This window comes from Symphodus melops, assembly GCF_947650265.1.
Source record: "Symphodus melops genome assembly, chromosome: 11".
Taxonomy (NCBI): domain Eukaryota; kingdom Metazoa; phylum Chordata; class Actinopteri; order Labriformes; family Labridae; genus Symphodus; species Symphodus melops.
The window spans coordinates 19255999-19522814 of record NC_136701.1 but is presented as its reverse complement, the minus strand read 5'-3'; the positions used below and the strand labels follow the sequence as shown (position 1 = coordinate 19522814).

General features: G+C 39.8%; 1 protein-coding gene across 3 annotated transcripts; it reads right to left on the bottom strand.

The window, feature by feature from the left end:
* Window positions 1-33555: 33555 nt before the first annotated feature.
* On the bottom strand, window positions 33556-233221 carry cadm2a (cell adhesion molecule 2a). Of its 3 annotated transcripts, XM_079355276.1 has the most exons (11): window positions 232709-233221; window positions 92817-92843; window positions 80405-80554; window positions 69333-69485; window positions 64775-64912; window positions 54159-54320; window positions 53659-53749; window positions 53372-53550; window positions 48657-48770; window positions 35686-35808; window positions 33556-34573 (listed from the first exon to the last, which is right to left on the bottom strand). In XM_079355276.1, exons 1-11 carry the CDS (start codon window positions 232767-232769, stop codon window positions 34455-34457), a joined length of 1317 nt encoding a protein of 438 aa, XP_079211402.1. In that variant the 5' UTR covers window positions 232770-233221; the 3' UTR covers window positions 33556-34454. The 3 variants fall into 3 exon arrangements, with proteins under 3 accessions (XP_079211402.1, XP_079211404.1, XP_079211403.1); XM_079355278.1 differs by lacking the exon at window positions 48657-48770; XM_079355277.1 differs by lacking the exon at window positions 92817-92843.
* Between the last annotated feature and the right edge of the window lie 33595 nt (window positions 233222-266816).

Sequence of the window (266816 nt, the reverse complement as noted above, 5' to 3'; positions counted from 1 at the left end):
ATCTTGACTATTTTGGGGAGATTAAATTACCTGCAAAAATCCAACTTGCACTGCCACACTCTCTGCCTTGTGTTGTAGATCAGACAAATAACTTTTATAATTAATGAGTAACTTTAAAAATGGAATTAATGAAGGGTCTCACAGGGATTATTAATGTGCCATCTTTAATTACTCTAATGAATTTGATGAATAAATCCGCTCACAGTGCTGGAACCTATCTGACATGACAGACAGAGACCCTGGTTAAATTTTGCTAAACAACTTGGTTATAAATAGTTTTCTAGGAACGGGTGTCAGTTGACGTGAAAAAAAAATAAAAGAAAAGACTTTAATTGCCTGGAAATTGCGTTCCAAAAGAACCTGAAAAAGATAACAAATATCACACATGTGATATGATCTTTGGGAATTTAGCGACTGAAGCTGTCTTTGAACAGGCTCTATGCTTTTATGAGACTTTTAGCTTCGTTCACAAAAGAAATGTAAAACAGAAGACCGATTCATTTTGAGTAACTGGAGCTGATCATATGTTCAGTTTCTACAAGTTCACAAGATACAATCGATCAATAGGCTGTTTTTCATTGACCTGTATCCTGCTGTATTGCACATTTTAATTGGCAGCCAATCTGCCGACAACCAGTCGGATGACCATCCGTTCTTGTCTTCAAATCTGATTGGTCGACGCTTGGTTAACTCATAATTATCCCGGCCTGGATAGCTCTCATTTAGCTCTGCCTGACCCATTTGTGAGCCTATTAGCATTCTCATCCATTTGTAGGAGGCTGGTTCCATCAACATCTCCTCACCACTGAAAGCAACTGCTTGGTTCTGGAAATGGCTCCCCGTTATTCTGTGTGTATTTACATATACACATTTTCGGCGTGTGCATATCAATGCAACTTTGCTGATATGACCTCTTTTGAATTGTATTCCACACAGTTGTTTTATTTGCATCTGTGTAGCTTTAGTCTCCCCAGCCTCCCTATCTCCCCCTGTGTGCTTCTCTGCTGTGTTCCCCATCATAAAGCACACTGTATCAAATCAAATCACAGTCAGCATACAGTCAATTTCAGAGAGTGTTTGATGTAATCCAAGGGATTTATCGGGCGACATTAACACTTAACTAAAGCAGGGAACTTTACATTTCTATCTCAGGGATTTCCCTCAACTGCACTCTAAGGGAAACGATCAATTTATGAACATTTTCCATTTTCAAATAATGAATGTAATAAACAACGATTATTGACCCCAACCTATAGGCTCCAAGACATGCATTTGTACTAGTCATTATGTCTGGGAAAGGCTGCCTGCTCTACCACAGTTTAAATCTACGGTTATTACTCTGTCATCAGGCACAGGCTTTTTATGGTTTTCTATTACCTCTGCCACGTTATAGCAGCAATGGAAGACACCAAAGAGCAGGTGGCTGAGTGTGCTCTTTTTGAAAGACTGTGAGGCAGAACCCAAGCGACAAGATTTAGAGAACATTTTATATTTTGAGACCACAGAAATATAAAACCACAAGGTTATAAAGAACATGCATGCAATATCGATTTCTAGCTGAACAGATAAAGTAACAGATAAAGAATTGCAAGTTCTACTTTCAACTCGAAGGAGAAATAGTGTCACATTTCATGTGAGGTATTGAGATATAGTAAACATTCTATTATTTTTTATATTACGAAACATTTCATCAGTGTATCTGCATGGAGCCAAAATCAATCCACAACTTTGGCCTCTTTACCAAACACTTTAAAAAGTGCATTTTAAGCCCTATTGACCTAACTACTTCTCACTGATGAAACTTATCAGCCCAAGGGGCAATGCATAGCAGAGGACTACTTAAGTATTCTGCAGCTCTGCCTTAGTTCACAGTCAAGCACCAGAAGCACAAGTCTGCCTACAAATAACACTGGCTGTGTTCTTTTCGCCCTACAAGGAAAAACCTTCAGCTTCAGTCAGCCAGCCCCAAAGCCTAACTCAGTCTACATGGAAATAACAGGACACAGGAGGCGGAAAAAGGAATTTGAGCATGACCAAATCCTTTTTGAAATGCAACTAGGACAAACACATGAGTGGTGCTTCCTGAATATTTTAGGTCATATGTGTGTTAACTCCGGCACATGAGTTAAATAAGGGAAAGGAAATTGGTACAGTAAGTGTTCACTTCCTGGTATAGCTCCCTCTGAGTTCATCCTGCTGTGCAATTGTTGTATAAAGAAGCAGTGCTGGATACTCTGCTCCCATTATGACTCACAGTGCCGAGGTGGCAATAAGGTACCTCGGGAGTTCACATTAGACAGACCTCCATCACGTACCATTCCCTAAATTTAGAGAAACCCTCAGGCATGTCCATACATTGTACAAATACTCTTTAAATTTACGATTCAGGCTATGAAAATGGACTTCTGTACCCAGTGGCAAAATGTGATTTACTGTCCTATTTAAATGGCCACACTGTTTCTGAGAGGTTGGTGTTTCCATAGCTTACCCTGAGGCTGTTTAGATACATCATGCTGTAAAGTAAGCAGACATTTAACATACCCCATAGAAAGCTTACGATGGGGAGAGGAAAATAATGCACTTGGATCTCCAGAATTGTCGTTTGCATTGAAATGCATTATCTCGTTTCTGTTTTGATAGTTTTGTTTACATCAGAAAATTGTGTTTAGAAAGAAACGTTGCAGTCTTTATACAGCACACAAAAACCTCCAACAGCTATCATTCTAGCGATGTAGCTCTAGAAATAATTGCCATTTTGTCAGTCTACCATGTTGGTGTTCATTTTATGAAGCAGATTCACAGTTTGCATTCCTAGCCATGACTTTTAATAAAGATGAACTTTAATTATAATTAGCAATGTTCACAAGGTACCTCGGTAAAATAAGATAAGATTGACGTCAACAGTTATCTGTGATGTATTAGGTTTATGATAGTGTAGATGATTTCACTTGTCATCACTTGCAAACTTTTGCTCTTGTTCTAACCTGCTAATCTTAATTGTATGAATGCTATTTATAATGTATTCTTAAGAAAAAGTACTTTTTATCTATGTAATAAGTTTGAGAGTATGTCCAAATCTCTACATCATTGCCAAACACTTTTAAGATATTGAAATGTGATTGAGTTATTTCACATGCTTTGCCTGCTAGTTTTGTAGAATCAATGTTAGCATCATTATTGAGCTCAGTGGTCTTGTTTGCTAACAGTTACAGCTACATTATTTGTTTCTGTGTTTTCGTAAATGCTTGTTTCTATAGGTGTGTCTATGAGAGATCAATATGTATGTTGTATTATCAGAATAAGTGGCATCCTTGTGCCAAAAGTAAATGTTTATGTCTGGTTCATCAAACAGTGCACAAGAGAGTACACAACTGTACACTGGCTTTAGCATTAAGCTCAATGAGCTGCTAATTCACAGCACTGAGACTCAAAGCAACCTTTGCATTTTCTCACATTGATTTCAAATTATCCTTCATTCAGATAGATATCTTACCTTGAAATCGAACTCAGGTCATGTCTAGAATGTGGGTTTATGTAGCCTATGTGATATTATTATTATTATTATTATTATTATATTGATTTACAAGTGGTAAAGATATGAAATTCAAATGCAAGGCATGGACATTTATTATAGATGTAGTCTTAGTGATGGAAGCAGAGTGTTAAAGTCCAATGGTGGCAATTTACTGGGACTTGTTTGTCAAAATCTTTTCAGTTCTGCTCATCGGAATCAATCATAAGAATGCCTCGACTAAAAAACATGTATTAATTGTTATTTCACTCAAACTGACAAAAACTATGTGAGTAGGCATCCTATCCTTCAAGTTTTACACAATTGGGTTAATCTTAATTGGCAATTACTTTGATTTGTAATCCTAAAGTTATTTAATGAGCTCATTTAATGGTGCCATGGAGCATGATAGAATATGGTAATTGCTTTTCATAAGAAGTGTACAAATCAAGGTGTGCATGTGAGGTGGGTGGTGCCACATAGTCAACAAACCATTATGGAGCTTTACGAAAAAGTTTTCCACTTAAAATCAAATTCAGAAAAGGATGCTTAAAGCCAAGGTACAGTATATTCCTCCTGATGAAAATAGATAGACATGGAGTTGTGAAGTAAGAAGTTTTGGCTCTGGCAGCTCCTTACTTAATGATCATCCCGTGATGATGATGTGTTTATGTACATCCGTCTTCAAGGGTAAAAGAAGAGGTGCCCTTGCAGGTTTCACTGCTGTAAAAGTGGACGTCTCACTTTGGTTCTAACAAGGTCGGAGCTGACAGTATCTAATATACTCAGGCCAGAAGGAAGAGCAATCCCTCATACACACAGCAGTCGGGGGAAGGGAGGAGAGAGAGGAGGGGAGAAAGAGTTTTTTTTTTTTTTTCTTAAATGAATGAAGATGAGTGAGCAGAAGGGGAGACATGGAGATTAGGCCGAGCCAGACAGAAGAAACAGAGAGGAGAGGCGAGGAGATAATGGAGAACTGTAGCACAGATGTCGGGACAAAGAGCGGAGAGGAAGAAAGAAAGAAAAGATGGCTGCCCTTCCCTTTAGCAGTGTTTATATGAAAGTTGACGGAGGCCAAATCTGAGGCCAACTCATTGCACTGATAAATGCCTCAGGCTCTGCAAACTTTCACAGTGAGGGAGGCACGCACACTGTTTCTGTCTTTTTCTCGAACTTCTCACATCAGTTCTAAATACATTAGAACAGTGCTGTGATTATATTTTCATATAAAAGGACATTATTATCAGCTGATTTGAATCATAATTTATTCTGGTGCTGTCTGACTTTATCTCGTGTCATTAGTGCTTTGCTAGCACGACTCAGCAGCACTTATGTACGTTCACGTGCCCTGCTTATCATCTTTTTGTTGGATTGAATGTATTCAGCTAATGGCTAATAAATAAACCTAATTAAGCGTATGATAATGGAATGATAACTCGACATCACTCACTCACTGCACAAATAGGACACTTTGCTGTTCCATTGCATCAGAAGCCCAAAGAGGGGACAGGAAGAAAGATACCTGAAACAACTGCTGCCACTGGGCTAGTACTCACATTATGTCTACATTATCTCAATGTGCAATGAAGCCATATCAAGGCTAGCTAAATAACACGGTAATCAATTAAGTTAACCATGCAATTAAGTTAATTAATTGCTTGTATGCCAGGCCGTTTCCTGGGGCTCGTGCTGTGGACTGCATTACAACACTGTCCAGTGATTAGATTACAGAGTTAGTTATGCCATTTGAAGCTCAAGTGTGTGAGTCGCAAAGTGGAGTCCCACTGGTTGATATCTTCAAATGAAGAGTATAATGCAGCCCACTGCATCAGCAGCATACAAAAGGAAGCTCTGTGTTGGGATACACGTTCCAAAGGATTGGGATTTTTTTGAAGCCGATATATTATAGAGCTTAATCTATTTTGATAGTTTTTTTTTATTTAAACAAAGATGGCATCTCTATAGTGGTTTATGTCTTTGTTGAAGAAATGTCAGCGTTGATCTGACTTAAATTTGTGACTAAATCTGCATGGGCTGTTTGCCGAATTTAAAAAAATCATATTCACAGTCCCTTAACAATCAGAATTGTACTTCTTTAGTGACAATCACAGGAATACTGACTCCCAAGATGAAGAAAAAGCACAATGACAATAGAATGAGTCAAAAATGTACACCCAAACCACAAAGGTAGGAAAAAACAAAATGCTTTAGGGTGAAATCTTACACCAGATGTAGTCTCCATTTGTAAATTTGGTTTAAGAAAACGTGTAGCGAGAAATAACATCTTTCAAAATTAGACACTTTCAGATGTTCCCTCATCTTGTAATGTAGTAAATTTTCTGCCACTTTGATTTATTTGGAGGTGTGGAAATACATGACTTTAAAGAACACATGAAATTAAAATGACTTCACTCCCAAACTGCTTCAATAGAAAAGGAAACATTTACCTTTTGCCTTTTTTAAATATTGAGTTGATTTATCAAAACACTGGATATCTAAATAGTACAACCTGGATCGAAGTTGCAAAGTGAAAAAGGCTTTGTTGATGAGCAGCATTATCACTTTCTCATTGCTAAGTTGTTTCAATTCATTGCACATCTTTTGTCTGCATGCTTACCAGAGTTTGTTTTCCCTTTTAGCATTTAAATATTTAAATTAAGACGTACAAAACACACATACACACACACACACACACACACACACACACACACACACACAGACACGCACATAATGACGCGCAGTCATTCACATCACATTTGCTACAACACCGTACATCTGGGTAGGATTTTCACGGAACAGAACATATCCCTCTCTTTCCTTCGTTCTCTCTTGTATAATAATGAACACGCTGACAGACAAATTAGCACGGTGTCACTGTGGTAACATGCTTCAGTGACATGACTGCGCGTCTGTCCAACTGTGATAGCACTGCACACACTGTTTCAGGATCACAGTACAGCCAGAGAAACATGGGCCACGTTGTGTTGTGTAGATAACTGAATGTACCTGTATTTGGACGCTATTGTTCCTTTTATAACATTTCATTCCATTTTTAAGACGGTTTTTGAAAGCTTCTTGTCAATGTAAGAGTGTAGCATTTCAGCCATCTTTACATGATTTCATAGCCTAAAAACACTTCATTTAACTTGTGCAGGCCGTACAGGACTAGCCAAAGGGAGGACATTTAAGATGACCAAAAAAGACTGCATGCAATATGGCTTATTAGTGACACAGTTCATACACTGGAATTCAAGTTGTTTGCACAGAAGTCCCACACACACACACACACACTTTGTACTTAAGATAAGGGGAGTAAAAAAAAAAAAAAAGAAGAATTTAAATGGAGTCTCCCCGACTCAGCAGACCCATCACCCTAACACATGGCTCCTAATTTTAAACACACACTGGAGAGACCTTCTCTTTAATAGGCTCCCCTGAGATATATTGCTGTTGTTGATTTCTCTGCAAAAGACACAAGGATGTACATAATCAAATTCACACGTGAGCGTGTGTACTGACACACTCTACACACATGCATGAATGCATGAGCACTGACTGAAAAACAAAAAACATACTCCTCTCGCCTTCACTCAGGCATGCACGCATGCATACTTTATTACATACAATTATTTCTGTAAACAAGGATATATACAATCGACCTTCATGGTGTACATGTGAATTTTATAGTATAAGGGTCGGCTGTCTATACAGAGGAAGAGTCATCAACGTTTACTGTGTAAATCTCTTTGCTTATTCAGTCAATAAACTGCTTTAAGGTAAACCACATATTCTCATTTTTCTGCACTGTATCTTTTCCTATCAGCACAACCTTATGGAGGCAATAAAAGCAAAGTTTGTGTTTGTCTTCCTTCTCTCCATTAAGTTATTGGGAGAGATATTTACCAATCCAAGGAAAATTTTATCCAAAATCAACACAAAAGTGGTCACACATATTTTTTGGGTACGGCACACCTTCACAAAGCAAACATTTGTAACCATTAGTATCAGTAATGTGTTGAATAAACACATTTTAGGCCTATCAAGGACTAGTGACCAATTTTTTGCCAAAACACAAATTAATATAAATTTGCATATCCAAAATATCAGCGTGTAAGTAAACATATAACTTGTGCATAAGACCAGGAATACATGCCATGACTCACTTCACAGAAAGTAAGTGCATAAATGGCAGACGACAGTCGGATCAATGTGCACTTCAACTGGATCAAATGCTTAGTCGGATCATTCTGCTGTAATACATCCCATTGATCAATGACATAAAGTCCCTCTTAAAAGGAGGTGTGCTTTGTGTCACTGCTGTTATCAAAAATATTGGAAAGACAGTGAAGGATGATCACAGACATGAGAGCAGCAGGAGTTCTCTTGTTATTCTGACTCTTCTGAAACGTTTTCATTGTCATCGCTTACCCTCGGTTTAAAAGCACTTTCTACAACACTTCTATCAGTCTGTTCTTCTCCTCTAAAATCCGTCTGGGATATCTTCAAACGTCGCAACCCAAAAAAAGATTATGCTTTTAGTATTAACATAGTATTTAGTATTTTTTAGAAGTATCAAGAAACCCTTCTTTTGTACTCATTTTGTAAACAAGAAGCACTTTCCATCATTTAGTATTCAAAATACATTTAAGTGTTTTATCATCTTTCAGCTTCAACTGAAATCTCCATTATGTTCAAAAGCAGTAAATTGAGAAAGGCAGAAACACAAATAAAGCAATCAAAATGTATAAAACCATAGGAACAATGAAATGAATGGAGGGTCTGGGGTAATCAATGTCATATGAAGAATAAAAGAAGTAAGGTGGGTTAATCAAGTCTTTAAAAGTGTGTATTATGAAGACATTTAATAGAAGTCACAGATTCTGCTTACTTTGTCTCTTCAGGCAGATCGCTCCAAAGTCGAGGAGTCTTGATGGAAAAAAAAAACATGCTCCCCTTTGGACTTTGAAATGATGACTATAGATCGCTGATGTACAACACTTAAAGGGATACTTCACCCATTTACATGAAGCTGTGTATCATTAGAAACATGGTAGTAGTGTTGAATGGTCGTGAATCCAGCCCTCATTTTGCCCTGAGACGAGAAAAATGTGTTTTTCTTTGCCTGGAAGTTTTCTTCATGTGATGCAAAAAGCGTCATATTGCATCACATGAAGAGAACTTCCAGGGTTGGATTCACGACCATTCAACACTACTACCATGTTTCTAATGATACACAGCTTCATGTAAATGGGTGAAGTATCCCTTTAATGTCGAGATGAATGTCAAGAATCAGAGTCGACAAAAAGTGTTGATGTGTGACATTATTTGTTAACAAATATGTGCACAATCTGTCCCAGGTAAGCAAACCATTAGGCCTTTTTGGATGATGTTATTTCCTCTGTAATAAAGGGTTAACACACACTTTGAAGACTTTAAAGTACAGCCTAAAGCATGACTCATCCCTATTTTGGGTTTGATCCTGCACCTTTCACAGACTATTAGCTGTAGATTTTTTTACAGACATGCTGAGGCTAATTTCCTTTACTTCATTATTGTACAATATCTTTGACCCTCCCCAACCCGTGACCTTGTCACAACCTTTTTCTGATTTGCATGTCCCTCAGACAGATGGGATAATCACTTCTCTCCTCGGCTTCTTTTACAGGCATAGGGAGGGCTATAAAACACGTCTTAGACTTTAGTGCAGACCTGTCATTAGTATTCATCCAGCTGAAAGATTAAACCAAGTTTGGATCGGACAATAAACCTACCTCAAAGACATTTTGAAGAGATGGTGTCTGGAGAAAAGGAGACAACTAATTGCGTGACACATGATCCTGCACACATTTATGGCAAGTTCACACAAGTTTTTATCTCGTACATTTAATGACATGTCTAAAATATTGGGACAATTTGATGTCAAAGACTGATCAAAAAGCACGTTTCTTTTTTTTTTTCCAACATAGGGTGCTTATATGGTTGAACTTTATATTGTCACATTTTGAACACTTGCTTCATGTTCTCTGGAGCTGTTTTACCTAATGTAAAGAATAGGGTAAAAACCTTAAGACTACAATATTAATGGATGAACCCTGAGTAAAGTCAGCCATCTGTAACGGCGGAGAGCTCCGGATTGTCAACCATCAGTAACGTTTTCAAAATCAAAACGGAGCCAATTAAAAAAAAAATAAAAAAAATCAACCCCCAAACAGGGGGAATGAAAGTGATAAATACTAATCAGACATATTTAGTTTTTTGTGCCAGGCTGTAAACCTGTGTATTTACAGTATGCTATAAAAACATTAATGCGACTTCCAGTGTTACTGGAGCCGGCCTCAAGTGAGCACTTGAGGAATTGCAGGATTTTGCACTTCCACATTGGCTTCATTTTTCAAGACTGGAGGTTACGGCTTGGTAGAAACACATGTTTCTCTGTGGACAAAGGATTTGTGGAAAGAAAGACACAGAAGTTTCTATATACAGGATGTTGTTTTAATGTCAATACTGTAGTTACTACAATCACACATTATTATTTTTAGATTTATTCTGAGGATTGGTTATTTGATGATAAGTCGATAGAGGGACATATAGAGAAAGAGAGAGAGAGCGAGAGGGAGATGACGTGCTGATTCAGATCCGAGCTGCCCCGTGAGGCCTACAGGCTCCGTACATGAGGCATAACCAAACTAGGATATCCAGCCGCTTTGATTGGATTTCTCCCATTCATTGATCCAATGATTTCCATATATCTGTAAGCTATTTTATTATGTTATGCGGGTTGGCTTTTATTTTGTAAAGGTTCAAGGGACGGAAGTGTGTGGTTCGGGACCCAACTCATAAAAGACTCCGTACTTCTTTATTTTATAGTTTCACAAGTTCATGCATAGTCAACCCGCTCGGTTACATATCTTTGCCAATGTGTCAAAAATCCTAATTCAAACATATGGCATTTGAAAAACTTGTGCAACACTTTTCCACAGTTCAATACATTCAAGTTGCACAGCAGACAGGATATGGCAACACTACTTTGCATGCACATCTGCACCTCATCCTTGCTTACTTGAACTGAAACATATTTGATGCTTTGCCCTTTTGATCTCTATTGATTTTAAGTGGCGCTCTATGCTTTCTCATTTGCATTACGCTTTAAATGTGGATGCACTGACACATTAACATTTTGATACATTCCCTGCACTTTGAATAATTATGCCTATTGATAGGATTCTAGAAAATAATGTATATGCTACGTTGCCATGCTATTTGCACTTTTGAATTATCCTACAGAAAGAGTGGAAACTTACTGTGTCCATCAACCTGCTGTAGCTTTTATTACTTCACATCTCCTTCTTTCGGATTGCATGACATCATCACTTCCAAAAGTAAACAGTTTCTGAAGAAGTCTATTCACGGTAATCAGAGCAAATATAACCATAGGCAGATAAGATACAAACACACTTACACAAATGCACAGACAAAGGTGCACTGAAACACACACTTCACTTTGGCAGTTGATCCTAAGTGGGCCAGGCAAGGCCTCGGAGGAAGAAGGAAGGAAACAGAACAGAACGTACAGACACCAAATGGAGAGGTGGAGCGACCAGAGGGCTGATGTGACCTTAGTAAAGGTGAGAAAGAAAAGGGAGGGAGGAGTTATGAGAAAGAGAGAAAGGAAAGGACTTTGTTTTATAAACCCTTAAAAAAAACGATGAACAATAAAGGTTTCTTCCTCACCTCACTCTTTTCAATTTGACTCCTTTTAAAAAACCTTTTCCTGTAAGAGTCCTCTTTGACACTTTCATTTAAAAGTTAGGACTCTCTAAAAGTTATGATTTAAAAGGCCACAGCTATTAAGCCACATGGGCCTTATTCCTGTTACAAGCAGCTTCTGCCTTATCGTTCTATTTTTCCTGGTAACATTTGGAGATTTGACTATACTTACTTAAAATAAATCATGTTCATGTCTAAAGTTGAGAAGAAAACATAGTTCATTATACCAGTACGTAGAACTGATTAAAGCTGACATGGCAGCTCTGACTAAAGAAAGGCGCAATAGAGCTTTAAATTACTTGAAGTAGCAAGATTCAATGTCTCAATAACATGTCGTTACATTTACATACAAATATCCTCATATGGTTTCACATGAAACTACCTCGCTAAGTATCCATTGTTCCCAAACCAGCATTTGGATAAAGGCTTCAAATTGATGCTTCATGTTTACATTTTTGCTGATTGAATTTTTATTTTTCAAGGTGTCATTTTTGTTAGCAATTGATTGACGCACTTGCAGCCAATCAAAACAAAAGTACTCATTTTATATGTCAAAATGAGAAGGCTTATCCTGTTTACATTTCCAAAATCAGAATTAACTTTCTGAACACGTTTTCACCTGTTGTCCCTACTACTTCGTCTAACCTTTTAATCGCAGTGTTTTGTCTTCTCACATAAAGCTGACCAGCTGTACTAATGTCCATCTCTGCCTTATGATGCCAGAGCATGTCTGCTCTCTAACAGAGCCTCCATTTTGGATTCAAAACTAGCGGTGTATTACAGAAGTCAAACAAAAGGTGTTTGCTTAGGGTCTTGTGCTGGGTCCTTTTCGGACCATCTTAATGGCACATCTTGAATAAATATTTATAGGGGGCTCTGGGGGATATTAAAAAAACATGACATGCTAAGATGGCTTTATTCCCATGAAGATAGAGATCTGTGTAAAGGAAGGAGAGGAAGGAGAGGAAGAAAGGTGGGAGGATGAAGGTGAGGTGGTCATTTGTTTTGTGGTGCAGATGACTTTGGCAAGGACGGGTTTGATAGTCGTGTGTTACACAGGGTGTGCAGACAATGACTGTAACCACAGTCAGGGAAACACAACAGCTTTGTAAAGGACAATATTTATTTTATAAGCAATACATTTTTCTATTTAGTTTAGCTGTTAAACATTTAGCTATGTGAGATAAAAGTATCATTTCAAAAAGCTTATCAGAGTCACAGGCAATTCTCCAATTTATTGATCAACGTGCTAAAATACTGTCAGCAAAAAAATAATGAAATCTGACTGATGCGGAGAAAAATGAAATACTTTATTGATTAAAACCGTAAAGGTAGAAAAATACATTCAACACGTCTTCATAAGCATTAGGGATCAGTCCATCGCTACTGTAATATCTCTCGAAGGACTTAAACATGAAGATCTGACATGTTCATGCAGAGCAGAGATTCGAGGTCAATAACAATCCTGAGTGCATCAGAACAATTCTTCTCTTTATATGCAGCCTACGAAAAAATCTATCAGAGCCCTTTCCATACAGAGCTGTATGATCAATAGCTCCAGTTTTAATACAAAGTCAGAACAAGAAAATAGTAAATACATTATTGAATTTATTGATAACTTGGACAGCTAAATTTCATTTAATCCCTGAAAAAAGAGCATCAATTTTCAACACATCCTTTTTATGCCGTGGTCTGAGAATTGTAAGTAAAATTTGTATATTTAAAGGAAAAGATTTCAAGATTTCATGTTAACAGTAAGAACATCGTATTCATTTACATGAATACAATTTGTTGAGCTGAAGCTTTTATTCACAACATCTTTTTAGTTATTCAAAATCAGATTTAAAAAACGGAGGCAACAGGTCAAAATATCGTTAGTCTTCATTTGTGATGAATTAAAATTATTTTTGTTCTTTACAATCAATAATCACAGTTCAGCCTCTCAACGTCAGGTCACAGTTAATTTGGTACAGGAAGCAAAACAATCCTTGACATGATTATTCCCACCACGAATGTTGGTTTGAGTCAGTGTGTTATAACTCTCACTCCAATCTGCCTCCATGTGGATTTATCACTGAGGAGGATTTGTCAAATGCTTTTGTTTCTTACCGTACCGCCGACGCAGAAGAAACTTCTATCTGTTCTTTGAGATCACCACAAGACAGCCTTTCTTTGGCACTACTTTTGATAATGGATGTTTTGATTGAGTGATTTTACAAATTTTGTCACTCAAAAAGAAGTTGTTTTTCTACTTCTCTGGAAACTCGGTTTATACAAATGATCATGTTTCTGGGAATCATTCCCCCCCTCTTTTAAAGATGATTATCTACATCTCACTCTGCTTAGAAAAACACTTTCACTTAGTTCTTACATCCAGTTTCCCACAATAACAATGCTTTTTAGTAAGCCAGAATCAGCTGAGGACATGGGTACTTTCTCTTTTATGAAGAAATCTTGCGATACTTGACAGCATCTGCACTTCGAGGTAATCCACCATCATCTGAAATGGAATGTACAACTGAAGGATATCTGATATTTAATAAAAGTTACATTATTGTTCATCACTGGCAAACACATGAATAAAACTGAACAACAAACAAAATAATGATTGGTATGGTTTTAAATTTGTAATAAAATCTGAAGATGCAAAGAATTATGTTCCATTTAATTTTTAAAGTTAAGACCTTCATACAGCGATACAAATCAATGAATTAACGAGACGACAAGCTTGAGTGAGAGCAGCATCTGACAATAATAAAAAGACTAAAACAATGATGTTTTGGTGCACAACAGATGCATTTCTTTGAGCCAGGTTGTTCTTGAATTGTGCCAACAGAAAGAAAAAAGGTTGATTTTGAGTGACGTACGAGTGGATTGTTTCGTACGCTGCTCAATGAATGTGCATTGCTATCAGGTAACGGCCTACATTTACACAGAAGCATTCATTTATCCATGCACTTATAGGCTACAAACAACAACGTAGACATAAACATATATACAAAGATTACAAGCCTACCCTCATGCCATAAGCACCACCTTTCTGTATTTGCTGTGGTATTCTGAATGTATGTTTTTTGACTGAAGTTTTGTTTCTGTACTTGCAGCATGTTTGTTTGTTTTGCATTTTTGTTTTTGTATCAGTTATGGGAGTTTGCATTTGGTTTTGAATGAGCAACATTTCTATATATGCTGCGCTTTTTTCCCCTAAATGTTTGTCGTTTCAACAGTTGCCAAACTTTAGCATCAAGAATTGCTTTCTGGCTAATATTCACAGTAAAGTATTTTAGCTATGTCAACGCAAGGTCTTCGGAAATGATAGAAACTGCTTAGGCTGTATCCCCCCCCCCCCCCCCCCCCCCCCCCGGAGAGACAGCGAGAGGACAAAAACAGTGAACTGTACAGTCTTTAAAATGTTCAATTGTCAGGAATAGTTTGTGTTTTTAATTTGAAAGCAGCCGAGGGACACGGTGTTTGTGCTGACGGTGGTATGGACTTCAGCGTCAGACTTACACAAACAAACAAAATGTGTCGATGCAGCAGCTTTCCCAAGAACATGATCATAACTGCAATAACACGCCAAACCTGATGTCAGACCACGGCTTTAATGAGACACTTAACGTGCATAGCTGAGCAGAGTGTAACTTTAATGATGTTTTCGTCCTTTGCCATCCGCCCACCATAGACAACCTTGACTCAGGACCCACAGTTGTATTGTGCTCTTTATTTTCTGCTCCTTGCACAAATGTCATCTCTGCCTGAGCTCGAAATAGACTAACATTTGGCTGTTAATAATTTCTTTTATGAGAATAAAATACCTTGAACTTTTGCACATTCTGCAAAAAGCTGTTACAGCTTTATCTTAAAACAATCGCATTTTATGTATCATGTTTTCTCTGTCTTTGTCTTTTTTTTCATTTTCTGACTTGCAGTACTTGATTTCATACATTTCTACATTTTGCGAACATATTTTTAGTTCTGCACAAATTAACAAACCCGTTCATATTTTAAATGTATTCATAGATAGCATACATCCATACATATTCCTTTATAGAAAAATAATTGTAATTTTTTTTCCCATTCATTGAAATGTTTCTGCAGGAGGAGGTCCAATGTATCGTAGAGCATTCACAAAATGTTCTCATCAGCATGAGCTCAGGACCATTGTATTGACTGGATCCCTGGTAAGAACAGGTGCAGTTTGATTGCAGGATTTTGACCCACTGATTAGTTGAAATAAAGTGTCTGATCACCACACACACACACACACACACACCAACACCCATTTGTTTTATGCACCACATGTTGTCACACAATAATTGGAGCCAGCTACTGGAATGGTTTTCAAACTTTGTGGCGCTGTGTGGTATTTAATGGCACTTATAATGACCCTGCAGGATTCATTAAAATTAAGATGCAACTCTGATTATGTTTAACATCTGTTTCATATTAAAAAAAATGCCCTCCCAGGTCACAAAACCCAGGAGATATTCTCTCCCTTGGAGCTTAGAAGACATTTGACCATTAGCTATGGATTAATTTAGGTCTTTGCTCCACAACATCAGGCTTAAATAAAATCTAATTTTCATAATTAAGGATTTTAATATCCTGTCTGCTGTTTGGTGCTGACAGGTGAAGTCCCTTGGCTCCCCCCTCTAGAGTTGTATTTTATCTCCTCCACTTTTTTCCTTTTCTCTGGGGCCTATTTTAAGTAATATGTGTCTGCGGGTGAACAGCATGATATGATATTATCACTAAAAACCTATTGCATATTCTCCATAGGAGCTATACTGAGTGTAGTATGCAGTATGTGTGCAGTTGAACCGGCATGACTCTACTCAATATGTTTTGTCATGCAGCCCCCTCAGACCCCTGGTATATGAGGGTCCTGATTGACAGAAGCAGCCGTTTACTATTTTATCTCAGATCTTCTGAGGAGAATTTCCCTCCCCGATAGCTTCCCTCTTGTAGTGGCCGTCTCGACTTGGCCATTAATCAAGTCATATCAGTGAAATGTCTCAAAAGTTTGCTGAAGCTAAATGCAACCCATCCATCACAGTACTGAAAGGCTTCATATGTAAGCGATGTAGACATTTTTCTTCTCTATCCCTTGTCAGCGAGGGATATGATCTATATGCAAAGTCAGGTTCTCCGCACACTTGATTAGTTTGTGAGGTCCTCCAGGAAGATATCAGAGGGTAGAAAAAACATGGAAAGGTACAAGTGAAATAAAGAGCAGGGGTAGGTTAAGAAGCAGAGAAGAGGAAAGGGTGGATAGGAGGGGGCAGAGACCGAAGGGAAGACAGATGGAAGGGTAAGGGAGAGATTGGGTTACTTGCAGATAGCATCGCTGCGTGATAGATTCTTGTGGTGACTAAATTGGGCTCCTGGGCTGAGAGCAAATCAGTCTCAGTCCTGAGTGACAGGCAAGGAGAACGTTTATCAATGACTGGAGAGGGGAAATTGGACACCTCCTGAATGGCCTCATGATAAAGCTGCTCATTTGTGTGCGTTTCTTGAATGGTACACAGCCAAGTAATCGATATTTCTTTAACATCAATTCAAAACGCACCATTTCATTCTTTTGTCTAATCTGTAGTTAGGCTGACACAGATATTAGTCTGACCATTATAGCTGCACTTACAAAAATGAACAGCTCCACATAGACACATGGAGCCTTTAGGGTAATGCTTTGTCTTGAAGATGGGCTCAAGAAACATAGGCCAACATCTCATCACTTGGACTACCCACTTAAATCTGGCATGGGGGATGTTTAAACCCAAATGTAGCACAACACAACGTTCAGTGATAATAATTCTTACTGATAACTTCAGCGGGTTCAGGCAAGAGGCAGGTAACAACGCAGTTCAGTTTATGTATCTGCAAGAGCTGTTCGAGTCTTTGAACTGAGTCGGGAATAGAGGAAGGCAGGTTGGTGAAGCGGCAGGCACAACACAGTGCCAAACAGCCCAGGGGGAGAGGCAGGCAAGAAACAGGAGGGCAGAGACTTGTGGTCGAGGATGAAAGGCGGCTGAAGCTATTTCCAGGTTTACAACAAGGCCAGCTGGTCAGAGGCAAACAGGGTCTTTCATTGATTCATAAGGAACCCAAATCTTCAAAAAGGTGTACTGATGTTAATGACAAGGTGGCCAGAAAGTCACGGTTCTTCTGTTTTTTTTGTGTCTGTTCAGTTAAAAGCACTTGTCCCCATTTTCACCTTGCTCCTTCTCTCTTTCTCACTGTCCTACTAAACTGGCTTTAAAAGGCCCAATCAGATGGCTCAAGAAAATGGATGGCTTTGCCTGTGTATGTGTTTGAAGAAGTGTGTGTGAGCGCGTGGTGACACATTCAGGGTTAAGAGGGACATTAGTGGAAAGTGATTTTGACAACCCATCAGGGAAAGAAATTTCTTAGTCCTTCACCTCGTTCATTCATCTCGATCTCGATGTCTCTCCTTCACTTATTCAATCTTGCCTTTGCTCTCTCTATTTTGCATGAGCATCTTTTTAGTCCTTAAACAGGGTTATTTTAAAACGCTGTCTGCCACGTCTTAGTGCTGTGAAGTAAAATCAGCGCTCAGGAGAGGATAAAGGACATAAACACCTTCTTTGAAAGAGTGAAAGGAGGAGAAACGTGCCACATTCATTTAGAGTAAATGCGGTTGGTGTGGAGATATTTCAATCAGTTGAAACAGACAAATATTGGATTGAAAATGTTTTTCTTTTCATTTCACAGTTTTTTACACAAATGCTGTACACACATTTTTGTGCAATAAATAATGCTTCATATTCTGTCTGAAGTGAAGTCGACGACACTTTCCAGAAAAGACAGATAGTAAAGCCATTCATCTTCTCCCGTTAGGATGAGAAGAAGTGAAACAAATTGTGATCGTACAGATCCTCTTTATAGCTAAATATGCTCTCATCCTCCCTCCTTCAAAGGAACTTACTGAGAGTTTGGACAGGTGTGAGAACTGCTGTTATGACCCTGTCTCGGGGGGGAAGCAACATAAAGGAGTCAAGCACATATGATCAGCAAACAAATCCTCTTTATTCCTAACAAGATTACACATAAACTCAGAGGAAGGGAGAAAAGGCTGAAGCCGTGCTTCTCGTCCTGGCTGCAGATTGAGAGCGAGGGGGAGGAGCTTCACTCTGGGTTTTGTCGTCAGCCCACAGGTAAAGCAGTTCTGTGCCTCAAAAGAAACATGCACATAACATTACATATTTTAAATATCTATCTTTGCCCTCAGTTGTTATTAAATCTATCACACTTTATACTGTATCACATGTGAAACTGCATTGTACTAATCATTGGGGATGTATTCTTTAAAACGTGTCGGTATACCAGATCATGCATTCAGCAGCATTAATGTGGATGTCCATGCTTGTACAAAAAAGGACTCATGTGACTAGAAGTCTAATGGGCATTGATTTATTATGTTGTACACATGTAAACAGCATAGATAAATGATAAAGAGGATGCATAGTGCATATTTTCCCAGCGGGCATTCACTTCCCTTCTATGTCACAGACTTATTAATCACCTGCAGGAGGAAGAGTGACAGGATGATAGTCTCATGGATTAATAAAGCTCTTGCTATACAACAAAGCCTTCCGGTTAATCTAAATAAGGTCATAACTCAGATGCATTTGTTTGCAAGGAGTCACCAGCTCGACACACTATACACAAAAAGAGAGAGACATACACAGAGGGGCATCTACTAGGTCTCCATCGACGTGTTGCCAGTGAGGGGACGCACAGAGTTAATACTTATTATTCAGAAACAGTGGGGTGGTGTCTAGCTCAGCAGTCTGCCCATTTTTTAATGAACAGCACACTGCCGAGCTAAATCATATCATAGGGATTGAGTGTGTGTGTGTGTGTGTGTGTGTGTGTGTGTTTCAAAGCCGTGTGTTGGTATGAAAGAGACACACCAAACACAGTAAAATGACGCAAAGTGAGAACAATAAGAATGTGTGTTCTTATAATTAGAAGTAAAACAATTAAATTGCCATGATTGGATTCATCTCCTGTTTCGTAGCAGATTGAAAAACAAAACCGTTAACATGACATTAATTTGAAACTGTGAACACTGTGAACTTTCGAGTTCAGATGGGTTCTTTTTGGGTTACATGGGAAGAAAAAGCCAGAACCCAATAATGATGAAATTCTTCATTTGCAATAGTTCCCACAGACAGAAACATTGAGATGCACACTGCAAGATGAGGGAGTCAGTATGAAATTCTGAACCAGTTTGACCGCAGACTTAAAAGTGTACTTTGAAAGGACAAGGCCACATTTGGACAACTATCAAAACTTTCTCTGCTTTCAGTGAAATGTGTGAGTAAATCACGAATTTAAATAGATTTTGTGAACATTTTTATGGGTCATGATGGTGACTTTTTCTAACTGGACTGGTGGAACTTGGCCACTGATCTCTGCAGCAGTGGCTGGATGTGTTAAGTGCAGACATTGATTGATTGTTTTTTTTATTCTTGCCATCTCCACCAATCATACTTGCTAAAAAATGTTTTTTAAATTAAGAGAGTAGCAACATGTAAATCTTCTTTGTGTGTTTCTTTGTCCAAAGTCACAATTTTTCACATTAAAATGACAGAAAGCTACGAGCACCTGGTTAACACACAGCTCAAATAGTTGATGTGAACTTAAGTCTTGCCTCGAGCAAAAAGCTTTTCATGAGTCAGGGTTTTGGGGTCACAACTTGGGTGGCCAATCAGAATGTTTGAGTTGTCTCTGCCCTCCCTTGGCGTCCTCTTACTCTCCCTCTCCATTCAATGTTTTTCTACTGTGAAGATTGAATCAGGGCAACACTGCATTTAAATGCATTTATTCTACTCTTAATCTCAACTTCTATGATCTGTTTTAATATGGTATGCTTACACACACACACACAATTTAACATTGGTGAACTGTACTCTCTTATGTACAACATTAAATATTAAAAATAAACCTTATAAGCAAAGACTAATAAGAAACATTGCAGAAGTGAGTATAGCAAAAGATGCTGAGATACAAATAGATATAGTTTTTCACAGAATTTACATTAAAATATTTAAAATATAAAATATCATTGAAACTAAATAATATATGTATGTATATGTACATTCACAGTGTCGGTATGTTTTAGAGTTATTTTACAGTGACAGTTATAAATAGAATATAAATACACAAGCCAATTACTTTAAAGTCCTCCATCTCTGCAGTTTGTTATTTAATGAAAGACTTGTGTCCCAGCAGACAGAACTCCTATGATTTATTCAGTGTTTGGTATTAACAAGGAGATAAGGACACCTGCACATCTGCCCCGTAATTCTGTGGAGAAACTACTGATTTGCTTGTAAATATCTGGAGGAATTCAAGGCACATCCTCCTGTGGTGGGAGGCAAACACATTAGTGAAAGGCTTTCATAAGGTGAGACACGCAGGGTCTTAAGTTATGGATGAAAAGTCAAAATGTGGAGATGTTTGTCATTTTTAATGAGTACGTCTCTGTGTTTCCAAACATGACGTGCTGGAGGGTTTACTGATTCTACAGTGAAAGACACAATTATGTTCCCTTGGCGGTTAAAAAGGTCATCAGTGTGTAACTTTTTTTGAAGCCCATAATTACGGTTTCTTTACTTAATAACTTTCTTTCAGATAAATGCATCTTTTCAGACAGGAATTTAATGATAAGGTTACATGGTATCAACAGTCAGCATCCACATTGGAGCCTGTACAGTAACTGCTCATTTAAATTCAATATGACAACCAATACATGTAATGGGGAGAAATGTTCATGTTAATTGACTGCAGTACATCAGTGAAGAGGCAAACTGCTGTTCTGTTTTCAATGAAGTCACTTTACACCAATTTAAGTAAACGCCATTTAGTCCAATTTCACCAAGATTACAGTGATTCTATGTTATAACTTCCAGTGTTACGTCTCCATTGAAGGAGTAAAATGTACAAGTGAAAAAGCACTTAAGTCGCAGCTTAATGAGCAGAAATTTGCAAAAATATTATCTGCTGGAAAGTGCAAGCCCCTCTAAATAACAAATTAATGCATAACATGATGTGCCTGAGTTTGTTATTACCCTTACAGCAAACTTTGTTGGTGCTAATGTTTTTGGGTCAAAGTTCTTTTTCTCTTAGGATTAATAAAAGAGGGTTATTCTGCAGTAGCGAAACGACAGCAGAAGTTCCAGAAAGCTCTTTTCAGGCTCCCGTGTGGCTTCTCACAATATGAAACATTAGCAATGATTTCTTAGCAACACTACAGTAACAGCATAAAAGCTGGACCCCTGCTATCTTCCTCCCAGGCAGGGGGTCTCCTGACAGCGATGGCAGCATTTAGTCAGCTCAAAGAAGATGTGACACGCTAATCCCTGCTGTTTTGCAGCATCTGCTCAATACTGACCCGTGTCCCATACGCACGCCGGTGGCCTCTGCCATAACATCTGTTTAAAGGTGACCCTGACCCCTGTTCGGTACACCTCGGTGTAAATTCCTACACTTCTCTCGACATAGATCATTACCTCTGGCTGAGCCGCAGGGGGCAGTGTGTGTGAGTTGAGAAACGCGGAGTCAGAGCTCAGTGAAAAACATCTGGTTCATCGTGACCCTTTTTCCCCCGACCTCTGTTCGAGCTACAACTTTTTCATTCTTACAGATGGATGGTGTCTGCCCGCAGAAAAAAAACAAAAAAACAGATGGACTGTAGAATCTACTTTTCACCTAGTTTGAGGGCGAAATCAAGTTCTTCTGGGTTTAGTCATGTTGTTGTACAGAATGTCCCATAATGCATCACGATTTTAGGGATTTTTGTCAATTGTTTAATTCACAGAGGGACAGTTTTAAGAGCAGAATAGAGCTGAAATGTCTCATGTTGTGGAACATAATGTGAAGATGTTAGAAAGAAAGGTAAACTTGTTAGTACATTGTGAGGGGAAAACAAACAGAGAATGGGATGTTTGGACAGAGCAGGACATAAATGTTAGCTCCAAACTCGGTTTAAACAATAAAACTTTGAAGGAGATTTAAAAAAAAAAAAAAAAAATTACTTAGTTCAAACCACAAAAATAGAAAGTGACTGATAATAAGGTTATATGTGGCATTGTTCAGCAGCAGTATATCACATTTAAATACAGTGAGTAAGGATGTCTCATGGCTGTCCGTCTTGTAAAAAAGTACAAAAAGAGGGGATTGACAGTGTTTTGTCCTGTACAGCAATTACTCAGCACATGCTGTCAGCGCTAATCACAATGTGTGTGTCTTTCTGTGTGGACTGTACATTTGAACATGAAATGAAGACAAAAATACAAAGAGAGTTTATCTGTCTCTAATAAACCATCAAAACTCTTTAGCTTTTTAATGAGGCGGCACCATTCAAACCAAAAAGCCCACACACCCTCACTGGCACCAAACTCTCATTTAACACTGAGCTTCCTCATCATTTGGAGCAGAGCCCTAAAAGGCAGCGTCTGGAATGGACAAACCTCAGGCCTTTTATATCCTCCATTAGTTGTGCAGCAGATATAAATTAGCAGGATCGTGACCACGGCAGCATCCATGCCAAAGGCGGAATAATGCTTTGCCATCCTCCGTGAAGCTCACATTACAACATGATACACTCTTGCTAAGCTGGTGTCGCACATAAAATGAGCTTCAGACGCACGGGGACAGACATGCAGTGATCTTTTGGCTCTGTGCTGTTATTACTTCAGATGTGAAACAGCACAGCTGCTATTAGTGTCATGTCCACACTGTCAGCTTTAATGGATGTGTTCTCCCACATGAAATGGGTGGTACAAACTTCTGCCACATTTTATCAACTTTATACCCAGAGCCAACACCCAAAACGTGGTGCAGATTGTAATGATTAAATACTCATATGACAGGATAACATTACAAAGTGTTAAGCCTGGAAACCTTTCATCTCTTTGTTATTTTCTAATATCAATTTCTGAAGATGTAGAGATCTATAGAGGGAGAAATGTAACAAAATGAAAGTCGGTGTGATGTCCCATTCGGGTTTCCAGGTTGTAGCGTAAGAACAAACTCAAACTCTTTTTTCTGGATGAAAGAAACAAAATTGAAGAAAACTAAATTAATAACACTAGTTAGTAGATAGCTGTCTAGATTGGTGTACTTTGCTGAGCCCAAAGAGGAAAATTGTGGCACTTCAGTGGCTGGTTTATGATTCACGATAATCAACACCAGGTTATTTTGTTGAACGATTCATTTATTTTTTATTTTCCTTGTTTCATACTCAGACAGTTACTCACATCTTGATGAATTGTCTGTAAGTTCTCCATTCATTTGCAACTTTTTAATTGCTATCATCAAAAGACCAACAATGTCCTTGGATGCTACAATTCAGCAAAAACATTTTGCCAGAAAAATGTATTTTTGAAAATACACATAATAGTCATCAAATAACCCAAAGTACACCTGAAAGGTTTTTTTTTTTTTTTTGATGTTCAGGCTTCACTTTCATGCCATTAATTGCTGATGTGCTAAAGCTCTTTTATGGGATGTATCTAGTTTGAATGAATTACACTCCAAACCTTGAGACAGCTGTTTCTCTTGGTGCTTTATTATTTGGTCCAAATGTGTCTGCACGTTCGTCTGACATTGGGGTCACCATGTCTGTTAAACATCTGAACAGTAGGTCACCTGGAAGATCACCTCGAGTCTTTAGACTTTTGAAGAGTCAGAGAGGTGTCGCTTGAGGATCTGTGTGTGTTCACGGGCTCATGTAGGGACAATTCCTTCAAAGGAAAAGTTTGTAGACATCAAAGCCTCTTTTTCTGCTCAAATTCTCCCTGATGGCACCTTGAAGCGCAGCAAACAGGTTACACTCCGGTGTGTGTCTGTGGCTGAGAGGTCAGCACAATTACCAGACATCAAAAGCTACTAACATCTCTGCTGTCCTTCCTCGATCCCTCCAAAAGTGAGTCATCCGGCAAAGTAATCTGAAATCTCGATACACAGGATGCTGTAGAGGAGGAGGGATGAAGAAGAAAGAGGAAGATGAGTCGAGGGGGCCGTGTGGAGGGCAGGTGAAATGGAGGAGGAAAGCGATTAAGGGGAAGCTTGGGATTGATGGGAGGATGGAACGAAGTTGCTTCGACTGAAGGCCTGAAAGGAATCGACCAGAGATGTGGAGCATAAAGAAGAAGAAGAAGAAGAGGAGTATATTTGCATATGGAGCGGATGATACCTTCGAGACAGCTCCGGCTCTCACAGCTGGCAGAGTGACAGCACTGGGCAGGTGTGAGACTCGGCACCGTGGCACATTCAGATAGTGACACTTCACGAGTGTGTGTGTGTGTGTGTGTGTGTGTGTGTGTAGAGGGGGCTCCATGATTCATCTTAAACAGCCCTTTGTGCAGCAGCCTTCAAAAATAGAGACACACTGTATCAGCTCTCTCTCCCCCCCTCCCCCACCCTACACATCCATCTGTGTCCTTCTAATTGCTGTTCCCTTCTCTACATTTCTCTTCTTCCTTTTCAAAAGTGAACCCTGGAGGCAGGAGAGTACGTTATCTACTGAAAAGTAAACAGTCAGGCTTTACACTATAGACAAAGCTGAAGTTTGTGTCTTTAGTGTGGCTGATATAAAGACAGACGACATGACCGTCAGATCTCAGTTTTGAATCAAGTGCACCAAATGAACGTTGTAAGAAAAGCAAAATCCACAACCACCCATTAAAGCCTTGCACTTTAGGGTAAGTGTGCATAAGAGTCAGCATCTGGAAAGTATTTGCAACATGTATCACAAGCTGCAAATATTGCCATGACAGTTACTGTCAATTTGACTGATAATGTGCTTTAACTGTGAGTTACATGCTTAAGTGTTCATAAGAGAAATTATGCAATTTAAAAAAGTAACCAAACAGTTATTCGACATTTCATACAGAGCATTTGTGCTGTCTTTAGGCGATAAAGGCTGCAATTGTTGAAGAGTTTGGTTTTTCGCTGTTCATGATGATGATGTTTTTTTGTTTTTTTTTTGGCTGTAGGCGTTGAGCGAGGGTGGACAGAGTCAGGCTCCTTAATGATTCAGCACTATATTGATTCAATAGAGATTCATTTGGTATCTCGTTTAGAGATTTGAGGCATCATGCCTAACATTGCACGTGAATTCTCACTGCTAGCTATTGCAAGGAAAACGAATTGTTGTAATTCACCAATCACTGACCAATTGAAACACATTATTCTCATATGGCATGCTCCTTTAAGTCTTTAATATCTGTTCTTATTATAGTTGCTGTGTGTCTGTGTCTGTTCGTCTGTCTCGTTGTTCCTGTAAGTAACCTGTAAGTACTTGCTGATTGGTGGATGAACGTTGGGTAAATGAAACAGTATATACAGCATATCCTAAGATTAGCAATGGCCCACTCAGTCTTGAGTCTAAACAGCAACACATACTAGGTCTGAAATGTTTATTTTCACTATGATTCTTCTGAAACTTATTTTGACTGGAAACTTTGAGTTAATCTGTTTCTTTTTCCCCATTTCATGCCAAATTTCCAGACACGTTCACTTGCTCCATGGCCAAGAGGTGGACTATTCTTCATTCTGAAACACTCTTGCACTGACAAACCTAAATGAATGCATCAATCAATATTCTCCCTCTTTGCTTTCCACGCTGCTTTATTCCCTCGTCATTTCACTCTTGGCGACAAGCAGCAAATCTTAAACAGGCGGCACAAATTGGCGAGTTAAAGGTAGTATATTTTCCCTCAATTTAATACAAGACTTCTGTCCTTATTTGCCACAGGGCTTTGTGAACATCTGTGAAATCTGTCTTGTTATCAAATCAAACTGTAGGCAGACAAATGGGAGGTCATTCATGAGTATTGCAAACAAATCATTTTTATTCCTTTCCTAAAGAGAATACAGAAAAATATGCCTTTGGATGTAAGCTTTCAAAGAAACCATATTGTCAACTTTTCACTGAGAACTGTGTTTACACTATGTGTTTATTCTATGAATAAATAACCATGGGCAAGAAAAAAGACACATTTATCAACTTGTATTTTCATTAAGACGCTAGCTGTAAGGTTCTTAACAATATGTTTGAAAAATTTAATGGATGTTGTGTTCATGATAAGAAAATATAGTCTTTCACTTTTATGCTTTCACACTTGCAGAAAACACCATATTTGTGACTTCACCTGCAAAGTTTCTCCTTCCAGCTCTCTAGTATTTTTTTTTCCACAGCAAATCTGAGTGAGCTAAAGTAAGAACGTAGCAGGATATAATGTGGAGAGTAAGAGAGGCTGGCTATATTTATATCCAGTGACCAGCGCATGGTGAATAGACTATATGCACGCGGCGATACAGTCGATCTCCACACAAGTAATTAAACGGCTGCATTACACAAGACGCAGATCACTTCTCAAGGATGTGAAAGGATCTAGATATTTTCAGGAGTGCATCTGTGAAAACAGCCACTGTGTAATGTATCTGTGAAATTCACTTTAACATTACATTTGCGGTGTGATTGGCCATGAAGAAAAATGTTGACAGGGTTTTGAATTGAGGGGTTAAAAAACAACAACAACAGAACTGGTTTGTGTTTTGTGACAGATCAGTGGACTATGATGAATTATTTTCGCTCATAATATTGCTTCAAATCCATTGTTGCCTATCATCACACCTGTCTCTCCCATCTGTCCTGTATTTTCCTTCTATCACTTCTAACAAAAACTGGAGTATTTTAACTAAAAGGAAAAAAACAAACAAAGTTTTTTTCTCTCAAATTTGTGAGAGTTTGAGCATCAATTCCTTCAGGGAATAATTATGCTGGACACACTTATGGCTTCAAAGTCTGCTCGAGAAGAAACAACGATAAGAAAAAACATCAGCTTTCTTTTCAAGGTTTTTCTCGATCCGCACCGATTGATTGATTTGTAATTGAGTCTTTCACTGACCCTTACTTTGGATCAGATAAAGCGTCACACCTGAGCTGCAGAAACACAACTCTGCTCCTGCAGCTTTTACTCCTGACAGGTGGGCTTATTGCAGTTGCTTTCTGCACTTTAACATGACATTTTATTGCCATTACTTAATTTCCCCTCTCAGTCATCATCCTCTGACTCACGGAAACAGGCGGATGCCTCTCCCGACTGTCTGTCAGGCTCAGTCACAGACGCACTTTTCTGACTCTCTTCCCTGTTAAGGCTCTTATATCCCTCTTTATGCGCTCCATCTTTCTGTACTTTTATGCAAAGTTGTTACTCTCTTGATGCTGCTGAGGCAGAAATGATGGAAGTCACATGGTCAAGATTTAAAGGATTTTTACTTTACCACCTCTCCATCCTGAGCCAATACCTTAAATCTGAAGTACTTAAGGCTTCAACAAGAGGATACATATGGATCTTCCACACTTATTGGACTATAACACAATGTATGCTCAAGAGTGTCAGTTTAAAGGATATGTTTGGAAACAGTTAAGAAATATAAAGCTGTAAGAAAACGAGGAGAAACTACACTCATTAGAGCTCTATGTTTTGGCATATTAACCTTAATGTTACCATTGGTTTGAGTAGATCACTGTGAATATTGGTGGGCTTTTATTCATGAAGTGACCTTACAAATACACCATAGTTTTGTCTTTTTTAGAGTCTATTCATCCACAAAGACATGTACTGTAATCTTCAAAATAAATCACAGTTTTTTTCTCTTTCTTCTGCCTTTTCCCCCGATTTACAGGGACTCATTTTTACTTCTTTAGAGGAGTTTTTAAGCTTTTTACAGACATTTTACAGACTTTTTTCAGCTCACTCAAAAAAAAAGCTCCGACAGCTGACAGAAGAAACTCTTGAACATGTGTCTGCAAGTGTTTTTTCATCAGGTTTTTGTGTGTGGATAGATCCTTAAGCAAAAAAAGTCTGCTGTTTCCAAAGCAGCTGTATTAATAGTGTATCATTAGTGCTCATCTCTCAGCTCAGAAACCCTGACAGGCCTCCAGAAGGACAGCCATGATTGTAAGGAGAAAAAACTGACTCATGCTTATATAGATGTTTTGGCAACTATTTATTCAACAGTTTAAATTTCATACTGTACATGAGAACGGACCTCTTAAATCAAAAATAAGAAATCCCAAAGACAATGGGAGAACAACACCTCAGTGACGGTGCTAAATATGTGGAATCAAGCTCCCAGTACAGCTTGATTTGAAACTCCTTATTTTACAAAAGTACATCAGAAGCTGAACTAGCATGTGACAAGCTTTGAATCTTTACTTTACTGTGGATATTTTGTGTCTGGTGGGTGATCCCTCCATTTAAATTCTGATACATAAAGATGTTTGTTGACCATTAAAAAAAAATAAAAATAAAAAAATGGACGGCCCAACTGCTCCCCAAAAGTGAAGCCAAAATTTTTGGAGCTCCCCATGCTGAATGGCTGCAGTATAGGTCATAAGCCCCGCCTCCTCCATGTTAACAGATAGCTAGTTAGATAGATGGTTCAAACAAAAAAAATTAAAATACAAATCCTATTTATTTTTCTCCCACATGATCTCTGTCATCAGAGTTAGTTCTAGTCATGCGTGTCTATGTCCAAGTGTAGATGTTTAGTTTTAATAAGTAATTACATGCTAAAAAGAGCAGATGTATCATGTGGACAAATGCTCCTCAAGCAGCTTTTCCTAACTGGAATAGCAGAGTATAGGTGGAATTGTGAAGGGGAAAGGATATCAAGAGTCACACAAGAGCCACTGAAATATCCATTACGTTAGCTAAACATGTATTTTATTTTTATTTTACCGCCAAAGAGGTGGTAAGTGAATTTTGACCAATGAGATTCCTTCTGCACATATGTTGGCTCTGAAGGATGTCATAGGCTCAATATGCTAGGACTCTTCACATGGTGGTATTTTGGCTTCATTTTTGTACAAGGGAGGAGATGGCGATGTGTAGTCCATCTTGTTAATGGTTGCTACAATGGTAACATTATGGACAAGAAACACTGCACTGTTCACACACCAGAAGCTAAAATTATAACAGTGTGTAGAAACACAACTTCTATCACTCTTGATTAATTGCAGCATATTTCTAAATTGCAGTCTTTCAGTCAGTAGCAATTTTGATGTATCAAAGACAGCGAGATGAACGAATAACTGAAGAATCACTGAATAATTTTATTAACTTTGTGATTATCTGAAACTCAACAAAATACAGGGTGTCAGCATTCATGGACAAAGCAGAGTGAGAGGTGCTCACATGTCCCCGCTTCATGACAGAATAATAATAAAAAAAAAAAAAAAAAGAAAGAATCACACAAAAAAATCTCGAGATGAAACATTCCTGAGATGCAAAACAAAAGATACAAAGAAAGAAATCTCAGCGTTAAGCGTGATTGGGTCAAATGCAGCTGTCATTGTGGAGATTGGGCTGTTTGATTCTGGTGTCGATATTGCAAAGAGAAAGAGAAGTGCACTGAAGCCTCATTGTACAGCAGAGACATGTTGGGCGGGAGGTCAGAGAAGGCCTGATAGGACTGAACCGAGCCATGTCATGCTTTCATCACTGCAGTGGGGAATGAAAGGCGGTACATGTTTTAAAAAATATATATATGTCATCACTGTTAAACAAAGAATAGATATTTCTAGTTCATCAGGGCCTCTAATTTCCTGATAATGGAAATCAACGTGAGTTTGGTTGCCACATGCATGCGCTTCTGTATGTCAAACTTTTTCTTATATCGTACAGTGTGCTGTGGTGAATAGGGTTGTAGCAGTAGAAGGAAAAGCTTCTATAATCACCAATTTAATCCTCTTAACCCCTTTCAAAAAGAAGCAGACGAGGAGGAGGTAAGAAGCAAACAGGAGGTGCAGAGTCACAAGGCACGAATGAAATCTTTCAAAATATTTATTCCCGTATGTTCTGATATGCATTTCTTTAAAATTCAAATGTCCCCTTTCAGATAACTCGTGAGTCATTCGACATGCTGTCATTGTATAAGAATGGAAATGGGAACACTTGATGTGTGTGAGATACGTGCTGCTGGTGCTGCAGATTTGGTAAACTCAAATGATAAGTAGTTCATTAATAGTTGTATTTGATATGCAAAATAAAGTAATCCACCAGTGCTTGAACAAGGATGGAAGCTGAGAATGTCAAGTCAAAGAGTTTGTGAGCATGTGTGAGCGTTTGTGTTTCTGCTGTTCCAGTTCCTTGACTGGAGAAGTTAATCTGAAATCTATCTCTTATTCTTCGCAAAGAAAACAACATTATGAGGCTTTTTGAAAGTTCTGACTGAGGTATACACATTAAACAACGTATGTTTTGTCGTTGTTTTGTGATGATTACAGCTGGATTTGCTTTTGAACTACAGATAAAAATAGCGTTGATCTTCAGACCACTGCGCTGAAATGATCGCATCTCTCTTCCTTTTGGTAGAAAACCTAAAAATACATAGATATTCATTTGGATTTTGTAAAGATCTTCTTCTTGCCAAGATTAATTTGAATTAATTAACAAATCTTAGTGTAGTAACTTGCTAAAATCCATGCCATTCTTTGACTCATCCTGCCTGTGAACACCGGTCTTTGAATAACTTCAGCTGCACTTTCAAAGTGGGTTTGTTCAGTCTGAAAAAAGTGGACTCTTGATACTCCAACCACGCTACTGTTTTTTTTTTCAACCATTATGAAATTAGAGGCCCATGATGTTATGGAAATCAACCAAACAGATGCATGTTGGTGAGCAAAGAGGCAACAAGTTTAAAGCTTAGTTTTAACCACCGAAAAAACAAACGTACAAGAAAGACTGATAATAACTGACCCCAAGCTGTCACAGAGCGTCAAATAGTGCATGATGGGACGTTAGGCTCGGCTGTTACAACAACAAATACAAAAAAACAAGGTTCAGGTTTGGTCTAACAATCATACAAAGCCATTTGCAGCAAATTAGCTCATTACTGTGATGTCAGAACAGATATTTACATGTTTTTTTTTTTAGAAAGATAACAAAAACGACATTTCACCATTTATAAGGAATATCCATCAAATTAATCAGAGTGCATAATTCAGTAAATGGCACCTGTTTCATTTCTAACATGAACCCCGAATCAACAACGGGATTAGACCACTTGCTTTTTTCCCCCTAAGATGGATACATATAAACAAACATAATAGACGCCTTCGCTGATTTAAGACACGATGAAAAGAACTAGATAGAAAAGTAAGAAGACATTACAACCTTTTTCATTTATGCATCTATACACACGTGATACAGAAGGTTTCTACGGAGCAGAGCCAGACTAGACCCCTTTGGTCTGGATCTGCTGAAGGTTTGTGGTGAAAATTAAACTAGTTCATAGTGCCCTTATGATTTAAGTGCACTAAAATGGTTAAAATGGAAATTGTGGCAAAGCTTTTGCATTTTAAAGCAAGCAGCTTCCGTTCTGAACTGTGATAGACAATAACCTAAAGTCTACATCAGAGGTGACAGGTCCAAACTTATGCGATCGATTATGATTCCCAAACTCAGTCAGGCAGTCACTGAGTTATGACGCAGAAAGAGACCTTACTCACTGACCTTATTTGCATAATGTTGTAAATTGGCCGTCGAATTGGAGACAGCTGGGCCCACTATTTTATTGCCCTTGGTAATAATTTGCTCCCTCTTAGCAGATTAGTGCCATGCCTTTAAGTCTTTAGTTCCAGAGGCCATAGTGTTCATCGCGCGTTCACCGGAGAGGAAATCAAAAGCATTCCAGCAAAATGATAAAGGACGAACAGCGGGGGAGACATGAAAAGAAACAGAAATTCGGAACGTGGATGTGTTTTTTCTTTAGTGTATTCACATTTCTTTTTATTACTTGTTTAAATGTGTTTTATTTCCAATTTGTATTTTAAGAATTAGGTGACGAGAGATCCTTCATTTTATTTTACGTTTTGTCTCTTTTTTATATATATATATATCTGTAAATATTGTACAACCGAAATCCTTCTGATCTGTAGCACCAAACAGCACGCCAAAAACACAATATCCCAAAAAGTTCCAAATATACTTCCTTTGTGGTTCTCTCTTCGAGTTCTTCAATTCCAATAAATTAAACATGAAAAAGAACCAAACAAAACATGCTAATGTGTATTACCAAAGTTTAGTTTTCACTCATTATATACATGCCTTGTGCCAAAATGAAATACATTAGTTTAAAAGTTTCCTAATAATAATGATGCAATGAAAAACGATTTAAAAAAAAACAACAACTAAATAGAAAGTGGCTAATATACAAATTTGAAGAGATCCAGAATTTAACAGCAAATTGTCACAATCAACCACATTTTAGCAGACACAAAATACAGCAGGGAGCTTAGAACCATTAAAACCAAAAATATTAGAAACATTTTGTTTGATAAAAAACACAATTTAGCTCACATTTTCATGAAGATGGTCTCTATTTTTCTTTTATCTGGAAGTGAATAAAAGACTTGTCGTCGTCTCCTACACTACCTGTGTAAGTAAAATAAACAAAAGAACAAAGGAGCACACTTCCTTAATATGACATGTTTGTGCTTCTCTTCTTTTGTCATCCCAAGTTTTTTTGGGCAAAGGAAACTCCTGCAGATCAATGACCCCAGTTTTTTGTCTTGCTAAAAACCCAATGGAATGGAAATCAGAGTCCAGTTTATGGAAATTGGAAAAATGGAGAGAAACAATGAGCAACTACTGTACGTAGATTCCAAAATGGGACTTAATCACATGTTGAAAGTGTCAACAATTCAACATAAATACAAGAACCTGGTTGAATAAAAATTTGAAGGAGGCAAAACAGACAAAAGGTGATTTAAGGTCAAACTGATTTGTATCACTGTTTTCATAACGTAACAGTATAATTGGATTGAAATGTGCAGGCCAGGGAATTATGAAAAAGAGAAAAGTGTGCATATACATTATTGAAATAATGTAAAATTAATTCAAGAGCAAATTTTAGATACATACTGTGGCTGTGTACTCTTTTTTAATCCTGTTTTTACTCCTTACTATACATGTTGTCGGATCCTTAAACCTTAAAATGATCCCAGTGTGCTATAAACAAAATCAAAAGGATCCAAAGTGAAAAGCTAAACTCATTTCAATACATTTTATACAACTTTTAGAGCAAGGAGAGCGCCTCTTTCTTTACACCTGAACCCTTGATGTGAATCACAACCTACTATTCGCTGAAGGTGGTGGTGTTCTGCTAAACTGCAGCTTGAACAGTGCAGGAATATACAGACAAAAGTACATCGTGACAGCAGGATTAGCAAATGGTTTTCTACTTGATTGAGTTTATTTGATGGATCTAAGCAGCTGCATGTGTATATGTGTGTTCTCTGCTCTAAACAATACCACACAACCCTTAATTACCTCTACCCTAAAAGGAAGAAAAATCATATTATACACATATCTGACAGACCTTGCTACAGTGTTACACAAAACCTTCTCCTTATCTTACAAGGGTCAATAATTACAAGTCTTAGAGAGGAGCTGGGGGAGGGGGGGGGTGAAGCATCTGAAAGTACCGTATTCAGTGTGATAGACATGTATAAGGCGTAAACAGCAAAGATTCTCATTCAAAAAAAAAAAGACATAATCAAAAACCGTGAGCTAAGCGATGAGACGATGGTCTGGTCAACCATCGAAGAAGAAGCATTTACATTGCAACCATACATGAAGGCATTGACAGGAGTTCAATGGCGTCTGTGTTTTTTAGGCACCGTGTTGATGTGAGATATGATATGTGTTTGTGGTCGCGTGTGAACAAAGGGGGATCTAGTACGTGTCGGAAAGAGGGTCTCATGTAAGAAGCAGAGAGGGTAGATTTACAGACTTCCAGGCATTCATGTTAAAGATGAAGGAAAATATATAAAGGGAGGGGGGGAGGGGGGGGTTCAAGCTGCCTGTGAACACCGGCTGCCAAGAAAACACAAAAGAAATAAAGATGTAAATGATAGAAATGGGCTAAAAAAATTTAAATTAAAAAAAAGATAAAACGGGAAAACACTCGGGGACCCTCTCCATCTGGACTGCCAGCAGATTCCTCGTTGACCAGCGGGGGCAGTGTCGAGAGGTGCAGAGAAAAACAGGGGGAGACGGGGAGAGAAAACTAGATACAGAGATTGAAAGAAGGGGTGGAGAGAGCTGAGCAGCACATCTCCCCCTGCAGTCTAAATGAAGTATTCTTTCTTTTCCTCTGCGTGTGCGTGGTTGCCCTCGGCGTTGATGATGGCTGTGTCGGCGTCGGGTGCATCGTCCGCTCCTTTGGCCTCGTTTGTCAAGTATGTTCCTGAGGAAGCAAAAGAAGAAGAAGAAGAAGAAGAAAAAAAACATACGTCAAGGAAAACAAATACGGAGCAGCACTGCATGGTGTTCACTGCCTGAGGGGTAAAACACGTCTGAAGACAACATCAGTAATGCTGCATAATTCATATATAGAGTGATGAGGAGCGGGGATGGTGCGGGATATGTAAATACAGCAGAGAGTAAATGTGTATAGCTCTCAACAAACAGATTTATTGTTCTCAACAGTGTCAGACAAGGCTTTGAGATGCACTCCCAAAAAATGAAATGCAGCCCTGAATTTTAACTCATTCTTCTCGCATTCTTGTCGGAAAACGACTATTAACTTTGAAGCCCAGGAGATACTTTTCGTAGTTTCTCTTTTCTTTGGTCCCTCTCCTATTTCTCTCTCTCTCGTTGTATTACCGATACCAAGGCATGACATTCCTTAGAAGAAGGAAGCACAAACATGGCGTCCTGCTGCATGTAAGCCGTACTATTTATGTTGTAGTTTGACAGTTTTTCTGCAACGTGGAGTAGAGAATCATGTGGTGTAGTCAACAGAAGGTGGATTCTTTTACTCAGTTAGCTACAACTTTTCGAACCTAGACATGTTAGCCATCTGGCTAATAAGCACATTAAAGGATTTCTTACACAAGCTACTGGCATTTTCTCTTTGCAATGCATGCATGCAGGCAAATTATGGATGCATGAATACCTTTCCCAGGAGTACTTTGGAGGTTAAAAACAAATGTATGATATGTTGATTTTTTAAGGGAAAATCTGTAGCTACCATAAGCAGGTCCTTGGCAGAAAATACAACATTTCTGTTTCTAGAATTGCAACTTTATCTCTCTAAATGAATTATTGATTTAAAAAATAAAATAACGTTTCCTTTTTGCATTTTAAAAATAAAACAAACTAATAAGCTTTCAGTCTTGTACACACACTTTGTTTATATTCTGTGTGCAGGGCTTAAGCCTATATTTTTCTCCACTGCAGTTTGTTGTACTTTTGTAACTTGGGAATTATGGAGTAACTGATTGGTCTAACTATACAAGGAGGACACACTCCACTAGTTCCAAAAGCCTGGAAAGGTCTGGTCCTCTGGGGTTTTACCTTTATGCCTGGCCAGGTATCTTCCCAAGACGATGATTAAACACAAGGTGACAAAGACCACTACAGCCACCACTCCTCCGATCAAGGCATGGTCAGTGCCGTGCTGCCCCACAGCATTTGGATCTGTAGAAAGAGAAAGAGAGAGAGAGAGAGAGAGAGAGAGAGAGAGAGAGAGAGAGAGAGAGAGAGAGAGAGAGAGAGAGAGAGAGAGAGATGGGGACAAAGAAAGCAGATGAAAGTGCCGTTTGGTGAGGTGAGGGAGCGAGGGCAGAAGGACAGCAAGAGAACGGGAAAAAAAAACACAAAACAGAGAAAGGAGGAAAAAGCAGATTATTTCCAGCTCGTTCCTGCTCTAATGAGCTGCTGTCATTCGTCCCTTTTTTCACATTGTGCAGTTAGAGCAGAGCTGCCTCTCTCAGAATAATAAAATGCAGAAAGAGAGAGAGAGAGAGAGAGAGAGAGAGAGAGAGAGAGAGAGAGAAATAGAAAAGGACGTCACATTGACACAAAGAGTGGCTCAAGGCAGACACGCATAGAGCCCGCAAAATGAGGTATAAAGAGAATGAAGTGGGGGGGGGAAGTGAATAATTCAGGATCACCCCCGTGGTCATCCAGGAGTCCCTAACATGCAAACCAGGGGGAAAAAGGAAGAGCAGTGCAAAATAAATAAACCATCTTATGGAAAAAATCAGATCAATCGTTTTCAGTTTTCTTTTGGATAGGAATCTTTGTTGTCAGGAAAAAAACAAATTGGGTATCAGAAAGATGCCACAGGTTTCCTTACAGTTCGAAAAAGCAGTCAGAGTGATAGTGGAGTCATGAAAGAGTGAAGAATCTGCATAATGAGGCTGTTCACGCTTCATGCAAAGACCCATCAAAGGTTCCCTCTGACTTTAACAATGGCAGATATTCTTTATTCACCCATACTTCTCTTTTTCATAAAGTCTGGCTTGCAGGCTATTTAAGGTAAGAGTGGAGACCTGACACAAACCGAGTCGAATGGGATGGATAGAAAAAAGTGAAGCGGTAGATGGGTAACAGAATGGCGTCTATTATTCATATCCGCCCCTGACACTTGAGGAATTAGCGCTCATGTCATTATCCTTCTTCAATCCTCAACCCTGCATGTGTGTGTGTAAGTATATGTGTGTCTAACATTAAGCATACACATTTGACTCTTTACATTACAATGGTGCTCATCAACAGGATTTCTATCTGTGTTCATTGTGCCATATCTTTGAATTGCATACACCATCATTATTAAAAATAACTTAAATAGATAAACCTCTATATAACTTCTTAGTCTTTCCTTATTTTTCATTCCACTGCTTTGTTTGCATCCGTCTACCAGAAATACCCAGACAAATTCTTTGTATGAGTTAACAAATGACTGTATATACAGATGGATGAAAGTCAGAGCAGGGTTCGCATTGATAAAAGGCAGGTTTTGATATGCAGCACACATCGTATTTCGACTCTGTTTCTCTTCAGCTTTCTTCTTTTCTTTCTGCGTCAGCCCATGTGGCCAAATTGAACAGCTGGCCTGCTCTCGCTCCATAACTCTCCATGGTCTGAGTGACCAGGCCGTCACACTCCACTGCCCCCGGTGGACAGACACACACTCACACAGACACACACGCTCATACACGGAGACGTTTGAGCATGTTTTTACTGTGCTGCAGTTCTGCTTGGTCAGTGGAGCAGAGAGTAGAGGAATGTTCCCTCTGCATAGCCCAGCAGGGCGAGGACTCGGGCGTTTACTTACACACATGGCTGTGTCTCTTCACCTCTATCTGTCAAGACAGGGAGTGTTTTTAACCATCACACACACTCTTTGTCCAGCTACTACTGCGTTTCAGTCTGGCTGATACAGCCCAGTGCAGGCACAAACAAGCCATGACCAGAGAGTCGCATGTCTGTCCATAGAGTATGACACGCTTTGGCTGTGCAATATGCTGGTGTCATGTTCAAAACGTTGGACTACAACTCAAACCTCTTTCACACTTCCAGAAAATGTCTCCGTATTCTGCTGCTCACTTCCTCAGAAATAGATACTCCAAGACATCGAAAGAGAAATGAAAAGCTTGTTTGGGAAAGATGACAGTTCGCTTTTTGTGAAGGTTGGAAGACAATTCTGACCTCAATGCCCAAATATCATTCATAGAATAAATCTTAAACATAGGATAATGATCTTTTCATTTTACATTTTTATCCAGTATTTTCCATACATGCAGCTTCTCAATGGAATAGTTCAAAACATGTACTTACAATATGCATATGCCTTAGTCACAGCTCAAAGAAACTTTAGAAGAATTAAAGTAGCAATTGTTTGCAAACTACAAAGTACAGTAGCCTATATAAATCTCCACTACGTGATCTGAGGATTTTTGGGGGATTTATTATGTCCTTTTATTTTTTCATTTCTCTACATCACAAATTCGTCACTCGATCAAATATGGGCTAACAAGATAAACATATAATGTAAAAGATGTTACTATAGGAGGTAGTAGCATTTATTTTCCAATACTAAACATATACCCTCTGCTTAAATTGAGAATTTTCTAAGGACTTATGTTTTTTTTTGTATTTTACATGACTCTAAAAGACAATGTTTTAGCTCCTCATAGGCTAACAACACATATGTTAAAAGAGCTAGCTAAACATTTGACTGTAAACTTAGCTGATTTTACTTTTGAAGAGGATTCTATTTTAAAAAATTGAGAAAAAAAGGTCTATAGAGCTACAAAGTCTGATAAATTGCCGAGTTTGAAGCCCCTTGAGTCAGCATTGGTAAAACAATAAATACAAATAAAGGTACTATACTGGATGCTAGCAACTATAAGGCTATAGGTACTGCTAATAGTGTCTCTTACAGCCATGTTGTTGATTGAGCTGCAGATTAAGGCCAGATTTTGACAAGGAACATAAACGTGTGGATTAAAGTTATGGACCTGGGTCTAAGTTAAGTATAAAGTTAAGTAAAGACACACTGTCGCTTGTTAATCTCTTTTGATATTTTCACTTCGTCACATCAGCATGAGTCTGTTACGAGACACAATTGTAATGCTAAATCACATCAGTGGCACTCATGTAAGTCATAGTAATACTGTCAGTGAGGTTTTGATAACCAAGATTAGACATTCAGAAGAGGCTTCCACTAACTCATGAAGTCACTTATGGCATGTGAATACTTTTCATGGAGGCACTTTGAAAACATGGTTCATCTTCTGTGTTCTTTTGTATTCTGTCCTAGTTCACTGCTGCTCACAGAGGGAGAAAATACAGCAGGGGCGTCAGAAGGAACACTGAGAAAGGAAATGAAAACATAGAGATTGATGGACGGGAAAAAAAGCTGAAATTTCAGTTGGAGCGAGACAGAGGGGTAAAGACGACAAGGAGGAGAGGGATCTAGAGAAGAGGGTAATACAATTTTATAGGGCCAAAACAGATTATCATTTAATAAGGGCACATACATTCTTCTCTGTGTGATTTAATATTAGAGTGTGGCAGAGCAAACTCCTCTTTAATATTTATAACACTCTCCTTGTCGCCTGGCCTTGTGAGTTGTGCTTCTTTAATAAATTAAGGGGGTTCAGGGTTTCTGGGCGCCTCATCTTTGCTGGACTAAAGTAAAAGTGTTGCTCTTGAAGTGGCCCACTAACTCCTCATCTGATCTGTTTTACTGAATCTGGTCCCATATGGACTAACATGGAAAGGACATGTTAAAGGGATATTTTGTTGCGTCTCAGAATGATGGGTTCAGGCTGGAAATGGGGAAAAAAAGGTCTTATTATCTGTTCATATTAAATGACATGACTCATTAAGTCACATTTTTCAAAAAAAAAGTGAAACCAAATAACCTTCAAAATAAAAGCTCCTGTTTGCACGTAAAGCTTTCAGAACACTTCAGTCTTCAAGAGAAACATGTGACTAAACTTAACCGTCTGTAGTTGCTCATTGGTTCTAAAAGGGCAAAAAGCATATTTGAAGAGGGTTATATAGTAGTTCAAGTGAAACTCAAATATTCCATCAAGGGCTATGCTGGAGGCAAATGATGAGCCGACAAGAAAAGTCTGCCCCCTTCTTCAATCGGGTCATCACCTCCGCTTTAAAGAAGCCTGATCCAAATGTAACGTCGGCAAAATTGTACATTAACACTGAACTCTGGTTTCATCATCTCTGCATAAAAAAGTGAAAGAGAAATCCATTAAATATCTAAGAGGGGTAGCTAACTGGAGTGTCAGAGCAGTCTGAAGGCCAAGGCTGTTGAAATGGCTGGTTTGGTAAATTAAATTAATGGAACTACTACGAAAATAGGAAATATATTTATTATTTGGAAATTAATTCAACATAAAGAAAGTTGCTATTATAGTGTGATAATTTATAACTTGCAGCTCTAACATCTGCTCCACTAAGATCCTGTTGAAACTCATTACTAATGCAAATTTTCCAGATTGTTTTAAGCTGCAGTGAGCAAATATTGAAAAACGTCTTTACACTTCTTCCTCCGTGGGAAATAAATGTTTTTTTTGTCTTTTCAGAACTGCATGACTCTAAACTGATGGCACAAAACACATTATCCAATATATTTTTATTATTATTAGACATTTATTGCTAAAGGGTTGCAAGTTAGTGCAAAACCATTTCTTTAGAATCACTACACAGAGCTGGCAGGATATCTGTGCAGCTCTCAGCTGATTACACCTTCCTATGGAGAGTGTGCCAAATTGTTTGCTCAATCTCCAGATAAAAGGGAAAATATTTCTTTCTTTAAGATGCCTATGGTGCATCACTTTGTCATTGAGTGTTTATTAGATGGGTAATTGACCTCACTCTATCACATATTTTATTGTCACAACATCCCTCAGACCTGACCTTTAACATTTTCTGCACTGTTGTTGAAGTCATCTTCTCAATAAAGAATCTTAAAAATAGTAAGTTGTAGTTTCTTTGAGTTCATCATATCAGAATGCAACTCAAACAGCGTTTCCATAGATTTACTCATCTCTTTCTTCCCCTTGCTGTTAGCTTTGTAAATAGTACAAATTGTTCCCTGCATGCATCTTTTTAATTCTCTTGGATTAGACTTTCCCCTTCCTCTATCTTAGATATAGCTCTGTGACACAATGGTTTCCGTTGCTCGGATCAATAAGGCAGCTGGTGGCTTAAGCATTAGCTTACAGAGCTGCAGTGTCCTTGTGTCTGTGCTGTGGGTCATGGGCTCTTTGTGTGTACGAGTGTGAGCACATCAATGGCTGAAAAAGATGATATAAGTTTGTGTAGGAAAATTGGAAGCCCTACTATGGTTCTTATACTGTAAATATGTTTAGATACTGTCTGGTACTACCTCTTTACAGAAAATAGGAAACCAAATAAATGAGAAAGCATTCACCTTGCCTGTAGTTGTTTTCCTAGTTTTTGAAACACCCTGCACATATCATCCTTAAACATGAAACATAAAAGAACACATCACTCTGCATTTATTCTGCTGCAGTAAACGTTAAGAGACATAAAGCAGAGATCGGCTGCAAACAGAGAGAAAGTAAAGACGGTAAAGTGGTGAAAAGTGCCTGCAGACTTTACTCGTTCAATGACTCAATTATGTCCAACTTTTTTGGCTTTGACTGGAAATTCACCAATGTGCATCTAATGCTCAGACTACTGCCAAGATGAAAGAGTCCCTGGAGGCTGCAGTCGAAGACCTGCACACACAGTTGTGCGCACTTTCAAATGCATGCACTCATGCATGTGAAAGAGTTAGAAAGACAGAAAAGTGGAGAAGTGACTGAGAAACATGCACGTGTGGGTGTTTGTGTATGTCCTTGCACATTATTACTTGCTATGGGTCGGAGTAGATTAATGAGATTCTGAAAACAAATTACTTCTGCTAATTATTCAATAAAGCCCACACATGGACTTGGACACTATTTTGCATATTCAACAAGCCTTTTCTCTCTTCATGAGATGAAAAGAAATTGTGGTCAGCAGGGTAACAGCATGAAGTTATAAGCAAAGGAAATCAATCCATCATGAATTCATTAAGTGATTTGTATGAATCGTTCCATTAAAGCTGCTCAACACTCTGCCAAATCCAGAATGTCTTCAAGACAGCAATAGGCTTCATCTGTGCTAAAACTTTGGCTCCTGCAGCATCTATGTTGCTGCTGCTTTTCTTTCATGAAATGCACTTTCTATTGGACAAGTTGCATTATGGGAGGAGAATTAGAAGCCCACACAGAAGTGAATGAGCTCAATGGAAGCACGTTTCTCTAACAAGCCTCACAATCCCCCAAAGGAGACAAGCTAAGAAAAATGAATAAAGGACCGAATGAAACTCAATGTCAACAAATGAAAATTAGACTGCCTGTATATGCCTCCTCAAGATTGCTGAAAGTGTCCCCTGCCATTGACATTTAATGAATAGAAGGGCTATTACACGTAACTCATAACACTAGCCCCAGGATCTAATGATTTCTCCTTTTTTTCTGTTCAACATTTTATTCCAAATTGTCGTAATAATTCTCCGCCAAAGCGAGTTAATGTGACAGGTCATCAATAATAATTGCCTGGCAAGAAGTGGAAAGACCTTTGCATTATGTTTTAATTCCTCCCATGCTCCTCAGCTTTATGTTGAAGAGTGGAAAAGAAAATAAGGAGAAGATGGTCAGTTCTCTTCAATATTGAGCTTCTCCCCTCCCCTGCAGGGGTGCTGCTGCCCAAACTTAAACACAGCCACCAATCAGGTGGCCTGGACGCTTGCCCTCAAGAAAAGATGTCTTTTCTGCAGCCTAACCTGTGCCCCTCACTTAGAAACAAGATCGATAGCAATGGAATAAAGCAGTTACGAGTCCCTCCGAGGAATGAAAATCATCCCTTTCATTATTGAGTTTTCACAAAAGGTTTGTCCTCGCTCTAAAGCAGCTTGAAGAGGTGAACAGGGTTAAGGGCTTTGTTGCATGTCATCCCCACTATCTCCGCCCCATGCTATCTTCTTTTTCTTTTTATCCTGTTAATTAAAGCAAATTGTGAAAAAACATATTCATATTCAAAAAAGTAAGCGCTGCAGTTTTAGATTAGATTTAGACTTTAAATAGAGGTATAAATAAATACAAACTCTTATGCATGCTACATCTATCCAAGTGGTTTGTCATTGTGGTGTGTAACGAAGCATTTGAATCACAAATACCACTAAAAGTAAAGGTAATAATACATTGTTTTCATAATGCGATTCACATGTAAAACATAAAATTACTACAGGACATACCTAAGCACTATGGTATTATATTAAACAGTTTCTTTCTTTAAACCCATTAGAGTCAGAACCTAACCCTGGCAATTGCGTATCCAATGATAATCTTTAATTAAATGATGGATTATTCATGTTCAACCTCATCTAACTCAGAGGAAAACCCAAAATCGATATAAACCTTTTTTTTAAAAAAAGATTTCAGATCCCTCCGAAGGAAATCCTCTGGCAATGTGATTGCTGTTTTACTTATTTAAGATTGGTAGATTAACAGTAGATCAAATGACGAAATTCTTATAAGCCATACAGGACAATACAGATCTTATTTAAAGGTATCACATGTGCAGCTCGTTGGCCAAAACTCACTGGAATAGGAGGAAGGCTCAGACTAATCCCAACTCTTGAACCCTGACCAATCCCTTCCCTCTGCTCCTGAATTCTCCATGAGTGTGCCGTCACTGCTATCAACTTCAAGAGGAGGGTAAAGATTTGCTGTGTTTTGCTTTTGAGTCCTAACCATAAAAACCATGACGGCTGTGGATTACTAAAGCAACCTCTACTGATCCCCACTGAGGGTCGAAACCTCAGGAGGCACCTGCCTTATTTAAGGGCAATTTAGCGTTATCTTCCAACGTGTGATATGCACTGTGGATAAAAGTCTCAAGGTTTTTGGTGCATTTTATTTTTCACATATTATTCGGCTCGTCTCTGGGGAACAACTCATGGACAAATGTGAGGAGAACTTTTATTCTGCAAGAAGCGAGATGGGCATTATTTTAAGGTTTTTCCGTCTTCTCCACAAGCTGAGACTCGAGGCATAAATAATTGCCGTCCTCTCAGCAGTGGGCTCGTTTTCTGCGGCACTATCAGGCCAGAGGCTTGGGTTAGCCACACGAATGCTGATTATGAGAATAGTAAATATTTTAAACGCCAAGGAAACCTGTGTGCTGTATTCAACCTTTCAGCCTTGCAAGGTCAAAGCTAATTTGCGAGCCATGAAAAAGCATTTGGCAAATTTGAGAGAAATCAGTGGCTGTGGTTTAATGGGGGGCTTGTGTGTGTGTATTTGGGAAAGGGGGGTCTGATGACATTGCATAGACCTCTGATACTTAGTGAAAGAGTTATTATAGCTATTATGGCTGGCTGGGCTATTGAAGCAGTGTGGGTGTTCTGCATACCTGCCAGCACTTCATTAATAAAGTGAATCACAGACTTCAGGTATGCATTAGTCCAATCATTCCACACTATGAATAAAAAATAAAGGATTTGGATTTTATATTTTGCACACCTTTGCACCAGCTAAACTCCAAAGGTCAACAATAGTTAGAATTAAAGGCACGGGTTACTTTAAAATTTACATTTCCTCAAACATTCGCTGACTCTACAATATGAAAAATTCAGTCAGCAATAACTCTGCCATGAGTAAAAGCTCCCATTAAATGGAACATTATTGTATCGGCTTCTAATACTTTCTGTCACTGTGTCAGCAAAAGACAACATAAAGTAAGAGAGGAGAACAGCTTATTGCTATGGAAAAATGGGTGCTGCTCTTTTTCCCCCAACTTTGTGGCCAATGTACACCCGTCATACAAAGAGAATGCTGTTTCTCTTTCACTCTTGGACTGTGAGGGAAGATCTCTTGTGGGTGAATCAAAGTGTATTTCTGTCTCATCTGAAAACATCTAAAAGGTATATTAAAAAAAAAAAAAAAAGGATTTGGAACAAAAAGTTAACTAAACTAAAACATTACTGAAAAAAATAAACAAAGCAGGAAACACATGAACAATAAGGTACAATTGCTAACAAAGTGACCTGATGTTACGTTTTTTCTTTTTTATAGCTGCCTTAAGATCACCAATAGTGCAATAACAATTTCTGATGTCCAGTATGGGACTTACTATGGCTGGATTCATCATTAACCTTTTTCACAATGAGAAATAAAGATAACGCTACGTTGATACACATGGGCTTCTTTTAAAGCTCTGACCTAATCACTCCTCGCAGTTTTAATTTACATACAGAAATTTGAGAAGTGATGATATTTGAGAAGTGATGATATCTATGATATCTTGAGCTTATAGTTGTGAGGTGAATGATGAGAATGAGACATGCGAAGTGTGAAATCGGTGCAGCTCAAATTGACTGCCTGAACTAGCTCGCAAATATCGCCTCAAATTATACCACACGACTTAAGGTCAAAGTAGACCCATCATCACGCATCTTATCGTATAGTATTATAGAATAAACTAACAAATGATTGAAATCAAATGCCACTTAAACACAGACACTTGATCTCCAATTTGCTCAAATGATTTGGTGCACTGATGTTGAAGCATTTAATTTGTCATCTCCAAAATGTATTCAGGAGTTCTTTTAATTGCATGCTTCACCTGTATGTCTCAGATAGTAGGGAATAGCATGGACACACTCATTTCCACACAAAAGCATACGTAAAATCTTTGCTCTATTATAATTATTTGGCATTGTTAACCAGATCGATAAAACTATTCTGCACCCCTGTAGAGCTGAACCTATATGTATCTCCCATGAACTTGAAGATGACTTTATTAAAAAGACAAAACAGCATAGGGCTGGTTCAGCTCTACAGTTGTTTGCTTTTATCCACAGTCTTTGAAAAGACCTGGTAATAAATCAAGCAGACACATGAAAGCAGATAGTGTAGTATCCTGTGACTGGGGACGCAGTGAAGGAGTCTGATATTTAGATTCCATGAAGATACACAGAGAGGCCTCGCTCCTCTTGTGTCTCTACACTACATAAACCGACATCAGAGAAGAATTGAGACAGGCTGATGAGGAATATCCAACAACGTGTGGAAGCCTGTTATCTAACAGGGTCTTCAGAGGGATGTGAGGGGAGAAGAGAAAAAGCGGGTGACGGGAAATTGAAACAAAAGCTTTGACGGCAGCAGAGTAAAGGTAGAAGGCGAGTCAAGACTCCTGAAGGACTTAAAAGATGGTAATTTCGAGAAAGTAGCTGTGATGAGACGACATTATTCTGAATAAAATGGATTGTGAAGTAGCATAAAGCTGAGGGGAATGGAGAGAGGATATGAGAAGCAGAGACCAGACATAGGGTAAGCTGTGTATGCCAAATAAATGGAAAAAAAGGAAAAAAATCTGCTGAAAACTGGAGGGAATATTTAAAGATTTTAGGATAAAGAGAAGACACTTGAATCTTTCATATTAAATCCCTTTTTGTTTTGTTATTCTTGAGTGACTGGACAGTTTTAGATGTGTCTAACTTGTGTAAAAAATATACAAGAAACTCTTAAACGGGTGTCATTTATATGTGTATTACAACTTAAAAAAAAATATGATCATGCTATAGGAGTCAGGAAAACTATTTTGCATTTACAGCATATCACAGCACAAAAGATTTAAATTGGCATGCCACTCAAAAACTTTGATTGACATATTTTTTCACTGTACCAGACATGGAGCTATGTCGGCAATATAGTTTAAGTGTCAGCATGCCAAAAGGCGGTATGAATTGAGAAACTGAAACTCAACCAAAGAAGTAATCTTGACAAAATCGATTTAAATTTTTTGTGCTAACTAATCAACTCTTTTTGTGGAACATTTGCATCCCTCTTCAAGACTTAAAAAAATGTTGATTTTAGTAATATCCTTTGGATACCTATATGCTAGGTGGGCCATCTTTTTAAGTGAAATGCATAAAATCTATCTTTAAACTTTTGCTTATCTAGGTCACAGTGAAGCGAATAGCCCATTTCCCCAAGTTGTTTTCTTCTTAATGATCCTAATGCTCTCACTAGTCAGGTGGGATATGACATCCCTCTGGCATGTTAATGTGCCAAAGAGCCTCCATAGAGAGGCTACCAGTTATCTTGGTCAGAATCCTAAACCAACTCAGCAGTCTTCTTTAAATATGGAGCCAGCTCAGTAGGAGATCTTGGAACACTTGTCTGAAGAAGGATTTCTCTAAGAAGCTAAATGCATTCCTTTTGATGACTTATAAACTCCACAGATGATGATCAAATCTGCCAATTGAGGAGATAAAATGGTGACCACTGAGGAAATTGAACGGAATGTATTATTTACAACAACAGAACGAATTTGTTAAGAGCACAGGGATCAATCCTAAGTTCATCAAGCCGGACACTGCATTTATTCAAAAAGAACTGGTGAGAAGACAAAACATTTGCACAAACAAGTTGACATTCAATAGTGTGCTGAACTATTAAAGACTGGATTACCAAAAACAATGGCATGTTGGTACCACCCAACAAAACAAAGACCTTTCAAACACAGAAGTGTCCAAGCATGGCTTTGTACATTCTTCTATGAACCCTCTTGATTAACCTACGTTTTGTAAAGTCTTCTGTTTAGAGCACTGACACTTCTACTCGGTATCTTTATCAACACCCTCATCAAAAGTTGAAAAATAGCATTTTGGGGCAGCAGTGGCTCAGTCAGTAGGGACTTGGGTTGGAAACTTTGGGGTTGTCCGCTAAGTCCTAGAATGGACCGAGTCTGGATATTATGCTGTTAGCAAGAGAGGTGTCAGTTCACTTCCTGAGCACTGCATCCTTCTTAACCATCTTGTGCCACCAACAAAATGATCTACAACAGAAGTAAGGGCAAGGCTTCCCCTCCACTTAAGTATTCTACCTCTACTGTGTTGGCAGAATTCACAAATTCCTCAGATTGTTCCTTTTATCACCCAGCAATTCCCTCATTAAAGTCAGCAGTACCTCTACCCTTTTGAGAACATCTTTCTTGGGACAAACAGTAAGGTCTTCGGTTGCTGTCATGACAGGCACCAGTGACCTTCTGGTTACAACTACCTGAAGAAATGGCAATGACATGTCAAAACGTCAGTTTTTGTCAGGGAAAATTAACACTACTCTTCGGCAGGTAGTACCCAGACAAATAGTTTTGAGTGGCAGGCATTAGTCTAGGAGGCCCAAATGAGAATGATTTTAAAATAGAAATCTTTGGCTGTAGTTCTTCTCATGCTGTACGCCTCTGTGGAATGTGTGGAAATCTAAGCATTTATGCCTTCATAACTTTTCTTTTATCAAACTGTGGATGACACAGTATTATTCATATTTTATATAATGCTATAAAGGATTAAATCAATAGTTGTCATATTCCTCAGAAATAGGTCCTCTAAGAACACCAAAAAAGCTATGTTAACCCTCTTTTCAAGTCAGAATTCTCTAAGAATTCGTGCAGCATTAGGAGTCATGATGGTATGTCTCCAGTGGCCAGACATTTTCAGTTGGACATGACATTTGCTTCTTTGAGGTTTCAAGGCACAGAAGTACTGAAGTCTTTGAAATGCCAAGGATACAGTGGACAGAGTATTTGAACAGCAAGGCTTGTTTTGAATAAAACAACCCAGATTATCGAATAGGCATTGGAAATCTGAATTAGGTCAGTCAAAAAAATATGTTATCATAGTCCGTTGGAGAGAGAAAACAGTTTATGTTTAGAGTTCTCAAAGGGTAGAAAGGAATTAAAAGCTAGATCAAGGAAAGTCTGAGAAAAAATGAATAATTTTGTCAGAGGAACAACTTTGTATCGAGATGTTATTCAAGTGTCTCAGTGTGTGACTACACAAGACAAGAAACCTGAAGCTTGAGCCAGTGAAATAGCTGAGAGAGAAGTAATAGGACAGAGGGAATATACAGAAGCATGCTGAGGGGGCTGTGGAGATGTGTGGGTTGGTACTGTACCTCTGTTGCCAGTGACTGTGGGGTCTGAGTCGTGGGTGCCTAATAGAGCTGTAGGATCTGGAGGGATGGGATGTAAGAGGGGAGTGGTGGATGGAGGTGGGGTTGTGGGGGCGTCTGGTGAAAGGGACAGACAAACAGACACATATACACGAAAAATACAACAACAGAAGTAAATTCACATGGGGGAAGTTAGATACTTTAAAGAATCAACAAAAACTGAGCAAAACATAATACGGTGATGTTAAAAGACAAAAGGAAAATTATGATGGTTGAAAGCATTCACACAAAATGTCAGTGTTGTGCTACAATGAAATTATGAATTGCTTTTTAATGCTAAATAATGCATATTGAGTAATATGCATTAATTCAAGCACTGTAGTACCCTTTTCTGGGTCACTAGTGCAATAATTATAATTTAGAGGATAAGGGCCTGTGTCCACTTAGGTGCATTTTGTGCTGGCAGCACCCACAACCTCAGTTTCCGAGTGCTGCTCACTGGCACTTATTGTTGCTAGGGTACAAAAGTTGACTTTTGCTTCACTCAGTAGGGTCTGTTTTAAATATTTCCATGTTATTAATATTTACCTTTAAGGGTAATATCATCAAGAAAACATAAAGTGATGTAATGGAATCTTGTACTGACATTAGCATCTACGCTAAACCTGGAAATTGTACCCTGAAAAATAGCTTTGTCCTCCACTATTGTTGTTGACAAAGCTGCTATCAGAAGTCACACACCTTGAATGCTTTTGATCAGTTGGTGAATGAGATGTGACATTGACGGGTGCGGCAGTGTTTCAAAAGTCAAACTAGCTTAAACTGTGAGCACTGTTATAAAAACTGGCCTTTGGCTCCTTTCCTGCATTTGATTCCCCTCTCTCTCTCTCTCCTTGTTTTCCTACTCCATCTGCTGTCCTATTGAATAAAGGCAAAGAGCCCAAAAAACAAATCTTAAAAATGAAAACAAACAGCTGATAGTAAGGGCATTTTTGCACTCAGGATGCTGAGCCCTGAAAATTCAGGGCAATAATATTTTGTATGAGAAATGCGGCTAGACACCACAAAAAGACAGAGTCAATGGAAACTCCTCACAAATAAATAAACCGTTTTTTTAATTGTAAAGTGCATCTTTTTAATGAATCCATCTACTCTAATTGGTGTTCATTATTTTTATTTGTGTAGCTGCGTAGTTATCACTTCTTATATAATAATAGTACACGACACAGTGACGACACATGTGAAGAGACATTTTTTCCTTAGCTAAATTTGTAACACATCTTCTGTATTAAACCTTTAAGGATTGCTTCTTAAGAACATTAGGGCTCAATTTCAATGATATGTTCATTCAGGAAACTAAAGGATTCTAAAGGAGTCTCGATGTAGACTATTTTTCACATGGGTGGGAGTAGCCAGCCGCTTGAGTAAGGTTTTTCTTTTATGTGTTTAAATTGTAAGAGTGAAAAAGTTGACTTCCTCACATTAGAGTCTTATTGCTATGTATTTCCCTTAAAATGATGATTCATTGTAAGATATTCTTCTTCTGAATGTTAAAATCATTGCTCTACTAAAGATGATTAACCTCCAGCTTACACTGGCCTATGTCTGCAAAGACTTGCACTATAGGAGCCTTTAAACAACAACAAAAGTTGGATCAAACCAAAAAAAAGAAAGAAGTAGGACAAATGATCTGTGCAAATGATTCATGTTAGCAAGGTCTGTCTTAAACTTCTTAAAGGCAGCGTTTCTGATGGTCGCATGTTAGAGGCACGGCAAAATGGGAATGAAACATTGTGTAAGAAAGTTAATGAGGTTACACAAGCACCGCGACTGTAATGTTCATCCACGCTGGTTTTTACAGTGAGCTAGAGGCTTTTAATTGGCCGTGAGAGTCCTTCTCAGGGCCAAGTCGTCTTGGTGACATTTCAGCCTCAGCGTGAATTACTAAGCAGCTAAGTACATATCTTCAGGAGAGGAGAGGGAAAATGTCTCGTCGTCTGAGGAGAGCCATTTAAAAGGTATTTTATAGCCGCAATTGTATAAAGGTAAAAGGTGTGCTAATCACTAATGAAGGGTGGGAACAGACTGAGTGCCATTTCAAAAGAACATGTAATGAATCTGGATGGAGTTCTTTGACCCTCCAATACCCAATTGCCATTTTGTGGCAAAGAATTTGTCAGTTTAATAACGTCACCCTCATTTAGATCATTGGTTATTCTTGTTGTAACATTCAGCTGGCATTTGAGAGAATTTTTGGTGCACACACATCAGCACCAGGGGGAAGTTAAACGAGGTGATAATACCAATAAAAATAGCTCTATTTATCACACTTTTCAAAAAGAAGAAAAAAAGTGCTCTACAGTTCAGACAAGATAAAAGTAAAAGCAAGTAGTACATTGACAAATAAGACTCAGACGTTTAAACAGTATGCCATTTACCACGTATGTGAATGTTTGGTTTCTACTTAACATCTGAACTAACAGCACTGTGAATGTTGGGATGCTTTATGTTACGACCCGGCTCAGGAGGTCACAAGTATGGGAGACCACACAGTTTTTGACAGTTATTCAAATCTTTCCAGTATTTATTTAACTCTTTGCAAAGAATCAAAGCACGCACAGTCAGTAAATCAGTGGTGGTTGCAATGTTGAATGTGTGAAGTGTTGACCCCTGAGTGAGAGACAGAGCCAACTCTAATCCTCAGGCCCAGCCTGCTCAGGTGTATCAGATCACATTAATTGGCTCCACCCATTTCTGCTTGAAGACTACCTGAGTGAGGAGAGATACAAAACAGCAGGAAGAGCACTGACACAGTCAGGGGTCGTCACACTTTACAATATATTGTATCTTTCATTTTACTTTGTCACAGTAACCCTTGGTTTAACTCACTGTAATTTCACTCAAGCACCAGAGCTAGTAAACAGGTTGCCTTTCATTAAGAAGTTTAAATATATGTACTGTATGACATTCACAGTCTTATTTGTATTCATTAGTCTCTCAAAACACTTCACTGTTCTTGGTACTATTTGTGTAATGACAGGACCTTAGCAAAAATGTTGCTTTTTCTCAGATATATAAACTATATCAGCCTTATTTACCTGAAATTTAAAATGTGGTTGGCATACAAACAAAACACCTACTCAGCGTGGACAGCAGACCCACACATGATTTTTTTAAAGATTACATCATACTTCCTGAAAATGGACAAGGAATTTATGACTGCCAAAATTTTTTTTATTAAGTGTATTTACAGTCTTTCTTCAGACTCTATCTTTATAATATTGGATTTTTTGCCACAAGTTTGTTTTTCCAAAGGGTGCATACTTTAATTCTGTATTATCTTGATTCATAAAAACTGGGGAACATCGTAGTGAGTAATTTACCCATATCACATTAAACAATCAAATATGACTATACTTAAGTATGTTCCTCCACTAATACGAAAGTTATTTCCTCCTATAGCATTTGTGGCATTTTGATTTCCTCATGTCCTTCACTCAAAGGTTTTTCAAATGTTGGCCTCGACTTCGACAAGCAGAAAGCACTTCATGAACTATTGATAGTAACCTTGGTCGCATCCTTCATCAGCTCCACATCTGGTTATTACTGTAGATCCACCAAGGACAGTCAAGAACATACTAGAAAGCGCTCCAGCTCTGCCAAGTCAAAGGCATCGGCACCTGAGTGGTTTATTCTCTAATGTTTTTCATCCGCTTTTAAATAGGAGAGAAAACGGGACCCCTCAGGTGCATGTAGTAATAATAATGTCATATTCTATTGATCCACTTAGGGGAATTTTCTTTTGCCTTCAGTCATATGGTCTCTCTGGCCAAAAAAACTACCTTCCTTTTCATCCCTCATCACACACTAACTTAGTTCCTAAAATAGAGGGGAAGGGGATGTGTCACCGTTCATTTTTTTAAAGCTCTATTACTTAATGCCAAAAGACAAATGACATTGGAGAAACTATCTGTTTTCCCTCACACTGAGTCCCTTTATCCTCCACCTCCTCTGGCGTTACTAGGAATTACTTATCCTTCCTGGTGATACTCCTGACAACGCAGCACTAAATTCTGCCTCCCTCACACATTTCATCTCTGCAGTGTGTTTGTGTTCATGTGTGTAGGATCTGGGATGCAGGTGTATTTAAGGGAAGACAGTTGGTGGCATTTCTGCCACCTGAGGCTCTTATTCTCTCTGTGATAGACGCTACCACTAATCACTCTAAGCATTGATGCACGATGCAGAACAGGAGGTATTGTAATCCTTGTTTGGGCTATGGAATAAAGAATAATTTATTTATTTTTCGCAGCATTACTTGAGTCAAAGACATCAAATGTTGTCCAGGGTTTGGTGTGGGCTGGCATTGGCCACCCTGATATGATTGGCCAATTGAGGTGTCAACCAGAAACCTTAAAGATAGTACTGCTGCCATGGCAGAGGCGGGACCTAAATGAAGACCAATATATTGGTCCGTTTTTAAATATCCAGCCAGTAGCTTTTAGTTTCTTTTTTCATAGAAGCACATTTAACTTTAGTTACGGTGACTTTTGGGGATACACTCTCTTTTTGAGTAATTACAATAGTAATTAATAATCAAACATAGAATATTTAAAGTATATACTGCCAGTCAGTGTGCCTACCTTATTTTTAGCCACAATCACAAGACACATACAGTAACTACCTATACAGTACACCAGCCTGTCCTTTGAACTCACCATAGACGAAGAGTACATATTCAGCACTGCTGGTCCCTAGGTGGTTGCCGGCTTCACAGCGGTAGGTGCCATTATCTGTCTTATTGAGTGAAGTAAAGGTGAGGTCCCTCCCCTCTACAATCATCCTGTCCAGGTCAGGAAGTTCAGCCCCGTCCTTTGTCCACTTCACAGGATCCGGCCTGGGAGGACAAAGGATTTGAAAGAGAAACAAGTTGTAGGACATATTTCTGTCTGAAGCATTATAAAAAAAGGCTGACACGAACTGTCACAGAATTAGAGGGACTTACGAAGGGTTTCCTTTGGAGTCACACTCCAGCTTTAAGTACTGACCCTCCTGAGGGACACCGAGAGATTTGATGATCTCCACACGAGGGGCATCTAGGAAGGATAAAAGGACATGAAGTACTCCATACTGAAATGTTGTCTTTGACTCATAAAGATTTAGTTTGACCTGAATTCTCTATAGTAAATCTGATATCAAATTAAAACAAACAACGGTTTGTTGTCAAGACATGACCATGAAGCCCTTTAAAGAAACGGAGCAGTTTCAGCACCCTTGCTAGACTCCTTTAGCTTCACGCTGAAATACATCAGTTTGTGCTTTTATAGTTCAGAATCATACATCAGAGAGATCCTTGGTGTTTTTTTAACAAGTATAATTAAAGTGTCTGATAGCTGATACAGTAACTTTCTACATGTGCTGTTTACATCCTCCCCCTTGTCCACGTGTAAAATCCACGTGCATGTGTCTGAGAGTGTGCATTTCTTTGTGTGTATGGACACTCACAGTGGACCTCCAGTACTTCAGTGGCCTGCTGCGGCGACTGTGTGAGAGCCACATGGTCCACTTTGCAGGTGTAGGCCACTCCATCATCATCTCTGTCCACGTGCAGCTGCAGAGAGCTCCGTACCGTGAATGTCTTCCCACTTGCATTCACCTCTTTGGCACCTTTGGAGAGAGTTGCACACTGTCACAGATACGGCACATTCATCTTGCAAGGTGGGCTGGCTGTACACTAATGTGATGCCCATGTGTTTAACATTTTAGGTAAGTCCTGCTTCACAGCTACAGCCAGACTCCAGGGTATTGTACCCATACAGATTAAAGTTATAATGCAATACATAAAACCCTGGAATGGAAATTTCACGGTATCTTTACACTGGTTATATCTTCATTCTTCAGGTCTCTGACTTTTTGGAAAACAATCGTCCTTGTAAGACTGCTGGACTGAAAAAGGATTTATTAAAAGAGAAAGCAAACTAATGATTATATTGGCTCCCATCATGCATTTCCCTGGAAGCTCCTTTGGCATTTCTACAAAAAACACACCCATCTGCACGAAACAGTCTTTTAATGTAATGTGTATATTCACACCACAGATCATTTTTATTACTTTCGGCCACATCTCGCACCTCTGCTGATCTCACATTATTGCATTTCACTTTCAACTCTTCTAACTGATACAAATTTCCAGCCTCATTGGGACAAAAACCAACGTTTGGCAACAACTTCAATCAGCCTTGTTGCAAAGTATGATTATGCACAGCTCTCTCCATCTGTACAACCTGATCTCTCCCTGCAACACCTGCCTTGTATTACCAGGAAACAGCTGATCCACCTCTCTTTTCACATCTACATCCTGATCAGTGCCAACGTATCGGACAACTCTGCTTCTGCAAATGAGCGAAATGATGTCCTGAAATCTGGCCCGCTGCTTGATCACATCATTCTGCTTTTTGAATCACTTGCTTCCCTAGTGATACAGGCAAACTGTGTTTGATTTAAGTTTCATGGCCAGCCCTCTGGACACCAATCTTTAACCATAAAAAAAGTGCTCTTAAAATGCTGTAGTAGGGCTTTGAAGCAAGTGATTAAACCTGAATTTAATAACACATAGAGGATAAACATACCTTGCTAATAAGAGCTGTTCCGATATATCAATATCATTATTGACCTATTGACAGTACTGCCCATAAAATATCCAGTCCCCTGAAGTTAATTACTTTAAAGGCTGAAAAAGATCAAAACAATGTCCCCTAAGAGACACTCCCACCTGTCGGTTTTCCTAGTGATCAGTTGAACGCTTGCGATGACACTCCGTTATAATGCATCTAAAACAGCTTCCTGAGTGGGCGTGGCCACTGGGGCTAACTAAAAGGCCAGAAATTTCCTTTCCTCAACACTAATTTCCTCTTGGTCTGTGTAACTGTGCAACAAGAGCTGGACACACTGTTCGTGATCTTTTAACTGTCCGAATGAGCAGTTTCAACTAGATGCAGAATGGCTGAACAAGTGATAGCCAGGACAGCTTATTCATACAGTTCAGCTCACTCCTGCTCGTTTTAATCCGCCTGCACAGAAAACTTGTGATACCTTGTTGCCCTCCTGAGCATGCTTTAGAAAAATCATACTGAATTATGCAAGAACTGTGTTAAGGAGGCAGATGAGATTTGATAATATCCGCCAACATGTGAAAAAGAAACCTAGCCAACCCATTTGACATGAGCTTTCCTCCTTATTTAGAAGCTGCTAATTACGTATTATGAAATAGAAACTGCCCATCCTGTCCCAGACAACGTGCTTGAATTTGAGCCAGCAGTCACAATGCACCACTACTTTTAACTGTTTGCTGTTTCATAATGTAATTGCTTATATGTATCCATCATGAAGCATGCCCCTATATTGTTCTTTCACATCTGTTCAACACCTCTTTTGGGGTTAGCTTGTCTGCTTACATTATGCCAGCAACCACTGTTTTAACCAGTGCTGCCCTGTTCAGTACAATCGGGTCCCTTTTTATTTTCTCAGTTGAATATTCAGGGAAACATCAGTCCATGCACAGTCTCTCTCTCTCTCTCTCTCTCTCTCTCTCTCTCTCTCTCTCTCTCATGCAGACGGCCTTTGTTTGTTCCTCCTAAAGAGACTGTTTACGCTCCATATCCTCCTCTGCTCTGCGCTCATCTGCTCCACTTTCCAAGTATTCCACCCCACTGTCTCCTCTCCCTCTCCATCCTGCCAATCAACTATTCCGCTCAGTGACTTCCCCCAAACCGCTGCAATGAGCCCGCCTCCCCTAGAGATGAATGACTGACAGGTCTGCAGCGTTAGCAACATCCATCCTGACAACAGGAGAGAGGGAAAATGGCTGGGTTTTCTACACAAGAAAGAGATTGCAGGGGACAAAGGGAAAGGAAAAGGAGAGCTAGAGAGGATATTGAATATCTAATAATGCTTTAGGAGTTGCAAATGTTCTCCCCCAATTTTTATTAGTTATCTCACGTCCTCATAGACCGCTTCTTCCTGCATCTGTTGAACTTGTCTCTCTACTTCTGCAATACACCCCTCTCTCTCTCTCTCTCGCTCTGCCAGTTTCCTCTAATCTCAGTTTAATATTCTCTATGTTGAGCTTTTTTAGGGGGTTAATGAGGACACATTATGAGGACATTGCATAGATTCAGTCCAGCTGATTCTCTGAGATGAAACTTGTATTACTGTTTGTCTCCTGTCATTATTGTTTTCTCTAGTTATTCTCAACGTTTACTACACTGATCCAACATACTGAACTGTTGTTTTGTTCAGTAGTTTTCAACTGGTCGAGACTCAGGACCCACAAACACTCAAGTACATAAGTAAGTAAGTGTATGTATATGTATATGTATATGTATATGTATATGTATATGTATATATATATATAAAACATTTGAAAAGAGGAACATCATTTCCAGTTTTTCTGTTAACTGCTTTAACCAAAAAACTGAATGAATCATCCCCCAATTGTGCGTGTTTGATTGCTCTTGTATGTTGGGTGTTCAAGATTTTAAACAAAGCACTTCAATCAATGTCAAATGCACTCAGCAGTGGAAGCTAACTGAATGTTCTGCATGTACTTCATCTGTTATTGTAGGTTGGCTCACAAGATTTCTTCCCTTAGTACATTCATAATATTTCTAAGAGGTTCTTGATTGTTAAAATGCTCTGCAGTGAAACAAAGTAGATTGAGAAAGTCATTTTAAACATCCACATCCTGTCAGGCTGGATTGATTCTGATTGCCTCTGTGTGATGCCAGATGTCAGTCCGCTTTGAGGGCTTCTGCGCCAACACGCGTGCACAAGAGTGTGTGTGTGTGCAAGAGTGTTTGTGTGCAAGAGTGTGGGTGAGTGAAGGTATAATTGGTCTATAAATATCTTATCACATTTTAAGTGCAGCTTAAAGTAGCAGCTGACATCGATCTGCCATCAAACTCAGGCTTGTCAATTAAGATACTCATCTAGCTCAGCTCATAACACACAAACACTTCCTTATTTTAGGGATCGATCAAAAAGATGGGGAACGTTATGTCTTATATATCTGCAACTCAGAGATTCTAAGCTGCAACTGGCAACCTCTGGTTACTTTCAAGGTGCCTAATTGTTGAGCTGAGATTGATGTTTCTGGCAAAACCCGGATCCAGGATTAGCCTGGGCTGGGGAATCATGCCATTAGTTTTGTACATACAGCAGAAATAACATATCCAAGTTTGGATTCTCTTTCATTTATTTTCATTCGAACTGGCATGCAAACTTAAGATAAATCTTCTGGGGGACCATGAGCTTGTTATTATGAATACAGCAGCTCGCAGCAACACTGGGTGTTTTGTCCAAAACTGCCCTCACATTTTTTCTTGGCTCTCTTAGTCAGATCGTTCTTAGTCTAATAATAGAACGCCTGAAGACAGCAACAAATACCTTGCCATCCATCTTCTGAGCCTGATCTCAACTATTTGTGCTCCTGTGTTTGACTCTAAAAAGCTACAAAAAAAGGCTTGTCAGCTTAATCTTTTGTGGAGAGAAAAGAGTTAGGCCAGTATAATTTCTGTAAGTTTAGTTCTCACACGGATGCCTTTAGTCATATTCTGAATACTGCCTGGTGAGATCCTTGTTGGCAAGAATGTGTGTTACAGCAAACACTCGAGCACTAAAGTATATTCTTTCATTTATGCCAGAATTCTCTTTATATTCACCATTAAAAAAAGGAAATTTAGTTCTTTAATATAAACAACTTATTTGATTTTATAGGGTAAACAGTGTAGCCTTTTAGATGATTTTATTTAAGTTGCAATCAGCTAAAAATGAAAATAGCAGGACATTTAAATGATTGAAGATTTTTTTCTGCCTTGCATACAGTGTGTTGATCTTTACTCCTATTGGATGTTCAACAATTGCATTTTTCGGTTACTAGCTCACATCTGCTCAAAGAGCTTATCTAAATGAAATGCCCAAACATTCACAAACAATTTAATTCAATACATACAGTATGATGCGTCTCAAACATGATGTGCATTTTCAACATTGGATTTGTTTTAGCAATAGCTAAAATAGCTCCATCCAACCACCTGCAATACCTCTCTTTTATATATATATAAAAAAAGCCTGGTACTGTTTGGCTGTGACCAGCACATTAAACCGTGGGTGGATCCTTGGAGCACTGCATCACTGGTGTGAGCCAACAGTGAGCCTTAGAGGATTAGAAAAGAAAAATGACAGGCGTGATAATGTAAGAATATGACCCTTTTATGCCATTTCAATAGAAAAAGGGACAACAGAGAAAAAAAGACAGATGAAGGGAGCAAGGAGGAAGACTGCTGAGAACTGTATAGGTGGGGGAAGCGACAGAGCTGATTAATCCTGGCACTAAAAGGTCTGAGGGATGATTCAACATAACCTGAACTGTGTCTCATATGAGATTTAAAACAATTTTCTAAGGCAAGAACAATGGAAAATCCACCATGGGCGAGGGTGACAATAATCTAAATATGTTATCAGATAGGAAGGGCAGAGGACTGTCTACCACTGGGCCTTAATCAACAACCTCTTCGAGGCCCAGTGAGTCTGCAGCTTAAGGTTTCCCTGTTACTGCTGCCAGTATCAACCTTAATGGTTGATTCAAATTGGGTTTCCGTATATGATATTGCAAAGAGTATGCTCTAGGCATGACTCTATGTCAAATGTCATGAAAAAATGTTGTTTTGATTTGGCACTGTTGAAATAAAAAATGAACACTTGAGAGATTGCTTGTTTTGCTTCATTGAGCGCCTGTCCAGTCAGCTGCATGACAATCAGTTAGAACAAGAGCTCTCATACACAGCCAGTTCCAGCTTCTCTGAGGTGCAGTGATGATATATTGGCCTCTCAATTATCTTCTCACTTAGTCTGGCAACTCTTCAGAGTCCAGGGAGCTAGAGGGACCTGTTGGCAGCCTGTAAGCATCCTCTCACCTGTCTCACCAGTGTGCTACCAGGGAGCACTGTTAAATTCGGAGAGTTTCTATCAGTGCCTGGCAGCCGCTGTATAACGTCCTCTTCTCACATGAAACTCCCACAGCTTTCACAACTAAGAGGTGTCTACAGTGAGTCCATAAAGACCTCTTTTTCTTAACCTGACCTCAAAGGAAGAGCTCTGGCCTTGGCATTTAAAATGGGACAGCTGCTCCACCTCTACGATGCTGCTGTAAATGGATGTAGACAGTGGGTGTAGCAATCTGATCTCCTCTGCTTTCGCCACAAGTCCAAGTCTGTTAACCTGATCAAAAACTCACATGATGCCAGAGACAGAGGCTAAGTGAGGTTCACTTCGACTTAGGCATATTTAATCAAAGAGAAATAGGTTTAAAGACAAAAAGGCAATGTGTGAAGCGCCATGAATTTTCTGCTTTTAACCAAACCTAATCTTTTCAGGTTTGAATAGATGTGAATAGATACCATAAAAAGAAAGAAAAAAAAAAAAAAAAAGTTAATAGAGATAAAGGTAATAAAAATCTAACCGATTTTCACCCATCTCATGTTGAGCGTGAGCTGGGATAAAACGTGCGCTTGAGTAGAAGTGGGGTTTTTGGGCTACACCTATCCACACAATAGAGAGGGCTTATATGCAATTTGTGTGTGTGACTGAGGCATCTTTTATTCATGGCAATGTGACTTGCAGGAGCCATCTTGAAATTACATTTTTAATGGCCATTGATCCACTGCACTCCTGGGAGCTTGATCATATAAATGTAGTCCCAATACAGACTTCTGAAGTAGCATTCAGGGCCGTCTAACACGGCTGGAAATGTACTTTCTTGTAGCGAGAAAACTTCTTTGAATTCCTGGACTTAATTCTTCTTTTACTTTCACAATGTCATTTGCAGTTTCGTCCATTTCAGCTGTTCAAAATGAGCTCCAGGAGCTGTTCACTATTCACTTTCCTCAAAAGCACTTTCCAGAGAAAACCTCGGAATAATGACGGACGCCTTATTCTGTTCTCACACACGGTCGTCAAGGACAATTACCCACAAATGAAGGAATACGACACTATTTCGAGAGGTTGTTCAGTCCCTCTCTGAACAGGCAGACTTGAGTGATAGCGTGCGGAAAAGTCAGCAGACAGCGACCTACCTTAAACAGTGCCAGTAAGATCTGCAGCAATAGTTCCTTGTCCTTGACTAACAAGTTTGACAACAGAATAGGGCTGCGGCTGCCAGTGAATTTGAATCAAATCTCGTTTTTTCCCCCCCTTAAGCCCCCTTGGAATAGAGTTCTCGCGTAACATGATGAAGCAATAACCTCCGCAGTTTAGGTCAGAGAGTATGATAATACCAACATCCCCACCCTTATTCGACATAAATATTCATTTCATCTCTGCCTTTGCTCGGTCCACACACAGCTCCCTCTGGTTCAGTAGTGTGTAAACAAGTGCTACATGTGGTGATATTGGCAAAGGTCTCCCTGGGTTACGGTGTGCAACTGAGATAGAAATATATCATTACTGGGTGGGGACTGAGGGGATCTGAGGGACAAAGAGACAGAGAAATATGAATATTGGATTCCGCATCCACTCACACACACACATGTCGTACACACACAAAAGCGTATGTCCTTACATGCAGGCTGTCTGCTCCATCTGTCTGTTTTGCTCACACACAGAAATACACACTCGCGCACACTTAGCATAGGTTGTCCGTTAACTGCATGCGAACTGGTGATGGACTGCTCCAGTGGCTCTGCCGGTAATATAATCTTCTCTATTCCCCCAGATCCCAAACCAATATGTCACAATTGTCATTTACTCCCAGCATGGTCGCCCACAATCACATGGCTTTTTTTTATTTTTATTTTTTTACATGGGACACACCCTGATCCTGTCGGGATGATGAACACTTCAAGTGCACTACTGCACAGCTACGCTCACGTGCATGCATTATAAACATGTGTTGCCCTTTGTGTTCATGTTTATTTATGAAAGTCAGACGTGAAGGGTGTTTTTCTCCCCCGCTCATTTTCTTTTTACGGTTTAATTCAGACAAATAACCTCTCAAAAAGTGTCATATATGACAAGTCAGACTGACTGTGTCTACGCTATACTGCAAACTTTTTTTTGTTTTTACTGAACAGTTCCTGAATTAAATGAACTGCTAATTAAAATCAGACACCTACTTTTCAGGATATACAGGTGTTAAACAAGCAAGTGATGTTCGGATTCACCTTTGAAACCCACATGAGGTTCAGCATTTATAAATTTATAAACAGAGAGGGATCTAAAAAAGTTCCTCGATTTTGTTTGATTAGATGTAACCTTTTGTGGTGTTAAAGACAAGTCTGTCAGGATATGTGTTTTCACATCCCTATCACATAAAGGGTGTTCTTCTACAGGAAGTGTGAACAAACCTGATGACATATAGATCCAATATCATCTCCACACTGCAGTTAATTAAATGCAAACGTCCTGTGATATCTGCTTAAAAACGGTGAGGGGGGGGGGACCAGCATCGATTGGGGCTTATCTGGCTTGCTTATCTGGACCCTGGGAAACCCTGATGCCAGATAACAGTCTGAGCTGTCTGAGCTCGAGTAGAAAAAGAGTGGCACAGCAAACACAGAGGGAGTTTTTTCCCCCCCGCCTGTGAATTTAACAAGGGCCAAAACATCACTGTTGATCGGAATTATTGAGGAGTCCAAAAAGCACATCTGACAAGAATCTTTTAATCTGACATTTGTACAAAATCTCAAAGATCTGCTTTCTGTTCTGGGGACAATGTGACCAGGCTTTATAGAAGAGAAAAGAATGACCGCAAAGTACTGATGTTGTTTTTTCCTTTCTCTATGTCAATCATTCCATTTAAAATGGCCTCCTTTAGTTACAGCTAAGAAAAATGGGGAATTCATTTCTGTACGCAGGAGTACAACCTTTTCACAGTGAATAACAAGCTGAAGTGAAATTATATAAAGGCTCAAATTGTAGACAGTTGGATGCCAGATTGAAGAGAGAATTATAGGGTCTGACCTTAGTAAAAAAGCCTTTCCTCCTGAGGCCTAGATTACTCTACCTGTTAACTCTCTATGGTAAATTCAAAGAACATTTTGTCTTGGGAGAGCTTTTCTCTGTAGTGGGCCATGGGGAGAAGAAATAATCACCAGTAGAGACACTAAGCCTGAAAGGAGGAAAAAAACCTCTCTGTGCTAATTAGTGAATATTCTCGTTCTGTAAGGTTCATGTTCCTCTGAAGAGTTCAAGAGGAAGTGTAAAGAAAAGCGACTCATCGTATCATGCACGACAAAAGAACACGATGGTTGCCAAAATGTAAAAAACTGTAAGTGTGCATCTTAGGGATTGATAAGTAAATGGAGCATGTAATACATGAGCAAATGCGAGATTGTAGTTTGTGAGGAAATAAATCAACAGATAAAAAAAGTCTTAGGATTTGACTGTTGATGATCACGATGTTTCATGGTCGCTATGCTACCTTACATTTGTGGTAGTTTTTCCCATTATTTCTTGTAGCGAGATTATCACAGTTGTTATCATTATTGTCACTATCTTCTTATTTATCATTATTACTTTGGTATTTGAATTTATTATTTTATTAGCTTTAGTTAATATTTTCTTTCACTCTCATCAAACTGAACTCCACAACTCAAGGACATGTACCGGTATATCACTCCTTCCAACAAACACTCATTACTTAGTCCTCCCTCTAAAAGGTTTCATAACCTATCTTTTCTTTTTTTCTGCCCAAAATCTCTGTACCTAGATCAAATCGGAGAGATCAATCCTTCAGCATCTCCTCATTGTATCATCGTTACCTTTATTGCTCGTGTCTCTCCTGAGTCTTAGTGCCTCTCCTTAAAAAGCAAATTCATTTTGTGCGATATTGTGCAATCAAAAGAGTGAGATTGGAGCAAAGGGCATTCTGGTTTAGAGCGACATGTTAACTGCTTTATATCTGGCACTGAATCATGATGGTTCAGGGCTGGAGTCAGTGGAGTTTGTGTTATGTTTTACTGGTATTGGAAGAGCTATTGTAGGAGTTAAACATGAAAAAAGATCCTTCAACACATTTTACATTAATTGGAGAACAAGAATAAATGTGTCCATGAAGACAGACCTTGTTACTGCTGTGAGTGATAACAGAGAAGTCAAGAAAAAAAAAAAGCTGACAGACGAAAGAGAAAGCATTAATATGCAAAGTTAATAAGCAAAAATCATGCATGCTTTGGCAGAAAGTGTCTGTGTGCTTTGCATCCAAATTGTGCCTTTTACTTTAAATTCTACGATATTTAATTGCAGGTCTAAGATGTGCAACAACTGCCTGCTTAATATTCTGAGAACTGAGCTGTAAGAGTTTTACATTCTCTTTTCAAACCTGTCTTATTTTCTTCAGAATGTGAACCTGATTCTCAACCTTTTGTATCTATCTTGTCTCCATTTGCAGTCACTGAAATTTTGATTAGTGTTTTGTCCTCTGTCTGTAATCTGCTGTGAAATAACACAAAACTATTAACAAAGTTCTGCAACGGTGTTATTGATCTGTGACAGTCAGTGGCCCTGGTTCTACATATCATCTGATACAGAACCATTTAATTTTCTCTTCTTCTCAAAAACCTCATTTCCTTATTTCAAGTCCCTCGCTCAATTTTCCAGAGTATTCTCACAGCCTCTCTCTCTCTCTCTGCAGATCTCCTGTTCAAACAGTTACAAAACGGATGGTTCATCAAGTAGAACAGAGCAGGAACAGGTTGGAAATGAGGTGTGCAGTCCAGCCAGTGTGATTTAGAACAGCCCTCAGATAACAAGGGAGGTTAATGTACCGCTCTCATGCCAGAGGACACGCGCTGAATCTGCTCTATTAGAAACAACTTATTCTGTACAGAAAAAAAAAAAAGCTGTTAACACATCCAAGGAAGCGCTTTCACAGAGTCAAGAAGAAGACTTTCTGCCTGTTTGTGAAGATTAAAAAAAAAAAGGTTTGTTTCCACTGATATATGTTTTCAGTTTTGAACACATTATCCAGTAACCTATACTGCCTGTATGAAATAACGGCACTGCCCTTTTGTTTCTCAGTCTGTGCAGCCATTGCAGTACTACAGATGTAGATTGAGTAAACATACCTTTGATCTCTTTTTCATTCCTGTACCAGCGCAGGTCGGCAGCAGGCTTGCTGCCCTGAGTCATGCAGGTCAGAGTGATGTGGTCTCCCTCCATGGCGGGCTTCGTCAGGCCGTCAATCTCTGGCTTCTCTGGCACACCTGAAGGATGGAATGAAAAGAAACCACAGGAATGGATTCAATTCATGCACAGCGGTATGACATTATGCAACAATAATATTATCATCCCTTATTGGAAATTCTCCTCCAGCTCGCCCTCCTACAGGGAGATTAGAGGGAGAGAGAGAGAGAGAGGGACTAGAGAGCAGTGTCCTGCTCTAGGAAACGTCAGGAAGGAGTCTTGCTGTCTCTCTAACCACTGGGTCATTTGTTTCTTTAAAGTTCAGTTCACCAAAATTACAAAGAAACACATTTCTTCACGTTGATTTGCCTGAACTCTTTTAAACTGAACTGTTCCTTTCAGACATCGATCTGATACCCTGGCCTTAGTGATGGTCAGTCCTGAATACCCCTCTGATAGAAGTGCATTCCTAAATCTACACGATACTGGTAAATAAAATGAAAACTTTAACGCTCTCTCATAGCACTGTGCTGTTTTTGAATGTTAGTGTGACATAGCTGAAGGGTACATCTACTCACATACTTGTGAGTCGATAACAATACAGTGTTGTTACTGATACATGTATTGAACCTGTGCTGTTACAATACCTCTATCTGCTTTTGTACCTGTTTTGATACCAATACAGGTATCTGTATTTGCATTGGTTCCTGTATTGCTACAAATACAGCTATTGACAGCGAACAAACTGTTCGATGAATATTTTTTTTCTGAGGTTTCTCATGGTGAGAAGCTTTCTGTGGGGGTAAAGAATCTTAGAAACCTGTTGTTCTGACTCTCTCATGTACGTTGCCTTGGACAAAACTTCTGCTAAATAAATTGTAGAATTGTAGAACAAATTAATTAGAAAATAATAAAAACCACCTAGTGACACCTGTAAATACTACAAAATATGAGTGGAAAGCATGAAGAACCTTGTGTGTGTGTGTACATTTGGGTTAACAGACAAGGCCACAAGGCTCTTCAGAAAATGTTCATTACTGGCCTTTGCTATAATTAGAGTGTTAAATGTGTGGAGTCTGGTGTCGATGAGCAATATGTCTGCTTAAGGCTGAGTGACTGAAAGGTCTGTCAGTCAATGGCATTGACTGACTCTGGCCATGTCTGTCTCACCACCTCCCGTAAGGTTTACTACAAGGCTTTAAGGTCTTTCCCTTTTCTCATGTACCGTCCTTTAGAGGGAACTAACAGCAAACACAAACCCAACAATAGCTATCATAGCTTGATTGATTTATGTGCATTTTTTCCCTACAAAATATGTGGTTTTGAAGCTCGTAAAGAGCAAGTGTCACTATATTGAAGTACTGTGCATGTGTTGCTGTGTGAATGACTAAGTATGGCTTGACTCAGAGAAGTGTTAGATGATTTTTCTTCCAGACTGAACGAGAGCAGATCAAATACAATGTTCATCTTATTCAGTCACGTTCCGTTTGGGTGGCTGGAGGCTGCAGCGCTTTAATCTTTCCCTCAGTTTGTGTGTGTGTGCACGTGGATGAGCGCATAGGATTGTGTGTGTGTGTGTGTGTGTTTCACTGCTTAGCTGTGCGTCATGGATTTGTCTGTGCTGTGGTGTGTTGATGTGTGTATGCACGACTGGCGTAACCAAAAGCATTTTCAAGACATGAAAAAGAAATGAGAGCCCAATTTTTCTGATGCATGGTGGAAAAAGAAGAATAATGGATTTCACAGATAATTCCTTTTGTCAATGTGATCAAACTCCCTCCTGCTAATATACACATTTATTCAATATGAATTTATTCCCCTTTTTAAAACAACTTATTTTGAGCAAAAACCATAGTCATGGAACTTTTATATTTATTTCCCATTAAACACACTAAACTAAATGCTTTCAGTGCTCACGTGGCTCTCCGGATGGCACTATAGGGACTCATTACCATCTCACAGCTGTAGACCTTCACCAGTGACCCACATTGAAGTATGAATTTGAAGGATTACTCCATGGTTTTCACAGGTATTCCTGATCTTTAGTGGACAAAAAAAAATCCCCTGGCATTTTGTCTGGCACCATGTCTCAGTCTCAGCAACTTTTACCACAATTTCAAAGTTAAATATAAATTCATATATCATCAAAAATTACTTTGTCCACAACTTAAAAAACTAAATTCACTCCAAAGGTAAACTGAGTGTTACTTTAAGATAACTACAACTGAACTATTTAAACATAAAGGCAACCATCTAGATTAGGCTTACTTTTCTAAAGTCCAACAAAAGTCCAAAAGAGAAAAAAAGAGCCATGACAAAGACTGGGAGAGAAGAGACGTATCACAGGAGCAGTTAGACGAAATGAGCTGACAACAAGAGGGACAAGCTGAGACTGAATAGATACAGGGGTAACGACAGCAATCAAAATGAAGATAAACCAGTCAATCGAGTAAGTAACACAAGACAGGAAACACTGGGGGACAAGGAACTACAAAATAAAACAGGACCCTCTAAAGACACAGTGAACTCAATAATGTAAAAGTAACAATTCAAGAATAGAGTACATAAGAAATGACGAGATAAAAAAAAGGACACACTAAATGCTAAACTTGAAAATAAAGTAATGCAAAATAAACACAAGGAGAATAAGCAACACAAAGAAAGTGATGAATATAAAACAGGAAATGAAAGTGAAATACTGAAATGAACAAAAATGCATAACCAAACCATGACATAGAGTAGTGAACTAAGAAAACGCTGTTCTTGTATGTCGCTAATTAGCAAACATTAGTGGCTATCATTTATAAAATGGTAAACCTAGAATACATTTTAAAAACATCCTTAGCAAGTTAGCATTCTGGCATTAGCCCTAACATCAAACCAACACCGTGTGTACACATGTCCTAATGAAGTCCAACAGGATGTTACCCCAGTAGTTACCCTTGAAACTTTAAGCTTGTGTCTGTATTTATTCACATCAGTTGGAGATGTTTTGATTGTGAGGCTCATTTGTTTAACAGTGGACTATTATGTCTGACCATTTGTCATTCTTGTTTTCATTCCCAGCACAGTTTGTTCTGGATCCGTGGCAGATAAACAAGCCATTCCCAGGCCACGCTGCATGTTGATTAAATCTCCCTCTCCCTTCCCTGGCAAGCCCCATTAACTATTGTTCAATATTGCAAAATAATTTTCTACATATCCTTATTGAGCAATCGCTTTTAATGTCTCTAATTCACCCAATGCCTGTTAATGCAGAAATCTAGTTAATGGTCCTGGAGTGCACAAGCACATCCATTAACATTAGTAAAAGCTAATTGGCGGGATAATAAGCCTAGTGGCAGGAAATGAGACAATGTTTGTGTGTAGGGGTTGATCATAACACACATATTACCAGAAGGCACAACACAACGTTTTTATTGTCTACTGATATAGAAACAAAGGCAATTTGATTTTTCTTATTTGTCTTCAAATAACCTATCATTTGAATACATGTAGTTATAGAATAAGCACAGTTAACTGCACCTTTGTTATTAGTGATTCTACTTTACTAAAAAACAAACCAAAAAAACCCACAGAATCAGTTGACAAAAGAAGAAGCCATATCTCACACTGTTAAATTATGTTTTTGTGGACTTTACTAAAAAATAGGATAGGATTCGCTATGACAAGGTACAATGGAAAAGATATCTTTAAATTCCAGGTACTAACCACTCCTGTTTCTGGGAGCTCCTGAGCTCTCCTTGGTTCCTCTGGACTGTTGGTGAGGATGGCCTGCCAGAAAAACCAACCCCCCCCCCCATTCTATCCTATCCTTCTTTCTGCATCTTATCCCCTATCCCATTTTCAAGCCCAGCGCAGCTTTAGCAGATGGCTGCTCTGTCATGTGCCTGTGTCTGCCGAAGATTTCTGCCTGTTAAAGGGAATTTTCTTCTTGCCACGCGATGACGGATTATGCTGGGTCCTTGTGATGTGGCAATAAGTAAGGTCCTTTACCTGCTTTTTGTAAACATAACAATGAGCATGGTCATTTTACCTGCTCTTTTGTTAATGTTAACAGACAGAGAGTAAGGTCCTCTACCTGCTTTTTGTAACGTGTCTTGAGATAACACTTGTTATGAATTGACGCTATGTAAATAAAGATTGATTGATAGGAAAGGATATGATAGTAAACCATACGTTAGGATAGGATATACTGTAGGATAAGATAGGACACGACCGGACACAATACAATAGAAAGGATAGGATAGGCTACAATACGATATGATACACTATGAAAGACACAATACACTTCTTTGAACCCATGGGAAAGTTTATCTTGGTCTCCAATTGCTGCAAACATTCAGGTAGAAAGCAGGAGTAACAGAGTCTGGGTCACAAGCAAAGCAGCATCACATGAAGTACAAGATTGAACTTGAAATCTAGTAAACCCAGTTAAAGCAAGACTAAATAATCCTTCCAATTGAGATTAATTGAGACATTCTCAGAGCCTCTACTTACCCAGAACAGTCAGGTAGGCTTTGGCTGTTCTCACCGGCATGGTGAAGAGGGAACACGTGTACATGCCTTCGTCAGACAGCGTGACATCACTGATACTGATGGTCAACTCCGACCACGTCGCACGCATCAGCTCGATCCTGTTGTCTCTTAAAGCTGCGGAAAGAGACAGACAGAGAGGAAGATAAACAGAGTCAGTGCATCGAAACACGTCATAAGTTCATGCATACGGTAATTTGATTGAAAAGCAAACACAAACTTACGGCATATCTCTAAATGTTGTAACCACAGCTGTTTACAGAAGGAGGTACAATTTGAACAACTGATTTTGTGTTATGGTCATTGCCAGGGATGAAGTGGGTTACAGTTTATTTACATAGCTAGCTGTGCAGGTGAATGATGGATGTGAAATGGATTTAAATAAATAAAAGTCAATCTAAAATTGTCCCAAAGTTTGGCTGTAAAACAGAACTTAGTGTTGAGTGAATCCATTAGTTCACTTCTTCAGTAACCACACGCATGCAGACTTCTCTGGTGAACAACTTGTAGACATTTAACTTATATGAAAATGTAATCTTCCAAAAGACATAACAGGAATGGAAATCAATACGGCAATAAGAGGATTTGAGTGAACTGCCTAATGAGACTTTGGCAAGATGTGAGGTTTGAAATAGATCTGCTGAAAATGCAAGGCTCGTTGAAAGATACTTCATTGTCTTTAAAGTGGACTAAACTTCATATCTGTGATGCAGCGCAGACAGGCAATCACATCTCAGAATATGGACGTCGGGATTGGCTGGGTTCACGTCTGTCATGTCTGAGGGGGTTATATTGGTACATTTCAAGATGATAATGCACATTGTTGATGTGCAAATATATAATTATTTCTCTGTTTGCGTGGCCTTTGCTGCTTAGGAATTTTATACAACCTTTTCTTTAGTTAGAACAACTACTTTCTACAAACCTTATTAAATAAGAGTAGCCAAGGATACTTCGCTTTCACGCTCCATCAAAATGAGTCAGAGCACACCTTGTTCAAAGTGCATTCTGTGTGTGTGTGTGTGTGTGTGTGTGTGTGTGTGTGTGTGTGTGGAGTGGAAAAAAACCCATCATTATATGTGTGCAGGTGTTTATATTTTCTTTCATGTGAGGCCACATGAAAGAATACTCTTACCTTATTAGTAAGAAATCATACATATAAAGAAGAGCACCCTGCTTTTGTAACCTCTCTGCAGAGATCTGACGAGTGAAGGCCATTAGACAGTCTGTTTGTAGAGCACTTTAAAGAGTGGCTGGCTGAACGCTGAGAAACGCTACCTGAGGTATGCTTCCTACTGAAAATGTGTTTTAACATCCCAAACTCTTTTTTCCTTTTTTTAAATAATTAACTTTCCCCGCCTCCAACAATTAATTTCGTTTTTCTAAAACGTTAATAAAAAAAAAATGCACACTTTTTGTTTTAAAAAAAAAATATCAAAAGTTGAATGTGACAAATCTTAAATCTGCTTCTTTAGTTTGGACGCGAATGTCTAAGAGAGAGGAAAGAGGGGTTTGTCCTGTCTGCGCTCAGATTTCATGTCCATATGTTTACTGTATGTGTAAATTGTTAAATAATTAAAAAAAAAAAAAACTGGACTACAGTCGTAACTGAGGAAATATGAGTCTACCAATCTGACAATCTGCTAACAAACTCAATACTCAATTTCCTTTTTCTTATATGATGAATTCACACAGTTCCAACTGCGGCAGTATCAGCCGTGTTTTACCCACTTTCTCCTCTAATTTGTCTGCGTCTGCTAAATGTCTCGTCCTTCAGGTTACTGTGAAAGGAGGTGTCAAGCACATGTGCTGCATTATTTTCACACCTCCTGTGCACGCATTGCTGCATTAATATCACATAGCTGACAAATGTATAGAAATACCAGCAAGTGCTCTCACTATCTCATGTCGCTGCGAGTGCCAGAGGAAGGATAGCTTTGCAGCTTTCAGCCTAAACACCTACAGTCATGTGGAGCACGGTTGTAATCGGTATTGGCTAAACGACAGCTGCTCTCTCTTTTATGTATTATAGCATTTGTTCTGTACCTTCCCCGTCCCTAGAAACACCGGTTATCTCCACATGCTGTGTGTGGAGCGTGAGCGGACGTGACACGTTGATATGCCCACATGACATATCTTTAGACTGAGCTCCAGCGACAGAACATTCCTGTTTCTCGGTGAAAAAGCAAGACCACCGAATTAGATTCACGCACTGCCAGTTCAGTTAACGGCCGGACCTGTCCTGCAGAGATAGTTCTTGCAGTGCGTATACGCACAGATCTGTACACATTGTCTCATCAAAGAAGGAAGCGAGACAAAGAATAGATTATTTGCAATGATTGGAGGCAAAGAATCGGTTCTATTTGCCTCTGCAAATCGTCCTGTCTTTCTTCCTGTCAGTCAGTTTTTCACCATCCTCCTACCTCCACAGACCTCAATCTGTCGACTCAGGCAGCTCCAATAACCTGAAAATGTGTACAAGTTTTAAAAATCCTTCTTTTTTACTGGTGACTTATTTGTTTTGGGCAGGGGAGTAAGAGCTGACACATGTCAGAAAATAGATGTACTGTTGCTGTTTGTCTTGCCATGGACATGCAAGTTCTTTTAAAGGAAATAAACTCCTCAGACTTTTTAGACATCTAAATAGGATATTAAATGAAAACGACCAGTCAATAAATGACCTGCATGACACAGCAGACTTGTAGGATTTCACAAGATTTAAATAATTTCCGATCATTTCGATTATAATCTAGTAATCCAATCATGCTTAAAGTGTTATTCTGCATTCTTTTAGTGGTTACAGGCGGGGATCAGGAGAGTTTAGGTCCTGATGCCAGAAAGCAGGATCATCCTGATCCCCCTGGAGGGCTGGATTTAAAAACATGAAAGGTGCTGTATAAAACCCTGAAATCATGATATAACTGGCGTGGATACTTTATTTTTCATAGCTAATTTGTCTCACTTCATTTAAGTTGGACATGTGAATTTCAATAAACATGAATTATTTATAACAACAACAACAAAAAAAAGATCTTTCCAATTAATACATTTGAGATACTTTAGTAAGTATGGAAGTTTAAGCTGCGTGATGTTGGAGAGCTTAAGACGCTCAGCGCTCAATAATAAAGGTGTGAACACGAGCACATCATAGCCTGTAAGGAGTCCATCTGGCACATTTTTAAAGCATCAAGCTTTTCCATCTTCTTTTAACTTGTGTGTTCATCAAAGAGAGGTACGTTTTCATCCCACAATAACTACGTGATGCACAACTTTCATTTTTGCACATTCAGCTTAATCCGACATCTCGTCAGACGTATGGGAAGAGAGACAGAAAGCAAAGCTGTCCTTTGCATAGCATGTTTTTATTTCTCTTTATACTCATTTCTGTCTGCTTTGTAAATACACAGAGCTTACTGTACTGCCTGTGTGTTTACTGACTTAATCTCAACAGAACTAACATAGAGATGTCACCAGACGGACAATCTAAGGTTTAATATTTAGAAAGATTACTCGTCTCATTACATGTACTGATGGCTCAGAGGAGACGTTTCCCCGATTGCTCACATGACTGCTCAGATAACCGAGCATCATCGGACACAAAGAGTCTTTGTTCCAAAACTGTATACTCAGTAGTGGGGGGGGGGAAAAAAGCAGGTGTTGGGGATTTAAAAGATGAGAGGAAATGTGCGTCTTTGAAAATGAGAGACGGCGCTCAGAGAGAAGGTCAAATGTGTCTTATTTCCATTTTTATACTGACAAAAGAAATTCAGTCAGTTTGAATACATTCAATGTGATTTAGTGAATCAGTTATTCATATTCTTTGAACTTTTTCTTTCCTCTTAATAAATTCATCTCTTGCCATGATTTTTTTTTTTTTTTTCCACTTGCAGCAACATCCAGTGTTGAAAAACTAAGCGTATGTGGAAGTGCAAACATCTGCAGTTCCTTGAGTGTCCACTTGAGGCCGGCTCCGATAGCCTTGAAACCCAAATAAGGCGTTGTATCCACCCGGCGTTTTCTCCAAACATACTAGGTGGAGCCGGGGTCTAAAGCCTTTAAAAAAATGACAAATATTATCAGCAGAGGCACAAAAAAAACAAAAAATAAAACATGTTTCGTCACTATCTTATTTCTGTATTCATAATTACTGTAGGGGAGACTGACAGAAGGTTTCTTGTTGTCAGCTTTACCAATACGTCGTCCTTGATCGTTGGACTTCGTAACGCTTATTCAAAACAACCGCTACTCTCCGTTTTGCCAAAAGCAGTCGTGAAGAAAACATAGCTTGTGCGTCCGTGTGTGTGTATAAGAGGTAATCATATTTGTACAGTAAAAATGCATTTATTGTAAAGGCAAACAGAGTGCATGAATAAGCAAACAGCCATGACTCTAAATGCATTCTCTTTAAGGCCATATCATTTTTGCACCTGTCAATTCACTCCTTTATTTCCTTTTTCTATTTCCCCCTCCTGCCCTTTACTCTCCCATCCTCCAGCCTCTCTTCCTCCTCCCCGTCCCTTCATCTACCTGGAGACAGTGTGTATGAGTATAGAACCTTGGCAGGTGTTTGCTCATTCAGGTGACACAGTTTTATAATGAGAAAAGTGCAAATTTCAAAATATACATTCAGCTGCCCGCGTCTGGATGTGACTGTTCTCTTTTTCTTGTCAACAACCCATCAGGGGACTCCAGTTTGTCTGTGTGCTTGTGTGCATGTCTTTGTGTGTGTGTGCGTGCGCGTGTGTGTGAGTGTTAGAGACCGATAGAGAGAAGCAACAGAATGCAATGTTTACTGAATAGCTTAATGTATATTCTGTATCTCAGCCATCCCTCAACCTCCATTACCTTTTCTACCTATCCGAGGCAACAGTGGCCTTTTAAAATGTAAAATGTGCCACACTCCATACAGTAATTGGGTTGTGGAGATTTTTCCTGGTGACAGAAACGATTTCCTTTCATCAGTATCCAGCTGCCATGCCGAGTTCAGTGGGACACCTCCGTCGGCCCTACTTCATTAAGTCCTTGTGAGAAGCAGGTCAGCGAGGAGACAGCTCTCGCCTCTACACCCTATTGTATTTTGCATAGGGATACTTTTACCCCCCTCCAGCTCAGGAGGAGAGGAACAGGTGCCGGGGTCTATAAGGAGTTTCATGTTTTTCTAGGGTATCCTTCAAAATGACTTTGAAAGCTTTTGAAAAGAAAGCGTACAAAGTTTAAAGGGGCTGAATATCTGAATATTTCTTGTTTTATGATAATCTGAAGAAGAAGAAGAAGAGGAAGAAGAAAAAAAAAAACACAATTCTTCATCTTCACTGTTCTTCTAAAAAAAAATAAAAAAAATAAAAAATTCTCTCCTTCAAAATGTCCTCCCAGAAAAAGAAAGAATAAGGCTGCCACTAAGTGAGAGCTAATTATTCCCTTTTGCCTCGGGTACTTCTCTCTACACCTCACATATGATAAAGTGGCCCTGCTAATAATGGCAGTAATAACTAGATCTATTGCTTCATTAGAACATGAAGTTTCTTTCAAACACAGAAACTTAGTTGCAGCTGCACTGCTTACAGAAACAAAGCCAGATTCTGCCTTTTTTTGTCTGCCAGAGGCAACACATGCCATCAAAAACTGACATATGCCTTTAACTATTGTCCCTGACTGTAAGCACATGAAACACAAGTAAAGCCATTAAGGAAAATAGGATGAAGTGACACTAAAAGAAGGATGTGCAAATAGAAGTAAGACGGAAAGAAGAATTCTCAAGGTCAAAGGAAAGTTTGCCCGTCTCTTTCAGAGGTGATAACCACATCGAAAACGCTCATAAAATGCCTCCTTAATTCCTTTCCTTTATCCCACCAAGGCCTACTTTTCCAGTCTCCTTTTTCCGCTTTTTCTTCTCTTCATGTTTTATGGTCCTTGTCTCAGAGAGAGGGGACTTGTTAGGGATCTTTGGAGATTTACAGTCAAGTTTTTTTCTATCAGAGAGAACACCGTACCAATCTTCAGACCGATATGAAAGAATGTTTCATAGAGGCACTCTTCCAGGAAATACAAAAAAAAAAAAAAGAAAAAAGACAGCTGTCTCAAAAGTTCAACTTTCTTGCTAAGATTACGTTTGGAGAGAAAGTTCTGCTATCTGTTAAATAAAAAGTCTGTCAGGCATTTCTTATTTTGTTATTTACTTTGGAAAACTTTTAAAAGCCTATCCCCTAAATTGCTCAGGCACAGATATTCTGAATGCATCAAAGCATTCATAGTTGTATACTGGGTAGTTGGAATGCTTGACATTCCTCATGCACACACGTATATGTGCACTTACAAATGTGCACACGCACACACATACACCCACACACATGCAGGCGCACACACACACACACAGCCAGCAAATTGATTCCGACAGCTGAATATTTGACATCTGAAGACCCGAATAGATTCATATTCAGCAGCTCAGAGGCCTAAAAAATGAGCAGTTGGCCCTCAGCTGTTCACCCAGAACACTAATCTTAATGTTTAAACACATTCAATCAATCTGCAGATGGTACAGCATAGGCAGAGATGTTCACAGGTACAGTATGCACATTGGCAATTTAGCAAACAGCATCAACATATTAGTGCCTGAATTCTGCGAATGCTGTATTTATTGGTTTTCTAGGACCAATACCAACCTTCATCCAACCATTACCTTTATCGCTTGTCCCTTTCAGGGTTACAAACGGGACAGAAAGAGGGCTGGAGCTGATCCCAGATTTTTTGGGTGAGTGACAGGAACACCGTGGATTGGTAGTCAATCACAGAGCTAACGGACAGAAACAAACATTCATGCTCACACTCACGTCTAGAATCTAGGTAAACTAGATTGTAGGCTGACATCTAATTACCCTTAATTTGGACAGTGAGAGGGACCATGAGTGCACAGAGGGATCCCACGCATGCATGTGGAGACTGGCTGCTTAAAGACATCTGAACCAGGAACCGTCTTGATGTGAGGCAAAAGCGCTTACCTCTGCACCACCATGCAGCCCCGACACCATAAGACTTAAAACATAAAAATGGACTCAAAAGTTTATTTTCCATTCAAGATCCAAAATGTCTATCAAACATTTTACCAGAAGATGTGACCAAAAGGGCAAAATGTACATCTATATTCACTGCTGAGACCATTTCAATGCCAGATTTTTTAAATCCAAAGAATAGAAAGTAGTGTCATCAGCGTATCAGCTTGTTGTTGGTGAAAAAAAACAAAACTTTTTCAAACGATATGCACATCATTTAGAGTCTTGTAGGATATATCTTAAGTAAAAGATTAAATAACTGAGCACATACTAACAATATGAAATCACAAGAAACATAATATTAGTAAATGAAAGTAACAGGTACAGTTACAGGGTCAAAATAATGGTTTGATGTTGTAAATGTTGATTAAACAGATGCAATTATCAAAACTACTAAAAGAATGCCAAAATTAACCCTGCTTCTTTAAATGTGAATGAAGAAGCATTTTATCCTCCAAAGCAACCAGATCAGATTGGCTTTGTTATTTAAAAAAAAAAAGAAGCTGATGTCATACTGCTAGTTAAGTGATATTTGACAACTTGCAAATTCCAGAAACAACATCTTTAGTTTCCATTCATCTCCAAATGAATAATCAAGCTCTAATTTATTCAGGTCGACCAAATGTGTGCTGTAATATTCTTCATGATTCTTTGAAGGATAGGTAAATACAATCCTGGCAAACTCCAAGGCAAGGCAGACAGATAATTTCAGCCAAGCATGAGGGATCAAGTAAGGCCTATAGAGATGAAGATACAGGTGTGGGTGTTGGAAAAGAAATGGGATGAAAAGAGGTTGGTGAATTCCAGTAACCGTGTAGAATAAATGATCTAAATGTCACACTTTAGCCAGCTCCACACATGATGATTCCACTTAATATGGCTGAAAATCTCACCAGGAAAGTAATTACACATGGGTTCTTTCTAGTAGGAGAATAACGAAGAAACTGTCATTATGCCTCATTGCAAATTTTGTCCATTCAGGAAATAACATTACTATCAAGTCTTGAATTACACGAAACCAAAGGAGCAATTTGTAAGATGATATTAGCCTCTTTTGAGTCATATAAAAGGGAGAATCCCTCTTGCCCAGTGCTCATCACTCTCTCTCTCAGTTTTGAATCACAGCTTAACTCCCTCAGTGAAAGTGATGGAAAGGACGGAAATTTGCTACATTCGGGGGCACAAACTTGTTCGAAATTCAGACAACTCTTCAAAGCCATTGGAGCGCCTTTGAGAGGACGGAAGACAAGAGGAGTCTCTTTCATCCGACTAAACGTCTTCGAGGTGAGCCTCAGCGCCGACATTAAACAACAACAGCCGCAGAACCGGCACCATTCAGAGGGCTTTAATGGAGTCAGGAGCTGCATTTGTCTTTGAGAAACCAATATGTTTATGCTAATGCTCTGTGGCTGAATTTAAAAAGAGGATTCAAGTGAAACTCTCTTTGAGATACGATATGCAGGGACATGAGCACCGAGAACAATCTATTGGATTGACAGACAGATATAGCTGCCTTCATAGATGTATTATAAATCTGCTCTCTGAGTATACACACACACACATACACATATATGTTTCTTATTAGGGTGGAATCTGTAGGTTATATTTAACTAATTGTTTACCATATTAACATACTTTAAGAACTTTTTCTATTCTCCTGCCGATTTAATCTGCAAACTGGAAAAAAGATAAAAAAATAAAAAAATAAAAAATAAATAATAAATAAAAAACCTATTTCACTGATTGCAACAGTTAGTTAGTTTGGGGTTTGTTTGCCCTTACCCCCTTCTTCTTCTTCCCAACAGGCAGCAAGGAAAATTAATCTGGAACCTACTGTGCTCAAAGGCGTTTGCAGCTGAGACATCTCTCCTTTCTCACACTGCCAGTGGCACTTTGGAAACACTCACCATCTCAGTGCTCCCATCTGCATGTGCATCTGAATCTGCCACGTTCAGCAAGACAACTCCCAATGCACACACGCGCACACACACAATCCTACCGAAAACAGCACTGCAATACTGAGGCCTCAGTAGTATCCCTTTGCTTTTTCTGATAATAAAAGACTCCTTGGCTGCATTTTCATTTCCAATTTTGGTGCTCTGCAGCGAAAATGCCATGAAATAGACCCCCAAGTCCGACCCCTGGTGTGATATGGAATAACCTGCAGAGAACATCAACTTCTGAATTTGATGTTCAATGCAGCTTTTTACTGCCTGTCTTCCAGGCAAAAGGGTAGGTAAGTGAAAATGTGAATGGTTGCATATTGAGACGCTTAGCACATTCATGCCTTCAAAAAGGCAGGTATGCAAAAACAGATTTCAAACACACACAGACACACACACACACACACACACACACACACTGTGTTTGGAAGAAGCATGTAAATCCCATATGTGCTTAATCCAGACACTTACAAGAGGGCGTGATTCATCCTCTATTACACTCCACTAATACAGCTGAGAGATGCACAGGGTGCAATCATTTCAGCAGGCGAGAAGCAACAAAATAACACCCATGAATCCTCTTTATGGGGACTTCACTGAAGAGGGTGTTAAAGGTCAGGAATAAACGCTTTGTACTTATTAACCATTAAAACTTGGTGTCCTTATGCAGTATCCACAATTTGTGTGCTTGTAATTGTTGTGGCTTTCTTTACGAGTGTGCATTACTGTGTCTGTGAACGTGTGCAAAGATAACAAGAGGTTTGAATCCGGTTTACGGGGAAAATTTCACTGTGGGTTCTTACAGGTCTCTCAGGCTTATAAAACTGTTTATTATGCAGAGCTTACAGTCTTTCCTGCAGATCACATTAGTCTCAGGCTAGTTTCTTTCAGATAGTGGTGCTTGAGGGCAGTGATAGTTAAAGTCCTGTTTTTAAAATCTTCATTCTTAAAGGTGTATTGCTGAGGGAAATGTATCCCACTGGTTATCTCTGCAGGATTCAATTTGAAAATCTCCGTTAATAAGTTCAAAGAATTGCAAGTGAAGTCAGTATGGTCCCGTCAGGCTCTCGTTTTGTGTGTATTTATTTCACCACACTTTAATCAAAACTTGCCACTGAAACCATTTTCACTGCATCTGCTATTATAATGTGCCAGTGTGCTACGTTATTATGCATTTCCCTGACTTTGATTTGTAAACACGACATAACGCACTGAATATTTTCACCAATAAAAAAGGTAATTAGTTACCAAGCAAGGTGCAGTCTGTTGCTAATTACTGTGAAAGTGCTTCTCTGATCTTAGGTCCAAACTTTATGTTGGGTGCCATTATGCTGACCTACCCAAGGCTCATATGATCTGTTGTGTTTTCTAAGAGCTGAAATTAAATTCATACTGTACTGTATGTGCTGGAGGCAGATAGCTAAGTACCACAGCATTGCAGTGAAGGTTATTTGCACAGTCGGAGGTGGAGCGATGACTTCAGCACAAACTTCAAACAATGAAGTATAAGACATCTAATCAAACCCAACACTCCATGTTTAGGAGAGGCAGTGAAACGTCTTCAAGGTTTGAGCTGAAACACTTTGAGATTTCGAGAAATCAATTACAACACACACTAAATTACAAACTAACAGAGTAGCAAACTCCTACTGAAGTGTGTGTGTGTGTGTTTAAGGGTAAGGTACATAGTTTTTAATAATAAGAGCCGTATACCATTCATCCAAGCTTTAAAAGTGTATACCTGTGTACTGTGAATGCACTTGCTGTAAAAACACACAAACACACATACGCACACAAACACACATACGCACACACATAGAAAGTGGGACAGGTGCTCTGACATCACAAAGACAGCAGCTTATTCAAGTCACAGACACACAGGAGCATAGAGGGAGCTTTCCAAAGTAAAACACACAAAAATAAAAAGCCTCCCATCTTTGTGTGCTTTGTGCATTTCTTCAGCTCAATGCAAACCTAAAACAGGGAATACTTTGTAAGACTGCATCTGTTGTGCGGCGTCTGCCGTCTGTCAGTCTTTCAGTCTTACCTTTCTTGTCCCCGAAAAAGAGGGTCTGCTGTGCTGGGTTTGACCACTGGAGGGAGGTGTTGTCATTGTACTCTACACGGCAGGTCATGTTCACCGTCCCACCCTCTGTCACCGTCATATTCTGAACCAGGGGGTACTGACCGCTGATGCCTGCAACGTGACACACACAGAAAATACATGTTAGAGGAGACGAGGATGTATCGGGGCGGGATCGAAGGATTCCAGAGAAAGCGACGGAGACAGATGGCACTTTTTGGATTGCTAGATTTTGAAGGATTCTTTCATAATTAAGTTCCCTTTATTATTTAAAAAAAAAAAAAATCCAGCCATAAAAGGACGGTTCAAAACCAGAAGCATGCTACAGAAATGATGTTTTCTTCCGATGTGTCATACAGACTATACTTTAAAGGATCACATCAGAACTTCACCACAAACAGCACATCTACATCTCTGAACAAAATTAAACACAAATGTTGGGGGGATGTATAGTCATGTCTGCTTGGAAAATTATACCTCAGTGACACAGGATAGACCAATTAAAACACATTCATCCCCAAGTGACTCTATTGTGCATGTGTGGATGAAAGTACGTGACGTGCCTTCATCCGCTGAGAGAAACAGAAAAATACAAATATTCTTGTCCAGCAGAGCTAGTTTTCAGCACCACGGACAGTTCCTCAGTAGCTGCCTGCCTGTTCTCAGTACCCTGGACAGCTCAAACTGTCATGTTTTTATGGTGTTTGCTCTAATGTGTGTGAAAGAGGCTGGAAGCAAGTAAATAATAACAACCACGAATATATCGCTGTCCCCATGCCCAGAGGAAAAGTTTTAAAGACTGTGTAAATAAAGGCTTATAGGTAAGAAAGATTATTCATCCAAAGCTAACTCTCTCATCTTGAACCACCCCCGCCCTGAGGACAGGATCACGAACTGAAGCAGAAGGAAAAAGAAAGCAAATATAGAAGAGAAGGGATATTTAAAAATAAGGAGTCTATAAATTCGGTGTGATTCATTTGACTCCTTCATGTTAATGCGTTTGATCATATTCCGTAGGTAATTTGGTGTTTTTCTTCTTCCCGCAGTTAATGACTGCACAGGTAAGATAAACAAACGCTCCGACAGCAGCTTGTCTGCAGGGTGAGCAGGCTGAGGCAAACCACATCACTCACAGCGCCGTGGTCAAGGACGTGTTGAGAGGAGAGGGGATGAGGTGAAGGAGGGGAAGGAGAGGTGCAGAGAGGTAAGTCAAGGAGCACGGGTCATTTCCAGTGTTGATTAAGGCCTCCTGAGGTTAATCATGCGTGCGAGAGATAGAGAGGGAAAGAGGAGGGAAACGGAGGAAAAATGGATCCGAGCCACGGGAGGCTTGAAATATGTTTTATTCATGAAAGTTTTGCATGAGGCATGATCTGCCAACGATTTACCGTTCTCCTGTGCCCGCCCTCCCTCGCTTTATCACTTCCTCTCTTTAAATCACTTACATTTTTCTCATTTTTCTTGCTCGCGCAGTCGGGTGACTTGCAACCACGCTGTGATACATTTCACTTTTTGTGGCGGCCACAAAGAGACGTTAATGGTTAACTGCCAAGCTGAAACAGTGGTGATGATTTTTTTTGGAGGAAAGTTGTGAGTGTATAATTTCAGCTCCTTACTGCAGTGGATGTGTCACTCTCGAGGGGAATGCTCACTTGTTGTCAGTTCTAAACTCCTCCGTGGAATATAATCTGCTAGTTTGTTCTCAAATTGATGTGTTTCTGATGAATGAGAAAACATGACATTTGTGACGGGCAACGTGTCCCTTGGGGAATATGGGTGCCTCTAAAATGCATAAACCATCCTGATTTTTATTCAGGGTTATGAGACATGAACACAAGACACGAAATCAAGACAGATATGAAAAAGATAAAAAACTAAGTATATAAGTATTTTGAGAAATATTTCTTATATTTCTACACATATTAAGATAATTGAAACGGTGCTATGCAGCAAGAGACAATCCAGATCCAGATTCCAATACTATTACATCCAGTACTGTTTCTACCAATACTACTGTGAATCACAGTAAACACCGTCTGATCTCTGTTCTTCTGTGCCACTCCAACAGAGCAAGCAGCTGCTGTGCTAGCACTACATTTGCTGTTACTCATAGCCTACCCTGCATTCAGTTTCATCTTGTTTGTATTAGGTCGCATTCTGGTTTTAGAATAGCATCCCTCTCTTCTGTTTGTCGTTGCTGAGTTTTGAAACAGGGGACAATCATCTGAAGAGGCTCCCCTACTCTCAAAATCAAACTGACCCATTTTTTTTTACACTTGTATTAATTCACTGAATGAAGCAGCTTCTCATTGAGTGTACACAAGTGAGAGACGTGTCAAAATATTCTCCTCAAAGAATTTCTATTTACCTCTAGATCTTTTTTTTTTTTTGAAAGATTTGTTTTTGGCCTTTTTTGCCTTTATTGTAGAGGGAGGACAGTGGATAGAGTCGGAAAGGGGGAGAGAGAGTGGGGAGAGACATGCGGGAAATGGGCCACAGGCCGGACGCGAACCCGGGCCGCCCGCGCGCGAGGACTGAGCCTCAATACGTGGGGTCGCGCGCACTGCCGCTGCGCCACCGGCGACCCCTAACCTCTAGATCTTTTTATATATCTTTTTTTCTCACTTTTGAGTATTCCTATCTAGATTATAGTGATTTTTTGCTAAAGCCTGGTGCTGGTTTTTGATTGTTCTGTTGTTGGAAAATAATATGAATTAAAGAGCAGGAAAACTGGTGTCAGAGCAGCTTAAATCAACAATTTCACTGTGAAGAGTTTCTCATAAGCAAACCTGGGATGGACTTTGCGCCTACACAGAGTCATAATAGTCCGGGGATCCCTCTTCCTGATCCCTGCGTCAGTGGCTGCTGCTACAAGTCCAGAGGGACCGAAAGGGCTGAAGGGGCCACAATGATGGTTCTATTAGAACAGTGCAGAGCTCTGTGCGCTTAATTGGCCGGTGGAGTATGTTCTCCCGTTCTCCCCTCTGGCCACCCAGACCTGATTTTAATGTATCTCTTGAGGGAAGGAGGCAGCTGTTCTCTTCTGATTTCCATGTCTATATTTAGGTTCCTTCCCTCACTTCAACTCCTACTTTCTTGCTCCAGCTTTTCCAGTTCACATCCAATCCACTCAATCCCCCACCCCCTCTCTCCTTCCGTCACATTTCCTCCTCGGGTTGATCCCTGAAGGGTGGCATTTCTACTCTCTTTGTCTCTCATTTTCATATTCTCTCTGTGCTTCTCACTCGTTTGAATTTATCTTGGTCCTACCTCCTCTATTGCACTCAATTGTGCTCTATATCTCATGGAGAGCCAGGTCACTTTAATTGCCCTCTACTTTGACTGACAAGCCAAGGCTAAGCCAGGTCAACAACATCCTCATCTGCATGCCATTACGATATAATGACATAATGAAATTAGCTTTGCTTGATTTAGGCTGAATTGGATAATATATATGTCACCATAAATGGCTTATTCTATAGGGACTTGATTCATTTGGGATGGTGCAATGTGGTTTACAGCTGCGTCTAAACAAATAGCAAATCATTATTTCCTCTAGAGACACTAAACCAGAGCTCATTCTCATACTCTCCTCTCCGCACAGCTGTCTCCCTAGATGAGCTGAATCTTAAGTTTTAATGGGACCACTCAACAGCCTCCCTCCACCAGTGTATGCATCAGCTAATAATCAAGCTGGTTGCAAAGGGTCCCTGCAGTTATTTGGACTTGTGCCTGTGAACACACAGTGCATGTGTGCTGCATCCAATTAAAAGAAGATAAAAACTATTACATGAAATGTAGAGAAAAAGAAAAAGCGAGTGTGGACAGAAGAGATATTCAAAAAACACCTTCAAACACACAGTACCAGTTGCCAGAGCTAACTACCACACAAATGATGCAGATAAGACCATCCTGGATGCTCTGTGTCTGCTCTCCGACATGACCTTTCAAGAAAGACCAGCTGAGTCTACTAACCTTTCTTATTTAGGCATTCAAGGAGCGGAGAAAAAGAGGGAGATGCAGGCAGACAGACGGACAGCCTGGAGCTACTGACCTTTACACCAGGACTGGAGCTCTACTGAGCTGAAGAGCTGTGATGTATGGTCGGGAATACAAGATTACTACAGCAGATAGAAGCAGGCCACCATTCTGATTAGCCGATTCCCCTTTTAGGTCGGGTGGGCATTCTTTATGAATGCAGACTGGGGATTTCATTAACGTTCATTAAATTTATAAACTTGTTTTCACATTGCCATCATTTCCATGAGTTATAAAATCACCAAAGAGCGAGAGAGTGCTTAAGCAGTCAGAAATGTTGTAAACAAATCAACGGCTAACCTAAAAGACAGTGTAATGTTGGTAATAAAGGAAGTTTGTGCTTTAACTTTGGTAGACTACATTATTTAAACACAATACAAAAAGACTGGTTAAGAATGAACACAGACTGATGTGACAAATTGACATGATGCTGCTAGCTCTCCTTTGCTGAGCCGTAGCAGTGCAACAGTAAAAGTAAAAGTAGCAGCGCTAGCAGCAGTGCTACACCTTTATGTAGCAGTCTTTCTAGTTTTTCAACAGATTTCCCTGTAGCACAGCTGTCTGAATCAACTACACTTTTTGTACTTTAGCTCTGATAAAGACATTTGATGACCACAAAAGCTTAGAATTCTCTGAGCATTGGATTGGGAAAAAAACAAGGCTATGAGGGCAACGATGAGATTGTCAAAAAGGCCAGAACCAAATAATTGTTGTTAGTACAAATTGTTGCTTAAATTGAAAGAAAGTAAATATGGCTAAAACATTAGCAAGAAGCTTCTACAAAGTTAGCTTATTTTATTATGTTGCTATAGCTTAGCATGCTATATCTTATGGGGGCTAACCTCAGTATAAAGTAGTAAGGCTTCATTTAATGTAACATATGTACTCAACAAACTACACTCTAAAGTGATCCTACATTGCTAGCCTATTAAGGAACCATCTTGTAATAGACCAGAGCTGCCTTTTAATACTCCAGTTAGTATATTTGAAGTGATGGCAAAGTAATAATTCATTATTTATTCATTCGTATTATTTGGACAAGGTAAAAGGGCCATAGAAATACTTGCTGTTGAGTTTATCATCCTTAAGCACTAGCACCATTAGACAGCACCCTCAAAGACACTGACACAGAATACAGCACACTCAGGATCTCTCGAGGAGGTGTAGAAGATTACATAGGAAGTGACAGCTTTGCCATGACCAGTTAGTGTCTGCTAGGTTACCCAGGTGGACACACAGTTAGACACACAAGCTCCTCATACTGAGTGATTCTTAGTGAGTGTCAAGCAGCGGGGAGATGCCGCACAAGGTCAAGAGTTCTATCATCTCAATCACAACTCATCAAGCTGCTGTCGTTGAATTCTGACAGAGGGTCCTTGGTCAAAACAAATGTACCGATTTAAGAGCACATGATCAAGGTTAAAATTGCCAAGGAAAAAGTCAGAGCTACTATTACTTTTAGGCAGGGATGACTATATATTTCTCTGGGTAACAACCAATTTGAGCTGATCATATGGATAGCAAAATCTTGTTAGCAGATTTTTATGGAGCAGAAGCTGAGACTCTCCCTCCCACTGTTGCAATTTTTTTATTACATTATTACTGTTCAAGTTATTGTGGTCAGAATAAGGAGACTATTTAAGTGTCTTGCCTTTGTAAAATAAATGGATATTTTTAAAGTTGATCTACCAATGTCCTGAGGAAAGATGCAAATCCAAAACGCTTTGTAGGGGCACTTTTGAACTCAAAGTTGTTATTTGTGCCAAACTGTACCATGTTTTTGTTTTTAAACCTCAAAATGAACATTTCTACATTTCAAACATTTTTGTCTGTTCTTCTACGATAACATTTCTCTAATCCTAATTGCGTTTATAAACCGACAGATACATACAGATTCACACATCAGTAGACTTTGCATGTGTTATATAGTTCATCGTTCATCTATTGATACTCTGCTGGCAGAATGGGTAATAATGTTTGTTTTAATATTTATTCAGTGACCTTTTCAAAACTGAACTCTATGAGTTAGAATGAAATACATAAATCTTATTATTATTATACAAATAGCACAGTGATGGAGATTTCTATGTTTCTGCTTTATTCTGTTTCTTTCTCTGAGTGAACTCAGTGTGTGTGTGTGTGTGTGTGTGTGTGTGTGTGTGTGTGTGTGTAAGAGCGCACATTTCCAATCTAAACTTCCCCTTTTGACAGTGATAAGATTCCCGCTGTGAGCAAATTGAATACAACCCCTGCAGAGGGTGGGGCTACCTTTGTATTCAGCTCTGGTGTACAAGCACCTCAGGACAGACATTTCTGATCTGCAGATATGAAATTAATTACCCAGCACCAGAGAGGCTTGCTATGGCAGCGCTGTCGCCATTTACATACAGTAATTAGACTGGGCAGCTGTTGGTGCTGCCATCCCAAACTTGACGCCCAACTTGACCCAAGGAGTCGGATCAACACACCATCACCTCTGTCTACAAGGTGTTGTTTAAGCGTGGCGTGGAGTGACAGAGGGAGGACAAAGCATGAGATGCTCAGAGGGAAAAGCGGAAACCTCTTTGGCTTTTTTTTTTTTTTTTTTTTCTCTTGCCGCATCATGAGGTGTGAACCTTGTCAAAGGAGTGACAAAAACAACCAGTAAGAGTCTCTCCTCTGATAGCAGCGTCTTTTATGTACAAAGTGTTACAAGACACAAACATGCCAGAGCACACAGCAGTTTCTCCTTCTCTTTTTTGATGAAAAGCAGCACAGTAACAGATGAACTTTTGTGCAACTCTTATATAACATCATTTCTAAAGACCCACATACTGACTTTAAATTGGGGACCCAGACAGTGATATCATTTGCCCAGTATCCCTGCCCTTGATTCAGTCACATCAATCTAAAGGGCAAAGATAAAAACCTCTGCCCGGTCTCTGTGTGTAAGCTGCCCAAGATCAGACACGCTTGGTCCAGAATGTTCAGCCATCTCGTTTTCCTTTCTGAGCCAAGGGCAGACAGCTCATGGTTTTCATGTTAGAGGTAAAGCTGGCTTCATAAATACATCATACATCTCTTTCTTCCAGCTGGCAAAGAAGCAAGCAGAAGAAGCTGGGAGAGAGGCTGAGGTTTGTACAAACAAGAGTACATATTTTGACACATAAGTGAAAGAAAGAAATAAGGGTGAGAAAACACAACTTGAGCAAGCACAGAAAAAAAAAAAAACCTTAGCAGTGTGTACAGTCAAAGAAATATCCTTTTTTCATTGATTTTCTGAGCAGGCATCGGAGAAATGCTTAAATAATGCAGCCCTGATTTTTGCATCAAAATTAAGCTAAGTGCATTTCACTGTGTTCTTCTTTGTGTGTTTTTTTTTTCGTGCAGGTGTTGGTTGTGGATAGCCCATTGCCTGAGAATGAGCATTGCGATCTGCACTTTATGTCATTTTCAGTTGATCCTTTTCAGCATTAGTAAAATCTGAGAGTCTCACTGTTCCAGTTTCAGCTGTACAAGGACACAGAAGGCAAAGCTTTGGCTACGTATCCAGCAGCCCCAAAATATTCCACTCTATATTCCCTCTTTCAATATAAGGCCAAGAAATAGCAAAGCAATATTAGAAGTCAGTCACGCTGGCTGGCTTAGTAGGTTTTGTAAATTAAATGTCATAAAAAGTACAAGGTCAGGGAATCCAAAGTTGATGCTATTCAAATTCCAACATTTTCTCAAGCAGAAATGTGCTTAATTTCTCCTTTTTATCCTGCTGCTTGCATCTGCAGTTCCTTTCTAATGCTTTCACACAGGGTGTGAAGGCAGGATGATCCCAGGCAAGGGTGGCATCCATTGGAGAAATCAGACTAATCACAGCTGCCACCAAAAACTCCCTCACTCCCCAAACCAACATGCCACAGTGTGATTTTTCTAATGTGTGGTGATGTGTTGACATGTACTTCTCATTTAAGAGAGCTGGGGAAATGCCTCCCGCCCCGGGGAGCAGCTGAAAGATTCACTAAGCGCCAAAAAAAAAAAAAAAGAGAGCTGGTTTTAAAAACAGCTCTTAACATTTGGCTTCAGTGTCACACTTCCTTTTCTTCAATGATCTTCTTCTGCAACTCCGGGTCAGGATTCCACAGTGGCAGGACGAACACTGAAGATATCATGTCAAAGAAATACTAAGACCACTCCAACTCAGCGTGTGAACATTTTAGCACATCCTGTCAGGAATCTAGATATCTCTTTCTTCTATTTTTTAAGAAATCCCTCTGAAAGGTCACATTTAAAAGGATGTTTTATTTTAATTCCAGAACTTGCATATTCCCTTACAGTATGTATCCTTCATAGTCCTACAGTTATTTACCTTCCCTAAGAAAGAGTTACATGGTGCTAATTTTCCAAAATGTTAGATATTTTCATAATACAGCTCTAGTCTATGTTTTGTTTGGATTGTAGTACTCATTTTAAACACAACTTGACAAAGTTACATATTGCACCTTTATAAAAATGCTTCACAAGTCGCTTTTAATGCTAGCAAGAAAAGCTATAATGGTAAAGTGGGTTGGAGAGGACCCTCCTTCTATCTCTGTGTGGAAATCTCTGATCTCAGAGGTTGTGACTCTGGAAAAACTTGGACATTGCATCAAAGGAAGGACTCATCTTTTTCTACAGGAATGGAGGAAGCCACTGGAACGTCTGGGACTGAATTATAATCTGGATTTAAATTGTTAACTCTATTTTCTTTTACTTATTCTTTTTTTATCGCTGAACAGAGGACACGGGTTTGATTTGGATTTGATCATGAACTCACCATATAGTATGGGCAAATACGCATTATCTCACTGTGCAGTGAATGCCACATACTTTATTGTATGGACCAGTCTCGCAGCTCTATTGTTGTTGTTGCAGCATTAATGTTTGTTCACTGTGTAATGTTTGTGTTCTTGTTTCTGTGAAAACTAAAAATGTAATAAACAGAATATACAAAAAAAAAAAAAAATGCTACACAAGCCTCAGAAAAAATCAATTATAGATCAAAAAATTGGAAACAAAAATCTGTTCACATCTTTGGTGGAAAAACAGCATTCATTTCCAAAGGGCATAGGTTAAAGGTGACTTCATACCAGGTGTTCACCGACACAAACATGTTGTTCAGATGCCGTATCTTGTGTTTAATGAGGTCTTTTATTTATTCGTTCTCAATTGATTTGTCAGGAAAGATATATGTGGGCATTGCTACATCTAATTAAGTGCAATAGAAATATAAAGGACTACGAGCCAAGACTAATTTGCAGTCGTCGTCCCTGTCTCTTTTTTATGCTGATTTCAATTCCCCATATGATGATGGCATAATGTTGTGACATTATCTAAAAATAGCTCACAATAAATCATCCATCAGTGTAAAAAAAAAAAAAAAAAAAAACAGCTGACAGGAAATTCATCTTTGCTGTTGTTTCCCCCAAAAGAATTGTGCAAAAAAAAGAGAAAAAAACCTTAAACAGCCACTCAGTACATCAGTCACATACATGTTTTTCCCTCTATTATTCACACACACGCTGGTTAGCCAGTGCTTTGAGGTGAACCGAGCCTTTATCTGCCCACTGATCAGCATGAATCTTATCTGGCTTGGTATGGTTTCCGACCAATCGCCTCATTATAACGCTAAGAGGCAGAGGGGAGACATGTGCTCGACTCTGATCTACACATCCTCTGCTCCAGCCGTTAATGTTGGGATGGATTTTCTATACTGTCACAGGGAGATAGGAAACAAGGATAGTCAGGTTGTGGCTACCTTTGAAGAGAGGAGGGGGTCAAGAGTGGATGAGTGGAGATCTAACAATCAAACAAAAGCAGCTGGAGGGATGTTGGCCGTGCAGCGTGGCGTTTTAATTGAAAAATTACGTTCACACTCAGCAGGAAAAAACATCATGAGGTGCAGTATGGAGAAACATTTGACGTTGATGATAAGGCTTCTGCTGAGGAGGAGAAGAAGAAATAGAAGGAGGCAGAAAGGGACACAGTATGGTGTAGAGGCAGGAAGGTTTTGACATAAGCTTATATAGCTAATCCATCCAAAACAAGCTGTTTTTAAAATGATGAAATTAGCTTCAAGCACTACACTACACAAGGAATACACTGTGGTTGGTGTACTGTTTAATGTCGAAGCAGCAGTTTTCTTTGAGCAGACCACTGTATTTTCTGCCAGGCAGACAATGATGACAAATTCGCTGGGAAATAGTCTCATTTTAACATCCAGGGCCCTTAAAAAGGAAGCACCATATTCAAAAGTACATGCCAACAAAAGAAAAAAAAAAGAAAGAAAAATGGAAGAGAGTGAGGTCCATAATCCTTGACTTCAGGGGATTTGCTTGTTCAGAGAAACTATAGATTATCCAGAACAGGAAAGGAATAGAAAGGAGCATCTTCACCATTCTTATCAGTTGATTTGATTTGTTCTTTTTTGTCTGGAGAAGACAATAACAAAATATGTTACATGTGGCAACTTTGGTGTGCATGCTAAACATTGACAATCTAATCAAATCTCATACTTAAAAGAAGAATCTAAATGTTGGTAATTATCTAAGGCCACAGATTATCTTGCTTGTCACATAGCGTGTCAACATGGACTTATGTATTCAGCCATTTCGGGGTTTTGATCTTAAACAAGATGTGGTGTTTACATGTACACAGATATCACATCATACACAAAACACTGCAATTTTGAAATCGTAGAAAAATAAGACTGTGGCTAATTGTGGGCTTAGCACTACTTAATGCCAACATTGCGTTGCAGATGTGAAACATGTAATGTGTTGGGAAACCGGCGTCCTGTAGCCCGGCATTTTGATGCCTTCTTCCATCTTAACTTCCCATTAAATTTAATTCTTTCATTATCAAAGGACAGAACTCTGTTTGCTCATCCCAACAGAAGTAAGACTCTGTTTGCTGCTGCCATCTTTGTTTTGCTGATACATCGCTTGGCTAAGGCACCTGGGCAGGTGGTCAGCAGCTGTCACAAACCAGAGTAAGGCGCATACATTCCATCATAACTGGTTACCTTTCTCCAGGTAGCGAAATTGGGGTTTCTCAAAATTGGGATATCACGTTTACATGTGTAAACAGTAATACAGGATACTTAAAAACCCTGGTCAAAACTGGAACAACCAATTCCATGTGAACACATCAGTATTAATTATAGGCTGTTTCATTTCCAATAGAAGATTCTACTTGTACGTTTAAGGAAATATCTTTTTTAAAAATGAATCATTAGGTGGCGCCGATAGCGCAGCGGCAGCGCGCGCACCATGTTGCGAGGCTTTGCTCCTCGCGCGGGCAGCCTGGGTTCGCGTCCGGCCTGTGGCCACTTTCCCGCATGTCTCTCCCCACTCTCTCCCTGTTTCCGACTCTATCCACTGTCCTATCAATAAAGGCAAAAAGGCCAAAAATAAACCTTAAAAAAACAAAAAAAAAAATGAATCATTAGCCCCAAATGTTACATTTTAACAATAAGAATTCAATACGTTTAGATGCAAATGTTGTCTTCAATCTTATGTCCACAATCCTTTGACTTATCACATCTGTTCCAGATGCAACTACATATTGAAACTCTGTGCTATTGCAACAATAGATGGTAAACAGAACGAGATTACAGTCGTTGTTGACAAGATTCTTGATTTGGAGCAGCACGCACGTGGCTGAAAGAAATCATGTTATCTCCTCTCAGGAAAGCACTCTGCCTCTTCTTTCAAACTCTCTCTGATCTAAAATCTGTCCTCTCTTCCATCCTGCAGACAGAGAATGAAGGGGAAGATTTCTATCATTGTAATTTACTGCCACCTTTGCAGAGTCTGGCAGTGGTAAAGGGCAATATAACACAATCAAATCCTTCATTATTAATCTTACGACCTCGGACCGTCCTCTTCAGTGTTTATGAGCTGGAATAATTCACTAGCAAAAAAAAAAAAAAAAAAAAAAAAGGCACTAAGATGAGCGTTATGCTGCAGCATTCTCATTTGATAGCACAAAGACATTCTGATTGCAAGCAATGTCAGAAGCGATGTCAGAAGTGACAAACAAAGCACAATGTGTTTGCTAAAACACACTGAGAAATCTATCAAATCAAAAAAGATGATCTGAAATCTGGAATGACATTGGAAATTGCCGAATGGCAAAATCTTTAAAAAAAAACTACTGCACAACAAGGATGACTATTTGGAACTATGCCAAGCACAACAAAACAAAACTAAGAGAATAAAAGCAAACATACTGAAACATCAGTTTTTTTTTCTTCAAATAAAAAACATGTTGTTTCAGACATTAGCTTTTGTCAGGCTGAGCTAAAGGCACAGCAGCCATGACTCACCTCGTGCTTTGCCTTTTGACGCCATCACTGGAGTCCACAAGAAGACAAGAGGGGTGGGAAGGACAGCAAGAGAGGCAGAAGCCAGAAAAAAAGAGAGAGAAAAGAACAAAGACAAAAGACAGAGGAAGTGATTAGATAACTATAGGAAGACAACCGTATGCCTGGATCTGCGTCAATGCAGAAACGTGTCTTTATCTTGGACGTCAATCATGAGTGCTGAAACTTGGCAGCGTACGTTCAGGCCTGAAAGAAAATGTCCTGATTTAGCTCATCAGCAGATTGAGACCTAACAACGTGGCACCTTTTAATTAGCCGCGTCGCATCATCTGGATGATGTGAGGAGGCTTGCTGCTTTCTAATGAGCTCACAAGACCCATAAGAACATGGGCCTACTGTACAGATCGAGTTGTTGAGCAGTAAAGAGCTGCAGTTATTATTCCAGGTCTTATACATTATCATTGTTTGTCATTGCTAATATAAAACACATGTTTGTCTGTCTTTCTAAAATCACGTCTGTCTGTCTGCCTGCCTGCCTGCCTGCCTGCCTGTCTCTCTATCTGTCTGTCTGTCCGTCTGTCTTTTAGCCTCCATGTCTTTCACACTGTCAGTCTGTCTCCTTTACAATCTGTCTGTTTGTCTGTTATCCCCATCTCCCTGACATTGTCTGCCTCCCTTCCTCTCTGTTTCTGTCTGTCTCCATCTCCCTTTCCTTTGTCTGTCAGTCCACCTGTTCAATTGTACATTCTCTTTGTTTCTTGCTGAACTTGATTTAACTAAGCCCAAGGTCCTTAAAGTAACATATCGTAAGTACTTGTGTTGTGATCCAGCACAAAAAATGAATAAAAATAAATAAATATTACATGTTGGAATAGTGTGCTATTATTTGACTCTAGTGGATATTTCACATTTTCAGAACATTTAATGGTTAGTTAACTTTATTTTTAGGTGATATGCATTTAGCTTTGTTGCTGTTGTCGGAAGTGTCTTTAGGTTGTGTATGTTGAGGACAGACTGCAGTCATGAGTACACGCATGAATGCATGCAAGCTTCATATTAGCTTATGACTGACAGCACTGTAATCAGTGAGGAGGAGCACGGACAGGACTGTAGTCTGGCAGAGTGTATAACATGATACGTGAAGGTTCAGTGCACAGATTGGTGAAATCTATACAGGCCTTACTGTATGTACTGCATCCAGGCATAAAAAAACAAAACAAAGAGAGACACAATATAGGGAAGCAAACAACAACAGCATCACCTCTGAGACAACCTGCGGCTTAAAATCAGCACAGAGGCGAATAAACAACATACAGTACATGTAGATTCTCTATTATCAAGCATGTGTGTCGATGTGTTTGCGCGTGTATCCCCAGGGAATGAGTCTTATGCTTCACACATACTGCTTTGCCAAATTGATGGATCTATTGGAATGCCTCCAGTGAGCCTGAAAACCTGAACAGCTCTAGAGACAAAGCCTGAAAAATGAACGAGAGCGAAAGAACAAAGAGAATGTAACCGCAGGTGCCGCATCAGCAAGTTATAAAGATTATTGTGTTTTCTTTTTCGATTATAGATTAATAATTCACTCCCAGCCCTGTACACAAGGAATGTAGAATATGAAAATAGATTCATTGCAAGCGCTGCGAGAGAAGCTAGCCAGCTGCTGATGAGTCCAGCCAAACTTCCAACTCTCACAAACAGATTTGTTTATTTTATATTCGAGTGTCATCAAATCCTGATAGCCAATTTTCACTGGCTGATAGAGACGATTATGTTTTGTTACCACAATTCACAGCTTGTTCAAAGGTGCGAGATATATACAGTGTGGATGTGTGAAAGGGAAAAAAGAAAAACTGATTATGTTCTTGCATGTTTTAGTGAATTTCCGAATTAATTTCTGCCACACCATATGCGCTGAATGAGGAGCAAAACGCAGAAACAGTAAAAAGTAAGATTCTCATGAAAACAAAGCAGCACTATTCCCCTCTGTCACACATCCAGCAGGTAAAAACTTCACACCGTGCAGCTGTGAAACTGGTCAGGAGGGAGATGGGCCGACAGAGGAACAGGGCAGCGAGTGTCACGTCTCCACCGAAGCTTCTTTCTCCATGAGACTGATGGCTTTGTGAAAGATTCCCTCAGCAAAGTCTGACCTCACCCTACTCCTTCCTTTCATCCCACTTGTCAAGGTACGGGTTTCCTGTCACAACTGTGGCTCTGTGATCTTTCCAAGCCAGTGTGAAAAAATAAAATAAAAGGAGGAACCTGGAGACAAAAGATGGAAAAAACAGTGTATATTTCAACAGTGGAATTCATATGCAGCTACAGAGATAAAGAGAAAAAGAAAGAAAAGAGAAAAATGGTGGGAACTATATTCACTATACTCTCTCCCTCTGCACTTGCATTTCTGTAATACAGTTACCAGGCAACCGACACAACAGTTTTCTAAGTCCTGGCAAACATAAATTGAATAAAACGATTTTTATACCCCTTTCTCATTCCCCCATTTTACCATGCCATGAGCAGAGTATTCCCAATCCATGACACAATGGCCACCTCTCATATGCTCTCAGAACTCCTGATTGAACTGAATATAGTAAAGAACCCAAAAAAACAGGAGCCTGAATGGGATCCAATTGGCCTATTTTTCCCATACAAAGGGCTATCTTGACCTAATTCGCTGCAATTTGATTCTACCTTTACTTCAATTGTGTCAAATTTGGTAGATTTTGAAATTTAAAAAAGAATGTTTTTTAAATGATGTAATATTAGGTCATCAATTGTCTCAATCAATGTTTTTGTAATGTGCACTATATGGCATAAAGTGGAATACAGTTTACACATTTTTGATCTTTAAGATCACTAAAGTACATCTATCTATCTATTAAGATGAAAATAAGAAAATAAAAAGTAGTAACTATTGCTGACCACGTAAAAAATCAAAACAACACTGTTGCATTAGTGTTTTTAACAGGCCTAAAGAAATATTGGGGGGTCTGATGCTGTTGTTGGTTATGGGGTGGTTGTTGTTTTTCTCTTCCTGTGTAACTTCTTTAAGTTGTTGTTTTCTCTAACATAGTCAAAAATACTCTCCATAATTGTATCACTCTTGTCTGCTCCCTTGTGGTCAGAAGACACTTAATGTACCTTTAATTTCATTTTTGTTATATAACAGTGAAAGTGACATTGTCAAGAGAATCTTTCATAGTAAAGTGTATAGAGAAGATTTTCCCCAAAGACTATATATATATATATATATATATCAGAGATCAAGTATATCCTATTTAAATAGTTAGCGTCACAACTGTCTACAATGTGGGGTGCTAGTCCCGCGAGCTATGTTGTTGCCAGAGCCGTGTTTACATCAGGTTTATAAAGACAGGCCCCCCCTGGCTCCCCCCCTTGTGTATAAAGGCTGTTTTAGTCAAGGATTATAAAAAAGATTAATGACGTACTAACTGCCTATTTGAATGTTAGCATTTTTAGCATTCACGGTCATTAACGGTACATGCTAACACTGGCGGGCTAACACAACAGTACAGGCCGCAGGCAGTTGCAGCCAAGGAAGATTTTTGTCCCCTGCTTGTCGATTCTGAAGTCTGTTGGGGCCCGAGGCAAAAATTGACAAGGCCCCCCCACAAACAACGTTAGTCCCCATTATGAGATCAATAATCTGACACCAACACATTTTATTAGCAGTAATGTTATAAAACTGTCTCTACCCTATATTTACGGCTAGATGGGCATCATTCAGTCATATGAGTGCGAACTCTCACATTGTATTACAGGTCGGTTCCTACTGTCATTGCAAACGTTTTACAATATGAGCCACTGCTGGGGTTAAGCGTTTATCTGCCCTTGGGGGCCCCCTACTGGCCTGGGACCCCAAGCAGTTGCCTGCCTTGCCTCCTGACAAGCCGCGCCTCTGCTCGTAACTCCTTCTCAGCAACATGAAGAAGGGGGGTTGGAGGTGTGTCACTGGAGGAGAGCTCATGCTTTCATGAGGTATCGTCAAACAGCATGTCGAACCGATGTTTTTGGTTCATCGTGGTCCTCAAGGAAAACAGCTACTGGATCAACAAGTGGCACATTCTTCACAGAAGCTGAAAACCCACTGACATTGACAGAGGAGAACTCAGTTTCAGCTAAATAGCAATTTGTCTTTACAGATCAAAATGTATATTTCCAACAGATGATGACACATACCAGGTGATACCTTGCTTTTAAAATAATTTGCCAGTGTTTTATTTTGAATTTCAAGAACATAAATCATTATAATACACACATGAAGCATCTTCTTTCACAACCTTGAACCTAAAGCCTAAAGGGTTATTGGTTTCAGCACTGTGTGTTTGCAAACAGTTTATCTGAGAGAATGAAATGTGAGCGAGTGAATGGTGGTGGAAGTGACAAGCTCAGACGTGTAAGAAGCTTGTTCTGCCACTGTGACTTTCAGCGGGGAGCCATCATAAATAAACTGTGTGATAGTTTCTACAGACACCACCTACCGTGACACAAACACACACGCACACACACATAGCAGTGATCATGGTATTCCCTCAGGCGATAAGTCTCCTGGGACGACATGTGTACAATTGCAACACCCGTCCTGTTTTCCTCTTTTCTTCCCCTTCCCTCTTATCATCCCTTCAAGTTCTCCTATTTCAGGTATCTCATTCACATTTTTTAAAATTCATTTTGCATCCTTATTAACCCTTTCCTAACCCACATATCTCCTCTTCTTTTTCCCCTTCCCCCCTTGGGCTACCTTTTTCACAGTGCCAGATTTATTCAGAGTCTGACATCCACTGAAAAGCCTATGGAGATGGATGTGTGTAGCGCGGCTCTGACTGCTGTCACATAGCATGATGGAGAGTTTAGCTTATCTTTCGTACGGCAGCAGCTGTTTTGCCGTATGTTTGATGTACTCCAGGCCCTTGGAATCCAACCAACACGCCACCGGTGAGCAGATTGCTGTAAAACCTTTACACACTCTTTGTCACCTTACGACTTGGCCGTACATGGAGCCATCAATCCAAGAGAGCATGCACAAGAGCGTCAAAAAAAAAAAAAAAAAAAAAAATCAAGGAAAATAGACACAAACAAAGGGGGAGCTCTGCAGACATGTCTGTGAATTTTGAATTCAAGAGGATTATTGGCATATACAAAAACTCTGCATGAATGCAATAACATGTATTCAAGTCGTGTTTGATTTATCTGCAAATGTATTCAAATGCTATTTGATTTCACAAAGCCTTTTCTAAAGGCTCTTAATTCATCTTAAGGTAATAACGTGTGGTTAACAGTGTTAATGGATGAAATCAAGCTTCCATAACTCAGCTTATTGCGACTATACAGCCAGCTTTATTAGATCTGTCTACCTCGCCTTTGTTTTCTCTCATTACACAGACACACACATCTGTTTAGTTTGTCATTGAATCAGCCATATTTGATTTCCGCATCTTAACTAAATTACACAAACATGCCCTGCAAAGTCACACCGATAAAACACACACAAAAGACACACGTACAGATTTAAAGACGCACACGTGTCCATGACACACACTGTACACACTATTAATAACATTTGCCTCATTCTTACTAAAAATGGAACTACAAAGCTGTTTGTAGTTTTTCTACGAATGCATTCCAGTTTTTTTTTCCTGTTTCATTCTGAGAATAACTAAATCTGGTGAGTCACCATCAGCACAGCTTGAGTGAATGACACAAGGCAATCTGGACCCCGAGCCTGTTTTTGGCTTTATGTACAATACAGTTATCAACTCATGTAGTGAAAACAAGAGTCTATGAAAGTATCTGAAAGAAGTCAAATACTGTTTACACAATGCCAGCTTCCAAAGATAGATGCACTTAAAAGTGTTACATATTAAATACTTTGAGTGGTTGCTTGAATTTGAAAGAGGTCCAGAACTTCAGAATAATTCAGGAGAACATGGGATCAGCTCTGGTAATGTTTGAGAAAAGTAAAAGAGGTTTCAAACGAAGAAGGATGATCTCATCCTTCTTCTGTGTCGTGTTAATGACAATCTGGGCTTCTTCCGATGGCATTACACAAAGAAAATGACTTGCAGGATTCACAGGTTTATTGCTCAGTCAAAGGGCTGCAGCTTAGAATAGTAAACGCAGAGGACAGCAAATGTAAAGGAGTGTTAACACTTTGAGCCCTGTTGTTATGTTGGCAGTTATATGGCAAGATTACGTGACTGTATAACAGAAAAGGGATAAAGGGAAGTGTAACAAGTTCAAGTTGAACTAACATGCTGATCCCCATTTTTAAAAATCACCCATGGTGTTACAGTGCTGGAAGGCCACACTAAAAGTGGGCAACGTTTTAGACCATGAGGTGAACATATATGTTGGAGTAAGTCTGTAGAATGCAATAAACGGCTTGTCCTATTAAACACACAGAGAGTCTCCCGAAAAAAACGAAAACTTTCACCGGACCGTTTCAAGCCTCTTGCAGACTGCCGGAGCCTTCGACATTGGCTGTTCTGCCAGCAAACAAGGGCAGTCCTCCCGAAAAAAATGAGGCACATGTACTGTAGGAACGGGGGGCCTTAAAGTGACAGCAACTGAAAATAACTGTTTTGAGTATGAGATGAATAAGGAGGGTTTTTGAAGCTACTCTATATGTTTCACAGACGGACGGCATGAAAGGACATTTATGTGGCTATCCTTTCTTTAGTTGGTAATACTTATTAGGTAAATGGAAACAACATAGAACGAGTCAGACATAAATAGCCAAAGTCATGAAATATTTCTCCGCACATCTGCTTCATGCCCTACGGCAACCAAGGACTCCCCCTGACTAAAGCAGGGTATATCCAAGCCAATGCAACACCATATGCTACGTTATACAAGAGGAGGGATGGGAGGCTCTCTGTTTGACACATGCAGTAGCTCTTCACTTCTTTCCTAATGCTTCTCGTCTCTGGTTACACGTGTGCCCTTTTGTGTCACAAATCAAGATCTTCTGTTCGTATCCGTTGCTTGTTTGAATATAGATTGTTCCTCTGTTCGATTGTTTTTTATTCCATGTAAGTACAAAGGAGATATATTATGGAGACGGTACTTAATCTCTTCTCGAGGCATATTGGTCATGGTTATTTATTATGACAATATTTCGAGAGCAGATGTGAAGGAAAATGTACACTCATGAATACTTTACACTAGAGCATGGGTTTAACCATTTACATGAAGTCAGCTCATCTGTTATTCTGGTTATGTGCAATACCGCATATAAAAAAACAACTATCAACACGCACAGTTTTTTTTTTTTTTTTATAAACACCAGCGCTTATAAGAAAGCTTACGCTAGTGTTGGTTCCAAACTGAAAGTGAACTAGGAACGACTAGAAGCCTGCATGTTTGTTCGAGTACGAGGGCTCAGTGACAGCATCTTTTTTTTTCAGTCTGCAGCTGGACTGTCACACAACTTTACATCTATTCTATAGGAAAGGTCACAGCATGCATCAACACACACATAAACACACGTGTATGCATCTCAGACATGTACATGCACACACTGTAAACTCAGCAGCTTTCCTTTAGCCATGACATATAATTTATTTGCAGACCAATGTAGGAGAAGAATAAAACAGCTGATTGGGGGTTAAAAAGTCATGTTATTGGATTCTTGCACAAGCCTAATAATCACCAATTAACCAACATTGGTGTCTAGAAACACACAAACAACCAAACTCTTCCCACACAAAATAAATAAAAAGTAGAGTCAACATGAATAAGGACCCCTAGGACCATTCCGAATTCTGTTTGTTTTGGCAAAAGAGTCCAAACTCCTCACTTTATTAATTAAATTCTTTCCATTTGGCAGCCGATGAATTCTTGATTAGTCTGTTTTGGTCTAAAAATCTGACAAGACAGGAGCATCAAACACATCTCAGACACCCTCCTGACTGTAACTATGGCAGCGCCCCAGTCTAAGAAATCTTTGCTTCTTATCCTGTTACTGTGGGTGATACAGTATGCAGGATTATGATTCATCATAGTGCAGATGATGGTGAAAAGAGAGAGAGAGAGAGAGAGAGAGAGAGAGAGAGAGAGAGAGAGAGAGAGAGAGAGAGAGAGAGAGAGAGAGTGTGGGTGTGTGGGTGTGTGGGGGTTGGAGTCCGACCGGAGGCAAGAGGATTAAAGAGAAGTGAAGGTTTGATTGTGGTCATCTCATAAAGAAATGCCCTTTGACCGCTAAAAGCAAATACTAGCACACACACAGAGTACGCACACACACACATTCACATTCACAACCTACACAATTTTGCCATTTAAAGCCTTTAAGAGAATCCCCTAGGCTCGGGAAGCACATTTCAATTTTCAATTTCAACAAAACACCCGAGGGATATCGAAATCATGAATCTCCCCAACAAGAAAAGTCAAACAGGGATTGCTGTTGGATGATGGACACACCCAAATACATGGACTACATACACGCCCACACACACACACACACACACACGCACACACGGCAGAGTGTCAAACAGGTACTGCTGTGGGATGACAGACAGTCCAGGTACAGCCTATAACTCAATGGTTGCTTTTTGTTTCTACTGCTTCTCCAAATGAATAGTTTAGAAGGTGAAGCTATATTGTGATAGATGCCTTCAGGGTAACAAATGGCTTCCTGCAGACAAAGCTTTGAAGTGGATGTGTACGCCCGGGTACCGACCTGTAATCTTCAGCCATTCGTCACCCGGTGAAGGGAGATCACAATTGCGAGGAAAACTTCTAGATAATATAAGTGTCATTTTTTTCCCCCACCGCGTGCAGAGGTCACATAGCTACATGATACGCGTCAAAATGATTGTCACACCTCATCCAGCTGCAGGTGACTGCTTAAATTCAAACATATGAATTGTCTTATATTTCAGAGGGATTTTCTATTTTGCGGCGTTATCCTGGCAGTTAGTCAGAGATCGTGTGGAGGAGGGAAGCTTTTTATCCTCGCTGGAGAGGAAACACAGAGCGTCTGGAAAAAAAAAATGCCTCCTCCCCTTGATAGTGCGACTTTGATCAAAAATGTGTCATATCATTTTGCTCGCGCTGAATTATTCAAAGGTCAGCGAACAAAGGCATGTTTGTGCTGTGTTGCATTACAAAGGGCTTAGAATGATGGTAAATTGGCTGGGTGTTCGCTGAGTCTCTGTAGGGAGCTGACCGGTGAGCGTCCCACTCCAGGGACCATTTGGCATCAAACGGGGCGAGCTCCCTGTGATTGTTACCGCTTCAGTCATAGCCAGGCTGTTACCTGGTATTTTCAAACCATCACCTTTATATCCTATTCTATTTGGGGCATTGTGTTTGTGTGACTTTAGAGACGACTGAGAAGAGAATAGACTTCTGAGAGGAGGGACTGAAAGCTTGGGGCCTGTGGGGCAGCGCACACTTGATGAATCTTGCATGCTTGTGCACGTGTGTGAGGATTTTGAGACTTCTTTAATAGAAAAGTTTGTGCATGTTGTGTGCATGAAGTACTGCAGCGCAAGAGGCCTTTTGTAATGATGGTAAATGGGCAAACTCCGGGGCATCCAAACCACAGCAAGTCTCAGTGGGCTCACAGGAGGATAAAGGGAGGAAGAAAGGTCTCCAGATACATGTGGACTAATATGCCTTTTATATTCATGACTGTAGCACCTCTCTGTTGTCCTACCTACACCCACAGCTTCCTACTTTAACAGTTTCTTTAGCGGATTCTTCTTTAAGAAAAAAACAAAAAACAATCTACAATTCACCACATGCTGGTCTATCCCTTGGCAGGCCGGTGGGGAGGATGAGAGCAGGTGGAAAAGTTGAAGAAGGCAGTGGAGCAGAGGTAGAAAAACCTTGTGTTTGTGTGATTGTGTGTGTGTCAGAGCATTCATTCCACTTCAATAGTCTGCATTATTCATAGTGTTTCCCGAAAAAAGTGTGTGTCTGTGTGTGTGGGTAATGTTGATTCACAGTATAAATAAAATTTAATAAAATATTAAACCAAAATACACAAAGACAAAAACACACCCTGAGAGAAAGGGAAGCGCGGGAGAGTTTCTAATGAAGCGCCCTGCTGTAGTGAGGTGAGCAGTAAATGCAACACACAGGTTTCCCATGAGACTTACAGCAGCTAAGGCTAACCAGGTCAGCCAGACCTCCTGCAAGGATCCTTAGTTCTGAGGTTTCCTACAGCTCACTTTATCTTCTTCATATACAAATGTTCATGGTAGCTACAAACAATAGCTATGCTTGTAAGGTCAAAATGTCAGCGTCTGTCACTGTTCGGGTTGGAGAAGTGATGTAAAAAACGTTATTTCATTTCATATTTTGTTCTGTTATTGTTGATACGTTTTACATATTTCCTTCATCTTTTTACTTTATTCTGTTGCTTTCATTAAAAAACATGACTGATTCCAGTCAGAGCTTTGCTAAACCTTGCGTCAACTCCGCCTGTTTCTCTCTCTCTCTCTTTTTTTTTCTTCTTTTTTTGGCCTTAGTGTGTGGGTGTGTCAGCCTCCTGCAGGGATGGATTAAGAGAGTCCTGTCAGGTCGTCCTTGTTAAGAGAATGTGTTTTAAACTTGCTAATCAATTAAGACATTTAAGTGTATAAGACTTTGAATGAATAAAGAGTTTAAAGATGTTTGAAAACCATTCGTCGTGGTCTTTTCTTGATCTAGTACATTAAGACTACTGTCTACATTTAGACTAATGTCTACATTTAGACAGCAGTCTTAATGTAGTTTTTTTTAAAAGTTGTTCTGCTATCTGTTATCAGTCACATGTATCAGGCACGCTGAATCTTTGCTGAGAAAACATAAAAACAAGCTTTTTTTGGCACCGTTTGTCTGACACCTACTGCAGACATACAAAATGTCTTTATAGAGAGCCAGTTTTAATGCTAATTGTCTTGTTTGCTTTTGAGGCTCATAAAAAGGCCCAACAACTAATTGAAGTATGTTTTCATAAATTTAAAAAAAAACAGTTTTAAGTTAAGTTCTCCACTGCAACATTTTTTTTAATGCAGAAACATCATAGATTTAAATTTATAGCACATATAAAAACACTCTGGCGACAGAAACTAAAAAGTAGTTGTATATTTAGACTGAGTATACAAAGAACAGTATTTATACAGACACTGAGTCACCCATTACCCTTCACCCAAGGCAGGGATGCAGGGAGACGTGAATAAATTCCATTTCATGCCTCAGCTTATATTTACAGAAGAACAAAAGGAAAAACTGTGTTCAATTACCAAAGACAAATTTGAACTCATCTGGGTCATTTTGAGCAAATTGAACTGGAACTAATTCCTTCCGAGTGTTACAGTTGAACTAAATAAATAAATAAAATGGGGACTTGTTTGCTTTTTCCCCGCATCAAATTAAAGTTGACCTCGACATGCTCCTATTAGAGCTATCCACAGGAGCGAACCCATGGGAGCAGTGTAAGTACAGGGATGGAGGGGGTTGGGAGGAAGTGGACACAGCAGTGCCTCATAGTGATTAAGCTTTTGGAGAAAAATGCACAATCCAGTTTCCTAATATGAAAAAAACATGCTATACCCCCCCCCCCCCCCCCCACCACACACACACACACACACCAAACCCCCACTGTGTTTCCTGTCCGTCATAGCTTTCATTTAATCCCTCTCTCTCACTTTCCTCTCTCCCTGTCTTTTCTCGCCCATTACAAAGGTGTAAATTGGACACAGATAATTGAACATTACTATCTGGGGATGCAGCTAACACCATCTGTTAAATGTCCGCCCCCAACATCACAGTGCAACACACAATGCATCCAACTATCCCAGTGCACAGTGCAGCACATTTGTGTGGACATGATCGTGTTGGCTGTGTTTGACTTCCCGTTTTCCTTCAATTCCCCCCGTCCCTGAAAAAGACACTTCGAGAGCTGGTGCTGCGTTCAGGATCAGATGTTGTGAATTATCTTTTGGCTATGGAGGGATACAACGTGTTCATACGTGTATTAGTACACGTGGACGATTTTTATGAGCATTTATAGAAAAGATAACAATTAAATAACTAATTAAACTATTTAGTGAAGGCAGAAGATCCTACACACAAACACTTTCATACTTTTATAGCATACTATTATATTTTATTTTTTTACCATAGCACATAGAACAATTCAAATAATTCCAGGAAATGAAAGTAGAAATGAAAGATTATGAAATTAGTTTTTTCAGGCCTATTGAAAAGGAAACAACAGAAAATACATCGAGTACATCGAGTTCAAAACCCCCAAAATATTATACAGTCTTTTAATCAACTCTAATATAACTGGTAAAACTCTGTGATGAATATATGAGAATTGATGAGTGCATTTCTTTATGGATTTCTGACGATTCAATGTACCCTGATCCTGGAGCATCTACATTGAAGGTAAATAAAATGATGTTGATAAAATAAATAAAAAAATCTTGTATTATTTAGAGGGTTAGAAAAGACAAGCATCATGTTAAACTGTATATCATATCTAAATACTTCATACCAACTTTCTTTGTAGTTGCACCTTTGGGTGGCACTTGCTCTCATCCGTTAACCTCTGATTCGTCCTTGTTGTTTTGTACATAAAAGCGGAGTTTACTCTAAATTCCAGAAGATTCCCAACAATAAGCCAATAATTGGTTGGAGGTGGATTATGAAAGGTTATCCACGCAAATAATGAGGGAGATTGGGTATGAGGGTTTCTGAAGAGCCTCAATCGTATTCTGCCCCTCTCATTCTCTCTCTCTCTCTCTGTGCGTTACACACATGGCTGATTAGCAGTTGGCATTTCGTCTTGGCTATGTGCTAAATGAGAGCAGCAACATTACCATCTCAAAGATGCTTTCCCTGCTCAGTTAATGGTCAGGACACAATGGCTGCTCAAACACTTGATGGATCATTGAGGGATTACACCATTTGGCTTCATGCCTTTATGCTCCCTTCATGTGTGTGTTTGCATGTGTGTGTGTGTGTGTGTGTGTGTGTGTGTGACTTTGAAATGCAGAGACAGAGACATCCTGTATCCTGTAGGTTTGGACTCTTACGAACCTCTCAATGGGAGCAATAATGTCAAGGTGCTGCAATGTCATATCCATCAGAGCTGACTTGCTGTCAGGGCCAGACAAAGGTGTTGACACCTGAACACCACACAGTGAGTGAGGAGGCCATTCAAACGTCAGTTAGCTGACACATAGCCATGCTCTCATAGATGGGTGCTAACCAGTGATTGTCAGCTGGTAACTCAAGGAAAAGGCCACTGCATATATAAAGCTCAAGAGGAGCCATCCGGAGAGATTTAATGAATGAATGTGTTTTCATCCTATGAGGCAAGTATCCATTGTTGGTTCAATCACAACTGTCAGCTCTGGCAAATCAACACTTATGGGATCAAGGCAGCTATAGCCAAGGCGCTGTGGTCGTCGAGGGACACATTCATAGCTCCCAGTCGAGTGTGAGACTGTCAAAGCACTGACACTGTTTGCAAATGATCATTGAAGTTATACTTCAAGAAGATTAACCCATCAAGTTTTAAACACTATATGGAAAAAAAAAAGTTACACATCATCCACAAACTCCAATCCAATATCCACATTATGATGAATGAAGACTGGATCCCTTTAATGACCCCTGATTAGGTGTTGAAATATAGTATTTATCTTTGCATTATACTTTATAATACCACGTGTTTCAAAATCATACAGTATCTGTTATCAAGTGATTGATAGTATCAAACACAACTAGAGCTTTAAACACAACTAGACTTTCCTGAGACAGGTCTAAGAGGAATAAATCAATCATGAAGGAGGAAGCAAACCCCTGCACACTGTCTAAAATACACAAAAACATTTCAGTGCTGAAACATTGCCAACCCTATTTTGAACAATTACATTTTTGTTTGTTTTTCCACCATGGGAGTGTTATATGACTCTACAGCAGGTATGACTGATTGTACAAACAAATCAGAAAAAAAAAGAAAAAAAAAAAAGAAGAAAGAAACAACCTTTTTTTTTTTTTTTCTTTGTCCCCAGCAGTGAGGGTTTGGTATCTGGAAATCTCTGAAAGCCTTCAATTACGTAAAGACAAATAAACTGTTTTGTTGTGGCCAAGCTGGCAGGAACATCGGAGACGGCAGACGAGATGACCTCTGAAAATCACTTATCTTTAAAAAGAAAAGGAGAAAAGAAAAGGGCACTTTACAGTGTCGCTCCTGTCTTCTGGGAACTTCAAAGATTAGCTGGAAAGGTACACTTTACAGTAATCACCAGGGGATACTGAAAAAAAGTTCAGTCTGTGGACCAGGCTTGCTTTCCTCACAAACACATCTTTGTAATCCTTGCAATCATGTATGCATTGACCTTGATTAATAAGGTTAAAACCCTGAACTACTTTAAATAGTTCAATGACAAATATCTTGCGGGGCACCGATGGCTTAGCGGTTGTTGCATGCACCAGACGTACAGAGGCTGTAGCAGCTTTCTCGCATGTTATTCCCCTGCTCCCTCTCTCTTGCCGACATCTGACTCTATCCACCTTCCTGTTGATGCATAAAGGCAGAAGAAGCCAAAATATAGACCTTAAAAAACAAAGCTCCTGCAGTACACACTTCATTAAATAATACCCACAGCATACCATTTCAAATCCACAAAATGTGAAACCACAATAGATGAGAGTTTCACCCAAAAGAAACTTTTCAAGCTTGCTTATGCAACACACCTACATCTTCCATGTCTGACACTTAAATTGATGTTTAGACTTGCCAACAGACATTTGGCCTTCATCTTAAGTTAAACTTCAGGAGGACCGAGCTGCACTTTTTCCACAGGCACAAACAATCCAGGATGAGGATATAACAGTGACTCTAAACCAAACTTCCACAAATCCTATCGACTGCACCGTCACACTCACACAATGGGGACACTGACTGCCCGGCTGTTGTTATTTGTCATTCACCTAATATTGCAGCTACCTTCGTTCTCGGCTCTTGAAGTAATGTCTTCAGCTCCAACAATGCCTCCAAGGCAATCCCTGTCCTCCATCGTAAAAATAAAATGAATGTCTCAAAGAAATATGTTTTCCAGCCCCCAACTTGAATCAAGCTGTCCAATATTTTATTTCTCTCGGATTCCCTGGTTTACTTTAGCCTGAAAACTTGCTGCATGTTTTCATATCTTCCTTGTACGGCCTTTTTTCATCTTGAAGTTATGACTTATTAGTTATAGGGTTTGCCAGTGATTCAGTACTGTTTTTTTTGTGCATCCGTTGTTGAGTTTTATGTATTTTAAAGGCCCATCTAGGGATGAGCATTGCAAAATTAGCTAAGACTGTAAAAGCTGTATTGTATGGCATCAGTTTACTTGCTCCATAGCAGTCTTTTATTAAATAAACATGAAGTAAATACATTAGCATGCAACACATTTAACGTGATAGACGAAAGTCTCCTTGATTAAAAAAAAAAAAAAAAAAAAACTTGCTCTAGGCCTAATAAAGCATTATTTCTGTATTAATTTCAGATTTAGCACATCTTACTTTAAAAGATGTACGTCAGGATTTAGATTGGAAACCGGAGGGTCGGTGGTTCAAGTCCCAGTGGGGTTCAAATCTGGAAATTGGTCTGATGAGAACTAGTTCACTTCCTGAGCAAAAAAACGACCCGCATTATTTTATTAGACCTTCAAAAACAAAACCCATCAGCTGAGTGACTGAATGAATTAACAAAAACATGTAGATCAGGGATTGAACAATGACACGTCTGTTGTACCATGTTGACGTGTATATGTTCATGTTTTTTCGTGGCTATTTTTTTTCAGTTATCTAACGTATTGGCTGGTATGATCATGAGTTGGCATTTTGTGATCTTTTTGTGATTTCCCCTTTAACATAAGAAACACAATCTTACTCATGTTTCTTCATCGTCCATTTACTCTGTTCTTGTATTAGATTATTATTTAAAGTTCCCATTATTTCATGTTGATACCAGTTTCTCTTACTCAGGGGACTTTAATGCTTCCCAGTTTACCCTGACATTATCAAATAGTAATGCTCTTTTTTTTTTCTTAAGGCGAGTCATCAGCCTCAAAGAAGATTCTGCCAAATAATACAAACATTGAAGTACAGAATATTTGTTCTCGTTTGACATCTTCAGCTTGGAATCTCTCTTTTAACGGCTTTCCAGCTGCAGGTGCAGAAGTCTGAATCAGTGTTTGATTTCATTAGATGCATGCTGATATGATATGTGTTAGAACACAGAGCATGTAGACGATTAGCTCTGACAACTTATGATGCCCCTGATGCTATGTAATAAAGAGTGATTGTGTGCTAAGATGAGGAAAATCCAATCAACAGCTCGTCATAGTGGAAGTCTGTATCAATTATCAGTGATGTATCTTATGAAGACAGGTGTGCATGGATGTTTACACACTAACTAATGAGCGCATGTTATTTTCCCTTTTCTTTGCCACTTACACTGTAGATACAGGTGGTGAAGATTGTGTCATAATGTGTTTAATGATTTCTTTTTTTTTAAGTTTTTAGAGGAAATGAAGAAGCTGAGCTGAAAACATCATCTGACAAAGGTGTTGTTTCAAGGAAGAGACTTTGGTCCGTGGTCACTAAACTTTGGTGACGTATTAGCTCCCTGTTTTCGCGGGGGACTACTCTGATTGGTGAAAGTTACGGGGAAAACTATTTTGATTGTTCAAATTTGCACAAAAGTTGCGGTGACTGGACAAAATTGCAGAGTCGCCCAGAAATCGCTGGGATTGGTTGAATTTGCGTGAATCTGCGATAGCAACATTGCAACTTCTTGGAGGGACTGATACATGTGGACACGAGAATTCCTGAGGACTTGTGCTCTGGTTTTATCAGTAAAATGTCGGACAAATGAAAATTCAATATGTAATATAAGAAGACCTTCAATGCTATTAGCAATCTGTTATTGCATTCTGTTACATTCTGCCTGCAGTCTGCAATTTGATTAAAGCGGAATTTGATAAGGTAATATTTCCCCTCTAAGAATACAACTTCAACGAAATCAATTACACATAGGTCATGTCTTTTTTTACGGTCTCAGTCTTCACATTCAGAATCAGCTCTATTGACCATGTGTGCTTACACACACAAGGAATTTGTTCTTCAGTAACTGTGCGCTCAATGAACAGAGTCAAAAATAAACATACTATAAGCAAAAACACTAATATAGACAACAATAAATAAGACAATAGTGCAGTGGTGTGTAGTGCAAACATTACACACGAGTGTGCAACGATTAGTGAGAGGATGTGTATAAATGATTAAGTTACTGAAAATAAAAAGAGTTTTCAATATTCTTTTTAGGGTGCGTGCAAATTTCAACAGGTCTGTGACTGTTGAGCTGTTGAGTTTATCAGTGGCAGCCTGAGGAGAGATACAGTTCTCATGACCAGTTGTTTGGTGTACAGTGATCTGTAACTCCTACTGTCTGGCTGGGGTGAGAGGAGTCTGCAGTGATGCTGCCGATGGCGTCTTCTTAATTTAAAGCCTGCACTCTCAAGGACTGTCGATCAGAGTCTGTCAATAAGGAGGTAACTACCTCAGTTAGCAACTAACTGTTTTATATTGTTTCTTTAAAAATTAATCGAAAGATAACTTAACATTAAATGCTACTGATAAATGTGTTGATTTGATTGAAATAATAGAATGTTTACTGAATGTAAAATCATATGCTGAGATGCAGGTTAGACCTAAATTTAAGCCCACCTCTTCTCCCTGTTTTTAGTTAACGTGCTGTTATCCCGGAAGAAGGACAACTGGAGTCCGCAATCAAATCTATTTCCTGTTTTAATGGGATGTAGTAAGCTCCCACATCAGCACTCTTTCACTTAGAGCCGCCTGTTAGTCTCAGCTGGCTGCTCTTTCATCCCCCAGGAGATACTCTGCAAAAAGCAAAGCATTTATTTTTGAGTGTAAACAGAGAGTATAAAGACACACATGCATGCCAAATGTGCACGCATGTAGACAGGCGTAAGTACCTGGAGGGACATTTTCCGAAACCAACGACTGATTTAGTGAAAAGATCAGCCATATGTATGGTGTGCAGTGGCACCTATATGGTTGACATTTCCAAACCACCAGAAAAACTCCAGTGGCAGCTATGTGTGGCCATCATCAAATCAGCTTAATCTGGTGCTATAACATAATAATGCAATACAATCTACCTGCTCAGAGGCGGGGCTTTTGTTCAAACCAACTCATTGGCCTATAGCGTCTGAGTACAAGTCAAACTCTGGGTCTGAGTCCTTAAGGTTGCGTCTGAACTCTTCATGGATAAGCTTATCGGTCTTACTCCACATACTCAGGGTAACTATTAGCGCCATAATTTTGCTTCGAGCAGGCCTCATATTTCGAGGACAATGTCCGGACACGCCCCTTCCATCAGTGCATCTTTGAATTCATTACTGTGAAACCAGGGGAACAAACAGGTTTTATCGTATCTGTTGCACCACATATTTTATGCAGGCACATCTTGAGAATGCATTGTAAATGCAGAGGGAAATCCAACCTCTGAGTCATATTGATTCGAGTGCTCCGCTCCTCTGTGTGTATGGGAATGCACCACAGTGTGATAGTGTGAAAATGTGTTTGTATATATTGCCTGTGCGTGTGGGTGTGTGCGCCCCCTTCATCGATCCCCCACTTTGTTCAAATTATCAGTGCGGGGATGGGACCTAATACTGCTATTCACACAGGCATTAGAGCAACAGAGGCAACCACTGCTGAGAACGGAGGTTTTACGGAGAGCAGGAGGAAGAGAGAGAGGCAGAAGATGCAGAGAGAGGAGGAAGAAAGTGATCGGATGCAAGAAATGAATAAATATTCGCTTAAAGCTATTTTCATACACCTTTATTAAAACTGGAAGACTGATCCCAGGGCAGCTATACTTAAACTCTCTCCACCTTACCTTATTTAGTGTAAGCCAGTGAAGAGGAAAGACGAGCTTAACATGTATTAGTATCCAAAACAAATGTCTTCACTAAGATATGTTGACTTATGGTGGCATTTCTTTGAGGACATTTTCACTGGTTATGAAAAAGACTATAAATGACTTACAGAAACAAAGGTGACCATTAGGGAAAATATGTATTATTTGTATTACTAAATTGTAATACTTGCGGCTTGTAGACGTTGCCATGGGGTAGAGCAGGTGTCATTACAGCTGATACTGTGATTGCCTTTGCTTACATTTTCCACAGTGAGGGATGAGTGTGATTGTTTGAAGGACACTTGAGCATGTTGTGGAAGGTTCAGCAGAGACGTACTGTAAGTCTTACTGTCCTGTTGATGTGCGCCTGGTCTTTTGTGTGAACGTTGGGAAACAGCTCCAGGTTTAAGAGCTGGTTTCCTTTTTCTGTTTATGTTTTACTGACAGGAGAAAGGAAAGATCTCTTCTCCACACTGCTTGGCCACATAAACACCAATGGCTCAGGACTTTTACATGAATGTTTTGTAACAAACATTCTGTATAGAATAGTGTAATAGGGGAACTATACATTTAAGTATGATCACATTTAAAAATGTAAGTGAAAATGATACATACAGTTTATCAATCATAGATCAAAACATTGCTGTGGAGCCTCAGTGGTAGTGCTTGTCCTCTATCAAGGAAGGTCAGGGGTTCAATCCCCAGCTTCTGCAGCCACATTTCTAATGTGTCCTTTACACTTAAGCCCAAGTTACTTTTACTGCTTTATCGATGTATACGTTTATGTAAATGCTGCTCTTATTAAGGATTGGAATTGCCAACACTACTTGGCCCATAAGGGGACGCCAAGATCAAGCACAACATGACAGCTCCTTATACTACAATTCAATAAATCAATCTTTATTTGTACAGCGCCAATACATGACACGTTTTTTTCTGAAGGATCTTTACAAAATAGAGCAGCCATCCTCTTTGTTACATTATTTACAAAGACCGTACATTAATTCAACATGGACACAGCCACATTTAGAAAAGCAACATCCGCAGGGAGAAACTTCCCTGAAAGAGGCAGAAAGCTCGAGCAGAAGCAGACTCACATTGAACAGCCTCCGAACAAAACTGTGTTGGGAACGTGGTAAAAAAAACAACCTCTGGAAGTGTACCTGTGATATACTGAAATACAAAAACTTCTCTAGAGTGTGACTGATTATCTTCAGGTCATGGCTAAAGCAACATTATATGGGATAAATGACAGGTTGGGTTGGTTATTGCATAGTGTTAGTACATGTCACACAGCACCATCAGATTTGAGGTATTGACAGTTCTTCTCTCAAAGCACCGTATTTTTTAAATTTCAGAATGGGAGGGAGAAACATTAAGGGAAAAAAAAAATGTCTGCCTTCCCTTTTCAGGGTGTCAAAAATTATTTATAATGTGATGCAACTGATTTTCTTAGAGCCCCTCTTTATTCATGCCACCAGACATTCATTTTTAATGCTCATACGCTCAAACGCTGACTGGCCTTTCCTCTGGGTCGCCGATGGACACCCACAGTGCAGATTAAAAGATTTGTTGTCAGTGCTCATTGATTTTCCTATCCTCCTTCTACACACACTCCTGCCTAAAAGTATGTTTGTGTGTGAGTGTGTTTAGTGTTCACTGGCAAAGTGCAACTCCTCGGTAATCAATTGTAACCCATAAACCGTGGGTTAGAGGTCATGATCGCTGAGACATGGAGCACATATTGATCGACTTGTCTGTTATCTTAACAACACAGAACAACATGAAAAGATGAGGAGACTGTGAGAATCTTCATTTGACTCATTAATGCAGACTAGCACTATGTGGCTAATATTAAATACTGTGCGGCCTATCAAAGAAGAGCCAAGGAGGAAAATGAAAAACATGAAGAAACCCAATGCTAGGCAAGAGAAAATGAGATGCATTTGTGTCAATTTGTGTTTGTGTGTGTGTGTGTGTGTGTGTGTGTGTGTGTGTTTGCCGGTGTGGATGAAAATCCCTCTTGTGGTTTGAGCTGCATTGTTTGATTCCACTGATTCCACAGTAAGAGTCGCCGGGGGCTTGTTGCCAAGGTTCAGCCAATTGAATTAGGGATTTGCCGTTCCCTCCTCAGTCCAACCCTCCTGACCATTTCCTGTTTCTAGCGATCCCCAAGGACCTTCCCCTCCATTCAACTGTGGACTGTAATTGTATTTAGGATGCCTGTGCAGAACCCGATGGAGTACACCGAGAGAGGAAAGGGAGACAAAGAGAGACAGAGAGGATGGAAAGGATGACTAAACATGAAGGGGGGAAATAAAAAAAAAAAGCTAAAGAGAATGAAGGATGAAGAGAGGAGGAGAATCTTAAAGATGGATGTCCGCAGAGAGAGGGGTTGGTGGCGGAGGGTTGGGGGAGAGAAAGACAGACTATTCACCCGTCCAAATGGAACACAAGGTCATTGTTCTCATTAGGTTTCCAAGCCCGAGTAACCTCTGCTGGTTGGAGACAGTTTGGTGTAAGTACTGCAGTACCCATGCCATAAAGCAGGAATCTAATAGGCTATTATATCCAAAGACATTAGGGTGCAAGCAAAATGATTTTCCTTCACCCTCCACCCAATTTAGAATCAGCCATGGTGTTATATCTCAGGGTAACTATTATATTTCAAGTCTAGAGCATTAAAAATATCCCTGAGTATACCATTAGGAACCATGCATTTTTAGATATGTATTACTTTACAATCAAAACAGCCGTTTTAATATCAACAGTCCAATATAGAGAACAAAGTTTCATTTTTGTCTGGAAGAAAAGTTAGCATAATATGATTAGAGTTAATACATACAAGTGTTGATTACTTTAAAACATGACCGGAATGATCAATATATATTTCAATGGCAATGCATTAACATAACAGCGGGTGTATCACATTCAAGGCCCTTGACATGAATGCATCCTGTTTAGTGAAATTTCACCTCTGCAGTCCTCAAGACCTTTAGCTAGTTATACCCCCTGAAGACTTTTCACCCATGACCCCCCACTGCTGGCACTGCTGTGTAAAGAAGCTGGATACAATATCATGAAAACCCCTGTACAATTGAATGCATTGTATTATAAGAGAACCTACAGTAAAGTACCTTTGTCAATTGTATTCTATTGTGGGGGGTTCACACTATTTGTATCACATTATAATGCCATCCACATAATACTGTTTATTTCCTGCTTATGGAATAAGATTTATTCTTACTGCCACTGAAAGAGAAGCTGAACAAAAGGGTATCATGGTGTACTGTTTGCGCACAGTGAATTTACCTTTGTCAACTTTTTTTTTAACGCCATTTGTTGTAAAACCTTGAGATTCAGCTTGTGGGATAACATTCAGTTATAATCCTTAATTACAATGAAAACGGGCCAATTAAAGAGAGAAAAAAAGAAGAGTATATGCACGTAGAACTTTTGAAGGGTCTGAATGCTCTCATTATTGATATGTGACTTTCCATTCAGTCGATGTGAGCCTTCAGCAAAAGTCTCTCCGGCCAAAAACCAAAGTCGCTCAGAGCACCGCCTCAGATCCTCAGTGTTCAGACCAAACGAAAGTGACGGTATTTTTTTCCTTCAATTTATAAAGTTTGTTGGTTCTACTGCAGTTGTACTCTTGCAATAACATACAGCCGCTCTGAGCGTCCTGGGCCGCCTCTGTTTCGTGTCATACATCTTTAATATATGTTTTAGTGGTAATCCTGCAGTGCTTTTCAAAACTAAGTCTACTGCTACAACGTTCAGACATATGAAACTCAAGTTCACTCTGTTGTTGTACATCAGATAATTGTAAAGGCTTAGCGATGTTATGCTGCTGCCTGCCCTTGCTTGAGTGACACATCTGGCAGACAATGAAGACGAGTACATTGTGATTGGAGCACAGTGTTCGGCTCTGGCTCAGACTGTCACCTCCGAGCTACAGCTGCAGAGGAGAGCCATCCTGACAGGCTGAGAGACAGAAGCTCTCAGACGCAGAGATGATTTATTCAAAGCTTCGAAAGCTACCAAAACAATTCTGCATTGTAGTGCCATCACGCATTTTATCACAGCATGGAATTTGTGGCACTTTAAATCCATTAATTTCTGCTGGGTTTTTTTTTTTTTTTTGCTTAAGTGCCCATTTGCCTTTAGGTCCATATGGATTACCCCGATGGACTGCATAAAACGAGTGTCAGCAATGTCACCCTTTGGTTTCTGAAGAGGCCCTTTTGGTAGGGGTCACCATATTGGACATACTGACTCCAATCATCTTCTGAGATATCAAAAAGCAGGTGGACAGTTGGAGTGGAGGTTGAATCAATATCTTTGTTAGTTAAACATCTCGCTCACTATGCAGATAATATATTCCAAATGATGAAAACAGCTCAAACAAAGCCAACAGTTTACCGTCAGAAATGTGATTTAGTGAAAGTTAAGGTTAGCCTTATGGCAAACAGCTACAAAGCACCCACCTGTTGGTCAAATTAGCCACACCCCTTTTAATGACTAAACTCTTAACCGTTCTGAGTCATAAAAATAAATTGTTTTTGTACCTACACAAAGAAATGAACCAGACGGTAAACAGCTTTATTTCCGCTGTAAAAAAAGGCATTCCTTGTTTTTTTTTTGGGAGCCAGCCTCTAGTGGATACTTTATGAACTACAGCTTTTTTTTTTTAACACATCAGTGTTGGCTTTATCTTTTTAACATCTGAGGATGCTGATGGACTGCACCCCTGGCCCACATCCGATGGGACCATAAAGCTGTCTTTGGCGATGCCCAACAGTTTTGTCTGACATGTGTTGGTCAGGGTCTGTCCTTCTGTTGCATGGTTTTGGATCAAAGGGGGAGGCTGCTCCATCCATCTGTGTCACATTTAATTTATCGCAGGCACGACAGGCCCCTTTGCTTGCCTTGATGGCGAGGGCGTGACACGGATACACATGTCTGCCCACAGGCTAGCACACACACACACACACACACACACACACAGACACAGCAGAGTGCAAGAAGATGTAATATGGCAGGAGATGATAGACAGCTGATTTAGGTAGATTGAAGATTAATGAGGGAAATAATCAGGCATCAACGTCGGTGAAAGCGACATGCATGTGTTCTCTTTTTCTTCTTTCTCTATTTGCTTAATTCTTTCTCTCTCCACTCAAGATGAGAGCCATCCTTGGTCTTGCTTTGATGACCAGGTGCTGGGCAGGTGGTGTGGAGTGACAGGAGGTAGCTCTGCATGTGTGTCTGAGTCTGTGTGTGTGTGTGTGTGTGTGTGTGTGTTTATTTCATGGAGGAAAATCCATCCCCACAATAATGAGAGAGGTGCCAACTGCTCTTCCATCTGGCATTGAGAAAACTTTCTCTCTCTCTCTCTCTCCCCACATTCCTTCTTTCACCCCGTACACTTCTCATCATCTGTTCATTTGCCTCTACTTCAGTATCATCATCCGTTTTGACATTTTCGAATGATGTAAACACTCAGCTGCCCACACACGCGCTCTCCATCCTGGCCCGACACATTAGACCTGAGAAATTCAAGTGACACCTCCCACTGAATTTTAAATCAGTACACCGGCTACCTACAGACAGCCAATTGGCAGAAACATCTGGTTATGAAAGATCTGTGGAGTGAATGTGCTGGACTCTTGTTGTTGCTTTTGCGTTGCATGCCTCTGCAACGAAAATGCCGGAAAACCAACAGTTGCTTTGCTTTTTTGTATGTATGTATTTTTGTATCCAAACTTTCTCGCACACATAATTAAACTAAGTACAAACTGGTTTCGGTATGCAAACATATTCACACAATAACCTAATGCATTCGCGAAAATGTCAGAATTCTGATGGTAATGTGAAGGCCTCAATTACTGCACAAATATCAAGATTAACATACAGAACAATATAAATAATGCTAAAAAGACTAAAAGATAATGCTTAGATAGAGCTGAACCTAAAATGTTTGCAGGCATCTTTTTCTTTTCAGAGTACGACTGACTCATAACTGAAGCCTGGTTCATCAGCTGCGACTCATTCTACAAAATTACTGCACTAAAGCAAAGTGTCATTATGCATGCTGATACACTGGGATTACAGTGCATTTGGTAGAATCTTGAACAAACAAAACTAAGCCAAAATACATGGGCAAATGTTGTGCCAAATTACTCTTGTTGGGTAGAATTTAGGATTCTGCCAATTTAAATAATACAAAACCATAGGGAGAGCAGCAGCCTCGGACAGACACAGCTAACACAGTTCCAAGACAGAAGTAATACAAAGCATGGAGACCTTAAAAAACACAAACCCCGCTGGTTATGAAGCAGTCATTTAATGTGCAATTTAAAGCTATGCAACTAAGAGTGTTCATCTATCCTGAACAAGACTATCTGATTGGAATCTGGATAAACAGGCTACGATCCGATCCATTAAAACGGAACGATTGAGTTCGATTAGTTTCCATTTGATGCAAAATGATCACAAATAATTCTTTACCGATATGGGACTGAAAAATGGGGTAAACAATTCATCAAGCGTAATTTTAACACCAGATCACCCCTGAATGCAACAAAAGCCTCTGTCTTTTTAGCTTTATCTATTTTGTTCATCCTTGCTCAATCAGATTCCACGACAGGTACAGTGACCGGTGCAGACTGGCTTAGGCAAGAAACAGATGAAAATATAGAAAAAAAGAATCCACTTCACCCTTACTTACAACTCTGTGGCCCACTGTACAAGAAAAAGTAATACAGATTGTGCTTGAATACGTTGGTGTCCTTGTGTGAATAATGCAGCACTTGGCATTGGTCAAAGTCTACAGGGTTTATTCAGAAAATGGCCCAAGGATAGGGTCCTTCATCTATGATACTGAACACACACAATTCAACCAGACACTCTTACTCCTTTATACCTTTCCTCTTGCTGTCTTCTTTTCTCTCTCTGAGACACACACAAACACACAATGTGGCTAGCAGAAAGACATGCCTGCATACAACGCAATCATTTACTCTCCAGCTTCTTCTCAGGCATTTTGAGTGACAGAGGGCGCCAGGGGAGATGGGTAATGATGAGGCAGCTGGCAAATGGGCTGATGGGTAATGAGGGACCTGAAGCTGGCAGCTGATGGTTCAGAGGCTGAATTAAACAGTGTGAGCTAACTATGCTACGTACATCCAATATGCTATCCTCTAAAAGAGCAAGTGCCGATGTAGAGGTGGAACATCCAACAAACATCTGGTTCTTGTCATGTTGTTGTGTAAGATTGAATGGTCGATGGACGCTGTTACAATGTGTCTGGTTCATCATCATCATCATCATCATCATCATTGTATTCTATCAGTAATCTTTTTTAAGATATCTTTTGCTACACTGTACTCAAAACTGTACCAGTGAAAAAGCTCCATCACTACTACTCAAGTAAACTGGATGAGTAACTTTGCCCTTTCCCAATTGTTGAATTAAAACAAAAATCTTACCTCAGTACAATAAAGTAAAGTTTGTGCCATTTCTTTTTATTCCTTGTTGGCTTAAAAGTGTGGGCTCTACTTCTGCGCTTTGAGAGCAGAACTTGTTGTTATGCATGAACACATGCATGCACAGCTTTTCGTTTCAATAAATGTAACACGACTGTCTGTTTTTTCCATCTGGTTCTTTTTCTTTTATGTCTAATCACAGTTATCTTTCAACAAGTCTTAATTATTTTTTCCATTTTAATAAATGCAAGCTTCCAACAGCAAAATCCTCGTCCAAAAGTAACAATTATTTTATTTTATTATTATTTATTCTTTCTTTCAGCGTAATATTGCACACAATTTCCTTCATGGTTTTTCCATTTAAAGTTGACCAACTTCTGTTCAGTTAAATTATGTCTATATGCATGTACAGTATTTCTCTTGCACGCCTTTAGTAAGGACATAGGTGTTTGCCAGAGTGGCAGAATATCGCTCCATGAAGCCTCTAAAGCTCAAACGTCTCTCCTGTGTATGTTGGTATGTGGGATTATTTTTCAGCTGACTGCTGCTGTAGATGGTCTGCTCATTATCCTCCATAGGACACTGGGACACAGAGAAGTGGAGCACAAAGAACATTACCATTTGGCAGTGTGTGCACTGAGTGGGATTTTAGTGCTGCCTTGCTGCAGTACAAACCACATACAAGAAGACAGTGGATATAAACATAACCGACTGTGGACCTATTCTTTGCAGAAGGGCAAACGGTTTGCTGATACCGAGCCTGTGTGACAGTGCATTCTGAGAGTGTGCATGGAGATACAGTAGCTGTGAACTTCGGTCAACAAAATACCCCAGTCTCTCAGAGTGCTCATGTTCAGGCTGTTCTTGTCTTACGTCAACACACATTAGTAATATATCTGTATTACTCACATGATTTATGCTAAGTTTAATTATTTTTGCAAGATATATACTTGTATACTCTGATACATGAAAACAAGGTTAAGGTACCTAGAATAAAGGTTTGTATTGGTGGGATAGATGCAGGTGGATAAAGGCTCAAGAGCAGGACAAACATTTACAGCTCACCTCTTTAAACTCTGGTCCCATCCAACACTAAAGCAAGCCAGTTAAACTGGCAACACAGGACTAATATTGGACTTTTTCAGTGGCTGGATTTTATTGTGGTGCCTGGTAAGATCTTACGAGCTACCAAAAGGTGTATTTCTCCAGGCCTCGGGTAGTTAAAGAGATAAAGGGCTGGTGGCTGTTGTTGCCCTGGGTGCTTAGAGACAGAGGCAGACATTGTCCATTTGGGATGTAGTTAGAGTGATGAAGCACCTGGATTTCTGCTGACAATAGCAGGGACCTTATATGTTCTCTGTTTATTATCAGCCATTACAGATATTTACTGCAGCCACCATCAGTGGCCTGACCCCTGAAAGCTTTCTACTAACCTTTTACTCCTAACAAACCAAGGCGCCGTCTCCACCTGAGATTACACTGCTGTTAAACAGATGCTCGGGTTAGCCCTACTGGGGGCTTTTATTATTTCTAGAAAAGTTGAAGCACTTACAGAACAGCCATTTTTGTTGGGAAGTGTCCTGCTTCTCTGCATTAACAGGGCTTTGTATCTTTGCTCAGTTTCAATCCTGTGGAGGCAACCTATTGACACTCACAGCTTAACTAGACAATACAGGTAAGATATGAAGAGCAGACATCTTTGTGTTTATGTATATTCAGCCCTTTGGGAGTGTTTTCTCACTATGGCATTTCTTAGAGAGAATACAACACTGTAGGGATGCTTAATAAAAATGTCATGAAGGTTCTGTTTTGTTTCTTTCTTTTAGGATCTGTTCCTCAAAAACAACACGGTACATCTCAAGGGATTACATTTAAGAAATAATACATTGGACTGATGAAAGTTCATCTGATCAAAATTAACAAAGTTCTATCTCATCTTGTTTCTTAATTTCTCCTTCAGTGAGCTTTCCTGTTTGTTATTTAAATGAGGTTATGAAAGAGACACTCCCTGCCAACACAAACACACAATGCTCTGGGGAAAAGTCAAGTAGTCCTAATTTCATTTGCTATACAGCTTTGCCTGTTCAACAAGCGATGCAGACGTTTGGCAGCTCATTACTCTGCCACTGGAATAAGATTTTGTCTATGTTCAATGTCAGTATTATGACATTTAGTAATATGCAGCTTGTCTCTGAAGAATGGATTAGATGACATCATGTCCCAGGAATAATTCAATTGATAGGAGATGAGGAATTAATGACAACCATGAGTTTTCTTTTCTAGAGAATCTAGAGAATCAGTTTAAAAAATAGGAGCAATCTGTTCCATTTAAGGGGGAGCAGGCAGATACTTAGGACACGCAATCAACAAACGTTTAGTCATTCTTATTATCGAAGAAGGCATGCCTACAAAGATTGGCTGAACCTTAACTTCTTATCTCAGTAAAGTGAAAATGTTGTAAAAACAAAAAAGAAAGAAAGATGGATGGAGTCACTGAAGGGAATGAAGCAGAGAACAATAGAGCAGATATTTACATAAAAGTGTCACCAAATTTAGGTTTAAAAGTGAAATGTGACTTCACATTCACAAAACCAATTTCTTTGATATTGAGCAGAGGGGAAGAAAAAAAAAATCATTTTCGCCTCAATTTTCGCTTCTGAGGACTGAATGTAATATTAGCAGTATTACCTGTCAGGAGGGGAAAAAGCTTTGATCGAGTGAGGGGCAAATGAAGGGTGTTCAAGGGGAGTGGGACCGAGAACAGATAAGAGATATGTTTTCCTTTTTTTTTTTTTTTTAAGAGGCTGAGGAAATTGTGAGCTTACCTGTTGATGAGAAAACAGCGGTGAAGTAAGGGTCAAGTCAGCCGGGAGAGGATATGAAAGATAAAATGAGAAAATGAAAGAGAATTAGCTTGGAATATAATACACACAAATTGCCAAGAGTAATGAAATTGTATGACTTTCAGAATTAAAGACCACTACAACAGGAACGCACAGGGACACCAAATGGCAGTGAGACCCCAGGCCATGCTTGGCCTCTTTAACTGAGTGGAGTGTGTAATAAGCTGCCAACAGCTGCTCCGTTTAAGTCCATTAGTTTTTTTTTTTTTGGAGTTGGAGGGGGGGGGGGGGGGGGAATATTACATCTTAAATGAATGATGTTGTGTAAATGACTCGCTGATCTCCCCCGGATTCAAGAGGAGAGGGGAGATAATCCACTCCGCCTCTCCCTTTCTTCCCTCGCTCTCCTTTTGTTTACACTAAGCCGTGCCTCCAGAGGACGGATAAGAGGGTTTAGCGAGGGGTTGCTGTGTGTGATGTCACAAACACACGCGCGGGCACGCCGCATACACGGACATACACACACGTACACACAGATGCGCACGCACAATCGTTCAAGAAAATGAATGATTATGGTGGTACGATTACGAAAAAGAAAAGGGAACAAACCAGAACTTTTTCACAGCTTCACTGCAGGTGAAGTCAATTAACAAACAAATCTATATCTATAGTGATTGTTGACAACAATGACGAACAAGTCATTCCATCTGTTCTGATTACTCTAAAGAACAGCCATCAACAACCTTCCACTCTCTTTCCTCTGGCGAGAAATAGTCCCTTTTAACAGATATTGTCATTTCCTCGTGTCTCAAGGGGCGACTGAAAGGCAGAGTGGTCACAACTTATTTTTAGGATGGATCACAATGTTCCTCGCTTACTTTTAGACAAGCCGGGCTCACTCACACCGCTGAAGTTAAAGGTGGTGCCTTTGTGAAAGTGTGAAGCATGTGCAGGTGGCAGGAAGAGTCAGTCAATACACCAGTTGTCAGGTCCAGCTGACAGGAAAGAGGACCTATTGACTATCGACAAAGCCGGACAAATCAAAGACAGCCGGACATTACCTCTACAACAGCATAAGTCGAAAAAGGCCACTGCACACAAAACTTTTGATTGGAACACCTCCAGCTTGTGTGCACACGCAGCTCTGTCTCTCTGTAGGTCTAATAGACACATCGCCCAAAGGTGAAAAAAAAACCCAACACAGCTCTCATCATGGACCCTCTGCAGGGCACAGCTCAGGGGCAGGGACGTGACTGAAGCACCCTCTGCTGAAACAGGACTTTGAACCTGACGCAGGTTTAACAGCTGTCAAAACCCGAGAATCATCACTCAACATCAAGTACAAGCTCAAACAGCAGGTCGCATCCTACACCAGAGCATACACGCCTGTTAAAAGTACAACCCGAACATAAGAGGCCCGTCACACTCATCCTTTTGTTGTGACCATGTTTAGATAAGATAACATCGGTTTCTTCTATTTCACTGACGAACACGATACAATCAGAAAGCTAGCTTACAAGCAACTTTGGTTGCAAATATCTTTTTATTTTTTTTTATTGTTTCAGCGAGAGAGAGTGTGGGGGATGACAATGCTGGAAAGGAGTCACAGCTGGATGCAGGGTGCTGATTTCAAGGAAGACTGCCTCTGTACATTGGGTGCAGAAAACTAACCGCAAGGCCAAGCGGTTCCCTGACTTACTGCCTTTTGAATGAAAATATCCATTGCAATAATTAAGAGAGAATTGTCTTTTTGATTACTTTACTTCTTATTGCAGCAGTACCAGCTGCTGTAACTCATTTCACTTTATCATAAAGCAGATTGTGTGCATCATGTTCTACCTTTGCTTTTTAAAAACAAACAATTAAAACTTGACTTTAATTTTTTGTACAAAGTTAAAAAAAAAAAACCTGTTGCTTTGAAACTACAATATTGTTCTTGTATAGTGGCGCCTGCAGCTCATTAATGGTGGTGGAACTTGTTGTTTTTGTAATAGGGTACTAAAAGTAAAGGAAAATATGGCGTCATTAAATAATGAATCTCATATTGTTGTTGGGAAACATCTGCTGTGGTGTGCTGCTCGGGCCTAAAGTGGAGGTTTGATATTGAGTATAATCAATAGTTTCTAATTAGAAATCATCCCGGGGACAGCTGTTAGTCACTTAAAAGGCAAATACAATATAACCAGCAGATGCTTTATTGTGTGTGTTTGCAAAGATATGTGTGTATATTGGAGGCTCTCTGCTTTTGTTTGTTGTGAGGTTATTTTGATTTCGCACAAGCAATTGAACCGATGTCTAAACTACAAGTAGAACTTATCACTGGCAATAAAGAGGCTTCAAAAGGCAAACACTATCTAAGGCTCATCGCTCTCCGAGTTTTGTTGTTTAGCAGGTGAGAAAGTAAACATGTCTGAAGTAAGGTCAATATGAGAAGAAGTTGTATTTCTGCACACTTGTCCAGTGTGCTCAGTTTTGAAACGACCATGTAGGAATGAGAAGAGAATCCAACAACGCACGTACAGTAGTTTTTGTTGATCGCAGTCACTGAGTCACTTCAGGCAGTCACAGTCATACTCTCAAGTCACAAGTCTTCTAAGAGTTAAGAGGGGAGGTGCAGATACATTCATAGTTTTGAAGAGATTTGTTTTCAGAAGATTTGTTGGAGAGACACAATTGAGAGCCATAAACCGGTCTAGCTTTAAAAGTTCTAATACTGTCATCAACTTTGACCTCTATTGCTACAGCAGTCTTCAGATCAGATTATTTACATCAACCAGCCTCCGGTTCGTCTTAAGAGCATGCACAGTCATTGTTGTGCTCTGTTTTTATTTGGATAAACGGCTCTGGCAGTGTGTGGGCCGCTTTATGGGCAATCAAAATGTGCACCAACAAAGATTTCATGAGCACTTTTTTTCATTTTTGGACTTGGAGTGCGCCGTTACAGATGGCCTGCCTGCTGGAATTGTCACTCGTACTTGCAGCGACTTTCTGGATAGAAATCTGCCAAGAATTTGAGGCTGCGCTAAAGAGAATCAATTAAATTGAGGATTTGTTGTTCTACATTTAGAATGTGCTAAGTCAAACGGCATATTATTTATCCCAGTTTCCTCAAAAGGAAGTCTGTGTGGACTGACAAACTGACAAATACACGCAGCAGTTTTAAAGATCTTAAAGATGACAGAATCGGTTTCAACTTTGACAGTGATTTGCTTTTGTGCAGCCCCGTGGCTGGATCCCTTGATTCACCTCCATTAACTACTTCTAATGGGTAGTGGCTTAAAAGAGTCCATTAATCCTCTGATTCATGTCCTTCTGTCTGGCAACATCAAATCTAGCATCATTACCTCCAATTACAGCCACTGCTGACAGTAGTAGCTGCTATACAGCGGCCATCTAATCACATTAAGAGTTCATGTAATTACTGCCCTAAAAGAGTGCACACTGTAACTTTCAAAGTCATCCATGGAATACACAGTGAATGTTAAATATATACATGTAATGTCTGGTGTTCTGGGCACATTTTTATCTTTTATGTGCTGCTCATCTTCCCACCCAGCCGACACTAAATCAAAGCACAAGAAGAAAAGTACAACACAGCAGTTTTTTGCCACAGGCTGCAGGTTCAGTGAGCCCTGACTGCTTTATACTTTGTTATTTGGACTGTGTGAGAAAAACTGCGAAAAATCAATTTAACCGGCCATCAAGTCACATTGTTTTACTTTGAAAAAAAAAAAAATATTCTCATTATCGATTTTCCACTGTAAAAGTGTTTGAATGCAGCTCAAAACTTGTTCTCTTTTACTGCTGATTTCATCCCTCTTTCTGTCTTTTTTTGTTTCTTTGGAGCCTGTGGCTCCTTTCCTGCATGTCAATCCCCACTCTCTCTCGCTCCCTGATTTCCGAAAATATCCGCTGTCCTATCTCTCCAATAAAGGCACAAAAAGCCCCCAAAAAATCTTGAAAAAAAAACCAACAACAAAAAAACACTTCAGATAATCAATTTGTATTAATTTTCAATTTATCACTGTTGTCATTTATCTTATAGTGTCATTAACCAATGTGACAGCTTTAGATGGCTCCAATTTGTTGAAGAGGAAAAGTTTCAATGTTCTGCAATATGTAATGGCCTGCTTCTTTCACTTTGACCACTGAAGAGGGACTCTAGAAGAATCCATCCTACCTGAGAATACATGTAAGTACTCAAAACAGGTCCACCTGTAGGCTGAAAGCAGCTACTCTGCTGTGTCCATTTTTCCACTGTCTGACCAGTGTTTATCTCAGCAGGTACACAGTCTTTAAGGTGCTCTTTCTCCTGAGGAGAGAAGTGAACTGACATCCTCCCTTCCCAAAAGAAGCACACATGCGCACACACAAAAGGCCACTTTTGCTCGTTCTTTATTTCCCCCTCTCTGACCCATTGTTTCTGCACAGAAGCCTGACTGACAACTTAAAAGTGCCTCAAAAGCAGAGCAAATGTTTTAACATACCCATTTACGCCACACAAATGCCAATCAAAATAATGGAGGCGTTTGATTTAAGGTTTGTTATAGGTGCTAGTTTCCTTTGTGATTCATAGCTGAAAAGTAGTAATTAGTGTCTGCTGCGCTGTCGTGCTATACAGGAAGGGGTTGGCAAAATTACATATTTAGGCCCAGCAGGGGATCTTTTCTCTCTTTCATGAAGTAAAAAACATCTTTTGACTTTGTTTGTGTTGGTGAGCATGGAGCAGGTTTATTTTCATTTCAGGCTTGCAGCTGTTGATGTAGCTATACGGTGCGATTCTATGATGCAATAATTTTGCTGGTTTGAAAAACTTTTAAATAGCAGTGAAAGAATGAGCCTGTCGACACTTGACATAAAGATTGAATCTACACAGTAAATTATTCACAGATATGGAACATTAATTCACCAACGAGCGAGCACCTGGCAACGATGTCAAGAAAAGAAACACTGCACAAAGTATGGATGAAGTCTCACAGTCACCAATTTGCTGGGGGGGCTTTGGAAGCCGTCATTGATGGTCGCTTGCTGGAACTGCTGTCTCACCCTAACTTTCAGTCAACCTACCCACAGCTAAAGAGCTGCAGCAGAGGCGGGTTTTAAGAGTCTTGACAAACTGTTAAATCCCCCTGCCCATCACTTCTGCAGACACACGTCTAAAACATGCATAACATGGATGCTTTTTTTCTATGCTGTGCTTTTTATCGATTTTCTTGTAAAGCACTAAACTCTGTTGTTTTTGAATGTGCTCTAAAAATAAAGTCGGATTGGACCCTTCATGAAATGAAAGTAAGTGATGAAAACATCAACTCAGCCATTCCTCTTCAAACTCAGTCTTAATACAATCAACCAAGTCAGTAATAATTCAACCTGTGTGGAGTTTATGAATCAAGCTTTAGAGACAAACCCTTTTTTTTTATGATACTATAAATATTTATATTTCTGGAACTGCAGATGTTTGCTTCCACTTTCACATTGTCTTTATTTTTCAACACAGGAAGGTACTGCTGAGGAAAAACTTCCTTACTTAGCAATCCTGTGCAGTATCACATTAATGTGTGGCCAGCCACTCTGCATGGTTGAGAAATAAGGTTGAAATAAAGAGAACACAAGGCTCCCTATTTTCTTTTTTTTTTTTTACAATTTTCCTTCTTATTTTCCAGTAATTGTTTTGTCATTTGTAAACAAGCCTGGAAAAATGCAACACTGTCCAGAAGAAATCAAAGCAGGCCATGAAGATTTGTAAAAAAAAAATCAGGCAAAACATGTAGTGTACCTTGGATTAACAACCAAGCTTTTTTGTCCTCGTGTCAACAGCATGAAAACCAGCTTCGTATTCTTTGGTTGTGCATATGTGGAAGAGGGAACGAGAGAAATGCTGTGTTTTGTTGCTGCTGCAGTCTCCCGGCAGGCATGTGGTAGAGTTGATGTGACAATGGGTGTGAGGCTGTGTGCAGTTTCTGCAAAGTGACTCAGCAAGAGCTTAATGAAGGAACAAAGAAGAGACCAATAGGCTCATACATCTCCAGCTGTAAAGTCGTCGTGGCCAGCATTCACCTCTGTTTTTGTGTGTGCACAGTTTATAGGAACTGAGAGAGAAGGCTAGAATGGAAAAAGAAACAGGAAGATGGAGCAGCCCTGCCTGCAGTCCATTATCAGTTTCCATTTCCTCCCCATCATTCTTGTCTCTTAGCACCATTTCTTCCATCTGGATTCTCTGTGGCAATGTGCTTTCACCCGTATAGTCACTGTTTCACCCGAACCGTAGTGCCTTTTTTCTTCTCCATTTTCTGCATCCTCTGCCCCCTCTGGCCTCTCTAAACCCCCACCCCACCTCAGACAAGACAAGCATCTCAGCGTCTTGTCTGTTCAATATTTCACCACTGGTGGAGGATGTTTTATTTACCATGCCTGGGACACCTGCAGTGACTCACTCACAACAGAGAGGCAGCACACAATACAGTAGCTGGAGAGCGGCGGTCACAGGGTTACAGCACGGGAGATCCAAAGGAAGAAAAGACTACCGCTGGGATGCTGCGGGCTCTACAGTATGTGTGTGTGTGTGTGGGTGTGTGTGTGTTGGTGTGTAGTGTGTGTGTGTGTGTGTGTGTGTATGAATCACAGTGGTTATACAGGGAGGTCAAAGCAAACAAAATCGCAATCAGCTGAACAGGAAAGGCTTTTGAGTCACATGGGAGCATCGGATATGAAAGACAAGGCTACTGATGTGTGCGTAAGCTCAGACAACCCATTCCAAACGGGAAAAACACAAGCTTCCGATAGTGTGTAGCACTACTGCACTATCCTCACATGGCCTATCTATAAAATAAAATCCAGTGTGGCTGAATATCAGTTGATTGTGTGAGCACAAATGTAGAGCTGCACTTAGTGCGAGCTGGGAATCATATGCTGAGGCGTTTAGGGTCAGTCAGACGCAGAGATTTTCAGTAATTGGCAGCATTTACAGTAAATGACCCCTTTCTGACAATGGAGCTGACTTCAACCTGTTGTGTGAAATCACCACATTTGTTACTATAGTTACAGCAGCACATGAGCACCAGCCCGGAGGCTGTGAGAAAGTGGCTGATTAGCATCTGGCAGAGACGGATACAGACACAAAGTTTATCAAAACAATACAAGAGGCAGCAAATCAAATGTGATAGATCGCATTTATTTTCATTGTGAGAATAAAGGCTGAAAAAAGCAATCAGAGCTTTGTTGTTGGGCTTGAGAGAAAAACCATCCGTACCTCAACAGACTGCTCTGAAACGGTCCAGAAAGGATTGAAAGTGGCAAGGAGTATCCTTACATTGGTAAATTGGTGGACTATAGTCCACAATTTAAAGCACAAAGGCAACCCACCATTAATGCTACACAGTGGGGATTCGCTTCCCTGAGGAGAACGTTTTTTAAGGCGCTGATGAAAAGGTTGTGTGTTCAGTTGTGTTTGTGAACATGAAGTAAAAAAGAAGAAAAAAAGGTTTCATATATATTACGCTTATTACCATACTAGATAACCCAAAGACACTGTGACTTTAGTTTGTATTAGCAATAATGGCAGATTTTATTCATTATTTTTGCCGTCATGTAATTCAAACTAATCTCAGATTCAAACAGTCTCCTTCTAGTGAATAAATGAATAACTAAACAAGCTCAGCAGACTGTTTTTTTGTTGTTTTTTTTTAAAAAGAGAAACCTTGACCTAAACAGAGTTCACTCAGTTTGTGACTTTGCTGCCAGGAAGTCATAAATATTCGGCCACTTTTAGGCGTTTATTTAAAAGAGCAGCGAAGTGAAAACAACACAAATTGTGATCTTTATTGTATTTGTTTTAAAAAGCCAGCCTTAAGGAACCCATTTCTGACCAAGAGCATGTGCCTTATTTAAGGTTACATCAAGGCTTCAAGCAATACACAATTGTTATTTATGAACAGTAAATATATGAAAAAGGAAGTTTTTATTATTCTTTAGATTGAAATATTGCCATAAGTCACAATGCATGGTAACAATTAGTAATATTTTCCTTTTTTAAGCTTTAACAACTATACAAACTCTCTAAATGGTCACCTATCCCATCCTGAACTGACAGCTGGAAATGAACAGAAAATGTCAGACATATATATTATATCTGTTGGGGTCAGGAGACTTTCCTTTAGATCACATAAAACATCTCAGAATATTATTAGATGATCGGGTTAATGCCCCTCAGGTCAAGCTGTTGTAGGACTCCGGGCCCATCCCGGGGCGATGACATCATTAAGTGTAAAGAGCAAAACAAGAAAATACTTTTCATGGTCACGTCTGAGTAGCAAAGGCTCTGTGCTCTTCTCCTGCCCAGACACACTCAAGCTAATTACAAAGCCTATTGAGCTGAGCGAGAGGGTAGAACAAAACCTGTCTCGTCTGGCTAAAGACATTTATAAGCCACCGACGCGCCACACACTGACGATAATATGTCGGCAAAAATGACAAAGCAGGTTCGTAGCCCAGCGCTGATTAGAAAAGTTTGCAAAGTGCAGAGTGCTGGAGCAGCACGGTGGTTTACATACTTGTTGAAGAGGCATTTAAGTGATTTAATAATCAATGATTCATAGTCATTGTCTTTAAATGGGGCATGCTTGCCCTGTGTTCTGACATGAGGGTCATGGTGGGATTAGAGAATACATACAGTGAGTCAACTTTGAACAGTCAGGGTCCACCTGCTGATTCAACATCCTGTTTGTGAGCAGCGGCGTTTTAGAGTAGAGTCGGTATTAGAGCGGTGGAAAACTGATTCTGCAAAGTGTAACTTTGCAAGTTACACTTCGTGAAATATAATTACACCAACTTTCATCTCAGCTTTTTTTTTTACTTCAGCTAAAGAAAGTTGCAAAAAAAAAAAAAAAACATACTTCAGTTTACCTTTGTTTAGCTGCAGAAGCTCAAATAGAAAGCCTCCCATGTATGGAAAAAGGATTGTGGATACTAAATAAAGGATTTGTTTTAATTTGCAACAGCTGGAAAAATAGTGAGTTTGTATTACAATATTGCAACACTAAGTTAACATGGTAAAGGGAAGTAGAACAATAAACATAAACTGTACCATCAAAAGATGTTTAAAATCACAAAGCATGTATGTTTATCATTTCATGTGGTGACTCGAATTTGTCATTCGACTTCAATTGTTGTGCTCATATAACCTTTTTTTATGTCTTTCTCTTTTGGTATCAATATAAGACATTTAAAGGTAGATTGTGTGAAACAAAACTGTCTTGACCACTTAAGGGACTTTACATGCACATAACAAGGACAACGGGCAACAGAATCACAGGGAGTAAACAGTATCTTAGCATCCTCTCCTCCTTTCCGGACCTGATAAACAGGGCGTGCGGCTCCACCGTGCAACCACAAGTGAAGTGGAACAAAGGCTTTCTAATGAGATCATAGTGGAGAGCTGTTTCCTCCCAGCTTGGTGCATTCATGACAACCAACAGCCTATGTGTGATATCGTTTCAAAGAGCTACCCACATGTCACAAATTAGCTAGTGACATGCCTGAAATTAGCCTTTGTTCAGCACTGAACCACACTGAGTCGGAGTAATTGGGAGACTATGATGCAGGGCGAGGGAAGTGATGAGTGCGTGAGAGGCGCAGAGCAAGAGAGAGAGAGAGAGAGAGAAAGAGAGAAAGAGAGAGAGAGAGAGAGAGAGAGAGAGAGAGAGAGAGAGAGAGAGAGGGGGGGGGGAGTGTGGGTCCACATTCTTGGTCTTAATCACCATTAGAAATAAGAAAAGACGGTTTTGGAGAGACAAGCTCAGCCTAAAATAACACATTAAAAACTAATTAAGCTCATAATTAACACAAAGGAAGCATTTGTTTAAATCACTCTTAAAAATGCAATTAGTTCTTCCTTCACCTTAATACGAGATAAACGGGGGGAAAAGGGCAGAGATGGAGAAAAGGAGCGCAAAGCAGAAGGCAATTATTAAGCATCACGTCCTCAGATATGAAAGAAGATGGACATCTAAAAGTATTTTTCAAATGCTCCTTTTATAACAGGATGAAAAAAATAGAGTTCGGCATATATGGAAATTATAAGATTTGGATGTCAGTCAGATTTTTTCCATCAGCCCCACTACTATAGTAGCACTCTTTTTCAACACAAAGTTAGTTCACAGACTGGAGGTCACACATTAAAGCTACAGGTTACTAAGAATGCTGAATTATAATGAGGATATGAAGTACAACAAGCTGTGTGAATATGACTCCTGAAATACATCAATCAATCAGCTTGAAGAACAACATGTACTGTGTGAGTCTGTTGGGCTGTGTGCGACGGATGGTTGTACGCTAACGATGCAGAGTTAGCTCATAAAAAAAAATTGAGGCTGATGTAGAAACGTGCTGCACAAACAATGCAAACTCAACAAAATCCAGTTTTCATTGAAATAATATTAATAAGTATTAATTAAGTATTAGTTAGTATTTGATTATTGGTGGTATGTTTCTTTATTTTAAACAATAGGTTAGTGTAAGCAAGAAAAGGCTGCAAGGTTAACATTTTGTGGTTGACTTTTTACTGAAAATAATAAAGTGTCACAAATGTAATCTGACTTTAAGCATAACCTTTTTTTTTTTGGAGAGCCTAGTGTGAAAAACAGACACCCATCATTGATTCCTCACTCCATAGACTCAAATGCTCACACTGTAGTGTGTGCTTTATAAAGGAGAGCATAGTGCTGTAATCCTAGCAGGCCGAGGTGGACACAAAACATTGAAGTAAAGTTAAAAGTCAGATTTGAATCTGCATTAAGATCCTCCAAACGATGACAGATCCGCCCATGTATCCTCGGAGTGGTTCATGTAATCCCCCGCTGAAGCGGAGAGAAAACACATGCTTTAACATTAATGCAGCCTTCACCGAAACTCTTTTCAGTTTTATTCCACAAATCAAAGCAGCATCTCGATTCTTCTCTGCAGGATTTTGCGAGTGTGTTTTCCCCACCGGCATTCTCTTCAGTCAGGCTGCTTCTCTGTTGTGTTCCTACTATAAACACAACATCGGAAGGCAAAGCACAAACCTCTAAAAGGACTTTGAAGTTTCAAGGAGTAACACTGCACATACCAACCAAACATGAACTATTCTCAGATAAAGACAAGACAGCCGACCAAACTACCAGGGATATATTCACTGTTGTATGTCCTAAATAGTGCATAACGAGATCTAATGGCATCCTGTTCTCAAGTTAAATGTTGCACCACACAACTAACAGGCATGAATTCAACTTTTTCCAAGACTTTACCTCTGTAAGGTTGTCAGCTACTTCATATCTTTCCTCCAGTTTAAACCAAGCATCCGTCTTCATGCATGATGCTAAAAGGCCGTGTTTGTGGTTTCATGGGTTGTGCAAACTACCAGAGTCTCGACCCGAGCGTCACCATCCAAATGCATCATGCCTTTTTGGGCTTTATGCAGACATTGATGTAAAAGTCGGTTCTCTTCTTGCAACACTTAACTAGACAGGTTTACTCCACTCATTCTCTGATAGGAGGTTATTCCATCGAATCACATATGGTCCCAGCATGCCTTTATATCACATCAAAACGAGAGGAGAGGTGGAACAACAAGCTGACCTTTCTGAACTCTGCAGTTGCTCTCAAAGAACAAGACAAACTTGACACCAGGCTGTACAGGAAACCTACAAACACAAACGAGTGCAACCTTTCTCGCCCGCACTATCCACTGGAACAAACACTGAAAGTAATCTGGCACTCACACCGCCGGGCGGACAGTGTGTGTACAAAAAGGGTCTAACGACAGGGAACACAGTCACATCAAACAGGATTTGGATTCCTGCTGTTACCCTGACTGGGCTTTTATCAAAACAACAACAATACCCAAAAGAACAGCAGACCAACAGAGAAAATGGAGCACAACACGACACATGGCTATTTTTTCATCCTGCATAACAGGAAAGTTACAGTGACTGTCGCTACAAATGGTACTCCACTTTAAAAAGAAGACATTATCATGTAGATGGGTAGTAGTTTACTTTGCTTTTTACAATACTGTTAAGAAGAAGCATTTACAGCTGTGCCATGTATCATAAAACATCCTTTAGGAGGAATTAAAGCCTTTTGTCAAGGTTATTTTTGGTGATTAAAACTTACACTTTTCATATGCATGGACTCATAAACACCTGCATAACTTTTATTTCATTTCACTGGCTGAATAAATGGGGCCTCTCGCTATTACTGCACAATCAGCTTGAATATGACTTTGTCAATGCTGATAAAAGAAAACTGTGTGGCCTATTCAAAGCTACATTTAGGGAAATGGAAGCAAGAACTAGAGAGTAATTTTCAACTTTAAAAAATGATGCATGGTTTAAAGACGCAATCCAGCTGAGATTTCAGAGCAGTTTGCTTGACTTGACGATGAAGCGATGCAAAGTTTGGAGGAAGGAATAACACAATTATCCTCTTTAGGCTCCGTTGGGATTTTTTTTTTTCCTTTTTTTTTCTTAAGCAGGCTGTGAAATAGACTGAACCAAATAATGGATACCCTCTATGACCTAACAATGAAAACAAGGCCATTAATTACAAGATTGAAATGTTCTACATCTTGGTTCTTTATGCCTGTTAACACTGCCACTGGGTCTGTGTGAAACGAAGCGAAGCTGCTGAAACAAGCCTTTATTTAAATCTTCTATGCACATGGATTCTGTCTCAGGAACTTTTTCTAAGTGCTGCTGTTTTAAAATAAAATCAATGCAGAAGTGCAAAAAAAAATACTGCAATTCCTCAAGTGTCCACTTGAGGCTGGTCTCCAAAAACCATAAAGAGTTTCCTTTAGAGTTCATATTAGAAGGCCTGTTTTTACAGAAGAGATAAACATGTTTACAGGTTTTGATCCCTGTAGCCCATTGAATGAGATGAATTATTTATATCTCATCTGTTCTGATTATTTTACAACCGGTTGTGAAAAATCCGACATATTAAGGGACCAAGCATGATGTGACAGGCAGATGTCATGTAGCTCTTTACCAGGAGGCTCACTCTCGCTAAATCTCATCACTGACTTCAAACTGTCAGCTTTGTTCATGTTGTTTTCATCATTTGGAATATGCTAACTGTATGACCAGCGAGACGGGCATGTTACAGCCCACCTCAACTCCATCTCTTTGCTGGCCTCCTGAAGTTAGATAGTTAGCCTGAAGTTGGTTGGAGTCAGCGATTTCCTTCCGGCCAATGACATAGTTTGGCTTCACAATCCCGACACTGAGACTATGTCCATGTTATATACAGTCAAGAGACAAACTGGGCTAAGTGGAAGAAGGTGCTGTTTTGTCCAAAGGAGTAGCCAATATTCACTCAAAATAAAATTGTCTGACAGTAGCTTTAAAAATATAATATATCTGAATTCTGATTATATAGATTTAACCCATGTTTAATTCAATACAGTCAGGGTTTTTTGGTCTGAATTGCTCCAGTACATTTACTATTAACTAAAATAAGCACATTTTATCTGGTTAAGACTGACATTACTGTGATGTATAAATCTCTTTATTTCTCCTTCATTTACAGCACATTATGAGCAGAAATCCCGCTGAGTATGAATGCCATTTGTGACCGCAGTAGCTGCCATTTTGCACTCAGTCACTTTAAGCAAAATAACTGCACACACTTATTCAATCCCTCAACTCAGTATTTGGCTGATAACTGTGTTTATCAGTTGGAAATATCCATCCAAATGAACCTTGACATGTATTCATCTTAATTTGATGAGCTTCGGTGATTGCTATCTTTCAGTCCATTCCTGAAATCATACCAAATGACATCAAAAAAAAAAAACAAAAAAAAAAAAACATGATTTCCTGCCAGCTTCTCTGTTCACTGTCAGCAGCAGATTGGCTCACTTGTGCTGCATTTGCTAACTTGAGCCGAGCCATTGAGAGGAAATTTCCAACTAAATGCGCACTCATTCATTCGTGACTGCATTCCATGGCTGCGACAGAGGTGGAGTGAGCCGGGGTCGCTGGTTCTGAGAGGGATTTGAGCAGGGCTGCAGTGCAGGAGAGAGACGCTGTGAGAGGACTGATGGGGGCACGGAGCCCCTAATGCACTTCCTTTTAAATATGAAGCTGCACATTAAGCTTTCATAGGCTTCCCACTGCTCCTCTTATCTGGCAAACTAGAGAGCCAAGCTGCACGCACACACCCGTGAGTAAAGACAAATATGTTTCCACACACGTACACACCCAAACAGCGGATATAGGCTCAAGAGAGTACCAGTGAACAGTCTAGACAGAGCAGGGAACAAGATTTAATACGGTAAATGCACTTACAGTTAGAAGCTACAAATAGTGCATGTTTTTAAAAGGGTACTATATCTTATTTTGGGAACCTTTTCAGGTGTGCAGAATAGATGTTTTATCAATAATTAAGTGCAGTTTCAGCGCACACTAATATTTATTGAAAATAAAATACTTTAACTACCTTAAATTCATTCTATTTTGAACTTGTCCCATCAGTCATCCCTTCAGAAAAGCTTCCACTTCCCTTCCATATTGTAAACATTACTTATTTGGAAGGAATTACTGGACTGAGAATTTTCTAGAGAATCAAATATGTAAAAAGCACTGAAGGACTTTACACTTTGTTTTTTTACGTTTCCACGCTTCATTTGTTTACAGAGACTGAAACGACACAGTGACCGCCTAGATTCATTTCTATTCTGTGGGCGATTTTCAGGGTCAGAGGTTCAGTCAGCTGAGTCTTCAGAATTCATAACTGCTTCACTAGCAGGGCAAAGAAACCCAGGAGATTAGGAGGTATTGATTTGGAGACCAGAGAGCGAGAAGGGAAGCACACACATGCACGCGCACACACACACACACACGCACACGCACACGCACACGCACACGCACACGCACACGCACACGCACACACACACACACACAGGGTTTCAGTCTACTACTGTCAATATTTTGAAGATGGAATGGCAGGGCATTCAGTTTTCAGATATATACTGTATATATATATATATATATATATATATATACATATATACTGTATATTATACACAACAAGATAATATGTTGCTATTTACAGGACAATCTAGGATATTTCTCTTAGACATGTATTTTAAATAAATTATTATCAGATAAACTCAGAAGTTAAAACAGAAAGGATGAGGCTACTTGGTTTTTAAAGCTTATGCAATCATTGAAAAATAGAGTCACTAGCTATTGCTAAAAAAATTAATTCTGACTTATACAATAGTAACAATGCTCTGTCCTCACTTATCTCCTCCATACATGTTTGGTGGTGAATGTCTCTGCACAGACTCTGTCTTCTGCTTGGACTTTCATGTTCTGCTTTGTTTTTGTTGATTGTGTTTTTATCTTCCAGCCAATGGTAGCGCAGCGCACAGGTGAGCGTAGGAGTGAATGCAGTTCAGTGATTCAAACCAGCGAATATATAGGACAAAGACTTGGTGGCAAAGAAGAGAAATATATTTATATTTCTATTATTATAGTGAGGCAAAACGAGCAGATAAAGCTCATCTAAAAGACAGGGTGAACCTTGGGGTTGGCTTTCAAACGCGGACGTGGAGTTGGCTTGCTTTCATGTTGGGCATGCAGGCACTTAGCTTGTGCTTGCGTGGGGTAGCTTGCAGTGTAGGTACACACCATGTCCTGCAGTGGAGGTAATGAGCCCAGGAGGGGGGGGCTGGTTGGATTGTTGTGTTTACAAGCTGCTCGGAACAATGGTACTGACTCTAGCTTTAAATAGCTCCCTCACATTGCCTTTTTATATTATTTTAAAGCAATCACCCAAGCTAGTGCACATAACATATCATTTCTTATAAACTAGTTCTTGAGTTGTGCTCTGTGGGAGTGCTTTGGATAGTTTGTTGTGTAGCAGGTGTGTGTGCACATGGCTGCCAACACTTCTGTGTGTTTGCACAGACAGGTTAGCTGAAAGGGTGTGTACTCTCAGTGCAGGCGGCGTCCAAGCTACTGTAATCCTGTAAGTCCAGACACGGGGATTGTGGCACGAACACACTGCCGCTGCTGCAGAGAGATCTGCCAGCACACCCCCTGTCTCTCACTGCTGCTCGCTAAGTCTCTGCACTCCTGTTTTATTCATGCTCCTTCTGGGAAGGAGAAACACAAGATCAGGTGTCCGTGTGTGCACATGTGTGTATATTTGTGAGCCTCGGTGCACATTTGGTATGGCTATGCTTGCTTTCGCACTCTTGGGCCTTTTGGAGAGAGAGAAAAAAAAAAAACACCAGAGGAATGCATCCTGCTTTTGAAAATGTTCCTCATAATCAATGGTCAAAAGCTTGGAAGGAAAAAAAGAAAAGATTCTGCTGAAGGTATCTTGTGCAAACCTTCCTCCCATCTCCACTGCTGCGCACATAAAACCTCACACAGCTCAACTTGTCCGCAACAAATGACACTGTTTTAGGTAACACCTGTTTTAAGTAGAACCTCCAGCTGCACTGTTTCCCATGGTGCCAGATGATTTCTTTGCTGTTGCACCAAAGAGTTGCTAAATCAGTTTGAAGGTGGAGAACAGAACAGGCTGCAGAGCCACAATGGCATTAAGTCAGGTAGACGGGTAAAGAAAAGACATGAGAAGAAAAAGGAGACGCAGAGAAGGAATGGAGGAGTCAGAGGGAGGTAGAACCGGAGGTAGAGGCGGAGAGAGAGAGAATGAGCAAGCGAAGGAGCAGGGGAAGGGAGAGAGAGAGAGGTCCCTACTGAGCAGGGGCTGTTGAGTGAATTTATTTGAGCTGTGGCCTCTCAAGTGAATCCCCTGAATGGAAGTAAATAGACAGCAGGCACTACAAGGCAGCCTTGCCTCACATCAGCTGGCGAATGCAAGAGAGGAGGAGGATGGTAACAACAAAACCAGGGGCGCTAACAGGTTCACATGCAGTCGAGATCTAACAAGACAAAACCAAAAAACAAACAACATGGCAGCACGACAGATACAGAAAAAAAGTTATTCTGTCAAGATTTAAGCAACACATAAACAACATTTAGAGGGGGAAGCTGTGGATACATATTAAAAAGAAAGGCAGTATTAATGACTGTGGTTGATTTATAGTACCTTTAAAGATGGAACACATTTTATACACACGCGCACACACACACACACACACACACACACACACAAACTCTGTCACTCAACGTGAAACGATACCCAGATTCACATCATTGCGCGCCAGTATGTCGGGTAGGCCTCCTTTTAAATATGGACGAGTATTTCAAATAATAATGATATGCATGTCTCAATCAGACAACAATGAAGGAGCTCAGGACACAGAAAGCTGGCTTCTTTGGCTTCTTTATGGCTTTATTACTTGTAATTTGGCAACACAACAATTCTTGTTTTCGTCTTTGACAACCCATACTTACTATAGAAATGTATAGTAACTAAACACAATAGCACCCACATGGATCAGAGCGCCAACCAACCAGAACACCCTGACAACCCCTTGGATACATCCTAGCAACAAGTTGCAGCACCAATCCAGGCTCACCCTATCCAACAGCCGCAATTTTTCAAATGCTTTTTTGTTAGCTCTACGCACCATTAGCATCATAAAAAATACCGGCAGTGCATCAAATTAGTTATGAATTGAAAAATGGTTGGTGGAGATTAAACCCTGAATGGGTTAATAGCGCATGCGCCATTATTTGCTGATGGGTTGATGTTTCTCGACAGGGCAATTATCACTAAATGTCTACTAGAGGTGGGCAAAAAATCTCCAGTATTGATGTTAAAATTGAGATTGTTCCTAACTTCCTATTTATATATATATATATATATGCTAGCTCTTTGACTCAGTAGAATGCCAAATAGAGCAACAAGAAATTCGGCCAGTCTCACAGATGAGTGGAGTAGATCCTGAAGTATGTACTAATTCAAAAATAGACCTTGAATCCATGGATTAATAAATCCAGAATCTTTTTGAATAGAAAAACGATTCTGAATTGAATCGTGAACCCAAGAATCAATATTGAATCGAATCGTTGGACACCCAACGATTCCCAGCCTGAATGTCAATCAATACAAGTGATACATTGGCGCATCCCTACATCCAAGATAACTCCTGCATTATACAGTATATCCAGGAGTTAGAAACTTGGTAGAATAACAGCACCAGGAAAATCCCAGGCCCCTCAGGAGGATGATTCTATGGATGGGTAACCCCATTTCTTCTTCGAGTAGACAAAAGTTCCCTGAATGATTTTTCCAGTTGATTCTGATAAAAAGGTTTTCTCCGAAATCAAAGTCTCCAGGCCTCTTCCACCATTGCCATGCCTTGCCACCCTGTCCTTGTCTTCTCTCTGTATATAAACTCAGTCTGTACAGAGTGGCCGTCTACGCCTCTGAGAATAAGTGACTGGCAGTGACAAGCGACAGCTCCTCTCACTTTCCGTGTCTGTGTGTGTGTGTGTGTGCGTGTGTGTGTGTGTGTGTGTTTGAGTTCTCCTGGCCTCAGTCTCACTTTGGCTCACTCTGTCTCCATTTGCTGCCTCCTTTGATATGTCTACCTGTCGAGCGACATTCAAACATCCCTTCTAAACAAAATAAAAAATAAATAAAACTAAATCAAATAAAATAACCCTGAAGCTGAAATGTTGGAGACAGTTAAGATACGCCCACAAGTCCTCATTCTTTCACTCTCCATAACTGCAACAAAATAACAAACAACTTTTGGTATTAGCTCTGGCATTGGTAAATCTGTGTGATCAGGATGCCTGCTTGTGTCTGTGTGTGTGTGTGTGTGTGTGTGTGTGTGTGTGTGTGTGTTAAGAGTAACTAACTGTCTGAGTAATGACCGCTGAGTGACACTGTAGTTGGGAAAGAAGAGAAATCCAATGAATACTTTATCTGTCAGGAAATACAGCGTGTGCTGTGAGGCGAGCTGAGTGTATATGTGTGTATGTGTGCGCGCTTGGGTAAATACAGTGTTTTATGTCAACGAGAGTCTGGTCCTGTGTCAACTGGCGCAGACAAGCATGGCATTAGGATTTTCAGATTAAGCTAATCTCAGAGCAGCCATTCTTTCTAGCTGCCAGTTCAGCACTACAGCGACACAGTGCAGCTGCAGAGCTACCTGCTGAGACGCACTGCAGTTTGATGTATGTACAGAGTGGTACACTGTTAATAAGACAGAGACACAGAGCAAAAACAGAGAGATGGACATAATGGGTGTGTGTATATATTTTTTTTCTCGCTCTGGGGCAGGATGTAACCCAGCTAGTGGACAGTTCCTCATGTAGTCATTTCATCCATCTTCGTCACAGTCATCGTCTCGGACAGCTGTTTCACAGCCCGACACCCACAGAGGACTCTGCTCACCCACCTGCTCTCCAAACTCTCTCTCACACACACACACACACACACACACACACACACACACACACACACACACACACACACACACACAAGCAGTTTTCCTGATGTCATCCTCACTCTCCCAATGTGTAAGCATCAGAGTGTTGCATCATGTTGATGCCAAAGAACAAAGACGGTGTTTATTTCTTGTCGTTATAATTACAAAGATGTTTGCATGGCCGAGAATGAAGGCATGTCTTATTTAATCTAAAAAACACAAACCATACATCAATGACCCTTCACAACTGCATCCCTTAAGACAGTTATAATGTCTCGTGTCATAATGTTCTTCTTTTAAGTATTTTCTGTAGTTTCCCACACATGTATTATTCATTATTGTGTTGTGCTTATATTAAATAAACAAGGCACTGTTGAGTATTTGGCTGGACATATTGAGAAAATCACAGTAAGATTTTTTTTTTTTTTTTTTGGGGGGGGGGGGGCAGTAAAATGAGGTAAATATGTGCCTGTGTCTTCAGAGAGGAAAGTGAACGAGAGTCAGAGAGCAGGCACGGTGTGTAACATTTGTTGGATAAAGATTAGTCTGGGTTTCTAAGTGCTGAATAAAGAGATTGAATAGAGAATAAAGAGAGTCAGTGGATTAAGGCCCAGCTGGCAGACAGGCAAACTGAGATTAGCCCACACTTAAAGGTCGCACTACATTACAGGAAAGAGGGACAATTCCGAGGAGGGAAGAAGAACCTGAGTGTGAGAATATAAACCATGACCGTTTTCCTGACTATGAATATCATGTTGAAAACATATTTCATATTACACATTTAAAATCAAGCCCCAGTGAAGCTGTTCAGATAAATGGGATGTACAACTCTGCCTCTAAAGTTGTTTTTATTTTTTGTTGTTTCATTAGTTACTTCCTGTTTTATTTTGTATTAATTACCTCTCCTCTTGTTTCAGATGCCCCACTTCCTGTCCTTGGTGTTTTCTGCCTGTTTAATCGCGTCCAGCTGTGTCTCATTGTAATTCCCTCACACTTATATTTAGTCTATGTCTCAGCCTATATTTCTCGGGTTTGAATTTTCCGGTATTTGATCTCTGTGCTGTTCCTGGAATTTTGACTTACACATTACAAGATAATTAGCCTGATTTTGAGCCAAATTCCCCCCTTCAGATCCAAGTCATCAAAGGCCTGAGTATTTGAAAAAAAACAAACATCTTTCCAGATTCTCCTCTGGTATAAAGTGTGATAAGAAAGATCTTACCCTCCACGATCCGCTCAGAAGACGTTTGGGAAAGTTCCGATTTGAAATTGTAAATATTACACATTTTCAATATTTATGAACAGAAATTCTGTTGCGTGGAAAGAACACGGAGGACAGCCGAGCACGGACTATGTAAATTGTTAAGTGGAACGGAAATGGAAACAAGAAGGCACTCTGACTAAAGCAGGAAACACAACAAACGCAAAACATTAGATGGATGTCATGAATGGAGGACCAACTTGTTGATTCTGTAAAGGTCATTACATACAAATATATGAATTTTTATTTTGAAAGTAATCAGCCTTAACTTAAGTAGGTGAACTGAAGATATCAGTTAGTGACAGCTCTCATTAGATAACTCAAATGCAAGTTTATAGACTTGTGAGTGCAGAATCAAACACTCTAATGTGCCTCACATGTAGAACAGATTTCTCCATGATGTTAATCCAGCTTGCTTTAGAAACTAATGACCGCTTTACCAGATAAACTGTCTGAGTTGCTAATAAAGACAGCTCAGTCTGTCATTTTGTAATGCTGGTCATTTATTTTTCTAATAAATCTCTGCAGTATGGGACTTCAGTTTGCTAATTATCTAGGATATTTTCCTCATATTTTCCTGTTTTTTAAATGTTTTTATTAAATAAATAACCTAGTCTGCATTTAACCATCCCTGACAGCTGCCGACAAATTTCTTCCATATTTGGCTGCTTAAATTCCTTTTTTCTCATCATCATTCCAATTTGGGATTTCTCAAATAAGAATTCCTCCAACCCAATAATTGAAATGCTCCGGTCATGTTTCAGATTCTGTCGAATCAGATACGAGATCCAAATATGAGAAATAACAAACATGAGGGCCTTTCTTCGCCTTTAGACATTTATATTACAATATTTCTCAGGAAATTTTCTCTTTCAAATAACTAGAAATGAGTTTAAAAAAAAACCAAAAAAAAACCCCTGTTCATTATTAAAGAGGCATACTGCTGTGTTCGCTCAAGCTCATTAAAAACGGATGATGTTTTGAAAAGGAAAAGTTATGCGAGATCTTTTCTCGATGGAACACTTGAGGCTAACCACAATGCAGCACACCTGTCTCTCTGCAGAAGGTTTCAATAAGATCCCATACAGATCTAAGTGTGTGCCACGTTAATGAAAGTGCTGTGTTTGATACGAGGTCTTTCTCGTGTGGCAAAAACAACCACTGCATTGTGAAGCTTCAACAAAAAGTAAATCATTTCAATGGACGGCCTTTATTTAAAAACCCCTACGAATGCTGGGATGAATATAAAATATATGAATCGAAAGGTTTTCTTTGAGGTGATTTCATATGGACTACGCTTGGTGGGAAAATAATGAATAGAGCAACTTCCGAGACAAAGAAAAGGACATCTAACCGGGCTGAGAGTATGATTCACAAATGCATCTGCTCACGGGTGTTTCAGCACTGATAACAAGCGTCAGATAGCGCTTTAAATGACACTCTGTCACTGAATAAGAGCACTCCTCATAGAAAATGTTGAATTGATGTATGGGACCCTCATGTTGAAAACAAATCTTTAGCTCCTTTTGTAAGGTGATGTCCTTCACAAAGAACAGATACGACTGCTGAGGTAATCTGTGTCATTCATTCTTCAAGTGTTTACTTGTTGTCTGTGTATTTGTTTATGCTGGCTCTATTGCAGCTACTGTGTATGTATATGGGAGAAAATCCTCCGGTTGTAGTGTATGAGTGGTTATTCGATTGTTAAGGTGACCTCTCGCAGCATCTATTTAGAGCAGCATGACATCATAAATGATAATGACAGAAAAAAGGACCCGAAGAAAGCGTGACAACCTGACGCACAATAACACTAAACTGGTCAGTTTTTTTTTTTGCTATAGAAGTATATGCTTATATGTAACCAGACAGGCCTAACCATTTCTCTGTTTCACCAAAGCACTTGCAACTTCTTGGCACTCGTTCCCTTAACATAGCCAGAAAGACGTTTACACCCCCTCCCCTGGAATCAGCTTAGCAAAAGGCTGTGACATTGGGTCATGATCCCATTCACGGTTGGATAAGAGCCTTCCTGACATCACACACTAACAACAACCAGCACAACAAAACATACCTCTAAGAAGCAGCCAGGGCTAGCACTCTCTGGAAAAAAAGGCAATGTTGTTCCCAGATAAACACAATACCTGTGGGGAGACACTTCTGTTTGGTGGTGGTGGTGGTGGGGGGCACAATCCAAGAATGGCAACTAATTAAACAGCCAAGGTTCAGCAGAGCAAATACTCTGCAGGTAAAAGTGTTAAACGAGCACTTCTCAGCTAGAACACACCGTTTACCTTTGGTGCAAGGGTAAAAGCGCAGATTACCCAAACAAGGCAAAAACATGGATCTAAAAGAAACGCGAGATGAATGACAACGTGAGTAAAATCCTCCCGCCTCTATGTGACATCCGACAGCAGCTCCGGATGCTGCTGGATGCTCCGTTCGGATTGTACAGTTTTCCATAGAGCACAGCATCTTTTGCATGCTCAATGAAACGCTAATTCAGTCCATTTTACCCTTTTGTTTCATCTCGTGGTAGGTTAACTGTTCCATGCACAGCAAAAATTGTCTATGTATTGTTAAAACAGCCAGTAAAGTCGTCGTTTCTCAGCAGCTTTCCTTGCCAGATATCTGGAAAAGACAAAGTGCGAGGAAAGTAACGGCAATCTTGACCAGCTCTGACCATCCTCTCTGGGAGGATTCTGTTTTTCTCCCCTCTGGTCAGAGGTACAGGAGCCAGACATTTCATCTGTCTATTGTTCCTAGTCTAATTAATGCTCTGTGTCTACACATTTGAAATCATGACCTTTCCAGCAGCACTAGAACACTCTATTTATATTGCTTCAGTACCATACCAGTATCATGTTTTTAAAAAAAAAACAGTGACATTTTTCTAGGTTGTAGTCCATCAGGTTGTGTTGCATTATCTTGTGTATCTGTATCCGTTGTGTTTTTGTCCACTGCTGTAAATCACATTTCCTTCCAAGGGACAAAAGTCTGAACTGAACTGATATGTCTCGTGTTTTAGGACGAGTTAACAACAACCCTAAAGTTGTTCTTAAGTAACACTGGAGCACAGTTAATGGCTAGTTTAATTGTGTTGAAGTGTAGCTATGTGATGACTTTATTTATTCTACCTTCTCTATTAGGGCATTCATGGAATGTGTATGAGTGTGAAAAGTATAGATCTGTTGTCCCTTCAGAGTTTCCATTTTTAGAAAACTTAAACTCCATCCGATCAGTTACTAACACATTGGAATGTCACACTGCTTAACCCTGTCAAGTCCCATCAAGTCAGTCAAATCACAGCATATCATGCTTGACAGGCAGACGGACGCTGTGTCCCATTCTTCTAAAAAGGTCAAAGCTGAAGACATTTGAATTTCTCTGTTGTATACTTTATACGTGACAGGCAACCACACGACATCTATAAAGTGTTTACAATGATTCCTCAGATAACAGTGAGAGCAAGGTCAACATTTACCTTGTAACTTCCTGTGATAGATTTAGGTAGATGGGAACCCACTATATATGAAATACTAACAGAGCAATTACTGTCGGTCTGAAAACAAGTATACAAACTGCGAGATGTTTCTTTTTGAGTTACTTGCATTACAGGTTTATGCATATTAATGTACAGTTCAGGTCCTATACTGCAGCTGCACTATCAAAGTTACCAGGGATTTGCTTCATACACATCACAGGTGGTGGAAGAGAACTGTGTAGATAGCAGACAGAGTGGGAGACAGCACGAGTCTGAGAGTGAGAAAGGGAGAATTATGCCACATGTGAGATGAGAGGTACACACTTTGTGCCCCAAGGACAGATGGGAAAGAGGATAGAGAAGAATGAGACTGAAAATCAGTTGAAGTGAAGCACTTTGAGGAGTGCTGAGCATAGATAAATTGTAAATTATGTATGCTAATGTAAAGAGCATTGAGTATGTACTTATATGGCTGTCGAAGAGTGGGAGAAAAGGACATTGAAAGCTTACATGTTAGACGGAGAGAGAGAGAGAGAGAGAGAGAGAGAGTCATTCATGCAAAGAGCTCTTTTTTCACACATGGAAGGGTTAAAAAAAAAAAAACAATCCTCTGTTGGAATAGCACCTTGTAATGCGTTGCAAATAGTGGATGCGACATATAGCTTTGATAGACAGCCTTTGCCTGTGACAAAAGGGTTCTTTTACCCACTTTGCGTGAGAACAGATTGTTGCACACATTATACAAACACACACAAGCATGTAAGGGTACGAACACAGAGTCACGCCCAGTGGGAAGGCCCCATAGTGGATCTAATTGAAGAGATTAGATGTTATCCTGTTAGATCCCAGCCAATTTCAGCCCATATCCAAAAGTAATGCCTGAGAATTCAGTGGTTACAGCAACCTCCACACGCAGCACCGCTGTTCCCTTGGAAACAACAGCAAGACAGTCTATAACAACCTGCCTGATGAACTCTCTTCTCCCTCTCCCACTTAACTCACTCTCTTATTTTTTAAACCTTTTTTTTTTTCCATCTGTCAATTTCTCATGTCTGTCTAACTGTTTTTCACTTTCCCATTTCATGCTGTTACGCCTTTATCTGTCTGCAGTCTGACAGAAAAAAAAGACTTTCTTTCTTCATACATTGCTTCTAGATATACCCCAACCAAAAAGGCAGGATCCATATCTTAAGGCAGTAGAGAAAATGCTTTTTGAGTTTGAATTTGACTCCCAGTGGAAACATATTTTTTTTAACACTTTAGAAATATCTCTGTCCTACCTGTAGCTTTCCAAAAACCTTCGTAAGTATTTGACAAAGGTAACACAGGGACGCAGGAGCTAAAAAAAGAGAGCACAACAGTCACGTATCTGACTTATTGAGAGGAGTGTGACATGATGTGCTCTCTCGGCAGGACCAGCGTTTAATTAGAGTCTAATATATGTCCACTCTTAATGATTACCTCATGTTTATCACTAATGACTCCACTGAGGCAATCATGGTGTATGTGGGTGTTTGTGCATGACAAGCAGAGCTATGCACTCTTTGTATATACCATGCTAAATAAAAAGATGGACGACATGACAGCTCCTAATGTGAAGCTAAATCACTTAAAGCTAGGGTAAGAGAGGGGATGTTAAAACTGTGAGTGATGCTGCACAACTCTGGCTCCTAATTACACCATCAGCGCAACATGTCAGCACAAAGCAACAACCTCCTGTTTTTAAAAATTCCGCTGATGCCGAAGTACAAAATTACCCAAACTAAATAAATATTTTTTTTACGGCAGAAGTTAACACGTGTACTGCCTGGTTCAAAGATTTCTGATTAGCTCAAGTCTCAATCTGCACACACGGGAGATTGAGAATAATCCCTTGTCACAAATCACAATTTTTGTTTCATTTTTGTCTAGCACTATGAGGGGGGTAGACACTTTTTTTACAGTCCCATCTTTATTTACAGTCCCATGACCTGTGCACTGAGAGACAGACAACTGTGTAAAGGAGGGGAATTACAGAAATGTCACCGTTTCGTTAATCTCATGAAGTGTGTGAGGGATTCCAAAGTAAAATAAGAGACTTATAATTAATCACGTGTTGACAGAAGAATAAGCTCCATATGTGAAGGCACACACACCCTCACTCAGTGCAGGATGAGCTCAGCATGGTCCCAAGTGGCTTGTAGCAGATTCAATTTAATCTGTGCACATAACCTGGGCAAAAAAGCAACCAAATGACCAATTAGTGTAATATTTCAAATCTAATGCTCTGATTTGCACGCTGCGATAACGAAGGTTACAATACCCTTGATACCACACACTCGCAGCAACACTCACGCAGACCGTTTGTGCTGCAGGTTGAGTTTGTTTACCCAACAGTTTAAGCTTAACCTCCAGTCATCCTCTGCACTCTGCTGGGAAGTGGGACAGTCCTCCATTCTGCGTTGCCACATCAATCTTTATCAGGCTTCTTGACTATAATAAGAATAATAAAGAGTCAATTAATTGAGCAATGTCAAAGATAGACATTGAAAATATGATAACAGCTTTGAAATACTTTTTCTTGCTGGTTAAATCTGTAACGTGTTCATGTTTTACCCTGAAGGTTGCCTCCGAGTGACTTCTTTTTTATCAGCTGCATATTCCTGTTTTTCCTTTTGCTTATTGTGTTGAAGGTGTCTGAAAATTAAATTGGTAGCTTTTCTTTATTCATACAAAGACTGTCATGCTTCAAAAGAAAAAAAAAAAGACCTTTCTTCCTTTACAACTTAATAGGATGGCTGGTAAGGTTTCATTGGCATTCAATTGAGGGAGGAAATAAAGTTAGAAAAAAAAAAGACATATTTCACGGTGACAGTGAGAAATAAAACTAACTGTTGGGTTTTTCTTTTTTAAGGTTAAGATATTCATCCAAATGGCTCCCTTTGGCCCAATGAAAGGAAGTGACTCTTTAGCAATGATCTTATAGGGAAAGGGTTGTTTCATAACCTACAGTTTATACATGACAAATCATGACAAGTCCAACGTAGGCACGGTACTGAAAATACTGATTTGATTTAAATGTTTCAGCCAAAAGAGCTTCAGAGGGAAGAAAGGGCCCGTTGACCGTGAAAGAGCCCCCTCAGTTCAAATAAATTTAACTCTTAGTTTTTAGCTGAGGGGGGAATTAAAACGTTTGAAAAGTAAGGACACAACAGAATTCACATAAACAAAAATGCACTACACTTGAATAAAGTAATGAATCAATAACATAAAAAGAAAGAAGAAGTAAATTAGTGTCAAGTTCGAGAGTCCAGTTAGTGAAATAATGGCAAACACCGTCTTTTAAGTAATCCACATTCATAGAAGCTGAACTAAAAACTTCATTGACTTAACGAAAGAATTATTTCCAAGTTAATAGAAATGGATTTAGTGAGTTATACAGCAAGCTGCCAGGCCAAAATACAAAAATGGAGATAAACATACATAATTTGAGCAAATATACATTGGAGTAGCTACGGTTAAATGGTATAGCAGTATATAAATAAATATCAGTAAATATACTAACGTAACTATTTCTGAGTTTTGCTTTACGTAAATATGAGTTCAGCTGAGCTATCACACTGGCCTATAATGAGGGCAAAAAGGCATAAAAATCCATCAGCGTCGTGGCAAATCCCATGATTACTATTGATGCAGCTCATCAGGGATCTCATTGCCTCGCTGAGAGTGATTGGTTCTGTCTGGCTGGGAGAACCATGTATGTGGCCGGAGCCTCCTGTTAAATAAGGATGTGTGTGTGTGTGTGTGTGTGTGTGTGTGTGCGTGTGTGTGTGTGTGTGTGGAAGGGGGATGATGGGACTGACTGGAGAGTGTTGGTGAGCCTGTCTTGTGATTAATACTCCTCAGCTCTTTCTGGGTCCAAGGTTAGTTGGAAATATCTCGTGTGAATCTGGAATAATTGGGAACCATAACAGTTGTTTGCACAAGACTACAACACTGATGAGTCTATACATCAGATTTAGAGTTATTTGAAAGGTTAAGCAATGGCGCAGTCCAAAGAAATTCTGCCCCTCGATACAGCAGCAGAGTATGAATTTTCACATTGTAACAAGCATCACAAATAAATGTGTCCTACATATGTTTGATGTCGTTTTTGTCTTCCTGGTGTAAAAGTTTCTTGAAACACGTTTTTCTTATTCATAAATGTCCCTTTCTCATAACCATGACATCAATACCGATTACAAACCCTTCACAGTTACATTATGAGTTGATATGACTCGCACTGTCATGTACACTAGGCTCAGGGTTAATTGTTATAGCATGTGTCAGTTGCAGACTCATAATCAGCAGCAAGATCAACACAAGGAGTCGAAATTATGGATCCGATATCCGATTTTCTCACGAGTACGAATGTGACAAAAGAGGGGATGTAGTTTGACATGAAAGACGTTTTAATGAGTATCAAAACTGTCCATTTGTATCTTTGAAAGTGAAATATCGAGAAGTTCAGGCGCAAGGGTCACTTGCTTCTTCGCAGTGTCTGTACTCTCAATGTGTCTCAGTCGTTCACTATCTGAGAATAAACAAGTAAAGCAGCTCCTTCTCGGCCCAAATATAAGAGAAGACCAGCTTTGTTGCCATGATCCATTTTTCCCCTACTTGCTATAAAACAGAGGGCTACTTTTATTTATTTATTTATTTGTTTATATCTCTGATCACTTTGCCAAAAATCCTCCTATTGTTTATTACAAGTTCATCTGATTAGAGTTTGGTGTGTGAAAATACATTTTTTAGTGTGCCAGACAGTGTGTCTTCATTCAAATCTTTTTTTTACACTCGTTTATGAACTTCCCTGCCATTAAAATATTTAAAAACTATGCAGTGAATGGTTTACAACCTGCAGCACAGGATTCAACCTAATCTTTACATCCAATACCAATAAACACTCCAGTTAAGAGAACTAATAAGAGTTGAAAGTAATGTGTGGTCCCTGAAAATACAGTTCCTTGTCATTTGTGGTTTGCGTCAAGAAAATGCAGCCATGCCTTTAAAAAAAAGTTGACAGTCGAATTTGAACTACTCTTCCTCCTGTTTTACTGCAGTTCACTCAGACGGATGGCTTTTCCAGAATTTCTTGAGAGTTTGAAAAAAAACAAACCCTGAGGCTTCAGATTAAAGTAAGCTTCGTGAAATGAGCAAGAGACTGCTAATGACAGACGCAGTACAAGCATTAAAACACTGTTCACACTCACATGGTTGTCACTACAGTTCATGTAAAGTGTTCAGAGGAGCCTGAACAAACCCCTCAAAAATCTAAATATGAACCTAAGCAGAAATTAATCCACTCGAGTACGATCTGGAGTTCAATCTTGGTAAGAGATGTAAAAATCTTAAAACAAAATCAGCTGCTTCTTGCAGAATTGCATGCTAATGTTTACATATATATATATATATATATATATATATATATATATATATATATGTATATATATATATATAAGTTGAGTTCTTACAGTCATATATTTCGAGCTAACAGAATCACTCCCGTGATAGCCCGCGAGCCTCAACGTTATCGTTTGTTATTGTTTTGACTGAGAGCTGGCAGATTTTACATAATGTACATTTAACTACCCGGAAATTAACTTGCCTATCATCATCCATCATCTGTCATTCAGGTTTGTATTCCCCCCCCCCGCCCCCCCCCCCCCTTCCCCACATTATCATGTAAATTAAAGAGTCTTCAATCAATTAACACACTGATCCTTCTCAGTTAGTGCTTTAGATAATCAGCGATATTAGGAATAATTAAAAAGGACGAGGCCCGACTGCTATCTTTGACAGCAGCGACATTTCAACGTTCTCTCACGACTGGATTTCAAGCTTTTACAATCTGAACGTGTCTTTAAACCGTCTGTGTGACTGTGTGCCTGCAATCATTATGTACAAACATCCTTTAAGCTTATCGCGAGACAGCCTTAATGAGTGATTCCCCCTAAACACTAAACTCATGCTCCATCATTCTCAGTAGCTGTGTGCAAAGCAAATTAAAGAGAAGTAGATTTTTTTTTTCTCCCCCCCCCGAGCTTTCAGCTACGTCTATCTCTCATCTTCACTCTTGCTTTCTACCCTTCTTCCCCACATCTTCCATATCGCTTTATTTCTGACTGATGACAACTTGATTATGCGGAAACTGCAGGAAAGAGGAGAGGTTGAGATAAATTGATATTAATAACTGTGATTTGGCTGGCAGCATCTTGCACGGCTATTTTCCCATTTTGTTTATATTTGTGGCATTATTCAGAAAAATGAGCACTTGGCGCCTTGAAGAGAGAAGGGGACTCAAGGGTAAAATTGCACTTGTGCATGATAATCAGGGCTAATTTCCGCAGCAATTCACATCTGAACAATGACTTAAATGAATATGCACCCAGAGGGGATAGAGTCAGAATGGATTCTCTGACACGCCACACATTCAGAAAAGGTGTACAAACTAAGCTCATTGAAGGAGGCCTGACTCTTGATCCCTATTAAAACGAACAATTACACGGTCAGTGTCCTTCAGTTTACTGGAATCTGAAGCGGAAGAATGAACTGGCTGAGGGGTCATGGTGTGTGGATCAGTGGGACAGAATAATGAGGCAACATACAAATGATGATTGAGATCACAGGGGGTAAAAAAAAAAAAAGAGGGGCAACATGACAGCTCTCCAAATCTAAAACCAGAAGTTCTTTGAGTGGCCCCTGTTGACTATCTGCAGTGCAGATCATAAAGCCAAATTGGACATTGATGATACATTTAAAATTAAAGTTAAAAAAAAGTAAACATGTTTCATCAAACATGGTTTCTGTTTTTAAAGTTTGTCATTTTCATGTTGATTTAGATTTCTTCTGAACAGTTTATTCCTAAACAGTGGTTTTCAACTGGGTGGGCCTCAAGACCTACCAACGACTCCTTCATGAAAAATTCAGACCCACATTTCTTATATTCTTCAATCAATCCGCTATATTTAACAGAAAAAAACTCAGATGGTACAGGGTGTGATAAAATGAAGAAACCGAATGAAACAAAGTTGTTTAAAAAAAAGCGCTGACAGCATTTTTCTTCAGGCAAACATTCGTGACCCGCCGCAGCTCCACCGCCCCATTTTTGGGTCCAGAGTCCAGACCCACCAGTTGAGAACCGCTGCTCTAATACTTCTTTGATATTACATCATGGTTGACGGCTCAGTTGAAAATGCTGCACCAATGGACCTAATTCAGGAAGAATGGATTTTGGCAAATACAAAAATGAGCAGATCATTTGTTCGCACTATCGGCTCTGTTTAGACGGTCTAATTGACAAAGTCTTAATGTGGAGATAAGCAGTCTGCAGCTTTACGCGGAGGCAAGCTCTCAAGCTAACGGAGAACAGCCACATATAGATGAAGAGCAATGAGGGGAGATCGAATGGAGTTCGGTCTGTCATTTCACCAGTATGACCTAAATTAAACTCTGCTAGTATCACACTGTTGTTATGCTCACACCATCATTCATTCACCTGTTGTGGGCCAGACTATTTAATTGGAATGGTGAAATGACTGGCATATTCAAAAACTAACTTCCACATCCCCATTCCCAACAGCCAAGTCTGAAACTGATATTGGTATGAGTATCTTGATCCAAAACAGCTAACATCCAAAAATAAAAGGTCACACAGTGGGGAGCGAAAGCCTCAAACAGAAAGACGTATTTAACACATGAAGTTGTATGAAATAATAAGTCTAATAATAAAACAAGGGAGTCCTACTAACAAAAGCTGTGAAACAGAGCCTCAGCAGGCAGGGCTTTAACGTCGAGGCAAACAGGAGCCTTCCACGCTGCAGGTAATTAAGAAAACAAATGAGTTTAACAGCATGCTCCATTTTCCAGGCATTTCACTTCATCTTAGCAACACACACCAGAAGTCTGAAGTGGGAATAACGAATTCATGGAAAAAAATAACAGAGAAGTTACCACTGTGGCCGCAGCGCGCGCGCACACACACACACACACAGTAGACACACAGCAGAATGTAAATGAGCAGATACAATGATAAATACTGGGAGGACGGAGGCGTCATTAATCTTGGAGGAGATGAGGGGTAGTAATTAAGGTTGCTGACACATGGCAGACTCCCATAGGGAGGCTGTGACAGAAGCAGACAGGGGAACAGCGAGCCTCTGCAGCCGTGCCCAACACCCTCTTAGTGGGACGCTAAGGTGAACCTTCAGTGTCTGGCAGCACGGGTGAAGCATCGCCTCCTTCACCTCCTCATCTTCATAATGGGGAACTGAATTCCTGTCCCAGCTATTCATAACCTATTTTACCATCTGCCTTTATTCCTGTATTGGTCCCTGTCCTTCAGAAATAACAATAGCTTAGCAGAGAAATGGAAATATTTACATGTCGGGCAAAAAAAAACAAAAACAAGCAGTGACACTTGATGGATGACAGAATACAAATGCATAAGCTGCTTTCACAGGTGATTTCTCTTACATTCAGGAACTGGACACTAAAACATTTAAATATTATGCTGCACAGGGACTGTTATTCATGTGAAAGAGAAGTGTCTAGAATCCTATCTTTGTTTAATGCGAGGACGAATGGTTGTCAATCTGCGGCCTGATCTTTACGTTAGCCCTCCACTTTCTTCTTCTGTGAATTCTGATGGATAAGGATTCCATTACAGAGTCCAAAAAAAAGGAAAAAAGTCTTTTTGAAGCCCAGACATAAAGAAAAGTGATACTAAGTAACTTTGGTTCACATATGGAGCTCAGCGTAAGTTCAGACAGGAAGACTGGTGTTATTCTTTCATTCATTCATTCTTAAACCACACCCCCTACTACCACCTGTATCTCTCTCTGGCAAGCAGGTGATCATGGGCGTGTATCATCCTGGAATTAACCAACCAGACTCTGCCACAAACTTTCTCTACCAATCAATGGCTTGCTGTCAATAGTTTAAAAACTCTCTCTCTTCCAGTCATCCTGTAGCTGCAGGCAAACGCCGCAACCCTCCTCCACCCCAGTCACCTCCTTCCAGCTCAGCAGAGTCCAGGTCCCGGCTGAAACCCACTCCTCTTCTCAGCCTCCATCCTTTTCACCACCACCAGTGTCTAGACTCCACAGGGGGGCATCCTATCCCGCGTCGGCCTCACTACCCCTCGGAGCTCATGAAGTCGTCATGACGGAGTCTAGCCCCCAAAAGACTTTGCACATTTCATTCTACAATTGTTGCACATTTCATTGTAATAAATAATTGTTCATTCTTAATTAAGTCTCTCCTGATTGAAATGTTGTTGTCTTTTCATCATTAATGAAATATATTTTGTTCTCACATATACAACAGTGCTGCAGTGACAGGGAATCTTCAAAGGAACAGAGTAGTTTTTCACTTTGAAAGGACACTTCTCTGTTCATCAGAATGATCAGTCTAAAAAGTAAAAGAACACTTAGCTGGTTCCTGCTGTGCTAAATTACTACAGGTCCATGATTCAGGCCATTTTGAAGAAACCCTTCAGTGTTTTAATAAACCGCTCATAGTCGAGCAAAACGTCAAGCTCACATTTTGTCTTCAGTCAAGACACAAGCAACGTTTGTTCCATCGCCGAAGTTCAGAGTCCAGAGTTATTGTTTGGTAGCTAATAATAATTGATGTACATCCATTCTGTGTTGGTTTGCTTTAATTAAACCAGATTGTCAAGGCAAAAAGTCATCTGCAAAAAAATGCTACAAAAACTCCATCCAAAATATAGTGCATGACAGAACATTTATAGAATAAAGGAGATGCATTCATCAGTATTTCTAGAATTATTTAATACAAAACCTGTATGAATAATCCTCCTAGTGCAATTATATGTCACATTATTATGTAATTTCTAAGACAAGTCACAGCAGACGTGCTACACAGAGAGGATACAATGGCAATCATTGTGTTAGACCATTTTTGAAGTCAGAATTGAACAATTTCAGAGAAAGGAAATGTCTCAAAGTATCCTAATCATGTTATAACAAAAACATATTTCAATCCAACAGGCCAATTAAAGTAATTTTGGGCAAATAGTTCACACACCGCAGTGCAAATTAACACCGGCTGTTAAATAGCTCTGAGAGCTGAACACTGCTTTCACTGGGCGCTTGTGACTGACATATGAGACTTCATTTGCATCCTTATAAACTAAACAAGTGTGACTTGGTTGTTATTCACTTGATAAACGTGCACAGTGCCAACACAGCATCAGAAATTCCTGCTGGAGTCCACTCAAACAGAGGAAATAATCTGCATGTTTTTACTGGCGCTACTGTGTGTTGATTGGCAAATGCTTTGCTTGAGTTATTCACTGATGTTTGCTTGTCAGCATAGGAAATATTGCAGGTTTTTTTTTTTTTGTATCATCAAACCCCACACAACAAAAAACAGACTGGCTTTGTGGCGGTGCACTGCTGCAGAAACATTCCCCCACAGCTCAGAATGTGCTTCCACGCTCCTATAGAGGTATATGAATTCATCATAATTATACATTCAGGGTCTAAGTGTGATCAAATATTCAGTTCTGGTTCTAGCCAGGGCCTTACTTTATTGGTTATTGCTATACAACTGATTCATTGCATTTATTATTGCCTCATAATATGGAGGAAGCTATTAAGCCAATACATTTCTCTTGGGGACTACTGCTACTCCTTATAATGTATGTCGGTATCAGTCATTCTTGCTGCTGTCCCTCTGAAGACTTTATAATGGTGGCTTCTGCTGTTAAAAATGTCTTACGTTTGATCATGAATTATTAAAGTTTTAAAGGCACTTATTAGATGTCCTCATTTAGGCAAGCTAACTCATGGAAACATATACTGATCTTCTTTTGGTATTGTTGAACAGGTTCTTCTGTTTTGGGCTTTGCATCGTTCTTTTATTTATTTCTATAATGCACATTCTCATAGTTACAGCTCATTTCCATCATTTCCATTTTTGGACCCTTGAATGTGTTTTTTTTTGGATCGGTATCATTTCTGAATTTCTAAATGATGTTTATGGAATGATTTTGGACCTTAGCAGCATATTTAGGCCTCGTCTCTAAACTCAAGGACTGAGCCCACAATGGAAACCCTAAGACCATCTTAAAACTCTCTTAACATTACAGCTTTTGGAGCTGAACAGTAACCTTTTCTGTTTGCTTCTATGACTTCAGCTTCAGTTCCCTGTTGATGCTGCTTTCTAAAACACAACCAGTCAAAAGGTTTTTCAAAACACATCCTGTCAGGGCACCAACACCTACACAACAGTCGAATATACTCGCACCTGGTTTTTATTTCATCCACAGCTTCTCCTTGTCTGTGAGTTTTATCTGATCTGCAGGCCTCCGCGGGCTGTGGAATAACATGTATCAAAAGATTTGGATTTTTTTTGAAGAAATTGTATCAATTGAAAAAAAAATACATCAATTTTAATCTTCTGTAATAATTAAGGTCTAAGGTTTCTCTAAAATCACAGGTATAGGTGGATGTACTATCAAGAAGCACTTGACCTACTGTACTTTTTTCCAGTTTTTCCTCCTTTCATAAGATTGGGAAAAGCTCTTAGTAACCATAGCATTACACTATTATCCAGTTGTCCTCTATCCTCCATCTTCATCCAGCAGTCCCTCAACCCATTAGTGGAACAATGAACATCTTTTCCAGGTATAGTGTAGCATATATATCTCAACAAAGACAGTGATTCAATGCATAAATAAACCATAAGAATGATTGAACAGAGAATTGAAATGAATTAGTGCTCTACTAGTACCAAAAGTGAATGGCACAATTGCACAATCCACACATCCAGTACAGTACATGCCCACAGCTGAAGATGTGCGAGACGTGAAACACAGAGACTGACAACATCAAAAAAAAGACTCAATGAATGCTGATTGCCTTGTTACCTTGATGGCAAATCAGTTTTGTTCTCAAAGTTAAAGAAAAAAAGAAGAAGCTCTCTTTCACAGTGTCTGAAACTCACAAACAAAACACTAAATCATTCCAAGTAGGGAAAACACTTTCAGGATTTTTAAAGTGGAAGCAGCTGAGGGTAGACAAAGAATCTTCCTGAATGTAAAGGTTTGCCTTGTCACGTTCAGGTCACTGTTTGTCCCTGCATGTGTTGGGTAGGACAGATCGGTGTTTTTGTCCTCATCGGTCCAGCTTTGATGATCTAATGTTGAGCTGTTTGACGACATGTTGAACCTCAGATATGATGGTAACAAGTAATAATGAAACACCGTCTAATGAGAAATAGTCCCCGCTAAGCATGTCACACTCGTCCCCGTACCCCTTATGTCACTGGTTTTCATGCCCAGAGAAATCCGATCCATCATAATTACATGGATGTCTGCCTATATTGATCACATGTTAGTCAGGCAAGACTGACAGTGAGCAGCAGAATTAAAATAGATGTGTGAGTACCAGGCATGAGCTCAGGGACTTCTACTCCACTTTGGCTGAGCAGCACACGACTCGACAAGCCTTTAAGTGTCATTTTGATAGATCTCTTTCCCCTCTCTCTCTCTCTCTCACGCTCTCTCACGCACTCTTATACTGATTCATCAGGATATATGTAACCTGACATACAGTACAGCTGTAGAGCATTATAGGTGATTAAGAAATATGTTTTCATATATTCTGTGCATGTGCATTGAACAGAGTTGCAACTGCCCTTTACCAAGATGAGCAATAACACAAACAACTTGCGTGGTCATAAATCCTCAAAATGCCACTCTGTTTTGATCATCTTTCTTAATCATCCAATTCATCGCCGTCATCATCATCTGTGATCTTTGTGCCTCATGCATCACATGGATCTTTTACACCTTGGTGTTGGCACTGTAAAAATATAGATGGGATATTTTTTTTCTTGTTGTGACCCGCTATAAGTTTTTTTTTTTTTTTTCACAAAGGTTGCAGATGTACATCATCCAGCCATGTTTCATTAAATACAGCCATAGCATTGTGTCAACACAGGTACTAATAACTAAATGCAGACACATCGTTTATATCCAATAAATAAAATAAAGGTATAATTACTACTTGAGCCCATAAGTTGTTATGCTGTTTGTCTGATATACTGTATATGTATCGTCATCGCTCCTTTAACACGACCTAAAATGAAATGTCATGAATGACTGTCTATATCAGTGAAATCTGAAGTCGGAAAAACAGCTTTCAAGTTAATTCACTTGTGTGACAGGGGCATGTCCAGACTTTTTTGATGGGGCACTGACTTATTCAGGAGTGCCAATAGGTACTGTGTGTAAGCCCACACAAATAAACAGCATTATTATTACCATGAATATCTAATGTCTCTCTCTCTCATATCTACATGAACTGACATTTAACAACCATACAACTGAAAGTTACCAGCAGGCCTTTAGAACATAACCCAAATAGTTGTTGTTAAAAGTGACTGTATAAAGATGGCAGACATTTATATCCCCCCCCCCCATAAAAAAGCAGACACTCTCTGTTTGCCGTCAATAATAGCTCATTGTTATCTCTGTGGATAGCATCAACTACTACAACTTTAACCTGATATAAGATCAAGCTTTAAAGACAGAAACCATGCTGCAGAAAATACAGTAAAGTGTCTTCTTGATTCGCGAACAAGGACGAGGCGGAGTTTATGAGCTATACTGGTCAGTAGGGGGAGCTCAAATTGGTATGGCTTCGCTTTAGAGTACATTGAAAATCATTTTTGTTCTGGTAAAATGCTAACAGAAGTTTTCATCTCCTGTCCGTCACGGCTCCTTCCTCATCTCTCTTCTGAAGGTGTCAGGATGACTCAGTTTTGACTCAGAGGAACAGCTGAAACCTTAGCGGTCTCTAATAAAGGCTCAAACAAAGTGAGTGAGGGGAAGTGATGGGAGGGCAGTTTAATTGGTACAGAAAATATGAACAGAAACAGACCAGGTGACTGAGAGAGGCTGATATTGTAGATACCAATAAACAAGAATTCTACAGTGTGTTTAAATGAGCCATAACAAAGTCCAAAGGCTGTAAAAATTGAGCTTCAAACAGGTGAGACATAGCCATGTTTAGCTACACAGCCCTTCACAATAGCAGGCAGGAGAGAGGACCCTTTGACGTCAACGTTGTTCTCCGAGTGTTAATGTGTTACCATCCAAACACACAGACAGGCAACAGCCAGCTGGAGAGCCATCACACCCAGCTTTCACCTCAGCAGCACATTGACGGTTGAGCAGGACAAACAAAGTGTAAATGCAACCAGGTGTATGCGTGATCACACGTCGCCTGCTGGCCAAAGCATGCGGACACGTGTCAGTGCAACCTGCACACACCTACACACACACACACACAGATACACACAGATGGGGGGAAAAACACGGTCAAAATTAACAAATTTGTGTTTTCAAGATCTATCAGATTACAGCTCAGTGGGGAAGACAGCAGGAGAGAGAGCAGAGGAACAGACAAACTGTCAAGAGAAGGAGGGAGAGAGAGGGGTGGCTTGTTTTTGTCCATCTTTTATCTCACCGAGATCAGTGGATGGAGGCTAATATAGCATGGGAGGCACACACGCACTGTAAGGGAGGGAACGGGTAAGAATAAGGACCTATTGTTTTTTAAATTGCCACTTGGAAGGGGTATGTAAGTGCTCCGCAGCAGCCTAGTAAAACCACGGATGATTTTTGGAACGAGGTATGATGGGGGGGAAAAAAGAAAATGAGAAAAATAAAGAGGACAGGAGCGGCGGACTCGACAAAGTTAAAGAATGAGGAGTGAATAAGGAGAAAAAAAAAAAAAAAAAAGGCTCAGCGCTCACTCTTTTCTCTCCAGATAAAGCTGACATGATCTGGGTCGATAGAAGGTCATTTGAATACAGAATGGTTTGTTCAAAAAGGTCCGAACACATAAACTCAAACGCTCTGACAGAGGCAGAATAGCGAAAAATGTTTTTAGATGATGTAAAAACTCGCCAGATTAGTCACACGCCCTTAGACACAGAGAGAGAGAGAGAGAGAGAGAGAGAGAGAGAGAGAGAGGTGAAAAAAGGGCCTCTGACAAATTCAATTTGCCAGGGCTGGAGTCAGTGCATGCAGACAGGCCTATATTAGTATTACTCATATGATAGAGCAGCCCATCCATCACACACGGAGAGAATGTGGAGGAGAGAAAGGTAGACGTAACGGAGGTGAGAACAATGCATCCAAATTGGCAACTTTATTTCTTTTTAACTAGTTTTCTTTAATCGGAAGTCTCATCCAAACATCTGTGCATCACAAGGGAAATTTGGGAGTTTGTGCCGGTGTTACTGAGTGTAGTCATTATCAACGACCTCAGGGGGTAAGAGGGGGTGAGATTATTAGAGCCATTGTTTTGTGAAGGACAAAGCCGAAGGTCGCCATCCAGCCCGTCTCTACCTTCCTATGCCTTCTGGGGAAGACAGTGACGCAACGAGCACAGACTGAAATACATTTCACTGTATATTGCCATTTAGGTCTCTATTCCCCCGACAAGCCCGACTTTCTGTTTCTCCTTCTCTCCTTCACACAATATGGCTCCTTTATAACCCAGGATACAAAAGAGGGAATGTATAGGAAATATGCTCCCTCGCTCTCACACCTGAAACTGTACACCCAGAAAGTGGATGTTGGGGAATTGTCAAAGGCCAGTAAACAGTGCAGCTGACTTTGCAAAGATGAAATAAATATTTCATTTGGAAAGGCGGGGAAAGGCAAGATAGAGATTTGAACTTTTGGTCTTGTTCTGGTTGACCTTTCGGAGCAGGTTTGCAAACATGGAGAGATTCACTTGTGCGCAGTACAAACAGAAACTAAAGAGGCACATTTCTTGGATGTTGGCCCAAGTCAAAAGCAGCTCTTTGGAGGATTTTCACCCATTGGCTGTATAGAAGCCTGAAGCCAATTTAACCTCGTAAAGTAAAACGGTACTGGTGACATCATGTCATTATCATCATCACATTTCCCTTGATGATTTAAAGCCACAGATCTCTCAGGTTGGCAAAACATTCTCTTGTTGGAGTTTTGTAAAGTTCAATGGCTCTTATGTTAGATTATGAAATCTATCTTGTCTCACTCTTTAAATGGGTACCAAAATATTGTTAAAAACTGGAGTTGGAAAACTGTGAAGCTCTAGAGGTTATAATCTAAATGTAGTTTGGAAATGTAATATCATGAGAGAGTACAACCCAATCTGAAAATAGAGAGATGTCTACTTTAGATATGATCAAATCAAAGAAACAAAAGAAAAAAAAGAAAATGTAATGATTTAAATCAAGGTCTGACTCTCTCAGCAGCCTCTGAGGTAAATGGTGAAGAATTCATGGTTGTTTTTTGTTTTTTTTTCAAATCTTTTCTCCATCACCTCCTCTCTCATGATGATGTATGCTATCGTCATGGCTACCTACGCTCTACTACACAGTAAGTGCCGAGCAAAAAAAAAAAAAAGAAGCTTGTTGTGTGTGCCCCCCGAGGGGTTTGCATGTGTGCATTTGCGCGCGTGTGCATTCATGTGTGTCTCTCTGCGTGTATGAGTGAATATTTTGTCAACTCCTGTCCTAGTTTTTTTTTTTTTTTTCCTTTTCTTTTTTTTTTCCTTTATCAAGCTCTCCTCTTCTTGCGTCCTTAAACTTCTCCTCCGTCTGGATATTTGTATCATCTGTCTGCCAGATTTTATCTTTCAAAAAAGAGTTATTCATTTTAATTCCCCAAATCTGTCACACCATTTGCTTTAGCACATAATTAATTTATGAAAGTGCAATCAAGGAGAAAAAAAAAAAACCCAAAAAGAAGTCGTGCTCTTGGAGCTTTCTTTTATTCTTGTGAATGTACTGTAGCCAACCCACACACACACACACACACACACACACACACACACACACAGGCAGACGCACGCACACTCCTCCCGATGGATAAGATTACTTGGACACTCAAATGTCAAGGTCACCTTCAGAGTTCAAAAACCATCACTTTGTTTCTAAACCCGTCTTCAAATGAATCCTGATAGAAGTCACTAATGCAATCAACCTTTTTCGCCTCAATCCCAAACCTCTTTTCTCAACGCGGGTCCATGTGGTCTCTGATGGGCCAAAGGACAGTAACACAACTCCCCCAACCCCGCCCCTCCCAATGATGCACGGTACCGCACAAAGATAAGAATCAATAGAAAAACCCATGTACGAGCTCTTGCACCCTTTAGCTGTTATACTTGAGGACAATTGTTTGACTTTTTCGATCATTTTTTTCCAGCAGTAACACTTTCCGTAACCTCAACCATTACTTTACATCAAAGCCCGCTAAACGGTGCTCACAAGTGCCAATTTCTGGGTTCTCTGATCTTGAACTGTCAGAGGATACTTTGGACCCAGCGAGATGGAGCTCATGCAGCAAAAGGGCCCCCGACTACACAAATACACACACGAGAGCGCGCGCGCAAGTATTAGTCTGTTCAGTGTCATCGCCCTGTTTGAATGGAGTGTTTATTGGCTCAAACTCGGTCCGCTGTAAATCCTCCCGAGAGAGTCCCTACCCCCTCCAGGTCAAACTCATATCAGCGCTGTGTTTGATCTCAGGTCTGTACAAAAGAAACCAACAGCTCTGCTGGTGGGGTGATATTAGTGGCAGAAAACACTTTACAGACTTTTTTCTTTTTTTTTCCTTTTTTTAAAGTCCAAGTGAAGATTTACAAGACGGGAAAATGTGTGGCAGAGGAGGTAATTAAAACCAAATTTGAGTAGCTGAGTGTGAGTTTTACTGGACATTAGAGCGTCACAGGAGGGACAGACAGTGAAATAACACTGTAAAACCGCATCAAAACATCGAGTTAGCCAGATGTTACTGGATCTACGCCTTTAAAGCGACGACGCTTGGCCAATTCTCTTTCATTTTATCCTTCGAAGAGTTTTACAGGGTCTATTCTTGTGTGACCAAGAAACAAGGATAATTGTGAACAAAGTTCTTTATGTCTGCGTGTGAATGCACACTTGAGTTAATGTGTGTTTCTCATTAATGTGTTTTTGAGCCAGTGGGCCCCGTAATGATCTCACAGAGAGGCTGGGTTCCCGTCTTGTGGCGTTTCTAAAGCCTATATTTAACTGCAACAAAAGCCAAGACCCAAGACCCTCACAAACCACATCTCCCTCCCTCTTCAATCCAACTCCACTTTTACATCTAACAAAAAAAAAAAAAAAAGGCTCTTCTTTTATCTCTGGCAATTCATCTGGGACACATATGAGGACCTTTGTGGAAAAATAAACAAGTGGAGAAATAGACTCCAGACCCTTCTCTGCCCCAGTTCATGATGATTTTATATCCAAAGATGATAAATCAAAAATATTTCATATCCAAAAATATGAAGCCACGCTCTTTCTCATAAAACCCCACAGAATGAAAATAGAAGCTTAAACCACACTGCCTTATGCTTTGCTTTAAAATATTCAGAAATTCACTGTGAGAGAACTAATCTCGCAGATCATTTTATAATTCCGCACAGCTCTTGTGTTTGATTCAATTCTTATACGTCGAAGCAGTAATTCTGCATCAGGGTAAAAAGCAGTACATTCACAGTGCTGTCTTGCTATGTTCTTGTTTTCATGTTTGCATTATTTATGTTAAATTTAAGTCTGATAAAATCGACCTAATGCTCTGAAAGAGATAATTGCATCACACAAAGAAAGGTGAAGTCTGTAAAATAGAAACTAATAGAGATGCAAAGTGTCTCTGCGAGGGTGTTATCGCAAGGATTGCAGTCAAATGTCATCAGTTTATTCATCAAGCCTTAGATTCATGACATTTTTTTTCCATCAGTTTCTTTATGATGAAAATGTAAAGTGAATGTACGGTGGCTGACGCGTGACAACATGAGGAAACAGTCAAAAAGATTTCTTTGAGGAGGAACGAGCAGCAAAGCCAGAAACTAGGGGAAAATGTAAAGACGTGTATCGAAAAGATCAAAACCAATAAAAGAATCAATGCATGCTGCAAAGGCCTTAACAAACACATAGACAGCAGACGTGATTCATATAACTACACATGTAGTATGCAGAGTCAACACCAAACAAACAAGGAGAACAGACACAACAGAAAAAGTGTTTCACGTTCAGTCATTACAGTGAAACTACACCAGGCCTGTCGAGGGGACGAATCGTGAATTGTTTTTGAAATTGCTCTCCATTACTTGTGATGAAAATCTCTTAAGATTTTTGCAGAATGTTTTTCACTTTATGGAAACTGTAAAACATTATACACAACAGTTGTGTTGCTGGGATGCTTTGGTCTGTGAAGCCACTGTGCAAAGCGAAGGTGACTTGAATTGAATTGGAACTGGGAGGCTCACAGCTTGGTGAGAGGGTAGGGGGCCGCGGTGTACCGTATATGTCTCAAACCTGTGACCTTTCAGAAACAGGACAGCTGCTCTTACTGCTCTGCTGTGCTGCCACGTATCATGACTCAAACCAGTGCCCTATGATTCTCCCAGAAAGCAATAAGGTCCAAGTTTGCGTTGGCTGCAGACACTGTTCAGTGGCTTTCTGAGCTCTGTTGTTGCTGGCTCTGTAACGCTGCTCGAGGTTAACCTCATATATACAGTAACAGAAATAGAGCTGCATTCACATACTTTTCTCATCTTCTCTCGGTATGTCTGTATGCCATTAAATATCTCGTCTCCTTTTGATTTTAACCTGCACAACCTCCCTATGCAATTACACTATGCAGAGAACATCAGTGACCGGTACCTATCCAAGCCAAAAAAAAAAAAAAAAAGAAAAATATGGCATTCAGGTTGCATCTAAGCAGAGAAGAAGGACACTGCACCAAGTGTTCTCATAAAATGTGTGAAAGTATCACAATCCCTCCTGATTAACATACTGATTCAGTGCAGCCCACTACACTTAATGAGCTGATTTTAATTTGCACATTGACATATGAGCTTACTCAACTATTAAGTCAAATTTACATTTCATTAAAAGGCAGTTAATTTGAGTCACTTTTATGTTTGGACTGCAGATGACATGAATTTATTGCTTTTTCTCAACAGCTCTGACACAGTAAAGGCCAAATAACCACAGTTATTTTAAGGCTGATTATTTTTTACAGTGCAACTGGCGCCTTGGTGTTTGCCTATCCCGTCACAGATTTGGCTCTGTTTGATGTGTTCCTCTGTGCTTTTGGTAGATCCTCCAACTGCTCCATTGGCTTAGCTTTTTCCAATAACCTGAGGGTTGTGCTGGGTTTGTGAAGTGTTTGCCTGAATGTGTGTGTTTGTGTTTGTGATTTAATGTGGCGTCTAAAGGGATGTGACAGCTCCTGGGGGGCTGCAAACAGAGCGTGGGCTAGTCCTCCTGAGCCAGTTTGGAGGTTGTTTACACCCCGAAATGTGACACAACCCTCAATAAAGAAAGGAAAGGAGGCAAGGGAATCTGGCGCAGAAGCTGATGAGATTTGACAGCTTCCAAGTGTTTTCTTTTGTTTTTGTGATTATATTTTGTGTTCATGAAGAAAAAAAAAGTGTGAGTTTGTTGTTGAATTGTTTGTTGACTTTGCACTTTTATCGTCACTGGCTTGTGTAAAGCAGGTTAGCCTAGGTAATCTTTGATTTCAACAAGCAGAGCCAACAATATAAAAGCTGCTCTGTCATTGGTCAGAATTCATCGTCTGAGGAGAAAGAGGCCGTACAGTGTTAAAAATGTGCCCCCCCCACAAGAATAAACACCAGCCTACTCAAGTCAAGCATTCAAATCAAATCATATGACCATTAAGCAAGAACACTAGGCTGTAAATAGCACTTCATAAAAGCCCATAAAAGACATTTTTTCTGTGTTTCCTTAACTAAAAACATTTATCATGACAATTTTAACTCCAATGTGTTCTTTTAATGCAAGGCTGACAATAATTCTTTAATTTCCCCTCATTCAGTCGGCTTTACTTTGTTCTTTTATGGCGAGCCAAACCAGTAGTCCATAAATAAAGAAGGGTGGTCTCCATCGCAGGGGCAGATATGTATCCCAGATGAGTAGTGCAGTGCTAACGCAGACCAGATGCATCTGTATAGCTTCAGTGTGGGTTCACTTCAGCCCAGCCTTTTCTCTTTGTGGAGGACGGGTTTGCCTGTTGTGTGATTCAATCAAAGCATGCCGGGATGGGACCACAGTTTCACTTCTGCTGAGGGTTAATTTGTTGCTATTTCTGTAGTCAGGCTGACTCCGCATGATCAAAAGTCTGGATGCTTAATGTTTTACCAGAGACAGCTGGGAGGGAGTCTGTGCATGAGTCTGCATGTGTGTGTGTGTGTGTGTGTGTGTGTGTGTGCAAGCTAACTTTTCCAAATTTGTGAGATTGCTTGTGTGTTTATGTCTGTATGAAAAGCAGACAGAGGACACTAGAAGGTTCTGCTGTTGTCCTGCTGGGGGACTGAAAAGTAGAAAGTTTTTGGGGGGGTTTTCAGAGAGAGAGAGGGGTTACTTGAGGTCAATCCAGCGCCTTTATGACACTGGGTTCAGGGTAGGAAAGGGAAGGGAAGGATGGTGAAAATGGCTAAAACGAAGGTCAAATAAAACTGCGAGAATGGTGGCATGTGTAGTATTTGATGTATGTATGTGTGTATGTCTTTACATGTGGGTGTGTAGAGAATTCAGTAGGTGAATTACCAGAAACAGAAGGGTCCAAGTAAGATTGTCTTCAAGGGCATTTGAGACTTTATCTCACACTTTGAGGGGCTAAGTTAAGCATTTACTATTATTTTATTTTGAGAGCTATTCATTGTTTTACTTCAATGATTCACCTTCTAAATTTCTGTGATATTAATTAAATCAAGAATTTTTTTTGTTGATGTCGTCAGATGTTACAGCTGAATACAGCTTTTAAAATATGAAATTCAGTTTATAATAATAATTATTATATATATTCATTTAAGCTATCAGGGTGAAATGAATTGCTCAGAGCTTCTTGTGATGCAGAAAATATCCACAGAAAGTGAATAAACAAGAGGTACTGTGAGCTCAGAGGGCCAGAGAGTCAGTGCTGGTGGATAAAGAGGACAGCAGGCTGCGTTGGAGATTTGCTTTCTTCACACCTCAATAATGTCGGACAACAGCCAGGGCCGAACATTATTGTGTTCTTACTGACCAAAGCAAACTAATAAGAGTGTGATGTTATGAGTAATATTCCCCAATGAAGCAGTTGTAAAGTGAGCAAAAGAAAAAAAAGAAGAAAAAAAAACAAAGAAACAGATTTATTTTGATGCCACCAAGTAATAAACAGGGATAGTGCTAGTAGTGAAATACTGTAAGACCTGATGCTAGAATTATGATATAATGAGTTAAAGGTGATACACCGTGAGTGCAAGAAATGTGAACAACTAGGAGAAGAAACATATATTCCATAGAGGGATTGTAATGGTTCAGTGAAAACATCTCCACAGTCCAGGTTATTGTAGGCAACCAGTTCATATTTCCCTAATAACATCATCTTGAGTTAGACGATGAGTTAGCAGGTGCTTGTGTCAATGCTTATTGTCAAGATGTCATTGTTACGGATTAATTATTTAATACAGAACTTCCTCAGTGATGAAGCTAACTGGTCACATGGAATCAGATTGGACACTATTTGAGTTGACGTTGACCAACTTTAATGAAGTAATTTGATTCTTAAGTGCAAAGCCCAATCAGTCCTGAGCCACCATTACAAAGTGTAGACACCATGAACGGGTTGAATTAAGAGAAGCGACACCAGGAGTCCAACCAGAGAAGCAGGTGAAATGTGATCTGCATCTGAGGAGAACCTCATTAAAAATGTTACAAAAACATCAGTAGTCCAAATACAAAAGTGGAAATATATTTGTTTGATGCAAAAACTAACAATGACAAATCAAGCTAGGAGAGCAGCGCTGACAGATCCCAGAGGAAGCGCCATTTATACTACAAGATGTAAATGATTCTGTCTGTGTTCAGACTCAAAATGTAGAAATTGATGTGTTTTAGCACTTAATTTATTAAGTATGTTTAAGTTCACAAAGCCAGATGCATCTTTCCAAGTTAAAGGGATACTTCACCCATTGCTTTTTGCATCACATGAAGAAAACTTTCAAGCAAAGAAAACATATTTTTCTCGTTTCAGGGCAAAATGAGGGTTGGATTCACGACCATTCAACACTACTACCATGTTTCTAATGATACACAGCTTCATGTAAATGGGTGAAGTATCCCTTTAAGTACCTTTTGCATTAAAAACCATCAAAGCAGCAGAACTGAGAGAAGGTTAAACTGGGATATGAACTACCCACCACCTTACAGTCCAAACAAGCCAATGACTCATAATTAATTAAAAGAATAACTATTAAAATGGTCTACAGATTATCAAAACATATTTATACGGTGTTTTGTTTTCCACATCAGAGAACCAAAATCTAATTAGGTGTAACAAACAAGCTAAAGTGACATCTGTGTGCTGAGGTTATCCGACTGCACTCATCACAAATGTTCCTGCATTAGTGACTCTGTGAGTTTGTGTGTCTGATTACATCATTGTCCTGATTCAAAGTTTAATGAGTTTTTACACACCGCCTCCAGCTAAAACTGAATAGAGCTAAAGAAGAGGAAGTGCTAATGGCAGAAAATAGATTGCAGAGACGTGTCTTGGAGTAGAGCACGTTCTAAAGTCATAAACCACCGCCTAATGAAAGCCTACTGTTTGCCACCCAAGTGCTACCATCAGTAAGTGAAAGTTGCGTTGCAGATGCTTTACTTCTTTCTTCGTTTAGCCAGAATCCTGCCAAATGTTTCGGTGTAAAATCTTTACAAACAAAAAATTTCCTCAGATATAATCTCTTGATGTTTTTCACAACTTCCAAGAACTAAACTGGATGGCATGAACAACTGGATAAGGCCAGCGATGCTCAAAAGCTAGCATAGTAGCTAGTGCTAGCTTTCGGGTAACACTGTATCAAGTGAATCAATAATTGTAGTCAAACAAGATAAAAACAGCAGCAGGTTGTAGTCGATACAACACCTGCTCTCACATGTGCAGCTGGATCTGAAAGTTTATGGTTTTACACCTCCGTGCCAAGTACTAAGAGTAGAAGTTTAGCTCTTGAGCAGGCCAAAGGGTTATTGGAAACGGAAGAAAGAGGAAGAAAATAGTGCACTGAGTTTCTCCAGCTACTGGCCAGATAACTTTGGCAGTAAGAGAAATGCAGGAGGAGCCTCTCATGGCTTACAGGGGTTTATTTGCGGCTGAAATGTCAAACTGTGTGCTGTCAAATATTGCTTGGTGATCTACCCTGGTTAACCTGTGTTCAAAGGAGTGAAATGGACTCTCCCACTTCAAGTGAAAATGGATCTGCGATGGCTCATGGCTAGAACACCTGCCAGAACTGTGGGACCTTTAAACTCTCCAGCATGGATTGGAAAGAGTTGGATTTTTTTTTTAAACTTTGAGCGACCAGAAAGATAAACTACTGCTTGGATTCACATTTTTTTCCCAGCATGAATATGATTGATATAAAAAAAAAAAATGGTACCGTTGAAAAGTTGCCAAAACAAGTTCAAAGTGGATTTGGAAACATGAACTACGTGTGTTTTTTTTTATCACTCACAAAATCCATAGCATCTCAGAGGAGAAGGTTTCAGCACAGGTATTGACTCACCTACAGAGACAGAGAGAGAAGAGACAATTAAAGGAAACAGTTTATAACACAACAATCCATTTTTTTCTGAGAAAGCTAGAGATTGTACAACTGAAACACAAGGCAAACATTTCAAATCACTGCATGTGAGGCACTCATATTCACACATTCCTAATGGAGAGTAAACAGTGAAGGAGGATCAGAAGTGACTCTGAGTGACTGGTGGAGATTATAGAGGGGGTAGGGGGTGTTTATTAGGGAAGAAAGGCTGCTCATATGTATATTTCTGTATTTGTGTTTCAAACGATGTAAGCGAGAGCACAAGTGGGCGGATGAGATCCTGGAATCATCTGAAATGTTGAGAGATTCAGTGTCAGCCATCAATGACAACTCGAAATTACGAAGGAGGCTCTTTCAGTTTCTTTTTTAGGAATTCTTTGTATGTGCAGCGAGCAGATTGTGCGGTGTATAAATGACAAGCCTAATAAATCCATAAATGTCATTTCTTGAAAGCCTGGTTCTATTTGTGTGTGTGTGTTTGTGTGCGTATGTGTGTGTAGGTGTGTGTGTGTGTGTGTGTGTGTGTGTAGGAGACAAAAAAGAGGCAGGACAAAAAGGTAAGCATGGACATACTGTAGAGTGAAGCAGAGGGGTAATGAGCCCTGGACTGAAGTCAAAAGCAAAGTAGAGGCTCATCTCCTCCAATCAGACGATAGCAAAACTAATGAGGCACAAAAAGGGAACCTTAAGAAACCTTGGAATTGCTTTTATTTTTTGCCAGGCAGGAGCTCACCCATTATTCCGGGTCATTGACAAAAACCTAACATTAGACAGTCACACTCACCTCAATGAGCAAAGAGATCTTTAGCAGGTGGAAAACAGTGACTTTTCCACAGTAAACACATTAATGCCTCTGTGAATTGACTTTACATCATCGTGAACAAACGCTTGGCCACTGCTGGTCCTGCTGCTGTTCAACAAGCTCTGTTCTAGCTGCTGCACTAAAAACTAAGCTACGTGTGTGCGTGCATGTGAGTATGTTGTGCATGTGCATGTGCGTGTATGTGTGTGTGTGTGTGTGTGTGTGTGTGTGTGTGTGTGTGTGTGTGTGTGTGTGTGTGTGTGTGTGTGTACAGGCCTGAGGTGTGCAGCTGCACTGACATGGATTATACACACACTAATGTGTTAATGGATGCTTTAGCCATCAAGTTGCATCTGGAGCGACTGCTGACGGGGCGAAAGTGAGTCTGCGAGTGTGCGTGGGTGGGACTGTGTGTTTAAGAGCTCTAATGTTTCTCCACATGTGCATTTCACATGTGGTGCTGCTGCAGGCACAGCGGCCGGAGAGTGATAATCTATTGGAACCACCCAATGCCCTAGCTTATAAATTCAAAGAATTGAAGTTGGTGGCTTTTGTTGTTTTTCTTTGCTTTTTGCTGTATGTCTCCCTCTATATAAAGCAGGACAATGTGTCTCCACCTCCTCCTCGACAAAAGTGATGCCAAAGTAGCTCTGACTATGGACGCTGATGTCATGGCCAGGACACACAGTATAAATTGTCTGATGGAGTCAGGGAAAGATCCTTAGCTTAGCCTAGCGGTTATGTCGTCCACCCTATGTACAGAGGTTTTAGTCCTTGTCGCAACCATAGGTTTGAATCCCACCTTGTCCTTTTGCCAACATTTCCTGTCTCTCTTCAGCTGTCCTATCCGAGAAAGACAAACATATCTCAGCCTCATTAGGTGGCTTTACCTGAACATTAATGTTTTCTTGTTTAAAATGTAATTTAATAGTTGTTGGACCGTTGGATAGCCAGATCTTACTCCATCTGCTGTCATTTCCATGACTCTCCTCCAATCAAGCAAAGTAAATAAGGACATGTGTGCTGTGTAGAATATTTTATGCACAACATGATGCAAAAAGAAAATGCATGTATTTCCTCTGCAGCTCCAAAATCTCTCGCCTTGTGTGCGTTCCCTGTGATGCTACCTCTGTCACTAATTATACAACCTCAGAGCGCAGTGTCTCCCTCTTGTTTTAGTCAGCGCTTGACGAGGAATTTTTGGACAGGACAGAGAACTCAGACAGCCGAGTACATTGCTGCTGTCAAACACACTCACTGTCTCGTACGCACATGAGAGACCAAAATATCTGAAGTCATGTTTTTGTCTGAGCACAAACTTCAGAGCAGCCTTGTGACGGCTTGTAAATCCCCTAGATGACTATGGCCCAATGCCTGGAGGCAGGGGAAGAAAAGGGTGTGTGTGTGCGTGCGTGTGAGAGAGAGAGAGATAAATGAGTGGAAGAAAGAAAAACTGCTACCAGATTGTTTCATTTATTTTCTTTATTTTTTAATAGCTCGTGTATTATCACCATGGGTTTGCACATGTTAATTGTGACTTTTTTGTAGAATCTTCAGAACCCTTGGATGTCGAAGAGACCAAAACACAATTGCTAACACCTTTGGCGTCCTCCTGTTTATCTTAGCCAAATAAAATCTAAAATAAGTAAATAAAAAAAGAAGAAGATGTAAAGACCAATGGCAGAAGAGAAGCTGGTCCTGTAAATGGTATGCAAACTTCATGACGGTTTAAGTGAAGGGGAGAACTGTCGGTCCTCTATTGTCAGCCTGCTTTACCACCGACTCCTTAAAACCCATCATAACAGATGACAATAAAGTTGTGAAATTACTGCCAGGCTCTGCCAAATTGTTTTTTCTCACCCTAATCCTCCCACGTGTAGCTGTTACACATACAGTTAAAAGAAAAAAAGTGCTAAAGAGATGAGGTGAAAGGGGTGCAGCATCCTGCAGCGCACATGGAAAAAAATGCTGTATGACATTTTGATTGAGTGACACATAAACATGCTGTTGCAGTGTGTCTGATGGCTTGGAGGATTTAGATCTCACTGTCTGTGAAATCAGACTGAAAAAACCTCCTCTCCAATTAACTCTGTCAGCAGGAGAAGACTAGACTCTACACTTCTTCCTTCTCTGAGTGTTTCTCTGCTCGGCAACATAAAAGACAAACCCACACTGCAAAATCCTTGAAACCTTCTCTCAAGCCAAAAGAAAAACATTGGACAGCAAAGCAAATGTTGTTATTCTTTCTATTGACTTCATGTCAGTCATGAAATGCTCTTTTAATAATGGAAAGGTGGATATTGCCTTATTCAACATATACAGTACATGCAAACACTGCGAGACGCCACAATACGAGCTGTACTAAGAGACTTTGAAAGATAGATAATGCACAAAGTTTACTTTGCTTTAAGTTTCCCTAAAATGCTTTGTTTATTCTTCCAACCAGCATTTTATATACCAGGCTTGAGGGTACATTGAAAAAAAAAAATAAATAGGGTAAAAGAAAAAAAGTTCAAATAGTAAACACATTTATACATTTCTGCTCTCCATCTGGGCTGAATTTATTTAGTGGCTTCGGGTGTGCGGTTTGAGTTAGAGGTTTTGAACAAATGCCTTTGGGAATTGTATCTTATTATTTGTCTTGTACTATGTGAAGAAAAACAGGAAGTTACACATAAATAGGAAGGAATTATGATACCATGCTGAGCAGAGGCGACCTAATAACCCAATGAGACTTGGGTTGAATTAAACAATCCAAACAACATTCACTACTGCATGCCTCTTTCAAAAGTGTTTTCTAAAGAACTGAAGTTGTTATAATTTGTGTTTACTTTGTTTGATACAAAGTTTGATACACCAACACAACATGTAATGGTGCCAAATATTGATGTTTAGATTGTGTAGAAAAAATTAGATACAGTGTGGAAACTCTGTCGTCCTATGTCTTATTCAGCGGTAAGTAAACACTAAATTGTATTCTAATACATGTAAAAACAAACGCAACTGTTTCAGATTCCTCATGGCAGATATTGGTGGAAGTTAGCACATGGGTTATTCATTTCTGTCAGGACCTAATAACAAATTTGGCAAAGATCTTAAAAGCTGTAACTGGAGAAAAAGACCAACCTTCTTTCTTTTCTTTCATGTCTTTAACTTGCCAAAGGAAAAGTGGACAGTAGAGTAAACATGGAAGAAGACAGCAGGATAATGTTAAACAGCAGTGAAAGGATGAAGTAGGAAAAGAGTGGAACTTCATTAACTGCAGAGCTCGCTGCTTTGAATAAGTACATTCAGCCTTCACTTTGTATCCGTCAGTTAATTGGATATCTTGAATAATAACATATTTGCCTCGCATTTTTGCAGAATCGCAGTATCATGATAAGGTAATTAAGGCTTATCTATTGTGTATGATATCGTATAACGCGTTACCCTGCATTTCCCACTCTTATTTAGGAAAAAAAATACAAATATCCCCTGCTTACAGCACAGACTATGAGGCTTTTGTGGTTTCTGGAATAAGCAAATGATACAGCCCATGCATCTTAGGGGAATAAAAAATTCCTTGGATTTGTGAGGAAATGGTGACTCTGGAGGGCAAATATATTCTTAAAAAATGCACAAAACTGAAGTGGTCAGTTCCCCTTTTCCAGAAAAACTCCAGAAGAGATGAATCATCGTTACTTTGTGTTTCTTTATTGCAGCAGCAGCAGCAGCAGCAGCAGCAGGGTAAAGTCTGTAAAAGAACCTCTTCTCCTCTGACCTCTCTAAATGCTGTATATCCTCGACGGCCCGAGAATGAGCTCATCTAGAAGCAATTTGGATTCTTGCTGGCCATGCATAACCACACACAAACACAGTGCAGATAATCCTTCAAAAAAACTGTGTTACCCCCACTGCCCACTGCAATCTGAGAATCCTCAGGCTGCTTTATCAACATATTGTGAGAGCAGCAGGATCACAGGATACATGAAGTAACTTACTGTTCCTGCTCTGATGATTCATGTTAAATCATTTTATAGTACGCAACAAAAAGCACTTAAGACAACGTAGAAAGATCCATCCAAGACACATTGCTGCTGTTTTTATTTCATCTCAGTATTTTGAGCTATTATTACACACACGAGAAAAACAACATGTGTCACTGGGTGACTCAGGAAAGTTTCAGAACACTTGAAAACACATCCGCACACAAACACAGAATACACACACACACACACACACACACACACACACACACACACACCCATCTGCCTGAGAGGCACTTCACACCAAAAATAAATCTAAAAAATCAACGCGTTCACTTTGTGCTGCGCTGAATTAACTCTGCTCCAATTAAGCACCTCAACACACGCAACACACACTCTCGCTTTTTGAATCACACACGCACACACACCACATGCAGCCGTAGACTTTTAAACAGGGAGTGTTTGGTTACTGATAACACCTCTAATATATTTCTAATGAGGCACCTGCCAGGCTGTGGAGTTGCTAATTCACTAGTAGGTTCAGCTGAACAGCGAGACTCTTCGTGGCTCAGCAGGGGGACGCAGACGCACACACCGAGAGGGAGGAAGACAGGAATATTTTGTCGTTTTTAACCTGTCGGATAGCAATACAGCTAATGATACAATTAGGTTGTATAAATAAAAGAGTTCATGAGTTGTATTAAGTTGCAACGTGAACAACATGTCCTACCACACTGCGCCGCAGGAGGCAAACGTATTCAAATGCAATCTGAATGCTGATTTCCTCCACAGACAAACACACAAATCCATCACATTCTTTGCTCCAACACACACTTTTATAATACTCTTTTTTAAAATGTCGTTCCTCATGTGATGTAAGCAAAGCAAAAGGAGCAGGTGGGGACGTAGCACTGTCAATACAAAAACATATAGCAGGTGCAGCCTGTGTTTACTTTTCAGCTGAAATGAGAGAAAAACACCATCTTTGTGGGCTGTTTCCTACGGTGCACCAGACAGCACGACAGCAAGCTGGTTCTGCTGTGAGTGAATCAACCTTTACAGCTGCACAGAGACCTCTTTACCATGCATGAAGGTGTGACGACCCGATGTCTGCAGGTTTCCGTCTGCAGGCGGCTGGTGGGCGGAGTCCGGCTGCTCAGATGACTATATAAGCTGTTGGCACTCCGCCAGTTTGAGTCTCTGTCTTCACTGTATTCATTGTATTTATTTACCTCGCAGATGCTTTGTCTTTACATTGAGCTTCTTTTAGTTATGGAAAAAAAACACATGTATGTTTTGTCAGAATTCCAGTACTGGACTACTGGATCAATATTTCAGCATGCAGAGATTTTGTGCTTGTTGATCAACATTAGGTTTTGTTCGGAAGCCGTTATGTACTGTCCTGTGTTTTGAATTGTAAGTGAAAGAAGATTAGCCTTCAGAACTACTCAATGCCACATATCCCACTGGTGTTATTTGGGTGATAGTGCCAGACTGTGATTAAATAAAATGTAAAAAAAAAAAAAAGAAGAAGAAGAAGAAAATATGTTCAGGCTTATCTTTATTTTCTCGCTTCTGTTTATGGAATGTCCTGCCCCTCCATGATAGGCTTACACTTCTTTATTGTCCTGTTCATGTTTATCTGAGGTAAATTTCTGTTAGAGGCAAACATGTCCAGATCATCATGGTTATCATCACCACCTGAATTCAAAGGTGATCCGTCAACCCTGATCACATTTACATTAAAGTGCATGGTGTGAGTATTTAGAGCATGTGTGCATTTTCCTCACCGGGGTTATCCATCCAACTAAAAATCATATACTAAGCGTAAACCTCACAAGACATTTGGGACCCCTAATTGTTTTAATTAACAGTAAGCTAAGTTTAATTGAAGGGGTCTCATGTGTTCCATGTTCTGCTATATCCATAAAAAAACACTTGTATAACTTAATCCTCCTTTGTTGATGGGCAAGTTTCAACTATTCATTCATATTTATCTACTATCTTGACAGCATCAGTAATGCCTGAAACTGTAAACCGTAACTGTAAACTTACGTAAAAAATGTATACACATCTGCCCAGTACAAATCCTTGTGCCTGAGCCACACAAAAACCTGCTGCTACACAAAAAGACAAAAGTGACCTTGAACAACCCACACTAGCTTACCTGCTAAAAGTCTTGCTCTTATCTAAGTTACACAGGTCTTGTTTTGTCCCTAGGCCTGTAGCACAAACCACCAAACAGATATACACTAGAGGAATAAGCACTGCTAACATCAGCTTGCCAGTTACATAGCCGTCTAGCTAGCTGCTCAGCTGCGGTAGCTTACATTAAAAAAAAAATAAGTTGGTTGTCAATAATTTTGTTGGCAATTTACACCGCTAGTATGTACACTACTGTAAGGAAATTGTGTACTCTTGTCTCCTCCTTGAACTCACCCTAAAACTGCTGTCAATCAAACATGGACACAGCAGGCTCCTTCTGAAAGAACAAAAAGTTCTGAAAGAATTTGTGTTGTCTTCCTTTTCAAATAGAAAAGTACAAAAGCAACATCTTGGCTTTTCTACAACAAAAAGGATAATTCAACAAGACTTAAATTAGACTCATTTGCTCTTAGCTGGTCTGTACATAACATAGTGTTTTTTTCTGTTGTTATCTGGTCCTTGTTGTGCAAAGCCTTTTCAATAACATCCAGAGGGGCACTGGGGCAAACAATTTTCTTTTCACTTTTTTAGCTTTGCAGTAACTTTACTATAATGGGTGTGAGATGGATAGTACAGATGCAAAAAGAGCAAGGGTATAGTAGATACACAGCTTCACCCCGAAGAGCGAGGTGACAGCAGGTTGCTGAAGAATTGATGAGCAGAGCGGGGACATGTTTCACCTAAGACATTTCCTGCTGTGATACATGTCCTGCATGATAACTTGTTGTCATCAATATCGTTACATCCTGCTGAGGAGAGTTGACAAAGGTATTTGGTCTGTATCAGCTCAACCTTGTACTCTGCCAAGACTCAGTGTGCATGGATCTGCGAGATCGGGAGCGTGTTGGTGTGTTTGTGAAGGGCATGAGGGGATTTTATGGGGATGCTGCAGTGAATTATTTATTTCAAGATGTGCTTCTCCTTGCTTATAATCCGATTGTAAATGCCTTGCTTGTGTCTCAGCTTGACTCTCCTGTTGTTTATGCTATTAACTGAGAGTCCATAAGTCCACACTTGTTGTAAAACCTGCCCATAACCAGAAACAGGATTAAGTTGAGATGACTTAATAAATTCTTCCACCTTGACTATTGAGGAACTCAAGTCTTCATCGTAAAAAGAGACAAGAAATGATGTCAATTTTGAATTGACCCCAAGAAGGAGCAAACGTTTTAAAATTAAAAGTATCTTACATTGGAGATGAAGGAGAATAATCTGTAAAAGTTAAATCTTCAAAATGTGAAAGTATCAGTAAACATAGTAATACAAGGCAAGACAAATTCCATGCTTTTAAACGTCAAACATTACGCAAAATACACTTCACAGTGTGTGTGTTTTTTTTTAAACTAATATGTTTCCCTATCCTAGCCGATTTGTACTTTGTGACATCACAAAGGGAAGTCACCCCTCCCCCAGATGGGTGACACTCACACAGGTGTTTGTTCTGCCCTCTGAGAAGGTGTTATCACTGTAAGCAATTGGGCATGGTGTTAGAAATCCGGGACAACCATGCTCAACCACTTTCAACCACGCCCCTTCCAGAGAGGGGTGTGGTCTAACACTGCTCATTTGCATTTAAAGCTACAGACACAAAAACAGCATGTTCTGAGCAGGGGTATTATTGAGGGCTTTATAGAAATGTTCATTACAGCACGAGGGTGTTTTTTTTTTTTTTTTTAAACAAAAGGAGGATCATATGTGTCCTCTAACACCTCTAAATATTCTCAAAGATGACTCACTTAAAGATACATTGTCAATGAAGAGTATAAGTTATAACACACATCTGACTAAATAGAACAAACAACACTAAAGTATTTGGTGACACTGAAAAAGTAGGGACAATAAAAAAACAAAACATTGCACTGAATACTTGCAGATGGTATGCTTGGTCACCCTTTGGAATTAACCAACTGTTGTATGAAACCTTCCTACAATCTGTCAAAACATCATATCAGCCGCTGCTCCGTGATGTAGCAAATCATATCTTGTGTTGTTGCTTGAAGGGGAGCTATTCCAATATCACACTGCTGTCCTGTCAAAGCACATGGTGCCTGCTAATAACAAGACTTTTCTGGCTGAACACCAATGGATCAAGCTCAAATCTAATAGTTCAGAAACAAACTCAATCACAACTCAAGAAAGGAGCCTATTAAGGATCCTCAGTGGCTAGCATGTGGGAAGAGCTGATACTTCAGCCAGAGGTTCAGGCACAGAGACACATATATGGCAAGAACGACAACAAGAAGGGTTGATATTAGTTAATACCATTGTAAAGAAAGCTACTGTTTATGCAACAGGCCTAACAAAAATCACCCTACAGGCAAAAAAAGTGGCATTGCATGGCATGAGACACGATAAGGTACACTATTTTATCATGTTACATCACACAAACCATCAACAATATATCACTATAAAAAGATTTAAAAAAAAACATTGTTCAAACTGTTTACAAAGCCTGGTTTGAAAAGGTGAGAAAAGAGGTTTGGATTACACACCACTTTAGACATTTAGAACTTCTCACAGTTTCTCTCTATCAATGTCTCCATTTACCCCAAGCTTTTAAGCAACATCAGCACAGAAGAAAGTGTTAATTGGTCACATTAAAGTAACCTTAAGCCTGCAAAGCTGGTCTTTCAATTATGAATAATGATGAGTCCTATGAGAATATTTCAAATATCCCTCAAGACAAAAAAGACCATCATGAATACAGAGAGAGTAGATGCAATGTGCTTGTAAATATTTAAACAATGAAATGCCAGATTTTAGGTTCAGAATTTAGAAAACGGTTTCATTCATTTAATCCATTTACCCAAAACTGGTATTGTTCCACTGCAAGGTCTAGGTTCTTCTTTTCCTATAGCCCTATATCATAGGTCATAATATTCATAATAAACCTACAGATACTTTATATCTATGTAGCAACAATAATAGACAGTCTATTAATGTAAATCTTTTCCATTTGTACTTTTTTCTCTGCAAAACTTGTGAACACAAAGTGGCCACACTAATCAGATGTTTTGTTTTGCTGCAGTGCTTGTCGAACAACCCTTTTAGTATTACACAAAACAAGCAGACTGAACAAAAAGCAGCAGACAGAGGAAAAGAGGACCACCGGAAAAGCTGACCAAACTGTGTTCTTGTTTTGAAACTGCAAAACACAGTTGCAACGGCCCTGTGTGCACCCTTAAGATCATTTCAACAAAGGACAATCCAGTTAAGGATTTTAAGCCTGGCACTCCAAACTGGTGAGTCCAAAGAGGAGAGAGACTCAAGGGTGTATATTCAACTTTTACCTGCTTTTTAAAGTCTTTGGTAACCATGGAAACAGAGAGCTTTCAGAGAAGAAAGGTAGGTGAAGGAGGAAGACTGAACTCTTGTACAGCCCACAGAGAAAAACAGACGGTGAATTGAGTTATGATACAAAACTCAAACAGGTGGGTTTTAACAACAGCACTTGCATCACATTGGAAGCAGTCATCACTTCAGTAAATGGTCATGAGTCAAACCTCTGATAAGGGTGTTGCAGCTACAATAGGAACTTGAAAATGTCAACTACTGATAGTGCTTCACTTCAGTGTTAATTCAGAGCAGATAAACAGCTTAAAAGATAAAATAATAATACAAAGATTTGACAGCCGTGGGCTTGCGGCTTGGCCTTTTAAATGCCATCTCTCAAAGCATTACCTGTGCTCTCTATTAAGAGGAAAGTTACCAGTTATCAGTGTGTCAAGTTTCCAAGAAGCAGGTCAGACATACACCAAACTTTGAATAGGAGGTTTAATGTGCAAAAATCAGCAAACCATTTGTTCACTGAACGCCTTCATGATCTAAAAAGTGCAGAAGATTAGCTTAAAGAACCTCTCATATGCTTCTATCATCACACATAACTGTCGTCGGAGCCGCTTTATTTTCCCTTTTTGTACTCATGCTACAGTTGGTCTGGAAGGTTAGGTGAGCTCGGTGTTCCTCGGCTGCAAGAATGACTCCATTTACATTCCCGTTATTATGCTGGTGTTCTCTTCCAAAGCAATTAAAACAAGTGCAGTGGTATTTACCAGTAAACAGGATGTAATGTGACAGTCTTTTGGGCCATAACCTGTTTCAGGCTTCCAAACAGAAACCTCATTTGGAATTTGAGAACAATGGTGTTCCATCATACATATAATTACAATACGAACAGAAAGCCACACATGGACAGGACCCAGCTACCTGAACTAAATGTTAATAATGTCAGTGTTTGTGACAAAACAGAAGAGGGTTTCTTGTTTATTTTCACAGATTTCTCTGTTTCTCCAGTTCCTGTTGTGTTCGACTTGCCATTCTTTTTCATGCATAATGATGGCTTCAGGAAGTCGTATCAGTGTGGTCACCACCTGGAGCTTGCATCTACAGAGTCTGGGCCTATTGAAGTTGGAAATGTGGGTTGGCATTGCTGTTTGGTGATGGCCATGAGGTAAGATAGGTTATATGTAATACATTTCCCTCGAGATCAATAAAGTATCTAGCTATCATTCTATCTCTATTTATATAGAAGTTCTGAGTGTGGGTATGGTGGGCAGTTAGAGCTAGCACGGAGAGGATGCTCTGGGAGCTCCAGCCTCACCATGGTGTCATGGGACTAATTGGACGAAACTCCAATGAAGACTCCTATATACTTGACCTGGTGATGTTCTGGCTTTGGCTGCACATCAGTCCACACCAGGGGTCCCCAACAACGGGGCCTTGAGTCTTTTCAAACCAGGCAGCAAACACTCAGTCTAAAGCAAGAAGATAGATGTCATTTCCATATAGCCAACCTTTTAATAGGAAGGAAAAGTATTTAGATTTATAGGTCAAATATGTTAACAGTTTATTGAAGTAAATGTTGATGACTATAGTGAGTGGATTAAAGATGCACATGGCACTTAAGCAGGGTAAGCATTCAAATCTAGTGAGGTAGTGAGGAAAAATATGACTAAACAGACAAGACGTGTTTTTTTTGTTTTTTTTGCTGGGGCTGCTGAAAAGAAAAAGGCTAACGGACAATAAAGACTGTGGAGACAGTCTCAACTTATACAGCTCTGGCTTCTACCAAAAAAAGCAGCAGGATGGATGTTAGACAAATGCTGCGCACTGTCACTCACACACAAAACGTCACAGTGCGACCACCTTGTCTCGGGATCACAGGCTAAGGGCCAAAAGGTAGGTTATGAAATGTATCAGGAGAGCATGACTGGGATGTGGAGTTTCTTCAGTGAGTGCCAATCATTTCATCAGGGCAAAAGCATCAAATCCAAGGAGACGTAATAAGGGTTTGATCATTCAGAAATTGAAATAAAATAGAGAAAATAGCTTAAAATAGTCAAATGATCTGATGCTGCTTGGATTTCAATCTTACCAGAACGTGAAGCATAAATAAAAAAGAAAGGCTAACAATGAATTTGCTGGGAAACATTTTGAAAGCTGAAAAATTTTCTCACAACTAGAAACTCTCATTCAGTGTCGCAATACCCACGTGCCAGTGATCCCACCTCTTACAGCTGAATGATTACACGGGTATTGATACAGGTATTGATTGAATATCCTCCTCCGCAGTACACAAGCATCATCAGTTATCTTCACTCTGTTATGCGTGGCATTTCCACTGCTGCCATGCTAATTCTATGTCAATATTCAAAGGCTAAAAAAAACAGCCTGTTTGCAAAAGACTCACGCTAGTCGCTCTTATTATTAACAAATCAAGGTGATGTGGGAGGTGTTTGCTGCTTGAAATCCTCCACTACTATTTGGATTTTTCAGACTTTCCCACAAGCCAAAGTAAGTGGTTGCAAAACCCCAAATGTCTGCATAGTCTGAATACATACAATGACACATGCGGAAGCTTTGCTCTTTGCAATCATGTCATTTAGGAGTTAATCGTAAGTGTGCTTATAAAAGCATGAGGGCACGTTTTGACATGTCTGCAACACCTGCAGCTGTAGCTTCTTCTTCACCATCCTATTACTCAAGGTCTTTTGGTTTGAAAAGAGACATAAAGAACACGCTTGCAACATAAAAAAAAAAAGGTCAATGGCTGGCTGATAACGTAGAAAGATTTGAAACCTGGAAGGGGCTTCAGTGCTTTATCACAGTCTTGAGACATTTTGAAAGCGCATGTTTTCCATGATAATCCGAAGGCTCCAAGCTTTTAGCAGGACGTCTTCTCAAAATTCAACATGACATAATGAGATGCCACAAGTACAATAATGAATGATGTAATGAATAATTTGCTCATTCAAATGGCTTGAAAAGACAGTACAGTGAATTAAGTTTCTCAGTGGGGGAGCGTATTTAGCACAGGACTGCTCTGGAATAAGAAACTGACAGACAATTGACCTGGAAAACAGATAGGAATATATCAGCTCTCTGCTTTAACCCTGCAACCTACTTCTCTATGACAGGAATATACTATCTGCGTGTGTGGGTGTGTGTGTGTGTGTGTGTGTGTGTGTGTGTGTGTGAGAAGAGGCCAAATTTCATTCCAAAGTTTTGCCTTCCAAATGGTTTGCTGATTAAGGCATTTAGAGGAAATTAGCTTCACAGCTTCTATAAATCTCTCGCCTTTTTGTTAATGAATGCAGGAAATCTCCAGTTTAATTTCACATTTGCATATGACAAGCGTCACCTTCACTTCCACTATCTCTTCAATGCACAAGCTGAATTGCAATTCCAAAAACGAGGAAGAGGGGAGAAAAAAAAACATTTATGTGGTAATACAGTTTGTGTCAACATCTGCATTTGAATTCGGACCCAAAACTCCAAAGTGGACCCGCTTATTCAAACCTTGATGAAACTTCCCTCTGATTACAAAGTCATTATGCATCAGCAGACCAAAGACGGTTATGACGTTTTATCATCTGGGATGATCTCTATGAACTTCCACCGTTCATCACTTCAGTGGCTAACAGAATGTGATGCTAAATGGAAGTAGGAAAGCATTATCAACTGAAGACAGCACAGCCGCTGTTTCAGTTTGATGAATATTTGGCTATTTGGGAGTAAACAATCATGCCTCAGATGGCTGCTGAGGCAGGAAGGGGAGGAAAAGAGCAACTTCTGTATGGCATTCACAAAGTCCCCAACTTAATGGAAGTTTGAATTACCATTTAAATAGGATTTCTTTTGGGGGGAAGGGGAGCCGTCATAGGAAAAGATAAATTACATTGTAAACAATGTCAAAACAGTTTAATGACACATATGAAATGAAAGTACACACCCCGCGCTTTCTTAGCCACTGAGTGATATAAAGAGTGCATTGAATAAATAACGAGGCAGCCCGGGGAGAGAAGAAAAAAAAGCCACTGTGCAGACTTGTTTTGTCTCTAGCTAGGCCAGCACTTTTAATTGACTTGAATAAAAAACTCAATTACAGCATTCTGGCCACCGGAGGGAGAGCGAGCGAGCGACACAGAGAGAGCGAGGGGAGGATAAGAGGGAGGGAAAGAAGCAGAGAGGGGAGTGAATGAAGCATGAGAGAGGAATGAAGGAGTTATTGGGTCAGAATTGCACCTCAGGGGGGGAATCAGGACAGCAGACAAGCTTTTATACAGGCCAGCCTGTCTATGGGAATTACACCTCAGTGAGAGGTGAAAGAAAAGAGACCGGAAAAGAAAAGAAAAGGGGGAAGAAGGGAAAGTGCTTTGTCCGTCTCTTCTAAGGCGTTTATTGTCATCTTTCTTGTGTTACTCCGCGGAGGCTCACTGAAATACTGATTGAAGGTGAGGGGCATCGAATCAAGTGAAATCAGTGAGCAGTCCCACTCAACTGAGGCGCTGATTTAGCTCGCACAGAAGTTGGCAGGCCTCGTACAAGGAGAGTATTAAAGTGGAGCATGAATAGATAAGGAGGCATCCGGACAAACGGTGGGCGTGATGCAAGAAGAAAGAAACCAACGGCTCCTTGTAAAGAGACGCATCCTCAGCGCAGCCAATGGATGCGATCAGGCTGATAAAGCATGCCAGATCGTGGCATTATTGGCAAAATGTTGAGTGGCATGCATAATGAGGTTTTTAGATGAAGGTGTGGCGCAGCACGGGGGCGTGGGAGTTACAGCAGTGGTGGGGGCTTCTGTGGAAGTGTGATCCTTCCAGATATCCTCAAATAAGAAAACAACAGATTCTTTGTCAGCCTACAGCAGTCAATGCAATGTTTGCGGACAGTGAGCCAATATTTCCGCTGTGTGTGTGTGTGTGTGTGTGTGTGTGTGTGTGTGTGTGTGTGTGTGTGTGTGTGTGTGTGTGTGTGTGTGTGTGTGTGTGTGTGTGTGTGTGTGTGTGTGTGTGTGTGGACAGAAAGCTGTTGTTCCCATGGTTGTGTGTTATTGATTAGTCATCTCTGTGGGCAATAGGAGCTGTTATCAGGCCTGACATGGAGACAGACGGGGGTGGATGATGCATGGGACGGGAAAACTGTTCAGACGCAAAGATAATGGAGCTACACACACGCCAACACTCTCTCACACACACACACACACAGACATATACACACACTACGAAGATGGACAGGTACACACTGACACATGCTCCCACAGATTCGCGTGCACACAATGGACCTGTTACACAAATGTATTGGCAGCGATAGATTTGTTTTCAGCACCACGGACAGCGCTGTAAATCTTGAGCAATGCCAGTAACACAGTGCATATGGCTAATGATTATCTATTGTAGCGCCCACAACTTTAATCAGCCATTACTCATGGAAGTTAAGTGCAGATGCCCTTAAGAATCAAAATAAATCTTCCTCGTGAGTGTGAGAAGCGGAGGCGAGTGTGAATGTTCGATGCGTTCATACTGTGACGGCCAACCCGAGAGCCTCTAACAGCCGTGACACACAGTCCAGGGTCCTGGAACTCACCTATGGGAGAAAGAGAAAAGGAGAGAAACAGAGGGGGAGGTTAGAGTCAAAGAAATGCACTGCGCAAAGAAAAAAAAAGGATTTATCCAATTAAAAAATCTCTACATTTTTCTTGAAAAGCAAATAAGTTTATGACATTCATTGAAAAAAAAAACAATCCAAACAAACAAATGTAAAAAGGTGAATGGATATAACACACAGCTATGGATCAAACATATTTGAACCGTTTCTCAGGGCTTGTAGGCGTGGCTGAAAACATATGATTACGTCTGATTGACACCCGGCCGAGTCAGCATACAATGAAAGCTCATGGGATGATCAGACAACATGTTTGAAGGAAGTACAGTATGTATCGAACCGTGGGCTGACTGTGTCGTTGCAGCCCTACTGTAGCTTCCACTCGCTGTGAGAGTGTTGAATGTTTTTGCAATCAAACAGATTGTCTTGCATACACAGAACACACACACACACACACACACACACACACACACACACACACACACACACACACACACACACACACACACACACACACACACACACACACACACACACACACACACACACACACACACACACACACACACACACACACACACACACACAGGCCCCTACAGTGAGAGCTGTACCTTTTCCTATTAAAACAAGTGGGTCATCAATTCTAAGGAGGATGTCACAAAGTACTCAGCAAGAACAGACTCCCTATTGATTTGGCATCTTGATCAACAACAGGGTTATGCAATAACGTTGCTCCATGTTCCTCACCATTAGCACTAATTATTCCCCACATTTAACCATCCACACACTCTGGTATGTGTTTGCATGCACTCATGGACGTGCTTATGTAATCAAATACATTGACACACTGCCAGATGTATTTGCTATCGGAGACAGAAACTGTTATCCATATCAATTAGGATTCCGTTGAGAAAAAATTAAAACTAGCCGCTTACATAATCGTCTGTCTCAGAGTTTTATTGCAATAATCCATTTTCTCTCTCTTATTGTTGTCTCTCTCTGTGGTTCTGGTGTTTTTGTTTGTTCTGGTCGATAATCAGAGGAGACAGTGAGCTCATTTCAGTGTCACATTTTCAAAACAGCAGCCATTTAAGTAAATGCTTGGACCCAAACAGAAACAGCCTCATCATCTTTGTTTCCCTTTCCGCTCTGTCTGCCTCTCTTATTGTGCGAGTCGTCTCTGTGTCGTCGGGACAGACACAGCACATATGCACACACTGGAGGACTGTCTAATCTAAGAAAAAAAAAAAAAGAAAGGTTGTAGCACTGACACTGTCCAGTCTTCTTCCCTAATTGGCATTTGTAGCAAGACAAAGATATGAAGATAAGCGAAATGGACGGCAGATCACGCCAGCTCCTCTGCTGATCATGTACTGGACTCGCAGAAATGATATTCAATGAGGTCAAAAGGTACATCTCCTTCATTCCATCTCTTTGCAGGCTTCTTCTGTCCTTCCTTCTTTCGTTTATTGACCTCACTGTGTTCCGTGCATTTCAAGTTTTTTTTTCTGAGGAAAAAAAGGCTGCAAATTGATTTCAACTCTGTGGTTTTAAAAGCTAAGCGAAGGAAGTCTTCTGTGTCCTGATGATCTATCCTGCACGCAGTCATTTGCAAATCACATGAGTGCCAATTCAAACAAGGACAGGAAAAAAAAAAAAAAGAGTTTTTTTTTTTTTTTTTTTTAATATGGAAGTCATAATTTTATGATTGCTGGCTTTAGATCCTAGTGAGAGAGAGAGGAGGTAAGAGACATCCCACTGATACTCCAAAACAATCCCTCAATATGCCATAAGAATTGAGGTAACAGGTTAGAAATGTAAAGCAGGTGAAATATAAACAGTGTTATTCCTATGTGCTGGTTATTATTCTTTATATTTTACATTTTTTATTTCTACAAATTCTATTTTACATATTGGTAATTGCTTTTATTTATGCTATTAAAGTACTTGCTATTTTAGCCTTATTTCCCATGTTCCCCGTTTTTGCACCAACACACCAAGACAAATTCCTTGTACATGTAAATGTACTTGGCAATTAAAAAACGATTCTGATTCTGATTGTGACGCCTCACTGTAATGTCTGTGCAGATAGACAGCCATGCGTGTTCATTAGCCAGTTAGAGGAAAATGCAGAGTTCTACAGGTGTGCTAAACATGTCACAGAAAGTGGCCAACAGGCCACTGACAACCTAACGTGGAGACACTGCTTCTGGAATATAATTCTATTCCTTCATTAAAATGGAATTGAAGAAAGCCTAAATACTCTCAAACTAGAAAACAGAAGAAAAAGAGAAGTTAATCATTTGCATGTGTTTTGCCAACAAGATATAATCGCAGATTTATAAGATATCCAGCAGCTGTCAGCTTAAATTAATTTGACAATATACAGTAGGAAAAATGCTGTGTTCGGTGCCATATAAGTAGGATTTTTTTTCAGTCAAAAAAAAATTGGAATACAACAACTATTACACCACACAAGAATTAATTTGTTTTTGTTTTGTTTACTATTAAACGGGTACAAACTCAACCCTTAGGGCCTTTTCATAGGGATGCAATTTGTCACTGAAGATATCTGGACATTTGTGCTGGCCAAAAACAATATACGCAGCTCCTCTGTTCAAACAGTGCATTAGTCATTTACATGTTGCTTAAAATGAGACAAACAACACAAAGTTGGGGTGCCTGTGGCCTCGCAGCTAGTTTGTGTGCCTCGTGGACGGAGACTGTTAGTCCTCAAAGGGAACAGTTTGGGTCCAACCTGTGGCTCCTGTCCAGCATGTCATTCCTTACTCTCCTCATCCTGATTTCCACCTCTATCCACTGTCCTGTCTCTCAAATAAAGACAAAAACATACAACCATCCATCCATTATCTTCATCCTATTTCGAGAGGCGGGGTACACCCTCAAACGTTCGCTAGTGAATCAAAGGGTTGACATATTGAAACAGACAACCAGAAGTCCAAAAACAGATCATTAAAAAAGAGAACAGGCAGTTGTTGTGTTGCTAAGGCAAGCCACAATGGTTTCTGGTTTATTTGAAGTTCAATCATGTTTTATGAGGTGTCTTTTGAGCACTGACCTTCCTGAGCCATTACATTCAAAATTGTGAATACCGATAAGGCTAATAATTCACAATAATGATGGGGATGACCTTACCCATACAATTTATAAATATTTATTAAATAAACACATTTGGTCAACAACAGCATGTTTTACACTATTTCTTTTGAATCTGTTCTCAAAGGCAGTTTTTTTCTAGAGTGATATGATAAGGGGAAAAAAAGTATTTTCTATTTTAGGAAAAGTTTTTGCAGAGTCAGAACGATTTTTGCCTCCACCACTTAACACTGTTTTATTAAGTCTTTACAGAATGTCATCACCGAGACCTCGCAATGTTTTTACCACTTTGGTCTAAAAGTCATGATAGAAATTCCTTTTTATGGATCACTTTCTCTCCGCCTGCTCTGTGGCCTTACCTCACCCTGTCCGTCTCATCAGAGGTAGTGGAGGATGTTTCGGAGGGGGGGGGGGGGGGGGATCTTGACCTCTGTGTCTTTTCATGGTTGAACGGCAACAACCTGAGTCTACCTGTCCCTGTGGAGGAGAGGATTGTAGAGTGCAGGCCATGACAATCTATTCCCTGTGTGCTCATGGTTGGCCTCTCGTGGACGGCCGGCTCCACAGCTGACATTTACACACAGCTCACTCAGCTCACAGAGAGTGAAGAAGGCCTGGAAGGGTGAGCGGATTTTTTTTTGGGAGAAAAGAGTAAGACTTGCATTAAGTGAAGTCTTCAGTTCAGGACACAAATTCTAAGTCTCTCACCAAAAGCACTTGAAGTGTTTTCAACATGAAAATCTTCACATCGAAATGATCCGGAGATGTCCAGGCTGTTGGTGCTGTGATGGACATCTACTCTGACTTTGACTTATGCAGGAACACATACATCTGGATATCAATATTTAACTGTTCTGTTTCCACAAATCATATCTACTTTAATGGCAAATGTAGAGTTGTACAACGCAAACAGTTCTTTATTGTTTTGTTTTATTACTAAAGTAATGAAACAACTGGGTGGCAACACCACAAAAACGTCCACACAAGGAAGATTCAACAGTCACAGTATAGAGTAACGACAAAAGCCAATGTGCGTCATTGCAACTCAAGAACTTGATTAAAACCGTACGGTGGTTCAAATTTAAGTCCTGTATCTGACTGGGAAGACAACCAATTAAATTTTAGGGATGTGACACGTGGGGTCCGCCAATCAGATTTCAGGGGAACCCATATCATTCTCTGAACACACCTGCTTCACTTGGGAAAAGGATGGACATAGTCTGTGTTGGCAACACTATTTTTACTGAACCCTGACCATACCGCCTCATTTGTAAACAGTGCGTATGCTTGGGTTAAGTGCTTAATAACGATCTATCTGGATGTTTGGTAAGTGTACCTTTGTGTGTGTCAGTCTGTGATGACATAAGGGGATACTGCTGAGCTGAGTTGAAACACCTGGCCCTGGTATTCCTCCATGAGATGACTCTTGTTTTTCCATCATCACACATTTTATCCTCACAACTCATCCCTAACAAGACATGCAGCACATGTTGAAAGAGTTTGACTGACATCTAATGTCAGATGAGCAAAATGTCAAAGATCCATTCCAAGGCGGGGGGAGGACCCAGATTGCAGCAGGTTAGCGGGTCGTGAGCCCGAGTCACCTCCATGGACAGTAAACATGATGCCTATTCAGACAGCGTAGCTATAACCCTGAACCCTGACCACTGCAGCATACGGTGGCTGCCCCTGTGGCCCCCAACAGCATGGATGCTAATGGGACAGACTGTGCTAGTCAAAACACATTAGCAAGGGGCATCAAGGTTAGAAAGTCTATGGGTTAAAGAAGTAGTTTTTTGTCTTTTCTCTCCTTACACCCAGGTGTGCAGAGACACCTCAAAAGGGAAGTGTTGCTGTTATCATGCTGAGGTAAACGGCTGCTTTGACAGGAGAACCCATCCATAAAACCCACACTGTATTGTATGTTTGCGTACATGTCTGTGCATCTGAGTTCATTGATTTTCTTTCCCACCGTTTTTTCTCATCTTTACTTTGCCAGGAAACCTGTATTTTTCTATTTATTAGTTATTGGACATTTTCTCAGAGTTCACCATGATGGAAAATACAATCGTGTCCCATCCCTTTTCTTTCTTTTCTTATTTTTTTTCCTGGACTAATGGAAATTCTGTTAGTATGTTTGTATGGGATGAGAGATGAAAATGATTCTGTGGATAGGAAGAAAGATGGCGATGGAAGAGGAGGGAGTGGGCAATAAAAAATATGACATAGGAAAGAAAATCGATGGGAGATGAAATATATCAGAACTCCTGGAGCAAGGTCAAGAGGATATGATCTCTCACGACACACAGTTGTGCCGGAGGGAGCCGGGGAGATGGGAGGAAGGGGGTGAGGATGAAGGAGAGGAAGGAAAGACAAAAAAACACCAGAGATGAACATAAAACTTTCTTGGAAGAAGTCCCTAACCATTTAAAAAAAAAACATCCTACTCACAGCCTTTGTTTGTCTATATGAGCAGTGTAACCACAAGTAATTTGCTGATGTCAGGTCGTGTACAAAATGTGGAAATTAATCTTCCTTCAGTCAGCTTTTCTTCCCACGCTAACAAATTCAAAAGCTAAGTAGCTAAAGGGGCCAGATCAGCAGGCTGCGTCTCCACCCCCGGGTCCAAGTCCTGGTGCCATATGCACAGACCATTAAGAGCCCCACTCTCCCCTCCTACAGAGAGCAGGCCCAGAGAACATCTGTCTACAGCGCCCTCCCTGCTAACACTCAACCAATTAAAGAGCCATTAGCACTCAGGCTTGGTAGGTGGCGTGTGGGTCAGTGTGCCTGTTTGTATATCGCTTATTCTCTAGGTCTGCTTCCTCTTTTACTTTATGTTCTTAATGGTGCATGCACTACAATGTCTTCATTCAAACAATTCCCCACATACTAACAGCTCACCGACTGCAAATAAGTGCACATTTATATCCATGTAACCTTTGTTTTCCTCTCCACCCACTTGGCCCCTCCCCCCCTCCTTCCATGTATCATTCATTAGCCGCCCCAGTCTTTGTCATACAATTTTAATTCATAATAGGGACAGAAGTAGGTCATCCGACATACATGTCACATCTGCTCCAATCAAGGCTGCACCTCCTCTTAAGCATCAATGTTTCATCCCCGCTTAGCACGAGAACGGAGGCCCGGGGTAGCATCGGGGTGAAGAAACACACCTGGTTAAATTAAAAAAAGAAAAGAAAAGGTGCTGTTGTTTGCGATGTCACGCCATCGGCATCTCGCAGGTTCAAGCCGGCTGCGACTACTATTAATACAGACAGAACTGTTTTACACTCCAGGGCTTGTTTAAAGACGTGCAACATAGCTGAAGCTAAAAAAGATACAATCTGAATAATCCCAGGATGCTCTCTGTTCTCAGGGATGATATCACACTACAGAAATATGATGATCACAAACAGAGGTCCCCAGTTGTGAAATAGTATATAGGAGATTAGACTCCTGTTGGCTGGGAAAGGTTTGCGGTGTACTTTTGTTGGTATTTCCCATTAGTTGCAATTATAACCCTCATCTGAAAGATATAGCCAATGTTGCTTTTCAAATCTCAAAAGAGAAAGCTATGGATATCAAAATGTGTAAAGTGCCATTTGCAACATGCCTAAAGAGGATGTTATGCAGTGAAACAAAGAGGGCAGATGAGGTGCAGACTCTCTCAGAGTGACCCAGGTGTCAGCTGGCCCCCTGCGGTGCCCCCTGTCCCTCATCAGTGACCCGGGGGAGGCAGAGTGTCTGCTGTCCGCACGGTGCCACGCACAACAGTCTGCTGCCCTGCACAGCAGTCCGTCTGTCTGTTTGTCTGTCCACCAACTGGCACAGCGATTACTCAAGAAAAATCACAATCACACTAATCACAGTTGAACTGCAGGTCAGTGTTGTTGATAGGGACGGGACAATACACAGACACGGCAATGTATCAGTGTCCCACTTGTGTGATACAAACATCCAACCGGTGATGCTGAATGTCAACGCCGAAATGCCGTTTTTAAACACAGCCCCTCAACTGATTTCCCTGCCAATACGTTTCACTGCATTACTACTTCACGACTGAATTATTTGGCAGCAAGATAAAAGACGACGAAAAAGACAGCAGGAGAGTTTCTAAGAGCGGTGAAAAGGTATTTTAGGATGAAGCATGATGAAACTGACACCAAACTGTAGACAACCAACACATCAATCCTGCACCTTACCTTTTTAGTGGGCTTCAGTTAAGGGCTGTTCAAATACGCCAAAAATCATGATCATGATTATTTCGATTGATACTGTTATTGAGGTCCTGATTATTAAAACTAGCCATTGATTTTATTACATCTGCCTCACAGGCATCCAGCGAGGTTAAACACTGACATTCTGAACACTTGTAAAAAATAATAATAACTCAACTACGTTTTTAAGGCAGAAGTGATTTAGCTCCAGTGTGTCTTCGTTTTTGTTGCACGTCTATGTCACCGAATGATGTGATACTGATATCATTTTGTATCATTTTGAATCCATGTTAACCTACAGTTCCCACGTCCTATGGTATGTTGGTAATATATTTTGCACACAGCTCTTAATGATGTGCTGAAATTCCATTTTGAAAGACATTTTAGTTTGGTGTGCTACGTTAACGCAATGCATCTGTATGTGACATCAGATACCCTCTGTGTATGGAGATCTAACGAATTAACCATTAATATATGTACAATGTAGTATAGCAGAGTGGATTGGGTTCATTTTACTGTGCAATTACTTTTTTACTCGAGGATATTTAGGAGTGTGTCTGATGTTTTTCCCCAGAGTCCCCTGTGGAGAGATAAAGCCTGAAGCCACTGAGCTTTGAACACATCCACCACTGGAGACAACACGCTGGCTTTCAAATCCCCATGTCCAACACGACTCTCTCGCTCCGCTTCCACACTGCTTACAGCCTGTAATTTGTAGCTGCAGCCGAACACACCACATCGACATCAGCATGGGTATAGAGTTTTGAATTGTCAAATGAATTATCAATGCCTGCGTGTTTGCTTCGCGACATGGAATTTGTGAAATGGGCAATGAAACTGTCACCAACACTGGAAGCTGACAACCAGCAGAGCAAGAATTGCTGCGAAGGAATTTTCGAGCACGAGTGTGCAGAGCTAATAGGCTCATACAAAAGACGCACTAGGTTTAATAATGACCAACGCTGCAAAAAGAAGTAAGAGACAGTAAAAGAGCACATTATTGCAAAGGTAAGCAAGGACAAACTGCATTAAATGTCTATTTAAAAGTGGAAAGAAGGGAAGAAACACAGGGACATCCAGTCCAATTATGGCATATCTGCTATGCATCCTCATTGTGTGCTGCTAGTTTGTGAACTGACAGTTATTGTCGAAACAAAGGGAAATAGCTTTTTCCCTGCAGACTCTGAACATCACTTTTGCAAACTACAGAGGATCTTGATCCAGACTGAGGGAAAGAGTGGAAAAAAAGAAGAGAGGAGAAGAGGTACGTTCAGACAACCTCTGTCTCTTCCACTTAATGTTAAAAGTAGAATATTTATTCATGCCTCAGTGCCTGACAAGAAAACATTGGAAGTCATTCCCTCCTTCTCTCCTACTCTGTCACTCTCTCCAGTGAGCGAGTTATGAACAAAAAAAAAAAAAAAAAAAAAAGAGGGCTGCCCACTTCAAACAAAGTAAACGGCACACTGCCCCTGCGTGACACGGCCTTTTTATTTTTGATTTTTTCACATGTTCCTGTTTATTGGTGACTGCATGCCTGTGTTAATTATGACGTAAGTGATTGTGAAAGAGGCACTATTAAGTTTCCTGTCTCATCGAATCATCCTTATCAACAGCCGGGAAAGTAAAAAACAAAACAATTAGTCCTTTGCTTGATGACAGCAACCAGGATTACGAGTGCTAATGAGCCCAATCAGCAGCACTTGAAGCTTCTGCATGAGTTTGTGCACGTGGACACTTCTCCAGGCGGGCACGTTTGCAGCTCGGTTGTGTTTCTGCAACCAACACTTTGCAGTGCATTGTTTATGTATTGCTGCGCTGCATCACAGTTGTAATTATTGCCATTAATCTGTTCCTCATTGCCATTACTCAACTCCTACTTGGTCTGATATAGCAATATGATTAAATACACTGAGTTGTTCTCAAACTTTTTTCGAACATGGCCCCCTTAATGGTGAGAAATGTTTCCTTCATTATCGTAATTTTAGAAACACACAGTTCAGTACAACTTAAAAAACTATTAAAACACACGCACAACACATAAGATAGGCAGTCATTTGTATTCATATATAGACCTATATCAAGTACAGCATTAAGAAATACATAATTAAATATATTCTCAATTTCCACAAATAAAGCACCTAACGAACATTAACTGCTAAAAACTACTAGCAAAGAAAAGCAACATTGCTAACTCAGTTTGTTTAGCATGATGCCCATAAATGTTTCATTGTTAGTAATAAATATCTGTTCTGTGAGACAAAATGAGAACTCAGTTGGTCATTCATGTGCTGTTTACTCCCAGTTTATGTATATGAGCTATAATGCTGTCCATCATATGATGTTATGGTCCTGTCAGCTGTTTCCTCACTGTGTTGTCAAACACCATTACATGTCAGATTCATTTGACAGGGACAAGGTGTTGATGCAGTTGCCCGAATTAGCAATCATGCCTGTCTGTTAGTAGGGACGTGAAGCGGGCAATCACTAATGCCGGATATTCCTGCTCACATTAGCAATTAAGAATATTCAGGAGCTGAATATCCAGAGGGAAAGAAACACAGAACAAGTGTACTTTTTGATGAGCCAACCGGTTTTGTGCACACCTTTAGCATGAAGCCATGTTCGAGATGTGACAGAACAAGCCGTTAAAACAAAATAAAAAATAAAATGCGAGCATCATACCAACAACACATTTCCCCTCCAAACAAGAACAATCAAATCCCTATGCTCTCGCCTTTGTTCCCCTTTTAGTAGTGACAAGCCCAGACGGTGCAGGGAGGTGGATAGGGAGAGGAAGGGGAGCTGCTCGCCTGCCTGTGTCCTATTTGTAGCGGTTGCCAGACTCCATAAAATCCCCCTCTAGTTGTGGAGAATATGTCGCCCACCCACTGACAGCCTCCTCAGCTTGACACACTCTGCATTGCCAGTGGGAGATAGTGGGAAGAGATATGCAACCCAGCTGGGTTAATCCTGTTACACAGCCGTGCACAGACCACAATCTCACCTAGAGAACACATACATGCATAAATCAGACAGCAACACAGTAAATACTGGAGCAGGTTTCCTTTTCTTTTCAAGCCAGGATTAGTTATTCTACCTGCAAACTGCGAGTCTTTAAATCGAACAATCGGTATGACTTTTGTTTTCCACACATGGTATTTATAGTGAAGCCATTTTTCTCCCTCTTCACTAAGATAAGTTGCATCGTTATGTGGTTAGCTTATTCATAAAAAAAAAAGCAGCCTGTACTGCCAAAAACACATTTATCACAGACTTTGTCCAACGTCGCCACACATGCATCAATATTTTAAAAATGATATCAGCCTCATTATTAAAAACAGCAATTACATTTCAGGAACATGCCCTTCTCTAAACCTGTGATGTATTCGCCCTGTTAAAACTGGCTGTGGGTTAGAAATTAATATTCTTCAAGCACAGGTTTTTTGTTTTTTTTCATATGGAAAAAGAATTAGGTCTATTTAGAAAAGCAAGTGAGTTGGAAACAAAAATTAATGGGGAGAAAGTGACCGTACACATACAATGAATTTCAATTACCTTCTCTTTGCTGCCTGAGCTTCAAACAATGAAGACACTCAGGCTGGGTGTGAAAACAAAGACAAAAGGCCGATTTACGTGAAGGCTTAAGTATTATAAAGCAGATCAGAGGGTATTTTGATACGAACGTGAAAGAAAAAGAGACATTTTCCTCACAATCTATTATTTTTACGATATGTGACGACGCCTTCTAATTGGATTCTTTTCTTTTCTCTTAGTTTGCAAACTAAACATGTACAGGATCATTTCACTAAAAATCTACTCTTAAGGAACTTTTTGAAGCACTTCAGCGCACAGATTCCAAGGTCAGCTTCATCAAACACTTGACGATTACTGCCTCTTTTTGACAGGACAAAATGTACAGCGTTGCACAGAACTTCCAGCCTCGTCCCTCGCTTGTTCCCTGACTCACTGTTGACGTGAGTGACCCAGCACAAAAAAATATTCAGCTCACAGTTTATGACAGAAAGAGACCAATGTGCTGCTGCTCGCTCCCCAAAGGTCCAGGAGCTTAGCATGTGATAGCGGAAGGAAAAAAGAGCAGAACAGTCAAAGTTTTAGCAAGCAAAAGGGAAGTGCACTTCAAACATGTTTCCATTAGTCACATAGCAACAGCAGACGCCATCACCGCGGCTACACACAAAAAAAAATGGTTACATAAAAAAGAAAACAATCGCTCTGCTCTGAGTAGGACAGATTTTACTTTTAAATATCACTTCAAAATTTAACAAAAATTGCAGCTTAAAAATGTAAAAATATTTTTTAACCTAATGGAGGCTGTGCCTAAGTGTTTATTAGCTCAATGCTGCTTATTAGCTCAAAACTGTTGTAGTATTCATCGTCTCATTAATATACATGCACTGTATATAATTGTTTGTTTTATAACTATTTCCATTTTTCAAACCATGCATCATAAAGTAAAAAAAAAAGTCCAAATAGATAGATAGATAGACTATCTATCTATCTATCTATCTATCTATCTATCTATCTATCTATCTATCTATCTATCTATCTATCTATTTGGACTTTTTTTTTACTTTATGAAGAACGAACTTATGATTGTTTGGTCTTCCACTCAGCTTCAGATCTGTTTTCATTTCAGGTCTAATCCATATTTGGGCTCTTATATATCATTCATAGTTTTGTGTAAGCTGCTAACGGTTACATACAAGCTACTCACAGACATTAATAAATGAGTCTGAAGTAAATGTATTACACTTTAATAATTATTTTTTTTTTTCCCTGAGGAATACAAAAAGTGTTTCTTCATATTATCTGACCAAAAATATATTTCACCTCAATTTCTTTTAAACAAGCAACACCAACATTAAATAGAGACTTCAAAGCAGAGCTCCCTTGCTATCTAATCTTAGTCCTTTTTTTACTGGCAGTAAAGGTGCACAGTGTCAGCGCCTTGTCACTCTGTCAGCAACCCTAGTGTCCCGGTCCATGTTAACATGCAAGTCCCTATCCAGAGCGTTTTAACATGCAGGGCCATCAGCCGCTAGGTGGGCCTAAGCAGAGCTCGAGGCAGGTGGCAGATAGTCAATGTGCATGCTTCTAAATCATTCATGTGGCCGGGCGGAGGAGATTGTGTTGGTGTGTGCGTAAAAAGGTAGCCTTTGTTGTTTTCACAATTCATTTGTATATTCCATATGAAAAACCCCGAATTGAGTTATAGAATGGAAGAAAGAAATGGAGAAGAGAGAAACGAAGGAGAGAAAAGGGTGTAGGGGGGAGGTTGATGGGATTGGAAAGATGAGAGGCAAAGAAGGGAAGGTGAAACTGACATTCTCGAGGGGGGGGGGGGGGGGGCAGGCCATGCACGAGGGCGCGGTTTTGTTAATGAATTAGTATGCATGGCTGATAGCGCACAATGACCTCGAGCGAGGAGCTGACACGCCACAGACACTAGACTGAAACTAACTCTAACACCACAAATTATTACCTTTTCATTATGGAAATTAGCCCTTCCTTCTCATTCCTCCCACTCTGTCTCTGTCGCACTTCTTTCACCCGCTTTCTCTTTTTATTCCTCACAACCCCCCCACCCCACCCCACCCCACCCCCTCCTCCGCTTGCTGTGGTATATTGGAGGAAGAATGATGTTGACTCTGAAAAGCAATTACCTGTCATTTACCTGTCTCTCTCTCGCTCTGATAATGAATTCCAAGTGAAAGGTGAAATAATTATCTTTTCTCCAACAAAATCAAAGCTCTGGGTGGGGACAGCCACTGTCACAATATGTGGCAAGCCATATGGGATTAAAGGATGCTCGGTAACACATGCACCCACGTAAGGTGTGCACACAAACACACACGTACAGTACAAAGTTGTTCTTTGAACTGCATTTGCATGAATCCCTCAGCCTTCGTCGAGATCCTGACAGAAAGTTATCTTTGTGCTTCCTGATGGTCCGTGTGATCTCAAAGTTTAGCTTCAGATATGCCAGCAAATCTCCCCTTAGCAGAAGTGTTGCTGTGAACAGCAATGCTGCCTGTGCTTTACTAAACATAGAAGACAGCATGATGACCACGTTTACCTGTTGTCAGGACAATGGCTCAGATTTAACACTACAAGATGACAGTTTTTAGATATAAAAAAAAAAAAAAACATATTGTAGGTTGCCAAAGAACCAAAAAAACAACATACTGAAGCCGACATAATATCATGCCAGAGGCAGACAAGCTTAGTGGACACAATTACTGATCTAATAATAGAACCCCTCCAAATATAGAACAAGGCAAATTAAGGAAAAGCTTCTCTTAAATCACTGAAGCAATGCTAAATGTTTCAAACGTGTATTCATCTGCATAAAACGACAGCAATACAGGGAGACAGGAGGAAGAGTAATAAGAGAGTGGCTATACTTTAAACACATAGCCAGTTCTGTGTTTTGAGGGAAATTGATGGCAAGGCTTTGAGGTTCCATGAGGGAAATCAGAGCAACCCAAAAATAAATACAGAAATCATAATTACAGGACAAGGGAAAACAGAAATAAAATCCAACTACTGAATTATGTCAATGTTGATGGGTTCATTTATAGTTTTAAGCAGATAAAACAATTTAAAAGTAATCACAAGTCTTTGTCTTAAAGCTTCCATTTGGATTTTTCTCTGGCTATTAAGTAGACTGAAATTCATACGATGCCATACTGATGCCTCCTGCAAACAAAAGCAAGACATTCGGGGGAAAGTTTCAGTAGTTCTATATTGTTGTTTTTAATGTCTGAAAATCTTGACATCGGGCATGCTGCCAGAAGTCTTTACTGTACATACAATGTCCATTTTTTTCTCTTCATTACATGTTTGTTTGTTTGTTTTTTTAAAGAAATCAGGATACAATGTTTTGTTAAAATCCTCAATGATACTGTACAGCGCAAAATCAGTAAAGAAAATAGATCTACCACTTTGTCCACAGGGGGCGCTAAACCCAACACAAAGTGAAAGTTCCTCACAGGAGCTTTAACTAATGAAAACAACAGGGCACCAGCATTGCTTCCCCATAACATATGTAATTTACAACATTAATAAAATCCTGCTCAGCCCTCTCTGCGCAGAAAATATGCTAGCTTCAAGTTAATGCACCAAATATACAGAGATCCCCTTATTCTGTATCTGTTCAGGTGTTTGATTTCTGTCCAGCAAAAGAAAAGTTTGACGGGGATCTTACTTACAGACAGTCAAGGTAGAGAGTGAAAATAGACGCAGCCATATGGAAGCAAAGTACATAAAAAAGTTCTCAGGAGAAATTACCCGACTTCCAGAACAAGCTCATCGTTTGTTTCCAGCTAACCAAATATCTGGCTTGGTGTCGAGTGACACCTCAGAACAATAAAAAAAAAAAAAAGAGTAAACATTAGACTGCCAGATGCATCACAGAAAAAACTGCTCAATAAATTTAGTTTGGTCGCTCTGATGTTAGTTCAAAACACAATTATGGTTCATGCAAGGTAAAGAAGTAGTTGCCTCCCTTCTTCCTCTTAACCTCTTAAATGTGGGCATGCATTAATGTGTGTGTGTGTGTGTGTGTGTGTGTGTGTGTATGTGTGTGCATGTGACTGTAGCAGGGGATGTTGCATAAGCTTTCGCAGCAGGCACTAGCTCAACATGAAAATAAAAAAGATAGTACAGAGATAAGGAGGAAAGCAGAAAAGATATGAGATGGCAGAGCTGAGGAGAAGGAGAAGAACCAGCAGGGCGACAATGAAGTGGGAGGTGGGTGGTTAAGCGTGTGTGTGTGTGTGTGTGTGTGTGTGTGTGTGTGTGTGTGTGTGTGTGTGTGTGTGTGTGAAAAACGGAGGGTGGTGCAGGGAGAAAGATTGTTGCAGGTTCCTCCTTGCAGCAGCTTCAGGGGAGTTGCTTTTGGCAGCAAGCGACAAAAAAAAAAAAAGGCCTTAAAAAATGATAACTGTTGCATATGGACAATCACTGCAATCACTGGCTCCTGCAGTTAGAAAGATTGTGTACACGAGAGTGAGTGCGCAAGTGAGGGAGGAAAGGGTATATGGAAGGCAACATAAAAAAAAGGAAACGGAAGGACACAGTAACACCGCAAAGCTGGAGAAAAATAAATATTAACACAGTAAATTTACATTTCCTCCAGATTTAAAAGGACATTGGAATTTGGATCAGCCTGACCCTATCCCTTCACCTTCACACCAGATCATCCTTGAAATATTTTTACAGTCTATTTACTGTGTGTCCATATGTGTTCATATGTGCACATGAATGTGTGAATGATCTACTTAAAGCCCAGGGCATGATGCCTCTGTCGATAACCAATCACTGTGAAAAACTACACTGTGAGAACTAAAAGTGAACCCCAGTGAGCATCAGACATTTTATCTGTGCCTAATAGGCTTTCCAGCGATGACTAGGAGACCCATACACAGACACACACACACCTATGCTACAGATATACCGGATAACATTTGTGTTTGTATCATTAGATTCCCATGTTTAAAATTTAGAATTAGGACAGACCTTGTAGAAGTTTCAGATTTTTAAATCATTTTTAATTAACTAGTAAGAATACGCAGCTTTGTGCTATCATAAATATCATTTCTGCAAAATAATGGTTTCGGATAATTCTTCTTTTTGTCTTAAACTCTGAATAGAAACTCATGCATGAAGAAATAAGGAAGAACTAATGAGCACTATAGAAAGCAAACTTTGTTTGTCTCCCATTATTGTTTTTTTTTCTGCTTTCAGCTGACTGTCCATTATTCCCCACACAGCCGAAGAGACAAAAACAGGCTGCCACCACCACCGCTGCTGCTGCTGCTGCTATAGAGCAACGTAAACAGGGAAAATTGATGGGGCCACAGAGACAGAGAGGGTGCAATCTACAGATAAGGAGAGAGAGGTGCATGCTGGAATCTCAACACCTGATCCACGAGCGAGCTAGTTAGAGGGAGGCTCTTTGATCTCTTGAGAATGGCTCGATTTGTGGGAAAGCTGATTGGAATCAAATCTGTGTACACGCAAAAAACACGCATGCACAAACCTGGCACAAATACTTTGCGATGCCATTTTCTCTTTTGACAATAATTCGCTGAGTTGCTGACACAGAAAACATCAAGTGTTCCGCTAATTGTTTGCACATCATGTCAATCGTGCCGTAGTTAGCATGTAGCAACCTCATTAGCAGGATAAGCACATTTTTTCGAACCGTCTCCTTTGTTTGAGCAACTGTTTATCTGAAAATGCAATTACAGAGGGAAAAAAAGACAAGTTATTCGTTTTCCTCAAGATTCTTTTTTTCTTTCTTTTTTGTTTAAGATTGTTCCTCTTTCAGACCTGAATGTTTCTTATCCTGTTTTTCTCCCTCTTATGTCCAACTCTCTCAGCTGCAAAAGTTGATATTGTGCAAATGATTTTTGATGCTAATGTTTGAGGCTGCCACTGGCCTCATTTGCATACGGCTGCACACTCACTGAGTGAAACACGAGAGTGACATGCTGACCCTGGTCAGGTTGCTAGGGGAACGACCCCCCTCATGCCCCCACCCACACAAAAAGAAAATACAACTACACTGCCCACATTTTTTTTTTTTTTTTTTACCCTGACTGCAACAATGCCGGTCAGTTCTGAAGCACTGCACTGATTCCCAATTAAGAGAGCACAACTTCATGGTGTAGCATGTGAAGTTTGGCTCTTGACTACACGGACGTCCCATGGAGAAGACAGTCCTGTGATCTAAAAAGAAACTCAAGGACAGTGGTAATGGGCCGCTTTTGTGTCCATCACAGCCACTTAGCTCTGCTTTTGAAATGGAAATAGTTGGATTACTGACAACAATAGGCTCAGTCTTCATTTGGATTTATTTTTTTTAACAATAGAATGATGAAAAAAAAAACGATGTAAAGCCTCTCTTCCTCTAGCCAACATCTAAATAAAGATGTATTTCCATTGCTAGTGATATGTAGACACACAAAAACAGATTCTTTAGCACAGAGTGTGCGTCAAACAAAGACACATGAAAGCAGCGTTGTTTCTAAGTACGTGTCGGACTCTCAGGCAAACACAAAAACACACACATAAGAACACACCATCCGTTTTCCTGGACAGAACAATGGCTGACAGGGAAGGATGTTCTGGATTCCAGCTGCTTAAGGATTACGTGAATGGGTCTTCTCAGCGCACGATAAGCCAATAAGACCTTTTCTTGGACAGCTAAATTTGAGGCTGCCAGGAAGCGACTTTCAGGAATCCTCTCCTAGTCACAGCATCAATGCACGTATGAAAAGTGACACTAGAAAAAGCAAGACGTGATGAACAAACGCGTGGATGAAATTTACAGTCAGCCTGGTTGCAGACATCATCTCTGACTGTTCCCATTCAGAAGCCACAACAGCAGGTTCTACAGCTTCTATCTGTGTATCTGTTTATCCAGAAACACAAACGGCAGGCAGACATTTTTCACAAAAGCCTGACATCTCTCTATGCTATGATATTTTCTCCCCTGCATTATCTGAACCCATGTCAGGCATTCCCACAATCTTTCCCTATCTTTTCACTCTCACATCCTTTCTGTTTCTTTTCCATTTCCTGACACAATCTCTCACTCCATTATGCTTTTCTTAAAGGGGAAATTCAATTCAGTGAGCCAGAGAACATTGATAAAGATTTGACCTGACTTGACTCAGGCAGACAATCAGTAGTAAGATGGAGTTAATGACAATATCGGGAATGTTGTGTTCTTATCACCTTTAGAACCTTATTTGCACAACGTTTGCTTGATGACATTTTGCATTTGACATTTTGTTCTGCATTTATATTAAAAACGCTGAGGTGAAAACTCAAAGAGATGGTTACCAATGTATTCTGGCTTGGTGCCTGATATTATAGATGGAAACCTTACAATACTTGCACAACTTCAAGCAGGACTGGAAATGACGGTGCCAATCAGATCTGCCACATATAAGTCTTTATAAATGTAGTGTTAATCTATAAAGTGTAAATAATGTCTACACCTCAAGAAATGCAATTTGATACCTCCATGCGCCTGATACTGTGTAATTACTGTATGTAAAACTGTTTTTTTGTTGTTGAGGTTATCTCATTATTATATAACCCTGGGGCTGATGTTATTTCTACAAAAATAATGTACTTTGCTTTTTAGCGTTTGGGGATTAGCATAGATAGGAATCCACAATGAAAAAGTGAAATTAGAAAAGTTGTGTACACTAGATAATAATTTGATTAAGTTGCAGTAGCAGATGTGACTGGGATTGGCATTGAAAGATATAAAGCCTGTCTCCGAGTATCACTTGAAATTCAATCAAGAGAGACAAGTGAATTAAGAAAACGATTTATTACAATGAATAACATGGAAATGTGTCTTGACACTATGGGGTGGGTGGGGAGTTTGGAGAATGAGAATTCTGAGCATCGACAGAATAAATCCCCCCCATGGAGTCCTGACCCTGGGAGTGGTGAGTGGCTCATAACTTGATGAGATCAGATGGGTGAAAAATTGATGGAAGATGATTCTACTAAGACTGGCGGTGTTAAGGAGGTTCGAGGGGCGTACGAAAATGTCAGCGTGAAGGAGCTACGACAGACTCGTACTGTATTTAAAAGGGGAGCCGAACGATGATAGGTTAAAAATGAGGTAAGAACGTCATGCCATTGGTTAGATGAGTACCACTGATGACGGAGCTGATTGTCCAATGACAGGCCCAGAAAACGGCAGCTCGAGAAAGACAGCAGAAACTTGAGTGAGCGTGCAAAAAGGGACGAATGAGAAAGACTCGATCATATTGGCGATTATGGAATCTTCCTGACTGAACATTTGAAATAGTAGAACCTTATAGAACATTACCTAACCATTATTTGAAAGACAAGTAACTTAAGAGGGCTTATTATGTGGAGGTTTCGGTGGGAATGAATACAATTGGCTTGGCCTTGGATTGGTCATTCCTCTTCACATTGAATCAATGATTCCTCCTAAGAGCCAAAACATCCGTACTCCAGAAGAATTTACAAAGAGCAAAACAGCAGGCTTTGGCTTTCATCCCTGCATCACTACAAGCAACCAGGCCTAGAGCTTAGAGAGATGGCAACCCAGAGTTTCTAAGAAAGACACAAAGAGCAGCAAAGTGCCCCAACAAATGCACGATGTAAGGACAGATGGGAAATTAAATCAAAATTTTAAAAAAAACACGAAAGAACAAAAGAAATTGCAACCGAGGAACTGGACATAAGCACGACCATTAGTCATATAATGGTGCAATGTGTTACAGTTATAAAGGCCTCTTATCAGCAAGTTTATCAATGTTGACCTTTGACATAATGTTATGTTCATGACATTAATCCACACATGCTATTGTATATATAAAATAAGTACCAGAATAACAATGTGAAATGTATTGGATATGAAATTAATGTAGTTAGATCTAGTGGTCAACCAGCTAAATATATTTTCTTCAATTGCACTCACTATGTATCAGCTACTATTTGGCCAAAATCGTGCTTCTGAGCCATGACAAACAAGCTAACTTTAACAGGAGTTTCCTTTAAACTGGGAGTTACAAACAGGGAAACACCCAGCCAGCCACCTTTGTATTCTATACACACATGATCACAGACACATACACACTCACACACACCCTTTGTTTGAAAGTGGGCAAGCAGCATTTACCCTGAGGCAGTCTTTTAGCAGCTCTCTCATGTAACACCTGCTCACACCCTTAGTAGTAAGCCCGACTGAAGCCTTTTGCTTTTCTTTGTGGCATTTTAGGATGAAAATAAATGCAAAAAAAAAAACAGTTTATAATTTGTGTGATTGATGGTTGATATTTCAATTTTAACATGCAGAAACAGTCATTCATGTTTAGTAAATGGAGGTGAAGTGCTGAGATTTAAAAGGTGCAGCCCGTTGGCCTTGCCTGCTCTTCATCATTGGGGAGGCCCCGCAAAGTCATCCCCCTACGCCCCATGTAAATGGATTTCACAGATTCATTAGACCTGGTGACCAAGGTTAATCAGCTCATCATTTGGAAAAAGAAACATCTCAGAGAACATCCTGTGATGAGGGACTTTAGCTCCACTTTCATTCTTAGATGCATGGTGAGAAGCAGAGGAAATATTGCAGAGGTTTAACTTTCAAAAAGACATAAAGAACATTTGGAAACAGTTTCCTGAGCTCCTAAATCTGGATGGCAAAATCTTGATGGCTGCTTTAATTTAGTTATCTTAATAGGCTCTGGGGACGGCACTAAATTACAATTATAGAGAGGCTGGCTAGAGGCAGTGGGTATGACTTTGTTTTGCCACACACTCAGGGTTTCTGTGCCGGATGGAGCGTCCATTTATTTGTCGTCTTTGCACGTCTAATTCTGCAGACTGCAGCATGTGCACTTTTTCCATTCTTTCACTCCTATTTCTTGTTTATGAGTTTTCTTTCATTAGAGTGGCTTTTTAATTACTGTTCCCTCTTTCTTTATGGCCTTGTTTTTTTTCGTTCTCTTTTCTTTTTTTTATCAAAGTACTTCTTTGATAGTTTTATAAGTTGCACCAGTGCCTGTGCAGTAAGCAGATTAATAGGAGAGTAATGTCATTAAAATGGTAATGTGTAGACTTGGGCGAGATGCTGAAAACAATAATACTCCACTTGATTAATGACACTCTAAAGCATGGGCATGCACGATAAATGTGGCACACACATTAACACAAACTTCGATAAGGATTTGACTCTTATGAAACACGGATTCTCATTTGAACATTTCAATGAGTTTAGGTGCTTGAAGGTTTGTACATTATCTTTTTGTAACCTTAATGAAAAACACAATTTCTACTGTGACGGCATTGCAACGTTTTGTTGAAATCTCCCGTTTTATATGTTATGAGATATTTTTTGAAGTGGTATACATTTCGCCTTTCATTCTTACAGACACCACAAACGCCTAACATGAGGACAGAGGCTGTCAGGGACCGCACCCCCCAAGCGTTTAATAAGTGGAGGACTCACTCGACCTTTTGGGTGCAGGATGTAGAAGGAACTGAATTTGAATTAGAAATGATTTATTCGATTAGGAACGTCGCAATTTAACATAGTTCCAATAAAAAAACGTGACTCCTATGTGCTGCACAAAGAGTTTAAAGTTATTTCTGAGTTTCAACTATTGTCCCTAGTTGGGCTTTGAAGTAGAAATGTGCAACATGTGATCACATAAGCACACATAAGGAGGATACATTAAAATACATGTACAACACTTAGAGCCTGACCGATAATATTAGCCAATAGTACAAGATGTATTATCCAGTCAAATAGCATTTCTTTGAGCAAACTTTTATTGCACGAGCAGTTCTCTTCGACCAGATATGTGATCTATGAGAAAACATGAACGTAGATGTTTTATTTATTATACATCTTTTCAACACGTGTTTGACAACTACATTTAAGAAATGAAGGCAAACATGTACAGTATATATCTGAATCTATCTCCAGTATCTCTATTCTCTACAGCTCAAACATACATCGGCCCAAAAATTCCTGTATCAATCAGGCCCTAACAACAATACAAAATTCTGTCGACCAGTTCAAATGACAGATTTAAGATACAATTAAAAAGTGGGTACAGCTCTGGTTTGCGTTACAACAGCGTTTCAACTTTTTGTAGACGATTCTAAATTGATTGTATGTCAGGTGGTAATGTGAGAGAAAGCTGGTTGTCTAAATACATTGTAGATCTACTTTGGTGTATGTTACTGTGAAGGATATTGTATGAAACTGTGTTCATAATGTTTAAATGTAGAAGAAGATGTATTGAAAATGTGCGAATTTCTTCAGTGTAATTAAAATCCAGCTTTACCTTTGAAAAGTAAGTAAACACATTATCAGAAAAAACTTCATCAATGCGGAGAAAAAGAGGGAGCTACATGAATACAAACACACAGACAATGCTACAAAGCCACACAATGGGCCTGGAGATGGCATTATGCAGTGTTGTTGCAGATGTTTTTTTTTTTTTTTTTTAATGAAATGTGGAGCTGTCTGTCAGCCTGCCATATGCAACTCATGCTTTCCAACCACAAAGACGGAGTGGGTGCAAACAAAACAAAACAAAAGCAGAAAAGGAGGAGAGAAAGAGGAGTTGGGAGAGGTTTTGATGAATAAATAAAGGAAAATTACTGACTTATGGCGTCTATTGGTTTCCCGCACCATGACACACATCATAGAAACTGTAGTTTGGAATAACAAATCCAGCAGGGTAGCCACAATAGAGCAAAAACATCACGCAAGTCATGTGTGACAAAGCCGGAAAAAACACTAATAAATTGGCTAAGGACTGAATGAGGTGGGGTTTTTTTGACACAAGTTTTTTTTCTTTTTAAAAAAGAGAGAGAGAAAAAAAACAACTTATTTTGACCTTTAAAAGGTGCGACAATGCTTTTGCTTGATCAACCTGAATGCAACGTCTTCCTGGTTTTCTGGTGTGATCCCTGTTATTCCGACTGAGCGTCTCGTAGAAACACTCGGCTGATTCTAAAGAAGCCACTGCTAATCCTCCAGAAGCCGCAAGCAGACATGCATCCGTACATTTTGCTTGAGTTTTCTTGTGATAACGAGCAGCGCCTGATCGTTCTCTCAAGCTCTCTGCTTATTTATTTAGTTGTTATCTCAAGCTAATGAGATAAACAACTCGAGAAAAACCTCCCACAAATTCCTTGTAACACAGAAAATTGGAGTAAATAACATCTATAGATGTATATAAACACACATATATATTTATACCAGCAGCAGTCTGTGTGTGTGTTTGCCTTTATGTTTTTTATGTTATTAACTGTGGATATTATGTTTTCATTGCTGCTGTTCAGATACAGTAGAGCATATGGTCAAATAATAGCTAGCATTGACAAAAAGGAGCATTTGAAGGTCTGAAATGATTTCTTCTCCGTCTCACAGCATGTAAACAAGTAGGCACAACCATGTCTGCTTAAAAAAGAATGTCTCAGTAGGGATAAATGTAGCTCCTAGGCTTCACTAAATACAACAAAACAGCCTGTAGGTTGAGCTCACACACACTGCTCTGCCTGCTTCTCTCTAACATACATTCGGAATGCATGCAATGTCGGTGCTTTGTATCATTTTGTCCACTGAAGGATCAAAACGTATTAAGGTCTCTACGCAAGACGAGCGACTGTAAGTGAAGTCAAACATGCCCATGCATACATTTCTCATGCATGCATGCACACAAACACAAACCTCTGGGCCTGCCTCCAGCAGGGAGCTGAGGCCTCTCAGCCAGAGCGGCGTCGGGGGGATCGTACTCTTTGATCGTTTAATAGGCCTGGCCCCTGACAGACAGCGCTCGCTTCAACAGTCTGTCAGGGGGGCCAAAACTGACCCCGTACAGCCCTTTTGGCTCTGTGTGTGGCTGCTTGCTGTCAAAAAAAACCCGGAAAAATCCAATGTTACTAAACTTCGGTTTCTGTCACTAATGGTGATTATTTAACCATTCCTTGGCAGTTTCCACATCATCCACAGACATTGGCACGCACTTGTGCATAAACTCAAAAGTCACACAAACATAAAGAGCAGAAAATGTGCAGACAGGAGCTTTCTACCTCCTCTGAATCATGTATTTACACATCTCGTCAACCATTGGCTTTTTCACTGATTGGAGACACCGACAAATAAACAAACACAAACAAAGACTGAACACAAATCCCATGCGCTGGCATTCTTGTTACTCTGCACTATACAGTGCCCTAGGCTAGAAGTCATGCCGCATTTGAGGCACAACAAAAATAGAATGTGACTAAAAGAAAAGCCCAACAATGCCAACCTCCAACCACAACTGTGCCTGTAGCGAAGGGAAAGTGACAGCATGTCTGAGCACTTACATGTGCGCGACACCCCCGCACCAAACAAACCATGAGAACAGCAAGGCGACAGGAGGAGGGCGGGGTGTGGAGTTGGAAGCATCATCAGCAAATCCAACTCAGCATGTAGAATGAGTAACACACGACCTTGGTTAAAGGTGTGGGACTGTGTTTGTGTAAAAGAGCGACACTGATTACATCTGACCTGCATGAGACTGAGATCAGGGATACAACAGTCGCTGATGAGTGTGTGTGTGTGTGTGTGTGAGAGATGGGTTGTATGTGAGAAATCCTATATGTAAGGCAGAATGCTTTGTGGCTGTTACCTCTCCATCATTCAGTAAAGTCAATATCCGCTCTTTGGACTGAAATGATTTGCTATCATGGAGCTGTATCAATCTTTTATTATGAATGCACTTTACATATGACAGGAAACTGTCACCAGTCAGCAAAACAAACTAAGCTAAAGCCAGCTACCATTCCACGCGACTCATTGTGCAGCCTCCATTTCTGTAAGTGCAATCGCTTGTGATGACAAGTCTATAACGTCTTGATGGCAAGAAGCGCAGAGAAGAAAAGGAAAAGATGGGACAACGGTCTCTATGACATTGCAGAAGAAGAATCAAAATGCTACGTTCCGATGAGCCCCATACATTCCTGTTTAAGGTGTGATATTTACCGTATGCCGCTCTGCGACATCTTGCCTTTAATGTGAATTTCAAAGAGGCACATTCCCGCAATTTCAATTCACAGACGAGGACACCAACATGAGGACATGGCAGAATCAATACAAGTATACAGAGATGTAATGAAAGCAAAGATACTTTGTGTTAAGGAGCTGATTTAGAAAGGGAATCCATAGAAGGCTACTGATACTGATACTAAATGTGGCATTATGGCAGAAACAAAGTCCTACCTTTAGAAATATATGCATATCATTATAAAACATATGTAGACTATATAAGTAAACCTCTATGGATATGAGAGGATAACATTGTTATATGGCCTGGCTCAGTAAACCACATTCTAACCTGAGCACTTGGAAACAAGCTGAGCTAATATGAGCTCAGGTTGTTAGTTCAGCAAATGCATCTCCTGACATCCTGTTTCTGCCAAAGCGTGGTTAGAGAAATTTTGTAACATCAAAGTACTTTTTTTTTTTTCTTTTTTTTTTTTTGTGGCAAACACTTTGTTATAAAAGGGCAGGACATCTTTAAAAAGAAGCGGATACAAGCCTGCAATCGATGATTGGTTGCAGACTTTCAGCCACTTTTGTGGGAGTTTAACTTGAAGTTTTTTGGACACATTCTTATGAAAAGGATGTGCAAATGATTTGTCTTTTTTTTAAACCCGCTTTACAGTTCTGAAAAAGTGCTTGACTAGCTTTAACTGAGACTTGACTTTGATAGTTGCAAGCAGTTGCCATATCATCGATTATTGTTGTGTAGGCTGTATTTGTGGAGAAAATACAAGTTGACTTTAGAGGGGCTAAACATCTTGGACATGTTAAACTCCCTGATAGCTAACAGCCTTTTTCAGACGATACTGAAAGTATGTCAGGTTCTGTCACAGAGCAACTCTTACAGTGGGAGGTATTTCCCAGGCAGCACAAAGTCTGTAGGTGAAGTGTGCAACATTATTAAAAGTTTCAAATGCAGATCCTGCCGCTTTGGTTCGAAACATTTCCTAAAAGTGATGATCTGATAAAAGATCTAACAAAGTGTAACACTCCTGTTTTTTTAGTAGGTTTCTCACCTGCACAAATAGTTACTTTTCCTAGCTCCTGCAGCGAGCATTCGAAAAATGCTGTTAAACAAACAGCATCATTGATTCAAACATATCTATCTCTATGGCTGAATCAGGTATTTGCAGTGCATGTTTCTGCTGATGACAGTTTTCTGCACTGGCATGAGTGATATATTGAAAAGCAAACACGGTACAGCTTTGGAAAGCTCTGCCAACACACACTGGACCAAAGCAGACGTGATAAAAACCCCAACCCAATCCAAATGACTATCTGACATACGGGCTGTTCATCTCCTGCTTTGCTAGATCAACACAGATTGGACTAATGTATCACCATAATCCTCACAACACTGAATCCGAACTGTCTCCTCGTCCAACAGCAAAATGATCTCTCTCGTCTGCGTGCGGAAAATCATTACGTTTTCATTTCCACCAGCAGAGTCAGGTTTGTCTTGGCTCGGCTCCGTTTGTCCACAGTGAAAGTCGCTCACGGCAACCTGTTCCCATATGAAATCACACTCAATGAGTTTTACTGTTAATGCCTCGCTGCCACAGATGGATTATGTTTGGAAAGGCGCAAGGGGGTAGGTGAGGAAAATGTGGGAGTATTCATTACAGTGATCTACAGAAGCAAACTAATGAATGCTGAGGTGTGTGTGTGTGTGTTTTTTTTTCTAACAGCAGTGAGTGTGTATGTGCAGAACTAGCAGAGGGCCACTTTGGGCAAATGCATTATAACTAGGTTTGTATTGGGCAAAAAAAAAAAAAGGTAGAAAAAACGAACACAGATTCAGAGGGGCCCCTCGTTACTCATGCATGACTGGTCCATAATACACTTCTGCTCTTTCACTCACCGTTGGCAGGACAACAGAATTACTGAGTAAAGGATTTAGGAAGGCAGGATTTGCCAAGACTGTGGGAACAGCCAGATTCTGTCTTAAACCACAAACGATGCAGGGAGAGCAGCTCTATTCTCTCTATTTCACTAATACATACATCCAGAGAACTCAAAGAATTATACATGATTGTATCATCATTGTTTTTAGTCTGATGCAGCAGCAATAAAAGCATTTTCCAATTTGAATGCATGTAAAACAAGAAAATGCTCGTAAAAAAAGGGACATGTCTGAAATGAGAGTATTATTTTCAGAAACGGCACAGAGAAAATGATGCAAAATTATTGCACCTGTAAGTCATATATTTTGAGCAGGGTATAAATGAATGTGTGAAAGGTGGTGCGTGTGTACGCACCCAAATACCCAACTCTGGCAGAGCATTGATCGGTCTGGCTCCCTACAAAGAAGATGTGAGCAGACAGCTAATAGAAGAGCTAGCCTCAATTAGCCCACTGACTGATGGGAAATGTGATTTCATTAAGTTGTCGGTACAGAAACTGTAAACAAGTCATGTTTCCTATCCTGGAGACAGAGCAAAAGACAGACATACACACCAACATGAAAAGCTAGAGCTAGAGAGAAAGAGAGAAGTGTGTGTCCTTTCAGCAGCTCGGTAGCTTTCAATATGTACATCATTGTCTGCCCTGAAAGTTGTATGCATTCTCATTATGTTAGATGTGTCCAACACCTGTGGCACCCATTCCCGTGAGGCCACTGTGTTACATTGATGGCACTGCCTCCAACCTAAAACAACTGGAGGTAGAATATAGAAGGAACCTTTGATTCGTCAGACTCAAACTTTTTTATTCTTCCTCGAACATTATGCGAATGTTATATTAACAGCAGCAGAAAGAAGAGAAAACCACAGAACCTGTGACCAGCTTCGATCACATTTAGATTAGCATGGCTGTTAAGAGCTGAGTCACTTTGTCTCCGGTGCAGTGGCCATGCTTCTAATATTTGCTTTATAGCTATTAAGTGGCCTTCAAAGTGCAGCGACTAGCGCTGGAAGTTATGTTGTAATTTTCTGTAACAAGATGAGGACAAAAATGTAAGAATTTGGTAACAATCTATAGTTATAGCATATGTCACTGACAGGGAAAGTAAGTAAAAACAAGAATTCCAAGAAGAGTATTTCATTTTCCTAGATAAAGTGTGGGAAATAAAAAAGAGAAACACAAAAAACATGTTCTTAAACCATAATAAGTACAACCTGCTAGTTAGCTAGCAAGTTCTCGTTTCATTTGTAGTCCAGATAACACTAATTCCTGTTCTTTTAAATGTTTCATTGTACAATCTGAATGCACTTTGGAGTGCAGAGATGTAACAACCAGGACCATTTATGACTTTTCTTCATATGAGTGAGAGGCATTTCATTTTTTTATAGTATTTTATTAAATCAAAAACACATTGCCGTGCCATGGTTTAAAAGTTCAACGATTGGATAATTACTTCTCAGTCGCATAAATTCTATTTGTGGGATAATTACGTAAAGTAATTTTTTTTTTTTTTTTACATCCTACAAGCTTAAGTGATTATTTATGTATGGATAGATTTTCATTATGAAACAAATGGAGGTTAGCAAAAGTTTAGTCACAAAGACTGTATACATGGATTTTACACTCTGTCAGCTGCCTTTTGATGTTCCAACTGCTTATTCTCAACCAATTAGATTTGACCTCATCTGCTCCTTACCAGCCAGTCATATTTCATGTTGCATCTTCTGCACTCCACAATAGGCAGCTCTCAGAACAGGAAACAGCTCCAGGTCATGTTTAACATGCCTCTCAGGAAATCCACCGCCAAATCAAATCCATTAACCCCTTCAAACGAGAATCCACATCTTCCACTAGCACCAATATCTTTACTCCATTAGAGGAATTCTCTGTGCTATGCACTTAACATTAAACAGGACAAGACGCAGACATGCTTAGGTCAGAAATGATCCAAGCCCTCTGACAGACGCTGCATATTAGCTGTCATTTGGATGCACATAACCTTTACGCAGCTGAATTGCTTTCGTACTGATAAAAAAGCTAGAGTCTCAGTTCATCCAGAGACCGACAGAGAGAGAGAAAGAGAGTGGAAAGGACTGAGAGAATAAAACAAAAAGACCAAAGTCTGCTAGTGTAACAGTTTCATCAGCACAGCCTGGCTGCATTCTGATGGAAACAGAGCACTGTAAGAATCGCTGTGAAGAGAGGAAATTATATGTCATGGTCTATAAAGCAGGCACTTTATATATTTTCAGAGACACTCTCCTTGTGGCTTAGATCATTGTTCGGCGGCTGTTGAACAATCAGTTATGATGTCATCAGCGCCTTTACAGCCGTTTAGTCTCTCTGCTGTAGCTGACTGTTGAAGATCAACAGACTTTAAAGATGGACTTTTCCTCTCATACATTTGACCAATGCAGAGAGCCAAAGAAGAACTGGAGCAACATAATGATAAGACAGACCTTTAACACTCAACAAGTGCCATTTGTTTCTCACCAAAGCTGACTGAATATGGGCCAGACTTGGAGAAGTGTTGGACCGCTCAGCAGTGATCCGTTGCTGACTCATCAATCTGAGTGAGGTGCTGTTCGAGGTGTCTGCCTGTTAAAAGGCCGTTTTTCTTTGCCACTATAACTTTGCTGTGCTCATGATGGATTAATTTGGGGTCTTTGTAAACACATAACAACTAAGAGTAAAGTCCTTGACCTGCTCTTTTGCAAAGTGTCTTGGTAAAACATCGAACATATTATGAATTGGTTAAATAGATGGAATAATTGTTAGTATGCACTGATGATATGAACTGGAAAGTACTACATGCCAAACATATTTTTAATCAACTGATATGTAGGCTACTAGATCTACTGTATGTAAATAGGCCTTTGTTATTAACTAAAGACCGATCATTAAAATGCAGAGACTAACACAATGATAACAACTTCCATGGAGCCATGCCTTGTTGTATGGAAGAAAAGTTCAGAGCCCCTTTGAGCCCCAAAAAAGTGATAGATTGGTGTCAAAAATGTTTAAAAGATCTAACATGGCTGGAACTCAATTGCTCCAACCATAAGACCTATAAAAAAATCATCATGATTTTACTTAATACGTGTACATCTCATTTGACAACCTCAGAGCAGACAAAGCCTCGCTGCCGCCCCCAGAGATCTGTGGGCCGATGTCCTCGGGCATCAACTATTTATTGATCTATTTTGTTGTAGTCAATGTGAAATATACTTGGTGCATGTGCATGATCATGTAAAGGTTTTACACTTGTACATCCTAACACCAACAACCACAGCACCATCTACAATCTCTTCAGAATCTGTGTATTTGCCAAGAAGTCATTTAAAAATGACGTTCTTGAACTGTTAATTTTGATTCAATATTTTTCCTTGTTCCTAATCTGATGAAAACATGGCTACTTTGCTTCTCTCTCTTCACCTGGACTACTTCCAGAACAAAGTTTCAAAGTAGAAAGTAAATCAACATAAACCTGATTATACAGTAATGCCTTTGTACCAGCATGCCAAATGAAAGTTATTGTTAAAACAGCTGAGATTAAGTGGATATATATTTTGCCAGATTTAATACATGCAAATCAAATTCAGAAAATATGATACAGTATCTGGTTCAATAACTTCATTGCTGCTTTTTTAAGTCCAAATTCTCCATGGATATCAGCAAAATAAAACTTCTCACCACCTTGGGGCTGCTGCATTGAAACTTTTGTCTGACAAGGACATCAACATAACAGTCTCCAAACTTCTCTAAGTCTTTAATTTGGTCACAGGATCTGCATCTCCCATTGGTATGCCGTTTCTGCTGCACTGCTAAATGCAGCAGAGCTTGTTAAAACACTTTTCATATCTATGCAAGTGCAATGAATGGTGTCTGACAAGGGCGCTTGTCTGCCAATTGCAGTATTCTCATAAAGGAAGCACCCTGCCAAGATGAAAGCCCCGGGTGACGCTGGAGAGTGAGGTGTCGAGGGTAAGGGAGAAATAAAACATTCAGATCGGACAGAAAAAAAGTGGAGTTCAGGAAAAAGCAACCTCAAGAATTGCAAATCAAATCAAGAAGAATCAAATGTTTTTATTGCAATACTTAACAATACTCGGAAGAATAGCTGAATACTCAATAATTCGTTGGTCAGAGCCTCATGAGTTAGACAACTGCTCATGTTAGCATTCAACGGCTTCCTTGCTTAGGTTAGCTTTTAACTTACCAAACTTAGTGTTTGCTATACGTTTATACATTTCCTACTTTTGGTTAAACACTAGAAAACTCTGATATTTGCCCTTTGAAACTCCAGGTGACAATAGAGCTGAATGTTTAAGTTAGCTGTTTCCTGGGTAGTGGCTAATTGGTTATCATGTCCTATAGAGAAATACAGCTAGATTTGCTGTTAATTGTTTTTTCAGTCGTGGATCAATCATTGAGATAGGAAATGATAGTGATAATGATGAGTAACCTTCCTTTATACCACTCGAAACCTTGATAACAGAAGTACAACCGCTGAATTTGAGCCTAAAACCCTACGTCTAGAGTCAAATGAAAAATCACCGCCGTGTGTGTGCTTGTAAACTCAATTCACATGCTTCACCAGGACTACGAGGCCCTTGTAAAAATACCACCTTTCCTTGTTATTGTTTCTCTGCCCCCGTGCCTATACGCTGAAATGTGATTGTGTATGAGTGTGTGTTTTAGTGTTTGTTTGTTTAGGTAGTAAACCTTAGGTAGTTAAGAACAAAATTGACGCTTTGTTAAAGCTCATTTCCTGCATATCTTATGCATTGCTGCATTTCACCTATATATGGTGCAAAATTCTCTTTTTACCCCTTAAAACTTGCCAGGTTAATCTGTCCCTGCTCCTAATTCCTGTCTGTGTATGACAAAGGAGCAGATGTGTTGTAGGAATTCCTCTCCCCCCCCCCCCCCCCCCCCCAATCCATCCACCCTGTTCCCCCCACATCTCTAATTCTTTCATCCCCCTATACCCTGAACCCATTTATGACACACAAACACAATGCTTTGCTGTAACCCTGATCTCTGTCTCATTTCATCTTATCACAGCGGGGCTTTCATAGAGCGCTGGCACAGCAGTGGCCGGTGACATGTCAATCAGGATCCCAGCCGAGCCACAGGCACAACATACACTCACGCATAACATCTGAAAACAAGTCGTCACCTTCACCTGCTTCATTTTCTGCTATTTCTCCACCTTCACTTTTTTTTTTTTTTCGTTCAACCTCCCTTTCTTTCTTTTTCTGTTATCTCTCCTATCAAAGAGGATCTCCTTTAAACAAAAAGTATCGCTGTAGACTTCATGGATCATGCTATTAATTTTGAAATCAAGCTGGAACAGGATGCAAGCACAGCAAGCAGTTCACGCAACATTCCTTTTTTGGTAGAGCTTAAAAGGCCTATTTTAATACCGATTAGCAAATACATTTCTACTTAGATGTTTCACAAGAACATTCAGCAGTCATCTCTGGAGTGTGCTTTCTTGATTTAATGTCTGTGCACAGAAATAATGCACCACTGTCAGCGATTTCAATATATAGATTATTTTAAAGTGAAAAAGGGCATTTTAGATGTCACATTTCTGTCGATAGAAGTGGCAGACTTACTTCAAGCAGCTATATCTTTTTTTAGACATAATGAACCCCAAGTGTGACTCTACCATGGAGTAAAACAGCGTCACACAACCGTGTAGTTATATGAGAGGACAGGGCGAGCTGCAATTTATCAGTTTAAGAAATATACTGTGTATCATTTATGAATGTTATTCAAAATGAAAAGTACAGCTACATTACCAAACACATGAGAGGATATCAAGTCTAGCGTGCGCCTTGATGTCAGAATTCAAACCACAGCTTTTATTAAAGATAGCAGATAACAAAAAGGGCTGCCATGTATAAATGTGCATGTAGCTGTCAGAAAATAATTGATTATTTCATATCACAGTCGAGTTTTTTTTTTTTTTTTTTTTTTTTCTCTTTCATTGCTGTTATGTGCAAAGTGAAATTAAGTCCTGATCTAGCGTTGCCTTGGAACATCGAAATACATATCCAACGGAAAATCTCTCATGCAGCCAATTTGGGCTTTTTTGGACGCAGTAGCGCTCCGTGCTCGTCTCAGAAAATCATTGTCAGATTCATCGAAAAAGTTAAAAAAATAAAAAAAAAGTGCCTCTGAGCTGGTGTCAGCTCTGTGATTATAATGCCTATGGGGGTGAAAGGTGGCTCCAGGATTATGTCATGTGAAGGTCACCTCCCCCCACTATTCAGCTGGCTCGACTGGGACCAGCTGAATACAGGATTCACCACAGTTAAAAGATACTGCTCCATTTTTGGTTTGAGGCTCACTTTTAGTAAGGTCAGGATTATGGTGACCAGTGCATTAAGAAGGGGGGCTTAGGATCAGTGCTCAGTCCTGGAGAGAAGGATGCCATTTACCAGCTCAGTGCAACTGTGGTTAACACTGTCTCATTATTACTGCCGTGCCTGGAGATTTTGGGACTATCTCGCCAGTAATAGCTCATGTCTGCAGCTCTGTGTGCGTGCGTGGAGGAGCGGGCATTGGAAGGTGACCACTGGTGTGAGGATTTGTGCGTGTCAGCTGTTATGATTTAATATTTGCTCCGCTGATATCTCCATTCACCACTGTGCTGTCGCCTCCCGTCTCCGCTATCCATCTCAACCACAGAGTAGCATGATAATGTTGCTCTGAGGGTGCGTCTTAGAGGATTAGCAGAGATTAGCATTAGCTGGTCCGTTTGAACCGGATTCACATAGGCCTACAGCACCATCAGCATGTTGGCGAGCTAGTGTGGAAATGTAGCCATAGCATAAATTTGCAATGTTTAGTATGGAAAGAAGAGAGAGAAAAACATTATCACAGCTATCTGAGTCTCTTGTAGAAGTAAGTTTTAAAGGAATGCAAAATAAATGCTTTGAGGCACCCATGTCTAATGATTCATATCGATAAATTGACCTTGTGTTCCACATTTCGTGTAGGTTTCTTTTCGGAAATACACAAACCCATACTCCTCCTGCGTGGATGTGAAAGGGTCAGATGATATAAGCTTTTCAAAGAAAGCTACCAGCAGCAATAACAGTTCTCCAAAACAATTATGTAGACAAATCCCCCCGGTGTAAGACGCTGTTATTACTGAAATGCCATACAATCAAGAAATAAATTAGTGCTGCTTACGCCAAAAAAAAAAAAAAAAAAACACAGCCAAGGTCACATTTGAAATCCACTCCATCCAAACTAATCCAGCTGTGTTGGGTTCACTTCCCACAAGGGCCATAGACTGACATTTCAAAGTGATTACATGCCACAGTAGAAAGCCTCTTACTAGCTGTATTCAGTGCACGAAAGCATAATCTTAAACACATAAATGCACAATTTTGGCATCACAATCTACTCACTAATGAGTCTTAGTGGATTCTAACAACTCAATGCTTTTGACTCACTTCAGCCTGTGGAAGCTTTTGACTTGTGGGTATAAGGAGAGTGATGGACTGAGTAATTGAGTGCACTGTGAGACAAACACTAATGAGGAAGATAAAGGAGGAATTGAGTAAACTGTGTTCCCCGTTTCTAATGATAAGAGATGAAGACAGCCAGAGAGGGAGCGCAAAGAAAGACAGACTCTTCTGCTGTCCAACAAGAAGATGGGCCGCATGTCTAACTTCTCTCACTGGTTGTTTTTGCAAAGCAAAATGTGTTTTCTTCCAACTGGAGCAAAGTGAGAGAGAAAAAACAAATAGCTTTAAGATAGGCAGTGGGATTACTCGTAATTGGAGACCATTTAAAAAACATAATAACTTCTTTGTTTCCCCAGCAGGAGGTTCAAGGCCGGGGAAGCTTTTTTGATTAGAACTGGAGATGAGTTTGCCATAAAACTACTCAGCCAAACCTTCATGCAGTGTGCAAATGTATGTGTTAAATCAGTCTGCCAAAACACAAATATTATTTCTGAGGCAACGGGATTATTAAAGTCCAGTGGCCAGTAGAAAATATCTTATCACACAAGTGCATGAAGCTGCAGGGACAAGCAAACAGGCTCGTAAAATCTCGATGCTAAACACCAACTCACAAAAAAATGCAAATGGAGCATGAAAATAAATGTGTATTAAATCCAGCTGGAAACATGCCACAGCATCTTTAACAAAGACGTGCATGTGGTAGCAAATTGTCGTCGTTCCACTGAGTGGGATAGTGGGAGAAAGCTCAGGGGTGTGTGCCACTTAGGATGGGGGGAATAATGTTGTGTAGCATTTAATGGATTTGCAATGTGGCAAACAGAGACAGATGGTGGAGGGGGCTGTGAGTTTCTGTGTTATGTGTTCGCTAGCCTGGACTCACGCACATACACACACTGAGCAGCACAATGAGTGTGGAGAAGGAATCCCTAAGGCGCATTATGTGTGCTGCCGCTCGCTCAACCAAGCCAAGGGTCTCAGTTCATTTGGTTTTTAACTGTTATAAATTGTCTCACTTGACTCCATCTTCCCTCCTCTCTACAACAGGCCTGCAGCGATCTCGACACAGGTAGCGGCCACACTCCAAGCCTTGGACCAGTGTTAGATTTTGGAAAACTCAGAGAACTCAAAGACAGGCTCCATTGAAATAATATTAGAAAGATATAAGCAACAGTGTGAGAGCAGAGTCATAGAGAAACAGCAACATTTTAAGGATTAAAGGGCGTTACAATTATCATGTCGGAGCTGATCACTTTTTTTTTTCTTCTTGTAGTTACTAAGATATTACACTTGAGCATTGACCAGGACGAAGTAACCTTTAAATACAAGAATATTAAAAAAACATTTGTCTTTCAACAGCGGTTTTTTTAGAAGTAGGGGAAGCACCAAATAAAAACAGGTTTTGAACCACTGCTCTTAAAAGTGTCAGAGGAACTGATTTGTTTCACTTCAAACTGCTTTATTTTGGGCTCTGACAGGTCTGAATCATCTTTAACTTAAAAAAAAGCCTTACTGCTAACAATTGGCTAGCTTTGACAAACCATCCGCTGTGCACCTGCGGTGGACTGCTTTTTAAAGCAGCTGTAAAACAGTAGTTAAAGCAGTCGTAATTATGTTTGAGCTGTGCACATCTCCGTTTTGGGAACAGCGCTCTGAATCGTGATTGATTTTGACAATCGAATGTACAGTACTTAAATGTCTCAATTCAATTCAATAAAACTTTATTTATCCCTGGAGGGCAATTCAAAGAACTGAATTGTATAGTGAATTGAATTGTACTGTATATCAACGCTCTGTTATTAGTGAACGAGTACCTGTGTGGGTACCTGTGTGTGTTCATAAAGGTATGGGTGTGAAACCTTTTCAATAGGATGAAATACAATACACATCTGAAGTTCTCTGAAGTAATCATGTAATTGCAGGCTTTTATATGTGTCCTCTCTGGTTTCACATGAGAACACACGCAGAAACCTGCACGCACAGACACACACCCTTGTGAATCCCATTTGTTCAGCACTTTACCACTCGCCTAAGCTATAAGAACTGAAAGAAAACAGGATAACAGACCTGCTTTGATTTATGAGAAGGACCATTTCAGTAATATCACTCTGAATGAATCATTTTACTACATTAGACGAGTATACAAATGGGGAATGTGTAAAACAGACTAATAACTTTCAAAAAACAAATTAAGACGTTGTCGGGGGGGACCCTTGAGCGATGATTCGACAAGGGACCAGAAAGTGACTTCTGGCATACTATAAATTCAAAAACATACACACTTAAGAGCACACATACACACACACAGAAAGTCAATTAACACGAACAAGTGTCTCCGGGGAATTATATTTCAATTAGCTTTTGCTACTTCTAGGCTTCCTTTGAGACCACAAAGCTAAAACAAGAGTACAGATGTGTATTTGTGGAAATAGAAAATCCCGCTTTTCAATTAGAATCATGACATAACTCCATATTGTTATTGTACAAGTACAAGGAAAGCAATTAAGTAGCCTAATAAATCAATGTTTTGCACGATATTAAAGAACCCTATCATTAGCTGCAGCTGCATTTTGAAGCTGATTAAAAACAATATTATGGTAAATGAGAAATGAACGAGTCAGAGTTTCCATTTAAAACGTCTCACAGACATCAGAAGGAAATGAGCACCGTCATTAAAGAAGGGTTGCAACTCATTTGAGGGATCACTTTATGGAATAGAAGTGGTGATTCGGAAAAATGTCAATCGATCTGTGGGATTCTCTGTGGTTCATTTCCTGTTTGTGAAGTGAATGGACTCTCCCTTTAATGGACCTTTAGCTACATACTGTAGACGATAGTTCCAACAGAGTGAGAAGATGAACATCCGTCTTCACTTACTCTTCTTCTTCTCTATAGGTACTGTAGTGTTGATTACATTTTTGAAGATTTTCTTGTGCATAATTCTTCCTGTTAACCCTGATTTGTATAGACATGTGCGCCTATGTGGGACAGAGGTGGGTTTATTTATTGAGAACTCAAGTACTCCTTGTAACATTTCACTAGTCGCACAGCTGTGAACGTGACATTTTAGGCCAGCCCAACCCAGTTAGTGTTGCTCACCATGTACATCAAGCCATGACCAGGATAAGTGATGTATTACTTATTCATAGGTTATTGAGAGTTCTAGAGTATAACACGTATTAAAAGTGCGTATCCCTAAAAGGGGCAGTCAAAAAACAGTCCAACCACTCCTTTATTTTCAGCTTCATTTGATGTTCAGTCTTGAAAATGCAGTCACTAAAACAAGCAAATGGTCTGCTGTTTCCTCACTGCTGTGTCTTTACCCCTCTGGGTATAAGTCTGTGTGTGTGTGTGTGTGTGTGTGTGTGTGTGTGTGTGTGTGTGTGTGTGTGTGTGTGTGTCTGTTTGCGGGAGTGTGCATTGTTTTTGGTGTACACAAAAATATGGCTCGGTGCGTGCGAATGTTTCTGTACACAATATGGGCTGACTTTGCTTTGGCGGAATTCATTTCTGTCAAGAACACAGACACAGAGTCCCAGAACAATATCAGAGTTGGAACAGGAGAGCTGTGAGGAGACGGCAGAGTCACGGCTGTCCATATCTTTATCTCTGTTGAAGAAAATGATTACTGTAACATGTACTTCAGAGTCTCCAGAAGCGGGCCCAGAGGGAGGTGTATGAAAAGGAGCTGTCAGATGAAAGGGCACACGACATAAAAAGAACATTATCTTTGACTAAGAGTTGTTAAGACGAGGGGCGAGACATGAACTTGAAAAGCGTGTTTGGTTCAACTGAAAGTACATGTCAAAGCAACCCACGGCCTATTGATTTGCCTATTTGCAGACGTGTGCGTTTTGGGCAGAAAATAATTTCATTATCTTGTGTTTCCCTGTAATTTCTCTTCTTAAATTTCTTCTTGCACATTTTCCTTCTTTGAGTGAAAGATTAGAACACCCTCTGCATGGAGGGTTTTAATCCTAAAGGTGATTGTGTTTGTGTCTCTTTGTTCCAGAGGGTTTGAGATTAGTGACACATGGCTTGTCAAAGACTGGAGCTTCAGATTAGCCCCTTCGCTAATCCTTTGGAATTCAATGCTAATGCAGACATCACATATGCATACAGGCGTACACACCGACTAGCACCCAACACTGTCTATGCTTCTGTGGATATGTGCTGGCGTTCAATGTGTATGGGTAGATTATATCTAATAACTGAAGTCTGACTGAAACAATAAAGTGATACTTTACAGGAATGTGTTTTTTTTACCAGCTAAGTTTGACAAAACTTTGAACCTTGAGTGGTCAGATCATAATAAGTCTCACATTATGAGTCTAGACATCATGGTTGTGCTTTTATACTAAAAAATCAACACGGCTCTAATTGTGTGACAAATACAAACAGCTTGAGTTCAGAACTACAATGTGCTCATTAATGTTACTTCTCCGCTACCGATGATTCAGGACCAAGAAAGGGCAGGACCTCCGATATCAGCTTTGTAAACAACAATGGCGAATGAGAACCCAAACTGACTGTCTAAAGATGCTGCTAACACCACAACAAGATTCTTTGACATTGTTTTCAAGTTTTCTTGGTGACATTTCGTTGATTTAAAGCATCTACAAAGACAACTGACCGAGCGCTCACTCGGTCACTTCAGAGGGAAGCGGAAGTCAACTGTCCTAAGCTAGCAACAGCAAGCACAAATAAGAACTGCCCTGAATCTAAGCTTGTGAGCGCTGCCAGAAAAAAAACTTGACTAGGATTTAATGTTGGAACTTATAGACATTTTTTAAGTTTTCTTTGTATTTGTGCAGATGAGCCATTTGGTAATTCATATATATTCATATATCTGTATGTTTAAATTCCAGTAAGAATCAGTTGAACTCTGAATAACAGCCCCATCAGCTGATACGTTAGCTGAGCTCCCTACTGGGAGGTTTATTTAGGGTGCTAACTCGCTGTCTGCCTCGACTGTTGTAGCAGCCAAATCCACCTGTGGGCTCCGATTCTCAATGTTCTACATGTGAGGCTTCATTTGATCTCTCCCTTTTCTCGATTTGGGCTGGCTTTGAATTACCATCCACAGTAGGGATATGAAACACAGCATGGATGCCAAAAAAAAAAAAAAAAAAAAAGAAAAACTACATTTATTCTGCATTGATTCTGTACCAAAGCGTTTTATCTGTGGATTAGAAACAAGGTTGACTCATGCTCTGTACTTGGAACCAGGAAGCTATTAGCAAACATCCTCACTAACATATGATTCTATTAGATAATACCTATCACTTAAGCTCAAATAATGCGCTATTGATCTGAATTAAACTGCTATGTTATAAATGTGACATGTTCTTGAATTTAAGCCTGATAACATAATTAGGGATGCTTTTTTTTAAGTGTTGGCTTGAAACATGCAGTTATTACCACAACCACCCGTGGTGGTGCGTCATCATCATACAGCCAATTACTTGAGAGTATTTATTTTATTTTCAGGAGATTTCTTGCCAGGATCTGTAAAGCCAACTGAATGGCTGCTTTAAAGCTCGGGGGATGTGCTGCAAAATATGTATGAAATGGGTATTTTACAGTAAGACCATATTCTCCTAGGACACAGTCTTCGTGTCATTGTGTTCTGAAATACAGGCAGCATGAACCTCTCCTCCAACTGCTACTTCATAAGTCTCTCTGCAGCTTGTCTCAAAAACCTCTCTGACATGCTTGTGACATATGAGACGTCTCGGACCCTGAGGACATCTGGAGCTGGTCTACTGCCTGTCCCAAGAGTAAGAACAAAACAGGATGAAGCAGAATTTTATCATACAGCTCAGACCTGGAATAATATTTCAGCTGATGTAAAACGAGCTCAGCCTCTAACCACTGTTAAGTCCACGCTAAAAACATTTTTTTTTATTTGCCTGAGCCTTGTCTGCTATCTTAAGGCTGCAAATGTATTTGTAAGCACTGATTTAATGTTTTAAACGATTCACTGGTATTTTTTTTAATGATTCTATGTTTCTTTTCTTACATAAAGACCAATAAATGATGAGTTGAACCACAAGATACATGTTTTTCTTTTAACAGATTTTATGGAGTGAGGGGTGACGTGCAGCAGAAGATGCGCATGAGGATTTCGTCACGAGAGCTAGGTTATCAGCCATGAGCCATGAGATACAGTTTTAATACGTGTTCTATTACTTTGGAAGGCTGAATTGTATCGGTGTATGAAATGTGCTCTCCCAAAACAAAAGCTACCTTGCCTCGCCTGAATGTTTTAGCACATCCTAAAACTTAAACACAGGCTCAGATTTGGGAGATGATTTCTAAGCTTCCCATAATGAGGCTGAAATTGAAGGGCTTTAATATTAGAATACTGGTGCTTGACAAATTGTTCAATTGATTTCTGTTTTCAATTTTAGGGAAGCAATTTTGAGTTCATGGATTTGCCAGCTACCTATTACTTGACGAGACGACACTGAACTGCAGAGAAGCGACGAGAGAGAGAGAGAGAGAGAGAGAGAGAGAGAGAGAGAGAGCTCTCGTTTATTGAGCTAAAGTCACATTTGTGCCTTTTTCTTCTTTGAAATACATCAACAAATTATGAAGAGAGTGTTAAACTAAGTCCCTCTGGTCTAATCTAATGTCAGGGCTCATCATCACATAATGAAAGGCAAAAGGCGGTAGAAGAATGAAGCAATAGTAACGTGTAAATTACAAAGAACATTCTTCCTGGACCCATAAAGTTGTGCTGACATTTTTGTATCCACAAAAATGGTGGTGAAATTAAAAGCACAACTTCCATCCATCACTGTTAGTTACTACCTATAAGTGAACACTAAGTTCAACCTTGGGCTGTACTTCAAACTGGTCTTGGTCTCAGTAACACTTTTTGAAGGCCTCGTCCTCGTCTCAGAATCAAAAGCTTTTTTTTTTGTGTCTTGTCTCAGACGGAGTGGACTTTATATCAAGACCAGTCAAGACCACAAATGATATTATTTTCCATGTAATTACTTTTGATTAAAAAACGCCCCTTTCTAAAAAAAACCAAATAACTTCATTCATAACTAGATTTGTATCCCCCGGTTACGACCACAACCTTCCTGCTGTTAAAGCCTAACACGACTGCTGACCTCGATAATGATTTTTCAGTGATATTTAGGGTCCTGGTCTCGGCTCGGTCTCACCCTGCCTTGGTCTTTTTTTGGTCTCGGAGAACTCTGGTCTTGGGTAAGCCTTGGTCTTGGTCCGTGTGGTCTTGACTACAACATAGTTTAACCACAAATTGAACACTTATAGTTGGGAACCCACAAACACTTCATCTAAAAAAATGTTGGTATGCTTGGGAAAATTCTTCATCCAATGATGTCTGTATGACACATGGCTACAAATTAAAAAGTTGCAAAATAAACTAATTGATGTCATGTGTTGACAACACATTTTCAACCCTTCTAATCCAACGTTCTAAAAAGATTTCTTGACAAAATGCTGTGGGGTTTTTTTTGTTTATTTTTTGTTTTGTTTTTTTATGAGTATTGCAGTCTGTGCCATGTATTTGAATTAGTCTTGCTTTAAAGGCTCATAGGAGATTTCCACAGGCTCACTGGGAGACAAAGGAGGACATTTGCATGAAGCTTAAAAGTTTTTAACCCCTCCATGTTTTCTTGCTCGGTTAAGTTTTTTGCCACCTGTGATTCACTGCCATCTGTGACTACACACGTGTACTAAGCTCATCATGTACTGACCTTCTTCCTCCTTCTGTCGAAATGTGTATCAGCCCACCATATTTGTATTAAGCGTGCCACTGTTTATTTCACGTTTCCAAGCTACATGTGCAGCAGTGAAGTGATTCGATAAAGGATTTGAGAGCGGGTGGTTGTGGGTTCACCGTACACTAACTGTTCCTGGAGTAGTTCTGCCGTAAAGAGCTTGTAAGCTTCAAATAATGTTCCCCTTTAAGCCTCCTCCTCTCTGTCAACTTTTTTTTTAACACCTGGACTAACAAAAGACCGGCTTTGATCATGGGAAATCCCTTGGCAGAGCAGCCATGAATCCACAGTGGAGCTTCATGTGTTTGTGTGTGCGTGTGTGTGCGTGTATATGATGCACATTGAGCCAGTGCTCGTGCTCTACTAAAGATTCTCAGCATGGCATTGGTTTGAGGTGCGTAGATCCTCACATGTTCTACCTGTCAGAGCGTGGTAATGTCAACAGACGATCTCTCACACACACAGAAGCAGGAGGGAGAGAGCAAAGGACCAGGAAAGAGAGAGAACATCTTGTTTTCTCCTGTGTAATCAGTGTCTCTACAAACACCACACACACTTTTACACACACACACACACACACACACACACAAGGCTGCTTGTTATCAGAAGCTTTCCCACGCTGCTGTGCTACAAAGCTTCCACACCAGGATGGGAGGATGAAGCGAGGGAGGAATGGACGGAAGTACAGAGGGATGGAGGGTCAGCCTCCAGAGGGCTTAGACTCACTGCGGGGATAAACACATCCCTCAGCAGGGGTTTGTATTTAGGCAAGCAAGATCAGAGTTCAAAACAGGCGGGCTAGCGGGCGGTCAGAGTGACAGGACACAGACGACACACAGAAAGCGGCGGAGATAAACAGGCATGGGCACATATCGCACACTTCAGCTAAGGAGATTGCACATTCCTCCTCCACACCTCTCCACCCACATTTACTCTTACATCAACTCCTCTTTTCTAGAACATCTCTCTCTCTCTCTCTCTCTCTCTCTCTCTCTCTCTCTCTCTCTCTCTCTCTCTCTCTCTCTCTCTCTCTCTCTCTCTCTCTCTCTCTCTCTCTCTCTCTCTCTCTCTCTCTCTCTCTCTCTCTCTCTCTCTCTCTCTCTCTCTCTCTCTCTCTCTCCTCTCTCTCTCTCTCTCTCTCTCTCTCTCTCTCTCTCTCTCTCTCTCTCTCTCTCTGCCTGCATCTCCCCCTCCTCGCCTCGCGCTCAGCCCCGAGCTCTTACGTAAGAGGGGACATTTGCATAACAGGCTGTTTTCTCCGGCTCCGGCACGAGCACATGAGACACACCGGATAATATGTTAACAACTCGGGCTGTTTGGTAAACAACAACCTCCATCACAACACTTCACAGTAACACTATATAGCGCGGGCAGGTCTCGTTGGTGACAGAGATTCAGTGTCTCTGGATGTCTTGATGCCAGCTGGCGGCGGGCCAGAGGGGCTGAAACAGCTGTCATTTACAGAGCGCGAGGATATGGCTTCAGCGAGGTAGACTTCATTCAGGAGGAGGCTGACCTGCCTGCTGTGTGGAACCTATACAATAATAGGTCTTGCACCGAGAAATGACTGTTCAAATCAAGCAGCCTAGCATTATCCTCTTCAGTGCGAGGGAGAGAGAGGAAGAGTCTGATGTGTGCGTATGGTGTGTGTGTGTGTGTGTGTGTGTGTGTGTAGACGGGAAAACACACATCAAAAGAGGCCTGAAGTGTGCTCTGCTGTTATGTCTTTGCTGAGGCCTCTTCAAACATAAGCTCTACAAACAGGTCACACATTTTGCAGGGATATATGCAAACACACACATGCACACACACCCTCATATAATGAGTGTGCCGCCCTTAGGAGGATACAGAGGAAGAGGCAGGCTGAGGAACATCAATAAACGCTGCAGTGCTTGCTATAGGATAGATCAGATACCCTGAGATACCTCATTACATAGCAATTCATTATGATAAGAATAGCCTTAATCATGTCTGGGTATTAAGAAATAGCTACTCTCTAACACACACACACACACACACACACCGATCTCTAATAAAATAATAAAGGAATACTCAAGAGACTCGAGTGCAGCGGGTCCCTCATCTGGGATTTCTCATCGTACATACTCGTGTGCAAAACGGCTGTCAAAGCCAAGTTTTCATGTGGATAAATTTGCAGTCTGTTGCTTCATATGATTCAAGGGGGATGAATTGGACTTTATGTCGCAAAACCGAAGCTCAGTGTGGCATATGTGCCCCTGCTGTTAGGCAGACAGTTGTTTCAGAGTGAATCCATCACCCTCCCGCTATTGTCGCACAGCAGGGGTGAAGGCAACTCGAGAAGATGTGGCCACCCTTCACAACTTTTAACATAAATCTGTACTGTGCTTCCTTTTCTCGGCTCCATCGCAGGGCTTGGATACCATGCATTAGTTCCTAATGTGTTATGCACTGTGTTCGGCGTGCAGAGAGTGAAATACAACAAAAAAAATACCACTGGGTTGTGCTCATGCCACTTTCTATCAGATTTGTTAAAGTGAAGCGGTTCTGAGAGAGAAATGAATGCACACGACTTTAGAGCAAGGCTGCAAAGTGTCTGCTTGAAAGATCAGACTTTTTTTACTTCAGTGCACGAGATGCTTTTCTATTAGAAAATGTATGACTTTAATAGGTATCGATTATATCTCTACACTATTGCATCACCGTAAAAAACACACTGAAGCTTCCTATGAAGAGGCACACACAGCCACTGTGACCTTGACCCCCAATGTCACCTTAATCTCTTGTTTACAGTCAGGCCCTCATGTAACCTAAAGCCACCTTCGCAGTCTTCTGTGATCTTCCGTTAAAAAAAAAAAGAAGGATTTTTGATCACCTTTCACCAAATTCATTTTCTTTTAGCAAACTGGAGCCCAGGCACAAGAATCATCAAGCTGAAGATATGTGCCAAGTGAGGCGGAGGAGCTCGGATCTGAACATAGTCAGCTAAAGAGGAACTTTTAAATGAAAACAATATCCTTTATTTTATTCAAATCAGGCATGTACATCTGTTACAACTTCTTATTAGACGCCCCCAGCAGGCACACCTGGGCAGATTGTGCGATTTACAAGCGCCACACCTCAACAGAAGAGAGATATATTACACAACAAAAATAAAAAGATATAAATTGATGTGTCTGTGTGATTCTGTCTTACTTAAAAGCATCAATCAGCTCTGTGCGTAAACGCTGCCAGTCTCCCGTGACTCATCCAAGTGCTGCGAGTCAAAAACAACCTCGGGGTTTGGTTCTTTGACGTTGAGGTGTGTCTTCCTAGCGGGCTTTTTTTTTTTTTTTACTACCTCCTCGTGCATGGGACTGAAATTGGGATGTAGACGCAGGAGCACGCCAGCCTGCATGGCTTTAGGTCGTGTCCTGATCACGCAATTATAAAAATAGGCTTCCCTTCATTCCTGGACATTCACATCCAAAAGGTCCCGAGTAAAACGGGACAAAAAAAACACCCTCTCTCTCTCTCTCGCTCGCTCTCTCTCTCTCTCCTCTTGGATTCACGCACGTTTGCAAACGCAAGTCGATTCAACGCACGTACACACACGCGAGGGCACAGACGCGCATCTACATGAGAATGGGAGCCTCAAAAAGGAAGAAAGAGAGAGAGAGAGAGAGAGAGAGAGAGAGAGACAGAGAAAAGGGGGGGGGACTCCGCATCCTCCAGGCAGGACCCGCGTGGACCTGAACCTGCTGTTGGCCTGTACACAAACACAAAGCACCCGCAGAAACACGCGTAAAGCACAAGTCGTCTCAGGCTCACCTTTAAGTAGAATCCCGTAAATGGTGTAGAGGGTGAAAATCAAATTGCTCTTGAGATTCATCCTGCCTCCTTTCGCTCTTTCTTCCTCTTTCCTTCTGCGCTAACTTCTCCTCTCCGTCTCTCCCCTCTGGACCTCGAGCCGGACCGGACCGCTTCCTCAGCTATCCAGGTGGACTTTGGAGTGCGAGTCTTTTGTGCGTCTCTGGGAAAGGGGGGGGGATAACAACCGACTTCACGGTCCGACTTTGCACGCGGAAATAATATCGCTCCTTGAACCAAACAACTGTCTGGGTAATTAAAGAGATGCACCGGCGCAAAGGTGCACGCGCAGTTCTTTTTTTTGTGTCTGCACACAACTGCAGTAAACCTCAGGGAGTGGGTCGAGTAGTCCACTGGTATCACACAATATGCTGCTGCTGCTTTTAGTGCTACTGTCAGCCCCGGTCCCGGTCTGCTGTGGCGCACAATCCACAGAGCAGCGAACACGAGTGGACTGTTTGAGTCCCGCCCACGCAGCTTTGACGGACACAAAAGGTGAACCAATCACGAGGACGCGAGTCTAAGCGAATTGGGGGGGGAAGAGGCGAGGAGGGGGGGGTCAGCGCGTGAGACACACTGCAAAAAATATCGAAATCATCTTGTTTTTTACGTTTAGTGACCATAAAAATACTTAGTACAGATGTCAGTGGGATGACATTATCCTTCTTTTCCAAGAAAAGGTACTTGTAAAGCACTTGTGAAATAATGTATTGTTTATTTTTTGAATTTTGCTTTCATGTTGGATTTTTTTTTTGTAGTTTAGTAATAAGGAATTTGCTTTTGAATTTTTCTTTATGCCATGTTTGCAAAAAAAACATCATAAACTAAATGTAATTTAAATAAAATAAACAAAGGTATAACTCTTTAATAAACACATTTACAAACTGCCAAACACAAAACATTAACGTGGAGAGATAGGAAGATAAGAGGAAATGTGCAAATATCTATTCAGTAAATTAAAGTACACATTCATTAATTCTTTAAAAGAAGAGTTTGTTGTTAAAGATAAATTCTCAGCTCTTTGCACTGTGGCTTCTTTGCAAGAAGCAGCAAATAAAGAGTATATAAAGATCACTTAAATGGCTCCGAATCAGCTAAAAACATTAGTCAATTTACCTGTGATTACTTTGAATGTAGTGCATGTAAAAACAGCGTGAAAAGCACATCCTACAGGAGTTTGCTTCTCTGTCTATTGAAGTCAGATCATGGTAAAACCAAAGACACTCTGATGATCATTTTTTGCAGCGAACGTGTTGATGCGCTCAGAATTCAAAACAGAGAAAGAGCATGCACACGTGTGTCTGGGTGTGAGCTGTGCTGTCTCCCCCCCCCCCCCCCCACCCCCCCATTGAACTTAAAGGTTTCATGGCTCTTTTCGCTCTGTTGCCTGCAACAATCCAAGTTAGAGGGCTGTGAAGTATTAACGTTGACAACTGACAGAGCTTTGAAGATTGTCCTGCAGAGGGACAATCAGAGGGGTGGAGAGGTGAGGTGGGAAGAGATGGGGACAGGGCGGGACAAGAGGGTGGAAGGGCCTATACAGATGGTGCAGGAAAAGCTGTTTGGACTGAAATAGAGGGAAAAGAGCAGGTTTTCCTTGCGTTGATGAGACAGAAAGGCTGACAGGTGCGCAGTCTATGGATGAGGTATGCAATGTTTGTCTCCATTATTGGGCAGTGTTTCTGGATGTAGCTTCTCTGAGTAGTGAGACACAATGGGCTGAGGGACAGAGCAGAGATATAGATAGCAGTGACATTCAACATAATCGTTCTGCCTATCAGTCAGACATACTGGAACTCATTCTTTTTTAAATTTCATATGACAATGGTTTGTTCAACATATAGAGAAAAAAACTTGTTTTATTCATTTGTGTTTTGCCTTGGCAGGTATGGATGCAGTGTACATGCAGAACTGAACAACAATATCCCAATGACCTGCACCACAGCATTTAGAGCTGCCAATTCTCGATGCCTGCATGTCCCTTCAGGTTATTTTTGAGATTTCAGAGAAAGGACAGGAAGGCAGTTTTGTTATGCAACATGAACATCAACAGTGAAACCTGAACATCAATAATCAACAAGATGATTATGAGAAGTCTCGTTTCAAAATTCAACATGGCAACCGACAAAACTTGTGCACATGACCTCTTGGATATATTCCTCTCAAATTGAAAAAAAAAAGAATAATTAATGATGATTGCATACTCGAAGTCATTGAAAAGCCTTAAACTATAATCACAGAGTGCATGAAGGGAAGTCAGTCATTTAAACACTGCTTTCAGGTGGAACACCAGAAACTCTGCAATCAGTGCACTTTGATTGAAGACAGTGTTTGGAAGTAGAACTAATGAAAAGAACATTTAGTTGTAAATCCATGACATTTTTTATCCAACAAATGTATTTGGTAATCCCAAACTCTATGACAGTATGTCTTCATGTCATACCTCCACAGCAAAGGCATAAGGTCTCTACATTAAAGGGCATCTTTACCTTCATTACACCACAGCTTCTAAACAACCCATGCATTATTTATTTAATTAGCTTTGCTTGTTTTATGTTATGAGCCTATGCTAATAACAACACACTATGTGAGTCAAGCAACAAAAGCTGACTGACTTTAGTGGTAGAATATCACCTGTTAATTTTCGAGGTAGTTATTATCTTGATAACATTTTTTTTTTTTTTGAGGTCTCTCATATAAACACATTATACAACATAAGCAGAAGCACACACACACACACACACACACACACACACACACACACACACACACACACACACACACACCAAATTACACAGTCCTGTGTGTCACCCAAAATATTGAAACCTGTTTCTATTTGAGGCGACACTATAAATAAACTCGACTTGATCTGGCCCACCAATCTAAGTTTGGGTCAGTCCACTTTAAAAAGTCGGGGGAAGTGGCGAAAAGTGTGGGACTGCACACCTTGTAATGGCTCATTTCACACTCTTAAAATTGGTGTGTGCCATCAATAGAGGCGTAGCGAGGAACCACTGGGGCCTCTTTGAAAAGCGTTTGGATCCAGGAGAGAGGCCGGTCAGTGAACTGATAGAAAACAGCACATTCAAGTTTCCGCCTCACCTGGGATTGTCCCAGCGCTCCAGATGGCAGATAGACGGGTCTCTCTCTGTCTCACACACACACACACACAGCCACGAATGTACAGCCTCCTCTCAGAGTTTGAAGTAAGCACCACCTGCTCCTGGCTGAGACCATTGTTCACTGGTCCACCTAATGTGGGCTGACACATGTTGCCAGGCTGAGGGCCGAGCACTTTGGCTTGGATGGAACAAGGCGGGGCACGACATAAATCACCTCAGCTTTTATATTGAAATTTTTCTTTCATTCTTGTGTGTGTGTGTGTGTGTGTGTGTGTGTGTGTGCGTGTCCAATTGAATTACCTCTGCTTTGTCAGTTCTTTAAAAAGCCCTTCAAACAAAAGGAAATGTAAGATTGATGAATAAATAATGAAAAGATAAAACAAAAATGACAGCCAAAAGAGAGATACACAGGCCTGTCACGTGTTTTTTTTTTCATTTTACTTGATTGTTCATATTCGATGCCTAAAATCAAAATGACGTATATTTTAGGTACTTGGGGACACATTTAGCAAACATTCTAGAGTGCATGTTCATAAAACGAATGCATGATCTTGAAATGCCAACAATTGAAATTGGTGCATCTGCAGATGACTCAAAAATCCTGGTTGGAATTCTACTCACAAACACCAACAGTGAATTGAAGACCTGGTGAATATGGAGATGAACTTAAGCAAAGAAAAAGTTTTGATTACACATTTGACAGCTCCACACTCTTCTTCACATCTTTTAACAACATACAATTTTGAATATCGTGGTGTGAAATGAGGAATGGTGTGGCTGCTGTTGCCAGGATTTTTGTAGAATATAGAGCCCTCCGTTTTTTCCTCAGCAGTCTTCTCCTGCCATCAATTTTTCATTTTCCTGTCTCCTGCTTATGACTATGCACTTTTTGGGAGTCGTTGCCGGGTAGACGAGGTAACAGTAATCTGGAACAGCTCATGAGTATGAAATGAGGAAGGGATTTCAAATTGCAGCTTTCTGAGGACTGCCAAAGCGTATCACATTATGTGTGATAACTTGTTTTTAGCGAAGTTATCCACAGTGCAGAATGCCTGTCAACACACATACCATGTCGTCACTCACTCACGCATGAGAAAACTGGAAAATTAGTTAGATCCGGTCCAGGCAGGGAAGGAGAAAGCACATTGCTAAGTTGTGCTCCTGCACAGATGGGAAGCTGTGAGGAAAGAAACGGCCCTGAATGGATAAGTTCAGGATTATACAGGCAGTTTCTCCTGCAGACACCTGAGTGTTTTCCACCAACTGTGCCTGCAGTATAAATGACCTTTCCCTCAGAATTTTGGCGGCCATGCAGTGCCACTGAGACCAGAGCCATCGCAGGATGCCACACCACAAGGGGAGACAGTCTGCCAAACACAACCAGATCCAACGCTCAGCAGCAGAGCCGAGATTAGAGTGGCACACCGATTGTTTCAGTACCACTCACTGGAAAAGTGTTCCTACACCAAACTCTGAATACAAAGTCGGTTGGGACTGCTCTTTTGTAAATGTGAATGGCTGCATTCCACATCCATTCACAAGTGTAGAAGAATGCAGACGCACCTTGTGAATAACGTTTGTTCTCACAAATACTTAAAAATAAATGTACGAGCCTGTACTGGTCGGGTTCAAGTGTGAATGTCACTTTCTGATTTGTGGTAGCTTTCAGGCATTGGGACAGGAAATAAACAATGTGTTGCTTGTGCTGCTTGCGTTGCTTGTGTTGCTTAGTAACTAAGGTCAAGTTCATATCCGGGCATATTCAGAAACAGACCAGTTAGCTTTGGTGGCTCCAAAGCTGTGTGCTATTTGGGTCCTTTCTTTTAAATATCATACTAATGGTTTTGCATGCGTAAGCCCCCGGTTGTGAATAATGGACCCTGTGTCCACAGCAGTATTATCTCAATCTGCGCTCCTTGGTCATTTTTTTTTCTTTAACTAAAAGTGGCATGTGACTTCATAACAGATGCTAAACAATTATCAACATTGTGTTTTTTGTTGTTTTATTCACTCGTAGTCTCAGAATAATGTAATTAATGGATCATAAATGAGTAGAAAGTGTGAAAGTCTGTGTGTAAGTGCGCATGTTTGTGTGTGTGGGTGTGTTTATGTATGCGTGTTTGTGTGTGCGGTTATCAATTGGAAATTGGAAATTCAAAAGGTCAGAATCCTCTTCCTGCATGTTTTGTTGCCTGTGAAATGTCACATTATGTCTTGCTGGTTGTGCAACATGGCTTGTGTGCCACAGTAATTTCAGAAACAACACCTGAACCAGCAGGATTTTTTTTTTTAACCCAATCTTTGTATATTGGCAGTGACAGAGGTAGTATGAATCCTCATTGCAGGTGATAAATACAAACCTGACACAAATGACTCTGTTATTCAAAGTACAGAATAATATATTATCAAACTTTGCTTTTTTTTTTTTTTTTCCATCTTAGCACTACCGACCAGCCTCCATCCTGAGACCTTTTGTACCATCTGTGTTTTCTGGAGAGAGAAATGTAGCAAGACTGAGTTTTATTGGTTTACGCATTGTAAGTGATGAAGGACAAAGTCTGTTGTGTCCATTAGACAAAGCTGTATCTTTGTCTGCCTCGGTCTGTCTTGTTTTATGTCTCATCCTTCAGCCTGCCTGTAAGTCTATCTATGAGCTTGGACACAATACAACATTTCATTCAATCAGATCCAGCACTGGTCTTGAGGGAAGTAGCCCGAGCTGAATACACCAACTGTTCCCTGGCAGCAGGAGAAAAATTATTAGCCAGTCCATTTAAGTTACATTTCCGTGTTTGATTGCCATATTCAGCTAAGCAGCGCCGGTGATGCCAAAATCAGTGGGAGGAAAGCTAAGATCAAGTGCTAAAAAGAGGCTCCTGATGCTTCACTTTCCCAACCACACTCTGTGATGGTGGCAGAATGTGTATCTATCAAGGCAGCTTAAGAGGACTTTCTGAATGTACAGTATGACATACATATAGTCTATGTACATAATCGAAATAGCCTATTGAGGCATATACGATGGACAAAAGAGAACATTCACACAGTAGACATGTGGGGGATTAATGAGTAATTAACTCAATTAAAAATGAACAGACATGCCAGCTATTTGGGTTGTTGAACAAAATTCAAGCATGTTGTGGATTTCTATGGAAACCGCCTTTGTACTGTTCAAAATGTAAATATTTATTCATACTTAAAGAATATTATTGTATTAGAATATTAGCAAATGTTTTTAGAATAGTATGATTTATTCAGCTCTTTGGGGCTCATGTTTTTTTTACGTCACACAACACACAAAACACACTCCCTCTCGCGCACACACACAGTTACACGCTCCATCATTTGTCATTTGTTTGTAATAGGAGTGTGACTGTCCACAGCTGAGGTAACTAGTTGGGCCAAAGACTCCTCACTCATGCAGACCCACACAAATGCCAAGTGAGCACACACGCACATGCAAGCACTGAACACACATGAACATAGACTGAGACCAAGTGGGGACTGTAAACCAGCGGAGCAGAACTTGCACAGATTTTGGGATGATTCAGTGCAAAAGGTTAGCCTTCAGCTCACACAAACACACACTCACCGCACACTCTTCTTCACTCACCAGCTCTAGCCTGTAGGTAAGGGAAGGCTCACGAAATTGAGTTCACGGTGGTCGCTTAGTGATGTTGAGCAGAGAGGCTGTGCTATCAGGCCAAATTGTTCCGGTTCCTCTTGGCTCCCCTCAATTCCGTTTGAGTGTTCAGGGGTGGAACGACGGCACAGTGATCAGACCGTGCTGACATTTAGGAAGGAGGAAGGGGAAAATAAAAGGCAGAAAGTGAGAATGTATCAGGATCTTCACATGAAAGAATCATGGACAAAAAGACATAAAGATGATTTGTCTTTAAAGGAAAATAATCGGAATTAGTTTGCATGACAAAAATAATCACTTTCTTATTGACAACCTAGAAAGAGATTAAAGGCAGGGTTAGTAATTTCCTCCAGATACACTTTTTAAGATTTTGGTTAAAATAGTTTTGAGGTCCTGACAGTAAATAATAATTCATGTGCTCTGAAAAAGAAACAAAAAAATTCCGTCATCTGTAGATAAACACCTAAACACGTAAAAACTTCGACCAATGTTGACAACCATGTTTTATGAACCACTCAACAACAACTCTCTACGTCCTCTCTCCTCTCTCGTTAGTGGCTCACGAATTGTCTTACGTGTATCTTTGAGATTGACAAAAGTGATTTACTGTTGTCCACCTCAGAAAAATGAAGTCAAGGGGCACAGATAAGTTTCTCCCCATGTATGGAGGCTGTAGTCCTTCAAGCGGGTAGCCGGATTTAGTCTTTTTTCAACTCATAGGATCTTCCATTGTTACTTTATAATACTTTGTATTCATCCATTAAACAATGTGCAGTTTACATTACATGTATTTTTGTATTCTCATGTGCAACTCTTATCTGACCTTTACTTTCTCTTTAGAAGTCTTACACAAGAATTTACTTCAGGGTTAAATCAAGTTCTATCTTTTATTGAAACAGTAAAACAAAGATGAAGAACAAACTTATGTTATGATGTGTTAGTTGAAGGAAAAAAAAAGTCAAACTGGGTCACAAAAGAATGCATATTTGCAAAGAAACACTCACACAGTTGTTAAGCCAAAGGGTGTGTGTAGCTAATTAGCAGATACCATTTTCTGCACCTCACTTTCAGCACCTTCCTACCATTTTCTAGTTTCAATTCATTTGATCTTCCTGCGACAGAGGTACATGTAGGAAAATTGCTAATTGGGCTGCTCATCTAGTTCTTCTTCATCTCATAGTTTGATTTCTTTTTCTCAGCTTGTGGGGGAATAGCTCGGTATACATCTGTTAAATTCTTGGCTAAATGTACAGTCGTTTCTAAATTACCGTTTTCTCCCAAATGTCACCTTCACAAAATCTGCCAAAAGGAAGTTCTATGTGCAGAGCAATTCAATTTGTAGCTCAGGTTTAACACAGGTACACACACAGGTGTGTAGGTGTGTGTGTGTGTGTGTGTGTGTGTGTGTGTGTGTGTGTGTGTGTGTGTATGTGTGTGTGTGTGTGTGTGTGTTTATTACTGCTAGAGGCTGTGAGAAAACTTGGCTCCAACCGATCCAGATGTCTCGCTCCTCTTATGCTTATTCGACTGCATCCCTTGATGGGGAATACTTTGTCCAAACAACCATGTAGAACAACACCGACAAGCCTCCATTACTATTGCATTTATTGCCAAGTTCAATGTGCAGGAACAAAAAAAAAAAAAAGACTGGGTGTTTTGCTTACTTCAACTGTGTGTTCACATCTCAAAATCCTTCCTCAGAGACTGACTTTAACTATCTTTATCAACTCAATGCAGCCTCACACTTAGTTTTATAAAACTGTCCACACTTGTTCGGATGAATTTGAAAACACATTTCTCTCTCTCTGTATTGACCCTCTACTCAAGGCTAAGCTAGCATTTTGACCACAACTTGAGCTTTTGTAATATTGCAGTCTGAGATAGATACAATGAAAACATGCACTCTTGCAGTTCAGTGTTGATAGAGAACATGAAATGCTGCTATATCTGTCTGTATTTCACAACATGGCCAAGGCACTACTCTTAGCAACAAGGAAAAGACGGCAACTTTCTGTCCCGACCTCATTTAATCTGATGCAACCTCATCTGTGATTACTTACACTTAGTAACCTGGCAACGCTCATTGGTGCAGGCTGTGAGTAATGCATCTAAGCTTGCAATAAATGACAATATTTAGCCACTGAATAGCAATAAGCTTTGGCTGGCAGCAGCAATATTATCATATAAAAAGCTGAAGGTGAAGGCAGGGTGAGAGGGGTTTTTAACTTGCAATGCAATACACCACTGGCCCCTGATAAGAGTTAGCATCAGAAACAACATACATGTATACATCGGGCAGGTTCTTTCAAACAGCAACCTCCTTTTGTGTGCGTCGGTGTGGATTGGTGCTTCAACCCCTTTTAAAGTTGTTGTGGTCAACACTTTTGAAATCTTTTCACCGTTTTTAAAAGGCACCAACAAAAATACAGACACTGTTTATTTTCAGTTGATATTCGATGCATCAATGAGTAATAAAACAAGGGCTTGATGGCTGGTTTGTTGATTCTTATTATTATTGTGCATAAGATGTAATCTATATTCATGTATAAAGGATCATGTCAGTACTGCATGTAGGTTTCTGATCATTTGTGTGAGTTGCCATTAGCTTAGTAACAGTTTTTTTTGTTCATACAAAAACTGATCAGACACTTGGATAAGCACATATTCACTTTATATAGATAGATAAATAGATGTAGTTTATTGATCCCAAGATGGGAAATTGTGGAAAAATATGCCACAAATTCTATTGGGTGACTCCTGTAAGAATGTCCTACACACAACATATACATGTAATACACAAAAAACAAGGAAAATAACAAGGATACTGTTGTGTAAAAGAATCAACCAATGATTGGCTCTGCTGACAGGCTCGAGGTCAGATCATAGGCATGACTATTTTACTAGCAGCGTGCAGAATATAGAAGTTCAAATAGAATATTTAATTCGTATGGAATATTAACACTTGTCGCATATTTTAAATAAAGATAATATTTTACATTGTATAACTAATGCATCTCCTGTATAGAGGTTAGACTGACTAAACCGTACAATCTGAGTTGACAGAGTCAGAATTCTAAAAGCCAACTTTAAGGCACAGTTTGAAATCCACTATTGTTTGTCATAAAGATTTCTGATTGGTTGAAGAGTGAAAAAAGCATTTCATTGTCTATATTTTTTTGGCCTTTTATCCCATTTTGTTCTAGATTCAAGGACGTAGCTGTCATCAGTTGGACAGTGATCATTTGCTGTGACAGAACTATGGTTCATTCATCTCTGCTTCAATCAGGATTTAGACTTCTAAAGGCTGCCAGATTTCCTCACAGTTATTCTTCCTCTCTGGTTTGTTTATACCAAACGACACACCTGGTTATGCCAAAATACCTGTCATTGCTAGCCACTATTTTTAATTCAGCCTCCTCTTGTTGTGGATTTGAAGTGAACCAGTCTCACTCCATGCGTGTGAACTCCAGCCAATTGATCCACACCAATCCTGCCGCCCACACAGACTGCTGAAGGAGCCAGGGTCTACCCAAAATTGATCCAGAGACCTTTCTTTAGACCAGAAAGCGCTAAAACAGACTGTATGAGCATACCTTAAAAGATGCCAGCGTTTTTCTGCGTGGGCGCCTTCACCCCATTAGAGCTAACACACTGCTGATCTATGCCCTGCTGTGCTCGATAGCACATCCTCTTTAACAAAAGCAGCATTAATATTACTGTTTGATAACAGAGAAGTGATTGCTAAGTTAAATTCCGGCTCTCAGCAGTTCAGAATTAAGTACAACCTTGATGCTTGGCTCCTTTTCTGGTTCACTGGTAGTTTCCTGAAGTTTGTGGGGTTGGAGCGTTATCACACACACTTAATAATTCATTATTGCTTATTGAGTGATTATAAACTTATATTAATGCAGTTGTTGTAAAATGTTATCATGCATATTTCTATCAATAATGGCAGAATTAAATTTTTTAACCAATGACAGTCATGACATAATCCCATTTAAATGAAAGATCTCTGTGTGCCCTTCTTGTCAGGAAGTTCCTTCTAACTTTTCCATGACAGGAAACCAACCATTAACTTAACAGGATTATTCAACTGGTTATAAGATCACATCAGTTAAACAAACATTCTTCATTTATACCACAAAAAACACACAAAACACTCAGCTTTAACATTGACCTTATCTACAGTATACATCTGGTCAGACTGCCAAGAAGCTGCTGACAGCATGCATTGGTTTACACTTCTATTACTTTTTAACTATGAACAGAGTATGGGGAGATCTTTCTTCTGAGAATATTACTGTTAATGCACAGAATAGGATTAGAAAAGTAAGATGTGTATCTTTGTTTCGCAAATCTCACCAAAGTCCTCCAAAAAAAATCTAAAATCTCTGTTGCTTTTGCCAGGCAGATAGCAAACCAACAGGTGTTGCAGTGATGCAAGCGGGCAAGTGAACTGCATCAGATATAGCTGATTCTACCCGACTTTAAAAGCTCCATGAACAGAAACATGGTAACAACACTAGGATAAATATTAGAGATGTTTTCGAAAAATGGAGACAGGCTGGAGCGCAGAAAGGATTCTAGACCGACGCAGAGCTGATTTAACACGGAGGATTCAGTGTCCGCAACATGGGGACCCGCATGAGCGTTTGCTCTCGGGAGGAGGAGGGCAGAGAGAAAAAACTCTCTGTAATGTTTTCAATTTGGACCGCAGTACTCATTTAAAGCGCTACATGAGAGTTACAACATTTAAGTCTGTTCAAAGTATATCCCCAAAGTGAGTCCTCACTACAGGTAGGGAAAGAAGGTAGAGATGAAAATCTTAAGCCTTGCTAAGCTAAGCAAGTTGGCTTCACTGGCCATGAGTGCTGGGGCCATAAATTCTTACGAAGAAAGCTAAAGTCAACACTGGTGTTATTCCAGTACTTGAGGCAAGCTCGAGTCAATTCTCCGATCAATCCAACTCAGGACTGTGAATCCAGAGAACAAAAACAGAAGAGGTTAAACTCTGTGTGCTAAACTCTCAAAAAGAAGCAAAAGATTTTAAAAAAATGTTTTCGTGTCCCAGAGGATCTACAACATGTTTTATTTGAGTCAGAAGTCAGTTCAGCTGAAAAGTGCTGCTCAGTTTTGAGTTTTCTGATAACATTTTATACAGTTCTAAAACTCCACTTACACTGAGGAGCGTATGAAGTCAAGGCTGTTTTGTCAGTTTTGTTAAGGTCAAATGTTCTTTCTCTGCGGGCTACTGTACTTAAAATATCATCGTATCAGCACTTCCTTCTCAAATACAGTAAAACAAGCAAGGTAAAAGATTATTCTGTAGATCTCTTTTAACCGTAACTATACGTGTATAATTGATCCTTTACTATTGTTTTTAAGTGAAAAGAAAAGTGTTATCAAGGTTTGTTCCTGAGCATAACTTGTAGAATTATTGATGAATCCTGATTCTGCACACATTGGAGTGCAATGTATTATTCATCGGGCTTGGAGCCTTTGGGTGTCTCTCGATTAGATTCTATTTTGATTCTTGGGGTCACGGTTTGATTCAGAATCTATTTTGGATTCAAAATAATTCTGGATTCATGATTCAAAGTCTATGTTTGAATTAGTACATACGTCAGGATCTATCCCAGTCATCTGTGAGACTGGCTGAATTTCTCTGGGCTCCATCTGGCGTTTTACTCGGTTAAAGAACTAGCATTAGCACTTAGCAGGGAGTGACTGATAGCCAACAAAAAAGAATACATTCTTGGAAGTTATGAATCTATTTAAAATCTCAGAAGGTAAGAATGTATATTTTACGTAAATATTTTTTTCCCCACCTCTATTTATTCATTTCTGTCAGTATACGGCCTATGCACCCTATTCACATGTTCTTGGGACACAGAGATTTACAGGTTTAACATGGTATAATACCTTATGAGTGAATTTTCTACATTAGTAGCATGTTGTGTTATTTTACCAAAAAGGAACATTACACTAGTCCTATAATGTTGAAATATAAAAGATATATAATTTGTCATCTTTTAGCATATTATTATATATCATCAGAAGATGGAAGTTTTTTTTTAAACAACCATCCGAGCTTTGATCTTTCACTTCAACATCGGCAGCTGAAAACAGGATTGCAACACAAAGGAAACTTTCGTATTATACATCTAAAACAGAGGTCAGAGAGGTTTCCAGATGGCACCTATTGAAATGCATTCAACATATTATTCCAGCTGAAACATTATCAACCCACAAGCATATTCTCCATATTCTAATTCCTTTTCTCTTTGCTTTCCTTTGCGGCGCTTCATTTAATACGACTGTTGCCTTTGATGTGTTGTTGTACTTGTTATTTTGTTTGTAATGCTCTCATTATGCTTTCACATGTGCACGTGTCCTTGTCTTCTGATAAAGCCGATCAGCCTTGAATGTTTGAAAAAGTTTCGGAATCCTTTAAGGGAGTTCTTTTGTTTGTTCAGTAATAAGAGTTTGTTTTTTTGCCTGAATACAAAATCTAACTGCAGACTCATTATTACAATCATCCAACCCCCTAAAACTGCATGTCCGTAAGTTTCTAATTTTCATACTGACACACACCAAATAATAGCGTATTTCAGCGACTTCACCTATGTGACCTATTTGTGCTATCAATAAGCTAATTATTAATTGACCATATTATAAAGGTTTAGAATGAACTTTTCATGTTAATAAGGATAGCAGATACAATGATTACTTTCAATGATAATTATATCATTCTGATACAAACACATACACAGGCAATGATGTTGAGGTCATTTCATCTGTAAAAACTTAGGTCAAAGATATCTCGTTCTGCGAACCCTACAACCCGACCCCACTTCCCACCACCCTTAGATGTGTGACTATTAGCAGTCACACTGAAGAGAAAAAAATCCTGCACACTACTACTACCGCATCACCAATTTATTAGAGAAAATCACAACGTTTCGGTCCCTCAGGATCTTTGTCAAGTGTGTTCTCGTTCAAGTTGTTGCAGCAGAAAACTTTTCCTCTGTACTGCAGAAAAAGCGGCCTCTGAACACGCCTTTGGATCTCTCTCCTTGCAGCACACAATTAATATTCAAAGCACTTGATGTATTGGCTTATGAGGTTTATTTTATGCCAAGAAATACAAGAATTTCCATCAATCCTACTTTCATTTTACAGAAGTCCGCTTAATTGGTTTTCAACATCTGGACAGAGGACAGCAGTTAAAAAAATGAGCCGGCTGGCAAATATTGGCACATTAACAAGTTTTTATTGATCATTGTCATTATTAATAAATAAAATAAACGTGCTGTTTCTGTTCTTGTGGCCTCTTATTAAGATTTTGATACATTTTCCAAAACTTTTTTTTTTTTTTTTTCAAAAACCATGTATGCCAAAGTTTTATTCACACACTATAAGACTTTTCATTAGTTTTGGTCATTAAACAGTATAATAGAACGCGGAGTAATAGGTATAAGGAACAATATATTTCAGTATATCTCTTAATTATGGGGACATTCACTCCTGCACAGACACATTTTAGCTCGAAAGAAGTTGTAAGTAAGAAGCCAAAGCTAATTTATAAGCTGCTGGAACAAGGGACAGCATATGACAGTTTTCGTTGATTGAACATTGGAGAAGGTGGGAGCTGGCTGTAGTGAAGGCCCAGAGAGTCCTGAATGAGACAAAAAATGCAGAGGCAGGCAGGGGAACTCAGGGGATGGCTTCATGCTCAGGCTTGCCTGCTGAGACCCATCACGCTGTCAGCACCTTTTTCAAGTCACTGTGCCCTCAGCTCACCATATTAAATTGGGAATTTGAGCCACAAAGACATAGGGGGACGGGAAGAAAGACTACCACAGGACAAAATACATCTAAACAGACAAAACTCAGAAGTCACATACCCCTGTAAAAACTCCATCATCCACAGCCCCAGCCACCATATCTTTATGTCTTTCTTAATTTGGAGATGTTCCCTTTAAACATTAGGGTAGCTCAAGGAGAGTTTGCACTATATAAGACCCAAGAAAATTGGATTTCTCGCTCAAAATCTCCCATAAATCTTTCTGATAAGACTTCAAGATCCTCTGGACGACATCACCTTAAGACAATGTCATCACGTTCGTCCCTCAACCTCTTAGAATTCGTATTTAAATGTTTCTTCTCGTCTTTTTACTTTCCCTAGTGATTCTTTCATAATGCCTTATGTAAAGCACTTAAGGAATTGCTGTGTTGATAAAAGGTGTTTTATAAATAGACTTGCTTTGCCTTGCAGGAACTTGCATTAGTGGGTGGGTTAGTGGCTTCACTGGGGCTGTGGGCAAAATATGTTCATCATATTCTTTATAAGCCTGTCAATGCAATTCCATTCATTTTAGCAGATAATTTGAATTGTGCACATCGCATTTTAATTGCTCGATAAGGTAAAGGTTAAAGACATTGGAGTATTTTGTTATCAGTGGATGACTTAAAGCAAAATTCTCAACCCCAACCTTTTCGTTCCCTGATTTCTGACTCTCTTTTATTCCCTTTTGAGACACATTCTTTTTTTATCCTTACTCTCTGGATACATGTGTTGACAAGAACTCTAGGTGTGTGTAACTGAGAAGAAAATGAAATCAGTGGGAATATGTCTCAACTTGAATGTGAGGAGGTGAAGGGCAGGAAGTGTTAAAACGTACTCTCTTCTCTTTGGTCTCCGGTGGGAAGCCGAAATGAAATTACCTCTTCCTCCAAAATCACTGATCTGACTCAGCATCAACTTATTGTTCTTTTTCCCCTTCTGTCCTACTGCTCTCTAGTCGCCTTTTAGTATTATCCTCTCCCCCCTCTTCATGCTGCAGTAGACTGTGCACGGCCAAGCTAAGGTCCTGCGCGGTTATCGGTTATTTTCTACTCCCCTTGTTGCTTTCCCCACCCCACTCCATCTCTTCTGTTTTCTCCCCACGTGTTCGCTGCTGTTGATGGGCCACAGAGAAGTCATTAATTCCCAACACAGTGTGAGCGAGAGCGCACACAAGAGGAGAGTGGGGCTGAAGCATTCACAGCTCCACATCCTTCTGATCCCCCAGCCAAAAGAAAAATATCCCCATGGGCAACAGCTCCAGCATGTATGTGTGTTGAGCGTGAAAGAGAAAAAGACAGACAGAGCGTGCAGAAGAAAGCAAGAGAGAGAGAGAGAGAGAGATAGAGAGAGAGAGAGAGAGAGAGAGTGATGGCTAGCCTAAATCACAGGTATTGTTCCAAAGTTAGCTCCTTGGGGGGAAAACTGACAGCGAGCTCATCACACTTTATAAGAGTGATACCTGCGATTTTAAGGTGTCTGAAGGTGTCACAGACCCTAAACATCCTGAAAAGCCTCTCTTCAGCAGAGAACCATTTTGTTATCGTCTGTGATCAGGAAAAAAGAAAGTTGGAAAGAGACAGCGCCTGACCTGCTCCAAAAGGATCAAACTCATGCTAACTGCACTATTTGATTTTCTTGGCTTTGAAACCCTCAGTGAGATCTATAAGAGCTAAAAGACAGCTTTGCAGTGGGTAGCAGATCTTCTTTGGAAATTTGTTTCAATAACTTTGATTTTAACACTTTACCATACACTTCAATTCGTTTACATTGATTTGAGTCTTTATTTTGCTCGATGAACATATCTATAACATACTGGTCCACAACTTTTGAAAGGGACATGAAAGTTCATGGAAATAGGATCAATCACTTTCATCACATATCAACAAAACCTCTTATTTCTCCAGTCTTGAATAACTGAATCATTCATTCATAAAGAGATGGATCTATGGATTTGTCTTGCCCCTTTAGTAAATCCTGCATCTGCACCATTATGTAAGTGTGAGTCATAGCTGAACCTCAACTATCTGTGACAAGAAGAAGGCCTCACCTTGTATTCAGTATATAACTGAAGCATTACACAAACCTTTATGAACATGACATGAGTAAAGTATAAACCAGGCTATTTAAAACATGTATGCTTATCATTCTTCAAGATTAATAGTTTTAACAATGTGCATTTTGTTTTCAGCCCGATCATTTTAAACATTTCTGATATAATATTAGCTACTGGTATATTGCAGGTTTTCATATATTATACACCTGTAGGGAATCTAACAAATTGAGAATGAAAAGGGACACCGAGCCATGAATGTAAAATTAAAGAACATTTTTGATGACTCCTTAGCTACTGTTAGGCAAAAGCTAATGTGTTAAGCTTTTCGTTGTTTGACGACTCCAAGTGCTTTTACGCCACAGGTCACACCTAACCATTCACACACTGATGGCAGAGGCTGCTATGTAAAGTGAACTAATCCACCTTACACACATTATTACGCCTCTGACAAAGCAGCTGGAGCAACTTGGGGCACATCTGACATATATCTATAGGACTTGACATGTATGTCTGCAGAATCGAAACCCCCCTGAACCCCCGACCTTCCTATTGAGAGACTGCAAACTCTTCCAACTGAGCCACAGTTGCCCCTAAAAGATGTTAGCTAACAGTAATCTTAGCTAACATTGCGCTGAATGCGAAAGCTAGTTTTTGTGACTTGATGTTTTACCTTCACACTTAATTCAATATATACCCAGATTTTTTCAATTACCTCTTGACTTTACAGTTGTGGATTTTTCCAAAGTGTTAAAATATACCTTGGACCACATATTACAGCTTTCAACCATCTGTATTAATGTAGAGGAAAATAGCCACCATGTGAGCATGATAAATAATGTATCTGAAACTAAATCAAGGTCATTTTTTTTCTGAAGACATATTTGAACCTTCTTATGAAAAGAGTTTCAGTATCTTTAAAAAATGAGTGACATGACTGTATCTCACACAAAGATAAAGCCAGAATGCAATTTAATAATAATAAGCTGAACCCTCATCCCAAATAGGCTACCCATACCAGAACATCTGATCCATGGGGCAATGTCTAATTCATCTCAAAATATCTATATAAGTAACCTAAAAGCCCTGTAGACAATTGTGTAGCCAGATCATAGAGTGGTGTAACAGGACGAAATGTACAGTATCTGGGAACTGTCCTTCCTGATTATAATTTCTGTTCTTGTAACAAATGAGTTTGGCAGGGAAAAGAAAAGATAAAAGTGTGACTCTGCAAGAAGTGTGTAGTGCATGTTAAGTCATATATAACATATCTTAAACAAGCTCCTGGTTGATTTAATTTAAATATCAAATATATAAACTTAAATTGTATTGTTCTGACGATGAGATGTCAGTAACTGGGTTTCAGACATTTACTGGTTCAACCTTAACCATAGTGTTTATATTACTTCATGTCCCTGGAGTATATGTGTTTATACTGTATATTAATATGAAAGGCCAAAAAAACGTACAAAAGAAAAAATAGAGAGAAGATTCATACTTTTTCAATCACATAAATCAGTCAAGGCCAGAGTTTGGTATTCTGTACTCTTGCTTTGCTATTCCATTGGACAAAGAAGCTAAACATTTTAATAGTCATTGTGCGTCTTCAAACACCAGGACCACATTGTAATGCTGGTCATGGCTCTAGCACTATCTTCTTTTTTTTTTTTTTTTTTTTTTTTAAACCAACGTGTCTAAAGTTGCTTTAAAAACAAGAACTAAAGGAACACTCATTCAGCGCCATCAGGTAACACAGTCGCAACAAAAAAGGGCAAAAATAAAACATACACACTTTAATCCTTATGTGGTCAATCCTAAAGTCACTTCTTTCTTCTCGTAACCTTCACACTAAACTCAACTAAAATGGAATCTTAAGGTTATTCGGTTTTAAAATAACATAAAAAGCTGAGGTCAATGACAGACTTCTCTTGAGTCTTTAAGTGCACTTAACAAAGAAGGGTGCTCATGTCTGCATGTGTAAAACTGATGAGGGGTGTTGAACTGATGATCGTCCAGTGTGGATTAATGGGGATTCAGTACCTCTAGGCAGGTGTATGGGGGTGTTGGATGAGAACCCTTCAGTATAACTTTTAACCGTCTTCAGGCAATTACATCTAATGATTGAGCCATGTATGATTGGAGATGTCCACTTAAAAACTTTAGAATATTAAAGTTGTTCTGTTCCCTTTCTTCTAACCATCAAGGACCCACTACATTATTATAAGATTGTGTTCAGGAAAATGTACTCTCAAGACAAGATCCGTCGCTGAAGACTTAAATGCTTAAGTCTTGAGCCGCAGTTATTGGTTCTTGTCTTGTGCAAGGACAAGTAGGGTGACTGTTTGAAAGACAATCCAACCGTGGTGTGATTACATGAATGTCAGAATGTGAAACTCCCAGGGGGGGAAATACCTGTTAAAAAATGTGCTAACCTCCCCAATCCCAAATAACACGGGAACTTTAAACAATGTCATCTATTCTGTCAAACTTCAAACACTTTTTTCATAAAAATCTATGATTCACACAATGCAGCAATGTTCAGCACTCTTGTCCTCTGTTATCTTTCTTTCCTTATAGCAAAATATATTTTGACAATTTAAGTGAGCTGAAGCCAAAGTCAGTCTGTGTTTTCAAGATCTGCAGCCCCTCCTTCCAATCATAAACGTCTACCACTGATCAACAATCATCCAAAGATATTCACCTGGTCAGGTTTGACACATTAAACCACTCAACTGAGCCACATGTACCACTGAGCTTCACTGGATCCCCAGTGGCACCGTTTTTCAAAGAACTTTAACACAACAAACCCTGCACAGAAAATACAAACTCCTGAGCTGCATTCATCAAAAAAAAAATAAAAGCTTTGAATTTATTTTAGGCTGCTGCAGGGCCATTATGACGTTGCTTACCAATGTTTAAACAAGGCGAGTACTTGCCTCAGGCTCCACTTTGATCATTTAAAGATGTTGTGATAATGAAATACATGAATTCGTTTTCAACAACTTTTAACTCATTGTGTGGGATTTTATGTACTCGTTGTTTGAAGTGTTTGAAAAATGTAATGCATTCATAAAAAGAGTATACAGTATCAGCTCTTTCAGTGCATTGATGCTTCTTTGCTGACTGTTGAGTTGTTATTATGAGAGTCCACACGAGGAGACTTTTCATTCTTAATCTAAACGTACAGCCTATTTCCTGAATTATTTCCTTGTCGTTACCATTAAATGCTCGCTATGTTTTTATTCATGCATTCCTATTTTTCACCTTGCACAGAAATCATGTCACAATTGTATAAGTAGTTGTGTTAAAGCCACCAAAGTGTCTGGTCATGATATATTTGATTTTGACTTTATTGGAGCGATAGGACAGAATTGGAAACCAGGGAGAAAGAGTGGAGAATGATCTGCGGGAAAGGAGCTACAGGTTGGACCCAAACTTGAGCCGCTTGCTTGGAGGGGCGCGCACACTAACCGCTGCGTCATTTTAAGAAGCATGTTTTTTTCTCATACAAAGAAGCTCATAATATGTTTGCAAAACTACCGTTTTTTTCTGAATCAAACTAGGACTACAATTTGTGCAAATCCACCAGGACACTTTCTGTTAAAAGTCAAGACAAAAGGACTGCGCAGGTAGAGCGGTGGCAGCGCACGCAGCATGTATCGAGGCCACAGTCCCCATGCAGGCTCCAGCCCATGACCTCCCTCCCACATGCCATCCCCCCCCTCTCTCTCCCTGATTTCCAACCCTAACCACCTTCTCTCTAATACAGGCAAAAGCCAAATAATAACTTTAAAAAAAAAAAAAGTTAAGTTTGCTCATTTGGTCCTGATATGGTCCGGAGAACCATTAGAATGATGTCAGACGTAATCAAAGCCTCGCAGCTTAACAAAAAAACAACAACAACATGTCTTTCCCAGGGTCAATTTAAAACAAATCCAGAGAGCAGGCATCAGAATCGTAAGAAGCTGACAGTCTTATGACAGTCTTGATCTAATCCAACTAGTATCGGGTACAAGTGTTGTTGTTGTTTTCTTTGCATATGAACACTGTCCAAAAACAACACACCATTATCTGTGATTGCAGATGCACTTTGCATTTTGTGCCAAATTCATGAGCAGAACAAATATGGAGCCTACTTGCAGCAGCTCATTCGTTGCAGCATACTTTAAGATATGCACACACAACCACACATCACAACTTTTTTCTCCTCTAATCATTCAAAAAGAGATGCATGTGGGTTAAACCAAAAATACATATTTGTTCCAAGATGCTTAGAAACACTTTTCTTTTTGGTTGTAATTTTATGTTTTCAACTCCTTCGATCAGCTTTTGAAAGAACAAGCAGATGGTTATGAGTGTTTGTTTTTGTTTTCTTTTAATACTTTCAGATGAGTTCCAATGTGATTTTTTTGAATTTCTATCTATCTATCTATCTATCTATCTATCTATCTATCTATCTATCTATCTATCTATCTATCTATCTATCTATCTATCTATCTATCTATCTATCTATCTATCTATCTATCTATCTATCTATCTATCTATCTATCTATCTATCTATCTATCTATCTAGTAGCCATATCTATCTAGTTACAAAAGTGCATAATCGCACACTATGACTGCTCATTTGGAGGGAATCAGATACAGAAACTGCATGGACATTGGGAAAATACATCATTCCAGCAGTTTTAAGGCTGCAACCTTTGACATACAAGTTTTCTCATTTCCGGTTCCTTCAACTTTACTGTCACATCAAATGTCCTCCATAACTTTCTGTTAAGGCTGAGGTGTAAGTGAGAATGTCTGGACCCAAATATACAATAAAAGCTGAGGTTTATGACAGAGGGCCAGATGATGATGGGCTTGAAGGGTTCCTGGGTGCAGACAAACTTTCTGATCATCAGGCTCACTGAGTTTACAGGCCCTGGATGCACTATTAACACACACACACACACACACACACACACACACACACACACACACACACACACACCAACTCACCCACACACACACACGTGCGCGCACACACACACACACACACACACACACACACACACACACACACACCAACTCACACACACACACACACACACACACACACACACACACACACACACCCACCAACTCCCCTACACACACACACAAACACACACGGGCACAGAGGGTGGAAAACAGCAAAATTTGTCTAGTGAGTTTTTAACCAGCTGCTGCTTTAATGCAGATTGAGAATTAAAAAAAGGCTCCTTTTTTTTCTGATAGCTTTGCCGCATTGGACACAAAACCGCTTTAAAAAACAATTAACTATAAACCATAAAATCCACTTTTCAGATGAAAAGAAACCACTGACATAAGAGGTAAAACAAAAAGTAATTAAATAATAATTTTCAGGGTTATGAAACGGCATGCATCATTTTATGTCACAGGGTCATTTTGGTAACTGCCACAGATATTTTAATTGTCCTTACTTGAGTAACCCACAAGCTTTATTATTGAATAAAAACACACCTGCTTGCCGTCTTTGGTATTGCTTGGTCATTAACCTTCTGTTGGAGAGCTGTTCTTAGTGAGGTGAGCCATGTTTGACCCAGCAGGCGAAGGGAAATGAAGCCACGGGTCATTGGAAATCAGCATAAAATTACAATAAGCCTTACCTCTACTGTGTTTTTTTTTCACTCAGGGAAATTTATCATAGCTGGAATGCCTCTAATTCAAAGAAACAGCTTTCTTACTTTGCAAAAACACAATGTCTAATGTGTTATGCTCACTTACCTCCATTTCAAGAAATATTGGTCCCATTTATATCACAGCATCCTGCACGTGGGTGAGACACCATGAAGTGCTGAATTACGTTTTTTTTTTTATATTTATTTTTTTATCATTATTATTACTGAAGTGTGATGCATGACAAAAGAAAAGTCACCATATGATAATCTTGGACCCCCCCCCCCCCCAATAAAGCAAGAAAATGCTGAACCAATGACATCACAACTCCAATGTCTCTCTGTGATCCTGATGATGATTACTGTTAACATGTTGTCAAGCAGCTAAGCCTGCATTGTCTTCTCCGTTACGAGTTGTTCTTTTGAGATCGACTACCTGCAACTGTTAGACGAGAGGATTAGGACGTTTGGGTATGAAGTGGGAACAACTACATTTGTAATAGCGTGTGCTCTGTAAAAAATCAGATCAAGAGTTTCTTATACCATAGCATCCAACAGCATGCACATCAGCTCACTGATGACATTTTGGAACTCAGCTGTGAATGAAATTGAGTTTCAGAACCATCAACAGTGAGAAAGATGGAGAATTTGGCATTTGGTAGGACTAAATCTCTTGAGACTTTGTGTCCTTAAGTAAAGAGCTCATCTGTGATCCCACTGCCACTGCAGCTATTATCCTATAACTAATTATGTTTTTGGCTTAAAGTGATTTTTTTTTTGAGGGGATGCAGAAGCTACGGTAGACTCAAATTACTCTGAAAGAACAGAGTGCAAGCATTACAGTTCAAACTGTTTTACAAATACTATTGTTCCAGCCGATCTGTAAAAGAAATAAAACAAAAAAAAGGAATAAGGAACCATTGCTTTTACTATAAACATGTACCTTGTTATTTGTAAAGATTGGTTTAGAAAAAAAATACATAGAAGTGTTCCCTGCAGTAAAAAAAAAAATATCTAAAAATGCTGCATCTAGAATGTTGAATTTTTTTGTGCCCATGTGTCTTTTAATATTAGATACCAGATGAGTTCTGCTTGGTAACATCACAGGGAGTATCTGTTTCTAGTAACAGGACACTGCACAGTGTACATGTTGTCTCTTTGGTACATGGTCAAGCTCTGGAGCATTGGATCCAAAAAATAAATGAGACCACCTCATGGATGGATGTAAGAAACAAAAGGGATGAGAAAAAAGGTGTTGGAGCGGATTGAAGAGGACTTTTAAAACGACAGAAGAAAAGTGCAAAGACAAGGGAAGTGTGTTAACGTAATGTCTGCTGCAGTGCTTAATGGCACACTGAGATGAGATGTAATTAATACCTGTTGTCTCTGGACATGCAGTTACTGTAACACAGATAGAGGCAATGATACACTGGTCTGCGATGTACTGTTAGACCGATGGAAGTAGGCTGATAGATAACAGGTATAAGAAAAGAGAAAGGGGAATATAAAATATTCTAAAATGAGTATTGAGACAAAGGAAGGGAGACAGAGACAGAGGAGAGCGATGAAGAGGGTCTAATAATATAATGGTGTATTCATATATCACTGTTGTCCTTTGGAAGGAGGTTTGATCTTTCCCTATATGCCTTCAGCACACTTTGTTATCCACATTTCCCCACTAGCACACTTTCATCTTATGCCGTTTATTATCAATATCCTCCTATATGACACCCATTCATCTCCCCTCACCTATTCTTACCCTCTGCGCCCCATTTCACTCGTTGGCTCTCAGCGATCACCTGTTCCCAACCCTCCTAAATCACGCCTCTCTCATCCATCACCCCCTCTCTTTTCTATCTTCCCATCCTTTTAAGTCTTCATCCTCCCTTCCCCACTATTTGCTGCTTAGATCCTCTGTCTCGGGCTGAGCAGAGCAGATCAGAAAAACATTGTGGCTGCTGTGGTCACTTGCTAATGACAAGTTGCTCGGAAGAGGCCAAAAAGCCCATTAAGGGTAAAGGAAGAAGAACTCTTACAAACCGAGACTGAGGCACGCGCGTGGTAGAGATGCTGCAATATTTAATGTTCCTGTGTGACTCATGTCTCCTGAAAGTCCAAGCCTCAGCTGTAAATCCTTTGACTTTTGCAGCTCTATGTTTAGTTTAGTGGTCATCTGGGAGCAGACACACACGGTCAGACACACATATGCTGAAAGTGCCTCATAAACATTTACAGTTATTATGATGGGAATTGCAGGGGCATGGAGGGAAAGCAGTGCCCGAATAAATTGGTTTTACCCAGAGTTTTACATGCAGCCTTATCTGAACTGTAGTGTTGAAAAAGGACATTATCAAAAAAAAATCACAAACATGACTAAAAAAAGCAAAAGAATGGCAATCAACTCCTGTTAACACAAACTGTATGAACCCAAAGTCACAACATTAGGACACACTAAACTATGATCTGTTTCATTCAGTTTAGTCAATGCATGTTGCTAACTCTGTATCCTGTTGCGCCTTGTCCAGCAGATCCCCTTGGATTGTTGTTCTTGACTGCATGCAGCCATTCAGCTGCTTTACTCCAATGGAAACAATGATGATCACCAATCATACTTGTGCTATTATTAGTTTAGTTGTGGGCAGATTATAGTTTGTTTTGGTATTGCTCTATAGCATTACAGAGGGCATTGGCCATTTGCAGGAAATCGGTTCATGTGTAGGGCAAAAGAGGCAGAACAAAATGTTCCATATTGAAACTCAGTCTTCTATATGAGCATTTTTTAATTAGAGTGTATCTCATGGTATTTAAATGGGTATCTGCATGCAAGTGCCTCAAAAAATCCACATTTGGAAGAACAAAAAGGTAACCAACGTTCCCAGAGGCGCACAAAGTAATCTGAGGACGCCGAATGGCATCAGTGCATCAGTCTTTAGCAGTCATCTATATTTATGGTGGTTTTCTGTAGGTTAGCTTCTAACCTAAAAAAACAGGATGTCATTAACTGCAGAAAATCTGAATAACATTTAAATTCCCTCACTATTATGTGCAACTGAAACCCTGTAAATTCAGATAAGAATGCATTTGGCACATTAAGAAGTCAATATTGGATGGATTCTGCTTCATTAGGATATTTTCCCTGATGCGAAATGGGAAGGCTCGCAGCATCCATCTCTTGCGCCAGCGGCTTCATTTGCATATAATCCAAGCCACAGTCGGACTGAGGTTTTATGGAACGTAGCAGCTCGCAGGTGATGTTGATACACATGAATCGACGCTCCCTAATGCAGAGGGTAGAGCAATAAACAGAATCTTTCAGCCCACTTGGAGTGAGCCACCCACAGGTCAAGCAATCTGTCAGCGGAAATGTCTGTATGAGACGTCCACTGTGTGTTTTGAATGACCAATAGTTTACTTTTAATTTAGTTACTGCAAGTAATTCTTTACTTAAATGTCCCAAAATAATGGAGGGTGCTTGATAGCAAACCAAACAAATTGTTTCAGTAGAGTTGGTTGTAAAGAGGTTTCAATATCTGCTTAGAGGATTTAATGCTGAGGTTAAACCGGGACACTTGAATACCCAAACAAACAACTAATTACCTGGAATCCACTTTAATAGATGGACTGTATATGGGTAAACTGAGGGGATAATGGCACAAAAAAATGGAAGGAGGAGTTGGCTAGCTGCTCATCAATTCACACATCTGGCCAATGTCCCAGCCTGTTAGAGGCGCTACCAAAGACACACCACAATGAAATTACCAGGAACAGGCAGCAAGGTAACACAATCAGTCCTCCGGTGACTTCTACACCCTGTTCTCTGGAGATTTCAAGCTGAGACAGACCTCCGCCCCCAATGTAGCACTGCATGTCTCAGGAGCTGTTTCTTTATCATCCATCCACTCATCAGCCTTCATTAGTCTGCACACATCTGGACCCTAACCCTTCTTGATGACCGGCTGATTTCATAAATGACTATGAAAAAACAATGACTATACTCTTGTCATTTAGAAAAAGGTTTAAAAAGGGGGGGAACGTACATTTCTGGAAACTTTCCATGGGAAGTTAAGGATGGGAATTAAGGAAATACTCCAAATCGGAAGCTTTCCAAGAGAATTATGGGAATTATGGAAATATACGAGCATTAACTGGAAATTGAGGGTAATGTAATCGAACAGTATATCTTAAACATTTTATTTTGTCCTCCGCAGACATCCAAACATTTCAACAGTTTTACATCAAATATATATTTATAAAATATATTACCTTATAATATCATCCAAATCTACTTCCCTTTATGTCGTACACAGGCTAAAATGTGTGGCTCCAATAATCAAAAAGAGCCTTGTAGTAAGCAGTGTGCTACGTACATGTGATTAGCAAATAGCATAGATTTTCAAGTGCACTTGCATGAAATCTGTAACGATTCACTAAACCCATGATACGGTTCACGACATATGAAAGCAGAATCTTCAGGGATGGGAGTGTGATTATGTTCAAAGATCAAGTAGTATTATCCAATCCAATCCAATTTTTAGCAAGCTTTGGTTCGAGGCAAGTGAAACAGTCCATGTAGGGAACATTTGAGGATGACTACATTGGTCATAATGTAATTGCAGAAGCACTTAGCTATCTTTTGACTATATTTGAACATTTCAATCTCTGTAAAGAGAAATGTCTTTAAATAGGCCGTCTCCCTACACAAACTAAATCACCATGTCAGAAGTTTTTTATGTTTTTTTACGGGAAATCAACTCTTTACTGGAATATCGTGTATAAATTATAAAAATAATTGGAAACTCACAAAATGGATAGTCATTTTTGTGATTCTACTATAATCAGAGTGTGTTTATGTAGAAAAAAAATAAAGGTAAGGACATGATTTGCAATGCAATGCATAATGTTAATATCTAAAAGATTTTTTACAAACTGCCTTTGTGTCAATCACTTTGTAAACCACTTTGAACTGGATTTGAATTCTTCTTTAAGGTGTTATTCAAATCTAGTTTGATTGATTAAATATTAATCAGGCACTTTTGATCTGTTCTTGGATAAGCGATAGATATTAACCCTTGGGCAATGCATTTCCGTCTGGTGAAAAAAAAAGTCCTGCTGAATAAGATGGTTGAGCTGTCGACGGGCTTATGTTGATGTAGTGGAGCTCTTTTTAATGTCGCCAGCAGCACTAAAACATGACATGGATTTTAAGTCAAGAGCATACAGCCCAGAATCTTTCATTCAGCTCTGGGTGGCAACCAACAGACATTCATTTTCCCCACACCACATTGCTTGAATAACAATTATACTCATTTGAATAAAAAAAACCCACTTGCTTCAAATTCTTGAAGGACCTGTCTTTTATTGACAACTAATTTGTTCCTACCTTCATAAACGTCTATATCCTAAAGCTTATCGGTAAAAACAAGTTACAATATTTGTTTAATTTATCCACATAATTTTGCACCAAATACTGTGGATTGCCGAGATAGACTTGATAAAGTGAAACAGGGAAAATAAATTCAAAAAGTAATCACTTGCACAGATTGTTTTCAAGGCATTTTAATGGTAATGATAGGAGTTTTAATTAGATTTACCTGAGTGATAAGGTGGGGATTAAGATTAAAGAGGGAATGGTGAGGCACAATAATTACCAACATGTCCATAAAATAAATGTTTGCCAATACTGTACCTACAGGTTAAAAAAAAAAGTGTTTATATACAGAATGGATGTGTGACTGTGTGTGTGTGTGTGTGTGTGTGTGTGTGTGTGCGTGTGTGTGTGTGTGTGTGTGGGTAGCAGAATCAATTGCTTTTTGTAATTTACAGCACCGTCACTGCCTTATTGAGTTTGCTGTGTGTGTGTGTAGGTGTGTGTGTGTGTGTGTGTGTGTGTGTGTGTGTGTGCGTGTTCATGCGTGTGTGTGTGTGTGTGTGTGTGTGTGTGTGTGTGTGTGAGTGTGTGTGTGTGTGTGTGTGCATTTGTTCACAGCTGTCTTTTTGTGCAGGATTGACTCCATTGTGTTCTACTTTCCGGGCCATGCTTGAGGTAGCCTGAGCTAAGCTGGCTTGCTGTAAATTGATAGGAGAGCAGACGAGAGGTTTACTAAATTTGTACAAGTAAACAGTGCCATAATTTCCATGTATCACTTCAAACCAAAATGAAGTGGGACTGCCGAAGACCATTAGGCTCTGCTCAATCGTAGCCTGTGGATTCTGACAGCACATTCAACAAAACAAGCAGCGCAGAGATTGGTAAATACTCGACCCAATGCTCCTGAGCAAAGGATGTCATAGCTATTTGGCTCAGAGTTAGAGTTTTTTCTTTAAACTGACTTTCAGAACTGTGTACTAAACCTCCAGTTAGCTGCTCCAGGTTACAGTAGTTCAACTCAGTTAGCATTTCTGGGCTACGCGTGGCACTTAATAGGAAAAAGACAAATGTAGCACCCACCTTTCCCACAGACAGTGGGGGAGAGATACAAACTCCAGCCACAGCTCCAGCTTTATTTAAGATACACACATGTGCACAGCAGACTGGATTAGAGCGACAACTGTTTAAGGCAGCTACGCTAACTCTCAAGGGACACATTATTCCAAAAGGCAAGAGTACATGACAAACACAGAACGGTCTGAAAGACATGCACCATGTCAACCGTGACCAGGAAAAGTAATGACTGAAAGTAGTTTGATGAAAAAGAAACAATGTGTAGTGCAAACCATGTTAAACTTGGGTATTATATATGCTTAAACCCACGAGCTAAAACCACAAGGAGAGAACAGCAGAGACCGTCAACAGGCAGTTTTGTGTCATTTCATTCGATGAAACTGTTAGAAAATTTCATTGTGGCAATACCAGAACAGAGAATAATAGCTAGTTCATAACACAAATGGTGACTGGAGACATGTTCCTGTTCAGTTTTTGGGAAGGAAAAGGTTTCCACCAGCTGATGCCGTTTGTTGAGAGACACATCAGGAAAGCGCAGAAGTGAGGGCTGATTTGCAACATGTCAACAAATATGGCACCGCTCCCACCGAGGAGTCATGTGTTACCATCACTGGTCATTTCATTCACAAGACGGCTGTCCTACAAAAACAAAGTGCTGAACCCTTGGAAAAGAGGCTCGTAATCTCAATGGGACCAACCTGGTTAAATGACAGTTAAATGAAAAACAAAAATTGGTTAAAGTGAAAGGGGCGGCTGGGTAAAGAAATCTCAAAGGAGAATGATCATTCTATAGTAATGGTGAATGTTTCTGATTGAATATCCCTGCAACACAAACAACAGTGCAAAACAGAATAAAGGCAACTGAAGGGAGCTGTCAAAGTATGAAACAGTGAAATTCTGCTCAACATGAATTAATTAGCACGCCCACTCAATCGCTGTAGCTGTTCCACACCTGCGAAACGTCTGCATGAAAGATTTCATCAGTTTGCGCTCACACATGAAATATTCTTTGGCTGTTTGGAAGTTTATCAGGAATGTAATGCATGTGTGAAAAAGGGAATTATTAATATGTTGATTCAAAAATGATACCCCATATGAATGTACATTATTTGACAGATAAATATGCCTCAAAACGCACACACGCACGTACACCTGCACACACACTGAGGTTCACAGCGGTACAGCTGCAGGTCTGCACAAAGTGCCTCAGGATGTTTTTTTGTCTTCACTGACTGTAGCACTTGTGGCTCATCATGCAGTCCTGACTTCTCTGATCAACTGAAAAACACAATTTCTACTTTCCGCCAGAAAACTCTATTACTAGCACTTATCAGTTTCTAATTACACAAAGTGTGGGTGCTAGATCTGTGACCACAATATTTATAAAAATATGGCCTAATCTCCAGTTTTTCCTTAAAACACATATTGGCATTTTTGATGTACTTTTACATACCAGTCTGAGCAATTTTCTGTTTGGTATGTGGGGGTACATTGTCCTAAAAATGAAATCAGAGGTAACCAGTTGAGTAGAAAGCGTCAGTTTCCTTTACAGTGCAAGAAAATCAAGGCTGGCTTTCAATTGTCTGAGTGTAATATGGCATTGTCCCTCAGATCCCAGACTTTTTACCCCCTCATCCCACCCGAGGGCTCTTGTTTCATAATTAATGATAACATGGAAATGTTCTCTTAGGGTGAGTATTGTTGGTCCGACACTCATCCTGAATTAGCACTGCACTCGGCTCCATTATTCAGTGTGAAACGTTTGTAATGATGCCAAAGCAGAGGGCATTGTGTTCAAATTTAATTCAGCCCAGACTGGATTGTCTCTACCCAATTACACATTCTTAGTCACTAGACGGTCCTGAATAGCTCTGGTGGTAACCACATGGGTTTACTCCGACTGTGACTGATAAAAATCAAGCTTTCGTATCCACAGGGAAAGTGATTATCACATCCAAAAAGGAGCAAAGACCAACGGTCCAGTGTGGATCATACGACTGAAGTCTGATTGAAAAATCATTTTCAAGGAAAGAGACGGGAATTGTTTCAAAATGTAATGATAAAATCTCTTATTCCATCTTGATTTGATCCAGTTTTTTTTTAGTTTTTTTTAAATCTCTTTCCTGTCCAAAATGTCCACGACTTCATGTATATTGACATATGCAAACTGTAGATAATCATCAGCAAACACTGTGTTTGCAGTTTGATCATATTCCATTTTCCGAGCTTATTAAATTTTGGAGCCTTGCATTGAAGAGGAACTGCAGGGGCTTATGTGTGTGAGTGTGTTTCGTTAGTCCAGCTTTGTTTGATCGGAGAATATCAGTTTAATTATCCACCGTGTCATGTGTCCTGGGATGGAAAAGTTCTTTTTGTTGTTTCTCATAATGTAAAGTATAAAGAGAGGCAAGCTGTTGAACCGCACTCCCCTTGTTTTGTGCCCGATATATAAAAGAGTGCGTCTTCTTTCGGTCTAAAGAACAACATTCTCCCTTTAGTTGTTATTGAGGACACAGAAGGGAACTCCCCAGGGCCACTGAGCATATGCAAGTCCAAAGGTGCTGAATTAAAAATAAAGCATGGTGCTGCCTGTAGGAAAACAATGTCTAATGTTCAGATACACTTTTTCCAATACAGATTACGATATCTGAGTAGGTAGATTTGAAGCGACTGATTTGCAAGCTGATGCCAAAGTTTGATTCATTTGATCAGTGTGAACGCAAACCATATTTAGGCATTGTGTCTGAGGTGGTCAATTAAGGAAGTGGACGATACTATATGATGCAAAAAGGCTCCTGCCGCTTCAAAAACTGTTGTTGCAAAATTCTCACTGAAGTTTAACCTTGAACATTCTATATGTCTATATCTATGTTGCTATAAAGAACAGACGTAATGGGAATTAATATGCCTCACAAATCTAAATTTAGAACCGGTTCAACTCCAAGTATATAACTTGGCTCCAATTTAAAAGTGTAAGAAAAAGTTCTGACTTATAAATCCTAACCTTATAATGAGCCGATAACAAGATACAGTAGTCTTAGCAGTAGTTATGCTTACGTCCCTTCTGACCCTCGCTGTCCCCTGATACATTAGAGAAACAGAGTTTTAACATGACACTGCTTTATCGGTAAAAGTAGATGTAATCAATGGAACATTCTATCCTTGCTCTCTTCTTTCTAACAGGATGTATCCAAAGACCAGTTACCATTGGCAACAACAGCTGTGTGGCAACATAGCAGCATTGCTTGTTTTGAAGGTTTGTGTTTAGTATCAGCAGAGAACACATAATTTCATATTTTTTACACTAAATAATATAATAGAATAAGAATATTTTTATAAAGGTTTATAAAAAACAGAATTGGATTAGGTAGTTGGATATACTGTTGTTCTATTTTAATCAGCGTCAGAGGTATTTCAAGACATACTTTATTAATCCCAGAGGGGACATTTTATCAATTCAATACTAGTCATTTTAATTTGATTTCAGTCTAGTGGTATATGTATTAGAAGAACAACACAGTTTTAGTGACAGCTGTTTAATGTGTGTATTACTGTTGGTCAAACCAAGAAATAATCAGTTAGTAATGCAACGACCCCCCCCTCCAAACACACACGTACACAAACCCTCCACAGCCTGTTGCAAATGCGCTTATCTAACATTCTATTCACAACTGCTCAAATAGCTCCACGCTCCAAATTCCCATCCCTTTTTCTACGCAACGTGACTCTCACCCAAAGTCATGCTTTCCAAACAAAGAACGCAGATAAACCCTAATTCTTCCTCCATATTCGTGTTTTTTTATCACAAGTGTAATAATACAATCAGGGCCAATAGAGGCAGGCTGAGGGACATTTAGGAGCATCTGTCACAGCCATCCCCGCAGAAAAAAAAAAAAAAAAAACAGAGCCCAGAAGCATGAGTAAAAGCACATCATGCACTTCGACACACACTTGAAGGATTTAATGAGCATGTCAAAATGCAACTGTTAGCTAGGGTGGAGAGTCGTATCTATAATAAGTCACCATATCAGTTGAATGATAAAAATAATGTCACACAGTGGAGAGTTAAGTAAAATCATGCCAACTAGGTGAAAAGACTATGTTGGTATATTTGTACACATTAATCTGTGAGTGTGTGTATGCGTGTGTTTGTTTGAGCATTGGTTCCTGATCACAGGCACGGTGCTATTTTTAAATTAGTTTAATCACCATCTACTTCACAACCTCAGGCATGCATTACAATGTCTCATTTACATACTGTTCTGGATATAAATTCATTTCAGCGCCACAGCTAATATCAGATATACATCACATTTTACACACATGATAATGAAAGGCGTGCACATGAGCATGCATGCTGATGCACATGTAAACAAGTCCTGAGATTCATAGAAAGATAGGAAGAAAAACACAAATATGTCGCCACTTCATTTGTCTTTGTTTCTCTCTGAAGAAAAACAATCATATCGAGATGCTCACACACATTCAGTGCTTCAGATAGAGTCAGGCAGCACTGGTGCTGTAAATAACAAAATGCAACTCTTGCTTATCTCAACATTGATTAAAAGGGAAAACTGGCCCTGAATACCATCTCAAGCCCAAAATGGTTGGAAATGAATAAATCATAGCTCTTATCCCAAACAGCAGAAGGAGAAAATGAGCAATATCCTGGAAAGCTTAATTTTTTTCACCCTCCGTGTAAATATGAAGGGTTGTTTAGTGAATTCTAAGCAGATGCCGATACCTGATTGGAATTTGATGTACTGCAGCTAAAGGTGGAGTTATGGGGAATCCAGGAAGAGAAGATATTAAAATACAGCCTTTAATACGTCCGTGAAGAGTCATTTGAAAGTGATGTAGACATTTACCGTACGATTTGAGCGGATCAAAGCAGAAAAAAATTGAAAAAAATGTTGATGAACAAATGTTTGTTGCCTAAACATCAAATCTAAATTTCAAGGTTTCCACTTGTATCTACTCTCAAGAATAAGTGACCGGGCTCTGAGACTTCCTGTTGAATTCACAGAAAAGCTTTTATGAGTTCATATCAGTAGACTGAATGAAACACAAACCCAAACCCAGAGTAAAGATTGGTTTATTTTTTTACCTTAGTCATCTGCAGGCATGAACTGAACAAACTGCTCTGTCTGTTTCTCTAAATAAATAAAGGAATGAATCATCCCATTTAAAATGTGACTGGAGCCTTTGCTCAGGTTAATGAATTGAATATTAAAGAAATATTTTTCTTTGAGTCTTCTCTCTAATGCTTCATGAAAGAACAGCTTCACTTTTGGAAATCTAAA

Bases quoted from the DNA above. Each gene is read 5' to 3' on its own strand.
- cadm2a (XM_079355276.1), bottom strand. From the start codon at position 232,769: ATGAATCTCAAGAGCAATTTGATTTTCACCCTCTACACCATTTACGGG. The intron at 80,555-92,816 runs GTGAGTCATGGC...GTCACGTTGCAG, and splicing joins GTCAAAAGGCAAAGCACGAG to GCATCAGCGGTCAGTACCCC. The intron at 54,321-64,774 runs GTATGTTTACTC...CTCTCTCCAAAG, and splicing joins GAATGAAAAAGAGATCAAAG to GTGCCAAAGAGGTGAATGCA.